Here is a 263,951-nt window from a genome sequence, read left to right on the forward strand (position 1 = left end):
CGCCTTGCAGTTCTTCGGCCACTGCCTTCAGGTCGTTCACCTTCTCCAGAACCACAGAGCTGTCTTCAGCTCTGCGACTGAAAATACATAATGCATATCATGGAAATAAGTGCTGTGAACTGTATGATTGGTCATGATGGCATCATTCTTTGGCCATAGGTGGTAGGCAGCGATGATGAAAAGAAGAAGGGGACAGGAGCAGAGGGGGTATGTGGGCCACAGGGACACTGGTGTCTGGCTCCCCATTGACCTCATATAGCCTTTTTTCACCGACAGAGAACCGGCTCCGTTCCCGTTCGCGAACCAACATTTGAACCGTTCGTCGCGTTTTCACCAAACAAAAGCCGGTTCGGAACGTGGCACCTTGGTTTGGAAGTTGAACCAAAAAATAGTTGTTTTTTCCTGCGAACCGGAGTGGGCGTGTCATTGCGTCTTTCAGAGGGAAGAAGGCTAAAAGCATGAGTTTTCCTTCCTTATCAACTGTTGCCATGAGTAAACAAAACGATTCAACTAGCATTACACTGCAGACGTTGACTAGCATTTTAAACAGCTAGTTTCTGCCGTTTTTATGGGACAACTGGTCATTTCATTCTCCCGTTTATGCATCTTATTAACTTTTGATTTTGCATGCACCACCCATGTTGATGACACATCCTTGATTCTGTTCAGAACTGGTGTAAATGCGGGCTGGTTCACTAGATAGCACCACGGTTCAAAGAATTCTGAACGGCACCAGTTCAACACCAGGTTCGTTCTCGGTGAAAAAACGCTAATAGTGACCTCGGTCCTGGAGGGTCCCTGTGGGGAAATGGCCATTTTCCTGAGGGGAATTGGCTCCATTGCTGTCGTCCGTCAAGTAAATTGTGGTGGCCCTTACCTGTTGAGTGGGATAGAATGAAAAAATAGCAACAACCTTAAGTATTGCTAGTAAAGAACCCTAAACAACCCTGTAGTCTGGTTGGCTTGGCGGAGATGGAATGGAGACAGGGTGGTTTGAAAAATGGCAAAAGGTTTTATTCCTCACAGGTACTGGGAAACATCATGGAGGGAAAAAAAAGAAAAACTCCAAATAATATTTCTAAATCAATAATTAAGGACTTCAAAAATAATACTTAAAATTATCAATATCCAATAATAAACAGCAAAACTAGCTCCAGGCATTTCCCCCAGGTCTATACTAGGTACTCTCACTACCCCATCTCAGACCCAACTCCTTCAACAATGTTCCCCCAAGTACTTAACCCCCATGGCTTAACCCATTGCACTTGCATCAATCAATTATCTCTAAAAACATACATTTTCCTCTCTGATATCAATAAATACAATCAATGCAATTTTACTAGCACACCAGTTACTAACCAGCACCACACATCACATCACATCACTAAAATAACCATACATCGCACATAAGCCCAAAACACCCCTCTTCTCACACACACAATTATAAGTCCATGCTCTGACGTCACCCCGCCAAAGTTCAAATGTCCCTCGGGAGCGGCTATACACACACAAGACATCGTTTTATTCAACAAGCAGGGTCCAGGGATGAATTATCATAATTAGGATTTTGCATTAAGTCATAGTCTATGCATGACCTTAATCACACAAATTAGACTACTTTGTTTAATATAAGTTATGATCACACCGTCATGTATATGTGGAAAAATGCCATATGTGAAAAAATGCCACTACGACGAATTAAACATTTCTCTTTTAAGAAATGGTGTAATACATAACCTCCAGCTTGATGTCCACATAGGCATACTTATCCTATGCCAGCAAAATAATTGTTTTCCGATATGTAACCCGGAAGTAATTTGCTTCACAACTCCAGAAAACGGAAGACAGGCTCTGGTAATTCTATGCTCAAAGGTCGTTGTAGCTCAATTCTGCAACCACATCGGTTAAAATGTCAGATTTGGCTCAAGTTTTAAGGTTACTCCGTTTCATGGTCATGCAGAGTTGGGTTCAACTTCTCCGCTGTAAGTAATATGCAATGTTGTGCCTTAATCAGCTGATTTTGTAACACAACCAATCTGCTTTTCATCTGATGTTTAAGATAGCGGGTGTCTGTGGTTCCCAAACTTTTCTGGTTCACGGCACCCCTGAACATATCCCTTTACATCCATGACCCTATGTTTTACTTTTTACTCTCAACCTCCTTTGTGTCACATTTGTGCTTCATAGGGTTGTGCCGATGGACGATATCGTGATGGATGACAGACATCACGATGGAAACCAACCATCGTGATGCCACGCCCCCACTTATTTCTACTGCAGACTAAGCTAAAATATAAAAAAACTTTTCCTTGGAAATGAAATTGAGCCTAGAACTGATGCACATGTAGGGTGCTTAAGAGGCTGTCAGCCAAACAGTGCAAAATTAAAAAACATATTAGTCTGAGACCGTCTTGTTCAAATAAGTCCTCCTTGCAACGTGAATGTGTTATTAGGTGCACTCGACATGTCAAGTCGGCTGCAAACGCATGCAGTCGAATGCGAACAGAAATGTAATTTGAGTCATATGCAGTGCATGCTGGTTAGACGTGTTGTTCCGACTTGAAGAAAAGTTGTGATCATGTCACAAAAATGCGACCATGTCACGTCACTCAAAACTCGCGGGATAAAGACGCGCATAGGCACTTTGCGCAATTCTCTGCATCTGCTTTCAAACCAAGGGGGCAGGCATATTCCCGGAAGTAGAAACACGAAATGAGCTGGTGATCAACGCTCTGCTAACTCCCTTGGACGGCCATAGATTTCAGATTTTTTTGCGATCCCATAACTTCATGTAACATGTGCCCTTTGTCTCCCTTATAGCTTCTGTGTATTCTATATAGGGTATCGAAGGCAAAATTAATTCACTTCTTCCCCGTATATTACGTTGGTTTCCCGTAAAGAAGTATTATAGCATGTCGGTTGTAGGGAAGCTAACGTTCGCCCGTAATGTTTGGATAAGAAGCTGAGTGAGCCTGCATGAAAACCATGACGGAGAGTAATTCGCAAGATCAGTGAAAATGCGTGTAGCCTACGGTAGCCTACTGTTTGATATGGTAAAGCATTACCTAGAGGCAAGTACACATAATAATAATATTAAAAAACGAACGTTAACAATTTCAGAGGTTTTCGAGTTACAGCAGGCTAACGTCACGAACTGAGTACGAGTCTGCGCAGTACGACGGAAAGTAAACGGAATTTTGTTTCAGCCCCCTTCCATCGAGAACAACGGAGTCTGTTTGTCCATTTCTTTTAGGTCTATGTTTCAAACGCCTGCAACCGGCTGGATCCCACCTCATGACGTCAAAGACGTGATAGGGCCGTTTGGAAGGAATCTCCCCATGACGATTATGACAGGGATCTCGTTCTGCCTCCTTACCAAAGATTCTATAGCGAAGCAAGATGTATCAGCTAACATTTTAGGACAGCCCTGTATCAGCGTCTGGGACAACACCTGAGCTTGTCAAAAGTGATCCATCTTGCTCTGTTGTAGAATCTTTGCTCCTTACGTTAGAATGTACTAAAATTAACAGATATGGAAGGGATACCTTCTTATTTGTGATTTCTGGAACAGCGGTAGGACAGCCTCCTGAAAAAGGTTTTGACATTCTGCTATTTTATGCTGTTGGTTACATAAACACACGGAAAACACTTATATAATATTTAATTAATGTGCTACAATGCAGGCCTGTTAACTGTATGACAACAGTGGTTTATTTAAACTACTTAATATCAATTTATTTCGTCAGTCATCATGCTCATTTTAATGAGTAAGAATGAAAGTTAAATACTGTATTTAATGCACACAAATTCCGCGATATCTCCCGCGAGGTCTCACGCGAATCAGGTCTGTCAAATTTGCAAAATCGTGTTCGGGACCATCTGCGTCTAAAACTTTCGCCCCTCCCGGTGAGACTCAAGCTCTCGGTGACGTATGCAGCCAGCCGAAGTCAGCCGCTTCCGAACTCGAATGCACCTATTGTCTTTTATAGGCTACATGTCTCGCAGTGTAGCCTACATTGAACACAAAACATGTAGCCTAATAATGTTTAAGAATGAAATAGTGCAAATGAATTATTATTGTTACGACTAGGACATTCTAGCTCTAATTTCTTGCGAGGCTACAACACTGAAGCGCCGAATGCGTCATTCTCCACCGTGCTAAAATAAACCATTTATTTCATTATCGTTAACAGAAGCTATAGCCTACGTCTTTCACTGTAATGCTTGTATTTCACGCATTTGCCTTTAGCAAAAGCCCCAGCAGCGGAGTGGCAATCGGGATTCGTTAGGCTATTTGTAAAAGTTGTTTAGCCTACTTCAACTGTTATTTAATTCGACTTGACTGCGCGATCGCAGCCTACTTTCACTTTCTGCTGCCCTCATAGTCGGCAAGCCGGTAGCCTAATAACGTGGGATGCGTAACATATGAGTTAGGTACAGACTGGGCAATTCAAGATTTTAGATGAGTGACCGCGAGGTTTTTTGCGAGGCCCAGCGAATGCTGGCAATATGTAATATACCGCTGGTTGGTGTAAGCAGGTGTTTAGATTGGCTGTCTGTCGGTCTCTTACTAGGATTTTCTTGGAGCAGATCTTCCACACAGTAGCCCAGTCAGTATGTCTCTTAGCTGTCCACTTTCACCAGGCCATATAGCCTATATAATATTTAATATAGGCCATATATAGCCTATAATATAATATATTTATTTACCCCCTAGCTCCCTAACTTGCTCTAGGTGTCTACACATAAAACGAAGCACCAACAACTTGGCTCATGAACCAGACGTTTATAAAAGAAGACTGTTATGAACTCTTACCCCTTCCAGCTCCTCACGAAGGAAGGTCCACGACCTCTCGTGTGAGATCTCGTGAGACATTTCTGTGCTTCAGACGGGGATGCGGTCTCGAATTGATTCTACGTGTATACCGACTATTCCAAAGTTTACAGACTGATTGGTGCTTCGTTTTATGTGTAGACACCTAGAGCAAGCTACTGATGAGGTTTGGCGCTGTTTTGAGCAATGTTAGTGGTTTAAAAATGCGATTTTGAAAGCGTGTGGCTCAGAGCCCCGTGCTAACCCACTGTTTGCGATTTTGGGCTGTCGCTCCTGTCCGTGATAGCTCTGTACTGCGTGATGAGCGAAAATTACTTCCTCCACGGCTTAGTTGATGTATTTTCATTCAGAAAATAACTTTATTTTCAATTTCCGCCAAACATACACTTTAATCACAACCAAAGTTGACACCAGGACATGGACCAGTGTTATATTATGTCTATCTGACCTGATGGCAATCGTGCAGCAGTAATGGCAGTGTAATTAAAAATGACTTTGTACACTTTGTGTGCTATTGTTACTCACCACTAACTCACTGACTTCAAATATTATCTAATAAGTTACTGTATGTTTTCCGATTATAGCTACAGTCTATGTCTCAATGAAAAACCAATGGACGTGAAAAATATGTAATAACCTTTTAACCAATTTATTTTCACCATTACCATTATCACTACACACTCTCACACACACTCAAACTTAAAGGGATAATCCGGAGTGAAATGCACTTTAGATAATTTTTTCGGACTATTGGGAGTACATACGTTGAGTTGACACCAAAACCATGTCATTCGGATGTATTTTGAGAAAGTTCGAGTTCACCGTTTTTAGCCAAAACTCGTTAGCCTGGAAGTGACCGGGGCAAGTCCTTTCGCCGCTACAAAAGGCTATTTTTATACCTCTTCTACTGTTCCAAACAACACTACACTTACGTGGTAGTGAGTAGAGGGTCCCTAAAGCCAAGCCGAAGTATCCCCACGTCTTTATGTGGTCAGATAGAGAGTCCAGAATGAATTTAATCGAGTTAGTACCTTTCTGGAAATGTCGCTGCTGCAGCTGGCAACGCTTTAACAACACTTTACTAACATTTCAGAATATCAATGTAAATGCAAATGCAATCTACATAATATTGGCTGTATGCTACTGAGGTTAGTTGACTTAAAGACCCCTATACACCAGCCCATTCAGCTCTTTGCTTGAGTTGGAAAGAAAATATACCTGGGAACATTCAATTGGTTGTTGTTTCTCCGATGATGTTATAGCCACCGTAGATATGTCAAATATAAAAGGGAAACAGATGGGGTAGTTTTTATCTTCATTATGTTCGCCCGTTTTGGTTTTAGTAATGTGTATGTAGCCTAGACCTGTAGCCAGTGACTTAGATTTATGCATGGCATGTGCCTGAGGTCGAAGCGAACGTCCAAGGGTGAGTAAGAGAGAGACCGGAGCATTCATTAACTTGTGCATAGAATGGCCCGACCAGTTTAGTTCCCCCATATGGGTTTGCTAGACCTGGACTGGATCATATTCAAAAACACGCTTATTCCACTAGCAGCTACTTGGTTGAGTTATAATATACAACCTCAGTGGTGCATTTCACTTTCATGTCACAGTGCTATTTTATAGCTATATTTCTTGTAGGCTACTTCCATTTTGTGTTTATTGATTGACTTCTCTATTAGTGGCTGACAACATGAGCGGTAAACTAGCTCTGCTGCAAACTATTGAAGGTCATATTGAATAGCCTAAAGCAGTCGTAAAGCATACATTACATAACTATTCATTTTCAAACTTATGAAACACGATTAAAGTTGATGCTCACTGATTTCCCAATCGAAAATGATGTAATGTTAAAACCCATATCTCTCTAACGTCTCAAGCTAGTGTAGCAGTAGCAGACGGCCTGTTGTATCTTTGAGCATTCATTTAAATGTTGTACAAATATAATACGAATTTCATTTCATTCATTTACTTCCAAACTACAGCACCTGGAAAATGCGGCTGACTTTTATGACCGTCATGTCCTCCTCCCTCATGGCCACTCGCTTGCCAGGACGGAACAAGACTTATGAATCTGAATCAATTTTTTTATTATTATTTAACGTTAACGTTAAAAATTGACCTACTAAATATTTCGCGGTTAATATTTTCGTGGTAATGCTCATCATCTTCCGGCTCATACATAAAGATATTAATTCAAAATCGGTTATGAAATTACAACCCAGCCGATCCTATTTCCTATTTCTAATTATACGCACATCAAAGTAAAATCGGAAAACGACTCGTTCTCCGATTCTCATTTTGAAATCGGAAATCGGAGCACAAAACCGAGTCATTTCTAGTTTTCTGATTTCAAAACGGAAATTGGAGAACGAGTCGTTTACCGATTTATGAGTCATAACCGATTTTGCATGATTATGATTATCGTTCTATTTGACCCAGAAAAGAAGAGACGTATTTTTGCCTCATCATGTGCATAGACTGTAGCCCACAGGACCAGCTAGCAAATGAAAACGTTAAGTGCAGCAGTCTAGTGAAAGTCATAGGCTACTTTCCAAATATTACCCCCATAACTGTCGACAACTGAAAATAAAATGTGACGAACAAAAAGCCTTGCCAGTGTGTTTAGGCGAATCGCCTAATCTAGCCCGTTAATCAAATGAATGTATGACAATAAAGTTCTGCATAATGTTGCTGAAGGAGAGTAACACTATTCCCTGAAGATGAGACACAGTTTATGTTATGCTGACCATTCATCTACACATTTTTTCTTATAGGTGTCAGAAAATGCAAATTACAGTTTGTAAGGGTAAAGCCTAGTGTTGCAAGTTTTGGGCAAGGTTCATCGGCTACAATAATGTTTCTGTAGTGAGATTTTGAATTTAGTCAGACCTGTGTCATAGAGGAATCGCTATGAAGACTAACTTATACTCGTATCGAGAAGAATGCCTGACGGAAATAACTGTGGATAATTAACTTGACCAGAAAGGTCCCACGTTTAGCTTGTAGCCTAGCTTCTTAGTTGGTATGTGGCTAACAGCAGTTTGTGATCATGTAAGGTGATAGAACAAAAGTGAGTTCATGCTTTGTTTTATCGCTGATAGATATGGCAACCGATTGCATCCCGTATAGTATACAGTCGGTAGATATTCGCGGCATGGACTTGAAACTCAACATTTCTGACATTTTAGACTGACGACTATTGTCCCTCAGAGTATAATGCTCTGTTAATCTCAGACTCTCACAAAATTAAGGAAGCAAGTAAAATGCAAACAAGATGCACGGGAACGTTTCTTAATGATGGTCGAAATGTTTCTTTCGGGGAATCCAGCATGGTCCAGCAATATATCATTATCATCATTAATTCTCCAAATAATAAAATGCAGTCGTAGCTTGACATAGCCTACGGTATGCCTATCTCTGAATCAATCTAAAAGTTGCTTGAACTTTATTTAGCAGAGCTAGGCCTTCTAGTCAATGGTGTAAATGAATCGCTGCTCACTGCGTATAGCTGACCATCCATTGTTACAATGTTACAAAATGCGCAATCTTCTCCATGCATGTACGGTTGAAGTAAAGTGCCAAGCGCAGGCATGGATTAAAAAGATCGCAGTTGAAGACATATTTACAGTTGTCAAAAGTGGTGGGGACAAAATCCGTGATAACAAAAAGTGCTGGATACATGTAGCCTACCTAGTGTCCCTAGTTAAAATGACGCCTATGTCCTTGGCTTATTTCCAATGCTTGTCCCTAGAAGGGCTTTTAAAATAATATATTTCTAAAATAAAAAAATGGCATGCAATCCATTTTATTGTTCATCCATATACTTAACCAGTTATCCATTCATCCATCCCTTCAAGCATGCAAGTATTGACCCCTTGCCAATGATGTCATAAAAGTTTGTACTACAGCGAAATAGCTAGCTGGACGGCAAGAAGACGAATTGAATCAATGGGTTCTGATGGGACGTATAGCATAGCTCAGAGATTATAGTGAAATTTAACCTTCATAGTGCCCTTCCACCACTGTTAGCATATTGACATCTGATTACTTGATACATATATTTTTTCTTTGTTTTCTTGAGTGTTTCGGGAGCACGATTGCACTGTCATCTGATCCATCTACTAAGCTCAGCAAGGGTTGTTATAGCAACTATAAACTCTGAATGGGACGGCGCGTTTAACGAGTTCAGTACTAGGATAAATGTTAGCTAGGATGGCTAATAATAGTGTTCAATGACCGCTAACATTATTTCATATAGGCCTACTGATAGGTTATGTTTTGAATGTTAAGAGCATTACAAATAAAGTGGCCAAATCGGTTTGAAACATTTTACAGACATGAAAACTCCTCACCTTTCGGCGAAATTCGCAGTTTTGAATAAAAAATAGGTGACGTACACGATTCGTGCAGATGCGATGAGAAAATATTTAGAGGGGGGGGGGGGGGGGGGGGGGTCAAGGTGAATTGAATTTATAACTGAGTCATGCGCAGACGCTAACGCATCTTGAGGTGTTTCCAGAGCCGCATTTAAAACGTGTCTGAATGTAGCCCCTGCCCTATGTGTTTAATAAACATTAGTGGAAGCTAAGAGTCTTCTCACCTTTTTCACCCGACCCGTTTTCATGCCTGATTTTAGCCCAGAAATACTTGATATGGGTGTTGATACATTAGGTTAATATTAACAGTAGACTACGATCTAGCTGCCCTATGTTAGTGCTGTTGTAACCAATTTAATAACTATGTAAATTTGCGATCACAACCCATTTCACCTTACACCACCACTGGCATGTTTATATGACTACCAGACACTGAACAAAGTAAAACCTTGAATTACAAAAGATGTTAAAGTGAAGGTGTTCATTTCTTCATATTGTAATTTGCCGTACATCTCATTTCAGAGATGTACGGCAAATTACAGCAAGGGGTTCAGATAAATAACATGGTTTAACTAGCTTATCTTAGCCACACACTCTCAAATGTGGCTTCTTACCTGTTTTTTTTCCATAAGGACTCCCTCGTTCTGCTTCTTTAAGATTTGTCTCCGCCCAATTTAAATGTGCATGCATCTTTTGATGGCCAGCATTCTTTTGGATCCACATTTAGGCTCCTTTAAGATTTGTCTCCGCCCAATTTAAACGTGCATGCATCTTTTGATGGCCAGCATTCTCTTAGATCCGCATTTTGGCTCCACACACTTAAGCCTCAACACATTCTTTTGCTCTTGATTTGTCTCCACCCAATTCAAAGTGCATGCATCTTTTAATGGCCAGCATTCTCTTGGATCCACATTTAGGCTCCTTTAAGATTTGTCTCCGCCCAATTTAAACGTGCATGCATCTTTTGATGGCCAGCATTCTCTTAGATCCGCATTTTGGCTCCACACACTTAAGCCTCAACACATTCTTTTGGTCTTGATTTGTCTCCACCCAATTCAAAGTGCATGCATCTTTTAATGGCCAGCATTCTCTTAGATCCGCATTTTGGCTCCACACACTTAAGCCTCAACACATTCTTTTGGTCTTGATTTGTCTCCACCCAAGTCAAAGTGCATGCATCTTTTAATGGCCCGCATTCTCTTAGATCCGCATTTAGGCTCCACACACTCCAGCCTCAACGTATTCTTCTGGTCTTTTTTTTTCCTGAAAGTAGGTTTGGTCTGGCCACCATAACTGCTCTGCTCATGGTCATACCTCCTCTTACCCTGAGCGTAGAGGAAATCCTTGCCCTCCAAACTTTGTGGTTGGTGCTTTTAGCACCTCTTGCAGCACGTTCACCATGTTGTCGAACCCGTTGCAGAAGGGAATTGCAGATTTATATTCCTGTAGTGCTTGTTAGCTGAAGCTGATGCTGCATCTAGAATTGCTCTTGAAATTTAGCTAAGGCTAAATGCTATGATGCTTTCTATTGGGTTGTGCACAGCCCACGACATGTATCTGTGTGTAAATGGTCATAGGCGCCCTCTGGTGGTAACTTCGAGTACTAAGGAGCAAAAAAAATGCACGTAGTTGTAAGTGTAGATCACGTGGGTGTTACCCATAGTGCAAAGCGCCGACTATTTGTTAGTATTTTTTGAAGATCCCTCGAGCAAACGTTAGAAATACACTACACCACAAAAGTCAACAAAGACTGCGTTCCTAGAGTTAGGGCTGTCGTCGTTCAGGCGCAATATACGCGAAACAACATGTATCATAAGTACGGGTTGCTAAGAGTAACCGTCACTGAAATGACCCTGGCGAACGTCGGGTATAAATGGACCGCGGACATACCTTTCATTCGTGCTCGCTTCGGCAGCACATATACTAAAATTGGAACGATACAGAGAAGATTAGCATGGCCCCTGCGCAAGGATGACACGCAAATTCGTGAAGCGTTCCATATTTTCTTTTTTACGCAAGTCAAACCGATCATTTTAACATCAAAATCATATTAGCTCTTAATTTTATGTTACCTCCTTACCTTCAATATCCACGACGTCCATGTTCAGGTGCAATATGCGCAAGGATGACACGCAAATTCGTGAAGCGTTCCATATTTTCTATTTTACGCAAGTCAAACCGATCATTTTAACATCAAAATCATATTAGCTCTTTAATTGTATGTTACCTCCTTACCTTCAATATCCACGACGTCCATGTTCAGCAGCTGCAATATGCGCTAAACAACATGTATAATGAGGAGTACGGGTTGCTAAGAGTAACCGTCACTGAAATGACCCTGGCGAACGTCGGGTATAAATAGACCGCAGACATACCTATGATTCGTGCTCGCTTCGGCAGCACATATACTAAAATTGGAACGATACAGAGAAGATTAGCATGGCCCCTGCGCAAGGATGACACGCAAATTCGTGAAGCGTTCCATATTTTCTATTTTACGCAAGTCAAACCGATCATTTTAACATCAGAATCACATTAGCTCTTTAATTTTATGTTACCTCCTTACCTTCAATATCCATCGACGTCCGCCAGATGGCATTGTCACACATCAATGACCTTACCTTGTGTAGATTTGACTCCCGTTTCTCAATGCAAACATCCAAATTCATGGAATTATGTCTTCCTAAATAATTATTTCTATTCTACAGATTAAGTTTGGTTCCAAACCATTATCCAGTTTTTAAAACATTAAAAAGTCAATTAACATTTTTTAAATACATCAAATAATATAGGCCTAAAGAACTTTGTCTCTTAATCAAAACTGCTACAATGTACCAAATAGCAATAACTAAATAACAATTCCACAGAAATTACATTTAAACACTTTTCAAAATTGTTTAGTTCATAAAAATGGACAAAGCATTCAGGAACCAAACTCAGGTCAACTCTCTCACTAATTTCAGCACAGCAAATAACATCACTTCCATCATTCTTTCTCCACCAGATGGCGCATCAGCACCATTTTACCCTAGCCTGTAACTAATCATACACATTGAAAAATGCGAAACTATCATGGTTTCCATTTACAGTAGTCTACTATATTACACATTTAGAAGCTACACACTCTACTACCACACGCTACTCAATACATTAACCACTTTACACTCCCGTTTCTCAATGCAAACATCCAAACTCATTATTTCTTCCTAAATTATTATTTCTATTCTACAAATTAATTTTCGTTATTTCTTCCTAAATTATTATTTCTATTCTACACATACACATTAATTTTCGTTCCAAACCACATTGAAAACACTTCTCAAAATGTTTTAGTTCATAAAAATGGACAAAGCATGTTGGAACCAAACTCATCTCAACTCTCACTAACTTCAGCACAACAAATAACATCCCTTCCATCACACTTTCTCCACCAGATGGCGCATCAGCACCATTTTACTCTAGCCTGTATAGGACTATTCATACACATTGAAAAATGCAAAATTACCATGGTTTCCATTTACAGTAGTCTACTACATTACATATTTAAAAGCTACACAAACTCTGCTCGCACACTACTCAATACATTAATAAACACTTAATCTATGAAACATAACTAACAAAAGAAACACCTTAACTAGCACCTAACAAACACCTTGATGACTTACCACGCAAGACTCCTTGATATGACCATTTTAAATATAAAAACATTTACCACATCTTAGGATTTCTGTACAATTGCAGAATACTTAGTCTAATCATAAAGGCATATAGATACTACTGTTCTCATTAAGTGTAGCTACAATAGTTTGTCAAGTTCTTAACACAATCCACACCATGGATACCATTTAAATTACCCTATATTAAAACCATACAACCATAAGTCCAGGGTGGGAATTATACCAAGGCCATGAGGCCATGGCCGCCGTTGCCCTACACTTTGGCCTTGATGCCCTGTGAAAAAAAACCCATCATAAGGCCACAGTGGCCTTTATGCCCCTGACTTAGGGTTGCCAACCATTCAGTATAATACGGAATCGTCCCGTATTTGACACGTAAAAGTCTTGTTCCGTATTGAACTGATACGGAACGCTCTTTGCTCTTTGAGTGAAATTAGGTCCGGTGCTTCACCTGATAATTTGCTGCGCAATTGATCACGCAATCGCGAACCGACGGAAAAAGAAAGCAAACGCCACCAAAGTCTGCCATGATTGGGCCTCAACTTAAAGAAGTTTGAGGCTGTGTTAGTGTTTCTCAAAGCCTACAGCGGCTCGCAGGTCTATGTATTTGTGTCGAGATAACCCTGAAATGTAAAACCATCGAATTTTACTCAGTGGCCTTTGTGCCCTATCATGTGGCCTTGGTGCCCCTAAAAAAAAAAAGAAGGTGAAGGCCAAATGGCCTTGCCCCTAAAATGACAAAATTCCCACACTGCATAAGTCGCACATGCAACTCAATACATTCATCTATGAAATATAACTAACAAAATGAATCACCTTAACACTACCACTAAAGAAACCGAGGACTTACCACAGAAAAGATTCATTCTTGAAATGAGCAATGTAAATAACAAAGACTACATTTCTGATTTCTACGCATTCCCAGAACACTTGTTTAAACATGAAAGCACATAGATCACTGTTGTGTGAGAGAGTAGCTACAAGAGTGTCAAGTTTCTAACACAGTCCACAATAGCCTGTTGTGAAATAAACAAATCCATAGCACCACAGGAATATTGCTTCCAATATACAAACAAAACGGCCATCAGCAGTTTGCAAGAAATTAAGACACACACACACACACACACACACACACACACACACACACACACACAGACACACACACACACACATCATCATCATTGTCATCACACCACCATAACGTTGCACAAAATATTAATCATGGTACTAACAGTGCACCTATTCAACACTTAAGATTACATACATTTACATAATTTCATTACTCCTTTGGCCTGGGAGGTACACTAACTGTTGATTGTTGAGAAATTACACTATGCTCTCAATTACTATGGTAGGGCTGGGGTGCATCTGCCTAACATATTTACAAATCTACACAGTACTGCCATTTGGGTATAGTTGCTCAGCGGGACCATGTCTTGCCAGCAGCATTGATTCAACTCCATCTGGAAAGTCTTCGGCCCGTGCGACTGTCTGCCTTTTCTCCTTCGGGGACATGCTGCAGTGTTCCTACAGTTTCTTCATAACATCCTTCACTCTTCTGTGAAAGAAAGAAAAACCAACCAACCAACCAACCAAACACACAAACTTCCAGCCTTGGTTGTCTGGCCCCATCTTCACAGGGCCACGAGGGGCAGCCATGAGGACTCGTGCAACTTCTTTTGTGTCTTTTGTTGTTCTCAGGGGGGAGGTGCAGTTCCTCTCATTACACCATCGCCTCCAACACTCATCTGTGAACACACAACACATATTCGCCATCACATTAACATATCTAAGCCTACTTAAGGTTTCCAACCCACTGCCACTGACTCAATGCAAAATGACACACAGGCCTTCTTTACACCTCCCACCCACAGGAGTAGACAACAGAATTCACACACTAAAAGGATTTCTACCACTACATTAACATAGCTGGGCCTACTGTAGGTCTCCATTACATTAACATTGCTGGGCCTACAGTGGGTTCATTACATAAACATAGCTGGGCCTACTGTGGGTTCATTACATTGACATAGCTGGGCCTACTTTAGGTCTCCTCCACAGTCATTGGCACAACTCAATTTCCCCACGACCAGTCAAGCACTGTTATGCAATGAGAGATTGAGATGAGATTTCACAAAACTCATGACTTTTGAAGGACCGACAGACAGGACTTGTAAAACTGTCAGGGCCACGGGAGCACTGATAATAATATAATAAAATAAAATATGTTTAAGTGAGTTTGGTCTCCAGTCAAAAGACTGTTGTTGCTAAGATTACACCCGTATCATCATTAGGCCATCAGACTGAAAAACATCATTATCACACAAGGGGAAATCACTTACTAAGTCTTTCCCCTGATTTCCAAGTGAAATGTTCCTCAGTGTTTGATTATGTGCGTGCCTTCTACATACTGTAGGCCTACTTCCCAGATCTATACACTACTCCCTTACAACCGCTGAAACAACTTAGCACTTACAAGTGAAGCAGTTTTTTTTATTGTGTAGCAAATACATTTACCCCAACCATAATGATGCTTACTGTAAAGTAAAAGTAATGTCACAGTATCTTAAATCTTCCTTAATGTTTGGTGTCTGTTTTGACAAATGTATATAGCCCTGAACAGTTAATCTTAACACATTTAAATACAAAAAACTTCAGTTGCTATTACTTCATAATTACCACTTGAGTTGCCTGGCAGGTTACACATTGTTACAGGCTAGTGAACCAACTTAATTGATTACATTACTTACTTTCCTTTTGACGTAGCATCAGCTTCAGCTTAACAAGCACTACAGGAACATAAATCAACAATCGATTAACATGAACATAAACACTACAAATTTGTTCAATCATGTATACAACTGTTCAATTATGTATACAAAGAGACCCAAAACAGACAACCTAGATGCACCAAATGAACCGAACCGCAAGTCGCATGACGATTCCAGAGCTCTATGGTTACCATTGCAGACATTGTTTTTAGAGATGCACGATATATCGGCGGCCGATATATTATTGGCCGATAAGTGACATTTTTTTAATATTATTATCGGTCCGATAACAGAATTTCGGCCGATAATTTGCGCCGATATTTTTTAAAGCCCTAATTTCCCAACTACATAAGGCCCGTCTGGCTGCATGCTACTTGAGCTTGGTTGGCTACTTCTTCCTGAAAATAATGCCAGCTGTGTGAAAGTATTTCACAACAAGATCTGCGTTTAATCTATCTATGCAGCCCAAAATCCTCTCCTGAACGATCTTCATTTTAATTTAAGCAGAGAGCGAAACTCAGCCTACTCAGAAGTGAATTGTTTTGCTGGTGTGTTATGTCTGCACGTACTGCCGCGCTAGAGACAAACAAAGTTTTTGGTGGAACAAATTCGTAGATAAGTAGTTCTAAGTGTTATATTTGCATTTTGTTCGGTTGGGTTTTGTAATATTACCGCTGCAGCACTGCATGTTGTGCGCAACAGAAGGTACTTTCACTGGACAGCACTCCGCTAATTTGGCCGTCTTTTTTTGCGGTTCGGCTGGAGGTGGCACATTGGGAATCAATTAGCCTACAACAAGATACAGTCCGAGGAGTTGCAGCTTTATTTAATTAACCGCTGCTAAAACTATACATAAGTTTCCCACAAAACTCTGATTTGGTCGCTAGATTTTTCACAGCTTCTAGCCATATATCTGCATTGAGTGTTTACTCCATATTAGAACGATTCATGCACTGTCCCTTCACGCACTCGCACCTCAATGACGTCATGTTCACTTAAAGGAGCCACGCATAGGCCCAGGCTATTGCTGTTGTTGACTTCTGTAGGCTACCACTGAGGACTATTATGAGTTATGTCCATCACTGGTGGTATACAATTACTGCAATTAATTTATGCATTAAATGTTAATTTTTATTTTTGAATTTTGAATTTATTTTTGAATATTTTTTCTCCAACAGTAATATCGGTTATCGTATCGGTATCGGCCACAACAAGCCGATAAATATCGGTTATCGTTATCGGCCCTAAAATTCCATATCGGTGCATCTCTAATTGTTTTGTTTAGCAAAACAATGCATCTGCCTGAAAAACAATCAACAATAGATTAATATGCTCAACACCAACAGCACTCATCACCAACATACACCACAGCCCACACATCCTTTATAGCAGTTTGAAAATAAAGATATAAAAAAGACTGGCAATGATCATACATTGTAATTACTACTCTTGGACTGGTATTACAAGGTTATTTTTTTAATACAGTAATCACCATTGCATAACATGCTACGTTAGTACATTTCTCATTCCATATAATTGTCTTAACTAGTACATACTCCTTAATTGTAACAGTTTCTATGAGATAAAATATTACTTCACTATTGCATTTTAATTATTGTACTCTCACTAATGACTGTTTATCTTATTTAATTCTATAATATGAGCTACTGGGGCTAAATAATGCATCAATCCATATAAAGAACGCAAAAGGTAATAAAACTCAAAACTCACCATTGATATCTGCTTAGGAGAGTGATGATGGGAGCTGGATAACCCTCATGAGCTGTGTGGCCCTTTTCCCTGTTCTGTTTGTCGAGCTAAAAGGTATGGCTACTGATTCAGGATGCCCCCGATTGCCTATGGCCCATTAAGTCCTGTCAACGTGTTCATCAGAGTTCTGCCCCTAGCCAAAAACATTCTCATACAAGAGAACTATGCCCGTTTCACACTGCATGCATCAACTTTATGTTAGGGCTGCCCTACCATAGAATTTTCACATTAGCACCAATGTTAAAGGGATATTCCGCCATTTTTGGAAATAGGCTCATTTTCCACCTCCCCTGGAACAAAACAATTGATATTTACCTTTTTCACGTTCATCCAGCCATTCTGTGAGTCTGGCAATACAATTTTTAGCTTCAGCCTAGCATAGATCATTGAAACGGATTAGACCAGTAGCATCTCGCCTGTAAGCATCATGTTTAAAAGTGACCAAGATCTGCGGTAATTTTCCCATTTAAAACGTGTCTCTTATCAAGTTAGAAAGTGCAACAGGACCAACTGAAAATGAAACCTGGCGTTTTTCTAGGCTGATTTGACTTGGAACTACACTCTCATCTGGCATAATAATCAAGGCAACTTACAAACTACTGGCACTACTACTGCTTGTTGTCTATGGGGACTATTTTCAGATGCTGCGTACGATATCACTGCGCCCATGGTAAGTTTGCAAGTTGCCTTGATTATTACGCCTAGTTATCTAGTATCTAGTAGAAACTGTTTTGCTTGAGGGGAGGTGGAAAATCAGCTTATTTCCAAAAATGGCGGAATATCAGGTGAAGAGTAGGTACATTGTCTGCACAAGATTCATGTCTCAGCCATTGCTAAGGCAGCAACCACAAGTCAGATAGGGTTGAAGAGTGACTAGTAATTTTCTACGCATGGTGAGCGATAAACAGTGAACAGTTCAGCAGTTCAAATTTGATTTAGAGATATACGGTGTTGGCAGTAGCTCTGCCACCAAAGTGAACACATAAAACATAACTGAGATGCACTAATGCAACATTGCAGAGGTATGCAATGTGAAACATGTCTGTTTAAGAATATACACATCTAACCCCCAAACTGCAATGCATAGATTAGATTCTCAAACAGACACAACCTTCAGGGATCGACTGCAAGTATTGCAAGATCAGTGAACGTCAAAGTAAATAAAACGCTCATTGGGTAAACACACATTCTTGAGGAGAGCAAACGAGGATGCAGAGCAGGGACTTATGGGGAATGGGTCAATTGGGGACCAGGAACAGGACTCAGAACAGTGCAATGCAACACACACATCATGCTATGGGCATGGAGGAGCAGTGGTTGCCTAGAAACCATAACTCTAACTTTGCAGAGAGTCTGGCCTAAATCCATTGGCAAACGTGTATTTCCTGGTTTGTGGACACTTGTCTTAGTTTTTTAACTCCAATGATTTCAAACTTAACGCTTGGTAATGACGTATGTTAACCGCGGGGATAACGATAGGCTTGAAACTTAAATGTAATCACTTTCAGGAATGCCCTTTGTTCGCTGGTTGGATGGATTTGCTCGTGAGCGAAGACGGATCAGGATATTGCAGACGGAATGCTGTTGAGAAAAGAAATTGTCCGCAAGTACGTAGACGGGCGGGACCAGGCTAGAGCAGCGACGTCACAGAACTATCGGTCAGCCAGAGCTCAATCCGCAAACCCACAGTTGCGGGGCAGTGCTGCTTTGGATAAAGGCATCGGAAGGATACCCGTCACCATACTTTTACTTTACTGCACAACACTACAAAGTTCAACAGACCCACAGTTGCGGGGCAGTGCTGCTTTGGATAAAGGCATCGGAAGGATACCAGTCACTATACTTTTACTTTAATGCACTACACTACATAGTACAACGCGACATATGCAGTGCAACACCGACGCAAAATACATGCAATGCAACACAATATGTTAAATGCAATTCAAATATATTCGACCCAAAAATATGCTTTTTAACTCACCTTGAGTTCATGTACAAATATGAAGTGATCAACAGTCCCGCCCAAATCAGATTCCAGAAGTAAAATTCTAGTTATTTTTTTGCATCGAAACTGGATCCATATAATTGAAAACCAGCCGTCATGATTAAGCTATTGTATATTCATTGTTGAGCTGAGTGCCTCTCCAAGCCCAAATGCACCAGGCTGAGTGTAACAGGTGACTGATTAACTATTAAAAGAAAAGAAAATGGATAATTATTTTTGGTCCACTCAGCTCTGTTGCTAAGATAAGAAATGTACTTGGGCCACTGGCTGTAAATTGCCACAGTGAGGCCAGAAATCCAAGCGTTTACCAAGACTCCTCTTTGAATTTCAATAAGCAAGTCAGCAGAGTGGTTAAGGGAAGCTTTTTTCAACTAAGAACAATAGATAAATGAAAGCCCTGGCTCTCATACTGACTAAGAAACTATAATCCATGCTTTAGTTGTTTTGATTTTCTCTGGCCAAAGTAGGGAGTAGTCTGGTGGAAGACAGAAACAGCAGGCAACTGCAAAGATCAAAGTCCTGCCAAACCAGCTCAAAAATGACAACAAAACTCTTGGCCTTGGCTACACATTGGAGGATGACTCCAGATGTCCAAAGCAAAATGGATGCCTCTACACCACAAGGGGGTGCAGTGAAGCTGTGTGGAGCAGTCTTCGCTGTCAGCCTTAAGTAGTACTTAGAGGAACAGGAACACATCCAAGTCAAGCATGGTACCACTTGGTTGACAGTCCAACAGTGCTTGGTGCAATCCAGCATAAGAGCTATGGCTTCCAGACTTTCTTCGCCAACAGAATTGTAGCAGGCCACTGATGGCAGATCCCCGGACCAAAGTTCCTGAGTCTACTAGCTGACGAGTGGCCAATCATGTCTGCAACGGCTGTGTCGCCGACTGCCCAAGGGAGCATTGGTAAGATGCAGAAGAAATCATTTGTTGCTGCACTTACATGAGCTCCGGTAAAAAAAGAGCCGCCAGATCAAGCACATCAAAGGCCACCTGCCGGCGCAGCAGTCCGAAGTCTGGTGGATGAGGAACAGTTCGGCAATTTGACTCCCAAGACGGCTGCATGGGTCTAGAGGGCAGCAAAGAGGTTTGAAGCACAAAATAGGACTTGGGAATCACCAAAGTGGGAGGCAGTTTCATCAAGTGGAGTCATCGCTGCTCAAGATGCCCCAAGAGACCTCTTCCTTGCTTCACAGGAGGGTGTGATTATTCCCCACCACCACTACACACTGGCTGGCAGTCTATACCAGAAACTCCCAAGAAACTGGACTGCTGGTTGTGGTGGGAGAGTCCAGGCCTGTTATGAAGACAAGGATGGTGTTCACCTCTTACAGTGCTTGGATCGCAGCGCTTTTGGTTTGTGAGGCGCACAGCAAGGGTTATGAGGTAATGGCTGCAACTCCACTGAAGGTGAGAAAGAAGGCATGGATCATCAAAGGAAGGAGTTTGGGCAGAGAGTCATGCCTCAGCTACAGAGGGCTTCAGACAACCTTCCAGCTCGCTGCTGATCTTGCTAATGAACATTCTATTGATGCCAGAGTGCAGAGCCTTGAAGAAAGCATGCAGTACATCACGCCCAATGTGCTTCTGCTGGGATGAGCATCCTCCAGAGGTGACTGGAAAACATTTGACTGGTTATTCACATTGCATCAAACTTCATGAGTGCAAAAGTGTGATGAGTAGAATCCTGTTAAGTCTTCCTGAAATGAGCTTGTCAAGTGAGGAGTTTTACACACTGAAACCTTGCAACAGTAAGGGCACTTGACCCATGTAGATGCCAAAAGTCCATGGGGCATCAAACTTGTTTTCAGAAAAACATGCTTTACTTGCAATTCAATGGAAATATGTACAGTCTTACACCTTAGACTTTTTATTTATTACTATTATTACTTTGTCTTATTTTTCTGAATGCTTGAATGATTAAGAGTCACGTCATATCTGATCAGCCTAAAACTCTATATACAGTATGGATCTTTCCAGACATCAGTTGGAGAAATTACTGGGAAACCTCCGGAAACTGAGCTCTCTCAAAGGTGGGGCGGGACTGTTGAGCTGTATATTAGCAATCAGGAATCAGTATGTAAAAATGGATTGAAGAGGTCAATTTGCCCTCAACTGGACAAGATCACAAACTATTACAAGTTATTCTCTTTGATGTTTTCAGTGACAATATAACTGACATTTATTTATGTAATTTAGTTACATGTCAAAGTAACTAAAAAGAGATTCAATACAATTTTTCTTCAAACTCATAATTAAAAAACCCAGAAAAACAGGCTAATGGTGTTTGTGAGGACAACCTGGAGCAGAACCTACCAGTAAGAAATTGAGGGACCATCTTGGATTCGATGTTCTTCATAGCCCATCTTCATCAGACGCCTCCAGGAGAAGGACAGGCACTTACCTTACAACTTCAGAGGGAAGCCATATGGCTCAAATCCATGCACGTCATGTCCACAATATTGTTCCAAGGATGCCTCCACTTGGCACCGCACGCTGAACTGAAGCATGAACTGCTGCACCATACAGTGTTTGCCCTACCCATGTATTCAGCAGCAGCACAGTGAAAACACATTGTAAAAGCAAAACAGCCAACGTCATAGTTGAGGTCGTGACTAAGTTAAGTGCATCAAATCCTAGCCTAGCCTTTAATTACTAAGGACATGTAGGCTACATAAAGGTTACAGTTCAGGCTATTGCAAAACTGAAGACAAGCAGCAGCAGCAGCAGCAGCCCATAAGTCCTGAAGTAGCCTTGGCAGTAGCCTAGGCTAACATTACGCATTACTAATTACTACAGCCTAGCAACATCCCATCTGTCGCTAGCCAAACAATTGTACTTATTGTGCCCCAGTAAACTATTTAGTCCAGGGTCAACCAGCCTACTTCGTGGAGTAGCCTACCTGTCACACAAATCACATGAATGAGTAAAATCAAAACTTTCCGAAGGAATTAGCGCTAAGTTGCTGACATGGTTTGCGAGAATATTAACGTTCAGCTTATATGAAATTGAATCATAGAAAGTCTTATTTGCATTCTGCACACAGTTGCATGCATTCATTGTACGCACACAGTTATGTGCATCCATCCTCTGTGAAATCTCACGTTCTTCATTCAACACAAGGCAAGCCGTATATTACAACAAACAGCAGACCTTAGCGAATTAGAGTGGTGCTATTTATGTACATTCAATGCGGTATCTATGTGTTGCATCTCAATGATTATCGGTGTATAAATGCTGATCCACTTACTGTGCTTTGCTGTACCACCAGCCTGCCAGGCTGGACTTGACTATTGTATTGCCTCCAACAGCCACACTTACTCCAGAATCCATTTCCTCAGCAGGGACCGACGACTGTCTTCAATTCATCAACATCAACACCTACATGAAAGAAATAAATGACGTGATCACATGACAAGCATTACGTCTTGGCAACTGGTAATGACAAGAACATGTACAAACATTTCCTAATATTACCACTACGTAAAAACACCAACACTATTACTATTCAAGTTGCTCTCTGTAGCAGTGGTGGAGATAAACATCAGAGATATCCAGGGTTCCCACTCTAAGCCGAATGTAAAATTCAATTCCCTTCCAATTTTCTTATAAAAAAAAAAAAGATTTAAAAAAAAAAAAAAAAAAGCAGTGTCCTTCCCAAGGGAACATCACAAGTGAATCTTTCATATACTCTGGATTCATTACACACGGGGTGAAATATTTCAAGCCATTTTTGTTTTAAAACAGGATGATTAAAGCTTACAGCTCATGAAAATCAAAAATCAGTTGTTTAAACATATTAGAGAGGTAAAGAGGTGGACTGCTCTGAGGGTGCTATGTACCAAGAGCCGGAGTCTCTGTGGAGAAGGTCCTGCATCAGTGTCAACAGGAGTTATCAGCGTTAGTGTTGTACAATGTATCAATACTTGAAAAGGTATCACGCTTAGGGATGGGTGTTGTTAGCATTTTAGCAATGTTATATTAAACAACAGTGTCGTGGCACACTCGGAACTTCAAGATATTTTAAGAATTTTTATTGACCAACGTTTCGGCTTACGCCTTCATCAGGGTAATTTTAGCATTAGCATTTTTAGCATTAGCATTTTAGCAATACCAATACTCCTTAATGAAGTCAGATCTTATCAATACTTCTCTCGATAAAAATAAAGGAGGACTACACTTTTGTCTAAAAGTGAGGACAGGGGGGCAAAAACAAGGACACCTTTAAAGTACTTGCATTTTCTGCTACAGAGAGCGAGAGCGAGCAAGACAGATAGATCGTTGTTCAGGGGTCTGATCATTGCCATGAATCTTTATACACACCGCAATTAATACCATCATTTTGGCGTGACCATCCCAATGGCAAAACATAGCCTGCATATGTGGAGAACAAATCAAAACACTGAGTTACAAAATCTCAATGCATTCCATCAGTGAACAGAACAACAGATCAATGTAAGGAGACTAAACGGCGAGAAAATGCATTAGACTAAATTACAACGCAATGATCTGAGATACCCCTGATTATAGTGATTTCTAATATCAGAACCGTATAAACAACACTGTGTTTAAAAAATGTCCCAACAGAGTTTCTAATAGACATTTAGCATCATCAGCAACATCACTACAACAACTGCCAAATCGCAATTATTTAAATCATGACACTAGCTATGCTGGCAAAAGTAATGTAACATTATCTAGTTTCTAGTCATCCTGTCTAGTACAGCCTGAACACATTATTACTTGTGAACTCAAGATGGACCTTATAGCATGATACAAGCTTCAGTGGACCACACAAAGCAATGTTTTATCAGTAGCCAACATTTTGCTGTAAGTTAGACTATAAGCTTGATTGACTGTTGTGCCACTAGAAAACGAAACTTGAGCTTGGTTGTGCTGGGTTATGCCTTTGGCTTAAGTAATGAGTCTCGTGTTTAGGCTACTTTATTGTCCTACAGTGTAGGTCAAGCTCAAGAGTGGGTGGGTTGATGTAATGTGTGAATGCTCAACGTGTTTCTAAATGCAACATTTACTCACTCGTAATGTGGGCTACAATCAGAGTGGGGTGTTTTTTTTGCGACAAGCTAAGCTATAATGCTGTCAAAGTTTTCTTGACCCTAAATGAATTCGAAACAAGATTCAGCCAATCAGAGGCATGCAACAAGATTCAGCCAATCAGAGGCATGCAAGCCCTTTTGTCAGAATGTGTGCCTCCCTCCACAAACCATGTATAGTGGCAGAGTCATAGGTGCTGTGGAACGTGACAGCAATGTTAGATACACAAATAAATATTACATTAACACCGACAGCAGCAACAACAAGTGTATTAAGTTGTGGATTGTCTTTTGTCCAAACCAACGGAGTAAATGCATTTCAATTGAAATTTAAGCAGTTAAAGTTAAGCAGTTAAGCTTACATTTACATAGTTGCAGGGGACTATTATATGATGGCAGTATTGTATGATATGCTGAGGATCCCTGAAATGGACATGGTACTGACAGTAGTTTTGAGAACATGCCAGGACCCAGTAGGCATATTTCATTCTCTATTCCTGTACTGTAATGGAGTAATGGAAGACAAGTGAATCCTCCTACCCATACCACAACAACCTCAGATTTCCCCCGTGGATCATAGTTCCCAAACTGTTACTGTTGTGTTTTCTGTGGAATTATAATTTGTTAAGTTGTTATTTCTTATTTTCATAAATATTTACATTAAGTCAGAGCTACAAATGCACTTATGGAGAAACGTTTGAGGAGTAGCAGCCTAATAGTGTAGTGTCTCTTTAAGAGTAGAGTGTGCCGTGAGTCATGTGACCAGCATTGAGTGCATGAAAAGGAAGCGCGAGATTCGTTTAGTTTGTAATGAATTTCAACCCGGTGTGCAGCCACTTGGTAAGTTCTCTCTTAATCTCAAATGTTTCTTGTCTTCCATCACTTTTATGTTGTACGCTTCATGTTGTCTGCTGTCGCCATGCTATGTTTACTGTGTTTACGTCCGTTGTATTTTAGAGAACGCTGTGCTACGGTAGATGTAAAGTTAAGCAGTTCAGTTAACTCATGATAACGCTATGCTCGAAAGTTGACGCGGTGGCAAGCCGTGGGACAAAGTTAACATTTAGACTTGACATTGCATTGTACTGTACGTGTCCGTTCCTGTTTATTTCTTTAGCTTTGTAAATGTTTGTAGTATGAATCGCGGGCTGGTCTTTAACTTCCTGGTTTGCCGCGGGGCATTTTGGGAGCTGTAGTTCAGCTGTAGTTACCTGCTTGCACTAATGACTGCCTGCATTTGCATAGGAGTTTGGTCGGACTTGAATATGGTGCATAGCCTGTTTGAACTGTGATGCGTACATTCAAATGACTTATTATTATTATTATTTATTTATTTATTATATATATTTATTTGATTAATGCATATTTTGTTATACTATATTTGCTACATATTTGATGGTATTTGATATGGGTTAATGTTATTTATTGCTTATTGTTAATGGGCTATTTAGATAAAGAATTGAGGGGCTGTGTTCATAGTATGCACATGAAATTTGAACATTGCATTCCTCATTCATTTCAGGTTTATTACCTGACTGATTGATTCTGACTGATTGACAGACTGCTGGTTCCATTTAAAGAAAAAATAAACAAACAAATGTGGAATACCGAGTAATATCCTCTTTGTACACTGGGTTGCCCTTTCCGTGGGGAGAAAACGTAACAGTTACAGCAAAGCTAGCACTCCTAAATATCTGTTCTCTTTCAAACAAATTGCTCTTCATTAATGATCTGATTTGCACACACAACCTTGTTTTTTTACTTTTAACTGGTACACGGTTAGATCCAAGCACTAACTACTCTCCTCGAATTCGCTCCATCAAATTTCAGTTTTTCTGAGTACTGCCAGAGCAAATAAAAGAGGTGGGGGATAGTCACTATTTTCAAGACATCCTTTCAGTGCAATCAGTCATCATTCAGTGACTTTACTTCATTTGAATATCTGTGCAAGCATTAGATCTTCTCAGATTTTAATACTGACTATTTACAGGCCTCTAAAACATTTAAGTTAAGTCTTTATTGAAGAGTTAGATGAACTGCTATCAATCATTTGCATGGAGCTTGACTGTCTTAACATATCAGGGGATGTAAACCTGCTGTGGATAATCCTGAAAACAATTATGCCAAGGAACTAATTACACAATCATTATCGATACTTTCTCCCTAACACAGTATGTACAGGGGCCAACACACTCTCACAGCCATACCTAGTTGTTATGACAAAGGTTCTCAATGTTTCTACAGCTGTTTAAGACCTTAGGAGGCCTTATCCAATAATTTCTGTGTGTTCTTTGATGCGTCTGTCTCCACACATCCAGAACAGATTTATGACGGTAAAAAGGAGAATCATAAATGCTCAGACAAGTACTCTCTTTGAACAAGCACTTTCAAAGACATCAAGTTAACGGTCAGACTAGGTAGTTTTAATTAAAAAAATGGCAAACATTTAGGATGACATTACTGCATTCAAATTCAAGAAAGTTAAGGACAGCAGAGAGAGTAGAAAGACCGAAAGAAAATGGTTTAAATACAAAGTTCAGATCCACTATGAAATTCATTAAGAGATGCTCTGTACATTTCATTCTGAAATATGCAAAGTAAAACAGTCTTTCTTTTTGAACGTCATCAGAAGTTTAAATATCTCCTATTTTATTTTCAACTGTCTAAGTTAGTGCCTGAAGTTCTTTCAACTAATAAATGTAATGAGTTCACCTTTTTTCAAAGGTAAAATGGACTAAATCAGACTCAACATATCTGTTCAATTGCTAATTCAACATCCACAACTCCAGTTACAAATAGAGAGAAACTTATCATCAAGAAACTTGATGTCAGAGTTCAGCTTGATAGACTACCAAACACTTGAAAAAACGGTACAGAATCTCAGCTCTTCCACATATGGCTTAGACACTACCCACAAATTTCTTCAAAACTGGTTGTCACCTTATAGCTGCAGATGTCCCTCACATTGTACATTTATCACTATTGTCTGGGACCTTTCCTACGTCACTGAAAACAGCTGAAGCCACTGCTCAAGAAGAATAACCTGGATCTTGGGGCCACTATTATGCAACCTCTATGCTCTCACTTGAACAAATCCTCCACAATAATATGATTTCATATCATAGCTATGCAGATGATTATTAACAAATTATATTTGGCAAAAAGGAGGAAAGACTTAGGGTTGCCACTCTCCTCGACACAAATGGATTGAAAGCAGAGGATACTGTTAACGATATTGGTGTGTTAATCAACAGTTATCTAAATTTCAACAGTCACATGAAAGGGATGACTAGATCAGCTTTTCATCACCTCAATAGTGTCACATGTCAAAACATGATTTAGAAATACTCATGCATTTATCTCCTGCAGGGTTGATTACCAGAATTAACTTTTCACAGGCCTTCCTAAAAAGACTAGCAAACAGCTTCAGATGATTCGCTGATTCAGGTGAATGCAGCAACTATAGCACTCACAAAAACAAAAGGCACTGACCACATTACTCCAATTCTTAAGTCCCTGCACTGGCTTCCAGTAAGTCACAGAATTGACTTCAAAGCACTGCTGCTTGTTTATAAATCAGTAAATGGAGCAGGACCTAAATACTTATCAGACATGCTTCAACAGTACACACTTTCTTGTCCTCTCAGGTCTCAGAAGAACACCCTGTTAGTAAAACCTGCTGTAAGAATTTAAACTATACATTTAAAGTATGTTGTTCATACTAGAACTGATGGGGTTTTGAAGAGTTCCAGATTTACAGATCCTATGGCTACAATCAAGAAAAATCCACTTTTATGCCACCTGGTAATCCCAATGCCACTCTTGGCACTCTAGCTATATTCACCAAACTGATAGAGAAAGATATAAATGCAATGATTACAACAAAAAGTAACAGGAGTATGGCGAGATCAGTGGGGAGAAAAGAAAAGCACTTGATGAAATTGCAACAAAATACTGAGATTGAGATCAAATCAGCAGACAAAGGAGGAGCAAGTGTAATACAAAACACAAATTATGTCGCTGAAGCAGTAAGACAGTTGAGTGACACCAAGTATTCCAAGCAGTTCAAGCAAAGTCCACTTGATGAGCATATGAAAGAGAGATGAACTGCTTACAGTAACCTCATATTGGAGAACAAATGGGTTACCAAGGGTCAATATGACTTTATGAAAATAGACCACCCAATCATTCCTGTATTGGGAATTCTTGATGAGCCATACAACATTAATTCTTAAATCTAACCATTCCATGTTAGAGACATAACAGGGCAGGAGAGAACTCCCAGGTCACACTACAGATGGCTGCTTGATACTTGTGCTCCCGGACGGTTTTGATGGAAAATCCCTAAAAACACTTTTGATAACAATAAAGCGAGACTTAACGAGCAAAACAGCGTTCACTAAAAAGGCAATAAACCACAATCTATGAATGAAGATGCCCAAGAATTGTTCCAACAACACATCGCTAGCCGAGGCAACTCACCGCTCCCAGGTGAAGACGGAGCAGCCGTTAGCTTGCAAAGTACAGTATATTGAACGAACTCAAGGACCTCAGACGGGATAACAAACATCATCTTATGGAGATCAAACAACAGCTATGTCGAACAAACAATAGACTTGAGGAAGCAGAAGGGCAGATTTTGAAACAACGCTAATGGCACAACACTGTTGAAAAGGCTATCCCAATGACAGGCCAACATGGAAGCTAAACTAATTGACCTGGAAGGTCAGGCAAGTACAGCAGACACAAGAGTCTATGGCATTGCTGAAGAAGAGGGAGATAACATGATTGACTTTATGCAAAAACTACTGAGAGGTTCAATGGCTCTACCACCAGGTATGGACCTCAGAGCTGAGGGCGCACACAGAACACTTGCTCATATGCCCACTGACCTGGAGGCAAAACCCTGATCTATCATAGTAAAGATTTTGAGTTACATAGTCAGAGAAGAGGTGATCCGCAAACCTGCCAAAACAAGAACCTCTCTATAAGACTGTACGTTTCTACGGGGACCACAGAATGCACAAATAGTGTTATTTTAAGAGACACAGCTTAGTTCTGCTTGACATGAAAAGCTGAAAAGAGTTTCTCTGAAGTGTATTATTCATCTTACAAATCTGGTCATAGATGAGGAGTGGACATCCTAATTTCTCATACGGGAAGATAAATTGCATATCAGTTACAGGGGAAAATAGGAGCTGAAATAACACTTTTGAATGTATATGTCCCACCAGGTAGTGACTTCACTTTTTACAGAAACACGCAACTGGCATCATCATGAGACTGGAACATACAACTCAATTCAAGGCTCTTATGATGGGTTAGAATCTCTCCCAATTCCAACTGGTAGGGACTACACTCATTACTCCCACCCACATGCAGTGTATCCCAGAATCAGGCCATCCTTAAAAATATTTTTGTTTGCAGTAACAGCCCAAAAAAAAAAAAGTTGAGTGACTTATTTGTGTTGAGTCGGTAGGTAGGCAAATATTTAGGTTTTTTTCAAGATTCAAGGTAAAAAAAAAGTACATTTTTGGTCACAGCAATTTTGTTGGTATAAATTTGAAAACATTTGCATGTTATATATATACACACACATACACACTATTTTGCCAAAAGTATTGGGTCACCGGCCTTGACCCCCATATGAACTTCAGTCACATCCTATTCTTAATCCATAGGGTTTAATATGACGTTGGTCCAGTCTTTGCAGCTATAACAGCTTCAACTCTTCTAGGAAGGCTTTCCACAAGGTATATGCATGACTGTGTACCAGTGCACCGAGCAAGACCCATACGGTCCATACAGACATGGATGACCGAGTTTGGTGTGGAAGAACTTGACTGGCCTGCACAGAGTCCTGACCTCAACCCAATAGAACACCGTTGGGATGAATTAAAGGGGAGACTGAGAGCCAGTCTCCTCGTCCAACAGTGTGTGACTTCACAAATGCGCTTCTGAAAGAATGGTCAAAAATGCCCATAAACACTCCTAAGCCTTCCCAGAAGAGTCGAAGCTCTTATAGCTGCAAAAGGTGGACCAATGTCGTATTAAGCCCTATGGATTAAGAATAGGATGTGAGTGGGGGTCAAGGCAGGTGACCCAATACTTTTGGCAATATAGTAATATTTCTGAACGTGACAAAAATCAGCATACTTTATAGAGGGTGCATTCTATAGAGGGTGCATTAACCATATGTTATTTGCACATCTATGAACTAGATCCAATTTGTTGTAACAAAACACAACATTCTTGCTTAAATTCTTGCTTTATAATGATTTTTACCTTTTGAATTATTCTTTGACTATATTGCCATTCTCTGCTTTTATTTGTTACTATTTGCTTTTGTGCGTAAAGCACATTGAATGACCTCTGTGTATAAAATGTGCTATTCAAATAAACTTGACTTGACTAAAATGTAGGCTATGGCTTTAAATATGCTGTAGCCTACTGTCAGAGAAGTAAACAAAAAATATGTCATATGAAAATATATTATGAAAAAATAATATGTTAATTTCAATGATTTTACTGGTAACTAGATTATATGGTTTACTTGCATCCACTGCTAGGTGCCAATGCAACCTACAAATCAGAGACATGGTTACGTTGCTTTCTTTTCTCCACCAGTAGCTAGTTCTTAAGAAGAATAGCGGTCCTTGCTCGCCTATAGAACGATCCCTTAACAGTGGTGTTGGTGACGGGTCACTTAAATATTTCCAATCAACAATTCACAACAAAAATGAAAGAAGAAATTGTAAGAACCTTGGTAGAAAAATGATGATGGAGAAGTAGGTCCAGATATTTGTAAACAGTGAACTAAAAGAGCTTGAGGCTAAACATAAAGGGAACAAACTTCCTCCAAGGCTGAGGAAAATTAGAAATGAAATAAATGTTATGCACACACAAGAAATACTATGAAAGTTGCCCAAAGTTTGCAAAGCTTTTGGCAAGGAAACCATAACAACAACAAGCGGAGAGCACAATCTATAAAATTAGGGATTCAAACTCAACAACTAATCAAAATCCTTGTCCAGGCTCACTTAACCAAACTGTAAATCTGGTCAAACCTAGTGGATTCAACTTAACTCTGGTAAGTTTTTGTCAGAACGCTAGCAACAGCAATCAGACACTTCAATTAAATGACTTAAAAGCTTGTAGAGATCCATGGATAAGCCTTCCTAAGACAACATTAGCATAGTGCTAGGATGGGGATAGAGCTATAGCTGCGTTTAAGCTCCACTATTGACTAGGCACATCATGCGGGATAAGGGGTAACTGTCCCCAGCATATGACGTAGGCTCTTAGTTTGAAATAATTTCACACTGATTCTTAAGTCCATCTCCAAGATTGACTTAAGGCCAACGCCCACCAGAAGCGTACACGGCGCGCCGCGCCACGAAAAAAAATTGAATTCCATTGTTTTCAATGGAGCAACGCCCACTGGAAACGTCTGCCGCGCAGCAGCCGCACAGAGATAGAAAACTATTCTAAAATCCTGCGCGGCAAGCCCAGACCGCCGAACACCGCTGACCGCCGCTTCTGGTGGGCGCCGGGCTTTAGTGCTACTAACTGAAGGACAGCCAACATGGTTAAAAGCAGGTCTGGTGTCACAAGTAGAATGTCAATAAAATGGAGCATGTTCTAATCAGGGCATCCATAGGCCAAGTGAAGGTAAAGTTGTCACTGAAAACAACAATTAGCTCACTTCTTTTGCTCAACAGAGTGGCACATTAATTTGCCTTTCTACTTTCTAGATAGATAGCTTAGCCAAGATAGATACTTAATTGATCCCCAAGGGGAATATGAAGGTCCCCGTAGCTTAAGACTTCACACACAACATACACTACAACGCAAACAGGATGATAAAATAACAAATCCTCATGACTGTGTGATTTATGACATGACTGAAATACATAACACTAAAGATACAGTATGAGGTGTGTGTCATGGTGATAGTGCAAATAAGTCCAGCAGTGCAGGGTTCAAGTACAAGGCTGAAGTCAGACCACAGTCCAGTCAGGGGGATGGAGAATACTGCAGTGTCTAACGAATAGCCTACAGCACGACTAGCACCAAGTCTAGTTTCAAATCAGGGGGACTGGCCTATAGTCAAAATCCATTCAATCAATCAATTTATTCAATACAAAGCATTCAAAGGAGCCTAACTTGCAGTTTTTGCCCGTTGCTTGACTTTTGCCCCATGCTTAGACTTAAGTAACACAACTTGAAGCTTTCGTTCCTATATTCAAACACATGTAAACAAAAGTGCTGCTTTGCACTCTAGTTGCAATTCTGCAACACACCTACTCTTTTATGCAACACACCTGGTCCTGCATATACACTATTTCATACATAAGACATTTTGTTCAAAAATAAATCTCAGGGTGCCAATCTGAAAACACATGTATCCAAAATACAAAACACATCGGGTAATAACTACTCAAATACACACTTGAAGGCACTTACTTGCAAAACAACAACCCGCCAGCTACAAAATGCCCTTAGTTTAGCCATTGTAAATAGTGATGTGAATGGTATGTTTCCCAGTGTTGTGTCATGTTTATTTGTGTATTAAGAGCTTTGACACAATGAGCAAAGTTTGGCGAAATGTATTAGGGGTGGCACGGTTTTTGAAAAATGCTCCAAACCATGCGGATGGCATGTCACGGTTCGTCATACGGTTCTACGGTTCAGGCTAGTTAAGGCATGCGCAATTGATTCCCGTATGTGACAATGTGTTTCCCTTTCGCGGGAGAGTAGGAGTATGGACTTTTGAGTGCTGCACGCGTGTCTTCAGAAATGGCAAGTGCGAGAGACAAAGACTGCCCGGAGTTGCAGGATGCGCCAGCCTCTTATAGGTCTGGTGTGTGGGAACATTTTGGATTTGAGGTTACTTATGATGACAGAGGGGTTAAGACGACAGATAAGACTGCGACTGTGTACAAACATTGTGCAACACGTGTTCAATATGCTCTTGGCAGCATGCTAAATCATCTGAAAAGACGTCACCCCAATGTGTCGGTAGGCAGTTCAAGGACGAGAGAGCTGCAAGCTACACAACAACTTCTCTCCTCAGCATTTAAGCAGCCTCTCAGTGATAACTCGGCCAGGGCAATGGCCATAACGAAAGCAATCGGGATGTTTATTGCAAAAGATATAGTGTGATTGAGGGTGAAGGATTTCGTCAGTTGATTAAAATACTCGAGCCCCGCTACAACATTCCCTCCCGCCGACACTTTGGCACCTCTAGTTCCAAAACTATACGACGAGACACGAGAAAAACTTGTCAAAGAATTGTCCGACACAGCCCACGTTGCTCTCACCACCGATGGGTGGACCTCCAGGGCCACTGAAAGTTACCTCACAGTGACTGCTCATTATATTACTCCGGAGTGGGAAATGAGAAGCTGCGTTCTGCAAACCCGCCCGGTTTATGAAAGCCATACAAGTGAGCATCTCTCTGAAATATTGACAGACGCGGTGGCGGAATGGAAAATGGAGAGGGCCAACGCCACAATTCCCGTCAGGACAGATAATGCTAGAAATATAGTGAATGCTATCAATTTAGCAGCAGGACTTGGGCCACAGATCGGGTGCTTCGCGCACACAGTAAATCTTGCAGCCAAGAGCGCAATCTCGCTCAACCCCATATCCCAACTCCTAGGGAACGTTAGGAAGGTGGTTAGCTTCTTTCACCGAAGCACGACAGCAGCCCATGTCCTAAAAACCAAGCAGGATATGCTGGCATTGCCTGTTCACAATCTCATACATGACGTAACAACTCGTTGGAACTCAACATGACATGTTAGAGTGTTATGTGGAGCAACAGCCTGCAATTTATTCTACCCTGATGGACAAAGACGTGAAGAAAAAAGTTACGGACATGTCCGTGTTAAATGATAGTGAGACAAGACTGGCCGAGGGTCTCATTAACATTCTTAAACCCCTGAGGAATGTAACCACCCCCTTGAGCACAGAGACATCCCCCTCAATTTCGATGATTATCCCAATACAGAAGATGATCCTGAAATCCATGACACCAAGTGCAGAGGACCGTGACAGTACCACAATCAAAGAAGCTAAGGCAGACCTTGAAGGCAGATACAATGACCCTAGTCTTCAGGATTATCTGCATAGAGTCACTGCACTGGATCCAAGATTTAAGTCAATGCCTTACCTGGAGCCTGTGTTAAGAAAATCTATGATGAACTCACCACGGACATTGTGGACATTGTTTAGATATACAAAATAAAAACACAAATAGTAGAGTTTCAATTTGACATAGATGTGAAAGGTATATCTCCTAGTGTGGTGTTATGTTTACTTGTGTGTAGAGTTTTGACACAGTGAGCTAAGTTTTGCAAAGCAACGGGCAAAAACTGTAATTCACCTCACCACAGGCAGCACAAGCTACCACTCCATCTAAGTAATCAAATGCAAACCACCATTTCTGCCACAGTAATTCATGCCTACTTACCCTTGCAGGCCAATAGCGATCTCCTCCCTGTTGCCTCCCACGCTTGCCTGCACCACCTGAAACACATAAATCATGTTAATTGCCGGAAAATAAATAACTCTTGCACCGTTTGCATATAGGTTAGTTGCCATATAATATTATCATAGCATTGGATTAATAATAGGGCTGATACGATGGCTCAATTAACTTGAACAAATCGATTACAAAAAATGTTGTAAGCAAATTTTCTGCCTTGAGTGTTCATTTCATTCCCATCACTCATGTTATGTTGCCTGCTCAGCTCAGGATCCTTGTTTCACAGTTATTACTGACGCACACCACATTCAGATTTAAGTTGGCGTGATGGCCAAGAGCCAAGAAACTGTACTATTTTCCATTTCTGAACTTACCAGAAGTCAATATTAACAATGTAAAGTAATTCTTACCAGTGCATCTTCATTGGAAATAAAATGGAAGCAAACAAAGTGACTTTATTAACTCAACTGTAAGACATGATGAATGCCTGATTATCTCAAATCAAATTTTAAAAGATGTGCAGCGGGCCTAAAGCAACACAATATATTCTTCAGAAAATAGCTGATATAACCTGAAATAAATGCTAGAGCAGACATGCATGTTCACAATGTAGGCTACACAGATTATAAATGGCATAACAAACAAAACAAAAAACTCCCCATAGGCTATATTCTTGATCTTTGAGTTCAGTTGAAAATAAGGAACTTTTCATAATGAGAAATATGCACAAGTGCATGCGCAAAATGTAGCCTAACACTGGATTAATAATTGATTTTATGGAGCGTTGACAACAAAACAAAACTGTATCTTAATGCTGGTGTGCGGAGTTGCATTTGAATCTACTGTAATTGAATGTTGAAAGCGGAGTGCGTCATACTCATGTCGGCAAAGGTGTCCGCAGCGCTTTAATGCGCCATTCAGCCACCTGGATGATTCAGAACTACGTAGGTGTTTATTATCTCCATGACTACAGGAGGAGGACAACAGACTGCTAGGAAGTGTTCATGGCAGTTTGAGGACAAGAAACAGTGCAAAGGCAAACTGCAAAGGATCAAAATAGTAGCAGCCAAAGAGGATTGTTGATAAAAGAAGTGACTGTGAAATAAAAAAATCTTTGCCGGCATGTGATAAAAATTGATACGTATGCTTGGTCCTTTATCACATCGGAAGAAAATGTTGAATATTTAACATTGACATGCATCAATCTGGTGCACTTCAAAAAGAAAGAAAAAATGATGCTCACTGAAGTTCACAACCACAAAGTTCACAACTACAAAGCACATTTGTTTCATAAATCAGAAAGTCAAACATGGGCTAAGCACTATTCAGCTCTCAATTAAATGATGCTCAGCTAGTTAACCCAATTTTAATGTAATGGCCATGATCAATAGATGCTATATCTTCCTATTTGAGGACAGTCTTGGCCTAGTCTAGTATGATGTGATTATATTAGAATGTCTTACGTCAGGGTTTATACCAAGACATAAACTTTTATATTGCATTAATGTCAAGCATTCCAGTAGAAATAGATCAAGTGGGATAATCTGGAATCTGGCTATATAAGAACAATGATGGTGGGATACTCTGGTTATGGCAACAATTTACAAAAAAAACCATCAACTGGATAGGAATGTTTCTATTCCTGTATGTCAGGCTGCAAGTGTAGGATCAACAAGCAACACAGTCACACTAGGTGCATCAAAAACCCCAGCTATCCACAACTCTCCAAATGGCAAAATTCAATTACAGTAATTTTCATCGGATGGCCTAAGAAACATATTGCACATTTACTAGCCTAATAGTCTGTCCAACACATTTAGGGATCATTATTTCTGTAGCCTAAAGTGAATCCTTACTCAATATTGACTCATTGTTTATCATGTGAACATGACATTTCAGGACTGAGACACGAGGCAAAATTCTATACCACCATTCCCAAAATGTTATCCAACCAATGCAATACATTTGCGCCCGTAGCAATGGTAGGAAAAGAGCATTTCCGAACAACTTATTTTCCTTTGAGAAAACATCCACATCTACATCAACACTATATGTACTCTTGTACCTTTCGTTGCCTCCGTCTAACATGGAACCTAACTGGATCATTTTAGCTTGTACCAGAAATGAGTGGCCATGAAACAGCATTTTCATAATCCATATAGTCTTTCACCGCCAGTTTTTAATAATGGCATCTAATCAGAACTTTAGCGTGCACAATATGCACCATAGAACTGACTTAAACAAACAAGCTAGTGGGTTTTAGGAAAATAAATACAACCCAAAACTGAAAAACAGACCTGGCCTCTATTTGAGACTGACAGTTATCAATCCAAACCCGTAGCCACAACAGGTATATTTATGTTCCAGTAAATATAAATCGGTAGATTTGTAATATGTTAATTAGATATACAAAAAACTTGGAATGATTAGGCTACTGTTGCAATTAGTTATGGGTCAAACGCTAGACTGACTGGCCTATACTTACAATTCGTTTGCCAAGTTCGCGTTTGCCAAGTTTGCGACCTAGAAATTGATAACGCCACGAGGTTAACGTCCATAGATTACATGGATTATTAACAATTTGCATTTGGGGGCTTGAATTACAACACAATCAAAACACTTGATCAACTTTCGTTACATTCGTTTCACCAATCACAAAATAAGTGTCGGAGGTCTCCTTCTCGTGCTAAAATGACAGGTGCTAGTTTGCAAGATGCTAGATTCGCATGAGAACCATCTTCAGATAGGAGTCCGTGGGTTACGTTTTTTAGAATCTCCAAATACAGGTTTCTACCTTCTTTCCCCGGATTAGACGATACATCAGTAAAATACTATGACTAATTAATAGAATTCAAGTATGAGTTAGGTTAGGACAAATCCAAGCACTCACAAATTAACTTACCTCTGTTCATACGAAGCAGGCTAGCACTAGAAGTTAGCTTATCGTCGAAGCTAACTTTTTCAGCAAGCCAGTAGACGAAATAAATGTCCACGTTGACGTGAAACACACGAAGGCTGTGCTGCTAAATAACATTATTAACGTATTTGGTTCTCACTCGCTATAAAAGTAGCCCATTTAATATTGAAATGCTAAATAAACGCCATGGCTCGCATAGAAAAGGCTCTTCTCTCCGCAGCCGCCATCATCATCATCACCACCTTCTTCACCACATGATCATCACGAGGCAAACCCATGGGCAGACCATGCAGCATAGTAACGTTCCGCATTTTCCGCTTTTTTTTTTTTTTTTTTACAGAAAATAGCAATCCGAATTCCGAGTCAACATTGGCTACGCAAATAATTAACCCTAAACGCGTTGGACAGGCTGTATTAGGCTATTAAGTGCACGATATGAAGCCTAGGCTGTCCGCCTACAGGGACTTGTCACTTTTGCTTGAATTTGCTAGTTCAAGCTGCATGCATGCCTGCAGACGCACGTGCAAGCCTGTACCTCGAACTCCCATCAGAACAACTAGCAACGTTAGCTTAACCTCTTAAGATCGTCGAACATTTCAGTTTCTCGGGTATAAGTTCAGACACTTCAAAATAACGACAGTCACAGTTCACAATAAAGACAGTACTTACAATTCGTGTGCCAGGTCGATCGGAGAGTTTCGGCTGCTTGCGACCTAGAATATAGACACGTTAGCTATCGTCAATACATTAGCTGCTACATGTATCAATATCCATTTGCTAGCATTTACTGGCTTGAATAACGACAACACAATCCAAACCATAGACTGTATATATAGAACAGTCTATGATCCAAACACTTGGTCAACCTTCGTTTCATTACCACATTAATCACAAAATAAATGTAGTAGCTAGGAGGTCGGTAGCCTTCCCCTTCTCATGCTAAAATGGCAGGTGCCGTCGTCTGGACACTGCTAGGATCATGCTAGGAGTCTTCAGATGGACTCCGTGACTTGAGTTTTTTTTTAAAAATCAGATAAATACAGGTTTCTACCTTCTTCAGTCGGATTAGACGATACATCAATAAAAATGCTACTACTAGTTAATACATTTACAGTAGGAGTTAGGCAGGGAGAAATCCAAGCATTCACAACAGATTTACTTACCTCTGTTCACATTGAAGCAGGCTAGCACTGAAACTTATGGTCGAACCGAACTTTTTCAGCAAGCTAGCAGGAGAAATAAATAAATGTCCTCGATGACGCCAACCACACAAAGGCTGTACTGCTAGACAACACTACTTTAAAATGTATTTGGTTCTCACTCGCATTACAAGTAGCCCTTTTAATACTAAAATATTAACTAACGCCATGGCTTGCGCAACACAAGGGTCCTCTGTCCTCTCTCCTCCGCCGCCGCCGCCATCACCATCATCTATCTTCATCATCTGTGACCATCCATCACGTCACGGGCGAAATGATGCCGAGTAAGCTTCGGTAAGCTTCCGCAACAATTTTTCTGGTTGGTTGATTTCGTCAACTGATGGCTAGCTAAAGTTAAAACAAGAAACGCCCAAATCTCACATGTTGTCTTCTCTCACCATGAAATAAATCTGTCGATGATATTGCCCCTGACATTGTGGTTTCAGCGGATGGCTTCAAATTTGACAGTTCAGTTGAAGTAGGCTACAGCAGAGCAGTAGAGCCTACGCCTCAACACAAAATAGTCCATTGTAGGCCAAGGCATCTTTCTATGTAGTATCTTGTTTTTCTCCTTCTCCCATTTCTTGAAACAGAAATTACATTCTCAAAACTATAAAAAATCATTTGGCAAAACAGTCTTACAGTTCAGCACAACACCACAGCTCACTTGCAAGTTGCAAATCTCTCTCAAAACTGTTCACTTGCTTCAAAACTAAATCCCTTTCCCTTTAAGGCCTAGAGTCAGTGCCATGGAATTGCAGAGATCCTTCTCAAGCAGGTTGGACATTCGACACTTGGTGCTTTTGCCAAAATATCCTCAATGGTTTAGCACCATGCTCACCTGCAAAAGCTCATATCTCTCCCAAAACAGTTCACCCGTGTCAAAACTAAATTTCTCTCTCATAATAGTCAGTAGGCCTACCTCCAAAATGCATTGTTCCTTTGGCTTTGTGTAAGCACTGCAAGTCAAAATGTTTAGATGTTTTGTCACTATAACAGAGGACCATTGGAAATATCATGTTCACCTCTGTCGCAGTCCTTCATTGACAATGGTTAACTGTACTTTTTTTTTGTCTTAGCTAACAGAATACAAATGTGTATAAAACAAACAAACAAAAAATAGGCTTTTACGGTAAGAGTAGCCTCCAAGGTTTGACATCATTGCACTCACACTGCCAAGGAAATTGTAACCATTATTATTCACACAAAGTGACTTCCATACATCAGAGTAAAAACAAAATGTTTAGATGTTACTTTCCACAGAGTAAATAAATAATGTAAGGGACATGTTCCAACATGACTGTGCACCAGTGCTCAAAGCAAGGTCCATATAGACATGGATGACAAGGTTTGGTGATGATGAGCTTGACTGGCCTGCACAGATGAATTAGAGCAAGGAGAGCCAGTCTCCCCGTCTAACATCAGTGTGAAACTTCACAAATGCGCTTCTGAAAGAATGGTCAGAAATTGCCATAAACACACTCCTAAACCTTGTGGAATGTTGGTATCCCTGTGTGTGCAGGGTGCATCACCGTTGCAGCCAGGTCTCCATGATCCATCCCCCAGGAAGCGGATTGGTGTGCCTGCGGACAGCTGGGGCAGAGGTGTGACAGTTCTGTTGTACTCCTGCTGACGTTGTTGACATACCTCTTTCCCCTTGTGTACAGCTTGTTGACAGGCGATCTGTGGTTTTGCAGTTGAAGGTATGATGGACTGCAGCCTCCGACTCACAGACAACCATTCCATCACAGCTCACCACCAGTCCATCACAGATTTTGCACTGTGGTGCTCTGACTACCTCCAACTCAACATTGACAAAACAAAAGAACTGGTCATTCACATATCAAAAACAGCCCCTGGACTCACTCACATCACCATCCATGTCAACCAGTTGAAAAGGTCAGCACTTTCAAATATCTTGGCCTCACCATTGACAATAAGCTTAACTTCAATGAACATGTCACCATCACACAGAAACGTGCACAGCAGAGACTGTATGTCATACGCAAACTAAGATCACTGTCTGTTGCCCCCCACCTCCTTCTGCTACTCTACAAAAGCATCATCCAACCCCTTCTACTCTACTGTTCGCCCTGTTTCTTCTCTATACTAAATGTCACCAGCAAGAACAAACTCATTAAAATCTCACTTAGCATCCAAAATAATACAGCTTCCCACCCCCAGCCTCACTGATGCAAATGACACAGCCACCACAAGCCTTGTCCGCACCATGGCAAGCAGCCCTGACCATCCCCTGAACTGGTTTTTCACCCTACTCCCATCTGGCCGCAGATATAGCCCTGGGCTGGAAAAAAGCGCACTTCAAGAAAAGTTTTGTACCCTCAGCCATCACTGCACTTAACAAACTCCAGTGACAATAATCCATCCCCTCTATTCTTTTGTGTTTATGTTGTCTGCACTGTCCACTTTTGCTTGCACTGTGTTGGGGGGAGGGGAACTAGAGGGGAGGGGATGTGGGTGTCACATTACATGTTATATGTTGTATGTTATGTGTGATGTGCAATGTGGGATGTCTGATGTGTGATGTGTGATGTGTGATATGTTAAATGTGATGTGAACATGCTGCTGCTATCTCTTTTATGGAATGTTGATTGATGTGTGAAGAAGAATATCCTTATAGGACAATAAAGACTAACTGTGCCAGTGATTTCAGGTTGTCTACTGGCTTGTTGCGATACCATAGGCTCAGGTACGGGTGTTTGTTCTTTGCTTTGGCTTTACCCAGGATGCATTTGGCTGTCTGGATGGTCCTTTCAGCCAAACTATTGCTCTGTGGGGGCCATAGGTGGGGGCTTGTTGTGGTGTGAGTGAAACAACATGTCTGTGCAAAGAGGCGGAACTCACCAGAGCTGTAGCACAGTCTGTGTCGCTGATGATGGACTCAGGGATACTGTGTCGAGCCATTGCTGCTTTCATTTTCATGACGACAACTGATGAGCTGCAACTGGAGAGCTTCTCCAGTTCAAAGAACCTGGAGTAAGTCCACAATGACAATAACGTCTTGTGAGTTCCATGAAAATAGGTCTGTGCCTATCACTTGCCACAGCTGCTCAGGTATGGCGTGAGACATCATTGGTTTGCACTGCGGCGCTCTTGATATGCTGCAGGTTGCTACAGCCTCCTCAATCTTCTTCCCCATGCCAGGCCAGATGAGTAAATCATATGCTCGGTATTTGCTCTTTTCCATGCCGAGGTGGCTGGCATGCGTTAACTTCCATCATGTCTTCCCGGAGCTTTTGGGGGACAATGATTCTCTCATCTTTAAACAAAATGCTGTCCATGATTTCATCTTGTGGTTCAAAGTATTCCTGGATGCTGGGCGGGCACTGTCTCTTTGTTTCTGGCCAGTCATGTGAATGTGGCTCTTCTAAGTGCGGTGAGCTGTACATCTTGTGCCGTTTCATGTTTGATTTCAGCGAGTCTTGTGTCGTGAGTCAGTAAGACCGTTTGGTTGATTAAAGTAGCCTACAGTCCAATGCTGGTCTTGGGTATAATTTTTCGAGCCCTGCATTCCACAGATGATGAACACAGAAATTGATGATTGATGAATCACTGAAATTATTGATGAATCACTGAAGAGATTTTGGAAACATTATTTTAAGGTACAAAAAACTCTTTAGTGTTGTTTTAAAAACACATGGGAGAAAATATGGAATTAAAGATTTTAATTTTAGCCCTTCACTTGTGTTGAGTTCCGGTCCTTCATGCTGCCTGTTCCATCCATTGATTTAGCTGCATGAAAAAGCAAAACAGCCTAATTTAATAAGCCTTGCAGAATGCAGCCTGCATTCTGTCTAAGTATTATGATTTTTTTTAGAATATTGTCAAGTCAAGTGTATTTAGCGCATTTCATACACAAACAGTAATAGCAGATAAAAGCATAGATAGAATAAAAAAATAAAGAAAGAATAATTAACAAGAAAACATAAAAAAAAAAAAAAACATAAGGTGGAATAATTAAAAGACCTGCTTAACAGATAGACTTTCCCAGAGTCTAATTTAGAAAACCAGTGACAGATCCTTCTCAAACACCCAGAGCTGTTGGCACTCTTTGGAGATTTATAGATGGGTCAAAAGATCATGGTCATTGTGGAATTGGGATAGGCCTAAATATTCCTATATTAAACAAAAAGGATGGCTATCTATCTATCTATCTATCTATCTATATAGGCCTAAAATATATATATAATCTGCTCACACATACACACACACACACACACACACACACACACACACACTTAGCCTATCTTGATATGCCCAATATTTCTTTTCTGTGTATGGGCTCCTCAGTGGGAGCCATCATTTGGGGACCAGAGCACGTTTATTTCTTTGATTAAATTGATTTCTGATGACTTGTTGTCTCTGTTCACTTGTTTCCCATTGGTAATACAATGCTGTCTTATTTTGGATTGAGTGAATTCCCATTTAGTAGTCTGCGAAGTCCCTTTGCACACTCCTGTACAGTAGTTGGCGGTATGCACCAAAGAGATGTAAATCCGCCAATAAACCAAAGAATAAGAAGAAGAATCAGAAGAAACACCGTTTAAAATGGCGACAAGGAAACGAAGTATTGTATGGTCCTTTTTTAAAGAGGAGGATAGTAAGAAGGTAGTATGTTTGATTTGCACAAGGACTATCCATCATTTTGGAAAAACCACTAACATGCTTCGACATTTACGATCGGAACACCCTGGCGAGTTCTCCGATTTCAACTTCGAGAGCATTGTAACAGGACTGACTGCTAAAACAGCAAGCAATACAAAAAACAACCTTTCCAACGGGTTGGTAGAGGGTAAGAATTAAAATAGATTTGTTGGTTTTGCGAAGATGTGTCTGTTTGCCTTGCGTCAATTAGGAGTAGCGACGCGTAGCCTATGTTATGTTTACACAATCGATGAATACTGAATACTCGCCCACAGTACTGAACTGAACTGACGTATCACTCACTGATTGTTGTAAGAGTTAAACGTTTGTTGTAAACGAGTTGAATTGCCAAAAAATATGATCGTGAAACTGCTGATTACCCAGCAAACACAAAATAAAGTCCGCTGTACGGTTCCCTTACGTCTCTCGGACGTCATGCGGGACATTGCATGGACTTTCGGTGCTTGGGCATGGGAAATATTTTCCCCAGTAAAATCCATAGACAGTAAAAGGTAAAATCATCATATTCACGTCGCTTAATGTGGAATAAGAGGCGGGAAACTGGGGGAAGATGACTGATTTTATTTAACGGGATATTCCACCACTTGGGTAATTTCACTCATTTTCCACCTCCCCTTGAGTTAAATATGTTACCTTTCTCTGGTCCAGCCATTCTTCTCTGAGTCTGGCAATGCTGTAATTTTTAGCTCCAGGTTAACATGGATCATTGAATCGGATTAGACCATTAGCGTCTCTCCTGCTAGCATCACATTTAAAAGTGAAGATTTTCAGTAATTTTTCTATTTAAAACTTATTGCAGACTTGACAACACCCGACCCAGACTTAAATGCTGTCTGGGTCTGTATGTCCCTTTTACCCATTGAACTGTTGTTATTCATCTATGACAAGGTAAACTTGGTTTTGCATTCAATCACCCCTTTAACTTGTCCTTTTCTTTGTCTTTTTCTCAGTAGCTGTGATGCTGGGAAAACCAGAGAGCGCTCCACAATTGAATGGTATAGAAGACATGGAGGTACATGGTGTGATCGAGGGCATTTTATGTGCTTCAGCAGGACAGGGGCCTAGCAGTGATCAGAACAGTGAGTTGGACAACGCGGACGAAGTTACAGGGGCCACTCCTTCCAGAAAGAGGAGTGCAGTATGGATGCACTACCAGAAGGTCGACGATGAGAAGAAAGCCTTATGCCTGCTGTGTAAAGAGAAGATTCAACATCAGAGCAGCACCAGCAACTTACTGCGTCATCTACGGAAGAAACATCCCTCTCATTTTTCCCAGCTAGAAATGAGCTGTCTCCAACATGCTGGTGGACAAAAGATCTACCACATGAATACACCTCAGGCATCCACAGATTTTATTGCGAACTGTCACACAGATTCCCATCAAAGCAACCACACAGGAACAGCGGTCAGCTCCGCTGTCCGCAGACCTAATCACCAATTAAATGCAGGTTTGTTGAGAAGTGTTTCATATTGTACCCTACATACCCTACTTGAGCAGAGATGGAAAGATTGCTATTCAGAGTATTTGAACAAGTATGGAATTATCAATTACTATTTGAATGAAAATGTTGAAACAGTTTGGAAGTTTTTCCCGGGATCAAAACAACCAAAACCATGTAATATTTTTCGTACAATATATGTTTTGGTGTTTTGAACTCCCTTTGACCTTCATGACTTTAGATTATTGCGTTGTGGATTTTTGAGTTGTCTTAGCCTCAGCCCCTCACAGCTCCAGTAATAACGTGATAACGTTTGTTGATCTGATACCTGACAGTTCCCGGGACACAATAGAAAAATGTCTGGACAACTCTGGGACAGTAGAAAAAATGTCAAAGCAAATTTAAAAATAGGTTCCCTTTTCCCTAAACTGTTCACATGGGAAACCAAATGCATCTTTCTCGTTTTAGTAAAATAATGTAAAAATAATTAACAGCGACAATATAACAGGTTTACAACCTAGGGCAACAGGCAGCTGACGAAAGCAGCCAGCCAACTGTTCTCTAAAGAAACGGTTTTATACACGCAGCCTTACAACACTGCTTCCTGCTCTTCAAATCACTGTACAGTGTCATTTTTGGTACTAATGCAGTAAGATACCTTTATGGGATTGGTGCTTTCGTTTCTTTGGGAATCTGCCATCTTGGTTTATATAGAAATTAATATTAAGTGAGGTAGGGCTACTCTTAAAAAGGTGAAGATAGGGCACTTTCTGATTGCCTGATTTGTTAAGCTAGGTTAGCCTTACCTAACTAGCAAGCAGTCTGGGAAATGACATTTGTTTTCATGACATTTTTGTGTTAGGTTACGCTTGTCTGACTAAAACACTGCTGTGATGACCTATACTGCAACTGTGCTTTGACAAAATGTGTGGACCCCCTGTAATCTCTGTCGGCCCCTATAGCGGTCCCCAGACCCCAGGTTGGGAACCACTGATTCAATTCACTATGGAAGAATGGGCCATGCTGTTGTATGGATATGCATGCTCATAGCCTGCTCAAACATGCAGACTATAAGTGGTGGCATTATTCACTCACCCTTGTAATTGAATAGAAACAAGCTTGTGGGCCTTAACAATTATGTTCATAGAAGTTTTACTTTTTTGATGGACATTTTTTTCAAGATAAGGCAGTTAGGCTACTGTATCCTGTAACAAAAAATAAATTTCAGAAAAAGATACAATTTTGTTGTAGGCTACTGTTTCGATAGAGGCAATGACTAAATCAATGGATTTTCAGATTGTCAGTTGAGTTCATTCATTCATTCATTCATTCATTGTAGCTCTACAAACACAGCCTAGGGCCTAGGCCTATTGTTTTAGCCTAAATCAAGGATGTCCAAACTTTTTGGCTTAAGGGCCACATTGGGTCTTGAATTGGTCGGTGGGCCGTACCACCACCACCATCAAACACACGCGCGCACACACACACATGCACCCTCTCACAGATTTGAAATGCTCATTAGTGGAACTCAGTAGTTGCCTTTGTGATTTTCTTTTAAAAGTTTCTTATAAAAAGGAGATCAGTTATCAATAATAACAAGCCAGCTGGATCCAGTGGTGCTCTCTCTCCCTTTTGTGCCTGCTCAAACGCGTTTCCCCAAACATGATGACCTAATGTGACCTAAGTGCGTGGCGGGCCAGACCTATGATAACTTAATGCATGCTGATAACTTACAGTACGTGGCAGGCCGCAGTTTGGACACCCCTGGCCTAAATCATCCATGTTGACTGAAAATTTTGTTTAAAAAACACATCCATTTTAAGCATTTTAAATACACATACGGCCATTAAGACGTTTCTAATATTGGAAATGCATGCATTTGACAGCCCTGATAGGATGCTACCCTGTTCCAGTGCATTTAGCTATCACAGCATAGTAGCCTAATGTAGGAAATGCGCCCTTCACACAGTGTTTTTGCATTTCTCTGTCAGTGGATGAGGTGAAGTCAGATTTTGTGACTCACACGTATTTATCTATAGTAATTGTTTCTTCATGCATTAGCATGTTTTGATAGTGGGTTAAGTGGGAGGGGAATCCACTGATATTAGGCTGTGAATAGCTGGCAGGCTATTGATCAGAATGCCGTTTTTCCTGCCAGTAGCAGCTAGTTCAAAATTCTGTTTTTGTGACGACTGCTACATCTCTCTTCTTCCTGTATGTGGAGGGCTTAATTGTCACTGGGAGATCTTTTTCAAATCTGTTCACTCTGAAAATTGTTGCTTGTATTTTGGTCAGGGTGATTGTTACCTCTGCCAAGGAGGTTATGTTTTCATCGGGGTTTGTCTCTGTCTTTCTGTCTATCTGTTTGTTTGCAAGACAACTCAAAAAGTCTGGATCCAGGAGGCGATTCTGTTTTCGCTTGGCGGAGGTCTGCGCTCTCTGAGTGCTTTTCTAGTTCTTTATTACATATTAAGTGTCTTTATATGTCTTATCTCTCACTCAGAAGCTGTGATGCTGGGAAGTCCAGAGAGCGCTTCACAAGAGAATGGAATAGAAGACATGGAAGTGCACGGGGCAATACAGGGGATTTTACGCGCTGCAGCTGGACAGGGGCCTAACGGTGATCAGAACAGTAACACCGCTGATGTTGAAGGAGTTACAGTGGCCACAACTTCCAGAAAATGTAGCGCAGTGTGGACGCACTACCAGAAGATTGACGACGAGAAGAGAGCCTTGTGCTTGTTGTGTAAGAAGAAGATTCAACATCATAGCAGCACAAGCAACCTTTTGCGTCATCTACAGAAGAAACATCCCTCTCATTTTTCCCAGCTGGAGGTGCACTCTCTCAAACACACTGGAGGGCGAAAGACACAAACCGATATACAAAGAAGCAGCCACACAAATGCACCGAGCCTAGCTGTCAGTAGTCCTAATTGCCAAGATCAGCACCTGCAATCAACTTGCCACAGCAGTAGCTCTTGCCCAGGTATGTTTGGAAGTGTTTTGTATTGTACAATGCATTAACATGGGCAGAGATGGAATGTTTTTATATCACTATTTTGTAAACCACAGGAGATGCTGAGAAATACTGTAGGTTAATTTGATGTTTTTTTTTTTTTTAAAAGGAACACCCCACTGTTTTTTGAAACTTTTTTTTGAAACTTTTTTTTTCATGTTATTCCCTTAACTAAGACGAGTTGATGCATACCTCTTGCGTTTCAATGCCTGCACTCAATGGCTCTGGCGCGCGGTGGTACTTTGGTAGCACTTAGCTAGCCCAGTTCATTCATTAGGATCCAAACAGATGGAGGAAAAACGGTGGAGTGTTCCTTTAAATGAAGAATCGTCATTAGCTTTTGTTTACCTTGCACAAGTGTTGCACACGTTTTGAGTTACCTTGCACATGTATGACCAGCTGTGTGGGCTTGGAAAATAACAACATACCTGCAAACCAGTCGCTTTTTGATAAATCACAACTTTGAATCAAAATATGTAATTTATGAATCGTGATAAAATGGGTATAGAAGGCTGTAGGAATATTTATTTAAGAATAAAGGATATCCTCATTACATGCTAAATTAAATTGAGGATGCTTCAAAAGCTAGTAACTGATGATGTAGCCTACCTTAATGTAACCTACCTTAAATGGGTAAAGGTAGTCATTAGCACATCCATAGACCTCTGAAGTTCGCCTACAAAAAAGCTATCTTTGCCCAAATAAGGAGATCCGGTATCTTGATATTTTTTTCTATGGGAAAATAACATGAGGATTTTGTATTATCGCACCTGTTAAACTCTCATGGGGACTAAGAAATCAGAAATGTAGACGTTGAGCTCTACACAATTTTGTCTCCTGCCTTCGAGTGGATAGTAGGCGTGTAGTTGAACTTCAGAGGTCTATGAGAGAAAACTTAATAATGAAGTGGATGTTTTTGCTGTCAGTGAATAGCACCGAGGGAATGTCAATGTTTTCTTTATATCTGGTGACCGTAATCATGTCGTTAGTTAGTACTGGTAAACATGATATACTTGTAACTACTCCTTGTGTCATTGACACCGTCAGGGTAGCACTTACCAAGAGAGGGAGAGAGTAGTGAGCTGTGTTTGGCAGTTGTTTGTGTAGTGGGCAGTGCCGTTCCATGGAAACCAGCAGATGTGACGTTATCTGTCTATATAACTATCTAGGATATCTATGTATTCTATATCTATAATCGTTGAACACTCTTACTTGTCTGTCTTTACTCCTCTCTCGTGTCACACTCCAAGGTCTCGGTTTTTCTCTGCGTTCTCCCCAAGGTGACGTAATGCAATGCATTGTGGGTGAAAGGAAACCTCTGTAAATAGTACCTACTTTTTCATATTATATTCAGTTTTGTGATGCCTAACAGCATCAAATACAATGGATAACAATTTAAATGCATATTACCAACAAGCTAATTGTGCAAATTGTTTGGAGAATGAACCCTGCCACATGGCCTTTAATAACACTGGTCCAGGTTAAAACGTTTCTTACGGTATTAAAAACAAATCTCTAGCCTTTTCATATACCTTGAATTCCTCAATCTCAAGTTCATCCACACCAAACTCTGTCATCCATGTTTTTATGGACCTTGCTTTGTGCTCTGGAGCACAGTCATGTTGGACCAGTAAGGGGCCATTCCCGAGCTGGGCTTGGTTGCTTAGTTCCATTGAAAGGAACTCTGAATACTTCAGCATTAAGCAAGAGATTTTGGACAATTCTATACTCCCAACTTTGTGGGAAGTTTGGGGATGGCAGACAGCAACTATAGTGTTGGCTGTGCCCAATGCACATATATGTTGAAATGTAAAAAGTGATAATGATTCACTACTCACAAAAAGTCAGTGATATTCGGCTTTCGGGTGAAATGTATTGGCCTTTGCTTTGGTAGATTGTTTTAGATGAGGAAATAATCATTGCGTGCTTCTACTCAAATGCCTTACTTTCATGTCGATGATTGGCCTGACATTTGAGGGAAATGTTATCGTGGGACACAATATTGAACTATCGTGATGGGAGATCTAGGATGGGCGGGGCCAGGAAGCACAAGGGAGTGCTGTGCATGATGTGGGGTGGGGGTGGGGGCATTATAGATGCATGACCAGCGATTGACACCGTTAAATACCCCCCTGGCCCTGCTTGGTGCATCTGAAATGGGAGCGTTGGGTGTCTTGCAAATCGCGCTAGGTAGGAGTCTAAGAGTCTTGAATTTGACCAAGCATTTAAGGCTGGTCGACACAACAGGTTAGCAACTTCAATTAGAACTGTACTGACATGTACTGACATTTGAAACGATATTAAAGGTTCACTGTCCACTGAATACACTGTAAAAAAAAAACATTTTAGTTGCACGGGACGGGAGGGAGAAGGAGGTAGTGGCGAGCTACCACTCTGTTTTTGTTTGATAATACTTCAAACGTCAACAGAAGTGGCATCTCCCAGACGTGCTAAACAGCTAAAGGAGCCTTATTAAGTTTAGAAAAAAATGGCCGAAATGCCCCTACTCATGAAGTCTGGAATGAAATTATGGTGCAAATGTATAATAAGGTTGTCTGTTCCGGATAAGTGTATTACCACTGATGATGATGAAATGTGTAATCCAGGAATTGCTTTTTATTTGTCTGTTTATTTATGAATGTAGATAGAATGGCAAAGACCTTGTCTGACCATCTTGTTGGTTTGCTTGAATTCACTATATATTATCTTTATATGTAAGTACTTTTGAAAATGCTTCCATGAGCAAAAAAACAAGCATACGAAAACAATTGTCTAACCAGTAAATGTCAGCTTGCAGAACTTAATATGATGTACACAATGTAGAAGGTAACAATATCTTCGTCCTCCTTCCCGATTTGGTGTCACTTTAACATATGTTCTTGTTTAATTTGCTGTAGCTGAATGAATTACCATTATGGAAGCTGCCTACAAACTCAGTGATTTACATTTAGCTTCACTGAAATTTTTAAAAATGTAATTAACAAGTTAAGGGAAATCTGCCATGGACATTTTTGTTGTTGTTTTAGTTGTTGTAAATTTGTTGTTAATTTGACTCTCTGTTGCCACAGGATTGAGTGAGAGCCGTGTACTGCAGCGTGAACGAGAGCTAACAGAGGCTCTAAGACGAGTCCAGCGTGAGGAGGGACAATGCCTGCAACAACAGAGAGAGTTACTGGAGAAGAGCCGCGAGCTCCAAGCAGAGACACATGCCCTTCAAACAGAAAGATATGCACTCCAGGAAGAGGCCAAAGTGCTGCAAAAGGAAAAAGAGGAGATCCAAGCAGAGCGTGAAAAGCTACAGAATGAGCGAAAGGAGGTGGAACGGCTGAAACAAGAATTGAAGGAAGAACAGGCCATGTTGTTGGGCCAGAGACCTGAGGCCAACTTGATGTGTGATTTATGACTACTCTCTTCTATGGGTTGTTGCCTTTGGATGTGGTTTTTAAATAAATTAACAATTGTGAAAACATCTTAGTTCTGTATAATTACCATGTCAAAAGTTACGAAACCTGCAGATTTATTCGTTTTTGTTATGTTCTTAAAAGCTGTTAAACGTGTTAAATCATCTTTATGCCCAGCCCAAAGTTTGTGAGGTTTCAGGTTCATGGAAATAAGTATCAACCTAATCTTCTGTTAGAAGTCTGTTTGTAATAAACATAGTTCTAAAATATGCTAAGTCACATTGGCACAAGCCATACCTCTTAGCTGTTTAAGCTTTCATGATTTTATCAGTGTGACTGAGCTCACAGTGTTTTCCCATCCAAAAAGTTTTCAGATAGAGATGCGTAGTGTTGCCACCTTTGAAGGCTAAATTGGACACCTGTATGCTATCACACACTTATCCACACTTATTCACTTAATAATGCGGTTGAATAAACCAACCAAATGCAACCAGAGTTATTTGGCTAATCCACGGTTTGCAATTTTGGGCTCTAGCTTTTGCCGGTGCTAGCTCTGTAGTGCTTGATCAACAAAAAATACTGTCTCCATGGCTTAGTTGATGTATTTGATGTTGATGCATTTTTACCAGAGCTACAATTTAAATTCTGATCTATTCCTGCCTTCTTTTGTAAATACGGAGTACCCAGCTTTAAAAATGTTGACTACCAAAAAGGTGTATGGTAACCCTTTATGATAATGGTATATGAATTCATACCTGAATTAATTCATGATTTATGCATTATTTAATTCGTTTATGAATCATCAGGAATTGACATGAGTTTACCGTCTCTCGGTCATGACCTCATGCATGAACAACACATCATGCCATTATAAATTAGGATTTATTAAGCATGATCATGATTACATGAATTTAAGGTTAGTTGCCCATGAGTTCACCATGTCTGTGGCCCCTCAACTTAAGTTGTGAATAATGACATATATTCAGAGAACTGTAATTGCAACACGTGTTGGTAAATGTGCCGGCTGGAAACAAGCATAATTTAAATATCACGCCCCACAATTCCAGTATCATCTGAAAGCTTCTGCATGTAGCAGAAGTCAGATGTGTACTGGGTGAACAGGACTGGAGAAGGCACTGTTCCCTGTGGAGCTCTGGTGCTGCTGATCACGGGGTCGAAGAGGTAGTTCTTCAGTCTAATGAACTGTGGCCGCTCTGTCAGGTAGTCTGCAATCCAGGATACTAAATGAGCATCTACACTCAGGAACTTGTTACCTGGTCTAAGGGGTTGGATGGTAATAAAAGCACTGGAGAAGTCATAGAACATGATTCTCACAGCACTTTTCCTTGTGTCCAGGTGAGAGTGTCCTGTGTAGGAGATATGAGAATGAGATGGCATCATCAATGCCCACTTTCTCCTGGTATGCAAACTGTAGCGGGTCAAGTGGATGGCGTATCTGTGGGAGTGTCCCCAGAACCAGTCTTTCCATGGTCTTTGTCAAGTGTATAATGTTAGAGCGACCGGCCTGAAGTCATTAAGCTCACTTGGGTGTGGCTTCTTGGGGACGGGGATGAGACGTCTTTCCACAGTGATGAGACTCTACCGAGACGGAGACTTTGGATGAAGATGCTCCATGGCTCCCCAAGTTCAGCAGCACAGACCCTAAGCAGCCTTGTACACAGTAGTCTGTCAGGCCTGGCTGCCTTCCTGGGATGGAGTTTCTTCAGCTGTCTTCTAACTGCTGTGATGATGGGGGAGGGTCAGTGTAGTTGCATTGTTCATGGTCACCTTGTGGGTGAGGGGTGCATCAGCCTTTGATGGTGGGGGTGCGTGTTGTACTGAGAGTGAGGGGGAAGGGGAGAGTTGCAGGCAAGCAAGCTAGAGCAGTGTCTGAGTCAGCAGGGGGTGATGGACAGACCACTGCTGTTGGAGCTGGAGCAGGGCAGTTAAACTTGTTGTGGAAGTGGTTCAGCTGGTTCTAGATCTCCTTCCACAGTCTAGAGCTGCAACTCTTCCTCATGCCAGTGATGGTCTTCATTCCATCCCAGACCTCCTTCGCGTTGTTCTCCTGCAACTGTATCTTTTTGTATCTTTTAAGGAAGGATTTTGCTGCGTAAAACGTGTGTATTAGTTTAAACGAAACTTATCTCACTTAACAAGGTATTTGAAAAGTAAGGTAGGCCTACACACTTTCAAGCAACAGACTTTATTTTCGCAAAGAGAAATCATAGGCCACTACAAATACATTCGTTACAAAACCATGATACTATATTGTCCTCATTGGCTTTCCGTTACATCACGTCACACGTTTTCCATTCGCCTGGATGCGCGAGAACCGACGTCGACCAACAGGAAATGGGCTTCACTCTTCTCGGTCGAAGTATATGGGATAGCTCTGTCCATATCTTTTACTGTCTATGATAACATGTCGCACCGGTAGGTCTATCATGATTTAGGCAAATTGAGGACTCTATTGTGAGGTAACGTAGCCTAGGCCTACTTCCTGCTGTTAGAATTACTGAGCGCTTCGTGAGACGGTAAGTCTTTGGAGCAGTATCATTATTGTTGTCAATTTTCATGATAGATACATGGATAGATAGAAGAGGAACATATGTATACGTCGACTACACCGAAACACCCAATTGTAGCCCTTTGGGCGGTCCTCTCACAATCTAGGGTGGATGAAAGAAACATCAGGAAGATAGCCTACGCGTTTTTGCACAGCAACATCCTTATGACAACGTTACATTGCTGAATAGCCTACTTTCAGTGTGTTTACAGTTGATTGTCAATAAATAGTTTCTGCAAACAGCTACGAAAAAACTATCAATGCCTAATTATTAATGCATTTTTCACCTCGGCTGCCGCCATAGGCTAATGTTATTGGTAACTAGCCTATGAGAGAGCTTTTAGACAAACATCTGTCAGGGTTCGTTTGGCGAAAATATTTAACTGTATAAATCCACTATGACTTTACGAAACATAATACAAACATCTAACGATATATTCTATTGCTCATTCTCACAGAAGGTTAACTCCTGGTGACACTAGTTTGCAGAACATTTGCTTAGTTAGGCTACCTGTCAACCAACCATAGCCTATTGAGTTCCTATTTAAACTTTTTTCCCGCTGTCTTTCGGATTTATTTCTTCCCGTAAAATATGCCGTAGGCTATTTCAACGCTCTCATAACATTAGCCCTTCCATCGGGCCTGTCAGTTTCTCCCCGTAGCCTGTTGTCTTGCTACACCCTTTCCTTCTAGCTAAATGTTTTCGAATCATTTTTGCTTGTTTGAAGGCGACCAGAGGGACATTTCACAAAACCTAGATAAGGGTGGGTTAGATTAAGCTGGGATGATTTGTTGGTCATCATCATGGCTGCATTTACCCTTGACTTGATTTCACAAAAGAGGTGACACATAAATTATTTGATTACTTATTTGATTGCTATTCTCATTTCATTGTTTTATTTCTCATTAGGTTAGTGCTTAATTGATTGTTTTATTGATAATATTGCTATTCTCCCTTTTTGTAATTGTTCACTGTTATTTCATTTGTATTGTTATTTATTTGTATGTCGCTTTGGACAAAGGCGTCTGCTAAATAACCATAACCATAACCATAACCATAACCATAACCATAACATAAATTGTCCCAGCATGGGATGTATTCTGTGCACCTAGCCAGGCTAACAGTCAGGGTTATAATATTGCTTAGCGGTACAAAATATGACCGCAGCTCAGTCCTCCTGTAGCCTACATCCTCTAGGCGAAAATAAATCACTTATCAATTTATCTCCATTTCCAACTCCATCCATATTATTCTTGCAACGTTTGTGTTGCTTGGTTGTGCGTGCCTGCCGTCTCTGTGTGAAATGAGTGCGTGCTTGTGTGTGTGTGCATGCGCGTTGATGCGTGTGTAGGCCTACAGTGCAACAGTAAAGTATTCAGACCCTTTCAAGTTTTCCACATTTTGTTATATTTCAGACTCATCTTTACATTGATTCAATTGTTTTCACATTAATCCACACACAATAATCCAACACTCCACAAAAAAAGCAGGTGTTTGGAGTGTTTTGTAAATTAGTCAAAAAGATTGAAATATTCCACTTACATAAGTATTCAGACCCACTAAGGCCACCAAGGACTGTGAGCGAGTCAACAGCAGGAAAACCTATTCAGAAAGCAGAAATGTCCCAGCCCTGTGTTAGACAAGTACACCATATTGGCAAAAGCATTTGCTCACCTGCCTTGACTCACATATTAACTTTAGTCCCATTCTTAATCCATAAAGGGTTTAATATGATGTTGGTCTACCCTTTGCAGCTAACAGCTTAAACTCTTCTGGGAAGGCTTTCCACAAGGTTTAGGAGCATGTACATGGGTATTTTTGACCATTCTTCCAGAAGCGCATTGGTGAGGTCACACACTGATGTTGGACAAGCAGACTGGCTCTCAGTCTCTGCTCTAATTCATCCCAAAGGTGTTCTATTGGGTTGAGGTCAGGACTCTGTGCAGGCCAGTCAAGTTCATCCACACCAAACTCTGTCATCCATGTCTTTTTGGACCTTGCTTTGTGCACTGGTGCACAGTTATATTGGAACTAGAAGGGGCCATCCCCAAACTGTTCCCACAAAGTTGGGAGCATGGAATTGTCCAAATCTCTTGGTTAAAGCTGAAGCATTCAGAGTTCCTTTCACTGGAACTAAGGAATGAAGCCCAGCTCGGGAATGGCCCCTTCCTGTTCCAACATGACTGTGTGCACCAGTTTTTGAAATGTACACATTCTTTTGCTACTACTGTTTTATCACTGTCACTTTTGATTTTCAAACTATAGAATCATTCTTGTAGCTGATTGGCCTGCTCCTTGGACTATGTGTAGAGAATTATTAGAATTATTATATTATTAGTGTGCAGAATTATTATGCAGTAATACAAATTTCTCATCTCAGTAGTTTATTTTCATTTATTTGAGTAAGGATAACAAATAAAGAGCTCATTCCGACATTTCAAAAGATATTCAGTGACAATATAGCCACTTTTCATTTCAATAACTGTCATGAGCCTTCTATCCATGGAGCCTGTTAGTTTCTTGATCTATCTATTGATCAACTTTTTTGCGCAGTAGTAAACACAGCCTCCAAAATGCTGTTCAAAGAGGTGTATTGTCTTCCCTCACTGTAAATCGAATGAAAGTTTTTGACATCTTTAAGGCCTTTGCTTGCTAATCATGCAGTGGAATACTAGGATTCATGTGATGGAGCATTGTCCTGCATACAAATCATGGCTTTCTTGACTGATGTAGGCCTAGATCTTTCCTGTACCACTGTTTGAAGAAAGTATCTTCTTAAAACTGGCAGTAGATTTGGGAGTTGATTTTAGGAATCTTCAAGTCGAAAAGGGCCAACTAGCTCAAAAATATCCTTAATAATAGTAGCCCATACCAGTGCCCCTCCTCCACCTCTCAGGCATCTGACTCAAAGTGGAGCTCTGTGCCCAGTAGTGATCCAGCCACAGGCCTCTATCTGGTCTGTCAAGAGTCACCCTCATTTCATAAAAAACAAAACCTTTGGTTTGAATTTCTGCATTCGAAACAACCCGTCTATTATTGTTAGCATGTTGTGGAACTCTGTTATCAATCAACACTGTTTTCTTCCTGTTTAGGAGGCTGACCTTTTCATTGGGGTTGAATGTCCTATGCGCAATGACGTTGTGAGTGCATCATTGCCATGCTGCCAGGAGTGGGTGTTTTTGGGACAGGTCGGACTGTGCGTGTTCTGGTTCCATTGCTACGAGAGCAAGGATTCCCTATACAAGCACTATGGGGCCGAAATGAAGAGGAGGCAGAATCTGTTGCAAAGGAACTGGACATACCCTTTTTTACAAGCCAGTCAGATGATGTCCTTCTTCATCCAGATGTGCATCTTGTATGCATCTACACCCCGCCTCCACACACACGGCAGATTGCAGTGAAAGCTTTAGGTAAATATTGCCAAATTTATCAGTCTAGCCTTTTGTTCATGTTTTCAGGGTAAGTCATAATTTTGCTTAATTCAAATTCTGACAACCAGCATAGCAACCACTTAATTTAGCATATCAACCACCATTCCCAAGGAACACCCTAGCAACCATCTCAACCCTAGCAACTACCACAATAATGTCATCCTAGTAACCACCATAGCAACCAACCTGATTACCCTGGCAACCAGCATAGCATCCACTTCATTTAGCATAGCAACCACCTTGTCTGGCAACTGGCAACTGTCTCTGTGCTTGCATTATCTGTTTTTACTATAGATTACATGTTTAATTGAATTTCTACATTTCTAGTTATTTATATATATTTTTTATAATAGTAAAAAGCACTAATGAGATTCTTAAGAAAATAACATAGCTGTGATGAAATTCTGGATTCAGATGTTTGAGGCTAGACCAATACCTTAGCCTCCAAACTTTGTCAAAATATAATGAATTAACTTTTTATTATTACAGATAGATAACAGGTGATTTATTTTTTCAATCCATATGATAATTGGTTTATCTCATCTTGTGTACACAATGTGCTTTCTTCCCATAGGCATTGGGAAGAATGTTGTTAGTGAAATGGCAGCATCTTGTGCCGATGCTCTACAAATGGTTGCTGCAGCAAGATATTACCCTCAACTGCTGAGCATTATGGCTAATGCACTGAGATTCCTTCCAGCATTTGTCCTTATGAGGAGACTTATAGAAGAAGGATATTGTGGTGCAGTACAGGTATATTTGCACATGATTGCATAATGCATACACATGCACACACACACACACACACACACACACACACACACTTCCTCACCCATCCTCACATACATGCTCAGAATGTACTTTTCTTTCTGCAGGTGTGCGAAGCCCGGGTGTACGGTGGCTCTTTGCTTAGTCAGTCATACGGCTGGGCATGGGAGGAGTTAATGGGGGGTGGGGGACTACACATCATTGGCTGGTGCATCATTGACCTACTAAGCCACCTGATTGGTTCTCATGCAGTTCGTGTGCATGGAATACTTCGCACGTTTATGAGGAGGGCGGGGCCTGGCATCCGCTCGGTCACATCAGATGATTATGCTTGCTTCCAGATGCTAATGTCCGGAGGGATGGTCTGCAGTGTCACCCTCAACTTCAATCTGCCTGGTTCTTCTCACCACGAGGTAATGGTTGTGGGCTCCTCAGGTCATTTGGCTGTGAGGGGGACAGAGCTCTGGGGACATCGCCATGGGGACACAAGGGAAGAACATTTGCTAAGTGATAACTCTGCAGCTGGACCTGCTGTAAGAGGGCTTGTCGCTATGGTTACACAACTGCGTTTGGCGTTTGAAACGCAAAAGGACCGCTGCTCATGGGAACGGCCACCTGTTGCTATGGCAGCCTCCTTTGAAGATGGGCTGTATGTGCATACAGTTGTGGAGGCAGTAAAACGTGCCAGTCGAAGTGGAGAATGGGAGCCTGTAGAGCTTGCAACCAAGGAAACACAGTCTAATCACAGTCAACACACAGTGTCTCAGTAAGAGCTGGATGGGAAACTATGACACTTGCCAGTGAAGTTGCTCCTTTCAGAATTAAGAATTGATCTCTAAACATCTCTTTACATGTGTGTGTGAATATAGCCTTTGCTCTAACCTGTGAAAGGTAGTTGGACTAAAAAACTAGTTTGCATAATTTGCATAATTTTCTGTAAAAGGAGATAACCTCAAATATAATGTAATGTTTAACTGGAACTGAAATAAAGTGCATTTTCTACTGTTTACATGACTGTTAAATCTCCAGTTAACAAAATTAGACACTGCGGTCCTATGATGAACGTCTGCTGTGTCGACCAGCCATTAACACTAGGTTAAATTCAAGACCTTTTGTCGGCAGTGGAATTTGTTTTCTGTAGTGTTTTGCATTTTTGCAATAGTTTTGAGTCTTTAAAGAGGGGTCTAAAGACTTTCGTCTTACACTTATCAGGTGCTCAAAGCCATATTACATCCAGGCTGTTTTGGAGCCTGGTCTGTCTACCGAGACAGAGATTCTTTTACAGTGTTTCAGGGGACATGCAGCTAGCAGATTGTGAGGAGATACTTGTTGTATGTGACAAAAATGTGTGTGTGTGAGTGTGTATACTTCTGCATTAAGTTGATTTTGAAAACAAGTCAATGAGTTTACAATGTGTCAGTCAAGCTTTGGTTGGTTAGATAAAACTGAACATAAGCAAATTGTAAAGTAGCCTAATGGATTACCCTTGATTTGCTTACTGGCCGGTAGATGCAGTGCACATAGTAAATTATATGAAGTAGGCCCATTCAAATATTTAAGTATAGTCTACATTTGAGAAAGTATTAATCCAGTCCAGTACACGTCTTTGGCAAGTAGCCTACAGACACAGGTGATGAACAGTCAGCCTCAGCCAGTACTAATGCAACCAGATATGTACAGCCAGCTTCAAAAGCAAGCAGCCCAGACCTTGAGAGTGTTGGATTCAGAACTTATGATTTGTATTGATAAGTGTTATGTCCTGATGTTTCTTTTATATGTTCTTCCAAATATGAGATGACTCGTTATTTCTTTCTGTACATGTACTGCCCCTTTGTATCTGTGTTTAGAGATGAGTGGTAATATTATGACTTTGCAGTGTTCACTGTTCTGTATGGCTGTGTCAGTGGCTATCTATACGGATTGCCAGGTTGCCACTACCACAATCAAAGTCTGATTCAGTGTAGTCTTCATAATGGGATAGCCAAGGCCATCTCCCATCAGCCTGGAACGATACTTAAGTCCTAACTATTCCCTTGCCTAGTTAGAGCAGCCGCAAATCAAACTCTGTTCCTGATTTTTGACTGGGTATTCATTCGTCTGTGGTATCAAAATTACAATCACCCTACATTTCCCTCCAAAAAACTATATTTGGTCACTTAGACATCTAAACTGTAGACACTGTAGACATCTAAAATGGGGTGGGATGATTGTACTGGGAGCACTAGGGTGGGACTGTAAAAAAAAAAAAGTCACATTTTGGGCCACAGGTAGGAGGGCCTTTGGCAGGTTTGCTTAGGGCCCCATGGAGGTTTGAACCAACGTGATGTGTTTACAGGAAATGCCTACTGGCATGGGATACTGTGCAGAGTTGGGAAGTTCTGGTAGGCCAATGTGGTGTGAATACACACAGGGGAGATTCTCTCTGTTGTCGTTGAGTCTGACTGAACCACAACCGTACACAGGTGCACCCAAGCTGCATGATAAATCTATATGTCTCTATATCTGGTCAGGGATTTTTGCAATTGCAACATCAACCATTTTTACAGGGGAAAAAAGACACTTCACATAACCCCATAGCTTCCAAAGCAGTTCTCCATTTTGTAGGCTATATAATGCAATTTTAACATTTCATTCACACATTCAAATAAAACCTTGGAAATGAATAGCATATAACTTGCCAATGGCGTAGAAGGGATGATAATGGTCTATCTCTAGGATAAAACCACTCTGATCTTTAAACTATCTGTGTCAAGACAAAGTTAATATACATGCGCCCTCTAGTGGCTGATACAAAACATTTTGATGACAGCAATTGAGATCAAGACGGACACTGATGACACAGCAATGAAGAGTAAGAGGTAATACAAAATATTTGTCTCAATGCAAGTTTAAAACCGTGCCCCACTAACTTTTTAAAAACTGTTTCATGTTAATTTGAACTGTCTCTGTACAGTTCGTATTCTGTGGCTTTGAACCAAAGTGCCTGCTAAATACAATGGAAACATGGAAAAAAAACTGTTATGGATCTTGGGCTAATTCTATATGATTGTGACAGATGTAATAGTGTGTGTGTGTGTGTGTAGGTGAGAAACGAGCCCCACACAGGAGTAGAGTTATTGTGACAGATGTAATGGTGTGTGTAGGTGAGAAATAAGCAGCCCCACACAAGGGTATAGTTATTGTGGTTTACTGAAGATTTGGATGGACAATGACAAGTAGAACAGGCTGTACAAATGAGATGATTGCAGATGTGGTTTGTCTAAAACAAAGAAACAAAAACAATGATAGATTGTTGTATGGCAAAGTATACATCAAAGAGATTATAAACAATGAGATCTTCGATAACACAAAGCATCGTATTAGGCTATGTCTTGCATTATATTAATGAATAGCATCATGGTGTTTTTTTTCCCCCAGTTAGCCTATTAGCCTGTTTGATGCTCATTGAGCTCAATGCAAATCAAACCAGCTAATAGGCTAACTGAAAAAACACCATGCCAATCTCTAGGTATGGTGAATGGTATGTGATGATGTGGGGCTATTTCAATTCCAAAAGAAACTTACGATGACTTTATATTCCTCTTTTTAGTCAATGTTAGCAAGGGGGCAAAAACATATTCTCCCCATCGTATATCCCCTCCATTTTAAACTGCATTAAAATGGTGTGTTTATCAGCTAGAATTAAAACATTTACCCTGGGAAGGAACCCCCAGACTTTTCACTCCGGTCAATATGATGCATAATATTAAAAAAAAACAATGTCAATACAGTATCATTAATAAAAAATAGATACATACCATAAATATACAAATCATAACTCTAAGAATGATTTAGTTATTTAAGTGTAAGATGAGTCTTTGAAAGACCCAAAACTATCACAATAAGACAGAACACTAGCAACTCATGGCAGAATGAATGCACACATATTTTAAGTAGATATGGGAAGTGGTGCAGGGAATGTGTCTGACCAATCATGGTGGGTGTAGGCCGCCTGGGCCAAAAATGGCAAGGTCGATTTTTTGTCCCAGTCCAGCTCCAGGGCCCAGTTGTTCGAAAGTTTAATCTGGATCAGAATAGAATTTGGAAACCCTATGTTCATTTCTCTGTTATACCGGTTTTCAAAGCAATTTGGGATTGGATCAACCTATGATCCAGATAACCTTTTCAGGATTACAAAATCTGGATTACTCGTGTTTCTAACATATTACAATCACAATTTAATTAGATTACATGATCCAATCCAGTTTCAGGATCCTTTTTCCCTTTGAACAACCCATTTTCAAGATTTGATTCAATCTGATAACCCTGGGCCCAGATTTTTAAAAGTAATCTAGTTGGATTGTGGATAATGGATTGGATCAAATCTTGGAAATGGGTTTTCCAAAAGCAAAGAGGGATCCGAAATAAGATAAGATCATGTAATCCGATCCTACATTTGATCTGGATCAACTTTTCAACCTTTGAACTTGGTTTGGGATCTATTTAAAGCTCTGGTAAATTGGATTTGGTAATCCTGAAATTAGGTATTTGCATCACAGTGATCCAAGCCAATGTTCTTTTTAAAAAACTGTTATAAAAGTAAGATGGATCAGGTGATCCTAGATAGCAAAACATGGGATTTCCAAATCCGGATCAATTAGATTTGTTTGGAAAAACTGGGGCCTGGGCCCAGGTATCCACTTCCTCTTATGAGTGGAAATAGTGACTACCCCTAATGTTGGGAAATAAACTCTGCTATGGTGGAAACAAAATGAGTATAGGCTTGTTGCTAAATCATTCACATGCTCCTTTTTATTAACCAATCAGATAGACATTAGGATTTTGCCTAAATGATTTCAAGAACATAAGATATACAGTATATACTAGCCTACATATAAATATAAAGTGTATACATTCTAATGTTTTACCAACATCAATCTTAGAAAAAAATAGAATATTAGATCAAGAAGCCTTTTCCCCAGCATGTTCTGAGGATATTTAGCACATATGCCACTTATGGAAAATCCAAAATTAGGCATGCTGCAACCAAGCTCTGCCGGATATAGCACACAGCACATTGCTGACTCAGACATACCAACACGGCTGCTGCGATCGCAGTACACACTTAGGGACTCACACTTGCATACAGAAACGTTCACCCAACCTAGTACTTCCTAGTGTTTGATACATTTCCCATTTACACAAAATGGAAACTCCGACATCCATGACAAAGGATCACTATCATTTAGCATGCATGGGACAATACAAGATACTATGAAGAATTGTAAACTTGATGCTCAATGTTTGCACATCCATGTGCAGTGATCTTTTTATTCTTGTTTTTACACACATTGATATAGGACAGTGTGCCTTCCACAGCACCCCCCACCACCACCACCACCATCTTCCCCGAACATTCTAAATTAATTGTATGGACCATACTGTAATATTATACACTATTTGGAAGCGTTGACTCTGAGAAATCCATACATGACAACATTTGTCATGTACAATCTGTATAGTGCTTTGCATTGTCAGATTAATATTACTATGTCTCAATTAATTTGTATAATAATGCCCTCCTCCTGCTTCCCTACCTTCTAGCTGCAGTGTGTATCTTAGCAATAACTAGATGCAGCATATTGGGTGCTGAAATATTCACAGGAATCCATAGAAATTGAATGTTGTATTATCCAATAGTTGTGCAGATATATAGTCCATCTTATACACACCCAACCATCAAAGAAAATGCAGAGCCTTTTGTGTAATTATTCCATATTTTGTGTAGTCATTCTATAACAGAACCTCTGAAATACACTCTAAATAGTTTACAAGAAACCTCAGAGTGTTAGGCCTACCTATCATTTGAGACCAGGATTATTCTTCGACACCAAGAGGTTGCCACACATGCCTTTATTGTCGGTATGTATTTTGGGTAATCAAAATTCCTATGGGGAGACTCTAGGAGTTTGTAGTCTAAGGTACTATTTTTTCTATTTTATATTGATCTACTTTTGTGCAAAGATTCACAAGACCTGGTGTTAGGGCTCAGTTGTGTTTCTAAGTCCATTCAGGGGTGAAATGTGGTCAGTTCAGAGATGCTTGTTATCCGGCAGAAATGAAAACAATATTCTAGCCTCAGTGGCTCTATGCCAGTACTTCACACAGCTATCCTGATTGTTCCCTAGAGGTCCAAAGAGGTCAAGCATTTGATGGCAGGCCAAACTGTGGGAACAGTGGCCTCTAGAGTATAGGCAGAGTGTGATTTAAGGGGAAGGCTATAAAAGACTAAATAAAACATTAAAGGACTAAATAAAGCAAGAAAGAATGAATAACAATGATAAAAAGCAACAGACAGGATGAAGAGTGAGAAGTAAAAAGAGGGAAATAAAAAAGTATAGCAATATAAGTGTATTGATATTTTGGACCAATTGCGGTATGCCAGGTAGCATGGCTGTGAAACTGAATTCAAATATGTCTGCCCAGATTCCTACAACTTCACTCAGTTGCAATAACAGTTAATTCATATTGTGCATGTTTTGTAAATCCAGTTCCACCAGCCTGCGATCACAATTGGAGAGGTTGAATTGTTTGTTCATTAGCAGAGTGATAGATATGAAGTATGAGGTATTTAGTGTATAATTCATGAGTTTGGAGTATGGGCCTCAGACAGACCCAAGGTGGTGCTCAAGCACCTGCCCCTTGGTCCTGTCTTGCCTTTTTGCAAGTCATCTTTTACAATTTGTAATTTTGTGTTTTTTTAACTTGTAATTTGGCTTATGACATCATTTTTTCAACTAGAGTTAGTAATTCCAGGGAATTACGAGTGTTTTTTCAACCAACCAAAACTGCTCGGGAGCTGGTTATGTGTGCTAAATTATAGCTCAGAACTCAGGTTTCAGTCTTTCGGAATTAACCTTTATAAACGACACTGTTGTGTCAAATGGGCTTTGGTTGGCCTCAGACTCACTCACTCTATGAGGCTGCGCAGCTAATGCTAGTCATAGCTATGCTAGTTAGCCACGGACTAGCTTACTATGCCCGTGAAGTAGCTGGTTGTTGGTATCCAACATGGCAGCGCAATGTTAAGTCTATGGGGAAATTTGTAATAGTATTTAATTCATAGTTCAAAAAGTATAAAAGTTACAAAGTTGAAAAATACATAGCTGAAGTCACATAAGTAAGACCTACGCAGCGCAGTTTGAATGAAGTGCTTTTTCATGCACTCTAATTAATGGTGTGCTACCTGCTCTCTGCGAGACAGCAGGCTCCTTTTTTCTTTGGTTTTCATACAGAAACTATAGTTTTTTGCACACAGCATCCACATCTCCCAGTCATAACTTTATTGAAAGTTGGTAACACTGTTCTCTAAGTTGTATTTTTGACACTGAAGTGAACTGAATTATTTTGGGATGGGCCACCTGTTCATTTTTGTGTCAAAACTTTTAATTAATTGGTTGCAATGGGGGTGTGAAGAGTATTTCAAGCGCTATGTTAAAAAATGCTCCAGAGAGCATGCTCCAAAGATATCCTATCCCACCTTTAATAAGTTACTCCTAACACCCTGTGTGGTGAGGAATATTCTTTGTTTGAGATGGAGGGAGGCCATTTGGCTTTGCTTCAAAAATCTTGGCCTTAGACTCCCTCTGGATAATGGTGTGTTTCACGTTACAACGTTAGGATGTGCTATTAATTCTCTTGGGTAAAGCGCATATGCCGATGAGAGTGTGCGAGTGAGCCCTCACACACTTCACAATTTCACAGCAGGACAGCTCTAAGGCATTAAAGCCACCTCATTTACATGTTCAATAACAGAAAAGAACTACAAAGTTAAACAATTCACCACATGCAACACAACTAGCATACTATATATAATCACATGCCCATGTAACAAACAATATGTTGGGAAAACTAGCAGATCTATCAAAACATGCATTATTGAACACAACATTGCAATTAGACGAAAGGATGAGAAATCGCCGATCGCCAAACATTTCGTTGACGCTGACCAGTGGCCACTCTCCCTTGCGTTCACAGTTAAAGAACACATTAAACCTGCACATAGAGGGGGTGACACAGAAAATAAACAAAGGGAATGTTAACGGATCTCCCATGATGGAATGAAGAATTGTGTTTTACTTAAGAGCGACCTGTATTATTGCATGCCCTTGTCTTAGCTTTTTGAATACATTTTTGTATAAATCTCAGCCCCTGAGTCCTTATACTAACAGCAAGTGTTACAATTATTGGCACCCCTGCATGTAATACATTGTGAAGCCTTTTGTGTGCCAATAAAACAACTTGTAATGTTCTCCTATGACATCCCATAAATGTTGACAGGGGATTTGAGACCATTCCTTTTTACAAAATCTTTCCAGATCTTACGTTCTCATTTGTGCATTCTTCTCTTTGACTCACCAAACCGTTCTATGGAATTTAGATCAGGGGATTTAGATGGCAATAACAGACACTTGATTTTGTGTTCAGTAAATCATGTCATGTTAGCTCTTGATCAGCTCTTTCTACTGTCAAAAGGAGAAAATAATTTTAAAAGCACTTTTAGAGTTATTAGTGAAAAACCAAAGGACTTAACACTGAACACAATGAGCCAGTTGGTGCTGTTTTGGCCCTCCTGTAAAGATGTTGAAATATCACTTGTACCCCTCTGGTTCTGAGCTCTATGTATTTAAACAAATATATCACTTTCATCTTATTACCTCCGTCAAGGAGGTTATGTTTTCATCGGTTTTGTTTGTCTGTCTGTTTGTTTGTTTGTTTGTTTGTTTGTCTGTTCGCAAGATAACTCCAAAAGTCATGGATGGACATTTTCAGGGAAGGTCTGAAATAACCAAAGGAAGAAACGATTACATTTTGGGAGTGATCCATATCATGCACCGTCTTGATCCAGGAGGCGGTTATGTTTTCGCTTGCCGGAGGTCTGCGCTCTCTGAGTGCTTTTCTAATTACTCTATAAGCAAATATATCACTTTCATCTTATCATACTGATTTCCTATTGTTCAGCATGGAATAGTTGGCATAGCCAGTGTTGCACTAGCGATATAGGAGCTGAGTGTTGAACTTTGCTGATAATGCAACGCTCACCACACACACACACACACACACACACACACACACACACACACACACACACACACACACACACACACACACACACACACACCAAAAGAATACAAACAAGGCCCCAGAATATTTTAAAGGACATTTCACACTCTGACAATGGGCTGTTTAAACCCCTGAAGTCAGAAAGATGTCTCTGTTTCCACATGGCTAAAACAGAAAGAATGAGGAGGAGCTTCTTTGCTCAAGCCATCCACATCCTGAACACACATAAGACTGTTTAAACTCAATGGACTTGCCATACTGCATTTACACATACTGGACTTTTACAACCACCCCCACCCTCCCCAACTCGTAACTCTATGTGACATAAAAATTCCTGAAGTGAGCCCACATTAAACAGGAGTTAAATGTTAGATGCATTTTATTTACCCTGGACTGATTTCTGAATGTACGTTTAGTATACCTAACATTTAGTATTGTAAGTTGGCTATTCATATTAACTATCTGCAGTACTCCAGCCAGGCTATAAAAGCGCCTCAAAGCAGGGGGTATGTGAAACACGGGTGCAAGTTACTAAAGTGTACATGCAACATGCTTAATGCCCAAGTGCAACTTAAATGTGTGACTTAAAGCGTGTAAAGTAAATGTGCTTTTTAATAACGTCCATGTGGCAGCTATAAATCTCATTTACAAAACTTTCATATCACTCTCTGGGCACAACTAAATAATAATAATAATAATAATAATAAAAGCGTTAAATGCTCTTTGTTAAAGCATCTCAGCAATGTAGATCTACAGTCACCCCACACTTCCAATACATTATAAAGTCTTCCAAAAATGATACATTTCTATTAGCCCTAAGTTCATAATCACAGAAAGTAAGTGAATAACGCCATGGTAAATGAAATGAAAGATTAAAGACTTTTTGGAATTTTCAATTTGCCCATACACAATATTCTGCTCACAGCTGTTCCTCAGATGTCTCAATTTCATGAGCCCATAGTAAGGGAATGAGTGAGGAACCTTTTGGAGGAAATATACAGACGAAGACAGGTGTTTGTAAGGAAGACTAAAAATACCCTGTACAGGAGAAGGGATTTGGGGGATGGGGATGGTTTAAGGGAAAATAAGAAAAAAATGTCTTCCTCCTGTTCCTCTGTCTGGAATAGATTCCCCAAATATCTTCCTATAGATAGTTAATTTGATAGCATGGAAGAGGGAAGATTATATAACTACCAGACTAAGGAGCTATGCTAACCTGCTTCCAGAGATGTTACACCCCCCTGATTGAAATGATCACTTCTGGTACTCAGTCTAATGTTCTAGTTTTAAGGCATAAAACAGCTGAAATGAATGCCCCTCCTGATTTCAACACAAAGGTGGGAAACTATGATGTGAGTTTCCTTCTGCGATTGGAAAAACATCTTCTGTTAAAGAAGCGAAATGTCAAGTAAATTTGACTTTGAAAACACATGTCTCGTTACTTTTAAGCCCACTTCTGTGACCACAGTGGTTTTCTGGGTCTGATAGAATACTTCCATGTGGTGCTACTGGTTAGAGGTCCCCAACCTAAGAAATCTTTATTTGTGACTGAACCAAGGGGTCAGAAATAGGACCCAAGACCCTTTAAGGGGGAGGGGGGACTTAGTCTCTGGCCAAGGAGCTGTCTTGGTGGGGGCTCCAAGACTCCTGTTGCTCATGCTCCATATATAGCCATATCAGTAGTCAAATGTCTTCAAGGAGCGAATCGGAATACAGATCTTTAAAAAAGGCGCAGCTTGTCCAGGCAATCTCTTGGGAGTCATTTCCAAAAAAGTATTGGGTGTCTCTCAGCGTCTGTGGCCCCCTAAAAAAAAAGCGCATATTACAGCTTAGCAGGAGCACCAGCTCGCACTCCAGCGCAGCGTTCAGTCAGGCACAGACGCTTGAGGCTTCACCCTCTCTGTTCTATCTCTTTTCTATCAGTTAGGCACACTAACACACAACCAGCCGCCATGGATGCCATTAAGAAGAAGATGCAGATGCTTAAGCTCGACAAGGAGAATGCCTTGGACAGAGCTGAGCAGGCTGAGGGAGACAAGAAAGCAGCAGAGGACCGCAGCAAGCAGGTCGGCACCTACAGTTGGATGACTGTTGGATTGATATCACAGAAGAGTTTCCTTCTTGTGGAATACTATTGTGACCTGAGTCAATGTTAATGTAGTTTAAGGGATTTGATAGACATTTTCCTCTTCAACTTTTCCAATACTTTGACTTTTTTTTTTTCTGTCTGTGTACATGTCCACTTATGTCTATGGTTTTGTGTGGTGCCTTAGCTGGAGGATGATCTGGTAGCCCTGCAGAAGAAGCTGAAGGGTACAGAGGATGAGCTGGACAAGTACTCTGAGGCTCTGAAGGAAGCACAGGAGAAGCTGGAGCTGGCTGAGAAGACAGCCACAGATGTGAGTGCACTGTTTTGACACTGTACAAACACAGACAAAGACACACACACAGACACACACACACACACACACGCACAGGCTCATAGATTCCTCTGCTCTTGGAACAATAAGGCAATCACTGCACACACACACACACACACACACACACACACACACACACACAAAGTACTTTATACACTGCTTGGCAGTCATCAAGAGTACAGCCCTATTTGAATATATCACTCTCCTACTGCATTGGGCTGTTTTATATTTAATGTTTAAACTCACAGAACAACAAAACAAAAAAAATATCTTCGCCATTATCCTTACTGACCAAATACTGACTTAGTGGCCAACGGAAGGTCAACTCCTGTTGATACAATTAAGGTAATGCTGCCTCTTGCTTTCTGAGCAGTTTTCGTCAACTAGCCATACTATATATAGCACGAAGCTTTAAATGGCCAAGTCAGTGTGAGCTATCGGGTTTACACGATACAAGCTTACAATTTCAGTAGCTCTGATACTCCTCTGACTCACAACAGCTGCGCAAGATGATAACCCAACCCCTTTTCCTCACACCCGCCATGGCAACACCACTCCGACTAAATGACTATACATACTATACATATAATTAAAGTAAATTAAGTTGTATTTAATGTAAAATTACATTTCTTTAAGATCCAAATTTTGTTTTGTTATTAGCAAGTCAACACTTCTCTGTCATATATTGCACAACATGTTTAGACTATCTAGGCCTATTTTGTCAGAGCTAATATTTTAAGACAAACATGTCAACTAATGTGTGCAACAGCTTAACTCTATCAATATCACTCAAATATGAAGTTATATATTTTTATTTTGTATATATATTTTTATATGAACTCAGTAGTAACCTTTCCAAAAAAAAAAAAAGAAAAAAAAAAAAATTGGAAGCTGTTTTTTGGTCAGTAGCCCAGTGTATGAGGCATTTACTTGTAAATACACTACTAACAAAAAGTCAGGAATATTTGGCTTTCGAATAAAATTTCAGGATGAACCTAAAATCCATTATAACCTTTACAGGTGAACTTAATGTGACCTTCTCTAGTCTAGACTTTTGAAAGTACATGTCCAAGAGCTCAATGTTTCAGTACTTTCTGTACGGAAACATTCAAATATTAAATTTCACCCGAAAGCATTTCTTAGGTTTTGTGAGTAGTGTAGGCTATGTGCATAACATTTTCTTGAAGCACATTTGCACATGACAAAACATGAGAAAACTCTAAAAATACAAATACTGTATGAGGCCAGATAGGTGGTAACATTTTTGAAAAAAAAAAAAAAACAGATTCTTTGATATAGGCTATATTAGAATTATTAGTTAACCTCAGTACATTATCCAAGGAAGCCAGGCACACAAGGTAATCATTAAAATATAATGTACAGTTAATCAGCATAACCATTTGTAAGGGCAATTTTTTGCTCTGGGTTCAACACGATTCAACAAACAATTCTGGAGTAGTCCTAGACAGATTTGTCTACTTCAGTTTCTGTTATACAAAGTTAATTTATGGTAAGTCAGTGTCTGACCTCCCATGAACTCACAGAATGTGAATAGGTGCTTAAGCAGATACAAAAATATATAAGCCAATAATCTATTGTTAAAGGGAATAGATGTATATGCCTCCCCTACAATGTTTTAGTCATTTCCAGACGATAGTACACAATTCAGTAAAACACTTGTACAGTTTGTTTCACCACCCCTTTCATTATTGTTGTTATCATTGTCATTGTTAGCACCCTCTTGACAGTTTGACACCATAATCAGCTCTTTGTGTGTGAGGACATGGAGCTCTTGCTTACCATATGACTCTCTGCAGGCTGAGGGTGAGGTGGCCTCTCTGAACAGGCGTATCCAGCTGGTTGAGGAGGAGTTGGATCGTGCTCAGGAGCGTCTGGCCACTGCACTGCAGAAGCTGGAGGAGGCTGAGAAGGCAGCTGATGAGAGCGAGAGGTCTGACAGGACACTTAGCACAGAAAAACTGAAACTTATAAAATATATATTGTCCTGTATAAAAGAAATACTAGAATGAAAACAAACAAAATCTCTCTCACTCTCACAGAGGAATGAAGGTTATTGAGAACAGGGCCGCAAAGGATGAGGAGAAGATGGAACTGCAGGAGATCCAGCTGAAGGAAGCCAAGCACATTGCTGAGGAGGCTGACCGCAAGTATGAAGAGGTGAGTTTTCAGGCACACACACAACTCTATACAAAATTGGGCATAGGTCATAGGTCTAGTTTCAAATGTTGAAGTGCAATACGAAGACTTTTGATCAGAAGTATCAACCTACAGTCAGTTTTCAGGCACACACACAACTGCATACAACATACACATAGCGTCTCCTTAGAAGAATAAGGTTCTATCTGACATTTTTGTCAAAATTGAGTTATTGACATATTCTGTGACACATTGAATTGAGGTGTTTCTTGTAGTTGTAAGCGTGTTTGAACTTTATGTCTGAAGAGGTTTTCGCTTATCAGTAACACTCTATGGAATTCTAAGACTTTGAAGCGATATCTCAGAACTACTAAGAATATAGATAGAACTTTATCATTCTAAGGGCACAATAGGTCACAGGTCTAGTTTCCCATTTTGAAGTGCAATACTAAATTTTTTTTACCATAAGTATCAACCTACATTTCTGTCAGTGGCATTCACAAAGGACTACTTTATACACTTCACAGAATACCTTCTTTCACTTTATTCTTTAAGTAGAAGCCCTCTCTGTAAATGGAGTACTGCCGTGGTGCCTTTGGAATAAACATTAATTTTGCCCATGGAGGTATCATATAGAGAGTGTAGCAGAGGGCATATGAATTTGAAATGTTTACCTGCCAGGATTTGCTATCCCAATGTCCAGAAATACATACACACAAAATATATACTCACATATTTTGTTTCTAGTTTAGTCTAGTTTCTAGTAGATGAAATAAGATGATTTTACTCAATCATGTAAAAGTGCTAAGCAAGGATGTATGCGGTATCTTCAGGTGGCCCGTAAGCTGGTGATTGTTGAGGCTGAGCTGGAGCGCACAGAGGAGCGTGCTGAGTTGTCTGAGGGGTAAGTGCTTTGCACAAAAGTAAATATTCTGTTTGATGTTTGTTTATGTCAAATGATACAACAACCATTCCTTGAATTCGTTTTCTGTAGTAAGTGCTCTGAACTTGAAGAGGAACTGAAAACTGTGACCAACAACATGAAGTCTCTTGAGGCCCAGGCTGAGAAGGTTTGTATTGTTTGTATTGTGTGTGTATGTGTGTGTGTAATTGTGTGTGTGTGTGTGTGTGTGTGTGTGTGTGTGTGTGTGTGTGTGCGCGTGTCTGTCTGTCTGTCCACTGGAGGTGACTTTGAATTGGTATAAGTGTGTGTATGTTTTGTGTATGTCTTGTGTATGTTAGCACTGACTGTAGTACCTCTTTTTCACAACAGTACTCTGCCAAAGAGGACAAGTATGAGGAGGAGATCAAGGTCCTGACCGACAGACTGAAGGAGGTTAGTTCCCTTTTGTTTTGCAGTCCTCATAACACAGGAAAGCTTTTAGTCTTTTTGGACTCTATGAATGTGTTCTGAAATCATTCTTTGTGCTCAGGCTGAGACCCGTGCTGAGTTTGCTGAGAGGACAGTGGCAAAACTGGAGAAGACCATTGATGATCTTGAGGGTGAGTTTTTACGTTTTGACGCCCTGTCTGCTTTGTCACTATGCTTTACAGCATACAATGATCATGGCGGGGGAGTACAGTACACCTAGGATCTGAGTCCTCCATGTACACTTATCGTGGAAAGACACCAAGGTATTATTTTTGTGACATGAAATTCATCTCTCTTAATGTTTATTATGTCTGTAGATGAGTTGTATGCCCAGAAGCTCAAGTACAAGGCCATCAGCGAGGAGCTGGACCATGCCCTCAACGACATGACATCCATGTAAATATTGCATTCCCAACATTCCTGACTAACCCTGTTCCTTCCTATTTCACAGCCGAAAATGCTTTCTTACCCAACTAACTGTATAGTAGATCATGTAACATTTTATGCATGGACCAATTTATAGTTACAGTTAGTAATATGAGTTTTTTTTACTGATCTTGTCACCATTTCCTCATTTCTAATGTCTGCATGTCATGTTCATCAGAACTACTGCATGTCCATTGTCTTCTCCATCATCACATTCTGTTTCCTGTCTATCTCTCTCTGACCCACAGATAATTTGCTTACGTTTCCTCACCGATGTGCTCTGGCTGAGGGGCTTCTCCATTTTCCTCACCCTCTCTCTCTCTTTTTCTCTATGTTCTTATATTTTCTCTATCACTTCATCCTTCCTGTGTGGGGCAAGGCGTCACAGCACTTACATTATGTACGGTGCCTAAAGCTTTGAATCATTTTGCTTTCTGTAAAATAAACTTTCATCCATCTGTTGCTCCATTTCTCTCTTCTTTTTGTTTGTTTCATATGATTTCTATTTATGTCCTTAATTTATTTTTGAGTAGCTTCAATAAAATCAAAGCTCAACTTCTATGAATGTTTTTTTTATTGCCTCGTACAAAAATGATACATTCATCAATTTCATAAAAAATAAAAGTTATTCCCTTATTTTCTTTTTGTTTTTCATCAACTTGACCCCTGGTGAATTGAATACAAAGCCAATGATGTGATACAAAAGAATGATAGTGGTACTATGTTAGAAGTGTAGTGTACACTTTCTTTCAAAATGAAGTACTACTTTAAACACAGATTTCTTGGAGGGACTGAAGGGTATTTCACAGAAAGAGAATTAAATCCAAGATAAGTGATAAAGCGAGGCTTGACCTAGTAAACAAAAACAGCGGGTGTAGGGTTGGTGGACCAACTGAAAACACGTTTATGTATACATCAATGTGTGAGTGGTTTCTGATGGCACGCGACATCTTTAAGAAAAGAGCACCGTCATTCTTGTCATTTCCTTATATGACAAAAAGACATCTGTACATAATCCTGTTCATTACAGTAGGTGTCCAGTATGGCCCAGGGCCATATAAAGCTGGTACAAATATGGAGCATAGAGTTAGTTCAGGCAGGCCACAGGGTCATGCCCAGCAACTTGGTTAACTGCTCAGCTGACTAGCCAGCTAATTGATCAGCTGATCACTCGCTCTGATATTAGTGGACATCATTCAGGGCGCCATTTTTGAGCTGCCGTAGCCTGCTTACTCTTAATTGTCACTTTCTCTGCAAGACTTTTTGCAACCCACCCCCACCTCATCTGACTAATATCTAGTTGTTGTCACTGATGTCTAGTCTGTTCTGTCCCCTGTGGGGAGTTTATCTTGCTGCTTCCTCTGCTAGGCTTTCCATGTTTGCACGTGGAAGGGCAGGGTGCTCCCAGAACAGAGCCATACCGCCAAATGAAACATTATGCATTGCAAATAGTAACAAAGTGGTCCTGATTGAACTGGCTAGTATATTCATAGGCTATGTGCTGGAGTTTCAGCTGCTCCAGAAACTGGAGTTTTCCCATATCCACTTTGGTTTTGTGTTTAAGTTTTCAGCAATAATCATGTGATTATCAATTACCAAAACCTCAGATTTCAGGTAAATGAAAGGCCAAGTTGCATGGGAAATAATATGCATTTGAAGCCACAGCGTTTCTGTTGCAAACACAATGAACCAAAGCGTGCCCAGAGGATGTGATAGACAAGACACAAGTCAATCTTCATTCATTCTGCACATCAGGATTCAGGCCATGATTGTTGTATTGCATTTTCATGTTCATAAAGTGTGTAGGCCTAGGTAGCCTAATATACCAAGTTCAACACACTTTCAGGCAACAAACAACCATTTTTCTCCAAGTGCAGCACATATACAGTAAGATGTCGAGATGTTTCGCAAAACGGTGCGAAACGTTTTGAGACTGAACATGTCCTCGTCAGGTCCCCTTTAACGCCCTCTGGCAACGTATGGGTAAATGCCACGTCAGGCACACTGATAGTGCTCAAAGTTTGGCGTATGTTTACAAAATAATAGCTGCATTTGTAAAGACCGTTGTCATCGCATAAACCATGAACAGCAGGCATTGTCGGGAGTTGCTGGTGCTGACGTTGTTGATCGCTTTCGCTGTCTGCACGGAATTGACTTTTGAATTACCTGATAACGAGAAGCAGTGTTTTTACGAAGATCTCGAGAGCGGAGTGAAATTTGACATAGATTTTCAAGTAAGTCTAAGCCTATCCTATCCTATCCTATGCAGTTGTAATTTAGAGTGTTGGTAATGCGATGCAAACGTCAGGTAAGCCTAGGTGGTAACAAAGTTACGCCTGTTATTCTTCCGAACGTTACACTTCAACTACTGGAACAACATGAGTTTGCCTCGAACAGACCATCAACATGAGCTTGCTTTGAACAGACCATGCAACTCATTGTAGTAGGCTATAATAAATAACGATGGTATGTTGAATTATAACCACGTTGAATGTTAAAAAAATAATAATGCTGAATGTTCATGGTGCCCGGCTCTCATTTTGTTTCAGGCGTTTTCAGCTCGGCTAGGTGTAGGCTAGGCTACAGTGTGTCTACTAGCCATCGTCATCAGGGAGTTTGACAAAATAGGGAAGTTCACATCGATTCCTCCAAGCCAATTGGGGCACTCTCTCGAAACTGAAACGCATGTTGTGTGAACATGAGCACTCAAGTCAAGTTTAGTCCAGAGCGGTAGGCTCTGGTTTAGTCAACTCAACAATGAGGAACATTATGGATGAAGCTGTAGCATAGTTTGTTTAGGCTATTCTACTTAAAAGTGATGCGTAAGTGAGCATGACATCTTATTTCTAATGTCTGCCTCTCGTTCTGCGAACAGGGTACGTTCGGGAGAGCCAGTTCACTAGTAGCCTACCTATTAACTCCATTGTACCTGCAATATGTTGCAATTCCGCTAGGGACAATCGGGAGTAAGTACACAAACAGTGGGGGTCTCTGGAGTTCAATGAATGAGTAGGCCTATTTGGCCTTTCACACTACCATTCTGCTAATAAATGACGTTGTTGACATGTTTGAAAGTCCCCCCCCCCAATACAATATTCCAAAATTATCATTAGCCTATCAAAAAATTATATCCAGAGAAAAGAGAAGGGGTACAGCTCCATAGACCTCTATTCATTCTGCAAACTTGTCCACTCATGTGGAACCAGAAGAGGAACTGCAAACAGTTCAGACAACGGAAGTTTCCTAAGAGTGGAGGTTCTAGATATTCTCTGACTGCAACAGTCCTGTCCACTGTCGATTCCGGAAGTAAGAAGGCGTATGTGTGTGCTTGGGTAATTCCATGTGTTCCATGTTCTATGTAGTGAGTCTTTGTAAAATGGTCTTGTTTTGTAGCTTGTATGACCTCTTTTATGTACTGTATGTGTCGCTGATGCTCTCTGTTCAAAGCAATTGTTTGTCTTGCAAGAGACAATAAAGACTTACTTACAATTTTGTTTGCCTTTGGGTTTGTGATTTTAAGTGTAAACTTTTCCCAGCATAATAATCTCTAATGTTTGTTACACTGAGTAATCCCTGCCCCTTATTGTTCTTCTTAAACAGGTGATTGCTGGGGGAAACTATGATGTGGATTGTTTTGTGACCGATCCCATGAACAATGTCCTATACCAGGAAAGAAAGAAACAGTATGATAGTTTCTCACACACCACCACCTCAAAAGGTGTCTACAAAGTGTGCTTCAGCAATGAGTTCTCCACCTTCTCTCATAAAATTGTTTACCTGGACTTCCGGGCGGGAGAGGAACGTCCTTTATTACCTGATATGAACAGGGCAACAGCTCTCACTCAGGTAAGTGTCAAACCTATCAGGTGAGATTTAATTCTTATTTTTAGAGGTAGGGTGATTCTGTGTCACATCAGGACAATTTAGGACCTCGTCACAGATTTTAACAAAACTTGGCATGCTGATTTAGTCATGAGAAACCCACAGAAATGAATTTGCATGTTTCTTGCATCAATATTAAGGGAGATTCAGACTAAGAAAATGTGAATTATTTGAGGCAGGCACTATACCTTTGAATTATTGTATCTCCTTTACTGTAAGTCACACGTGTTGTCAAGTTAAAACTGAAGATGCAATCGGTAAGCTCCAATACTCAAAGTGGGTGATTATGGGCTTTGACAATTTAACTCACAATGTAGCCTCACGGATAAGGTAATGTCGGGAAATATGCATGACACTGTAATGGGGAAACATGAAGCCGTATCAGATTATTAAGCATCAAATTAGACTCTGTAATATCAATTTGTAACACTCTGTGTTGCCTACATGTATTTAGAGCTATGCCTAATGCCAACATCGAGCAATATGCTATTTCACCTTGTAGTGGCGCTCGACTTTAATACAGCCCTCCGGAGCGTGTAGCTGGAAAGGTGCTTTAAGCCATGGCAGAATGCGTGTAAGAGAAGTATAAGAAATGCCCAGATTTTGGGTTTGCACCACCCAAAATGTGTAAATCACTGGTCCAGCCTAACCAAAGTCAACGTTATGTTGATGCCCGTCACTAATGTGTGTGTGTGTGTGTGTGTGTGTGTGTGTGTGCGTGCGTGCGTGCGTGTATTTTCAGATGGAATCTGCAAGTATGTCTATCCATGAGATCCTGAAAGTGGTTACAGACTCCCAAACATGGTACCGTCTCCGTGAGGCTCAAGACCGGATTAGAGCTGAGGATCTTCATGAACGCGTCTTCTATTGGTCCATTGGGGAGACATTTTTTTTGTTTGCGGTCAGCATCGGTCAGGTGCTGATGCTCAGAAGCTTTTTCGCAGAGAAAAGGGTCAATGTGAACACCAGCACATAACTATAATATCACCACAGATAAACATTCAACCACCTGATGTTAATTCACATTTGCGTAAACATTTAGCCAAATATTGCAAGATAAAAGATTTAATTGAAGATGGCAAGATTAAAGATTTTTTTCCTAAATCCGCAGCCTGTGTATTCTCTTGTATCGCGGTATTATGGATGATCTGGATTGTGATCTATGCAGTGGCTAAAATAAGTAATATTTTATTATATTATATAATAAAATAAATAAAATATTAGAGATGCACCGATACGATAACCGATATTACTGTTGGAGAAAAAAATGTCAAAAATGAATAGGGGACAATATTTAATAGGCATAATTTAATTGCAGTAATTGTATACCACCAATGACGGACATAACTCATAATAGTCCTCAGTGGTACAGCAGTCAACAACAGGGCCTACTGTATGTGTGGCTCCTTTAAGTGAACGTGACGTCATTGAGGTGCGAGTAAAGGGACACTCCATGAATTGTATGAGTAAACACTCAACGCAGATAAATTACAAGAAGTTGTGAAAAAGCTAGAGACCAAATGCCCCCTTCTAAGAGACCATAATCACAAGCAGACTGACTGTCAAGTGCCCTCACACTTTCCCTATTGGCTCAGTTTGATTACTTTTCAGATCCAGCTGTGCATCAAGCACGTTTTATTTTATTATTATTATTTTGAACTTTTCAAGGGATGCACAACCTACAGTTACATGATTGTTTTTGCAAAATGTTGTACTCCAGATGTTGATATTAAAAGTAATTTTTCCTCAGACTTTCTAATGTGAACCTTTACTTTTTCGCCATGAATAAAGTGACATAAAATCATGATTCCATATCAATTCATATTAATTTATTATTTTGCTAGTTTCACTTCATTATGCTGCAAGCATTTGTGTTCAAACCCCTTTAATATACACCTTGACAAAAATTACCATGAATTACCAATGCGGTTCACATGTGTCCCATGTGACCACGTGACATGGAGGATGTGTTAACAGTGGAGCATTTTTTAATAGTAATTTTTCCATAAATTGGAGGTATTCCTTGCCTCTTTCTAAAAGCTGGTTGGTTGGTGGCATTTTTCAAAAGGTATTCAGACAGCGAAGGAATGTCTGAGGTTAACCCCATAGTTAGTCATCACTTTTGAGGACCTCTATGAGTGTACGGGAATCATCCTATTTAAAAATGAGAGGGGGTAAAGAGAAAAAAAGAGAAAACAATGTATAGAGCAGATTTCAAAACTGGGATCGTAGTGTTTGTGTGAGTTTGTAGCTTACCTTCATTAGCTCTTTATGCTCAGGAATGTCATCCAGATCAGGCAGATCCTGTGGGACATAAGTCAAGGTCAGCGTTTGGAGTAATATTAACATTGATTATGTGTATGCTGACAGAATGTCAACATGTTCATGTTATGTATTTGTTTTCTTTGTCTTAGTGTGCATGCATATGCCTGTCAGTATAGCTCACATTGATCCAGAGTGTGCACTTATTTGAAGGGATGGGGGAATCAATGTCACTGTCACCCTTAACGGCTTCCGAGCTGGGACATGCACGATGAATATCACCGCTCCCAGATTCTGACAGGTCATTTCCCGATGCAGGTTCCTCACTGCGGTCCTTTTCAAGTATCGACAGGTCAGCTACATCAGGCTCTGATGACAAGAGGTGGGTCTGAATATTCTTAGTTGTTGAGCAACTTAATGATTGTTTCACTGCTACTTGGGACATACCAGAGGAGTCCCACAAGAGAGTGGGATACAGTTTGTCTGAGTAAAGCATGAATATAAAGTATATAGATGCATTAGCAGTCTAATTGGTTTGTTTACATCTTCAACTACCAATACAATATTCCTTCTCTAAAACCTAGGAGACCCCAAACAAGACCACAGTTTACGAGACTTATATATTATCACATTCTGTTTTTATATGCATTTTACACAACGTCCCAACTTTTTCTGTTTTGGGGTTGTATTTACCAAGTAAATATATGGGAAATTATATATTACTGAGTAACATGAAAGGAAATACAAAGACACTACATGTAATAATACTTAATGTAGTAATACTCAGGAACACCCTCAACTGTAACTAATAAATCACACAGCATTATTGGGTATTTAGTACAGGTAATATGAAGATAAATACTTCAGAACTACAGCACAGCACAGCGCAAAAACCTCTACTCTTACTTATCAACTCAACTAAGAACCGTGTAGATGTGAGCAGTTTAGGCTGGTAATGACATAAGCTAGAACTGTGTACTTTCCAGGAAAGTAATAAACACCTTTATTACCTATCAAGTCCAGTTACAGTTATGGTTTAACAGTCCAGGTTTAATCATGTTTTATGTATTAATCATATTAATCATGAAATTAAGATAGAACTTTCCAATGCAAGACAAGAAATGCAACAAGAACACAATGTTACAACAACATCAAGGATGATGAACACTTATAGACAATGAGCATATGTTATTATAGTTTGACTGTGTACCTCTTTCTTGCAATTCTTCGGCATCGTACTTCTTTACTGCTTTGTCTCTGATGGCAGTCATTGCATCCAGGCTGTCCTGAATTTTCTTGCGTTCCCTCGTTTCCCACAATTCCCTCTCCCTTTTCTCTCCTTCTATCCCCCCTGCAGCCCAAGCCTCTGCACAAGCCCTAAAACACAGAGTCCACAAGAGGGATGTTACAAAATGGGTTAACAAAAAGCTAACAGTATCTGCTGTGTTAATAAAAGCCAAATACAAAACGGCATTAGACATTGCACTTTTGTGGGGATAATGGCATCATTGGCAATCGTGAGCAAGAGGGAGGCAAGAGGGAGGTATTTATGGCCAGTTCACTGAGTTTGGTGATCAGTTTGGCGGGGATGATGATGTTGAATGCTGAACTAAAGTCTAAGAACAGCATTCTCACATAAGTGTTGCTATTGTCAAAGTTGAATTAGATGGGGGCCAGTGAGAGTGGAAAGCAGATTTTGAGTTATTCAGGCTTGTTGCAGTGGAATGTTTTGGCATCGGCACAATGGAGGTGGTTTTAAAGCATGCAGGGACAGCTGCCTGGGCTAGTGACAGATTAAATATGGCAGTCCAAACCTCAGACAGCTGCACAACACAGACCCTAAGTATGCATTCGGTTGTCCGTGTTGCTTTCTTTGTTTTTTATGTCAAGTCAATAGCGAAAGTAATTAACCTGTGTAGAACTGTTTTGTGGTTGACTATGAGTGCGTTTACATGGACATTAATATTCCGATCATGGACCTTATTCTGAATATTGTCTTAACCGGGTTAATATCGGAATATTAATGTCCATGTAAACACACTTTATGAGACCACGTTGAAGTTTGTTTCACTTTGCCTATGAGTTCAAGTAATAGGCCAGTGCAGATGCATGCAGGCTATACTCTGTTAACAGTCACAAAAAGGGTTTAGTAAAGCAAGGTTTAGTGGAATCCCTGTGTTCCATACGATCTTGCATGCACTGCTGACTATCAAAATACAGATGTGCCGTTTGAAGTTGAGCTGAATGACATGTCAGTCTCATTGGTCTAAAGCAGTGGCTCCCAACCTGGGGTCCGGGGACCCAAATTGTTGAATAAATCAATGTCTTGTGTGTGTATGTGGGTAGGAGTTTGGGTAAGGGTCCCTAGCTTGTCTTAGAAACAGGCATGGAGGCCTTCAAGAAAAAGAGGTTGGGAAACACTGGTTTAAAGGATGTTACACCCAAAACACACCCATGACTGATTAAGAAACATAAGAACAACAACAGCAAAAAAAAGCCATGCATTCCAGAAAATTGTATTTCACTAACACTTTGGCAGAACTATACTTATGGATAAGCTGGTTTGTGATTGTACCCAAAGGTTATGGACAGGAAGCAGGGGAGAGGAGAGGTGTGCAGGTCTCCAGCCTGAGCTGCCGGGCGAAATCCAAATTCGCCCGCAGGTCAGGCAGGGTTCACCCAGCCTAACATTAGTCTCCAGAATGTACATCAATAGTGCTGTGCCACAACAATAGAGCAGTAAATCACTGGAGGCCAATGGAGAAACATGTGTCTTCAACTGGATATCAGCCAGATGTCACAACGTTGAAGTATACCACCTAATAGAACTCGACGGATAATGCAGTATCTACTGTAGGTTTCTAAGCAGGTATGCTTTTCAAATGTTCACCTATCTCCTAGCAATTAACTGGACCAAAGGAAACAGGAAGTGACAAGAAGCAATTATAGAACATGAAAACTAGGAAGTGACACAGAAAGTAAATACACAAGACTGTAAGAAATTAAGAGTCCCTTAATGATAAATCTAAAGACACATAAACTCAAACATGGACACCATTATTGTTTTGACTATAAACTTGTCATACAACAAAATTACCTGTCTTTGGGAAATACAGGCCTGTCATCCAGATAGGTCAATTGACTAAGTTGCACTATCAGAGTCTTCCTATAGTGTGGGATGTTTTTGATGACTTCATTCCCCATGAGATTAAGAACACGCTGAAAAGAGACACGAACAGGTCATTCAATTATTCATCTGAGATACAGAACTCAAATGCAGAATTTCCCCTTTTGAAAATGCCATTTGCAGTTCAGTTGTTTAGAACTGTAAATCGTGTTGGTAGGAAAACGTGACATTTTTACTTATAAACTCTGTTGGAACCGACAGCTCAGGTTTATTCACCACAGGTTCAGACAAGCCAGAGGTTAAGAGTTTTATCTCAGTATTTGTTAAACTTCCTTTCTGGAATACTCCGGTTAGCTGACCTGTTTCTCTTGTTTGTAAAATTATGAAAAGATTACTACAGTACTACAATTTACATAAAAACTTGATGGAAAGGTGTAGCATGGAGCAAGGGATTCTGGAACAGCTCCTAATTATCTCAACCAACAGATTTAGTTTTACTTTCACCAATGTTACAGCATTTGGTCTACTGTAGGTGGAGGTCTGCACTCTCTAAGCACCTGTCTAGCTGAGGAATTAATTCAGATTTCAAAGACAAGGGCTTTTGATATTCCCAATACATAAAGATAAAACAGTTTAAAAAAAACATTGATTTCATTTCCATTATGTTTAAAATTAAGTTTCCAACTAGATTCCCTCAGATTTCAGGGATGATGAATTCTGATTGGATGAAGGTTTACTGATTAATTCACTCAGAAAATGCAATATCTGTAAGCTTAAATCAAACAAAAGGATCTGCACATTAATCACGTGTAACCTGCGTTGTGTGGAACCACCGCGGTCCAGACTCGAACCCGCGAAACAGCAGCACCTTGGATCTGGAGTCGAGCGCACAGCTAATAGCTGGCATCCGTTACACACGACCAACAGTAAAGGATAACATCAGTCTTTTTAGATACATTGGCTATGTGCTTACCAAATTTGGCATCTGTTCCAATGTGGTTAGTATTTGTGGATCACTCAAACGGTTATGTGAAAGGTCGAGCACACTGATAGATGGACAGAGTGAGAGATGATCTATGTCAGATGTGCTTTCCAGAGTATTGTGGGAAATCTGCAAAGTACTCAGCTCCCGAAGACATGCTGTAAAATACAGAAATATCAAGAGTGATACGTGAATGTCATGAGCGAGTATGTGTGTGTATGTCTGTGTGTGTACGTCTGTGGGTTGTCTGGTTTGAGTAGGTGTGTTCTCACAAAGGTTTTGGATGGTTTTAATGTAATTGTTTGAAACATTCAGGTGATTCAGCTTGCTAAGATCTTGTAGGTTCTCCAATGTGTGAATAAGGTTGTGCTGCAGGAACAGACAGCGTAGCTCCAGTTGGTTCTCCAGGTTCTCGATCTTGTGGATCCCATTCACTTCCAGCCATAAGCATCGCAATCCTGTGTATTCATCTAGATTCTCTATCACAGAGAAGCCTAAAAATGATAGAGGGAGAGATTCATCAACCCTTCTAGGCTTCGCTAAAACATTCTCACAAGCAAATTATATTAACTCACACGTCTAGAACGGATTGAAAAGTCAGTTCATCAATTAATTGGTTGCACCATGGAGCAAGCAGTGTTGGGCTTTTCTTGTATAATATAGTTGAATAATGCAGTATAATCTATAGATTACACTGCATTATTCAACTATACAAACAGCCTCCTGTCTTTTGTGACACATACAGACAGATACTAACTGCGCTCGCACAAACTCGACAGCCAAAAGCAGAAGAGGCGGCAGCAGCAAGTGAGGAAAAAACGCATAAAACAACCCCTGGGGACACAGGTGCTCTCGAGTTTCCCGGGGAGAGAACTAAGGAAGGCGCAAGCCTTCTTGTCATTGGTCACAATGGAACCTCCTCGGACTTGTCCACAGTTATAAGAGACGAAGAAGAGAAGACAGAGAAGAGACTGTTTCTGAGGAAGGTCACTGTTGACTAAAGCTGGTCATTTCTGATAAAAGAAATACATTGAGTCAATTCACATTAAAGTATTTATGAACAATGTTGGTGTAGGTAAGAGCAACGTTGCATTTTTTCTTTTAAAGCAAAAAGCAATGTTAGATAGTTGGCAGTCAAAAGTTAACGTTAGTGTTTGAATAACTTTTATTTGTGCTTCCATCTAATCTTTGAAGCGATATTTATTTCAGAAAACATAAACCTAGGTAACACTACGATTAATGTTGTCTAAAATTTGATTTAAATTTGTTTTAATTGTTTGTTTCTCATGAGATGTTCAAATTCCTCCCTAATCTTCTAGGACGGGGGTGTCAAACTTAGGGCCCTACTTTCGTGACGCAAAACCTGGTGGAAAGCGTATGATCATCACAACGCAAAGTTTATTCCTATCGTAGACTCGAGTTTTTCGCCAGGCGCCTCTCTTTTATCGAGCAACACGCCAACGGTTGTGGCAATTAACAACCTAATGAGGGGACTGGCACATTCTCTGAAAATCGTACACTACCTAAAACACATTGAGCTACTGACCAAGGGAAATCTGGTAAGAGATCAGTGGTGAGTTGTTATATGCTATTTTAAGAGTGCATTATCAGCAATTATACCACTGCTTGGTCAAATTTCCTATTGTGATATTGTTATTACCACTTTGAACGTGCATTACTTTACTATAAACGCACGGTGCGTCGTTGATTATCCCTTACTTATATAGGCCCTCATCCAGAGGAACGCGCACCAGTGCACATCCATGCAAAACATTACAACAGCACAATTACAATGGGAAACACAATTATAATAAAGATAATACGAAATGCATCTCACAAGGAGTAGTTATTCTTGAATTTCCCCTTGGGGATCAATAAAGTATCTATCTACCTATCTATCTATTCACCATCATTTGCAAATTGGTAATGATGGATAAAAGTGATAAGGCGAGAGGCGAGTGGTACATAGGTAGCACAGCTGAAGACACTTTCACGAGATGTAAGCATGCAACTCCTGGTATGATCATGCTGAAAAATTACACAAGAGGGCCAGCATTGGTTCCCTCACCCAAACTGACAAAACTTGAGGTTTTAGCAAAGCTAAACTTGGAGAGACCAGAATTAAAGCACATGAACAGAACTCATCTTTGAGTACATAATGCACCCAACGGTTGTTTTGTGCTATTGAAGCTGTTTTATCCTCACTTGCTGTTGCCTCTTCTGCTCTTGGCCATTGAATTTCTGCATACAGTTATAGTAGTATCTACATACAGTGAAGTAATTTAATTCCCTTGTGAGGATGTTTTGTCATATTTTTGACATGATTTTAACACCATAGTTTTATTTTTCATCACTTGATTTGTCTTTATTAGAAATGTCACTCTTGCATGCAGGGGTAGACTGACTTTTTATACCACTGTTTTCTTTAGAACACTTGGCAAATGGGCATGGCAGCTCAATAATACACACAGCAGTGAAGTAATTCATGTACCCCCATCCCCTGCAGACAAACACACACACACACACACAGATGCAAAGACGCACACACACACACACACACACACACACACACACACACACATACACACACAAATATACTGTATATAGTATGCAACAATGCTTCAAAAGCATGCTCAGATGCAGGTGCAAGTTTATTTGTTTTTTAAACAACGTGGGAGGAAGACTTGGGGGGGAAAAAAACAAAACCTGACAGCATCTGCCTGAAGCCACATTTGTGTGATGCTTAGCATTGTGTTGCACTGGGCCCATAATGCAAAGACAGCAATCTTACCTTTGTAGTGTAAATAAAGTGCATCATTCAGGCTTGGTGTGACGTACAGTTTATTCATTTTACAGTGGCGCAGAAGAAACTCTTTTGTGATCCTGTAAAACAAAAAAAAACAGTATGGTATGTTAACTGAAAAGAATAAATGAAAGAAAGAAGCGAAGGACAGTACTCAGCGAATAAACAAAGGAAAATCTGAAGAGTGCTGTCCTTCGCTTCTTTCTTTCATTTATATTTTACGTGGGATTCAGCACCCAGTTGAAGACTTGGATTTATTAGAAGGCGATGAGCACGTCTCCTCCACTTCACAAATGAAAAAAATAATCATTCCCTATGTGGAGATAACTTTACACAGGCACATAGAGAATATGTCTCCAACCATAAATAAAATTGGAGTTGCATAGAGAATTAAAAAATCTGAAAAATTCAAAATGCTGCAGTCAAAAGCCTCATTCACATATAATATGCAAATGATTTAACCTTTATTGAACTTTTTTGATTATGAAAGTTTCTGAGTCAGTAGGTGTATTTTTTGACAGTTAATTTATGAGATCCTTTGAGCATTCATAACTTTGCATTGACATATTACCTGGTTCCTGATTCTGACACCAATCCAGGACTGGTCGTCCCATTCTGGTCTTTGTTACCATTTGGCTTAATTTCATTCCCTGAAAATGGAAAAAATACCTTTAGTGGAAATGGTATTTTTAAGACCATTTTCAACATTAAAGAAAACACACTGATGTTTCGGGACCCACAGCCTTTTTTTTACTATTTATTTAGTATTTACATTATATAAAAAGAAAGATAAATGTTTTGATTTTAAAATAGTACTTTATACATTTACAGTTCCCTCCATAAGTATTGGAACACTAAAGTTGACTTGACTATAAAGAGGATTATAAATCATCCTTTGGAAATTTATCTTAATGCCATAAATTAAAAAAAGAGGAAATATCCAACCTTTAAGGACATCAATTTTCTTTGTGAATAAATAATGTATCATAAATAAATAAATGATTTCCTTAAAATACAGGGATCATGAGAATTGGAACACCAATGTTAACCCTATGTGTTAAATTTCCCATTAAGGCAGGCAGATTTTTACTTAAAAAAACAAAAAAAAACAAGTTATTTCATGGATCTAGGACATTATGCACCCTGATCAAGTCCCCTTGGCTTTTGGAATTGAAATGGCCCCACATCATCACATACCCTTCACCATATGGGATTTATAGCCTTGGGGGCTTAAAGTGCACCTCTATCAACCAAATAAACTTTTGGTGAAAGGTCCGGCTATGCTGAATATAAAAATGAATGTTAACATGGGACAATTTTGGGTTACACTAACCCAAAGCTACATGGGTGTACATTGAGAATCAATGCGTTACAATACAATGCAAATACTATAGAGAGATTCATTGTGATGTTGTGGAAAAAGGCGAGACTTGTCTCAGCACATATTAAATCATATCTACAGGGTGTAAGATCCTAGAAAATATATAGGTTAGGCTCAGCCTAGGCTGTTTCTTACTGTATTTACCCATAAGGTACAGGCCAAACTTTTGATAGACTATTGCGTACATTTAAGTGTATGATGCCTCATTTACATATTTGTACATGATATTTTAAAAAACTTGCAATACAAAAAAATTGACCGGGTTGTCCACCCAGGTTGTGATAACATGGGACATCCTAGATTTTATTTTTGCATGACAACCTTTTACAGCAGCCCATGTCTGTAAAAGCCCCTTTGCCCCCTAGGTATTAATTGCCTATATATTTATGCTAATTATGCAAATTGCCTAAAGTGCAATTTTAGGCGACCGAGTTGAATTTCATCCACTAGGCCTATAGATTACATTTATGCAATAGAACTTTAGGGTACTCAACATTTCTGGGTTTACTATTGGGCCTATGGGGATTACGACTAGACCAGCACTAGATGGTTTGATTCCAGTTAGCTAGCCTATTTGCTGGTTTCATTCTCATTGAGCTCACTGCAATTCAAATGATGATGTGGGGTTATTTTAATTCCAAAGACCAAAAGGACTTTATCAGGGTGCACAGTGTCCTGGATCCTTTATCCTTATTATCCATTTTCTAGTAAAAACTTTCAAATTATTGGATCAACTTTTCTACGTTCACTTGTAAGATACTGCTGCTAGACGTTAACTTACCTTGTGTTACTGGCAACTCAACATCGTCTGTTATGATCTCTCTAACGTTAACGTCGTTGTCCACTGCCTTCATAGTTGTTTGAAAAGCTTAAAGGCTTGCCTGAAGAAAGAACTATGTTGCACTTTCCGATGTAAAACTATCCTAAAATGAGTTTTGGAGAAAACGTTAACATTAATTCCGTCTCTCGACCCTCTGGTTATGTTGCTGCTGTGTTTGAGTAGTAGTAAATGTTGCCATGGCAGCCGTGTGAGAACTCGCGTTTAGTCTCGCGGGCTTTATTATTTAGAACCAGAGCCCTGTGGGCTCATTCTAGAGATGAACTGCGGCCAGTCCAGTTCTTCTCAAAAGCAAGGTAGGTTTTTTTTTTTTTTTTTTTTTTTTTAAAGTTGATTTGGCTGAATCAAAAACTGATCTTTTGAATCTTTCTTCTGCCATGGGAATCAATGGAAGTAGAAAAAAATGTAGGCCTATATAATGTACAATCTAGGACATTTGGCACACTGATTTAGGACAGTCCCATGATTCATTTCACCAAGTTTCATGTCTAGGCTAGCCTATAGCCTACCTTGACTGTCAAAGTGGATATTAACATTTGTGTTAACACAAGTAACTTTTGTCCTGTATGCCGGATTATCACGAGGTATCGTTGGAATCCTTTGGCCTTTTTATCCCGCCACATTGGATTTTATTGAAAATGAACTAAGGCAGCATAAGTCACACGTTTTCTCCAAATCTTCACCAAATGTGGCAAATATTTTTAGATCAATCCTCACAAAAGTTTTTCATTTTCAAAAGGATTCTCTCGACACAGTGAATTGAAATTGGAGGCAAAGATATCAAAATCACCCTGGATACATGGACTAAACTAAAGAACCCATCACAAGGACATACATAATAAATTTGTGTAATTTAGTCTCTAAGCAACGCTGTAATTAGATAGCTCTGTCTGGCTACTTTGGGCAGTCCCAATGCAGCCACTTGCCAACTTTGTATGTGAACATCAGTATTTGGCTGTCATCTTGGATTTTATAAATATAGATAGATTTTTTTCACAGGTCAGACATTTTGTACATTCATCACACAGCTAGACACAGTTGATCTTCAGACTAAGCCTTATACAAGTTATCAAATGGATTTAAAATATTCCCAACCATTCACCTGGAACAGCCAATCAAACTTTGCGGCAAAGCCACCAAACAGAGAGAAAGAATATTTGGTTGCTTGGCATAAAACATGGCATGAGTGCTTACAGCATCTGTCTGATACTATGGTTATTGTATTAAGTAAATGCTTCTGTCCAGTGACTTACAGAATATGAACATAACAATACTTAGAATTATGGCATGGAGTTGCCATGGTCTGCTTGGCCTCCTCATTGCTGATTGCAGCTATATTTATTATTATTATATTATTATTAGGGTATAACTGTCAATCGATTAAAACATTTAGTCTAATTAATTACATACTCTGTGATTAATCACATATACATTTATTGCTGTGAAAGTATTCTAAATATTTAAATTAAAATGAATCAATGAATAATCAGCATTAGTGACATTAAAGTTCAAAAACTCTTTAATTATCATTTTCACTGTTCAAATAATGGCCTTAACAATCTACAATTTGACTTACAGTAATATGCTGAGGAAATGATTTCAAAAGTGCTTCTGGAAGAAGTTTTTTCCACGTACAAGGCATTTCAGGCCACAGATATAACCTAGGGGACACAACGAAAATAAATAAACACTCCCCTCAATGTCAACACTATTTATTTGCATTGATGTGGTACTTTAGAGTTGACAAACTCTGGTGATACTTGCTGCAGACATTGCAGAAGACAATACCATCAATACCATCAGCCCATTTTTTGTTCCATGTTCAATGTTCCTATTAATGATCCAGGCAGCATATTCTCATCTCCCTCCTTCATTTTACAGTGTAATGGCTACTGACTAGAATGGCTCTGGGTCAAAGGTCATATGGCATCTAATAATCTGCATTATTGATTTGTAATCAGCTTTTTTTTCTCAATTTAATTAATTGAGCCCTAATTATAATTGTTGTTCTTGCTGATATACTAGCAAGCCCAAGAAAAATATGCTATCGTAATGTCAACAAAGCAACTACCATAGGAACCAAAATGACTACCCAAGCAACATTCCAACATCCACTTTGCATGCACTGGTATTTCCATAAGGAATGCATCTGAAGTTATTATTGTTTTTGATGATAATATTGTTATTGTTGCACATTCTTAGCTAGCACAAGAGAAGTATGCTAAGAATCACAGATATTTCACACACATTTCTATATCTCTCTTTTGCCCATTTGTTTTGATTTGTTCAGATTACAGACTGGTAACCTAAATTGGCAAATGCACAATGAATGGCCAATATATTTTACTGGTCAACAATATCTGTCAATAACATATCACATACACTGAAATCAGGTGCTGTGACAATCACCCTGAAACACACAAGACAGGCAGGTGCTTTTTGAAGGTCCAAGAAACTTGTCTACCATAAAATTGTACTGCTTGGAATTCTCTAACTGTGCAATAAATAAAAAAAACGATTTCATTTTACTAGCCTAGGTGCACTAGACTCATGACTGTTGTGTATCCATGTTGTAGTCCATCTGTGTCTGTATGCGAAAGTGTAAAGTTCTCTTTGACGATACGGTCACATCCAATTTCACCATTCCCAAAAAATCCAAAGAGGGGTACATTGGGAAAAAGTTTCCGGAAGGCTACAGCCTCGACATTACGTTGGTTATTATAATAATTGTGCCCACGACCAACACAAGCAAACATGAGCCCGATGGTGTTATGTTCTGGAATGCGTGCAGCCTTCAGACGCTGCAATACGGCCTCAGCTGCAGCCGCGCTGCTCACTTCCTGCTCCAGCAGCACTGACGCTCCTTGGATACGGTTGCCACTCAGTGCCAAGCCCACCACTCCATATGACCCAGCAGAACAACTGCACGGAAGAAGGAAAACAATATTCAATATTTATGTATACATTGTGGAACAAACATCCTTGTATGTTTGTAGAATTACATTTTGTTTGTATGTTTGTTTTTTAAGTGGCCCTTTTTGCCTTTAATCTGATAGGACAGTAAAGACAGGAAGCGAGAGGGAGAGAGAGAGATGGGGTCGGATCGAACCTGGATCCCCGTAGGCACTTGCGGTGTTTCTCAAAGTCAAGAGCGCATTCTTGATAGAATGCTTTCTTTCGAGTCGGGTGCTAGAAAGACAAGGCTACACACCTTCCCAGTACCCTCCCCAGCCGTCAAGATCACATGCAATAGAACAGCCTAGCGAGTGTGGAAGTGCACGCAGGTTCCGGCTGCGCGCTTCATTTGAACCATGGAAATTGTAGTGCTTTTACAGGAGTTTCGACAACTGTGCAGCTGCACTCTCCTCTAAATAAACTTTTTTGAGTAGCCAGTATTTCCACATTCGACTTGGTCTTCACATATCACAATCCGTAGTTTATAATTATGTTAGTGTCAATGGAAAGTTATACCGGTAATTGGCAACGGCAACGGTAATGGTAGCCTTGTTAAACTTGTACAAAGTTTGCATTGGGCAAAGTTCAGAGATAAATTAATAACAAAAGTCTATCACAACTTATTCATACACATTGACATATGCATTTATGATGAATATGCACAATAACTTGATATAAATGCCTGAGCAAATATACGATGACATTAAAAACACTTCAGAAATAGCATTCTTTGCATCTACTTTCCATCTCCCTCTCCGTCTTTTTTTTTAATCACACCATCAGATAATTTCTAATCGTCAATACGCAAAGGATTGTGGGTTATTTCTTCACGCCGAGGATCCATCGATGCATCCTCCAAAATTCTCAGAAATTCTCAGAACGAAGGACTGAGTACTTGATAAAAGCATCCTTTACTTTGGAACAGTGCTTGACGAAATTTGATAACGTAAAGTCCTTGAAAAAGTGGCTTGGAAGGACCAATCCTTGACTTTGAGAAACACCCTTGGACTCGTACATGGCTGTACGAGCATTGCAGCCCGTAGCCCCCCGATATGACAGTTTTTGAGAAAGTGATAGCCCAAGTCATCTAAAATGTTATATGTAACATGTAATACACACCAGTCTCTGTTTGGGCAGAAAGCCTTCTCCACATGGCCTCCTGCAATCAAGGCGTTGGTGTGCGAGAGTGGTTCCAGCAGCTGATTCAAGAAACGAGAGGCTCCAGACTTAAACGCCATATATCCAAACAGGAGCACCACTTTTAAGTCAGGATTGCCAACAAGACCTAAAGACACAAAGACACAACATTGACTAGCTTGTAACAGTTGGTATAAGGGTGCATGCATGCATGCATGCATGCATGCATGCATGCATGCATGCATGCATGCATGCATGCATGTATGTATGTATGTATGTATGTATGTATGTATGTATGTATGTATGTATGTATGTATGTATGTATGTATGTATGTATGTATGTATGTATGTATGTATGTATGTATGTATGTATGTATGTATGTATGTATGTATGTATGTATGTATGTATGTATGTATGTATGTATGTATGTATGTATGTATGTATGTATGTATGTATGTATGTATGTATGTATGTATGAATGAATGAATGAATGAATGAATGAATGAATGAATGAATGAATGAATGAATGAATGAATGAATGAATGAATGAATGAATGAATGAATGAATGAATGAATGAATGAATGAATGAATGAATGAATGAATGAATGAATGTATGTATGTATGTATGTATGTATGTATGTATGTATGTATGTGGCTGTGCATATGCATGTACCTGCATGCTCTAGAGCACTGGCATTCAAAGTGTGCTTGCAGAAGTGAAATGGTCTGATTCTAACCCCTTCTATGTGGGGAAGCAGGAGTGCAAAACCAGCCTCTCCATCTTCATGCTCCTCTGGTGGGGCACTGGGCGAGCCAACAGGAGTCACTGCAAATATACATGCACAAAACCATGTAAACAATGTAGATGATATCTGGGTTTTCTTTTTTGCCTAGTTCAAGCATTAGCTATAGATAGAAATATGCTATCAAGTGGCTGGTCTTGAGAGGTTGCCTCCTTGAGAGCCTTTTAAAACACTACTGCACAGCCATTACGCGACTAAGAGATGTTACAGTGGTCTGTATTTTCACCAGCAAAGTTGTAAATTCCGGAAAAGCAGACACCTTGTAATAATCGGGCCTTGGCGGCTTCCCACTGGAAAAATCTGGTGCATAACTTGGTAGTTGTAATGAATTCCGATGATGAAAGAATGCATTGGTTGGAGTGATCGCTGTATCAATTGCTTGTGTTAAGTTAATGAAATGGCTCTCCACAGGACACCCATTACTTCCGCCAAGGAGGTTATGTTTTCATCGGGGTTTGTTTGTTTGCACCATAACTCAAAAAGTTATGGATGGATTTCGATCACATTTTCAGGGAAGGTCTGAAATGACCCAAATGTTTTCGCTTGGCGGAGGTTTGCGCTCTCTGAGTACTTTTCCAGTTGAGGTTTGGTTTGTGTCTGAATGAAAAAACTTCATATCTGTAGAAAATGAGAGCGTGACCCTTACATACAATCCCTGGAGTGGCAATCCCAATGATGTCACAGTTGTCTGGCAACAAACGTTTTAAAAGTCCTACAGAATCGGGATCTTCACTGTTGTTCCGACGTGCTGAAATAAAGCAAAAATACTGTAAATATCCACACTTCATCAACCATGCACACAGATATACAGTGCCTATAGAAAGTCATCATACCCTTTTGAAATAGTTACTTTTTTTGTCTTACAGCCTGAAATCAAAACCCATTTTAAAAAAAATCTTTTCCAGTTTTATTAACGAATGTAGCTGTACAACATCAAAATGATGAAAAAAAGTCAACAGTTCTGAAAATTAATAAAAAATTAAAAACTAGAATAACAGGGTTGGAAAAGTCATCATACCCCTGACTTAATACTTTGTAAAGCTTCCTTTTGCTTTCATTACAGCCATCAATCTGTTTGGATATGTCTCTATTATAGCTTTGCACACCTAGATAGGGGAATATTTGCCCAATTTTCTGTGCAGAAATGTTAAAATTTAGTCAAATTCTGTAGGGAATGGCGATGGACTGCTCTCTTCAAGTCAATCCACATATTTTCTATAGGATTTAAGTCAGGGCTCTGACTTTGCCACTCAAGGATATTCACCATCCTATCCTTAAGCCACTGCTTTGTTCTTTTGGCAGTATGTTTAGGATTATTGTCGTGTTGGAAGGCGAATGACCTCCCCATCCTCAGCTGTCTAGGAGAGGGACGCAGGTTTTCCTTAAAGGGATATTCCGCCATTTTTGGAAATACGCTCATTTTCCACCTCCCCTCGAGCAAAACAATCGATATTTACCTTGTTCCCGTTCATCCAGCCATTCTGTGAGTCTGGCGATACAACTTTTAGCTTCAGCCTAGCATAGATCATTAAATCGGATTAGACCATTAGCTTCTCGCCTGCTAGCTTCATGTTTAAAAGTGACTAAGATTTCTGGTAATTTTCCCATTTAAAACGTGTCTCCTCTCACGTTAGAAAGTGCAATAAGACCAACTGAAAATGTAACCTGGCGTTTTTCTAGGCTGATTTGACATGGAACTACACTCTCATCTGGCGTAATAATCAAGGCAACTTGCAAACGTACCATAGGCGCAGTGATATCTTATGCAGCATCTGAAAATAGTCCCCATAGACAGTGTTGGGAAGGTTACTTTAGAAATGTAATGTGTTACAGTTACAAGTTACCCTGTTTAAAATGTAATAGTAGTGTAACTATTTGAATTACTTTTTCTGAGTAACGTAACTAATTACTTTTGATTACTTTTTGATTACTTTTCCGATTTTTTAATGATATATATACTCCCCAAATCCATGCGAAGATTTCGGCCTTGGTCTACAGGCTGCCGAGCAGTTCTGTACAAGCGCACAAGGCAGCAAGGGCATTCAATACATGAATTAGCATCACATTTTTTGTGAGGATAATATAATGATAATCATAACACGTTTACAGGCAGGCATGTAGGCCTACGCTGATGGTGCTGTAGACGTGATAGAGCCTATCAGAAGGTCCCGTATCAAACTATGGCTGTGGAGGGAAACAGTTATTTTTACATAGAATATTCTTTGCAAGGTTTTGCTGACAATATTGAGATGTAATTCAAATTGTAATTTTGAAAAATTGCAAAAGTACCTGTAATTGAATTACAAATGTTTCTACAGTAACTGTAATATATTACTGTTACATTTATTTTGTAATTTAATTACGTAACTCAATTACATGTAATGCGTTACTCCCCAACACTGCCCATAGACAACAAGCAGTAGTAGTGCCAGTAGCTGCAAGTTGCCTTGATTATTACGCCAGATGAGAGTGTAGTTCCATGTCAAATCAGCCTAGAAAAACGCCAGGTTTCATTTTCAGTTGGTCTTATTGCACTTTATAACTTGAGAGGAGACACGTTTTAAATGGGAAAATTACCAGAAATCTTAGTCACTTTTAAACATGAAGCTAGCAGGCGAGAAGCTAATGGTCTAATCCGATTCAATGATCTATGCTAGGCTGAAGCTAAAAGTTGTATCGCCAGACTCACAGAATGGCTGGATGAACGGGAACAAGGTAAATATCGATTGTTTTGCTCGAGGGAAGGTGGAAAATGAGCGTATTTTCAAAAATGGCGGAATATCCCTTTAAGAATGTGGGTGTACTTGGCAGCATCCATTTTCCCTTCTATCCTTCTAATTGCCCAGTCCCTGCTGAAAAGAAACATCCCCGCAACATAATGTTGCCCCCACCATGCTTCACAGTAGGTATGGTGTGATTTAATTGAAAAATAAATTATACATTGTTTAATTTACACATTCTGTCGTTAGAAAAGGTATCTATTAGTGCATTCATAGTAGTTTTCAACACAACACAATATGAAATGCTGATTTCCCAATCAGCATTTTGGTAAAAGTGTACAGTTGTGCAGTAATCTTTGGGTTGGCTCTGCCTAGTGTTTTTGAATGATACATTCAAATTCAAATTCACTCCTGAGGGTTAATATGGCAGAAAAAGTCTCCAGTCAGCTACGACCCCATTTAGTGGAGATTGGAGGTGGTTTTCTTTCTCATATGCCTCACATTGGCCCTCATTTATGAAACGTGCGTACGACCAAAAACAGGCGTAAAACAGGCGTACGCTTGTTTCCATGCAAAGTATGGCATTCATCAATGTGAACGTGATCGGTGCTATACGCTTAAATCTCACGTCTAGTCTGAACTCGCGTACGCAAGTTTTTTAGGCGGCATAGCACTGTAAAATGTGGAACGTTCACCAACAAATGTAAATGTTAGACATTCAAAATACACGCAGCTGTTATGTTTTTGTAAACAGAAGCTAGATATGTCATTAATTGACATTAAGTTTAAATCTAATGTAAAGAAGATTATTGGAAAATAACCAAAATCGGCCATAAAATATGAAATATTGTCAAAATGCAGGTGCATTGTGGTACCCCTAGATCATTATCAATCTCCACCAAACTTCATATTTAGTGTTTATTCTTCAAATGGCATAATATTATCCACCATAGAAGAGTTCTGAGGGAAAAGGGGCACTATATATATCAGAGAAAAAAAGGAAATCCAAGGCACTCTTCTTTCAAAAATTAAGAAGCCTTCATTCTTGACTGGCTATTTCATAATGCAACCCAGAAGCAACCCACACGTAGCGACATAAGCAGCCTCTTCAGGGTGTGCTTCACAGACAAACAATTTCCCCTTTTATAGGCTAATTAGAAACACCTGAGTGACCAGGTGAACTACCACATGAAACATACCAAAACAATCCAAACAATATATATATCATTTTTGTCCCTTGAGAGTGACATGAGGGAGAAGTAAAGAGAGAAGAGTAAAGGCCAGTTCAAACCAAAGATTCGCGACGGTCTGAGACGGTTGCGGAGAGCAATTGCGGTGGTGTGAATCAAAAGTTGCAAGCAGTTGCAAGCAGTTGCAAGCCGTCGCTAAACATTCAACATGTCAAATCTTAGTTGCAATGTTTTAGAACGTTGCTGGTTTTTAGAATGTTGCAGCTCGTCTCGTCGCGGATGTTGTGTTTGAACTGGCCTTAAGAGAGTGTTAAGCAGTAGAAAACAGAGATTATAGATAAATAGATGATTTCAAGGGGGGCGTTGTTCTGTAGTCTCCCCAAGTGACGTAATACAATGCATTGCGAGGGAAAAGAGAATCATTGCAAACTTCTGTGAAATAGTACCTACTTTTTCGTATTATATTCTGTTTTATGATTCCCAACAATCTCAAATACAATGGATAACAGTTTAAATGTATATTACCAACAAGTTAATTGCACAAATTCGATACAAAATGAACCCTGCAACACAGCCTTTAAACATAACCCCTTCCACAAATATGTATCGGCTCCTACCCTTTTTCTGTTGAAAACAGCATTCTGGTGAGCTGAAGTTCTCACTGTCCACCATCAGCAAGGCCATCTGAGGTAGCAGGTACACATTCTGTAGATAGCCAAAAACAATTACTTGATAAACAGACCAAGCAGATGCAGATGTTCTCCATTAGAAAATACAGTTACCACCATCTTCCTGACAATGTTTAGGTTAAAGGCCAGCTAAATGTGTCTTCAACAACTCTACAATTATGGATATCAAATCTGCACATGAAACTTGGTCCATCAAAACTGATGCTTTTGTTCTTATCCAGAGACGGCTACTTGTTCCTGTGCGACGGTTAAACCCTCTCTGGTCGCATGCTTATTACGCAAATTACGCCAAGTTAGCATTGTTTTCAGAAAAAAACTTTTAGCCTCAGATCTGCCTATACTGTCTAAGCACTCCGAACATTCGCCTGCTCTCTTGGTTTAGTATGCCTAATGTTTGGTATAAGACCACACTCTAATAGTGGTTGGTGTAAACCAGGACATTTTAGTGTCCCAACAGGCTTCTGTCAGGACTCAGGACACGCAACTCAAAATCGGGACGTCTGGTTACCTTATTCTGTGTGTCAGTAGCAACCAGCATTTGTTCTGCTGTCGGCTTGTGCCTTCACTAGAAATGTAATGGTAAACCGGTTTTACTATTAACCACAATGTGAAACATCACAGTTAATAAATCGTGAAGGCTCTCCTACACCAATGGTGCACTAAACAGAAAGTGTTGCTTGTCTTGGCAGAAGTTCAAGAACGATACACTGTCAACAATGCTTTATGTCAGCCCCCCCCAAAAAACTCTATTTGTACTGAAGTTCTAACTATTTACTTACAAGGGATGACAGATGGCAGCACCTTTTCAAAATTAGTATCTCTATCTGTTGCTATATATAAGTTCAAAGAACTTTGCAAAATAACAATAAAAGTTATTGACATGGGAAGCGTGATTATAAGGGGTTGCAGGAAGAGGGCATGGAGATATCCTTTGCGAATCAGGTGGCAACACCATCTGGCGGTCATAACATGTAACACTACGCAGTGCCTCTAATTTACGATTTCAGCTTGTACTTACCTCCAGTTCCTCATAGAGAGTGCGCAGGAGAACGTGACCCTCATACCTGGAGGAACCTGAGGCTGCTAACCAGGTCATTTGCTGCTGGGTTCGGAGCACGCGCCGTGCACAATTTCTCCAGAGACGACACACACTGCAAACATAATAAATAATAATAACAATATTAATAATGATTATAATAATATGTTTCATTCATATAGCGCCTTTCTCAAACCAAAGGTCGCTTTACATACAGTACAAACGTGCTCCAGTGTGTCAACATTTTGATTAAATGAATTACTTTGAATTAAATTACACAACAGGATACGTAGTTCTTACAAGCGGAGGGGGGTTCAGACATACTCAAAGTCACCAAAGTCTCTACTGCAAACAAAATATGTTTAAGGATGGCCTGACGTCAGTGAATTGCTAGTGAATGGCTAGAGACCATAGACAGTATAGAACTATATATAGTTCTATACAGTCTATGCTAGAGACAGTCTATGAATTGCTTTCATTCAGGAGTCTGTGAGAGGGGATGGCTTCAGTAGAGCGGAGAAGGTCAACGTGTGGTTCTTTTACCGATAACAATATGTAATAATAATAATTACAGTGCATGGAAATGCACTGTATTGATATTCCTCCGTTTTTTCTTTTTATTTTTATTTTTATTATTATTCTTCCAGGCCCTAATTTGACTCTAACCGCTTATCGTAGGAACTTGGTTCAAACTTTGTTACGTAGCTCTTGCATCAAATTTTCAGTCTATTATTTTTCATATTTCTATGACTTTTACTTTTTGAGATATGAAATAAAAACTAAACTTAATTTTGCCATAGACTTAACATTGGCTTTGTGACATCATAATTAGCTTTTAAAGAAATAGAATGGAATCAACTTTGCCAGTGTTCTCTCACTGACTTCAGCAACTTCAATGGAACTTATTCTCTGTGTGTCTCTCCATTGAACTGTATAGCTCACTTGTCATCCACTTTCTTTCACTTCTTTTTCTTCACTTCCTCTCACTTTCTCTATCACTCTCTCTATTTCTTCCAATCTCAATAACTTTTTAAAACTATATTAAAATAACACTTTTTATAGCAAAGCAACCACTATAATTACTTAGTAACAACCTAGCAACCACTTCCATAATGACACCCTGGCAACCACCTTAGCAACCAATTTGATTTCCCTAGCAACCAACATGATTTCCCTAGCAACCAACCTAGTACCACTTTTTATAGAATAGTAACCACTTTATTTAGCCTAGCAACACCTTAGTAATCACTTTAAGTACCCTAGCATAATCCTTGCAATGACTTTCCATGCACTGGTATTTCCTTCAGGAAATGCTTTTCTAGTTTGTATTCCTAATCCAAAACAACATTAAACTTGTCACTGCACCTACTCGTGCGCGTAGCAAGACACCTGTCAAGTTTGAAATCAATCGGACCATCGGTAACGAATAACACACACACACACACACAGAACGATTTCCGGGGCACGAGCTGGACGTCCGAGGCCGCAGCAAAGATATGTTTGAGTTTCACCCCCACAGTGACTGTCCATTTATTTGACTGCCTGAGTGTAACTTTGGTCCGTGGATGTAAACTACACCCCAGTTCCATGCTCAGTCCAAAACCCCTACACATACGAATTAAAGACTCATGCTGTCGCTGGACTACTAATTCAAAATATTGTTAGCCACCCATCTAGCCATCGCAGTATCAAATCTGACTAATGTTGAGGAAGACAGCGTTAAGGTATGCACTATGTAGTATCAATTACACCCAGTTTATTGAGAATGCTGTGATGACACTGTAGTGTCCAACAATCTTAGCAACTTGTAAACTACTACGCATTGTCAAGAGAATGTAGGTTAGCGTTATAGACAGGACGTTAGCTAACCGTATACCACAATTCCATGTTTGACAAACTGTGATTACCTCGCCATTCGAAGAAGCGATTTGGTTGGAACAAAGCTCAGGATCCTTTCGACAACTTCAGCAACATTGCTAAGAACGTAACTTCTAACTGAACCTACATCCATATTATCAAAAAGCGTTGGTCGCAGCTCTACACGACAACATCAATTGCTGTAAACTTCCGCCAACTCAAGGCCAGTGGTTTATCAGTTCCGGGTTTGTTAAATTAAAAGAATAAAAGTTCTTCTTTGAAATCGAAACCAGCACAAAATGCTTTGACCGATTGTGACCTGTGATACAAAATTCTGACTAGAGGCAACCTGAAGACCACTGGTGTGTGAACAAATTAAAAACAATAATTCCCACAATGAAGTAGCCTAATGCTTCACCGACCGCAGGGGTGCACAGCATGGTGCCAGGCAGAGGCGATTGCTCATTGAGTGCAGGGGAGGCTCAGCCTCCTCTAAAATATCACGGAAAATTGCATGAAATAATGCCTATTATGAGCTACATTAGCAAGCCTAATATTTCAACTAGAACATGTTAAAAACGTGTTCAACTTCATGGCTATATCGTTATAGTTTCGTTTTGCAACAAGGTTTTGCCTGTCATCTATCGTGATTTCGCACGTCTAATGCATTGCTGTGACGACACGATCCATTAAAATCCCCATAGAGGCTCGGCCTCACTGGACTTCGATGGCACTACGGAGTGGGCTGGTCTCAGTGCAGGAAAAGCTAGATTAATATTGGATAAACGCCGCAAAATCGTCATATCCAGGGAAGCCCGGCCTCTCTGGGGGTGAATGGGACAGTGGGATGGCTCGGATGCCGAGCTTCTGTATGATGATTGGAGGAACCGTCATTTTTTTTGATTGACAAGCATATTTCGCGATTGCACAGGAAGTTTCAACAGAGACGGGCTCTGGTTTCAAGTTCAGGGATGCGTGAAAGTTACGGAACCTTACAGGGTTGGCAGGTGAACTCGAGAGGCAAGGCTCAAATTTTAATGATTCTATTGCATGTTGTACACAACATATCCTATCAATAAAACCGTAATGTGGAGTTACAGAGTTCGTGATTTGCATTTGTTTCAGTTGTGTATTTAGGCTAAGTTGTCGGCTAGCCACATAGCTCGCTATAATAACTGTGTTGCTTGGCTAAATTGCTAATGTTTACTTGAATTTTATAAGCTATTTGATAGCATTTCCCACCATGGGAGATTCCAAATAAAACAGCAAGGCATATGAACGTAGAATAGTCACGTACTATAAAGGCTACCAAATAGCATATTTAACCCCCCAAAGTGAACTGGTAAAATTTAAGCTTACTTCTAATCTAACCAAGCCAGCTGCAATGTCTCAGAACCTACGTATCGGCTACTGTTGGGTCTATTCTGTTTTAGGATATATTTCCCCCTCAAATAACAATATAGCAGCAATAATATTAATTTAATAGTTGACCATTTTTATCAGAGCTTCCCCTGTTCCAATGAGCAGCAACCGCCACTGTGCCAGAGACACTTATATATGAGATGGTGCACAGTCAACAGATTGAACAGCATGCAGTAACCGGAAAATTTGGGGGTTTGATTCCCAGCTTCCACTGTTGTTAGTGGCCTTCAATTGAATTGGCATGTGTAGGCTACTGTACGTGGCTCTGGATAAAATTGTCTGCTAAATTAATGAATGTGAATGTGATCTTTCCAACTAATTTGAAAATGTGTTGCAAGGCATATAAAGTTAAAGTAGATGAGCTAACAAAATATTTAACTAACCACTTGTAACTCCTTAAGTTAATCGAGAATTATTATAGGGTGTGGATAAAATATGTAGGCTATCCACACCCTAACTAGGCCTAATTATTAGTGCATGTGCATGTAACAACTGTTAAATAATGGAAATTTTACTTAATCAACAAATTATTATTGTATAATAAACATATTTAGAAACATATTTTAGACTTATTTAGTAGCCTAAGAACAAGACAACTGTGTGTACAAATGCTTTATCGATGAGAATTAACATACACTAAAAAAAGGGGGAAATATCAAAGTGTTGTTAATCTTCTATCAAGATCAAAAAATCTATTCGGTATGTTTTTTAGAGGCCATACAGGCAGGCAGATTTGTTATTTTATTTTTAAAGGCCACTTATTTCATGGATCCAGGATACTATGCATCCTGGATCCATCCATCCACCCCCCCTCCCTCCCATTTTGTACAGTAAGTATTGGATTTTTCAATTGGCTTTAGTGTTATTTAAGATACTGTAAAATCAACTATAAAATACTAATACTATAAAATCAACAAGTCAACTATAGGCCCACATTCACAATCAAGAGTGAGGCCTCAAGAGTAAGGAGTGGGTCTTTCCTCCTTATGTCCAATGAATTACAGGCACCAACCTAATTGTAGACGCATCTCCAGAACCACAATGATAGTAAGCTGTAAGTAGGTAGGATGTACTGTACCAGTAGCCTGACCAGCCAGACCCACCGGCAGCCAAATTAGATTTGCTGCCGCTAGATTTCTAGGCTACTGTACCAGTGCAAGAGTGAATACTTCTGTAGATGTTATACTGTATGTGATATTTCAGGCTTTTATTTTCAACAAAATTAAAAAAAACAAACAAACAATAAAGGCATGTTTTTGGCTTGACATGGAGAAATATTTTGTGTTGATTGATGAAAATCAACAACAGCCCCCCCCCCCCCCCCCCCCCCCCCCCCACACACACACACACACACACACACATACACACGTGTGTTCTGTATGCTGCTGTATAAGTGCTGTCATCATTGTTGAAGTATTAAAATACCTGATCATATCCCAGAGGATTTCTAAACACCATATCCCAGACAATTTAAGAAAAAAAAAAGATCAGACAGACCTGTCAGAAACTAGTGCAATTTGGGATTACATGAATAAACGGAGAGAAAGACATAACAATGAACTTTTGCATGATAGATATTATTAAGAGTTGCAACATGCAAATGAATATTTTGGAATGAAATATGGCAACATTGCGATAGCCAGTAACAAAGACAATGGCTGGTTTACAGGAAAAACATCATGTGCACAGAAAGAAATCTTTTAGTTTTGAGGGGTACATTTCAAATGGTATTCTGCCTGTAGGTTGTGTGCGGTAGTAGAAGTGGATAAAGCGCATACAGCAAAAATCAAGGCTAGGGTACACTGTGAAGGACTAAAGATTTCAAACATCAGTTAAATATAAGGCAACTGATCAAAGCTTGCGAAGGCGGTGAGACTGCTGGCGAGTCATCTGCTGTTGGTGCTGAGCCATCTGAGCACTCACTATGGCATCGCGCAATTTCTGAGAAAAGAAAGAGATGGTGCTAAAACTATGAGAAATAGAGTACAATTGATGAACTAGTAACAGTATCCTGCAGCCTGATGTGCAAATGTTTCATATTCACATACATTTTTTTCCACGCTGACAGCTGGATGTTTCAAGAATGAAATTAATGGAACATGTGCGTCCACACCTTCATGTCTGCTGTACATTTGTAATGACTTTTTGGTCATTGGGGCGCAATTGTGGGTGGGTAAAGAGGGGAGCAATAAATACTAATTATATTGCTGAATACTTAATCAGCTATAGTAACTCAGTAATCTCTCTTTGCTTTCAAAGGTAGATACTGTAGCCACTGTATATTCATTAAATATATAACATGCATTTATTTATAGATTTATATGGCAGCTATTTATGCGGCAATGATCCTAAATTACTCATTCTAAAACGGATAGTTCCGGTCCTTGATTATGATTGGCTGAATCGTGTTTGATGCCGTTGGTTGTAATCCAACACAAACATACACCTTGACCGCATTTTGTTCTATGGTAATGCGCCACCACAACCTGCACAAAAGTTAGAGTAGCTGCGTCTCAATGTTGCTTGGCAACCATTCATATGGAAGAAATATATTTCTTGGCGGAAGCATGATTATTAATAGGCCCTGGATGATTATTTTCTAGTGTGTCGTGTAATTGTCTTACCTCTGCAAACTCAGCGTATTTCATTCCCACAACTCTCACTTCCTCGCCGTCTTTCTTAGCAATCCTCAATTTATTCTGCTCCTACATAAAACAATATATCAACATAGGCTCTAAAATATACAAATACACACATACTGTATCTGTTACTTACTGTATTATTTCTACTAATACATCGGTAGTTTCACAATCAGGAAATGCTTCACAAGGCCTAAAAATCAAACCCTCTTGAAATATATTTATATAGTTTCGCATCTTTGTAGCTTGTATCTAGATTTGCTGAAGGATAAAAATGTTTCATAGTAACTGGTCATTGACAGCTTTTTACTTCCAACGTGAAATGTGTGTTAGAGAGGACATATGAAAGAAATTTAGTTTTTGCCTAGCTTGGCAAACCAAACTCCTTCACAAAGTGAAGAGTCTGCACGCTCACTATTGCGAAACCTTAGCATTGTGACGGGCACCGACATAGAATTACCTTTGACATCATTGGTCCAGCATAACCAATCACATTGATCAGAGATACCTATGTTACTTCCTACTTCACCTAAACTTTAAAACCTGACAATAAACACCATCGGCAGTCAGGAAATAATGTATGCAGGCCTAACTTTGCTGTAAATAAACATACACATTATTCCGACTGCAATTCTTGATGTTTGCGTTGCTACTACCAATTACATTTCAAAACTTGTACTTTATATAGCATAGATATGCATGATGTGTTACAAAAACTGTTCGACTGGAAACTTTAGCGGCTACGTTTCCCAACAATATCACTTACTATGATGTTCAAACTGTATGTGGAAATGTTGTTGGTAGGTACTCTGGCTTTGTTAAATAAAAACTGCCATCAGGATAAGAGTGTGCGGTCTCCTACCTCATCCTCATCTATATTACCCCGCAGCCAGCACCTTGAAAATATAGAGGCGTGCGCTGCTTTCCTAAAACAAGAGGTACTCGGGCTATCACCATACGAAGCTCAATCTTTTAAGATGTGAACGTTAGTCTGGGGAGTCTGCGCTTTATTTCTACTGCACAAGAGGCGTGATCAATCACCTGCCATATCCATCAAAAGTGTAACATACTGTATGAAAACATATTACAACATATCAAAGTGCAGTGCAGTTTTCTGTCCATAGCACATCTTGTTTATAAATGTGTTGAAGTGGTGTAGTTTTAAAATGAAATGTCAATTTGAGGATGAAAATGACTGAAAGATGTTTTTGTGCCAACAAAGGGTAATTTTGTGACAAAAAATTACGCTTTTTTTTTTTTTTACCATCTGTCAAGGTGCTCCTAAGTCTAGCCATTTGCAGAAAAAGTGAAGCGCTTACCCCAGTTGTGAAACTACCCACATGTGTATTCAATAAATACCACTGGGCAACCACTGTGTGCACTTCCTACCTTACAGTAAAGCTTGAGGTCTGATCCCTCTACACTGGGTGACTTGTAGAAGAGCTTATAAAGGCACTCCCAGTCCTTGCTGAAGTGACCAACAAACTCGATCTCCTTCACACACATGACCCGCCTATCACACACAAAATTAGTACACATATAAGTTGAAATTCATATTTAAATGTGCATTACCACTATTTTGACATATCAAAGATTGATATGTCAAAATATTACACGTAAAAAAAAGAATTTGATTTCATCAAGACTTAAAGAAGCATGCTTACTGTCTTTCAGAATGGACATACCTGTTAGTTATGATTATTTTAGTTTTCTTGTGTCCAGGGAAATCAAAGTGTTCCCTGAAGACCTCCCCATCCTCCTGCTTAATCTCTGATCTCTGTAAAAATTATAAATAATTAGTCTTACATAAAACACAGTGAAGCAGTGGCGGATTGTCGGTTTTAAGGCTGAACTTTCAATTATGATTTGTTGACAAACCAATTGAACATAACATTTCCAACATCATATCATACGGCAGCCAAGGCTCCAGTGAATTCACATAAAAAAATAAGATTGACACCCTTTCAACAGTTTGTATGTGTTGGAACATCTGCAATACTACTAGTCAATGTTAGGCTAGCAGAGTACAGTAAGTTAACAAAACCAGTTTAACATAGGTCACATTTACTTTACACGTTTAATCAACGTTAGCTTCTTTGCAAATAAGCATTGCATTTAAAAACTAATGAACACCTAACATTATTGTTTGGTTAGGTTGTTATCTATAGTAACTAGTTAACCAACAAAGATTAAGGAAAACAAATCAATCTGGCCAATAGAGCCACTCAATGAAAATACATATTTTTCTCAATGTGCTGAAAACTTCTCAGAACACACTGAAGATATGATCCAGTACTTCGCAGCCGAATTTGATTGAATAAAAATTGTTTCCAGTTCCATACTTTTGGTCATGATGTCAATCAATTTGTTTAGTGATGAATGGAAGTGACAAGTGATTGGGAAAACAGAGGCAGACACAAAATATGAATGGCAAACTCAGACAATATAAAATAGCCCATGATTAATCTCCTTGTATAATAGTTAGACCTGCAGAGAAGGTCAATGGTCCACCTCTGCATTGAAGACACACTACACCACACCCTCACCCTAAAAGACAATTTACATACCAGGCGATAAGCGCTGCTCAACAAAATATGACATAAAAGCGACACAATTGTTTGTAGGGGTGAAGTGGAGCTTGTTGTGCACATCAAAAATGCCTGTAGCTCCACCACATGTTTTGGCAGCGATTTGTGTTTGTTGGTGCACTTGTCGCCTGTATTGTGAATTGGCTTTTATTCACAAACATAAAAAAACTTTTTTAATACTAATTAGTCACATAGCCACTAATGGCACTGGGAACAACCTTGACTGAATTACTGAATTACAAACCCATACATGAAGCCCTCCCAAGCAAGCATATTTATCCACTTGCACCGACATGCACATGCAGATTCACATTAACGCACTGCATGGAATTAATTGTGCTTTATTACATATTTTAACTGCACAAACTCACACTCAGGTAGATCAAGATAATTATTACAGTGTTGCTTTTATGTGATAGTTGAAGTATTAGGCAGACATTTTGTCCAAAGCGACTTTGAAGTGGAGTGAAAACTTTCATTGAAAACAGTTAGAAATCAACATTATACATAGTGTTACAAATATATAGCAATATTAAGTATTAAATTATAGCAAAACAACCACTAAATAAGAAGAATAAGAACAACAACATTAACAATTACCAAAAACTGTTATTATATATAAAATGGACATGCCAAGTATCTTTGACTATTAGAACAGATTACTGTTTCAAGGGAAGCTTTACAATTCTTTTTCAATGTGACAGGGTCCTCTGTGGAATGGTACCCGATCCATGACGCCTGTCCGATCCATTCTGTGCATATGCAAGACATTCACACTTTATTTGCTTAGCCTTCCTGCAGGAATTTCTTTCACGGAGTCATTCTCTTGTTGTAGATAGGTCTATTATGATTGTAGGCTATATTAATTCACATAATTTAATATTGACATTTACTGTGAAATTGTTCACGTTTAAACTGCTACAAGACAAGGCCTACTGTACAGAGTTGATTGCTCTTGTTCTGTTTACTCTGTACAAAGAATAACACACACACGTTACAAACGAAGCTAGTTGGATCATTGTCAGCACTTCATTGACAGAATTGATGTAAACAGCATAAGGATACGTCCAGACTACGTGTCTTTTTCGCAGCTGCCAGCATCTGTTTTATTCTATAATTCTATGGAGTCGTCAGCTTATTTTGAAATTGCGACTAGGCTGTCTTTTTCTGCAGTTCAGAGCTGTTTTTAAAGTTGAAAGATGTTCAACTTCTTGCGGATATACGCCCTACTTCGTATCTGCGCAACTTATCTTGTCAGAAAAAGAGGCCAAGTCTGAACGTAGCCTAATGAACTTGGGTGATAGAATTTAAATGTGCTGTTGTGTGTCAGTCCAGTAAGTGTGCTAGCAACAGTGGCAGTTAAGGGTCACCAACACGGAAGGGGAATGTGTCCAGGACTTTGACAAAAGGCCAAATAAATTATTGGTGCAATAGGCCAGTTCAGTGGCATACTGTGTAAAATATGCTCTGAACAACTGAATATCATAAAGTGGGAATAGATAAGACATTGAGATGAAAGCTACATGCTAAGAGAATTTAAGTTGGTCATTGGTCATTACGACCATAATATAATATGGGGGGGTGTCAATGTTGATCGGAGTTGGATATTTTGTGGGATAGCTCAATTGGCTGGGAATGCTAAGAGGTCAGTTTTTGAAAGATTGAGCTGAATATGATGGTCCCTCATAAAACCTGAAACAACACTGGGGCATGCTCAAATGCAAGCTGAAATTTCAAGGAGAAGACAAAAGCAAATAAAATGCACTCATATAATTAACGATCTATAGAAATGTGACAGACAAAAATGCAGTATAAGATATAGGGAAAAAGGTTACAACAGGGGGTCATATTTGCAGTACATCTCACAATATACAAATTTAGAATAACAGTCCTATAACTTATTCTCAAATCTAGGAAGGACTTAATATTTTGAGGCATTCTCAATAAACAGAGAAAATAAGGGTTTTGGTACAAATATTCGGTTACACTTCACTTGAAGATATTTACATAAGAGTGACATGACACTGTCATGAACATGTCATAAATATTATATACAAGTCATACATTTTTGACATAATGCTTCTGCCATTAAGTGTCATTCGGTTTTTGTCATGACAAGTTAGGGTTAGGGTTAAAGTTAGAGTTAGGGCTATGGTGACTTGGGTTAGGGCTTATGTGTCACGACAGTGTCATGTGTTTATGACAGTGTCATGTCACTCTTACAGTATGTAGATACCTTCGAGTAAATTGCTACCAAATATTCTTTACAGAAAACACACACCAAATCTCGCTTTCTCTGCCATATACTGTACTCTACCTAAACACAAAGTAAATCAAAGAACCTCTTCAGAAGAATGTGACATTTTGATGTGTGATGTGAGAACCCCTATTCCCTTACTCCCACCCACCCACTACTCATTCCTCCTCAGGCTGCATGAAAAACAGAAGTAGAAGGAAAGACCATTACATAATCGTTACATGATAAGAATCGATACAGTTCTACTGTATGTATTCAGATTCAAAGTATGATCTGGTATTTTTGTTTGTGTTTCAACACAAACTTGTCAACTCGTAAATTGTCTAAGAATGTCATAGCACACTGCTTTTCAATAATTAACAGATATACTGTATGTTTCATACAAGTAGGGAGAATAGTAGACAGAACTATATGGAAAGGCCACTGTGGCCATCGGAGTAATCTCACCTGGTAGAAGTCATAACCCTGGGATTCTTGTAAGTTGTATGGGCGGATCACCCCATCTTCCTGAATAAGACGTGCTGGGCGTATTTTGTTCACTTCCTCTGCTGATTCTGCCACTCTATCAATCCAAAAAAATGTAAAAGTCATGTTTTGTCCATGCATCAAACCATGAATCAGAGGTACACCCTAAATATGCAAGATTGATTGTTGTTTTTTTTTGTAAGCATGTAAGATGATTAAGTGAGGCAAATGTATACATAAACAGTGCACTAGCAGAAAAAGCGCAAATATTTACCTATGATAATGTGAATACTGATAATACACAACTGAAAATATCAATATATAAAAAGTTAATTTTCACTGGGAATATTGTTGCATTTGATATTCGTTAAAGGAGTCATCTATACATTCAGTCAAAACACTTATCTAAGTATAAGTGTAAGTATACAAGGACATGTTTGTAAAAAACCTCACTAAAGTGCCCCTCTAATGGAGGAACGCCCTTGCAGCAGTGTGAAATGAACATTCTCTACGAGTGCCCTTCAGTGGAATTGGGTGACATTAGGAAGTGAAAATGGTATGCAGTGTTGTACAGGGTACTGCTACAGGGTACTGCTACAGGACAGAAAACATGATGAAGTGCCTAATTTGGTGTTTATCTTTCAGATAAAATGTGATGCATTCCTGTAAAAAGGATCTCTATACATGGATGAACATGTTGGAAATGGAAGATAAATGCGCAAAATAATAATGATAGATATATGGATAGATAGATAGATAGATAGATAGACAGACACATAGATAGATAGATAGATAGATACTTTAAAGCAACACTAAAGCACTTTTCCTCTGACACATGGAGGCTATTTGTATATCCAGCAAATAACGATGGCCACAGACAAGGTAGAGTACAGCGTGCCAGGACTAGAGTATGGCCATTTCTGATTGGAGCCAAAGATTCTGGCAGTAAACAGCGAAAATAGATCTGCTGGTATCCAGCCTGAGCTGCCGGGCAAAATTCAAATTTCCCGGAAGTTCAGGCAGGGTTCACCCAGCCTATCGTACTACAGAACCGCTACCCAATCTGGTAAACTTACATAGTGTGGTTATAGCCGATAGAGGGCCGCGAGGCGAATGCAGAAGTGCAAAAATGATTTTGGGAACATTATTTTAATTTACAAAAAACTCTTTAGTGTTGCTTTAAGAATCGCCAAGGGGAAATTCAAACACGTGGTTTCATGTCCTTACAATGAGAAACTTGAGGTTCCCTAGAGCTGCCTTTCTGCTTCAAAAACCAAGTACAAATATGATGAGGTGCCCAATGGAGTAAAACAAACAAAAAAAAGTACAACCGTACCCTCTGACACAGGCTTTTCCAAAGTGGATGTTGCCTGCCTGTGACAACAATCAAGCACAAAATAATAAAATGCATAAAATGGAGGTTATTTGACTCAAAATTGTACTTGAGTCATGTTTACAAGCATGGTCGGGTGGAGGCATTTCAGAAGAAAGGCCTCTAGAACAAGCTTTCAATAAAGCAGACAGGAAACAACAAAGAAAAACAAAAGTGATAAAGGAACAGAGAAATCATGACAAGACTAACTGACATTATAATGTATCTTGCAAGGAAAGATGATGCATCAGGGGCCATGATGAAAGTGGCCCCAACAAAGGATATTTCCTTGAACTTGTTTATCTCTTTGGTAAATATGTGTCCTCAATCAAAATGCAACATATCCAATCTGAACAAAGAAAAACGCAGACATCATTGCTGTCAAATAGAACACAAAATGATATGATCAATGCCCTTGCTACTTCTGTGAGAAGGATTATCGTGAAAGAAATGGATGACCTAAGTCTATTTTCCATTTTCTTGGATGAAACCATGGATGTTTCCCATGTAGAGAAAAATTCCTTTTGTCCGAGACCTCTATGACATGGAAATTAAGGGAAGGTTTCTGCAAGTTTGTGATGTGAGTTTAACAACAGGAGGAATTGTAGAATGCTGTGATGACACTCCTTGAAGAGAATGGTCTGAAGCATAAATGAATAAATAAACCCCTGAGGTTTGAGGCTGATTAGTTGATGAAGATAGTGACAGTTCAGCATCCTGGTGGCTTGTGGATTGAACCTGTCTGTATCTGCTAGTACAGATCAGCATACTCCTTATACCTTCTACCAGATGGTAGGAGGGTGAAGAGACTGTGGCTGGGATGACTGGGGTCAGCGAGGATCCACTAGGTCTCTCTCCTGCAGCGTTGGCTATAAAGGTTCTGAGTTGGTAATTCAGTCCTTGTAATGCGCTGTGCTGACATGATCATCTTTTACAGAACTTTGCCATCATGGGTGGTGCTGTTACCATACCACGCTGATTGTTAGATAATGAGAAAGCTTTCTATGTACACTGCCATGCCCACTGTATCAATTCGGTGTTAGTGGAATGGAGCAAGCATTTTGTGCAGCTTTTTTTATTTTTTATCTGATTGACTATACATAGCGAGATCTACAAAATGACATGCTGCATTTGTGAAAATGCAACAGTCCATGTGCCCTGATCTGTGAAAATGGTGTCTGACACACGATGGGCATGCAGAAGATGCTCTAAGGTCCCTGAAGAAGGTCCTTTCTGCCGTGGTGAAGCTGCTCCAAAACATGGCAGACAGTGATCCACCAGACCCTACACCAGGTGATGCCCAGAGGCTCTTGCAGAGCATACATTTTGAATTCAGTCTATGCATGAAGATTGCCACGCCCATCTTCACTGAGACTTCCATTGCATCTGCTTCACTTCAGGGAAAAGACCTTGATTTGTCAGCGTCAAACACCATTGTGAAGGGAGTCATAAAGGGAGGGCAAGCGATGAGGAAGGATAAAGAGCTCAAGATCCTTTTTCTTCTAAGCAAAGGGGCAAGCAGATGCAGCAGGCATTAAAGTTCCAGATGAAATACCTGGGCAAGCCAGACGCAGGAAGGTACTTCAAAAGTACAAGTAGAGCTCCCAGTCTGCTACAGAAGATTACCAAGCCCACGGTTTAGAGGAACTCTACCAGGTAAAGGTATTCTTTCGCTTTTTTGACGTACTCTATCAGGAGCTACGTCGGAGAATCAGGGGGAATGATGACACACAAACTGGGTTAATCTTATCAGGCCTTCACTACCTTACTGTCTCAAGTCATTGGAAGGGCGGGTATAAGTGACATTTCACCAACTTTATAGGAGAGCCAAAATAAAACCAATTGGTTCATTGTAGCTGCTTTTAAACTTGCTTTTATGGTCATGCGGTCATGCTAGCTAGCTGTCTTGACAATGGTCTGACCGTTGTAGATGGAGGTGTGGGTGATTTAACACTAAAAGAGGATCTGTCTCTTGATCTGCTGATCTAGTGGCTGGCTTTAAGGTGCTCCCTGGAGAACAACAGCTGACCAAGAGATGTCAGTTTGACTGCTCCGGCTTCACAGCTGTCCCTTCAGTGTCTGGTCAGAGTGATCGCTCGGGACTTGGATACACTAAAGTTGTCTTGCCTCTGTGGGATGTAATATCAACCCATTGCTGAGTGGTCATCTACTGATCTGCTGGCTGATTTTAAAGTTCTTCCTGGAGAACAGCTGACCAGTGCTTCCGGGCCTCTGACCTGGGTTCAATACAATGAGAGTGACATCTGTAAGGGCTGCTCATCCAGTGTACTGTATGGTCAGGGAGATCGCTTGGGACTTCTTGCATCTGTGGTAACTTGTTCCTAATGTCTACCAAGCCATTGTTGAGCGGTCATGCTGGCCTGGTTAGATATTCAAGAGCATCTGGCCCCATATTACCATGACTGGACTGTTCAAGAACACCATGTTGCTATTTGGCCCAAGTAATTCAGTGCCAGGACAGGAGTCACCAATGCCCATGATTTTATTATTGTTACTGGATTTTTTTGTGTGTGTGTATGTATGTGTTTTGTAAGTTGTCTATTGTATATTTGAATTAGCCTAGTGTTATTATTTATTCTAATAATTGTGCTGTAAATATACACTATATTGTCAAAAGTATTCGCTCGCCTGCCTTGACTCACATATGAACTTCAGGTCACATCCCATTCTTAATCCATAGTGCAGCTGTAAGAGCTTCAACTCTTTTAGGATTTTTGACCATTCTTCCAGAAGAACATTTGTGAGGTCAGACACTGATGTTGGACAAGGAGGCTGGCTCTCAGTCTCCGCTCTAATTCATCCCAAAGGTGTTCTATTGGGTTGAGGTCAGGCCAGTCAAGTTCATCCACACCAAACTCTGTTAGCCATGTCTGTGCACCAGTACACAAAGTAAGGTACTGGTGAGTATGGCAGTCCGGGTCAGCATGTAGCCTCTGACCTACTTCCAGATTAGTAACAATGATTGCGTTCAGGAACAGCCCGAATAAAAAGGCAGTGGAGGAGAATAGGACCTACAGCATTATTCCTAGATTTGCGGGGTCGCAAGAAAACGAGTGAACCTGCAGAGTAACAGAAAATATGAGGCCTACATCAGCCTAATTTGGACAGCAATATTACTTTGAAGTGAAATCGGAAAGCTTCTCAATTTCCTTCGACCTCTTCCAGTTTCCTCATTGGTCCTAAGAAGTGAAGTCCAACATTAACCTTCATAAAGGGGGCGGAGAAAGGTGCTGTTTGCCTGATGAAGTCCAGGTTTGATAAATACGACGTTAACAGAAGTGTCTTATCGTGTGAAATTTGTGGGTCGTCATGACACTGATAAGGCTATGTTCGCAGATGTATGTACATCTGGCCCTGTCTGAAATATTAGAGTCTGAAATATTAGACTGATAGATAGAGCAAACTGCTAAAGGAAGTGTTGTAGTGAGAGAACCGGAGTATCTTGTATGGTAATAAAAAAAGGTTTACATGGCCAAGCCAGTGTTAGATTCTCTGGTTGTTGCGTTGTTTTAGTTCTAATGTCTGAATTGAAGATGGCCAGTAAAGATTGACGGCTAAAACAGGATCGGCAATTAGATAATTTATTGTAGATGGTACAACAAATTAATAACAGAGCACAGGCTAAGTCTCGGAGAGTAAAACTGCACAGAGTCAAACAGTTGATTGCTATTAGAAGCGGCTGCTGAGCATCCCAACAGAAGATGCTCCTCAATTCGCTTCCTCGATCCGTCTCAGAGTCAAAACCTAAGACCAAGCCTGTTATACGAAAACATACGAACATAAATCACGCCAACGTGGCAGGTGCCAAGCATTGCACAAAACTGGCACTGACCAGATGGAAAATTATAGACATAGGCTACAGACCAACATGCTATCTCCTTCGGTCCATGTTATCACTGAAATTCGCGAGATACAGGGCAACAGGACCCTCTTGACGGTAAACAGGCACAGGCCTAGGCCTCATCTACATCTGTCTACATCTGGTCAGGCTTTTAGTGTTACACCTTGTCCTAACCGGACGCGATGCGAGCGAACATTAGCGATAAAATCTGCGTAATCACATTATTTTCAACTGGAGTGTCCTGACTCCAAGCACGATGCAACGCAACATTTTCAGAGAATTTCTGTCGGACACCCTGTTTGTATTTTCTTTTTGTTGCTTGCTTTGCTCTACTATTTTGAATGAGAAATATGGAAGCCTGTGACGCAATAGAAGAGCATATTTAACAGATTCAGCGTAGACAGGCAACATTGACAATCGCTCGCTGAGATCCTGTTAAGACACGGCGTTCGACAAAGTATGGACCCCTACCCCGTCGTAAACTACACACAGGAGTAACACATGAATACAGCAGAATACAGTGAGAATACCCCAGAATTCTGGCTGGAGATTTTTTCTTGGGCAATGAAGTTAGAACTGGCTCCACAACCTAGCAATATGCATTTCTTTCCCTCTTTTTTCCATTGCCACAAACCATGATGTCTAAACGATGGAATAAACAGAACTATGAATTATATGTACCGGTACTGTTACACTTCTAGATAATATTGTAATTTTATTGTTTTAAGTTCTGTACATCGTGCAAAGACACATGCTTTTGCTTTAGCTGCCTAACTGCAAACTGCTTAAAAATAAATGCATGGGAGCTATTATATCTCAGATAAAAAGTAATGTAAGAAGCTACTTCTACAGGATGTCAAATCACTGATGCTTATTGTCAGTGAACCCAAATGAATGAATGATTCAAATGCTCCCCTCAGCCTAAAGTTCTATGCAACTGAACCCCCCCCCCCCCCCCCCCCATCAGTTCATGGTTTCTGTTGACATGGAACTCCAATATCAATTCTTAAAGGCTCTGCCCTGCCGATGGGGTTTAGAGATAAGGGCAGCATTGTTATAAAGATAGATGTTATTTATCATATTTGTTCCTTGGATTCACATACTCTCTCTGGTCATGACACAAGCAGAACAAAAAAGCATGATGCACATGCCCCTGTTAACCACGATGCATTACTCACCTGTTGCCACTCACATAGTTGTGTTTTGAGCAATTACTCACTGAATACATAACTACTTTGCACATACTATTTAAAGGACATATGACAGAATAAATTAGCCACATACACAAGACAACATTGAACAAGACAAAGCTAACAAGATACATACATTACAATACAGTGAAAAGAGAGGAAAGACACTTCCCATGGTTGATTTTTTATCTTTTCAAGTCTTTCTCATCATTCTCATACCTTTGAATGCCCTGAAAGGTGGTGCTGGCCATATCTACAATGCCTCCAGTTGGTCTGGCAACAACGCCTACCAGTCCTTTTCCAATGCCCTTGAAGAAGCCAGCTGCGCCCTCTTTCTTTGCACCTGACAGAATAAAAAAGAAATTCCACATGCACTTTTAACTGAATTTCATCATAGTTCAAATAATTAATTTTACTTAAATTAATACGAGTTTGACTTCTTTTAAGACGTCTCATCCTGAAAACTCTAGAAATACTAAAACAAGTTGCCTGATAAAAGCATACCTTAAAAAGTGGCAAGATGTAGATTAATGATGCTTAGTGTAGAGTTGATTAATGATGCTTACCTTCAACAGGCTTGGTGACAATTCCAGTCACACCCCCAACCACACCCTGGAAAAAGGAATACATATAATAAATACTTCCATGAATCCAGAATGATTTAAATGCTTCTCAAAGACATCTTCGTTGAACAGAATTTGACACTGTAGCCAATAATTGGCTACCTAAACAATGGGCTGCTAAAGGTTGCCCGACCTGGGCCAGCACAGGACTGGTACATTTTAAGTTCTGTAGCCAGGCATTCTCGGTCATTCTCAAGTTCCTACACTAGGGAAATGAAAAGTTAGTGGATCCGCCATCTTAGCCACAGGTACTGCTTAGGTTGCAGCACAATCTCCTTTCGCTTGTCATTGTTGTCTCGTCATAATAATTCGCTATCATTAAGATGGCACAGTTTTTCAGATAATTTTCATTCTTATGTTACAGATGAGACAAAACTCATCAGTAAAAGGTTCACAGGGATCGATTCATGAGATTTCAAACAGTGTATTGCATCAACAACAACAGGAAGTGTGTTGTATATAGCACAGTGCCTGAGAAGAGGATTTCAAGAAATTGGCTATTTTTTGTTTCGCTGATGACTCTGATTCTGGCATTTCCTTATGGCCTGTGCAGACTACAGCCCGATTTTGCCACGATTGTGTCGTGGCCGACAAATTTCCATTGCCGTGTCCGAATATTCAAAGTCAGGAACGATGTTCGAAGGAGGAAGCGTCTTGTAATGTGACATGTTCAACGACCCACGATTTATTGTCTGCGACATTCTACGACGTTACGACCAAAAGTCTAGCATGTCCGAATTTTGGGGGAATCTCCTACGACTCCCATGTTGACACTGACACTGTGACGACACACGACGAGAAGGCTACAATACAATCTTGTAATGTAGCCACTCTTGCGACCAAGCCGCGGCAAGATTGTGGCTCTCTGATCGCCTAGTCTGACATGGTCAATCGTAAAAGATATTCATGAAAGACAAAAAAATTGTGTAGTCTGCACAGGCCATTAATGCATTGTATACAAGACCCAACGGCATCTTATTATTTGTTTCAACACGGTAATTGCCATGGGTAACCTTTTCAGTACTATCCAAAGGAGAAGACACAGTACGCTAGACTGGTAGTGAAGACATTCAGTCATGCAGAGATGTAAATCTTGTGTACCTTCAAAAAACCCTTCCCTCCTTTGGCAAGGCTTTCTCCAAAATCTTTGGGAGGTCTGTTTCTCTCCTCTCGGCGTTTCTGCTGGTATTCTTTGTCCATGGTGATTGCTGCCAACCCTTTACCCACAGAGCCAGTAATCCGTGATACCATTCCTGCTGCTCCTCCTAAAAGCATACACACACACATGCACATCTATCTCTACGTTCGCAAAAGTTCTCCTATCTTTGCGAATTTGGATGCACTTCAGTTGTCCACAGCAACTTGTAATATAAGTCACATACTGTATACACGTCGCTTTGGGTGATAATGATAATGAATAAACGTAAATGTGCCTCTTACCCACTGTGTGTCCCAGAAGACTGCGTACTCCAATGGCAAAGCCCTCTGCAAATTCTTCTGGTCCCTGTACAGCTCCCTTTTCCAACATACAAGATTGTGAATATGCGTACACACAAGCAGCATACACGTACACATACAAACACGCACGCACACACACGCACGCACGCACGCACGCACGCACGCACACGCACTCACTCACCTGGAATGGTTCATAAAAGAAGGCCTCCACTCCCTCTGACAAGCCTCTGATTAGACCAAAAGGATTGCCCAGCACATCCAGTCCCAACACCAATACATACATCTGCTTCAGGAACTAAAGAACATGGATAGAAAACATGGATCAACATTTGCATCTACCCAAATCTCTTTAAAATGTACAGACATTTTCAAAAAAGTTCCTCACACTGCAGGGCTTGATGCACAGTTCAGATATGTGTCAATAATTTTTTGGACTGCTATCTACTTATAGTGACCAATAATCAAAATGCATCATGCCCCTCTAGAGGGGACAAGACTTTGGACCATGTCTACACATCTCTGGGACATATCCCAGTCCAAACGAAACCAACAGGTATATTTTTCTTACCGCTTTCACACCTTTAACGATACAGGTAAAAAAAGAACTTGCGTCTATACACAGAGGAGAAAGCGGCTAAAAGTTCTGTAGTGCATTAATCAAGCAAGATGAATCATCACCTGCTCAGAGTAATGCCGAATGACCGCTGACATCAACTTGTCCTTGCGGTAGAACTGGAAGCGGACTTCAAAGTATGCAAGTCTAAAAGTGTAGGAATGAAAAAGAGGAATTAGGTAAACAAGCTCACCTGCCCTTAAGACTGCTTATGGTGCTTATTTTTGGTTTTGGTTTGTGAATGCACAGTTGGCTTAATGAATACACAGTCATGCTATTAAAAGCTGTAGCAAGCATTGTGTGTGCAAATGCACACCGAGTTAAATGATAAAGAAAACAAAAGGAGGAATGTTTCAAAACTAATTAGGGCAACTGGCAACACTATTGGGTATGAAAAAAAGCATCCCAGAGAGGCTGGATCTCTAAAAAGTAAGATGTACAGCAGGAGCATTCACCAGTCTGAGCAAACCTGTATACACAAATGGTGAAATGTAATTGTAATGTTTCTTAACATGAAATTGTTTAGTATTTGGATAGTTCACCATCTATAGTACATAACATAATTAAAACATTTCAATTAAATTCTCTCATTCTTGTGACTCGGTTTTCACTCTGGCATACACCATCAACTGTGAGACCTTATAAAAGAGATGTCTGCCTCTCCTAATAATGGCCAATGAATCAATATAACTTGCTTAATGCAGGCTTCAGGGGGAAAATCCCCTGAATTATTGATAATAAAAATCTGGCAGCTTTATCTATAATGCATTGTTGAAGAGATACTTACTTAAAAATTAGATCATCCACATCAGTGAGGGTTGCTCCAAAACTCTTAAGTAGCAAATTCAGTGACTGGACAGCTACCATTTCCTGTTCCTCTGCCTCGTCTCCGCTGGAGCCCAGAGACAGGCTGAGGTGTAGCTGTGGGACGCACACAAAAGGGCAGAAAAATGCACACAACAATTATACTTACAGGGGGATGCTAACTGGCTAAGGCTATCAGGGGAGCTACACCAGGCGTGTAACTGAAGCACTCCATTTGCAAAGCGTATGCTGTAGCAGTTAATAATCACTATAATCATTGGAAGTAGCTACACCAGATGCGACAGTGGCGCGTACATTTTAAAAAAAATAGACCAGTCTTCTAAAATGGATTTTACGCGTCAAGAACGGAACGCCTCAGTTACGCGCCTGGTGTAGCTCCCCTGATAAACCTTTCACATGGTTTAGTCAAAAGCCAAAATCATAAAGACAAATCTCAAATTATTGGGTTGTGCATATCATCCTCTGTCCCAAGATAAGGTTTGGAAATCCTCCAAGAAGAGAGCGGTGAACAATAAGACATATACTGAGGTGGTCATAGTTATAAATGACTGACTGAACTGGACTATTGATCAGTTCCCATAGTCCTTAGTGAACTGTTACAGAGAGTAAATTGAACTTACTTTTATTGGGGAGATGTGAAAATGTTCAAAGAAGCTGAGGCCTGAGCTGTCTGTTCTAGATGTTTCCATCAGCTGCTCCTGCAGTGTGTCTACATCTTTCACAATGAGCTGTGGTGGAAAATACAAATACATGTTTAGCCAAATCATGCAAAGACAGTATACAAACATCCACATACATACAGGAGTCATACGTACCTGCTTTTTACTGAACTGGTTGTCAACAGAGGGAGTGAACAGAGAGAAGAGTGCCCCTAAGAAACCCTGATCAAGCTTCACTGCCATCTCCTGGACAAGGGCCATGAAGTACCTGCAATCATTGATTGATGTGAGTGACATTTATTTCTTCAGCTTTTATTGTATGTGAATGTGAGTGAGAGAGAAAGAAAGAAAGAAAGAAAGAAAGAAAGAAAGAGAGAGAGAGAGAGAGAGAGAGAGAGAGAGAAAGAGAGAGATGTCATGGAATGACAAGCAGACTCACTTGAACTGCATGACTTGGCTGTGCTCATTAAATCTGATGATAATGCTGGCATCAATGAATGCCTTTGGCTCTATGACAAATTAAAGAAAACACACAAAGGAATAGTAAATATTCCACTCTGCAGGTGCACTGAAATTAGACATTCATTCCCATAATTATTTTAAAAAGGTGAAACCATCGTATTTTCTTAAACATTACACATAAAATTAAACAAATATTCACTAAGAGGTGTTTGCTTGTCTGTAAAGGGTTTACCTGAGTCCAGTGTCAAAGACTTCGGTGGCGGCACAGGATGGAAGACGACAGGGAAAATGGCACCAGGGAGCTGGTTATCCACCTGTAACCGTGACAGTCCTTCGCAATTATTTTACCATCCAATGATTAATTAATAATTCAGCTGTTGTAGAAATAATGGCTTAGTAGGGGCGTCACTTTATTCCAGTTTACTTTTCAATTATCAAGTCATGCTTAAATTTGATTCTTGATTTATTTTTTTAAACTGTATTATTAATATTGCATCACTTATGAACATGGCTTGAATTCCTACTATACTTAACAGCTACTAATATTGTATATTATAGATGTGAACATAGTGGAATGAAATAACAAAGAATGATTTGATTAAGCTCCCTCTGAAGGGGCACAGCTGTGGTGCAAAAGAACAGGTGAAGGGGAATACAAATTATAATATGGCTAATAATGATAATAAGAAAGCTTGGGAAGAACAACATTGCGCAACTTCCACAATGCTGAAGCTGTGTGACTTAAGCTACATGATTAATTATTGTTGTACTGTTGTTGCATTGTTGTATGGTGCATGTGTGTTTACCTGTAACCAATGAAGTTGGGCCCTCAGACTCCTCTGGTGCTTTGACTGTTTGTATTCGACTTGAATCCCGGCCAGAGAATTCCTCCGAATTGAACAGGAGTAAGGCTGACGCATCTGCAACCTTCCAAAATTGACCTTCCGCAAAAAAGAACATGACAATCAGTTGGGTGTAAACTTGTAGACAGCTAGCAACATATCTCACTGCAAATCAACTATGAACACACATTAAGTAGCTGTATAACAGACAGTGCAAAATATTTCGTAGAAGTAGTAGTACCGTAATATCCCAATTATTAGCTGCAGCTTTTACATTGATTTTGATACATTTCTTCAGCTATGAGGTTAATACACAGAGGCTAATATTTTTATATCGTATTAATATGGTTTTATTTCTTTTAACTTGCACAAAACACTGTCCTGGGGCTAAAACACAGGAAATTACTGTAGTAGTAGTAGTAGTAGTAGTAGTAGTAGCAGGAAGAGGAGGAAGAGGGGGAGTGTTAGTGTTACAGTGGGTTATCCAGTGGTTTCTACTTCCTATTACTGTGCGTGCGGAGTAATGCATTGTACTGTTATTTGGTAGCTTTTTCTTTTTCTTCCAGGATTTTCTAACGGAACTTAAACCGCTTAACATAGAAACTTAGTTCAAATTTTGTCACATACAGTAGGTCTCGAAAAGGACACTGGAGCTATGTATTTTTTGTATTTTTTGTGCAATTTATACTTTCCAGAAGTTACCTACACAAGCATTTCCTGAAGGAAAGACCAGTGCATGCAAAGTGGTTGCTACGGTAGGATGTTGCTAGGGTGGTTGCTAGGGTGCTGCTAGGGTAGTCGTTGTGCTTGTAATGTCTTTACCTCTAAATTGGTTTCTACTTTCACCCAGCAAGGCTCCTTAGTTGATGAGAGGTACTTTTGATATGCTTTCTCCAGCAAGCTGATGTTTTTATGGTTGAATGACTTCCATCTGTTCTTTGGCTTCATCTCCCACACCACTCCAGAGCTGCGGTGAACATAAAAACACATAGAAACATTTAGACACATACAGACACTTCCTTTCCCAGTTTCTGCTGGCTTTTGAAATGTGCATTTTAAATGAGCATTTTACTTGGTATGACAACAATAGTCTCAACTTGCATTTAACTCACATATTTCACTCATCTGATTATGACTGGACAGTGTCAATTATTCTTTTACAATAACATTTTATACTCAACAATTTATTATTTAATGGCAACAGTTTCCTGGCCTTTAATTCAAGGCAGGGTAATAGACGTTTTCACGATTATCTCATTTTTGAGATGCACCTGTACGTTTTGGAACCTACTGTACTTACTGAAGAATTGAAATAGAAAATAAAGGAAAATTCACTTTCAATGCAAATTAAGGTAGATGTTGAAAATCTAGTAGAACAGAGATCAAGCAATTGTTGGAAGTACCAAGAGAATGTGTATAGTAATCTTGTTTATGCCTTCATATACTGACTGCCAAATCTGCATGTACTGTACCTGGTGATGCCAACATAGGCAATTTCTCTCTTGTTCTTGTTGTTGATCAGTGAGAGCCCCAGATTCTGGAGAGACACGGTGATCTCTTGCTGGAACTGCTCCAGCTCCTCAGCCTGTCGTGCCTTAGCTACCACGGCAACATCCTCCGTAAAGAGCAGCACGCGCTGCCGCCCGTCAAGGAAGCTCACCCAGTGCACATGGCAATCGTCGTCCATTGCAAAGGAACCGTATTCATCCTGTAGGAAAGTATTATAGCACAACACCTTAAACAGCTAATAGCAGCACACTAAAACAAGAACTAGAGATAGAAAAACGTTAGAAAAAAAAAAAACTCACAATAACCCTCCACAGGTCACCCACGCAGGTACTGTATACGTACCTTCACCAAGTCCAGCTCCCCCTGTTGTTCACTGAAGCTCCATCTCAGTTTACGAACCCCTGAAGGGTCATCCCATGCAAAATGTTGCACTTCGCCTGACCTGAGCTCATGATGTTCTTTGCATCCACTAAAACAATACAGAAACAAAAACATAAATGTATAGCTTAGCTTTCATACAGGAAAAAGTGTGCACAGATCAAGTGTGTATTTTGGGTATATTGATATATTTCAGATGCTTGTCATTAATCTGACATGAAAAATGAATGTCAAGACTGAGTCAAAAAGAAATTTAAGGGACAAGTTACTAACCTTTGCTGAAACTGAATGCTGACTCTGGATGTGTGATTGATCAGCAGGGCAGGAGCAGAGCCTTCATAGTAATCAGAGAAGCTGACGACTGTTGAGTGATCCAAGATATTGACATCAACAAGGAGGCCTCCATACTAGAGAGAGAACAAATAAGAATTGTGTGTCATAGTGATCAGAGCTGTGACCCTACTCAATATCCTACTATACAGTCAAATTAAAAAGGAAATTAAAGTCAGAACAAAGCTAACAAGTCACATTGCCTAATTTAAAATGTACCACAATGCAGGAAGTTTAATGAGAAAAACACTCCCTCTCGACGCAATAGGATAACGCTAAACAAATCATCTTCTTGTTTTAAAGTAGCAGGATGCGTAACCGTCGCAACATCTGGGTGCATGTCAGTCATCATTATGCTACTGTAAGGCCACCCACCGACTCTATACGATGTGATTGGTTCGGTGGTTTCTGCTTTGCTAGACTGCCCCGGCAGAAAATTAGATTTGCTGCCGCTAGGGGCGTCTAGATTTTTAGGCTAGTCATTTCATGTAATTGGCTGGCCATTATACTGCAGACCACAACTACATATCTAGAATGTCTATATATGTGGAGTGACCAGTAAGAAGCTACAACTAAACTGGGGCGGTGGCGGTGTAGTGTTTAAGGAGCTGGGATAGCGTGCCGTGTAGTAGCCAGAAAGTTGTGAGTTAAATTCCCGGCTACCACCGTTGTGCCCTTGAGCAAGGCACTTACTGTAATCCCAAATTGCTCCGGGGACAATGTAACAATTTAATCCCTTGAAATAATAGTTGGAGTATGTTATAAGACACGTGTATACGTTATATACTCTTGAAGGAAGACCTGTGTTTAAGACTGTGTCATCATTTAATATATTCATCACCATTTCCTCACCTCATCAATACTGAGCAGTGTGCCATTGTCCTGTTTGTTGAAGTAGAAAGACTTCGAGGTGATCTCAGATCCCACCACTCTCACACAGAGTTTACTGGTGCTCAGTTCTGGCCAAAGCGGTATACACTTAGAACACATACAATAACAAGTTTAAACATGATAGTATGAAGTCAAAAAGGATACTATACACCATCAAAGCATAACAATACCACATTATACAGTAATACCTCTTTGGATCCAATGAAATGCCATCGTTCCTTAGAGGAGTGGTTCTCACTTGGCACTTCCCCCACCTCTAGTTCTAAACCGCTCTGATTTGCCAGCATGTAGAATGGAGTCATGACGACTATTCGGCTCAGATTGAAACTACTCATCTGGATACAAACACCAACCTGCAAAAATCACACATACATAAACACTGAGAAAACAGCATCATAGTGTCACTTTTACTAAGGTTAACAGCTCATAAAAATGATAGGAAAGCAAAGTTCTGTGTTCAATACATTTCTTAATCGCTGTTGACAGCAATGTTGAAGAAAAAGTAAACAGGATTTGACTGTGCAGACTACCCCTTCATTCACAATGACCTACTCCCCAAGGCAGCATGGGAACACCCAGGCTTACTCCCCAGCGCCTTTTTCTTTGTTTTTTAAGTGTCTGGTGAGGATGCAGTGATAATAGTGTGATAGGTATCTGGAAGCTTATTTGGCCACTCTTGTTTTCCCGCAAATAATCCAGAAGAATGATATACACTGTATATATGGTACAGAAATAAATAAATAAGAATAAAGAAGAAACAGAGTGGGTACACATCCTTGCTGCTTGGCTGAGTGCAACATAACATAAACAACACTGATTGTTTTACAGATAGAATTAAGAGGTTGTTGACATGATATCTAAGAAATAATACCACAAATGTCCTACCAAGTAGTCGACATTCTTGTCAGGACATCGGACACAGCCATAACTTCCAACAGTGTCAAGAGAGAAGGCATCAGACCAGGCGCTTGTGGACACGCTGAGCTGCAACTGCAACATAACAGGTGAGGAAATTAATTTCATCACTTGGCATTGTGCTTTGGTTGTGTCGGTGGAGACAACTGAGAACCACTCATCTGAAACTCTGGTAACGGTAAAAGCCAATATAAACATTTTAAGCTTTATAAAGGTTTCTTTTTTTTCATTACACAGAGTGGCTAAACAGGATCTAACTATTTTAATTACCTGTACTGCTGGTGAAGGCATGTCAAAGCTGTTTCAATAAACTCAAGGAATCTTATGAGTAACATTAGAGAACTGCTCACCTTGCTCTTGCTAAAGAAGTTCTTCTTTTTGAATGAAAAAAGAATGACATCTCTGAAGTCTGATGGGTGTTTAACACAAATGTCTTCGTCTTTATACTGCAGCACTCGGGATGTCTTGTTGATGATCCAGTACGGGCTGAAGATAGAAAGCAGCAGATTTCCATTGCTTTTTGTCACATGGACATGCAGATCCACTACCAGCTCCTCTGATGTCTCACAGATTAGGCTCACAGAGACAAACTCTGCCAGGCCGTCATGGATTTTCATCCTTCCACTCCAGTTTCGGCCCTGATACTTAATCAACATCAATTCCATCATTTCACCAGTGATGCGAGTGTTCAGGACATCAGACGTGCTTCCTTCAGATATTTCGTAAAATTCTGCTGAGCCCTACAAAGCACAGATGGGTAGAGTGAAAGGAAGACACACAAGTTATAATCATAACTGACTGAAAAAAAAACAACCAAGTTATATACACTATAATAGTATGATAAATCTACATCCCTACCGACAACAATAATAAACTTTGATAGGTTGGCGTTTGAATGGTTCACTCATATTGCTTGCGGCAAGTGTCAGCCAATCAGGTTGTCTGTATTCAAATATGCTGACAGAGCTCTCAACTGGAAAAAATAATTCAAGATGGCCGACTGATTCCAACAAACGGTAGTGTTTATGCATAATGCATATAATGTAATTAGAGTAGTTTGTTTTCTGCAATTCTGCAATGCAGATCTGGTTGTGGAGTATACTGTATCACCAAAATACTGTACATCAAATAGCATACTAACTAGTATTTATAAGTGCTAATTGTGGTCTAGAAGTCTGCACATCTAGTTTGTCGGCAAGTCTGTTTGCAATATGTATTTCATCACCAGTGTGAGCATTATTATTGACCAACTGGGTCAAATGACATCAACAGCATTTTAGAGGGATTCCCTATGAGAGCTATGTTAACATGCATATGTGTGTAATGTCACGTCACATGTTCTATTATTGCATTTGCACTGACACAGTAATCAGAAGCGGACATTCCTGTTTCCAGAAAGTAAAAGCCATACATTCTTTCTACTTGTGCACTTAACACAGGTGATATGACTAATGATCTGAACTACCTGGCTGTTAATTAGGAGGATGAGCTGGTTTACTAAGGCTGCGTTTACACTGCCAGTTTGAAGTGACCCAAATCCGATTTTTTGCTCTCATGTGGCACGTATCCGATCTGTGCCACGACAGTGTAAACAGAAAAAAAACACATGAATTCCGATCTCCTCAGATCGGATACAGGCCCCTTTCGTATGTGGTTTTAAATCAGATATGGATCGGATTTGTGTGCATGTGTCTACAGTCTAAACAGACAGATCGGATATTCCAGTGCAATGCGTCCCACACGTCATTAATCTGTGACAATTTTGCGCCTGGTGACGTTAGGTTACAATTCCAAGTGGGCGCGCTGGCGGACTCGGAGCGTGTTAAAAGTTGCCCTATTTGATACTTTGATAGACTATTATGTTTCCGTAGACCATGTATTGAGAATAAAACATTTGTAGCCTACCTAATTATCTACAATCGTAGGCCTATAGCCATCCAAATATGAATGGTCTACTGTAAATAGCCTACAACCCAGGCGCGTAGGAACCGCGGGGGTCGGGACACCCCCAATGTTGGACCCCCTCCCGAAAGAAAAACGCTGCAAAGTACAGATGTTGTTGATTACTTAGCTCAATTATATCCTCCTGAGTTACGGCCCCATAACTATAGCTATCGCTGCGCATCGGAGGTCTTTTACATTGTGTTTTAGAATGTTTCCCGAAACGAAGCCCGTCTCAATAATGCAGCATGGAGCACTTCCTCACCTTGAGTGTCTGAAAGCTAATGTAGGCTCCTCTCTCAGTCCAAATATTTAGTGTACGGCCTTCTTTCATTCTTTTCGAAATAGTTAAGAGGATAGCCTATTGTGGGTGAATACAGTAGTCTACGATAGCCTAAATATAGTCGTATGGCTGTCGCTTTTAAATGTAGGCTTATCACTTGCGAAAATCGGACGTGGCACATAGCCTAATTATCTGGTTACCTGGATTTAGCAAGTCCATACACTTTATTCATCCTATTATAGGCTATGCTTTTAAAATTAAATGTGTAACAATTTGCCCCTTATTATAATCTACACACTGTCACGACGCACATAAGGTTACGGGCGGATATGAGCAACCGAAGGCCTCGGTTGACTTAAGATAAACGGGCAGAATGCCTGTTTACAAACTACGTCAAACATGCAACATTATCTAACAAATGAAAAAACACAAATGAAAGATGAATAGGCTACTCACTGTATTTTGTCACAAATTAAGCAAAGAGTTAGTTCGTGGCCACCTAGCGCGCAACTTACGCGCTGAGGTGAAGGCCCGACAAATACTAATTAACACAAAGCTTCATAATGCACAAACAAACACCCCCTCAAAGTTCAGTGTCCATACGTCCAAACAATAAACATAAGAAGCCGACAGTCAAAAACGACAACGAGATCTCCCAGACACGAAAAACAATGTTTATCTCACAGTTTGTTGAGTATCGTTCCAACACTGATGCGCAAGGCAATCTCAGCTTTCGTGTTCGTTAGCTGTATTCCAATGAGAAAAATCCACAAGGAAATGGTCACGGCAATGCAGCATACAGGAATCTTCTAACCACGTTACTTTGTTGAGCTGGCTGCATACAGGTAACAATAGCCACAGCGCGCTCTCCCTGCGTCTCCATTTAAACTAAGGGCAAACCCATTCATTGTGCCCAAAACGCGCATCCATCTGTCAGCTGACATAACATTTACTTAGATGGCATATGAAAAGTCAAGAAGAAGAAACATATTTTAATTTAAGCAACGTTTATGCAACCACGTAAAGGGAAGCATTGGGGGAGTCAGTTGTCCTACAGACTAGCTGTGTGCGTTTTCAGGGAAGAAATGTGTTCTGAACAGCCTATGTGCAGATGTTCTTCCCAGTTCCAAATAGGTTAAGAAAAAGACTGAAATACATATTTTCAAAGCGGCATCTTACAGAGGGCCATTAAAACTTCAGCAATAGGTTTTGTTTATCTCTTATGTGACTTATAATTCGCCCCCTTTATTTATTAATATAAAAAAATTGCGCGCGCAACGGAACTCATTCTTGTCCCCCCCAATGCTTAGGTCTACTCCTACGCGCCTGCCAACCAGAGATATTAAGCAAAAAAGTGCCAAATTCAAGCATCGCGATTTGTAGGCTATTAGCCTATTTTTTAAAACTGCAACTGCAGTTCTGTTTGTTAAACTTTGCTTCGTGAAATTTGAATGTGTAGACTTCAATCACATGTCGTTCATTTCGTCAGTCCCTCGATCTGTTTCAAGTTAACATGAGTGCCATTTGATTTATATAGTCACAGCAAATGCAATTAAATGAAAATAAAAAACATGACCTAGACCTGTGCGGGTTAGTTGCATAGACAGTGAAAGAGTTAGTTGTAACACCCGTCACTGGCAAAATTAACTGATTTTATCGCGCATGTTGCGAGCAATTATGATTGCGAGTTATGGATTATTTTTATGTGCCGCGATCACACCCAATGAAAGTTAACACAGCAACTTCAAATATCAGTGTTGGACCAATTGCTTCAGACATGTAAGAAATAAGCAGTTCATCAACTATATTAACAGGTTTTATCAAGTCGATAGGACCAAAATAAGCCTATTTAAAGGTTATTGTGAGCTAGCATAATACCGTATGGTTTGCAATGGCTAATCACTCATACAACTAGCTTTTAACAGTCATACATTTGGACCTTTTTTTGTTGATTATATATGAAAACAGATGTTTTTTTGTTTAAGCCAGCAGTGTTTTGTGTTAAAATATGTTATAGGATTCACGATTTTAGCACTGTTACAACCATGACGCTATACTGTTACAACTGTAGCCTACCGCACTTTTTAATGGCTGCGTAGGTTGGAACAAAGGTACATGTCACTGTTAAGTTAAGTTATTAACAAACTGCAACATATTTGTTACATTCTGTTTCAACTTTCATGGAGTAGAGATGTATGACTCTGTTCTGGTCAAGTTTCACTGCTCTCAAGGCTATCGTCTTTGTGTAAAGCTAGTTTGAACTGAGAAAATAAAAAAGTGTTACGATTGTGCTGGTTCTCCCCTACAAGAAACTTTTAGCCCATGCGCATGCGGGCCATTTCAAGTGTCTGGCAAATGTCAACACACATGATCGGATTTGGGTCACTGGCGAAAGTAGATGTAAACATGCAATCAAAAAAATCGGATATGAGCACAAAATCGGAATTGAGCATATCCGATCTGCAGTCTAAACGCAGCCTAAATGGTTGGATAAAATACTTGGCAGGACTTTTACTTTCTGAACCTGGGATGTCCACCTCTGTATATAATCATACATCTGTTGTATCTTACCTCTTGCAAGTATCGTATGGAATAAGGCAGGAAATTGCGGATTATCACTGCTGGATACAAGTGAATAATGTAGGCAGGGTCCCAGTTTTCCTCAGCTTGACCAGCTACAAAAGTCAGGTCATCAGGCATGGCAAATGTTTTCACCACCAATGGAAGGAAACTGGCACTGCTAGCAGGGCACAGTAGCTCCGACTGCACCTCATTACTCATGTGAACATTTTCTTTCCAGCTGATGCATGTAGACGATGGCGAGTATTGACCCTCTAAATTACCCACAGGAAGGAGGAAGAGCTGACACCTGCAGTTGAAACAGATCAACATGACAAGTTGATGGTAAGTCATATTTAGGCAACAGCACTAGGTACAGCATACAGCTTTTAGGACAGCATGTATCAGCGGAGTACTCAATTTGTTCCAACTCAGCTTTGGCTGGAAATAGAAAACTGGATTTCAGAATGCTGAAGTGTCATGGTGGCATCATTGTTTGCTAATGAATTTCGTGGATACATTTGACATTAATAGGCAAAAATGGAGGTCACACTTGGATAGTCCCCAGTGTGCTGTGTGTGTTCACTAATTTACGAATTGGAATAAATGCAGAGACTGAATTTCCCTCAGGGGATTAAAAAAAGTATATATACTACTTCCAGTGGGGTTAGGCTTGCAATACATTGCGACTCTAGAGGGAACTCTTTAGTTGCCAAAAACACCTACATAATGTTGCTTTAAATGTCTTGTTCAAGGGTACAGCGCACACCATCAAGTATTCACATTGTCAATCTTCTGATTGCAAGCCTAACCCCACTGGAACACACTGGAAGGAACACAGTCTTCTCCCTGTCCCTTTTCACATGGTTAACTGCCTGTCTCTTTCTCTCATCATCTTGGATGGGAACACTTGCAGCATAAATAGGAGATTATGATAGAAGTGCAAAAATGTGTGTGCTTAAACAACCAAATAATGACAACTGGCTTGTCTTTGTCTTTCAACTTACCTGTAAGACTCTAAGGTGACATGTAACTCTTTCTCTGGTTGGGAGATGCCTACATGGACCAAGCCTCCACTGGTTGGGCAGTATTTCAGGATAGCAAAAGGCACAGAAAAATGATTTCTTATCTAGACAAAAGAAATCAAAAAACATTGAACAGACATTAGAATAATTGCATTACTTATGCAAATGTATCTAGAACAGGTGCGTCCAATTTCACTTAATTGGAACATGGATTAGAATACTTCTACCACCTTAGCATTAAGAGAAAGGTAAGGCTTTTCCGTGGGTTAATAGTTAATAGGATTAAACAGGGTTCCCACCCATTTAAACTGACACATTTTCAAATCCTTTTCAAAACAGTTTATTTGAAGGTTTTTCCAACAGACGTGTTTTGAGTAACAGTTATGCTATTTGGCAGACGCTATTTTGTCCAAAGCGACACACAAATAAAAAAGAAAAAACAATACTGTAATTAATTTAACTGTGAACAAATTCAAAAGCTGGTACAATATCAATTCAAGCAAACCTCATGAAAATAAACAATGAATATGGGAAAATAGTAAATAAACAATAAAACCAATCCCATTATCACTGTACACATAACAAACTTACCTGAAGAGGAGATCTGACAGTGATGACCTTGTTACCCTGTTTGGCATCAACCTGCAGCAGCACTGACACAGCCTCATGTGTGGGTCCTCGAATGTTATAGAGCCGTCTACTGGGTTTACTGATGGGAATACTGGAGATCTCACTGTAACCTGTGGGGACTGGAAAGAGACACACACAGATATCCACCAAGTTACCGTCCTGTTCAAATTACTTTAAAATGCCATTTGTCACATAAAAGAAATATGGTTAACCCTTAGAGGACTATTGACACAAAGGGCCACTAACCAGGTACAAAAGTGATATTTTGCACAGACATGAATGTCAATTCTCACCTATGCTCAAGAAGAGACAGCTTTCCTGCCTCTGCAGGGGTGACAGGCCTGCTCGGGATATGGGCTTGACCAAAGAGTAAGTCAAGTCAATGGTCTGGTCTACAGCCACTTCATGCAGTTTTCCAGGCCCAGGTTTGTCCACAATACGCAAGTTGCTGCTGTGCTGGATGAGCAACGGTATACCCAAAGCATTCTGAATGGTGAATGGAGCCTTCTCTTTCAGAGAATAGTCAAAGGTTGAGGCTGTACCCTCTGAGAATGCCTGAGAAAAATAACAGAGTTATTTAGTAGATATTTCTAAAATCACTGTATTCTTATGGAAGGCAGAATTTGGGACAATTGGAAAAGTGTTGACGATTTCAAAAGTATTCAAAGGTGGTAGATGCAAACATATATTTCCATATTAATATTCACATTGACATATGGAATCGTGTTCAATAATGAGGTCCATTTACTTAAAATAGATCTATCTGAGGTTGACTGAGAACATGAGGCTACCTTGGCTAGATTGCTGAAGACAGAGAGTGAGCATTTGGAGAGGGTAATGTTCATGGTGTCTTTTGAGCTTATGGTGATTGCAGTTTGAGGATCAGGATACATTATGAAATCATCTCCCGGTACAGGGCTCTTATCTCGTGTAGGATTGGTTTTCATCTAGAAATGTAAAACATACTGTAACACAACATGGTTAAGACACTCCCTGGGAGACATATCACACATACTCCAAATATTAGAGGCACAGGGCTCTTATCTGAAAGTGCAACATATACTGTATCACAAACAGGCTTCAGCCTTGTGACAACCACACTGTGAGAGCTAGGGGGTAATGCCAATATTTGCTAATTTATTGATGTAATGATTGATGTTGAATGATTGTAACAGAACAAAATGAAATACATAAACTTATTTTTACCATTGAAAATATAAACATAGGTAGCTGGACATTAAGACCTCTATTGTAGCAATGACCATTTAAAATAATGCACAAACTTACTAATCTGGGGCAAAAGCACAAGGAATGTTTACCTCCAAGCTGAGCTTCCACAGGTGTTGGCCATCACCCACTCGTTCTATCAGTGGTTCCCAGACAGCATTCATTTCATTGAAGTAATTAACCTGTAACACAAAAACACCTCAGTAGTAATCATTTTTTGAAAGGAAAAAGCAGAAGGTAGCAGTGTGCTTATTCCTACTATTACAGTAATTTCCTGCATATAAGCCGCATTGTGTATAAACCACAGGACAGTGTTTTATGCAAGTTAAAAGAAACAAAACCATATTAACACCATAATAACTCCCCCCCTCTATTAACCTCATAGCTGAAGAAACTTTGCAAAATCAATGTATAAGCCGCGGCTAATAGTCAGGAAATTACGGTAGTAATAATTTTTTGAAAGGAAAAAGCAGAAGGTACTGTAGCAGTGTGCTTACTTCTGCTATTAGATTCTCACCTCTAGAGTCATGTCGGCATTGAGCTGCAGCTGTGAAGTCCAATTGTGTGCGTCCATGGTGAGAGAGGACTCTGCCAACAAAAGCGGCACAGTGCGATGACCTAGCCCAGACTCCAAAATCAACTGGACAACTTTCACCTGAAACTTGAAGTTCTCGTCTACATGCTCCTTAGCAACAACAAAATTCTCAGTCATTTCCTGTGCAGGGTCGACCCCCAGGAACCAGTAGTTGCAGCTGTTGATATCCATGACACTGAACAGTTTGCTCAAGTCAGGTGCACATTCATCACAAGGCTCAGCTGGTGCCTTTAGAGTCATGGCTGTAGATATTGTCAAAACTGTGTTTATGATAACTGGAGAGATCTGGAAATTCAAAGAAAACAATGAAAAGAAACAAGGAGGTAAAGAGAGGAAGTAAACAACAGCTGGAGAAAAGCTGTCTACATTTGTGCATTCATGTCAATGGCCCCTGCATCTGCCTAAACTAGGGTTTCTCAACAGGAACGTTCGGACAGTGTTGAGGGGTGTGGTGAACGAGGTAGCAGGGGGGCACTCGGGCACAAATGGGGGGCGTTAATCAAAGCTTAAGACAGCAACAGACCTGCAACAACCTGTATGCATTTTGCGCATTGGCACATTGTACGCATTTTCGCATGAAAATACGCCAGTACGATATATCATTGTAGAGCATGTGATTTAGAATCTCCCACAAATCAATTAACTTACATGTAAGGAGTGAGAAAGAAAGACAGAGAAAGTGACAAGACATAGTGATAATGCATAGACATAGCAGTCATTACGCAAAATATGCCTGCCAAAGTAACACAATTGATGGGCTCCAAAATGCTTATAAGTTGCCAGTTGGTCGTAATGACCTAACCTTCTGGCAACCTTCCTGAAATGAAAAACAATGGTTCCATGCCATCCTTGTGGGGCTACATGCCCACCAAGTTTCATGCACCCTGGTCTTTCTGAGTACCGCAAATCCTTGACGGAAAATTACTCATGCGAAAGAGAGCAATGAGCGGCAGCCCGATTGAAAGGGCACATACAGGTCGTGGTGGTTAAGAAAGGCATGTAGTTGTGAGGTCACCACTCTTTCCAGAACCTTGGCCAGGAAGGGGAGTTTGGAGATAGGGCGGTAATTTATCAGTGATGTTGAAATTTGTTTTTTTGAGAATGGGTGCAACTGCAGCAGTTTTAAGGGCAACAGGCACATCGCCAGAGCTGAGGCAGGTGTTTACAATCAATATGATGGGGTCAGCTAGGGAAGTAGCAGAGGCTTTAAGCAGAGGAGTGGGGGTAGGGTCGAGCTGACATTACGGGGAGATGGACTTAGTAATGATGTCAGTGAGAGTGAGGGAGTCAGTAGTGGTGACATGGGAGAGCTGAGGGCTGTTGGGAATTTTTTAGTACCAAAGTGATCTGGAAACGCGGTCAGGATGCTGCAAAATCAGGAAACAGGCATTATTCTTTACAATGATACAGTGACACACCAAGGGAGGGACATGGCCTCACCAAGAGGCTTCACCAATATCTCTGCTGAAACAAGGGGACATCCTTGATTTAAATCTCGCTTTAGGCCAAGGCAGGGTGTGGGGATGTGGTACATTGGTGGTCTACCTAACGTTCAGCGCTCAATGTTGTTTAAAATAATGGTTGGGGGCTGTTGCTCAAACAAGGTTGAGAACCGTCTGCCTAAACACACTGTTTATAAAAACACATCCGATCAAACTTCACAAACAAGAGTGGAGGAGTGGATCGCATTTTTGAGGGTACAAGGATAGAGATTTCAGTTCTTACCTTGATGATCACCTCCTCTATATCCACAGACACATGCACAGGACCGTTTGCCTCCATTCTGCCATCCAGCACAACTGAACATGGATGCAGCACCTAAAGACGTATGTTGTCAGCAAGACTTGCAAGCATCGACTAGAATTTATAAATGTTGAACTACTCTATAGAAAACACTTAATTTAAGAATGCATATGACAATGCTTTTTGCTGTGACTACAATAGGACAGTGAAACTATACATACACTATGTGAGTTCTTATGACTGTACAATCTTCATGTTACTCATTTCTATGCATTCAAAAGATTTTTGAATGCAATTTTTAATGAGATTTTGTGTATTGAGGAACCATGTGAACTATTTCTGCAAGCAATTTATACAGCCAGGATGGTACAGACAAATTTTGGTACAGTGATGTCATGTACAGTATTTGTCTGGCCCTACCGTTGAGACAGCCTTGTCCTCCTGCTTGCGTATGAAAGGACAGGCAAGCAGCTGCAGGTCCCTGATATTGGATGACAAACTAAACACAGTCCCGTCTGACTTGAAGTGGCAGTCACCCTGGAATGATGCCACCAAAGATGGCGCTTGAGCACATGACTGATTGGCCACAAACACGACTTCGGGGTCCACAACAACGGCATGGATGTAGGTCCTCTGCGTACACACTGGGGGGAAGCACAAAACTATTAACGCACAACTCATTTGCATTGACACCTGAAATACAAGACTGAAAACCATAAAAGACCTTTTAGTGAGGTTTTGCAAATTTTGATGAAATTGATCACTATAAAATATCAATAAGCCACTTGAAAATACATCAATGAAATAAATAAATTGATTCTCTTTCTTTCTCCTCTCCAGAGATTCTAATCACGAATCTCTATCAAATGGCACTTTTAAACAGTTTTCCGGCTGCACAACAAAAGGGGAAAAGACACTTGATCTCCATGAATTCCATAACCCGTGGGAACCCTAAACTAGACACTGTCGATGCCTTGGTCAGGATCATGTTCTTGAGCACCTTACAGCAACACAATACAGCATACAGCAGGGCTGCTTGAGCTCCTTCAACACAATACAGCAGGGCTGCTTGAGCTCCTTCAACACAATACAGCAGGGCTGCTCGGTGAGATGAGGTGGAGACAGAGCTGGTGTCCTGGGTCATGGACTACCAACCTAGACTGTGTGTGTGTGTGTGTGTGTGTGCGCGCGTGTGTGTGTGTGTGTCTGTGTGTGTGCGCATGTGTGTGTGTGTGCTTGTATACATGCATGCATGCGTCAGCAGCCAGACCAACAGCTACCCCATTTCTGCTGGACAGCTGAAGCTAAGCAGGTATGGGTTTGGTTAAAGATGTCACTATTGCAATGCTTATGCCCACTGATGAATTCCATGACATTCAAATGTTCAGATTTGAATACATCAAGGCCTCATTTTCACTTCAAGTACAAACGTTTTGCCAACTTGCCAAGTAACCAGGCAGCCAGAATTCCTTGCATGAACAGTTGTTCATGCAAAATGGTCATTCTTAGTGATCTGAACATGATGTCTTTCAGGTTATGGTAAGTGACTCATAAGCAATTAGAATATTGTCATTATTTCACATAAAACAGGAATTTGGTGTGCTAATGAATGTAGCAACTGTGTATTTATTGTACCTTACTCTCTCACAAGCCTAAACAAAAAGTACAGGCACGCTTAAGTGTTAACAGTATATGCTTTGAGCACCCTCTCTCTAAGATTAGGCACTATAAATATTGTAGCACTAATCTATTTGTGTTATGCAGTGGTGCTCACATTTGTGTAAAAATGGTGCTCACAATGTCTGTGTAAAACACTTTGAATTATGACTACATGACTATGTATGATACATTGAATGATGACTACAGTATGTGTGTGTGATACTATACAAAATACATTTTACCTTGACTTTGACTATCAATGTTTATTGTGCACTGTCCCTGTTGAAATAAATAAATGTTATCACATTGCATTACCTGACTGGTTGTGTGCCGCAGACGTGGCATCTGATATGGGTTTCACCTGAAGCTGCATAGCCTTGTCAACTTTAGCAGGTGGTGTTTGGGGCATAGCCTGGATGAAAAAGTCTGCCACGGCCAAAAGAAACTCCATGCTGGCACACAAATAAAGGTTTTGCAGAACAACTACCACCTTTCTTTCACTTGTGTTCTGCCTGTAAGTCACATCGATCATGGCATCAGAGCTGTCCTCATCTCGCCTCCCCAGCATTCTGTAAACAAAGCGGAGAAAAGACATGCAATATTGCCATTCATTATGCTCTGATTGACTATGGTTGCTATGATATGATTACACTATGACTGCTCACAAATCATGTTCTTTGAAAAAAAAAGTTTGATAAACGAACACTGATTCTTCTGTGTTGTGTTGTGTTGTGGTCTACAGGGTGGTGCTTTGACGCGATCAAAATAATCTTGTCACGTCACAAACACGAGTACCTGATTCGGGCCTCAGTCTTCTGGATTCATCAGTATCTCTATACATACCTAGATGTGACTCGTTCACCAGTGGTCCTATGGTCATGCAAAGTGCAGCTCTTCAGAGCAGTAGATATTTCCAGGCTGCTATCTGACAGCACTCTCCCCTCTGCTCTCATCTGATGGAGTGTGAACTCTCCTAAAGGCTGGTCCATGATTTGCTCTGATGCCTTTGTGGATATACAAATAGAAATGTAATCCCCATACATTAAAAAAAAAAACAAAAAAAAAAAACGTATGGATACAAAAATATACCTTTTGAGAGCGGCTGCCAAATAGCACCAGCCCAAGAGAGGTAATATTAAAGCTGAATTTTAGTGTCTCCTTCGTCTCTCCAGCCAGCTCATCAGTCTCTGGCTCTTTGTTTGTTTGATCCACACACACATCTAGTCAAACATTAAGAACAATATTACCAATCACATGTATTACTGTACTTACTTTTACATCAGTTTACTGTATATCTCTACTCGTTACCTTTTCTTGTGCTATCCTGTTCTTTGGCGCTGTTGTGTTTGTGATCAACTGTCTTTTGAATGTCTTCCAAGTTGACTTCTCCTGTATTCTCCATCAGAATACTTAGAGCCATTTTAAGATCCTCCTGACTCAGTGATACCTATAATCAAAGAGAATATCACACATATGAACATACATCCATGTGCACGCACACACACACACACACACACACACATGCATTGAATACTCATGTCTTTAAATATTTAATGAATATGGTATTGCTGGGTGTGTACTGTACATCAGTGTCAGTACAATTTCCAAAAGATGATTTTGTATTTCTCTTTTTTAGTTAACTTTAGCCTGGGTTAAAATACTTATTATCCTCACTGTATAACCTATAATTCTAAGGGGAACATATTTGTAAATAATGTACTGTATGTGTGCATGCATACCTTCATTGGCTTGAGGTCACCGTGTATTTGCACGGCTGGCAGATTCAGATACCAGGAAGAGGCCAGGTTGCGCTGCACACTCAACACCAGGTTCACAGGTTCCAATAGCTCAGTACTGGAGTCCTGATCCAAATGCACTCTGGTAAAGCAACAAACAAAATGCACAAGCACACACGCATTAAGTCTCAGGATTATGCATACCTGAATATTTGCCAGGAGTATGAATCATTTTGTTCCTGACAGAATCTGAAAATCATTCAAAAACACTTTTCCTTCCAAAAATCACAGAAATTGCAAGTACTGTAGCTCCGTTCCTACCTAGAAAGTTTAAGCTGTGTGAGGTTCACATTCATGTGCTCGAGTACAACAGGGAGGGGATCCTCTTCCACAGGCAGCAAGCTGAAGGTATTGTCAACTGTGATGAGGCCCAGGTCAACCAGCAGGGCATTAGGGGACAGTGAGGATTGAGGAATAATGATGACAGGGGCCTTTAGTTTGATGTCCAAAGACACACGGACACTTTTCTGAGCAAGATTCCTCACGCTGCTGGCAGCTCTCTCTGCTGCATGAGTAGTGGCAACAGTCAGAGCCTCTTTTGCCGTTTGGAAGTGATTAGAGAAGTTCTGGATGGACAGAGAGAAAACCAATAGAGGTTACACAACAGCTATGGCTTTAAAGCAATACTTTACAGTACAGTACACTCACTACACATGACATTCAATGTACTGTAACACCTAAAATCCCAATTCAGGCCATTGATTTGCCCCTAAAAACTCTCTGAAATGTCTGAAATATGTTACTCAAAATTATATAGAATTTAGTTTAGAAGTTTCATGAAAAAAAATAATAAAATGGTTTGGATGAGACAAAGAATGCTCTCCCTGTGAGGTAAGATTGAACTGTCTCAGAAAAGTGGTGTCAAGTCAACACATATATCTATCTACTACGATATTATAATAATCTGAATCAAAAGCCATGCTCAGGTTGAGAAGAGCAAGTGCAGGTTTTGTGGTGTTCAAGGTAATTCAAGGTCAGGGCTTTGAACAAACCCATGTCAATCCTATGATGGGCTGATAATTGGTAGAATCTAACCTGAACCTAATCTAATCCATCCCAACAGGTAATACCTTGGAATTGCATTTATATTAGTATAATGCAACTAATACCAACTAATACTTGGAATAACATATTATTAGTAATAGTATTATTAACAATAATAATACTAATACTACACCTACTATTACTACTACTACTACTACTAATAATAATAGTATGTGTTATGCTTGTGCAGATTGTGCTCCTGGCTACCCATTTGAGTTGAGTCTGGTGAAGAGACTCTTTGTGTTAATCGGCACCTTTAACATTACATCAGGAAATCCCATTCTTGACTCCCAAGCCTATTGTTTCTCAATTTTTGACACACATACACACAAATTCACATCGACAAAGAGAGAAAGAGAGAGAGAGAGATAGAGAGAGAGAGATATCTACCAGAAGTGACATGGCAAACTTGTGGAGATAGACCCCCTGGATGCAGCCCACAGACAGCTTGACACAGCCATCCATCTTGGTCACGTCAGCATAACCAGAGCCTTCTGTAGCCTTAGGAGTCAAGCTCATTTTGAAACTGAAAACTTCATCTCCAGCTATGGAAACAACCTTTAGGAGAAAATAAATAATTTAATGTGCACCATAGGAAAGCAAAATAGATGAGCAGTGAAAAAACGAAATTTAGAACAATCTAAGAGCTGTGATTTGCCTTGGTGTGCCGTGTGTTGGGATCCACATTCTCTACGATGAAATCTTTGAGACTGGTAGAGATGTGCATTTCAGACTGCTGCTTCAACAGTTCTCCTTGCAGACCTGAGATCACAAGCGCACAACACACTGAATTATCTACATCTCATACGTCACCCAATTGTCTTTCCATATGTGTTACAATGTAGGGTTTTTAATATTGTAGTGTATTTGAGTACAAATTACCTTGAATCCTGACATCTGCAATACTGCAGCTAAGGTCGCATAACAAAACGTTAAATGCCCCAAGCTTCATCAAGATCTTTAGATCAATCACACCATCATCAACAGGAGATTCTGAAACTTCTTTACAAACATACATACAAATCAGTATTACTGAGAGAGAGAGAGAGAGAGAGAGAGAGAAAATCTTTTGTAAGTATACATGAGTACATTTCCTACCAGATGTACTGCCATTTGCTTGTGAAGCAACACTCTGTCTGGTCTCTATGTTAGCTGTGACAGCGCTTGTTGGTGAATCGATCATGACAGATGAGAAGTAGCTCATCACAGAGAGCAAAGCCTCACTGTGCAGTTTCACATCCAGAGACGAGAATAAGACCTATGTACAGTTGTAGTCAGATAGATTGAACATGCAGATATTAGGGGTGATGTCAACACTATTCTGCTTTTTGGTGATATCATATCACAATTCCAGTCTTACTTACATGTATTATTTGGTTAGTGTTTTTATAGGTGGTTCTGAAGTTTGGCCCATTCGTATCAGCCTGCAAAAGTCCAAATAGCATTATTGATATTGATTGAATAAAATGAGATAAGTTATCAGACAAATGCCAATATTCCTATGAATGTGTAGCAGTGAAAACTGTTGCAAAATTGTTCCCATCTTCTTCGGTATTAGAGGTGAAATGCATCAAATCTATGCACATTGTATTGCTTTTATGTTAAATTCTCTGTCTAAAACAGTTTAGATGCTATACAAAATGCAATGATCTACAAAATGCAATGATCTACAAAATGCAATGTTCTACAGAATGCGATAATCTACTACCATATACTGTACAGTATAGTATAAAATATAATTTGAATGTTCAGAGAATCCAGAGAGACTTTGGTACACACGGGACAAGGTTAAAATAAATATAGGGTAGCAGTGGACCCTTAGGTGGTACTGCATAGAAAAACAGACCCGATTCCATACAGGAAAATCATTGTGTCCGTCCAGAAAAACATCCAACAATCATTAATCTATTAACTTAGTTTGATGCTAAATCCATACATGTTGGTGGAACCTTTACCATTTAAAGAAGATTAATTTACATTACATTACATTACATTACATTATTTGCATTTAAACAGAACCCACGCAATCATCATACACTATATTGTACATAGTTACCTTGACATATTGCACTTTGAGAAGTTCTGTTCCATACTCTGCAGTAGAGGTAACAAGGCAGAGAGGTTCTCCATTTACCTCTGCAGTGGAAAAAAATTGTATCAGTAACACAGAACATTGAAAGATAAGATGTTTTTACCAAGGACATTTATTAAGAGTTAAAACTAAAATGGCTTAATCATTCACAATCATGACACTATAAACATAGTCTGGTATGCCAAAATCTATTTCTATTTTTTTTCTAGCCATTACATCAAGGACTTCGAAGCTGTTATTTAAGATTTGCATTATGGCAATGGTTGCTAGTAGCCTGGGTGTTTCCATGCTGCTTTGCGCGCAATTTCATCCAAACTGCAAAGGCAGCCTGGAAACTACCACCCTCATTTTTGCCTGAGATAGGGGACCAATCACAGAACAGGGGAGAAAGCAAGACGATGGTGAGCTATGCACAGACGCATTTGATAGACATCCGTGGCGGCCAATGAACGGATCTGGGCATTTTTTTCAAATATGAGAAAATGAACGTTTGGTTGCCAGACCACGTCTCATTGAGATGTGGTTGCGTCAGCCAGGCTAGGTTGCTCGGGTAATAATGGTGGTTACCAAGCAACATTGAGACGCAACTACTATAAGTTTTGTGTACTGTAAGTTGTGGTAGCGCATTACTAAACGAAATACGGTCACGGTGTATGTTCGTATTTTAAAACAGCATTGAAAGCGATTTAGCCAATCATAATCAAGGACAGGAACTATCCAATTTAGAATACTACTTTATATCCTTTGTCCATATTTACCCTTTGGTGAAGCAGTCTTGCAACAGACTTACCTAAGAACTGTGGACACCTCAAAGAAACTGCTTGTATATAAGTGGTGGCACACAAGTCATATTTGCGCATTGTCATGTTGATACCAAGTTGTGAAACATTCAAGTCTAGAAATGGACTCTCAATTCCCTCATGAGACTTTTTCAGTCTGAGTGTAACCTGAATGAAAAAGAAAGAAATAAAAAGCTTGTCTTCCCCCTCAAGCTTAAAATCAGTGAGAGGAAGTCTATAATTAGCGACTGTCTGCATACTGTACCTCCTTGATTTCAAAGTTGAGCAGGATGTTAACTGTGTTTTCTCCATCAGTGATTAACTGCTGATCTCCTACTTCTGATAATGTCGAAACAGTCGTTTCTTCAGTTTGTTTACATGTCATCTCCTCATTTTGATGACACTTTGTAGCGGCAGTGGGTTTATCTACATCAACAAAACGACTGCTGGTTTCTTCTCCAAAGTTGTCCATTAAAATCTTTGTTAAAAGACAGAAGTCTTCTTCCCCCAGACAGATCTATAAGATAATGCCATTCATATGAAACATACTCTATAACACTATTTTATGTGGCAACAACAATCACAACAAAAATCAATGGAAGTGGGATCACTAGGGTTCAAACAGAGCAAATTACAGCAAAAACAACTTTGGAGTTAGGATTTGTTAAAGGGATAGTTCGGGTTTTAAGACACGAAGTTTTATGGGTTCCCCGTCAGCAACGTTGTGCATCAGCACTGACTTACCCCGCAACAGCGTCCTGTGAGCCGAGATCCAGCCGGTTTTTGATGCTGAAGAAAGTAGTCCGGCAAGTTTCTGGGGTCACGAAAGTAAAGTGTTTTTCTTCTCAAAACCATATGCGTTCAAAAGAGTGATATATTTGCACCACAAAAACGTTGTCCAGGAAAAATTCAAACCTCGTTATCACTTACTTATTTTTCGCGATTCCTATCACTGCGCGCTACTGACAGCTGGACAACGTTTTTGTGGTGCAAATATATCACTCTGTTGAACGCATATGGTTTTGAGAAGAAAAACACTTTACTTTCGTGACCCCAGAAACTTGCTGAAGAAAATAGTCCGGCATCAAAAACGATCAAAAACCGGCTGGATCTCGGCTCACAGGACGCTGTCGGGGGGTATGTCAGTGCTGATGCGCAACGTTGCTGACAGGGAACCCATATAACTTCGTGTCTTAAAACCCGAACTATCCCTTTAATGTTTTCAATAATGCTTTGGAAATGTTTTGAAATTTCAGGAACAATTAGAATTTGTGGTCAAGCAAAAGAAAACATTATTTGAAAAACTCAGAATTGACACTCCCCATTTTGTGTGAGTTTAGGTCCAAACATGTGCTGTTCATGCCAATTCAATCATGCTTTTTATATAAAACTTGGCCCTGAAATTAATATTCCACCAACTAATCTTCATATGTCTGACTTGGAATAATGTTTGTATTTGAGGTCAATTGTATTCAGAAATCTGAGCAATTCAAAAACTTACAACTACAAAGTATTTTTTCTATAGTTATACTGTACAGTATTGGAGGTACAGTATATATATATATATATATATATATATATATATATATATATATATATATATATATATATATATATATTATATTATTTTTAAATGTGAATATGTGCAAACTCACATTCATAGCATTGAGACCTCCTTTTATCTCCAGTCCAGGAATTTTAGAAAACCAGGTTGAGGAAAGGTTGCGTTTAACCTGGAGCTCTAGATTAATGGGCTTCAGAAGGTCAGTCTCAGCGGCCATCTGAGAAGGTGTCAGGCTTTTCAGAGATGTCCTATGTGTCATACAAAGGAAAACAAACACAGGATGTATAATTAAGGTTATCGACTTTTAAACTCGTGGTTGTGAGGTTTATAGCCTAAAAAATATCCCCACGACTTTAATTGCCTTCAGTTTTCGAATTACAGCCGTTGGGACATCCTTTACCAATCCCGTCATATTGCTTTTATACAACAGTTTCATTACCAACTGACTTCGTTTAAAAAAAAAAAAACGTGTTTTCTGTCATTTATTTTCAACCTCATTTACAACCTGTCAGCCACCTTCTCACTCCAGGGTGCCATTATGAAATCGCTGCTCTCTCCCTTTGAATGAATGGAAAGTGCATGTTGGATAATTGCAACATGCGGAGTGAATTCGGTTATTAAGTGATGATTTAACTCTTTCCGGGTCCAACGGCTTTCAGACTCACTTGTTTCTCCATAGACAATAAAATAAACATTTTTTTTCCTGCTATTCTGAGTAGCCTTTAAGAAATGTTTCATCTTACTGACTTGTTGCCTCAACCTAATCAAATCCTATGTCACACAGAAGCCTGGACGTTACCCTTGAATACATGTATATCATCTGGCTGGCAGCTACAGTAAATACTCTGTTAAAGTTTAGCGATTTTGTTTTACGCTCGCTAAAACGGAGGTGATGATAACAAAGTTGCAAAAACCGTCTGGCTGCTAGTAAACGTCTTTTCACGAAAAGAGAGGTTGAGCCCGTGACATCAGACTTAAAAAATGATTCACAAGTCCTGGCACACTTTCACTCATGAGGACTCTGGAATGGAATACCTCTCAGAAAATAATGAAAAGTTCGACTGGATATAACTGTTGTATAAGGTTAGTGTAAGCTACTCCTTTAGATTTTTTTTTTTCACAAAGGAATTCTCTTAATCACACAGATTAATTGAATTATCTTCACTGATCCCAATCACCATAAAACGTTTTCTCATTCAAATTCTAACAACCTGTGGATTAATTTCATCACAGCATATTTCATTGTTTTTCTTCATGTACCTGACCAGTTTGAGTTGGGTAAGTTTGATTTCCATTGTTTCCAGAAGTGGAGGAAATGGACCTTCATTAGCTGGAACCAGGCTGAAACAGTTGCTCACAGTAATGAGTCCTAGGTCAACCAATAATGCATTATGGGAAGTAGAAGACTGGGGAATGATGATGAGGGGGGCTTTGAGTTTGACATCCATGGACAGGCGAAAACTCTTCTCAGCAAATTCCTTCATGCTGCTTGCTGCCTTTTCCGCTGCCTGAGATGTCGCTGCAGTCAGGGCTGATTTTGCTGCCTGGAAGTTATCCACAAAAATCTGAAGAGCACACAGTATACCGGAACATGTTAGCCAAAAAGTTAAATACGAAATACAGTGTGGAGCACATGTATTTGATACCATGCTAAAACAGGAATATAAAATCATCATTTGACAATTGATCTTAATGCCATAATTCAAAAAATGAGTAAAAATCAAACCGCCAAGGACACAAATTTTCTTTGTGATTGAAGAATGTATCGTAAATAAATAAATGTTTTCCTTAAATGCTAAGGGAAGGAAGTATTTGACCCCCTACAGTATGTAACCCTATGGGAATGTAACACATAGGGTTAACATAGGGGCAGGCAGATTTGCTTTGCATCAAACAGGCTAATAGGCCTACTGGAAAAAGCACCATGCCAATCTCTAGCTATGGTGAAGGGTATGTGATGATGTGGGGCTATTTTAATTCCAAAGGCCAAGGGAACTTTATCAGGATGCATAATATCCTGGATCCATGAAATAGCTGGCCTTAAAAATTAAAAATCTGCCTGCCCCTATGTTAACCCTATGTGTCAAATTCCCATAGGGTTACATAGGGGTTCAAATACTTCCTTCCCCCTAGCATTTAGGAAGAACATTTATTTATTTACGATACATTCTTCAATCACAAAGCAAGTTGGTGTACGTAGCGGTTTTATTTTAACTCATCTTTTGAATTAAAACATTAAGATCAATTGTCAAATGATGATTTTCTATTCCTCTTTTTAGGCAACTTTAGCATGGTATCAAATACATTTTCTCCTCACTGTATAAAACGTTTCAAATTGTGGAAAATGCATATGTGACTAGATGCAACGTGCTGCATAAAATGAGACTCTGATGACAATTGTTTGACGTTCCATGATGCTTTAGATATTCAATCAAAAGCTTTGGCAGATGCAATTCATACATGAAAACCATTCCAAATCCATTCAAATCTACTACACATTAATTAGTGATAGAACATGCACTATGGGGCTCCAATGAGATCCATGCTGGGGAGGAAAAATATTTTATGTTGAATTCCAAAGATCACATAAGATACAGTGTGGAGCACATGTATTTGATACCATGCTAAAACAGGAATATAAAATCATCATTTGACAATTGATCTTAATGCCTTAATTGGCATTGTCAATTGATGATTTTATATTCCTCTTTTTAGGCAACTTTAGCATGGTATCAAATACATTTTCTCCTCACTGTATATATACTAAAAATATGTATGTATATATATATAAGAAACACCATATTACGCAACCTAACTGCAGAGATCTCATTAACTGTGAACATCATTCAAAATGGGTATGCTAATAAAGTTACCAAAACAAATGCAAATGTAATGACTGTTGGCTTATCAGCTAGCTAGTTCATAACTGGCTACAAGTGGTGTAACAAAGACATGGTTATGGAAATATTGGTGCTGTTACAAGTTGTTGCACTGGCTGGCTTCAATCCACAGTTTTTTTAAAACGTGGTGTTGCAGTAAGTTGCTTCATAGAATGTTGTAGCTTGTCTCATCGTGAATCTTTGGCGTAAATTGGCCTTTAAATCTTCACAATATAGGATCTAGAACAAACCATAGGGACCTTAGTGAGAGTTCTGAATGACCTACTGTAGTTATTGTACCTGAAAGTGGATGCATTTCAGCATTGGTTCATATTAGGGATAAAGGCCACTGAGATGTAACATGGAGATTAATAGGGGAAAAAACATAGCAGAGGTGATGGACAAAAAAAGTAGCAGAGGTAAGGATAGAAATTATAATCTTACATCAAGATCAAAAATTCTAGTTGGTACTGTTTTCAATACAAAGAAACTTACCTAGCGCTTTCTCATAAAATAATTTGACTTAATTTAAGAAAAGTGTGACTTTTTTTTAAGACGTCTTATCCTGAAAACAAGCTAATTTGGCTGTGTTGGGATTTTTCTTGATAAGACTTAAAATAAGGGCGCATTCACACTAGACCACACTAGACTTGATGATTCGATTAATTTTACTAACGTGAACGCAGTCTACTGAACCCGGGTGTGGACCAGGACCCAGACCAGAGTCCGCTAGAAAACAGTGATCTGGGGTATGGTTTGTTATACTGTAACTATGGAGCAGTTTGAATGCTATCCCTTCCAATACCTGGAAATAAACTTGTCGTTTTTGCAACGTTGCTGGGCAAATTGAAGCTATAGTGTAAACGGACCCGGGTGTGAAGTCTTCTTAAATTAAGTTAAAATGATCTTTCGAGAGTGCTAGGTAAGTCTCTTACGCATACTAAAAACAATACCAGATAGATTTCAATATAATGATCTTAATACAAGATTACTAACACTTGCTTAGATTTCATGTTTTGCAGTGCAGGCGCCCCTGTAGCTATGAAACCAGCTGTTTCATAGAATGTGGTCATAACGCAGTTGCAAGAAAAGGTGAAAGACTCTAATTTATAACTGAAATATATGTGAGTGATTCTTGGAGTGTCTATATGGGTGACAGCCTGATATACTGTATCATCACAGGATGCAAAGAAATGTTGAGTCTGCACAGAAGCAAATGGTAAATTAGTACCTCATGGGGAGAACAACATTGAAAGCTAAGGAATCCCTGAAAGGAACATAATAAACAAGAGACAGAAAATGGTAAAGAAATTGTAGGTGCTGCTGCCTGAGCCCATAGATGTGGCAACCCTTTATAGCACTGGCTAGAGGAAAATAAAGTATAAATAAATGTTGATAAAAATTACAAAACTATTTTCAACCCAGTGAAATACAGATGACAATATACTATTTTGTAAGTGAAATGCACATCTTAAATATATGTATCAGAGATACTATCCATCCATCACCAGAACTCACATCAGAAATAAAAAAAATGTCACATACAAATATGTATGTTCAACATCAGTACTAATGTTATGTGTGATTGTGTATGTGTGCATGTCTTCTCACCAACAGAGACATAAAAAATTTGTGCAGATACACAATCTGGATGCAGCCCATCCTGAGAGTAACCTTTCCATCGACCACTGAAGTGTCTAGGTAGCCCTCTCCCTCAGTAGAATTGGGGTAAAGACACAAATTAAAGCTGAACACCTCCTCTCCAACAATGGAGACCACCTAACAAAAAACAAACAAAGCAAAAGGGCATTTCATGATTAGTGATACAGTTGTGACATATTAGTGATAATTAATCTAACTTAAAACATTTTGATAACATTTGTCTATGATTTCTTAGTTATTACTTTATCTATTTTTACTTTATTACTATTATTTAATAAGAATTAGACTTGTCTATCTTAAAGAGTCTTATCAAGACAAATTTGCTCAATGCACTGGCAGCCGAATTTGCTTAACACACTGGCAGCTACTTTTGCTTGTTTTCATGTTGAGACATTATTAAATAAGTCAAACTCATATTAAATGAAGTTTTATTTTAGACACTAATAACAAAAAATACCCTTTTATGGAGCGTTTTTGGAGCGATGTCCATAACGGCAATATCCTTCAGCCTAACAAACACATCTGTCTTCTTCGAATGGACCACAACAGATGCATCAATTCCTGTAAAAAAGAATGCAAGGCTTCATATTTCAAACGTCTATATACATTCACATAGATCTATGTCTATACACTATAATAAAAAAAAAATACTAGCTTCCACACAGCAAAAAAATAAAATCTAACCAAGTTAGTAATCTTACACTGCAAAAACTATGTATATAATACAATCTAATCAAGTGTAATTAATCTTATGTCAAGAGCTCTCAAAATATAATTTTTACTTAATTCAAGAAGATTTTTACTTATTTGGCATTGCAGGTTTACAAAGGCAAAGTAAAGCTAACGTTTTGCTTGCATAACCCACAATGTAGATCGGGGTAATGGTAGTTATCAAAGAAAAAAGAGATGACACTACAGGTACTTTTTTCATGTGAATTTTTTTTTAGGCCTCTTTAAACATATAGCGTCCCACCTTGACATGTTTACATTGTGTGAGCTAAAAATGACGACGATATTTCGTTTACTGGCTTTTGAAGCACTAAAATATCGTTATCGGTATTGGCTTTCGGAATCCCATAACGACTGGGCTCTAGAAGATATTGTGTATGAATAGGCCAACAAACTATTACAACACCATTCTAAGGACCACGGAAGCAAACACTTGTAGCATGAACATGAATATACAATACTGTACCTCGTATTTTGATATCAGCTATTTCAACTTGGTCATCACACACCCTGATTCCAAAAGATCCAAGTGCAGCGACGACCTTAAAGGCCACAACATCATCATCTCTGGATCCTTTCATCTCTGATGGAAAAAAATAATTCTGGTGAATGCTAAAAAAAACATCTTCTATCTCGAGGGACAGTTGATATTGAGTTTCTGAGATGGACTTTCTTTCAAATGTTCACAGAAGTTTTATTCCCTAATCTTTTGTTCAAACAATATGCTGCAGTTCACCTTTACATTTAATGTTTAATAACACACAACACCAAACAGCAATGTTTTTATAGCCCTTTTTTACTCTTTAATGTTTTACAAGAGGTGCCAAAAATTATAGCGGGCACATGCTTGAATGTGTGACTACATTATGTGACACAATTTAACTTTATCTATTGTTCTATATCATACAGCTACAGTATTTACCTTTCTTTTCCATGTCTTTCTCATTGCGACTCTTCTCTTGTTTGTCTCTGCCTGTCTTCAGCTCCTCAGGCAGGGCAGAGCTTAAACAATCTATGCAGGACAGCAGTGCTCTGGTGTGGAGGAGAAAATCCAGAGAGGAGAACTCAACCTGAACACAAAAATACACATATGCACAGGAAAGATGCATATTAACACTGCCAATTTTACTCTTATATTAACAAAAAAGAAAGATTGTATAAAAAAAACAAGCAACAAGCAATTAACAATCTGCACTATCCACTTCACCACCACTTCAAATCACAACCAGTTACGATGGTTTATCTAAATATGCTAAACACACTTTCATGGATTTACCTTGAGTGTTTGTTCAGTGTTCTCAAAAGTGTTTAGAAAATGTGGTCCATCAGGATCAGCCTGCAGGTCACAAGGCACAAAAATCAGCATCAGTATAACAACTAAATCAGTATAAGTCGAAGAAACAGGCTTTAAAATAGTGAGTGTGCGTGCATGCATACGCGTGCATGAGTGTCACTTGGCTTACTTTGACAAACACTACTTTCAACAGATTGTCATGGGCATCAGAGGAACGGATCAAATGCAGCGGCTGATTGAGAGAGTCTACAAAACAACACAGTGTGTGTAAACATTTCTATAGTTACATACATGTTGTGTGTGTGTGTGTGAGTGTGTGTGTGTGTGTGTGTGTGTGAGAGAGAGAGAGACAAATGTGTGAGTGTGTGTGTGTGTGTGTGTGTGTGAAGAAAGAGAGAAAGAGAAATAGAGTGATAGCATATAATTATGTGTGTAAAGTATACCTGTAATTTCACAGTGATCCAGGCTGACCTTGTGCAAGTATGATGTAATATCCATGTCATATGTTCTAAGTTTACCCTCAGCACCAAGTTGACAAACACAAGCTAAAACACACTGTTCCTTGGAGTCATCCCGTGTCAATTGCAGTAAGACCTAAACACAGAACAAATTCACACATCTGATATGTCTATATGGAAAAAACAAAATGTTTTTACAATGCACATTTTGTACAAGACATGTTGTGCAAGGCACGCTTGCATTGAAAGTATTGATCGAGACACTTCTCATTCACTTTCAGGGATTAAAGCAAAAAAAAATCCTGAGCCTGAACTTTTTTAGACTTGTGTATGCGACTCTATACGACACTATGTTGGTCGATCGATTGGAAACCGGTTGACTTTTTGGAGTGTTTGCACACGACACAGGCCTTGTTTGTGATGTTGGACCCCAAGAAAGGCCAATAGGTGGTAATAGTAGTCCAACACACTACAATATGCTACATGTAGCATTTAGGATTTCTTTTTATATCAAGTTTTGCTGCTAATCTTTGTCTTTGACAGGTTACAAATTGACCTACAATCATAAGGTGTCATGTTGTCAGGATATGTGAAATTGGAAGGCAGGCATTTGAAGAATAAGATTTAGTTGCAACCATTTAAGTTAAGGTATTCAAAAAAAGACAATGATTCTCTTTCTAAAGAGTAGCCTAATAACAGTGTTTCCCACAGATTAGAAGGCAATGTGTGGTGGTCGCCTCATGTCTGACTTTTTATCACTTTGCTTTCATAATGTGAATTTATTTATTTAATGATTTTTTAACAAGATGTAAAGCACACACACACACACACACACACACACACACACACACACACACACACACACACACACACACACACACACACACACACACACACACACACACACACACACACACACACACACACACACGTAATTATTTATACATTCTGTATACTGACATTTCTGATATTCATAACAGCAAACTTTATGCAGCTTATAGCCTGCTATTCATATTACAACTCCACCTCTTAAATTCAGCTGTTTGATTGAAGCCTCAAAATATTGTAAACAAAGTAGCATAGTTGGCTAGTTTATCATACTAGCTGGTTGGACTGTTCAGTGTCCCCACGTGTGTTTAAGTTTCAAGGTACTGTAAGCTCATACTTTTTCTCCTTGGGACAGGCCCTTTAAATCTTGGAGTTGAAAAACATTGGTAGGCCTATTGAGATGGTCAGTCAACTTGAATGCATTGTTTTAATCAGATGTGTGCAGCATAGCCTACTAATGATGCTAACCGTATTTAACAATAATTCCGCTAGTCGTCTTCTGTGCGTCATTGCGTTCACGATTGTGAATGTTTTGTTTGGATTACATGTGCATGTCGAGGGGCAGTGTCCATTGAGTGCGCACGAGAGCGGGCCAAGGAGAATTCGTTTAGGCTACTTCAATACGGTTTGGTAAAGTTGCACGCATAGTCTACAAAATTTGCGGAAGAACTTATGCTTCCACCCGCAGCGTCAGGTGCATTAGTGCACGAAGGGGAGTCTATGTCAGCGTCAGACGCGGTGTGCACGAAGGGGAGTCTATGTCTGTGTCTGAATGTGTGTGTATTAAAGGGTGCGTGACGCGTGAGTGACAGAGAGGGAGAGCAGGGAAAGGAAATTCAGCTTAACGAATCCTGCGTGTTTTTCCAATAGCGTTAACAAATAAATAATATTTTAAAAAATGAACGCAGTCAATGGCCGCACGCCGGAATTCCGGCACGGTGCCGGAAAACTTTAATCCCTGCACTTTCCATTTGGCTTGGATTTTGTTGTGTTAATGCACATAACATTTCACCCATATGCATACATTTCAAAAGGTACTGCTGGAGTTCTTGGATCAAGCCGAGTACAACGTGCCCTAATACATCTAATTCCGCCAGGATCAGTATGGCCATATTTTGAAATGTTGGCGAAAGCAAAACCAGATTTTCAGAGGTCACACATTTTGTCTGGTCTTCATGAAACTTGATGTACATAATATTCAGATCATGCACCACAATAGTTACCAAAAGGATTTTTGATTTCTGAAAGCATTCACCCACATCAAATCAAAATCGGTCACAAAGATGCCAAACAGGAGGCGAGTTCATATCTCAGCAACACTATGATGTATCAAAACAAGTTGACCTGGGACTCCATTGAAAGGACACATACTGTATAATTTGCGGTGCCCATTGTTCTCTAGGGGTGCTGCTACTAGCAAAACTATGTTTTGCCATGTGTTTGACCTTTATGCCCAATGATGAAAAATGAGTTACAGTTGGAATCCTTGGATCAAGTCAAGTTCAACGCATCATATTTTACTGTCTGCTACCGTTGGTCAACTCAATTATGAGGAAATTTGCATACACAGAAAGCCCATACAAGAAAAAAGAAACAACCAACTATAACACAAGAAACTATAACAAAGAGTTGGTATTAAAAATACCTCTTTAACTTCAAACTTGAATTGCAAGTCAGTTAGCTCAGCTTTTGTCATTTTCATGAGATCTTCATCCTGAGAGGCATCACTGGTATCGTCCTCAAAGTCTACGGACATACACATACATGCACATCACAATCGTCACCAGCATCAGCAATACCAGTTTCACCTAGAGAGATTACAAAGGTCTGATTCCTTCAGCTAAAGTAGCATCTACTGTATAAATTACATAGCACATAAATGAATTACTGTACTGTAGCCTACACACAGTATGTCATACAGTCTGTGTTTTTTCAAACTGTGAAAAAGAATGTCCAGTCAAGTCGAAGTTCGACAACAAGTCAAAGACAAATTGTATTCAGTATATCCAAGTGTAATGTGTTTGTTACTTTACCTGAGTCAATGTCCAGAAAAGTAGAAGCATTTAAAATCTTGGCTGTGCTTGACAGAGGTGTGGCCAAAACCTGCATATAATTGCAGAACAGTCACAAAAACTACAGTACCTAAAATATAGGTTGGCAATTTGAGTTGCAAAGCTATGAACCGCATTGCCTATTTATGGATTTATGCACGCAAGTTGACATTGACATGATGATATGATCATTTTGGTTGAGATTAAAATCTCAATGACAAATGGGCATAGAATCAGCATTGGTTTATAGTTTATATTGCCATAATCATTAGAGCAATGATACATAATTCCCTAAAAGATATTGAAAAGTCATGGATTTAGGACTATGCCAGCCAGGCAATCATTTACAGGATAACTCTAGTCAAAATGCATCCTATGTGTTTTTGTGAATGCACCCGAGTCAAACTTTCCTTCGGAAGCACCACTTTTAAGCTTGTCCTTGTTGTTGTTTTCGGGTCAAGTGGTGTTTTGAATAGGAATGGTAGGGGAACTACTACACATACCTTCTTAGGAGATACAGGGGTATCCGCTGTGGATGGTAAAGGAATGCTTCTCAGGAGGTTGAACATGCCCTTGATCTTCTGTTCAGAGACTTTAACATGCAGCAGTGGCAATTCACCCAACAACTTGAACCTGTAATGGATAAACACACAAAATATGAATAATAAATTACAAAAAAACCATACAATAAATCTGATTGTGATAGCCATGTCATGTCCATGTCATGTCATTACATGTAACAAACTGGCACGTCTCCCCTATATGCATTCAACAATGGTGCACTGCTGCAACTGAATTAGCAGCAGAAAAGCTATAGGCCACAATCAAATTAAATTACACAATTACATCAATAAATGTGAAATGACGAGTTCAGTGGCCCAAATTAATTACATGCAATTTTGTAAAAGCATTTAGATATACAAATGTGACATACTTCATTTTGTATTTGTGTACTTTCAAATACACGTCTATTTGTACATATATTTTTGAGCATGTACAAATCTTTCTGAGGCAATTTTAACCCCATACATAAACTCTTAATAGGGCCAATGGCTCAAAGTGAGGAGACACAAATTTTGTTTGTTTACAACTGTTGGGGGACCTTGAGAGCAAATCTTCTTTAGTGCTTTTTCAAAACTGAGCGCAAACTTCAAGTTTCAGTCTGCTCAATCCTACCAACCACACCTTGCTCATTAGCATTTGTTCCCTCCTCAATCTAATCGTTCAACACCACAGTTACAGCATGAAACATATATTTCACTAAAAAGAGACACAGGTAGAATCAAAGTAACGATAAAATGCAGGACCTTGGCATCCTGCTGTCTTGGTCCACCATGCACTTGCTGAGCTGGAGGTTGAAATCCATGGGCTGCAATATGTGCTGGGGGGAGGAGCCTGTCTGATGGGCAGCCTTCCAGTTTTTGCCTGTGTACATTAAATAGAGCACACAGTTGACCATTTTGGATGGTACAACACTGGTCAACCCATTGGATACAAAAGAAAAAAGACAATGTGTAAAATTCAAAGAGCAATAGAACCCTAGCAAATAATTGCAGTGTCATGCCAATTGAGCACACCTCTTGTACAGCACAGTCTGGTTGGTGTACAAGAGACTACCTATAGATTATGCATTAGTCTGACTACTCAGACTAATGTATAATCTCAAAAAATTGAGTGTAGTCTGATAGCCAGGCTTACGATTAGATTCGAAATTAGACGATTACAATTTTTTCTCGTTTGTAGAGTGTCACCTGTACACTCTACAAACCCTTAGATGCCAGTCTGAAAGGAAAACATTGCAGCTGAAGTTTAGGTTCCAGCCTACATTCCAGTTATGAAACCGGGTTACAGAAGGAAAACACAAGATGCCACCCGTTGATTGTCCAGGATGTTACAATGCAAATCCCTCCAACACATTCGTGATTTGCTTGTGTCTTGTGTGGTAGAGTAAAACCCCTTTTGGGCATGTTGCAACTGTTGTCTTTCATACTCCTGTGATCCCAGAGTGTTTTCCCTGAACCTCAGCCTTGTCTGTTGTATATAAATATGAAATAAATACATATAAAATAAAATAAAAGCTGATGAGGTCTGGGTTAATTAGTGGACAGAGTTCATAAGAAACTGTTCTTGTTTGAGATCTGCTTAACTCCAAAAAGAAGGCATGTAGCCGAAACGCGTTGGAGTTTTTAGAAGGTGAACATGAGTCATGACCAAGCTTTATAACTTTTTCAATCGAGAGTGCCTTGGAGTTCCTTTGGTTTTTGACAGATACACCATTGGTAGTCTATATTCCGACAGTGACTAAGTGATTTGACTGAAAGAGAAACAAAAATCAACTTGTACAGAACTGTGAGTGTTACATACCTGCAGTGCAAAACAATAACTGAACATTGCGCAGCTCTAGTGAATACTTTTCATAAGCTTGGTCCATAACTTCTTCCAGAGATGAGCTGGAAGTTAACTGTTTCTGCAACTGAGATTCCTGATCCGAACTTGTTAACTATAAATGCAAATATATCAAAACAAATTTGTTATGCATATATTTAATGAAAATCACACACAAATCGTATCATACTATTGTTATATTTTAAGGGATCTTACAATAATATTCTCATTTTTCAAGTGTTAATGAGATCATCATTACTGTATGTCCTCTTTCCTCACCTGCAAACTACCAAAGTCAAGTATCATCAAGTCCGATTCAGCACCATTGAAGCCAGAGAATGGCAACAGAAAGTAAGAGGGCTTCAGGTTGATTTTCAGGTCTAGAACTTTCCGTGTCTGTATGATGTGAGACAGACCTGAATGGATCAGAAGACAGGACTGAGTCAATATAATATCATATTATGCACTTATACACTGCAATACATACGAATGGAATGAAACATTCAGAAATTCACCAATTTCAAAATTCTCCCCTCTTAACAAAGGAGAGTTAGCAATGCTTCTTTTAAAAAAAGTTTTTTTGGAGGGGGGGACTTTCATGCCTTTAATGTGATAGGATAGTGGAGAGTGACAGGAAGTGAGTAGGAGAGAGAGCTGGGGTGAGATTCAGAAGGGACGGGGTGGAAATTGAACCCCATCTTCATTAATAATTAGATACGCAGTACAGTGCAAGTGCCCCAGCCAGCCGTGCCACGGCCGGGGCCTAGCGATGCTTCTTTAACTCTTTGAATGCCGCACTGTTTTTGGAAGTTATGTCCCAGAATGCCGGCAAGCTAGATCATTTTTGACTATTTTTGTAGAGCCACAGCGTATTCTATGTTATAGCTATGGACACATACTATGGCTCATTTGAAAGGTGAGACTCTGAGCTCTCAGTGGGTGAAAACCGTTTATTTCTATGTGTCTCCATTCCTGAGAAATCCCAAGCTAAACAGTGGCTGTTTTTCATCAAAATCCCTGTTTGTCTTCTAGAAACGGAGATATAAGCCGCTTTAAGACAGACGTACATTTCCGCAATATTCACAGACTTTTTACGGAAGGGGCTTTTGTGCTGTCTGTCTTTTGTGCTGTCTGAATCCATATGTCCGTATATCTACTGTACCATCAGAACCTTTCCAGCTGCCGACCTATGTTGCCACCACAGCTGCTATGTGAATGCAATCGCGGAGAAAATCAGCACTTGTCAGTGATGATCAAGGGAAGTGTTATTGTGCATTCATGCATAACTGTGCATTCAGACCGAAACCGTCAAAAGCGTCAAAGTCGCTGGTGAAGCTCATAGCGCGGCGCTCAACCCAGTTCGGCGCCGAAAGCGTCAAAGCCATGACGTGAAACATTCAAACAAACCACAAGCAGCAATCCTGCGAGTTTGACATTCTGATTGGTTGACGCCGAACCGTAACATAGCTCATTACCATAAAGTTAACTGAGGCTCAACTTTTTTTTGACGCCCGTGACGCTCACGAAGCCACGCTCATGCCCAGAACGCTTTTGACGCCGGTAACGGCGACTCTCAATAGGGAGGGATAGTAATCTCATCGCCATCTGGTGGTTGCGTTCCTAGAGGCTAGCGGGAGTGGATGGGATTTTCTTTTAGAAAAAATATATCTCGGCCCACGATGGGAAGTTAGTTAAATGCCTTCAATATGCTATGCATGTAGGTCAGCTCTATTGCTTCTAGTGGTCATACTTTATTTTTTAGGATCAGTTTAATTGTTTTGAGTTTGTTTGTAACATGGTGATAACGAACTACAGTAGCTAGCTACAGTAGCATTTGACGTCACCAGTTTGGGCGCTTCATCTCCAGCTGATCAAAACGGCAATTTGCTTAACTGGCTTATCATATTTTTGTAATAACAGAGAGCGATGTAAACCGCGTGGTAATTACCTTTATGTTGGGATAACTTGTGTTGTGCTCCTACTCACACAAGAGCTGGCAGTAAGTGTGATTGTCTACTAACTAACCAACTAGCTAACAGGCTAATAAACAAACCATGCTAGGTGAGTAACGTCGAAATAGGGTCTGATATTTTCACAGTTAGTAGATTATTACAGTATGCAGACTGAAAAATATTTTTGGTGGATAAGATCGCTGGTATAGCTGCGTAGTATTTTTTTGAAAAGTCGGTCTATGGGACTTAACATTGGACCTGCTCTTCGATAGGAACGCAACCACTTGGGGCGCTGGTTTTCATTTTCCCTCCCTATAGAAAATGAATGATTTCCGGGGCTCTTGACGCTTTTGACGGTCTTGGTCTGAACGCACAGTTAGCCTACGTGTATTTAAAGCGCCCTACAGTATGTCAATGAACAGTTCGATCTCTCATGTATATATGTCTATGTCTCTAACAAGCTGCAGGTAATGCAGCAAGGCTAGCCTCTTCCATAGCTTAGGCTACTCCCGAGAGGTTCTCAAACTCTCTCCTCGATCCTCAATGCTCGGTCCCACTGATCTATAACTAACACTGGATAGACTATCCCATTGTTGAGACTGCCACCTTGTGACGAACCAACAAAATTACGAAATGACCTTGTATTGACTTGACGTGCCTGATTCGACACAATTCATGCGGCAATATCGCGTTGTGATATAATGTCCAGATAAAATGTCCGGATTGTGAGATTTCATGAGTTTTCGATCATCATCTACTTCAGTTATCTTCATGATAGACTTCCAAAAATCACACATAAGGTGAGTTAGAGTGTCTAGTTTCGTAATTTTAAAAAAAAGCGAAAAACGCAATATTGCGTTTATGGCACTCTACGCATGGGAGCTAAAAACGCAATATTACGTTGTTGGCACTCAATGAGTTAATGCTTCAAGATACTTTAAACATCTGATACGAGGAATCCTACTCTTGACCCTTCTCCTCCTATTTAACAAAGATTCTGTAAAAGATATCTAAACTGAAACGGGAACGTTTATTGCATGTTTTGCTATTTTCCTGACAGTCGGAAAATGGTCGCCATGCCAGGCACACTGTTCAAAAGGGTTGTTTTTATGCTTCTTAATTAATAATTAGATTCACAGTTCTTGCAATGTAGATAATTCTTGTCAAAACATTTATGTAATGGGAATGTAAATGTCAATATATGTGTGTGTGTGTGTGTGTGTGTGTGTGTGTGTGTGTGTGTGTGTGTGTGTGTGTGTGTGTGTGTGTGTGTGTGTGACATTTACCAGCTGCAGTTTTTTCCTTTATCTCCTCCAGTTTCATGAGTGTTGCAGAGGTAATGACCTCCAAGTCAAGTCCTTTTGTTGGCTTAAAAAACTCTACCAAGGTGTTGATTGTAACCTGGAATATCATCAGAACAAAGAAGATCTTAGACCTTGAAGGATTTTTTTTAAAACAATAGTCTGTATAATCGTCATAATAATAATAATAATCATAAAAAGAATAATAATAAAAGCTCTATTTTGAGTTGCACCTTTCATACACAGAATGCTGAAAGTGCTTTATATTTAGAGCATTTAACACAATAATAGAGAAAACAAATAATCAAACAAACAAAACCATAAGAACAACACATACAGTACAACTAATGCAGTGAAAATAGGACGAACCTGTAAATGGCAGCAGTAGAACGTAAAATAATGTGAAGAAATAGGCTACAAGATATGAGTGAGTTAACTAAAAGCTCTCATATACAGGTACTGTACATCTTTTCAGGTATCCTTTAAAATATGTTTACAGTATTTCCCTGTTTGATGTACAGAGGATGTACAGTTACTGTGCCTTCATTTCAATCTTGCCGAACAGACGTAGCAACAGTTTTAGAAAAGCAATAAGCCACTGATTTTAGAACAGCTAAGGGGGGTTTAGGCACTCCGCTTGCGAAGCGTGCCTAACAACGCCCCTTAGCTGTTCTAAAATCAGTGCAAACGACAGCCTCTCGGGGCTTATTGCTTAATCTAAGCACGATTCTTACTGCATCATAGATGATCTCCACAGGTTGGGACTGGATGTGAAGAAGCTGATCAGCAGTGTGATTTTCAGGATTCACTTCGAATAGTATATTCAGCAATGAAGACGTGTTGTTTCCCATTGATGCAATGATAGAAGGCACCACTCCATTTTGTTGTAGGCCAGTCACATACCAGTGCTCTAGGCCAGCTTCCAACCTAGCATAAAAAGAGATCACTTTATTATGACATAATTATTTTAGAGGAAAGGACAAAATATACAGTACAATTGCCACTGTGCTATTTTTGACCAAACATTACTTACTTGATGGCCTGAGCTCCTGGTCTCTGTGAGATTTTAGTTCTGAGGTCAACCATCTGGACCTTTAGGATCTCTGGAACATGTTCTGCCTCTCTCAGAGTGATGGAAGTCCTCATCAGCTTAATGCTCACAAACACAGCAACATACTGTAAAATACATTCATACAGTCATAACCCAGCCAATAGCAACAATAACAACAACACTCGGGCCTAGCACTTGGAATTGTCACTTGTCACAAATTGCCGTTTGCTCAAAGGCCAAAGACAGTCCAAAGTAGGCAATTCAGTTCATGGACACACCATTTTATGTCTTTTTGAATAGCCACTGCATACCAGTGTGGGCTGGCAAATGTGAGGAGTAATTGCATGTAACCAAACCTCATCAACAAGCTGTCTATGCTGTTGAGGTCAAACATGATTATCATCCAAACATCTTACACAGCAGTCCCTTGACTTGACTCTAACCTGAGTGCACTGGTTCAGTGCTGTGCTGTGATGTGTGAGAGGGAGGAGTGTCTACAGCAGCGAGCAGTAAGAACCAAATGTGGTTTATTTTAACAATATTTAACAATATCTTTGTGTTTCTTCCCCAAAAAATGGATCAAGAGATACAGTATGTGAATAATAGACAAACACACACAAAGACAGACAGACAGACGTTCCCGTCATGTCAATAGATAGATTCTGTTGCTATACGTGAGTGATTAATCTGTGTTAATTTGTTTGATGTTTGAAATTTGTTGCACTCTTTTTCTTTTAATTAATCACAATGAATGTGCTATTTTGGCAGTCCAAAATGTAATTGAAACATTATACAATGGCCAACAAACTGTCCTACTAATGGATAATGAATAATGCTCTTATTTGGCTGTTCATAGTGGGAGCTATTTCAGACATTATTAAGACATATGAATTTTAGAATTTTTCTTTCTTTACATTAATTTAATACTTGGTATAGCTTATCTGAATAGCGGTACCAATGTTTTCTTAGAGGGAATTGTTATTTTTGACACCTGTACAAACCTGCTTTGGCAGTGATTGATTATGTGAACTGCCACTGTAACCAATGGCTGTGTAGAGTTTCTCTTTCTCCTCCAATGTTAAGATGGCATCCAGATCTGTGAACGCATAACCCATACCATGCATTTATGCACACAAAATCTTGACATTTTTGACCATCCCTTAAAAAACATAAATGTTTATGGCACCGGTTTACCGTCCAGCACTGATCAGAAAGCATACTCACTTCCTAACTTTGTGTCGTCCTCCTTCTCATCATCCGCTTCTTTTTTCTTCCCACTGTCTTTCCGCCCGAAAAGGCTGCTGAAGAACCCCCCACCCTGCTTCTGGGCACTTGCCCTTTTGCCCAGCACCTTTTGCCCTGACCTGAGGACCTAAAGTACAGATACAAAGCATGATGCATAGCACACAAAACATGCACACATCATGATAAAAAAAAAAAGAGCAATCCTATCAAAAACAATGGAGAGTGAAACAGAAGAAGAACAATGCTTTGGATAAGGATCCACAGTAGGATATTTTGTTATTCTGATTGGTTGTGTCTATCCATAATGTCCATGATCATGTCCCATTAAAGCAGTATCAGACTCAAAGTCTGACCATATTCAAGCATTTAATACGCTTAATGTTCTTATAGAACTACACTCCAAATAACCTAGTATAAACTTGAAGGTACCTATAATTTCCCAACTATTAACCACGGCTTGTACATTGTTTGTGCTAAATTTCCTCAGCTATGAGGTTAATACACAACCATACACATGGTTTTGTTTCTTTTAACTTGCATAAAACACTGTCCTGTGGCTTATACAATGTGGCTAATGCACAGGAAATTACAGTAATTTTCCACATGTGTAAGTACTTTTGGGGTAGGTTATAATGTTTAACAATCCTCAAAACCTCAAAACTATATCAACCTATATCAAAATTACTATTTGTATCTAAAATTCTACAAGTAGACTCATAGGTTTGGACCTACAGTAATAAGACTAACAATGACTAACAAAACCAAGTTATCTACACTAGTTAGTTACACTAACTAAAACCTTTAGAGGATGACAACATTATTAGTTAACGACACTATAAAATACTTTCATTGAATGCATGAATGTAAAGCCTCACCTCCATATGGGCTTGCTGACGTGCCATTGTGATGTTGAACACATCTAGAACTTGTTCCAGCTCCTGAAAAAATAGAACACATAAAGACATAAACTTTTTTCAAACTCTGCAGAGAAGGCGCACAATTTGAAGAAGAAAGCCGTTCTCAAACTGAAGTTTTGATTACAACAGTTAGCTAGTTCACGCACCAGGGTATACTGTATATAGCAAACATTATTACATTCACCAGTATACGAATAGCACCCACTTATAATTGTACAGTGGTGCAAATAGCATACATTATTTGTACCAGGGTGAAAATAGCCTTTGGCCATCAGTACTTAAATTTGGATGTAAATAAATAGCACACTTTGCTATAATACTTCAGGGTCAGAATAGCATCCACTTCTAATTACACGCTGGTACGAAAAGCATAAATTAATATTTGTACCAGGCTGTAAACAGGGTGTCTTAATATTCTGTGGCCTGCATCATAACTAATAGCCAACTACATATTCTGTCATTTCAATAACTCATATTGATTTGTAAACTATTAGGCTATACTTCTCATAAATGTCATTCCCATTGTATTAGTGGTGTGTAGGTCTAGTTGAGTGCCTGTCACTTAAAGGATGTAAGAGTACAGGCTACCCTAATTACATTTCTGAGCTTGCATATCACTGTTTTTTGCTACAAGTGGAAATAACGTTCTGCATAGTGCATTACAATATGTGGATGCAATCCAGGATGTTTCTATGTCATTAGACAAAATACATGCTATAAAAAATAACTCAAATGAAATCTTTCTTGGATCATAGAAGATGGATTTTGGTAAGCACTAAACAGACTAAAAGCAAACATAACATGCACTAACAAATGGGTTGCATAGCCTAGTCAAATCTTTACCAGGGGTGTTCGTCATTGAAAAGGACACAACAAATATACAGTATACAGTATATGCAAACCTTTATCTGTGTTTCCCGGTCACCCTTTGTTTTGCCTTGAATGAGATGGGTTTTGTAGATGACTCTGTATGCACGAAGACGCTGACGATGTTGTCTGATACGAGGCCAGCTCCACATGTCTTTCAGTCTTCGTATGTGTACCTCCATTATACTCTGAATACCATACTGCCACCTGAGTGTACAAAAGAAAATAATGTAACAACGGAACATGACGTCTGTCTCTTTTCTCTTCACTGAAACTTCCTACATTGCATCAACAGTTAACATTCCAAACACATTTTTGCCTATTGTTTATTTCAACTCTTCAGAGTCATATGTTATGTTCAATTCAAGATCTCAAAATATTTGTACTTTTTACTTGTAAATCTAATATTCTCCTACAGGGGGTTTCTGAAATAAGATGACAAGAACCTCATCTCAACAAGATGTACCACATGGTACATAATATGACCGCTACATGGTAATGCCATGTAGCCTGCCGAGCCAGACTCACCATAAAGTATCTTCATTCTTATGTATTTTACCATTCTAAAACTTCCAAAAATGTTCCAAAAATTCCAAAAGTATTCTCTCTTTATAGTAAAAGTTGGCTTACCACTGCCTGGCATTTGCATGGACTGGAACATCTGGCCGAAACTTTCTGTAAGGAGCATTCTTCACCATGTAGTCAAAGGTCTCGAGCAGTTCCACCATGGTCAGGTACTGTTCATATCCACACACACACACACACACACTGATGGACATTCTCACACAAACATTTACAAACATTTTGAGCTGAGTGTGAGCCCAAATGAAAGCTACTAAATTTTACAGGCTTAATGCAATAGCAGGTGATCTTATTTTAGTACAAATGTGACAGGAACAATGTTCAGGAGGAGAAATGAGCTACAGTGTTCAATTATGCAAATTATAAATGTTCTGTTTGTATATGAGTTGTGTCTGTCTATATGGAAGTGCATGAGAGGCAGAGAGTTTGTGTTGTGGAGCAGGGCATACCTGATGTTTGGTCATCTCGAGAGCAATTTTGTCAACCTCTAGATGCAGGGAAAGTTTTGGTGACTTCAGCTCTATCTCTGCATTTGGGTTGATACATATTTTTGCTGTGCCAAATATAGGCTTAAATACTGCAACAGATAAAATAAAGATGGTTCAAGCTGTTACAAAAACAACCTCAAAGAAGGCAGGTACTGGTATGCAATATATTAACTGATCATTATTATAACTTCCAACATACTGTACTGAAATTCTTTCAGTTCCTGGTCTTTGGTGCTGATCCCAGCTTTCAGCATATCCTGCAGAGTATGGGGGAGATATATGTATATTTTAAAAAAAAATACTATTCATCATCAGCACATGCACATTATGGGACACAGGTGGTTTACCGTCTTTTCCTTAAATTTGCCAAAAGAAGTTCACTTTTGAGAAAGTGGGCCCAATTGAGAATAGGCAAATACATGTAGATAAAAGGGTGCTTTGCTCATCCTGAGGGAAATTTAGACTTTTCATGGTAATACAGTGTGTGAGACACTTTGTAGTCCGTGAAAATGCTAAACGTGTACGGTACATTACCACAATATCCTCCCATGACCCAGAGGACATAGTTGAGCTGTTGACATTCCAGTAAGCGCAAAGGCACTCCAAGCGACCCAGCTGCAGAGAAAGGGAAAGGTGTGGTAAATAAATAAAGTTTAATCAAGCACATACATATCATTCTGGTGAAGGATCAAAAATATACAGTTCAGGAAGGACTGTAAGGACTTGAAACTTTACTGAATAAATAAAAAGGAACTTTAATGGGAGCTCTCACGGATCTTCACTTTTATTTGAAATGTATGGTTTTTATTGTTTTTATAGTTTTCATCGTTACAAGTTGGTAATAAGGGTGAATCCTCCCATTCGCGTGTTTTTTTTCGCGTTTAAGTTACGCACCTCTGTGTTATGCGCATTCTCCCATTCCCACTTCTGTCATACCCACAGTGTGCAAGTTCGAAATCAAGGTGGCCTTATGAAAGAAGTGTGATTTATTTAAAAAATATCCAGAATGATCAACCACCTCCTTAATTTAGGTTGATATGAAAATGTGGAGTGGACTTTCTCATTGACCTTCTGAATGCCATTGAAATCCAGAAAGAACACCAACCAGTCTTTAATTTTGAAAACATAAGCATGGTGAACTGAATAGATAACGGCCTACAGTAAAATGCCGTCCTCACATACAGTAGCCTAACAAAGAATTGACTTCACAAAATGTCACTTTTGCAGTGAGATTTGTTTGTGAAGAGTCAAGACAAACACTGATATGAGATAATGACATCACGTCAAGTTAAAACTGAAGATGCACAGTCGGTAAGCTCCAATATCCAAAGTGGGTGATTATAACTGGATTTGAACTATTTAACAAATGTAGCCTCATGGATAAGGTAATGTCGGGAAATGCCACCGTGTGACACTGTAATGGGGAAAAACATGAAGCCGTATCAGCTTATTAAGCATGAAATTTGATACGGTAATGTTAATTTGTAAACGTTCTGTGTAGCCTAAATGTATTTAGAACTAGGCCTACTACCGACATGAGTAAACTGGTACTCTCCGTTCAAGCAATATTTTTGGTTCTTTCAAGAGGGGTCTTGAGGCATATCTATTCAACATGCACTTAGTCTATTAAGCGCTTCTTATGGGTTATGGTTTGTATAATATAGCATTGTTTTTTTTTTCATTGATTGAATTGATATTATACTGTATATTGTTTATATTGCTGTTCTCCTGACTGTAGTCTGACCAACTTTTTTTGACCAATAATGTCACCTTATAAAATATCTTGGAGGCTTCATCAAGGATGCACATCTTCCAATTCTCATCTGTGGTCTGCAATGTACAAGAACATATTGAGGTGCCTAAAAGCAGTTACATAACCATTTATCAAGTTTATCAACAATGTACTGTATATGCTCAAGAATCAGCAGTAACACAAATACGAACAAACAGTGCATTTGCATTGACGCAAATACTTGTGCTTGCAACTTCACCTGCAAACTAAGCTCTGCAAGGGTTAAACCAATTGAGATGGGCTTCTGTGGATTTGATACCTATAATAAAAAAAAGCAAAGTTGTGGACATTACATATCTCACTGCATTGTAACTTAATTTATAGAGATTTCACACTACTACTACTACTACTTCGCACCATGACCTCAAGCCAAACAACCCCCCAGCTATTTCATAACAAAAATGCTATTTTGTTAAAGAAATATTTCAGATTTCAAAGCTGAGAGTGACACAGCAGATTTAATGTTGGGTTGGAGAGTGGTTCAGACTCCAACAACTTACATTATCTTCATATCTCAAATGGATACTGGTGACTTTCACTTGCAGGTTTTTGATGACTTGAGTGGCAAGCTTCTCAACAAATGAGTCTTTTTTCTCTTCTTGAGGATTCTCTGAAATTAAATAACCAGTTCAATCAAGTGGTTGTGCATATTTTTAATGCATCATTGGTGTTTATGGATCATATGGCAATACATAAATATGCTTTCCACTGTATCTGCTTATAACTGTAGCCATGGGCTACTAAGGCTAAACTGGGATTTCATACTTCACACATGTAGACTTGTAAGTATGGTTATCATTTATTGATACACTGAAAGGTTGTGACCAAGAAATTATACCTAAAACCTTCAATGATCACAACCTGGATGTACAACCTGATCACCTAATCACTTGAAGCCTACAGTACATGAGAGGGTCCACATAACTCCTAAAGGCAGGTGGCCACTAAAAAAATAAAAATAGAACTAAAAAATAGAACTCCATTGCTTTTAACGGAGCAAAGCCCACTAGAAACGTCTGCCACGCGGTGGCCGCACAGGGTTAGAAAACCGTTCTAAAACCCTGCGTGTGAAGCCCACACCGCTGAAGGCCGTGTCCGGTGGGCGCCGGCCTTAATGCTGCTTTTACCATGTAGGAGTCACAATCACAGCAGCATGGCCCAATTCTGTTGTTGAAATCTGTATATCTCTGTGGTAGTCTATGCTAGAAACAAACTGATGTCTTTATTGTGCACATCGTCAGAATACTGCCTATTTATTTCAATGTTTCAGACAGCAATATTTTTTAAACAATGCAAGTATTTTCAAATACTCCCTACTAAGTGTGACCTGCTTTTCTATTTCATGTTGATAAATGATGAGGGAGCGAGTCTGACAGTGTAGACTAATGTTTGTGAGAGAGGGAGGGTTCAGAAGTGATTAGTTCACTTCTGTGCAGGTCACATTATCCAGGGCCAACAGCAACAAATTCCTGAGGTTGAGGAAGGAAAAAAAGCATCAGATTCAGAAGATGTTGTTGCGGCGAAAAAGGTAAGAAAACAATGTTTTCGTCTGGAAAGACCGAAGGAGTTTGTATGACTTGAACTGTATCTAGAAGTGCTACATTTTAATCTACACATTCACCCTACTCCATTTATACAATTTACTCGATTAATAACAGTCAAATGCAACATTGTGAAATTGCTGCCCTCTGGCTTTGAATGAATGGAACGTTTACGACAGGTGAGTCAATGTGATAGGTAAACATTCCTTGTGGGTGTGTCTTCTGATGCAGCGGCTCATGGTGATGACTCATGGAATACCGCTTGTCCAATCATAAATTAAAGCATAGTTCAACTGGACCTAACTCTTGCATAAAACAGCATGTCATTTCTGTACTTATTGCCAAAAAATTTATCAGTAACAACTAAAATGTGGAGGAAAGAAAATACTTGCATTGCCAGTCAATTTAAAGTGAGTGCCTCAATAGTGTATGCTTGCACCCCTAAAATTCAGTCAGGGGCTACAGTGTTCGTAATTGATGGCATTCTTTTCCAAAATGTGTTACAAAATACAACCTTTTATCAGATAAACTCATATTTGAACTAGTTTCACTTACCAGATAACAATTCCAGATAACATCGTAAGTATTTCATTCAAGGTGAAAGTAGCTATCCAATGTGATAATTTTGATACTACAGATGACTGAAGACCCAGTCAAGCAATGGTAGTTTTATTAACATTGATGTGCATCAAGGGAAAGACACATAAGACCTTCACATCATCACAAGGTCATCCCAAGTTAACTTACAGCTTGCAGCTACACGTATGTTAGTTATATGGATACACATGGATGAATAGATAAATATAACTGTGGGTAAATGAATGGATGATGGATGGATATAAGAATGGATAGATGGATGCATAGTTAGATTGAGAGATGGATGGATAGATATGGATAGAGGATGGATGAGTGTATGAATGTAAATAGATGGGTGAATCCACATAGACTGATAGATACATGGTTGGATGTAGGTAGATGGATGGATGTGGGTAAATTAATGGATGATAGATGGACGGATTTAGTTACATGGAGAGATGGATCAAGAAAGATGTAGGTATAGATGATGAAGACCTCAGAGTTGCTGAGAGGAAATGGCACAAAACTAAAACACCTATCAACCTCACAAGTTACCAGCCACTAATGCAGCAGTCCTACTGCATATTTCCTTCATTTACCTCTCCCTAGGGGAGAGACATCTGAACTACAGTACATGTCTCTCCTCCAAGGGACAGGGAGTGAGCATGCCCAGTTGACCAAATTTCAACCAACCTCCAAGTCATATTTCTTACCACCTCACCAGCAAACACACATATGATTAATGCTTCACTACTTCCAGTACATTTAAACTGCATTGAAACTAGCTTGGGTAACACTGCTGTGTCAAAAAGTTCTTATCAAAAGGAGAAAAATTGGCAAGACTCACTCCTCCCATTCCTTTCAAAGACCACAGAAAGGGAGGTTTCTAAATAATTCACAGATTTGCCTTCAATGACTCCAAATGTATCCAAATTAGTCTGGCTTCAAAAGCAGCCACTCCACCAAAAATGCTGTGTTGTCTGTGATAGAAGTGTTAAATTGTCCACATCCCACCGTTTTCCCAAACGGGTGCCTCAAGGCTCAATGCTGGGGCCCTTTCTGTTTCCAATGTACACCACCTTACTGGGCCTGATTATCACTTCTTTGGCTTTTCTATCACTACTGCACAGATGACAGCCAACTATATCTGTCTTTCCTGCCTGATGACACCACAGTCATGGCACGGTTGTAACATTATCTCCCTGATATCCACTTGGATGAAGGAACACCACCTCCAACTAAGATGGAACTGTTGGTCTTCCCAGCCAAACAAACCATACAGTTGACTGCTTCTCTCTTCTCTCCCATGAAGGCTCTAAGAAATCTCAGTGTCTTGATGACTTGCTTACCTTCTCTGACCATGTGGCCAGAGAAGGTATCCATGCAATCAAGACTTCTAGAATGACCAAGTGCTTCCAGAGCAGGGCCATCTCTCTATCTTCAAGAATCTAATGAAGACTCAACTTTCCTAACAACTCAACACCGCTAACTTTCACTTCCCTTCTGCATTTCTTTTACTTTTACTTCCTTCTTGTTCTACCACTATCTCATCCTCTGGTAGCATGCATTGTTGTGGTTTTAATTGTTGACGAAAGTCTTCTCTGCAACTTAGCTTCAATGTTACTCGTCATGGTTGTACGTTGCTTTGGATAAAAGCGTCTGCTACATGAATTCATGTAAATTAATACATGTAGACAGATATACACTACTCACAAAAAGTACAGAATGTACTGAAACATTGAACTGTTGGACATGCACATTCAAAAGTTTAGAGAAGGTCACATTAAGTTCACCTGTAAAGGTTATAGTCGATTTTAGGGTAATCCTGAATTTCACCTGTAAGCCAAATATCCTTGACTTTTTGTAAGCAGTGCATGTGTGTTGACGGATAGATGAGAGGAATGATGTAAATATATGGAACGATTGATGGATGGTTGGTGCCTTCCATCAATATTCCTAGTTGAATGGAGAGGTACACAGAGAAAGGGGGCCTTATAAGTGGAGAAGCAGTCAGTAGAAAACAGGTGGAAGTGAGTTCGAGCTACTCAACTAACTACTTATCCTTTAGCTAATAGTGTGCTTGCTGAAGCACACAGTGCATACTTATTTTTGCTCAAATTAACCAAACGTTCTAGCCTGATGTTGTCATACTCAAAATTCTAGTCAGAATTTTAGTCTGATAATAAAGGCCTAACTACTGCTCAACTTCCCATTGGGCTGTGATTGCCATGGGGCGTGTTTCACAATCAGAGCAGCAGTTTTGCTGTAACAAATTCAACCAAAGCACTTTTTGGTGACTTAGTTGATCCATCATCGTATAAAGCGGCCCTGACAATTTGATTGGTGCGAACAGCTCTGGTTCGTTGTGCCGCAACGGAGCAATGCCAGACCAATATCTCTTCATAAAGGCCTAACTTTTGCTTTGCATGCGCTGGCATCTTCTTTAGGCAAAACAAATTTAGAGCGTAAAATATTGAGTAACTATTCTACAGAGCGATAGCCTTTTCTTTATTGTGGGCTAAGCTAGAGGAGAAAGATGGAAACATAGAGCTTTCCATAAAAATGACCAACAGCAGTTTCAGAATTTTGTTTGTAAGTATGTCAAGTTTTTATTTCAGATGGCATGCAAAACCATGGCATCATCTGAAATCATCGAGTTTTTCACTGCATCAGTAAATCAGATATTCAATTTCTAGTGTAAACTATTGCCGAGATATGCAGTCAGATTAGCATGCTAGGTGTACGATGGGGACCTCCCATGAGTTCCTAGTGCAATTTTTGCATTAGGGATACACATCCTGAAGATTTTTGATGACCGGGTTATGCACCCAGGTTGTGATCCTTGAACATTCCAGATTTCATTTTTTGTATTATAACCTTTAACACATCTCTTTACAAAAAGGGGGGTCCCCTGGGTTAAACAACGAAAAAAAAACAACGGTCCATTTTTGGATGGGACATGGGATGATTGTCCCATCCAAAAATATCGCTCATACAAACACAGCCACAGAACCAAGGCCCCCAGTCCACTTACACACACAGCGATAACAAACCAGCTGACATACCTGTCTTTTGTTTGGTGTGTTTAGATTTCCTAAAGTGTCTTTTATGTTTTTTATGCTTTTGTCCTTTCGTATGCAGAACACACGTGAGAAAAGAGGGTAGAGTTAGTGGATATAAATAGACACAGACAGATAACACACTCTGAAGATGAAGTCTAGAAATGGGAGGCCAGATCACAGAAAGAACAACTGAAGATAAAAGAAATGAGAAAACGACATAAATGCAAACATGTTCTTCAACATAATACACGTGTGCTAATGTAGGTCGGGTCTTTATAAAAATGCGCCAGAATTATGGCCAAGTGCAAGATACAGTATGTATTGCATTTCAAATTCTGTCATGATAACCTGCATTTTAAGCTGGCTTTACACCATACAATTTTCAAGCGATTTCACAGTCGGAGACTTAAATTCCAAGTCGGAATAAAATCATGTTCCTATTCATGAGTTCTACTACATCTACTCGCAACATGCAGCTGTTTTTTAAGGTGCTGATAACTTAATGTAAGGTGGCAATCCTTGTGGTTTTCAACAGTCCCACGTCAGTCTTTTTCTAATCTTGACAATACATCAATATCAAATTCGTTTCATAGGATCGCAAGAACCCACGGTGCAGACACCTGACTGTCGGGAAAACCCACCAGCATGCACTAACACAACACAAGTGTGTGAATCTAGGGTTAGACATGACTTTGGACTGACGGCATCTTTTGAGAACTGTGGCCCAATCCCAATGTCCGGACTCACAGACTTTGGTGCGCATTCTCGTGAAATTTGTAAGGGCTTAGAGCTGTCCCAATGTTGAATTACAACGGGCGTGAGGGTTTGAGTACACACTTGCCGAGCCCTTTCCGTGAGTCTGCATTGGTGCAGACTTAACCTAAGGGAATTACCCACAGTTCAAAGTGTTGACGTTTACCGCGGAGATCATAGAAAAATCCGGAAATGAAGGTAAACAACAGCACGCACGACACACACGTGCATGGTGCAAATGTTAGCAACGTCTTTGTTAGTAAACATCGCCAAGGTACATGTGATCACGTGAAGTGCTGTCTCAATCCCAAAATACCTCTCTGAGCCCATGTGGCCTCACACACTCACTCACTTAGCACCTGAGATCAATTAAGTCTGTGAGTCCGTCCTTAAGTCCTAGTCTTTAGGGCTGACATTGGGACTGGGCCAATGGTTTCGAATGGTCTCTTAAGAGAACGTTGACACTCAATTAGCTTACAGAAGCTAGCAGGCTAACAGTTGTCTGATAGACAACATGTAAAATACAGACCAGATACTAAAAATCCTAAAATAATATGGCACATAAATTCACTTTTGATAGACATTGTTATTTGGAATTTTAGCAATAAAAATGCTGATTGCTCTTGTATTGTTCTTTAAAATGCAAAAATATTTCTTGTCACTACATACACAATTAATTCATGGAATGATCCGTAGAACACATTATTATCAAAATACTCGATTGCTGTTGCCCTAATCTAAGAACATGATTGTGATAATGAATGTGAATTGAAACACCACAGGATATTGAAAATGTCTTTGCATGTCCTGGGATAATGCTTTCAATGAATGTGGAAGTGATGCAGGATATAACGTTTTAGGTATTTTTCACTGCGATTGCAGTGCAAAAAAATAATCTAACGTATCTCATTATACTGAAAACAGAAAAAAAAGATTTTGATCTTGATATAAGATCAAACGTACACTGGGTAACATACACTGGGCAACATTTTCAATTGTTTGTTAACAAAATCAACATTTCCCATTCAAATGTGGTCTCATTCATGTTCAATTACCCGCACCACCAATTTGAAGCATACCTATTGGCTTAGCAATCGTCATTTACATATACATAGCTTGGGCTACATATTGGCTCTCAGGGTTTGTTTGTCTGTCTGCTTGTCTGTTAGCAAGATAACTAAAAAAGTTATGGATGGATTTTGATGACATTTTCAGGAAAGGTCAAATGACCCAAGGAAGAAACGGTTAAATTGTGGGAGTGATCACTGCTCCGGATAAGTAAGTGTACTCCTGGTGTGTGTGGGCTCCCAGCTCACTGCTCAAGGTGTGTGTGTACTACACCCCGATGGATAAAATGCAGAGAACAAATTTCCTCACAGGACAACCCCCTTCCCCTTAAATGAGGTAGTAATGAATTGAACTGTTTCGAACGTATAAACTCTAACAAGCTGACCAAACCAAAGTTTTATACTTTCTTTTAGCAGTTTTTGCTGTGCCAATGTGTGCGCTTGACTCGTAGGCTTCAGCCAGCTTTGGTACAAGGGAGTTAATTTGGAGATGGACGAAAGATGAGACTCTTACATGAAACTCCAAAATACTGATGTATGCAAGTTACCACAAAGAAGCTTGAATTTTTAAACTGTCCATCACAGAATTTTGTTAATTTGTTCATTTGCTTTCCCATACAGTTAGCTAGGGAACATAGTCTTCCTAACCCCATCTTCATAACTGTTGCTACTTGCTTGGTTTGACAGTAGATGTAGTAGGCAACACACATCAAAATAAATAAACTCAGATCCTTGTCAACAAGTGTAGGCACAGGAGGAACATTAGTAACCAAAATAGCATGTTGGTCGAATGAAGACTATAACACACATTGCAGTGGGTTGCAAATAGCAAACTTAGCTGTAAGTTACATCGAAACGTTAGTGAACAAAATTAAAAAATATATGTATATAAATTAAGAATATACATATATTCATATATATATATTGCTGCACCAGAGAATGGTGAGAACGCTCTCTTTTCTACTGGCAAACTTAGCTAGCAATTTGGTAAATACAACAGGTAACTTTGTTCAAATGTGACACCCTTGGTTATCACAATGACATTTAGACACCATATAATACTGAGACTGCAACACAGAAAAGATGTCTTACACATCACTATTTAGGGCAGGAGAAAGCATGAGTGTTGCCTTATATTACAACTGTCCCTAAAAACACTTACTTGTCCCTCACAAAAAGAATTAAGAAATGTAATGTTTGCTGAAATGAAAGGTGACAAGTAAATTTTCAATGAGAAAAACATTTTAGAATGGTCCCCAGTCTCCCCTATTGTCTTTGCCATATAGGCCTATGCCATTAAGCTATGCAATATAAGCTCATTGCAACTCTAACCAAGTGTTACTAATATTATATTAAGATCAAAAATCTATTTGGTATTATTTTAAATATGAAGAGACTTACCTACACTCTCTCAAAAAAATATTATTTTAGAGTCTTATCAAGGCAAATTTACTCAACGCACTGGCAGACAGATTTGCTTGATTTCAGTAAGATGTCTTAAAATAAGTCAAACTTTTCTTAAATGAGGTCAAATGGTTTCACAAAAAAGCACTACATACTGTAAGTCTCTTTATACTGAAAACAATACTAACTAGATTTTTTTTTCTTGAGATAAGATTAATAACTCATTATTAGATGAGCAAGTTTTGCAGTGTTTTGAACAGGACAATAACACAGCAATTACAATTTCAACAATATTTCATATTTCCGCTTAGATGGTGGGCCACTATTAAATGAATACAGGGCGAGACACTGGGTTTCATCGGTAGATCATTGCTTGACATGAAGCCAAGAACACAAGAGATCAAGTGATTTACAGCATAACATTCACCAATAACCTACCCCTGCGGGAATCTTTGCAAACATAACTTTCCAAATTAAGCAAGAGTTCTTCATTTGGAGAGGCTGCATCCCGCAGCATTATTGAGGGATAGAAGAATGCAGATGTTAAGGGACAAAGGAAACATGAGGAGAAAGAAGATAGCATAAGCTATACAATAGAACAGAAGACAGGGTGTGTTTGCTTTGTCACCTCTTTGTGCTGCAGATTGAAGAGCGTCATCAATGCGCTGGAGTTCTTTCTGCTTAGCCTCCTGCAGGTAGCGCTCCTCCTTCTCAGCATCATACTTTATTGCTAGAGCACAATAAACCAATAAAAATGTAACACATACAGTAATGATTAACAGGTCACAGTAATAAACGTCTATGATACTTTTTGATAAAAACACAGCACCCGATGTCCAAAGCTTTGGTCTCACAGTAATCCACTTGGTGCTTGCTTGATGCCATAGCCCTATGCTGTACTCTAGTTTAGCATGATGCATTAACAATGCTGTGTCTTCATATGGTGACATGTTATTATTATCATGAGAAGTTGCTTCTAGAGGTTCTGGAAGGCACAAAAGTGTTACCTAATGCAGCTTGTTTGGGAAGCTGCTTGGGTGGGTGGGGGGTTTGCGGTAGTAATGGTATGCGGTCAAGTATGTTGTTGACTCTCAGAAAAGACACGCCTGTCATGGCCATGATTAAAGATTATAACATTAGGAGGCATTAGGACACATGAGATGACGCCGCATGGCAATTCTGGGAAAGTGGATATGCAGCAAAGCAAAACGGAGAGGAGCTAAAGTAGTGTCTTGTGTCACAACAGGTTATATTCACAAAAGCAAAGTCACAAAGAGATACTGCAGTAAGACCCAGCTTCATTGTGGCACGAGAAATCATAAAATCAGTGCACCAATTTGCCTCACATTCACCCGATCACACTCACAGACACCAGAGGTTACCATGCAAGTTGCTGATCTGTAGATCGGGAACAGTTTGAGGTTCAAAACCTATTACATTACTTACTCGCTCCAGGTACCACAAGGACATAGACGTCTTCTAATGTTGCCACCACTGCTTCATTATACAGATTCTTCCAAGGAATCTTCAAACTTAGCTTGCCTGGAAAATAAAAGTGACTGGAACTTCAGCACTTCAACTCACTTCACTTCAACTTCAGCACTTAAGCACAGCTTAACTCAGTAATGATTGCCCTGAACCCATTGGCCCTAACTCTGGAGGCAGTTTGAATTTTCAAAATTTAATCTATTGGTTTGGTTAACAGTATTTTACAAAATCACTAGAAAGTTGTATGCAAAATTTTGGGCACCTCTGTGGAAATGGGAGATTTTGCTGATACGATGACTGCCCTAAATACACTATATGGACGAATGTATTGGGTCACCTGACCATTACACCCACATGAACTTTTATGACATCCCATTATAATCATATACTGTAGGCATCGGATACAGTAGCTATAACAGCTTCCACTCTTCTGGGAAGGCATTCCACAAGAGTGTGTCTCTAAGATTATTCACTCCTTCATCCAGAAGTGAATATGTGAGGTTCGGCAGTGTTGGATGAGAAGGCCTGACACGCAATCTCCATTAGTTCATCCAAAAGATGTTCGATGAGGTTGAGATCAGGGCTCTGAGCTGACCAGTCAAGTTCTTCCAAATGAAACTCACCAAACCATGTCTTTATGTGCCTTACTTTGTGCACCCTATGACAGTACCACACTTGAATTCACTGTGCTCTTCAGAACGACTCATTATTTCGCAAAATGTCTATTTTGCATACTATCGGAATCATAACTATTTGTAAAGAGATGGCCAAAACGTCTTGATTATTTTAACTAACTACACAGAAAAGACTATCCTGCTGGATTCACACATATATCAGCAGCCTTTTCACTGTGTCAAAATTGCAAGGGTTCCATAACAAACGTCTTAAAGTGACAGGCACTCAATTACACCTATACACTACCTACAATGCACTACCTTGCAATGTTCATTTCTATGATTTTGTTAAACACTACACAATGATACACATGACGTGTGAAATAACGAAATAGTTACCTAGAAGATGTAACTCTGTAAAGTTGGCCAATTGGTTACTTAGCTTACTTTTTAAGTGTCATTAAGCTCAATAGTAGGCCTAAATTAACTAAGTTACATAGCCTAGGTATAGGTTAGCAACACAGACTTGAGAGGTCCAAGTCAACCAATCAACTTAACATTAGTCTACGCATCACAGCATCACGTAAACTAGCAGCCATGTCTCGTGTGTGAACAGAGAAAGCACCTAACACAGAAAGCACCTAAGGCATGCATATCCTAACCATTGAAACAAGACAGATATGACGAAGCATTGCAACATACAGAGATACACTGTTACACTATGCCCTAATAAGATCCGGGTGAGCGACTGTCTTGTATGTCTACACTGAATATGAAATATGAAAAATCAAACACTGAAATATGCCATTCAAAATAGTAGAGAAACGCGAGCGACAGAAAGAAAATAAAAAACGGGCGTCCGACAGTTCTATCAAAACATCGCACTGCCTGCTCACGTTGATGCAGTCAGGACACCCCAATTGAAAACAATGTAGAAATGGATTTCATCACTAATGTTTGCTCGCATCACATCCTGTTGGGACACAGAGGTTGGCTGCAAAGATTATGCAGAATGTTATGATTGACACACATTATCAAAATCATACACCGGACGCTTTAGGCCATGGTGCACAGTCATGTTGGAACGGGAAGGGGCTATCCCCAAGCTGGGCTTGGTCCCTTAGTTAGTAGTGAAAGGAACTCTGAGAGGCAGATTTACTAATGCTTTTGCGCTCACTTCAGGCGTATTTGTTTCGCAAGATACATATAAAAAGATGGCGAGGTATGTACTAACAGGCCGCAATGAGGTGAAGGCGCAGACTGCCTGTCGCGGGAGCTGAGAATGGCAAATTGCGCTTTTCCGTCTCATGCATATGGATTTATTGGAGTGTCAGATGATAGTAGGAAGTTCGTGTAAAAAGATGGGAGGAGAAGCGTAAAATGCGCCTAATTATGTATTCCCCTGTATGTACTAAAACTGCCTGTGAAAGCGCACGTCTATCTTGCGTCTAAATATTTCCGCCTTGTAAAAGCAAGTGTTAAATGCGGTTTGCTGTTAAATGTGTCTTTGTACTACATCAAAAGCAACCTTAACTTTCGTTGGCCTTTCGAACGTCTACTTTCACGCCATCACTTTGATAAAGAGTCCTGACCTCAACCCAATAGAACACCTTTGGTATGAATTAGAGTGGATACTGAGAGCCAGTCTCCTCGTCCAACATCAGTGTGTGACCTCACAAATGCGCACTAACACAATCCTAAACCTTGTGGAAAGTCTTCCCAGAAAAGTTGAAGAAAGCCCGCCCTCAGAAACAACTGATAGGTAGGTCTGCAAAAATAACACAAAGAGAGGCCAATCACGTCTGTCATTCTCTGTCTATGTCTTGTCACTTTCACTCTCTATCACTCTTGCATCGATCACTCAAAATATCAATATAGTCTCAGAAATTGCCACCCTCCCAAAGAAACCTTTGGATCTTTGGATCTACATGATTCACATGACTAACATATTTTGATTTAAAATGGCAAATTTTGCCAGAAAGTAACTAGCTAAGTGTATCCACATGCCAGACGATAGCTTTAGTTCAGACACTTTACAAACTTTGCACTTTGCCCTTTGCCCATCATTTTAATTATCACTTGTGGTGTTTTGAGGACACAGAAATTGACTGATGATACTCACCAATCTGCCCTGCCTTCACTCTAAACGGTACATCCAATTCACTCTAGCAAGAGAACAAAGAAAAAAATTAACACATTTACCAATGTTTTTCAGTTGTTCTAAAAATGTGTAATACATGCAGGCTACAGTACGCGCCCCCCTGAAAATTCTAGAAAATATACAAATTACAAACAAACAGGCTGCAAATCTGATAATACGAAAGGCAATGTTTTGAGCAGGGTTGCTGGGAAGTGTTCCTGTATTCCTGTTTTGACATTTTCTCATTAAACTTTAATTATCAGTAGACAGATTGTCATGACCACCCATTCAGAACCCATCAAACCAGTTATATGGTTGTTCAGCAACATTGCTCAAAATGTTGTAAGACCTCTAAAAATAGCTTACCAGTAAACACTAATGTTTGGTTTACGCTTGACATTAGTCATGAAGGTAAAGTAGAGAAAAGAGAGAGTAGACTCACCAAAGCATTTTCTTTCACTCTCAGGTTCTCAAGGATAACATTGCCTGAAAATAAAGGTTAAAAGTATACGTAACTTATATTGTAGGAAACATTTTATGGGAATCAGTTGAACTATGTTTCAGCATGACAGACAGTGGACGGACAAACTAGGCAAGTTTTGCAAGTAACTTGACAACAGCACCATAATGTTCTCTAACAACAGTAGCCTAATCTAAAGTATCTATCTATCTAATCCCATACGAAACACATGAGTTTACTGACAGTTGCTCAATTAGTTACCCACAATGTGAATATCAGACATGGCTTCAGTGAAAGATAACAAAAGAGCCGTTTCCTAAAAACGAAGGTTTTGCTGCTGTTGAGCCATTGGCCAACACTGTTGCATTGTTCACACTGTCTCTGGTGGCCCAGCTTAGTAAGCTGTTAGCACACAAAGAGTGCACACAAGCACATGGAATATGTCATCTTATGAGTGCCAAGGTAAATTCAAACACCTGCTTACTCCCGGTTTCAGTATTCTGTGTTTACTCCAAGTAAAGAGGTGGATAGTTTACAATGACTTTGTAAAAGTAACAGATGGTAGTTGAAAAATGTTTCAACTATGAAAAAAGTCTCAGATTCTTTATTTGTCTTTATTTAGATCTGATCAAAAGTGCATAGCATTAACCCTTAGAACCTCTTTTGCAGGTTGTTTTTCATCAGTGTATTTTAATTACTTCATAGAGGTCTCAGAAATGTGCAATACTGACTATCTTATATCCTTATTTGATTAACTAATAGAAATCATTCACAAACTTATTCTGAAATAAATACCATTGAAAACTGAAGACACATATGCTACGCGGTGTGATGCTTAAATACTTGAAACCACTACTGTACTTGCCTTAAGTTAACACAAGCAGAGGAGGCTTGTTGTGTATTACAATAATTTATTTTCGTTAAATAGGCCACTAAATGTCCAAATATTTCATACTTTCAAAAAAATGTTGTCTTCATTTTTGGCCCATTTGACCACTCGCTACAGCTGCTTGGAATGACACGTTGTCGCCGAAACCATTCAAGTTGTGTTCTTAATGTAGGTCATGCATAAACAAACTGCCATACAATTGAGCACCAAGGGGCAAATTCTCCCAAGGGTGCGCAAGTTAAAAAAAGAAAAAAGGGGAAAAAAAGTGTAACTATGTGTTTTTCAGCCTGCACAAATTCTTCCCTCAGCTTAAATCTGTCATTTGAAGGGAGTTGCGTGTTTTGGCCCAAAATCTGGGTGTATCTTATGTATAGTATACAATTCTTGCGCCCATTCTGCCACTAGTTTAAACAGCTTTTCAGCTATGCGCTCCTGGGAGGCTGTATTAAGGTCGAGCACCACTACAAGGTAAATCAGCAAATTGGTTGATGTCAGCAGCAGGCCTAGGCTGGTAGGGTTGCCGGTTCAATCCCCGACCAGTAGGAAAAATGTGGATGGGGGGGGGGGGGGGGGGAGTAGTTGAGCACTGCTCTCTCATCCACCACTGCAGTGCCCTTGCGCATGCAGGCACCTAACCCTTCCCTGCACTGTATGAAGGCAGCTCACTGCTCCGGTTTAGTGCGTAACTCTCACCCCACTGTGCACTGTGCACTAATTCACGGACAACACCAGCTTTTGGGTATGGTAAACCGTGGAGTAGTTAGGTGTAAATCAATGATCTGGAGATCTTTATCAAACAGGTAGAATAATTATGCTACAATAGCTTTTGTCCAAGTTATATTTAAATTTGACTTTGACTATACAATAATCAATGCTAAGCAGTGTGTTATCCAGTCTCTACTTCCTTTTTATGGAAGTTGCAAGACTCCATGTTGTTCTATTAAATGTTGTTACCTCATAGGCAGGTACCTCTATCAGGTTGAAGGGGGTTGTTGGGTTTTGGGGTTTGGGGGTTTGAATTATTGCCTGGATGGCAGTATATGTTGCTCAAAACCTGTATACATCATTCCATATTGACTGTGCCTTGCCAGATGTGCAAGATACCCATGCTGTAGGCACTAATGCATCTCCACACCATCGAATTGAGGACCAAAACCTTGGACCAAAAAGGTTGGCTGCTCGGATAGGCCCTCTGCTCTTTAGCCCAGAGGAGTCCATGATTTCCAAAATCAATGGCACATTTTGATTGGTCTAACAACAGGACCTTTTTCCATGTTACCTCAGTCTAATTTTAAACTTTCAGGCCCAGATACAGTATGACATTGGTATTTTCTGTATCATCATGTCTCAATACAATTGTGTCTGTTTTGGCTGTTACAAGGCTGCAGTTCTTTAATTGAGTATCAAACTGTGCACATACTGTAGACAATGGTTATCAGAGGTTTTCCTGAGCTCATACAATGACAGGTCTGGAGACAGGTCTGGTTTTGATGCAGTGCCATCTGAGGTCATCTGATTTCTCTGGATTCTCTGAATGTTTTAATAATATTATGACCTGTATATGATGCGTCCTGCACACGCCCTGCAACCCGCGAAACAGCAGCACCTCTGATCAGAAGTCGAGCGTGCCAACAATCGAGCTTAAAGCCCCAGGCTACTAGCTTTCATGCCAGCCGCACTCTTGAGGAGTTGAGGAGTGATGTTTTACCAATGTTCCACAGCTAATCAAGCTGGCATCCGTTACAGGAGCATATGTCAGTTTACGATCAAAAACATCCTGCCTACGGCACTTTTAAGTCAATGTTACTGATGTAATGTGGACATCTTTTTTTCGTGCGACTCTTTTGAGCACTGTGACATTTTTTTGGCTCTTCATAGGCTAGCCATCCCATAGCCTAAAACTATGGACAGCAGTATTATTAGTTTGGGTAAGTCACATCTAACTACCACTGACAATGATCTTTTAGGACTTGCTCCCCAGTCCTTTCCTAAACAACTTGGGCGCTTCTGCCTCTAAAGTGAGAAAAAATGTGTGCTGTTTGTGTGTTGATCAAATGAACAGCAGTACAATACAATATGTGATAAATCATGTCCACATGCAAAATAAATTGAGTTCTGAGTGAGCATAAATGAGAAGGTCCTGGGGAAACTGACTGCTAATATCAAACTTTGCAAAATGAGACAGGCTGTTCTTAACATTATAGGAACCCAGACATATGGGCAGGTCTTCTCCTATTGTAAGATTTGTAGTTTTCTTATAATATTTTATTTTAGCGCAAAAATACAATTCATTAGTATATAATTCATACTACGCTAGGCTTAGGGTTTTTTTTCCTTTCGTTTAGGAGGGGGGTAACGCGAGGGTGTCACATGCATCATGCTTTCACTGGAGGTGGGTGATCTGCTAGTTAAAAAACACACGTAGGATACATAGGGTCACACCTTATTATGCAGCTGTGTGTTTGAACAAGCACAACTTTAAAAGAACAATAGTGTGCATGCTTATGCAGGAACTCTCATGACTAAGAATTGAAATCCCGTGACATACCACATTGTACATTGGGTTAGTTGCCAGGTGCCCCACCCACAAATGCAATGACCTCTCGCCAGGTTGGATTTTTTCAAGAAGGCCTAGAATTTTAGAATTCTTGTCACCTGAATAATAGACAGACCTGTCTGACAGGTGAGGTCCGCGTGAATTTGGCTAAATTTGAGCAACATTTAGATTAAAGTCAGACGATAAACGCAATTGGTCAAAGTCTGATAACTGGCATCACGTGCTTTTGCTGAGCGATTAGAATACATTAGACGTAGTGTATTCATAGAATCGAGTGACAGTTCTGAAAGAGTGACTGTCAAGTGGTGCTAGATAAAGCCGAGTCATGTCCACGCAATACATGAAATGTTCACACCAATATCCCCATGCTTAGACTAACGTCTAGTAAGAATGCAACGTTTATCAATGTTGCAGACAGCTACGACTGACACAACACGGCTTAGTTTAAATTAACTTTGCAACACAGGTATATGCATTGCTATGCTACTGTTTACTTACCTCCCCAAATGCCGATTTTCAATTGAGACTTGTCAAGGTTTTCCACATAATTACCAATGAACCTGTTCAACAGATCACTCACGAGTGACTCAAAAACCATCCTCTCACAAAGGTTAGTACATCTTAATGCCAACTGAATATATCCATCTCAGAAACTACACACCAGCCAACCGTTTGGTTCTGTTTCTCAGAAAGTAAATATCTCTTCCGTCATCATCAATATGACTACGATTGGAAAGCATATGGGAGGCGGACTGCCATCTACTGCGCCGGAGTAGCCTAGAAATCCAGACGCCCCTAGCGGCATCTTGTTGGAAGTCCTGATCTTAGACTGGCTCGCCACTTCACATCAAGACAAGTAGGCCTACTAATAGCACATTTAACAAACAACAGCTGTTGACCCAAGGTGCTTCCCAGCAAAGATATATGAGTACAAAGATATAGAGGCCAGTGTCTCACAGTTGAAACAAGTCAATAAAAAGGTGCCAAGCAATGCAATACTTAATAGCCTACATAGGCCTAGGGGGGTAAAGCAGAAAACAAAATAAAATAAAACTGTGAGTCTAGAGGTAAAACACACATAAAAAAAACAGTAAAAAATAAGTGAGTCTTTATCTTAGATTTAAAACTGTAGTTATAACAATAGGGTGGATTCGGGTAGTGGTACACTTTTTGCAATTTTGACTTTCTTATATTGTTGTGAATTTATTTAAAACATGATATCAACAAATCATACCTCAAAATAATCCTTAAGATGTGTCCTAACTAGATAATAAATATGCTTAATACGCACAACCACACTCTTCCCCCTCCTCCCACTTCCCTTCCCTCTCTTCTCTATCTCCTCTTCTTCCACTTATCCTCCTCCATACCTTTGCTAGTAGCCTACCTAATATGTAGTCATTCCTATCCTCCAGAATTACAGGATTTACTAGAATATACTAGCCTGGGTGTTCCCATCCTGCCTTGCGCGGTGATTTCATTCATGCTGCTACGGCAGTCTGGAAACTAACACCCAAATTTTCGCCTGATGTTGGTGACCAATCACAGAACAGGGGAGAATTTTCCGTTGCCTTCTTGCATCTACATTTGACGGCAAAGGATTTACATTGATGTCTAAGGCAGCCCTTCCCGTTGCATATGAGCGCGGGGGCACCTTCAGCTTCCGATATTGACGCCAGGGGGCTTGACATGCTCATCCAACATGGTCTCATGTGTGAGACCGTGTTGGATGAGCTATGCGCATTTGATAGACATCCGTGGCGCCCAATGAACAGATCTGGGCATTTTTTCAAATACTAGAAAATGAAAGTCTGGTTGCCAGACCACGTCTCATTTGAGAAGTGGTAGGCACTAGCCAGGCTAAGAATATACAGGAATTACAGAGAATATACATTATTCTAACACCGTAGCTGTAGCCTGTAGTTTAAATATTAAAGGCACACTATGCAAGATTTTCACGCTCAACCAATTTAATGGTTAATGAACTTGTAATAGGCGAATTGTTCTCCTATAGCACAGCTCTACTACGGCATAGACATAGTGAGTCGCTGTCGAGAAAACCAGCCATGCAACTTCATATGCTTCATATTGGGACTCTAGAGGGAGCTGAGCTCTATAGTTGCCAAAATACCTAAACCTGCATAGTTTTAAATGCTTAAATGTTGTTATATCGCTATGTAGCTCTTTATCTTAAATCTAGAAATGCTTGAAAGTTAGTTGCCTACATGTTATTCCATTGCTGTAAGTCCCTTTGAGAGAATGTCTCTGCCAAATGAATAAATATTAAGAAAATTAATACACACCTCACTTAAATTCCAAAGTAAAAAGATTGTTTATTCACTTAACACATTTCCATACCTACATCTACACTGTTACTTAATAATCTCACATTATGATGACTGGAAAAGTCTGTGCCTCTGCTGTATCTCTGTGCAATGTGCATGTTGTTTACGGTTATTCAGTGTTTTTTGTAAGTTGCCTCATATAGAAATTATGGCGGCATGTCAATTTTTCGCAGTAGTCATGATTTAACGCCATCTTCAACCCAGCACTATCCTCGATGATCTCTTTTATCCTCTAGAATATTCCAGGAATAAGTCGGTTGGGCACAGCATCTGTGTAACGCTTCCAGTCCTGGCCATATTTGGCACCGCAACGGTGCTCATCTCGCACGCATCGGTGTACCAACAGAATGGTCATGTAAACAAAGTAGAAGTAGGGCAGCAGGTGTGTTCCTCCACAAGCCGCACAGTAGGCGAGGGAGCCCATCAGGTCACCAGTGTAGTTGAAGTGGCGAGCCAGCCCCCAAAATCCTGAAGTTAGCAGCTTGCTTTTATGAGTGCTGCCATCAGATGAGTTGTACTGGCATTCGATGAATGTGGGTTTTTGACCCCAGATAGTGCAGTTTCCGTTACTCTGACGGAAGAGGTCCTTCTGGTGGTTAGTTGAACGAAAGACGTAGTACCCCACGAGGCCCAACAGAAGAACCCCTAAAGCATGAGGAGTACTGAGCTGGATGGGGTTGTAGACCAGGTAAAGCCCCTGTCAAAAAACAAAATGGGTAAACTACAGTAAATGCAGGACTGATACTGAAGTAGTACCTGGGTAGAAAATCAGTGTCTGGAAGGACATTTTATGTTTTCTGAACAAATCGATGTAACGGATTGTCACTTCATTATATAAAATCCACATTTTGTATTGATCTTGACAAGAAATGGACGTACATGACGGCATGACGTTGTAACCTGTCATTAACCTGAGGCAGTGTGCACATATCTCATTTCCTCACTTTCGCCAATACCCCTGCTGTTACATTAAATAGTGGCACTATGAAAATGCTAGAAAGCATGCAGAGAGAAATCATAGTGGGGAGGGCGATAGACATCAAGATACAATGAGCAAAGAGAGGGACAAAGAGAAAGAGACAAAAAGTAAGGAAGTAAAAGTGGATATTGTTAAGCCCAATTCACACCAAAGATTCCCGATGTGACGAGACCGAGTTGCAGCGGTGTGAATTAGAAGTTGCTCGTAGTTGCAAGCCGTCGCAGAGCATTAGACATGTTGAGTCGCAGTTGCAAGGTTTTAGAACGTCGCGGCTCATCCCGTCTTATCTCGTCTCGTCGGGAATCTTTGGTCTGAACCCTACTTTAGATGCTGGTTCTAATGACATTTTTATGTTTAAAAAATACAGTATAATTCTGCAAAAAAGTTGAATTCCACAGATTTTTTTTTTTACTTTAGACAGTTATCCAAACCTGTAAAGTATAAAGGAAAGGCAGCCAAACACAGTCTCCCCAGCCAAGGTACCATCCAAAGTGGTCATGACATATGTCAATGGTTTTCAAGTACCAAGCCTCATTCCAGAAGAAGTCCAACACGTAGATAGCCTAAGAGAGAGAGGGAAGAAATTAAATTCTAATGATTTATTTAGCTATACCTACATTCCTCTTCCAATTCATGTCTAGACAATCAGGAGGTGAGTGACATTTTTCAACAGTAATGAAACGGTTGTTTAGCTATCTGGAATTGGCGTGTGAAAAACAGATAAGAGCGGGCTGAAACCAATAATTTGCTTTGCATGCACTGTAATAAGAATACATGATAAGAAGCCTAGGGATAACTGTACTGTGCATTTGCATGCACTGTAAGAGACCTGGTATAATCCTGCGTCTGTGACTATAATTTCATCATCAACGCGGTACGCGGGGTATGTCGTGTGTATGCCAACAATTATGGTGTCAATGACACACATCTTCCACACATGTAAATGTGCACGGAGGACTATATCACTGCCTTATAACCACAGGAAGCCCAGAAAGAACAGTATAGTGCATTTGCATGCACTATAATCAAGGGGCCACTGAATCGAATAAGAGTACAGTACATTTGCATGCCCACAAATGCAGTAGCTCCAAATCGTTGGTTGTATCACACTCAAATATTAATATGCTAAACTCTTTGTGAAGTTTAAATGAACGGTCACATTGCATCCAAGCTTAAACACAGATGTTCAAAGCATAGTAACATTGTAGCATATGACAAAGGTGGATTTTAGCTATTTGGATGGCATGTAGGCTAAGTAAAAGCCTCATGTTTCAAAGCTAAGGTTAATCCTGGGATATGCCCGCTTGACAACGGGAGAGATAGAACTAAGATAGAACTTACCTGGAGCACATTGACTAGGATCATGGAGTTTGTGACATAACCATACAGCTCCTGTTGCTTAGCAGCATAAGACAGGTTGATGAGAGTCCAAGCAATTATCCCAGGTCGACCATTAAAGAAGAGCTTGAAGTCAAACCATTTCCCAATTCGAGGGTTAAATTCGATTCCCATCATGTAATCATAGAATATGTTTCCAGAAAATTTGCTGCAGAAAAGATAAATATCATGTCAGTTTGAGTTAATATAAGCACATCATGTATTTTCAAATAATAATTGAATCCAAATGTGTCACTACATGTTCATATATCATGCAACCTATTAGGATACCTAACTCTTTCCAGTCATTTTTTCTCTTCTTCCCATTCTACTCTATTTTCCATATTAATTGTGCCAACTTTAAGTAAAACGGAATTAAATAAAACATAGTTTTGTCATATTTGAAGTTACTTTTAAAAATGTAGTTGGTGCTGATTGGTCCGGTGTTTTGATGCAATTGTTACTTAAAATAAATTCCAGTGTAATGTAGGCTACAGTTAATGAATTCGTCAAGCCCTAATTTGTCGCAACTTTGATATTAAAATTCACACGTTCACACGAAGAACGATAACTATAAAGCCCCGCGCCCACCGGACACGCCGTTCAGCGGTGTTCGGCGGTCTGGGCTTGACGCGCAGGATTTTAGAATAGTTTTCTATGTCTGTGCGGTTGCTGCGCGGCAGACGTTTCCAGTGGGCTTTGCTCCATTGAAAACAATGGAGCTCTAATTGTTTTATTGTCGCGGCGCGCCGCTTATGTGTCCGGTGGACGACGGCCTTAAATGTAATTGTAATTGATACACTTTCGTTTACATTTGACAATGAACTTTCGAACTCAAAAAGTAGGAGCTCTAGGGGAACTGTCCTACTTCAAGTTTTTATTTTTTGTTGGGTTTCTTTTTTTTGCTTGTTCATTTGAACCAAAAAACCCCGTAAAACTTTTAGTTTAAAACTGTTAAAACTTAAAACTGTTTTCATATTCTAGAGTAATCCTTACCAGTCTTCTGCATTGGTTGGGAACAAGTATGCTTTGATGAATACAAAGGTGGAAATGGCGTATCCCAGAATGTTGGTGCACCATAGCAGTGGAATCCAGTTATCAATGATTATAGTTGGGGAGAACCAGTGGAAGTAACTGGCATTAGCAATCCACAGCACATGGGTGATGATCCAGGACTGAAGTCCATTGATCTGGTATTTATTTATGAGACCTGAGAGGGCACATAGTACATTCTAAGTAAGTTAATATCTGAATAGCTCAGTCATAATAGCCCCAGTTAAAGGGATACTTCCAGATAAAGTAAAATGTGACTAAATTACAGAGTAACAGAAATATTTTCTCTACCTGCAGGGGTTCTTGCCCCATCTTGAACCCCTCCAGCATAGCCAGGCAAAAACTTGTGAGTAATGTCTGGGAGACACATGTATAGCACAACCTGTTGGAGAAACAAGCCAAGTGATGATAATGATCAACATAATAGTAAATCTGTGACTGCCAAATCTACACTGTATTGACTGTATTTGTTGTAATTTATAATTATTGACATGAACTAGTATATATAATTATAGTTAGTATAGGATTTAACATTATTGGCATTATAGTCCAAAGTAGCTTACTAAAAGCTAAGTAAAACAATCTAAATCAATCAATCAATCAATCAATCAATCAATCGTATCAATTGAAAAACATTGAAACACGTTGTATTGCAGATAGTTGTTGCATGCAGAGTTTCTCCCATTTTCAGAAATGTAACAGAAACGAGTGAAATGTTCATTACATATGTGATTGCTGGTATGATGGTGGGAGATATCTTGGAGGAGGTTGGTAGGAATAGGGTGTGGTGGGCATGTAACAAGGCGATTGCATGTTAGGAGGGGTATTGGAAATGAATTAAATCAATATTATATGTAGACTAAGAAATACACTGTAGTCAACTTGAGAACCTCACACCTGTATTGTCACACCAAATGACCAATGAACTGTGGGCAAGTTGGGGGAGTGGTGAATATTCAAAGGTTGCTGGGTAAAGCATTATGACTCTTGGAGATAAGGTCTCTTCTATTTCTCTTTACTTGGCTCTTACTCCTCTGCTTTTTTGGCAAAAGGTCAGACTGAACTATCTTCCTCATCTCTCTCTCTCTCTCTCTCTCTCTCTCTCTCTCTCTACTGCAACTCTGTAATTTCCCTTTGTAGATGAATAAAGTATCTATCTATCTATCTATCTATAACACCATCTGCCATTGTTTTCAATTTGACTGATGTCACACTCAATATGAATTTATGGATGGTTTCAAAGTGCCAGAGCGTGCTCATAGCGCTCAGAGTGACAAAACACAAAACACAAGCTGACACAAGCACATCAAAAAGTTTGATGGAGTGTTTGATGTGCCTGTGTCCAATGTGACAAAAAAAGGAAAACATAAACAAACAAAAAGTAAAATAAATAAACACTAGGCTATGTTTTTCAATAGGCCTACAATTATTTGTGTTGGTTTAAAAATGTGGTAAAAATATCTGGTGCTTATCATACCAGCCATTGAAAATGTCGGGCCCAGCTCAATGTCTTCGTTTGAAACCAGGCCCAACTCATTTCTAAGGACTGCAACTACAATCCATGGGGAACCAGTTGAAGTGGTACATTAATACAAATACCTGGTTACTGTCACTGACGACAGACTGCGTTTTGCCTCTAACACAGAGGTGATTCTTTAAAATGTCAACAGCAGCAGTATTTTTAGAGGAGGCTATACTCCTTTGGAGTGAGCAGGACGATTGTCAAAATTTTTTACACCTCCTTTATTGAAAGTATACTGACCTTTTCATCTATATGCTGGTTTCACTCCCCAAAAAATAATTTTAAAAAACCACCTCCAGAGCATTGTCTATACATGTTCTAAAATCATTGGCCACCCTATTCAGTCTCAATCATCACTGCACGATAAGGCAACACTAATGAAAGCCAAATGCATTAGCAATGCAGCTGCCAACAACTGCATAGAGTTTTTTACTGGATGCCCTCTGCGCTTAACCTGACTTTCGCCAGATCCTGTAGTTCGCTGTCTGCTTCACACAAGGATCTGGGACTTCTCGATAGGAGATGTATTTCTGAAGGCGGGTCCTTGTAAAACATCCTCGCATGTGATTCGATAAACCACTTGCCTGTTATCTTGAATGACGTGCTAGGCTTCTTCAAGCTCTTGCCAAACCCGGTCGGAAGAAGAGTAAAAACATCCTTGCCACCAATAAATGTCTTCAAAACTATTCTCTGTTAATCTTTTAAAGAATGAATACTCGATAGATTCGACAAAACGGTTGAAATAGCAGAATCAATGTCAGCACAAGACTCCTCGCTGCGTGCCGCCATTGTTATTTGAATCAAACACTCGCTTCGGCGCTCCTGATTGGTCGATTATTTTTTGATCACTGGCCCAGGGGTTTGGGTTGCCCTCGCGTCCAGACCCTTGTGTGGAGCTCAGCCTCTGGTGGAGCATGGCGGAACTACATGGGTCTGGCGAGAGTCAGGCTACTCTGCGCTGTCCTCTTGCTGGGACTAACGAGGAAGGCTACCTTTTACTTTTGAGGCTATTCGCCTTTTGAAATTGAATATACCCCCCCCCCCCCCACTCTCTCTGCCTGCCCTGTTCTTTCTTTTGGTCTGTCTTATATGTCTTATTATGTTGTGTCATTTCTTATATGTCACTATGCCTGCATGGAGAAATTACCCCTCAGGGACTAATACAATAAATGTTTTAGTTACATTTAATTGAATTGAAAAAGAAAATGCCTGTACCTGGAAAGCCACCCAAATTATATATACTTTAGCTGATGTCCACGTGAGGGGGGGTACTTGGTCCCAGATAGAGAGCAGTGTCGAATCACCGTTGAAAAGGTCAATCAGGCAATGGCTTATGGAGCACTGGTATTGATCACAGGCCATGACGAAGAAGAAAACAATGAAGGGTGCAAAGCACAGTAGCAGGATCACAGCGATGAGGGAAAACCAGTCCACTTGCCTAAAGATGTTGAATGAGAAGAAGGTGTAAAACAGTTGCCGAGTGTGAATTAAAGGAAACGTGTAGTACACATTCCAAAATGTTTTCTATGTCTTAATATTGACTTATTTTAAGCTCAAAGTAAGTATCTTTTTTGTTAAAAACAATACAAACTAGATTTTTATCTTGATAAGATAACACTTGGTAAGATATCACTTTTGCAGTGAAAGTAAGTGAGTGTATGTAATGTAAGTCTCTTCAAACTTGAAGCAATACCAACTAGATGTTTGCATCTTGATATAAGATTAATAATACTTGGTTAGAGTTCATGAGTTTTTGCAGTAGTTGGGAAATTACACATTATGTCCATGTTAGAAATGATTTCAGATGTGCCTCAGACTTACCAAGCCCGCCCCCACTGCCCAAGCTGCTCTTTCTTGGCATGTTCCTCAGACATGGCTCCAGAAGTAAGTGTCTGTGTCACAGTCATCACCTCCCAGACCTTCCCTGAAAATGTTATCAAAATCCATCCATAACTTTTTGAGTTATCTTGTGAACAGACAATCAAACAAACAAACAAACAGACAAACAAATCCCAACGAAAACATAACCTCCTTGGCGGAGGTAATAGGCTAATTATGAATTATGTAGGCTATCAGCACTTGTGGTGAAGTGTTCAGTTCCATTTGAATAGACCATCTTTAATAAGTATTAGGGGTGACTTCTTGTGGTACTACCACCTTACAAGCCCCATACCATGCATATTTAGGTCATAATTCATATGCAACAACTTATTTAAAAAACTATGAATAAGGGGTAATAGGAGCTTACATGGGCACTGGCACTCCAGGGGCGGAGGCAGGGCTTCGTTGAATATTCACTGTCACTGAATGTCTGCAAATATGCTCACTACTAGCTAAACGCACCGAAACCACAACCGTAATCATTAGTAGTGTTCTGTGCAGTGATATTTTCAAATGCATGCCTGGTGCTGCCCCTAGTTGGGCCATTTTCATTACTCATGGCCAGACTCTAAATCTTTTGTAGATTTGGGTCTGGATTTCCAGGCTAGATTTCCAGGCTAGCCTACTTTGCCGTCGGAATGTGTGGAAAAACATGACTGCCGCAACAAAGGTGAAAGCATGCTCACTAATGTTAAATAAACACCTGTATTTCCATTAAGATATGGTATTGCCATAAAGATAAGGATACGTCATTTTGAAGTGACAAAAATGGCAAATTGCAAAGTTCACATAAAAATTGTTCCATTGTGGGGACATGGAAGTCCACACTGACGTGACGATAAGTGACAACGAGGCCCCGACTGGGCAATCTTGTGTCATCCAAAGGGTGTCATCGAAAACTAGGCTAGTAGGTATAGGCTACGTTATTATTCAGACACGTTTGTTTCCAGGCTTGAATTAAGTCACGTCAAAGTAATGTTACACACAGTGAAAGAATCTGCTACAAAGCGCGTGTGAGAGGAAAAACATGCACAACTGAATATGCGCAACTTGGCTCTAAATCTAACCACATATCCTGTCAAATAACTAAAACAAAGGCACCAACATTATTTACGACAACATGCAAGTCTGTAAATGGGTCTATCAACATGGATAGGCAGTCTCAGGCTCTGGGCAGGCTAAACAACAGCACCGCTGCTTTGCAAGATCACTAGATCTTGAAAAAAAATCTGGATGATAAGTCATTATTCCTTATGCAAGTAATTTACTCTAAAATAAATTCCGATTCATACTCACACTTCGAAGATGTACACTGCAACTCGAACAATTCCTGCTAGCCAGATGTGTTACGTACCTAAATTTCTTGGATGGAGTTCCGCCTACTTGGGTAGGTTTTGTAAGGCATATAATCCAGTCACATTCAAGTGATGCAATTACGTATTGTCGGTTAGAAAGTGGATTGGTCAGCCCTGGCTAGAGCCATCGACGCCCCATAAGGCGAGAGCTACTGAGAAAGTCCCTGGCTGCAGTGTGAATTGTAGGCGGAGCTCAATGTTGAGCCCAGCGCACGGTGATGCATTTTTCTTCCGGGATAGTCTGTCATTCAAGTTTACCCCCCCCCCCCCCCCCCCCCCACCACACACACACACACACACACACACCTCGCCCCACACACCTCTCTTGTCTTGTCACCTTTCAGGTAGAGATTGGGACATTCCGGAGACCTTCCATAGCTTTCTTCCCCCCTTTGTTTTCTTAGACATTTCCTAGATGAATTACATGACAAATTACACCAAACATACATTTGACATATTACATCAAACAAGTTATGAGCCAATTTCACAGTGTCCAGGTGTCTGGCCTAGTTGATGTTAATGATGCCTTAATTGGCAGGGTAACATCTTCCTGTTTCTGTCTTTCCTGTAGACTGAGCTGTTCCAGAGGAAGTTAGTGTACACAGTGGCGACATCTTGTGAAATAGGCTCATTAATCTTATATCGAGATAAAAAAAAATCTAGTTGGTGTGATTTTCAGTAGCCTAGGCCTGTAGCCTGACCAGCCAGACGATTTCTAGGCTAGTAGGCCTGTGCTTTCTCATACAAATCATTTGACTTAATTTAGTAACACTTTAACTTGTTTTAAGATGTCTCATAACAAGCAAATTGTTCATTGATCGTGTTCAACACAATCATGTCAAATCAACATGTCTAATGTCGAAACAACATGGTTATTGAGGTCGAATTTTAGTCTAGATTCTAGAACACCCGGTTTTTATATCTACAACAGGATAGCAGTCTACACTCTTACCACCACGACTCACATGATCCTTTTGCTACATAAAGTTGTGGGAGACGCACATGTCCTATTCATAAGGACAATAACCACTATCTAAATTGACTTTATATTTGACTTTACTTTATTGACTTTTTAATATCAGTATATATATATATGTATATATTCATAATATATTTGTATATAATATAATACATATTTTATTTACCCCGCCAAGGAGGTATGTTTTCATCGGGGACCGGCGTTTGTCTGTCTGTTTGTCTGTCTGTTTGTTAGCAAGATAACTCAAAAAGTGATGGATGGATTTCGATGAAATTTTCAGGGAAGGTCAGCAATGACTCAAGGAAGAAATTATTAAATTTGGGAGTGATCCGTAATTCCGTCGGGATTCCAGAGGCGTTCATAAGGGACCTCACTGCTAATAGATTATTTAGACGGCATGTCAGGTTAAAGCCAGTCCAGTTATTTAATGAACAATGTAAATGGTAGGAGTAACTGAATGGTACCATGACTGGGAGTGTGGTCTATTGTCAGATGAAAAGAAAATTGTGCTCTTTTGCTAAAAACACTTAAGGTATCTTTGGCGTAGAAGAATGACTAAAAAGAATACCATGTCTAATCAGAATTATGGCGGAGGGGCTGTGCTATTGTGGGGCTGTTTTAATTCCCAAAGGCCTTGGGAACCTAATTAAGGTGAAAAACCTGAACATTTTCAAAGGAAATCAAACAATCTCTCCCAAGGCCCTAAAAGTTGGTCATGATTGGATCATTCATCAGGTCAATGAACCAAAACAAATGTCCAGATCAAAACAAATATGGTCTACTGAACACAAGCTTCAGACATTGCCATTGCAGTCCCCTGATCTAAACTCCATAGAAAAACAGTGGTATGAGTCAAAGAGGAGAATGCAAGTGTGGACCTAGCAATCTGGACGATCTGGGGAGGTATTGTAAAGATGAATTGGGGTGTCAGAGAAGAATATTACAAGCTGTTTTATTGACAAAGGGAGGTTTAAGAAGGTATTACAAGTAGGGGTGCCAATAATTGTGAGTGACGTGTTCTTGTTAAAAATATTTATTTCTTTATGAGATTTTCCTTTTTCTCAAAATAATTTGCTTCCTTTCAATGTTGGATTTTTCCCTCATTTTGTTTCATTGAAAAATTACAATTACCAGCAGATTATTTTTTATATCTGTTTTTAGTCACCTTTACCAAGGGTGCCAATAATTCTGGAGGGTACTATATATGGCTCTTTGTCTCAAGGCCTAGTGCCCTATATCGGAATGGGGTCCTGAGTGCATGTACAAAGTTCAGTTTTGACACATGTAAGCATTGTTGAGATATTAGCTGCTTTTCTGTAACTCTAGCACTCCCCCTAGTGGTTGAAGGTCAACCAAATGTCCTCAGGATGGGGTTCTGAGTCATGGACTGAGTTTGGATTTGATAAGTGAAAGCTACCAAACATAATTTCTTTTCATGATATACAGTATATAACCATAAAAAATAAAGGCCTTTTATATCTTTTGCAAAGGAACAGTCTCTTGGATGTTGTCTTTCCTTCAACTACTGGGTTCCCGACATCAAACTAATTAAAAATATCACAAGCAGAGTTAATTTGCAGAAACAAAGAGAATATTTATTGTATATTCCATCCACACCATAGATCTCCCTCTTATGATTCTGCTCTGCACACCCCTTTGTGCTATCTTTGATAACTTTGTCTTCCAAAGTACTGAATAAAGTCTATCAATCAATCAATCAATCAATCTAATAGAAATAATTAAAAACATCACATGAAGAGATCATTTGCAAAAACCAAAAATGTATTGTATATTCCAGGTTATATCAATCAAATTGAAGTCGGTTGGTTTTTAAATAAGTACAAATAAATCTAATCAAAATAACACAACTTCAAGTTTGATTGAAATTCATAATTAAACAATTATTTATTAAAAAAATATATAAATTCATTTAAATGGCACATTTTTTTGCAAACTAACACTTGTAGCTATCACTGTCCCTTTTTCAGATAATAAAGCCGTGTACAACACTTGCAATGTCATTTTCATTGTTTCTCCAATGGTCTATATACTCTCTCTGCTGAAGTAACAATAGTTCCATGAAATCAGTAAAGCAAAAAAAGAAAAGAAAAAAATATGATGATGAAAAAAAGAATGTGTTTGGTTATACGAAATGCAATTCAGTTAATTTGTAACATGTGTGTTGATTCTTGAGATAAATGTACTGTATGACATGTTCCCTCCCTCAGCAAAACAAGCGACATGTAAAGCTTTGTTTAAAACTTTGTAAACAGTATATATGTATCATATCAATTCATATCACCAGCCTGATTCATAAGAATCTACACATAGCATTTATTAATAAAAAAATGCCCCAATGTCACAGAAATAACTAATAATAATAAGAAATAATGTTTTAAATCAGACAACTGGGTTGTGTTATCTGATGTGCATGTCCAATACCCAGATTCATATTTTGCACTGGCACTTCTACCCTGAGCAGCTCCACAAAGCCAATTAATAAGGACCAGTTCAGATAACTCCAGGATACCAATCACCATGAGCAGTGTGTTGTGTCACCAAGTGAGTTGTAAGTGGGGGTGCTGCTGGAGAGTCTCCATCAACTGCTCCTCAGTGGGCTCCTGGACATGATCTCTGTGGGATTAAGGAGAAACAAAATACTTTATTTAGTTCATAACACATCTTTGTTTAAATACATACATGCCTACTACCGATTCAGCAGCCTGTACAACGATTGCCCCTCGTGGTAAAATTCAGTAAAAAGAGGTATACAAATCAAGCTTTGCATATTTGTCTTAGGGCGTATTCACACTTTGCCATCCATACCATGCCCAATTATGTTTGACCCCTAAAGTCCAGTTTGTTTGACCAGTGTGTTTGCTCCACACTGTACTCATCCTATAACCTGACTTTCGCCAGATCCTGTAGTTCGCTGTCTGCTTCACACAAGGATCTGGGACTTCTCGATAGGAGATGTATTTATGAAGGCGGGTCCTTGTAAAACATCCTCGCATGTGATTTGATAAACCACTTGCCTGTTATCTTGAATGACGAGCTAGGCTTCTTCAAGCTCTTGCCAAACCCGGTCGGAAGAAGAGTAAAAACATCCTTGCCACCAATAAATGTCTTCAAAACTATTCTCTGTTAATCTTTTAAAGAATGAATACTCGATATTCGACAAAACGGTTGAAATAGCAGAATCAATGTCAGCACAAGACTCCTCGCTGCGTGCCGCCATTGTTATTTGAATCAAACACTCGCTTCGGCGCTCCTGATTGGTTGCTCATTTTTTGATCACTGGCAGGGGTTTGGATTGCCCTCGCGTCCAGACCCTTGTGTGGAGCTCAGCGAAACGCCTCTGGTGGAGCATGGCGGAACTACAAGGGTCTGGCGAGAGTCAGGCTACTCATCCTACTTGAAGAGGTGGACTTGCGATAGGAGAGGAAGGACAATCATACTCTGGCACGGTGCAAGTGAACCATACCTAGTGTGAGTACGGCCCTTAGTCTCACTCTAAAAACAATAAAGAATATCCATTGGTGCTTAATACTATGCATATTTTCCCTTTACCAATTAAAACATTCTTAATGTTAATTCTTAATTTGACATGGAACTACACTCTCACTATGGTGTAATAATCAAGGAAAGTTGCCATAAACTCCCATAGAGGCAGGAAGATCTTTTCATACGTTTTTATTTGTAAAGGCCAGCTATTTCATGGATCCAGGATAATATGCATCCTGATAAAGTCCCCCTGGCCTTTGGAATTAAAATAGCCCCACATCATCACATACCCTTCACCATACTTAGAGATTGGCACAGTGTTTTTCCAGTTAGCTTGTTAGCCTGTTTGATGCTCATTGAGCTCCTTGCAAATCAAACCAGCTAATAGGCTAACTGAAAGAAACACCATGCCAATCTCTAGGTATGGTGAAGGGTATGTGGTGATGTGGAGCTATATCAATTCCAAATGCCAAGGTAAACTTATCAGGGTGCATAGAATCATGGATCCATGAAATAGCTGGCATTTAAAAATAAAAACATATTACAAATCTTCCTGCCTCTATGGGAATTTAACATATGGGGTCAAATATTTCTCTCCTATTTTAAGGAAGAACTTTATTTATTTACGATGCATACTTCATTCACAAAGAAGTGAGTGTCCTTAAGAGTGTCCTTAAACGTTGGATTTTTACTATTTTTCTTTAATAAGGCATTAAGATCAATTTCCGAAAGAAGATTTTATATTCCTCTTTTTAAGTCAACTTTAGCATGAGTTCAAAAACGTATTCTCCCCACTGTATAACCATTTTGATGAGCTATTAAGGCAAATTAAGCTGAAAAAACCCTGCACAGTTCCCCTTTAAAGCATTGCTATACATTTGAACACAACTGTAGCTAGAATATTATGCATGTGATGTGGCTAACCTGAACATGAGTTGGACTGAGGTCTGGTAGGCTGTCCGCTCCACGTCCACAACAGTAAAGGCATGGCTGCGGTCCCAGCGGTAGGTGAAGTTCTGCGCAAGACCACGTACATAATGACAGACATTTGATGGATCATCAGATTTGGCTGAACTTGCAAGGCACTAAAGGCCCTCAGCAAACATATGTGAAATATGTCAGTCTATGTTGAATACTTCAATGACTAAAATCTAAAAATGTACTGTGGATACAGTAAATGCAATGTCCATACTGTATATCAACAACCACTGATGCTACAGTTTTGAGGGATGGAGGGTGATAACTGGGAGTTGAGGGAGGGGTGGGGGGATGGGGTTGGCACCCAAACAGATATAATAACAGAGAAACCTACCACATCTGAAGTAAGTGTATCCTTTTAGACACTGCTGCCTGACCATGCATATTCTATCATAGCCTAGCCCGTTGAAGATCCAAACCAACCTTGCCTCACAAGTCTCAAAAGTCTCCCTCTAGGTAATCAATAATACTCTTCAGATGAAATCTAAAATCAATTTTTTTTTTTAAATCTCCTTTAGAATTCGTATCCTTTCATTGCGTACAAGGCTCTGCTTGGAACCCAATGATCACCACTTGGAGGTGTGCATGTGCATGTCTGCAGACATTTTCATTTTTGTCACTTATCATTTTGTACTGCACACACACAAACACAATCTGCACACTGTGAGCATATGAATAATTTAAGTGACCATGTTAGCTAGTTAGTTATCGTTATAGTTAGAACAGGGTAATTGCGTGGGAGCAGTGGTAATATCTTAAAAGCGGTGGTCACAGTCTGAGCAATGTTCACAGATGCTATGGTCATCACCCGACAGGTTGACCATTTACAGTAGGTCTCGTGGTGCTTGACCTAACATCATAATACTCCTACAAGGTATTTCTGCTTAATAGCTGTAAAGCTTTTTGTCAACCCCCTTGGACTGTGATGTTAGCGTTTTGAGACTGCAAACTTTGTGCCATTGTTGGCTTTGGGCTGATAACGCAAAGCATTAATAAACAGGGTGGAAATGTAATTTCCTCCTATTTTATCTCTTACCTCCAGTATAAGGGCAATAAACAGGTTAACCCACATAACAGAGGAGATCAACCACCAAGAGACAAAATAAACCTTTGACCATCTGAAAAGAAGAGATAAGACACATGCAGCCATTATTATAAAGTGGATGTTTGGACAATATGTTGGGAAAGTACAGTGGTAACTGTTGGCTTACTCTGTAGTATATCGAGTGAAGGCATCTGTGAACACGTGCCAGTTATTCACTACCATGATATTGTACAGCAGGACCAGAGATGACTGACGAAAACAAACATGAAAACAAAACTTTGTGGTCAGATACATTTTGTGTTATAATAGCAGTAAGTCATATCTGACAGTTGACAGGTGTCTTGGGGATGTTTTGGGGAAATTTACTTACTACATACCAAAAAAGTGCAGCATCTGAGCAAAACTCAAAGAACTTACTGCAAAGTCATCAAAGTTGTTGGGCCAGTATTCCAGTTGTTCATATGTACCACATAACATGCTGAAGTTTGCTGACACAATTTCCATGGACGAATTGGTGCTAGAATGAAAGGATAATGTCATCACTTGCTCAAAATAAGTGTTGACAGGTTTGTAAACAGTTTTAATCCCTTTGCTGAAGAGGTAAAGGATTATGGGGTGTTTGGTGATGACTTAATGGTAGTGTAGGAGCTGGGCCAGCATGAAGAAGTTGACTGCCTAATGATGAACCTTGTTGCGTGGCTAAGGCATACCAGTCAACCCTCCCATTTTTTTTTCCGGGTTTCTCACACATTTTCATTTTTGTCTCACGGTCTTCTCGTTTCAATATTTTCATGTAAGATAACCCAGTTTCACCGGTGTCCCTCTCCCTCTCCTACATTATCCGCCCTGGCCTGGTTGCACCAGAACGTCGCTAAACTGCAGAAAGGCAGAGAACCTTCCTTTGTCTATATTCCAAATCAATATTTCAATTAATGAGTATACTCAGTCAGCGGTGACTGTCCTTTTTCACTGTGTATACATTCTCAGTATAAAGAGACTTACCCAGTGCTTTCTTGTAAAATCACACTGCAAAAACTGCTTGTCTAATAAAATCTAACCAAGTGTTTTAATCTTATATATAGATACATATCTAGTACAAAGCGACTAGTGCTTTCTTGTGAAATCATTTGACTTATTACAGAAAAGTTTGACTTATTTTAAGACAATTCTTCCTGAAAACAAGCAAATTCATCTGCCAGTGCAGTAAGTAAATCTGTCTTGATAAGACTCCTTAAAATAGGTGAGGTCAAATAAATTAAATGAAAATCATCCTTTGAGAGAGCACTGATCTTAATAAGATTAATAACACTTGATTAGATTTTACTTATTAAAATTCTGTATGAGCAAGTATAATTTATTTGTAAGTTCTCCGCTGATTCTTTCTTCCCTTCCCCCTTTGCAACCTTGCATCCTAGGCTCCCCATTTAATGAAACATGAAGGAAACAAGGAAAGAGTGCAAGAAGTATGGAGGAGTCAAGGACAGAGTTACATGAGAAATGAGAAAAGCAAAAAAGACACAACATAAGTAAAGAGAGTAGGTACAGAAGGTGATCATTTTAAAACAAATAATTTGCTGTCAAAATTATGCACTCAATATTTTTGTTGTGATGACCCGCTGGTAACTGAAACCGTGGATGGGGTTTCACTGCTTTACACTTTAATTTCGCTTTGGACACAGGTGTCTGCTAAATAACCATAACCATAACCATAATCAATTAACATAACTTTGGCTAAATTCAATCACAGCCATTTCTCCATATCCTCATCAGATATTAAAATACCTGTCATTGGTGGGTGGAGATATAGCCCCCTTGAACAGCCAAATCCCAAGAACAGCATAAACATAGTAAACCACCTACAACAGAAAGGAGAAGCAACCATTCAGCATGGAAATGTAATTTTGAGTACAGATGAAATTGGACTCACTTACAGCCAATTCATAGTTAAGGTGTCAAGTATCGCATGACAAAGAATGATGTAAAAGCAACACAATTTCTGTCTGCTGGGGTGTTGCGAAGCTTGCAAAGAATAAACTGTAACAACCATAACATTTTTAAAAAGTCAAACTTTTCTTAAATTAAGATATCCTGAAAACAAACAAATTTGTCTGCCAGTGCGTTAAGCAAATTTGTCCTAAAAACAAGCAAATTTGTTTCCCAATGCATTGAGTAAATTTGTCTTGACTACTTAAATTAAGTCATCAAATCAATTCACTTGCACATATCGTAGGCTTTCTTCTATAATTGTAAATAGTTTCGTTTATTTTCTTTTTCAAGCCTACTTATTATTCAAAAATATTTAAAATCTGCAATTGATATCTGTTGCTATTCCATGCTCATTAAAATGACGATCAAACTTTGAAACAAATATTACCATATTCTAGAATCATTCAATCACTGCTCTACCCATAGGTTAAAAAAACATAAGAATATGTTCTTTATAAACATAAAGAAATGAAGAAATTAACATAAGAAAGTAATTAAAGAATGATAATATACACTGTCCATGTCCATACAGGGCTTTGAAAACAATAGTTATTGCTCCTACTTAATTACAGTGCATGCAAATGCACTGTTCTGTTCTCCCTAGGCATCTTCTTCTTATTATTCTCCTAACCAGGTCAAATTCAGCTTCAACCGTTTAACGTAGAAACTTGGTTCAAGCTTCATTACGTAGGTCTTGAAAATAAGACTAAGTCTATGTATATTTCAGTTCTGTAAACTTGATACTTTTTGAGATATTAGCTAAATATTTTTTCCCATTGACTTTTCATAGACCTCTGAAGTTCGCCTAAAAAGGATCCAAACCCATATAAGGAGATCCGGGAGTTAATTGAAGCCAACTGCCTATGGCAAGCTTTTTTGTAGGCGAACTTCAGAGGTCTATCGCCAAAGATCGTATAGTTACTAAGATGAATCATAAAGGGGGTTTTCAATGGAATGAAATGGTGCCCACTTCCGCCTCCTAAATGGGCGTGATCAGTGACGAGATCATCGGTTTAGACCAGTGTAGAAGCAGCAGAAGCAGTGTGCCGTTGATAACAGGTGGCCTGCGCAATTAGCGGAGACAGGTCAGGTCAGGGGGGACAGGTTGTGAACAAAGTTATTTTTCTATGTATTTATCTCGCTGGAAAATACGATTTCAATGTGGGAATGTTAGAAAGACGTGTGCCTTGTAGAATATGGGTTCGTTACTTGCATTGCTGAATGTAGGGCTAAGGGAATGGTCATAATCCGAGATAAGGTTTATTTCTCCCGTTTGCCTCCTAAATGGGAGTGGCACTACGTCACAGGGAAACCGGAATTGACCCTCATATGAGTCGTCTCGCTTTATAAACCGTCTCTGTCTATCGCACTGCACTGCTGTGACATCACATGCTGATTAAGCTGATTTGCACCTGTGTCAAGAGCCAGCTGCTCAAGGCCCTATCAAGTCAATTGACAGCCAGTTAAATTGAGCCTGCAGCTCTCTCTGTCTACCCATTCACTCATCCACACACACACACACACACACACACACACCTCACTGCAGCACTGCAGCACTTCATATATACCACACTTCTCCATGCACTCCACAACATTCTCACCTTAACCTAACTACCCCATTTCACTGCATCATAGAAAGCCACACTCCTTACATCCACTTACATCCACTCACACACACACGCACACACACTCTCACGCACGCACACTGAGAAGTGGAAAAGTCAAGCTTCAGAGAGTAAAAGTCCAATCACGTATTGGTTCTATCTGTGCACTTAACACAGGTGATATCACCAATTAGCTGCTCTGCCTGGCTGAAGAGTTGTACTAATTAGAATCAGCTGGTTGGTTGGACTTTTCCACCTCTGCCCCTTAAGCCACATACATACAACACACTGCCTTGTCCTTTCCTGTTCACCTTCCTCTGTCCTCAACTGTTTGTAAATTAAAGTTTGTTTCACATTTTATCTTATGTCTTGCTTTTGCATGCACTGGTAATTTCCTCGAAATTACGTTTTCTAGTTTTTTTCAGTATTTCTAATTAAGGAAGAAGCATGGATATAGGACGATTAAATTTACTCACCACAAGGATTCCTGCAAAAGCCCGTAGATTTTTCACCAAGTCAACTAAAGTACTTGCCACCAAGGCCATTAACTGTAAAAAAAAAAAAAAAACATATTGTGATGGATTTAAATAAATATAATTACAGAGCAGTTAAGATTCTGAAACTTCAAAAACTCTTCGTAGTCCCATTGAAACACGCACGCACGCACGCACAAGATTTGGTACAATCTTCTATTAATTTTGATAGTATATAGCAATGCAGATTTGATCATGTCATGCCCCATATCTTTTTTTCTCCTCGACTGATTCAAGTCAGTGTAAACATACATAAATTGATCAGGGGTGGAAGAGCATGGCTTTTGCCGTTGGATATAATCATAATCATTAGTTCAATCAGTGAAGTACTCTATGTATTCTAATATTACATTTATTCTAGCATTTTGTTTGAGTGTACTGTATGTTTGTGCATCATGGCTTACCTTTATGTCTGAAATGATCCTTAGAAAACGGAAAGCAATAAACATGTTGATCAGACGAACCATCTCCCACAGAGTCATGAGGCCACGCTTTTCTTTCCTACGGCAGAACAAATCTATCAACAAAGATATCTCAAGAATTAAGCAATATGACACTTGTGGTCATGACGTTGTTAAAGGATATCCCCAAGGCTGTAATTTGGCCCTAGGTACGAAGCCGAAGGCAATTACAGTGGTGATGATATCCTTCACAAAGCCCATGACCACGACTGTCATTTTGCTTTCATACGACAGTTCCATTACCAACTAATTTAGTTTTCAGGTACAAAATTGTGAAAATCCATCACATGATTAACTAATCATGTGATTAGTTAATCATGTGATGCTAATGATTAATGATTTTGCTACCATCCTAGCACCATCCAATATTTGTGCATCCAGGAGTTTGCTAGGGGATAGTGTCAAGAATGTTGCTAGAATGATATGAGAATCTGAAATGGGTCAAATACACCAGGGATGAATCAAGGGCTTGAGTGCACCATGTGATGGGTTTTCGTAGATCACAACTCATCACATCGTTTATTTAGATTTGTGTTTGTTCATCTTCCGCCCACACAAATAGTTCCAATCCTTAGCCTTATTGTTTACAGATGCATACTTTGCTTGAAAGTGAAAAAACTGTCCAACATATTTTAGAAAATCACTATTAAATCTAAAAACCCAGGGTTTTTTGTGACTAAGAAATACATCTGAGCTCATCTGCCAGCCACCTGACTTTGCTCTTTTTACATTCGAAGGTGATGTTACGAAACCGTTCACCTCTCTCTCTCTCTAAGAATGAATGGAACGTTCATGTTGGTGATGTTCAATGTAATGTGCGGAGTAATTACTAGCAGTAAAAAAGTCTTGAGTGACATTATGCTGGGATATCTTCACTTGTGATGACTCGCAGAATGCCTCTTGTCCAATCAAAAATGAATTAATAGCTCAACCGGACCTAACTATTGCATAATGGAATACATTATTGAATTACTCCCCAAAATGTTTAGAAGTAACACCTACCCGCGACAAAATGGAAGCCTGTATGCGGCAAATATTGAAATCTGAAGCATCTAATACATGACAGAGAAAAAACATCTGTTATCATTTTCATTGGAGCGTAAAGGTGCTCCAAGGTAAAACATATATTTTCCACAGCAAATATGTATTAGCGTGTACTGTAGCTCAACATGGCCATGTGCTTACCACAAGTAAAATTGTGAGCGTCCCATCAAAGATATTACTTTTGTAGGACAGGTAACCTCTCCAACCAAGAGCAATATTTTTTAATACCATCTCCAAGAGGTAAAATAAAATAAATACACAATTGATGACCTGCAAAGAAAATGTCACATTGTTAGACTTTTAGATGATATTGAGCATCTTAGAACTTTCACATAAATTGGGCGTTGGTCGATACATACCTCTAACCAATCATTGCGCTCTGTCACTGTTTTCTCAGAGTCCAGAACTAAAACAGTCTGTGAAGAAATATAAATACATCGCAAAGGTGGAAGAGTTACATAGAAATTATTTGTAAATGTCATCACAATCAACAATAACTGAACATGACATTAATATTCTCAAATTCTATAGCATTTGCATGTATTCACATGTACAGTATCTACTTTAAATGCTAGCACAAGAACAAGCAATTTATCTTTATTCAAAAAAGAATAGAATAGAATATATACTTTTTTGATCCTGTGAGGGAAATTCGTTTCTCTGCATTTAACCCAATTCAACCGAATTAGTGAACACACACAGCACATACACAGTGAGGTGAATCAAACACATTCGGCCCTAAAACATCTAATATGGTGGAATGTTCTGCTTGGAAAGGTTATCTTTTTAAAAGTATTGTTTCAATTACAATAATTCAACAATAATTCAACCACATATGAGTAAATGGAAGCTTAACTTACACATATACAGATAACATTAGCCAGAGCCAGGGCATTGCCCAACACAGTGACATAGTAGTGACAGATTACACTTTGCAGCCGCTGTAGGAACGGATCCTGGTACTCTGGGTTGGGAGGATGCTGGAAGGAGGGGATGAAAACAGTCAGCTCATTGGAAGGAATAGAAGATATGCCATGCACACACACACACACACACACACACACACACACACACACACACACACACACACACACACACACACACACACACACACACACACACACACACACACACACACACACACACACACAATCGGTCAGTAAACATTGGTTGTACTGCTATCCAACTGCGTGCTGTGATGTTAATGTCCGAGTGTCTATTTGCACCCCTGGTGCAAAAAGCCTTGGCCACACAGCTGAGCTATTCACACCCTGTAACAAAGACATTAGCGTGCAAAAAAAAAACATGGCAGACATTTGTTATTTCGTCAGCAGGTAGTAAAGAATTCTGAAAGGTTTCTAGGGCACTCATATCTGTTCAAATTAAGCTTTGAGTGGAAAAGTTGTGTTTTATTTTCATAATCTTTGTTCAGTGAACACGTACAACTGTCAGTTTGTTAGTTAACAGAAATGTTATGATTGTGACACTCAGGCATATAAACTATAAGTCTGCCTGTAAACTCTCATCTGAATGTGGAAGGAGATAGCTAACGCCATGGTCTGATACGTGGGAGTATGGTGTTCCGCATGAAGTGTTTTGGCAGAGATGAGAGGAAGTGTTAGTGTGCATGTGTATCAACGTCTGTGCAGAGAAGGCGTGCAATTTGAAGAAGAAATCAGTTCTCAAAATCAGTTCTGATTGCAACGATTAGCTAGTTCACAGACCAGGGCGTAAATAGCACACATTACTATATACACCAGGGTACGAATAGCTTACACTGCTAATTGCACCAGGGATGCACAGCATGTGCAGAATTTGCAGTCCCCGGTGTGAATAGCTTGGGCCACACGTTGAGCTATTCACATCCTGTGACGTAACAACAAATGCACAGAGGTGCAAATAGCATACACTATTTGTACCAGACGAGGTATTAACATTGCTGTGTGCACCAGGGTACGAACAGCATACACTGCTAATTGTACCAGGGGTGCAAATAGCCTTACGATATCTTCAAATTTCATTACTGATAGCCAAACCCTAAATCTGTTCTAGATCAATGGAAATAAGCATTTGCAGCTACCTACAACACACAATGTAGAGGACCAACAAAGCTTCACCTCTTTTATCTGGTCCTTGTCCAGCTCATCAAACAATCTCTGGAAGGCCTCCCCTGTCATACAGCTATCAGCAGCTATTTTCTGGGAAGGCAATGACAAACAGCATGGGGGAATCCAACACATAAACACCACTCACAAAAAGTTATGAATATCAGAGGGGCGTTCAAATTTGGCAAACGTTCATGGTGAACATTTTTTCTTTAAACAGTTACATTTGAACCAAAGATTCTAGAGCGGAGCGTAGCGCTCTATGATATTTGATTTGAATGATTTGGTGGCAACATTGTGGAGAACTACCTTCTCAGACTGTTTACGATTGTTCACAAACGTTAGCCGAGTCTAAATTAAGTCTAACGCTAACGGAAAACTGTTTGCAAACGTACGCAAACATTCACCTATGTTTGCCAATTTGAACGTAAATTGAACTGAATGTTTCAGTATCGAAAGTCGAATATCCCTAGCCTGGCACGCCCTCCCAGTGACGCAACGCCTTCAGGCTTTTGCTGCTGGTCTGGTCAACTGCTCATTGAGAAGGATTTCTGAGTTCCCGAAATCTGCGGAACTGCCCCCTTTGGTCGAGAACCAATCAACTTTGAGCCCCTCCAACGGCTCTGGGTAGGGGCGTGTTCAAGGCAGAGGAAAGAGTGTTGTTATTGGTTTAAACTCGGCAATCCGCTTTCTGACATCTACCAGTAGCAAATCGAGGAACTTAAAGGAGGCGGGTCAACCAGCGCTGGCAAGAAACCGTGTTAGCACAGGCTGTTGGTCAGACTAAAGTCTCGCAGAGCCTTTGAAAGTCGATGGTAATCAGGCTAGAATATCCCTGACTTTTTGAGGGTAGTGTAATTAGATAAACATCACATTTTGCTCTATGTGCACAGTTGGCTGTTTACCTTAATGATGGCCTGTCTATAATAAGACTTCATCTGCACCCGCTGCACCACCTCTAACACAGCTGACACTTGAACTTCCTCACTAAAAAGGAGACATTAGGAATCATGTTCATTCAAATCATACATACACAATGTGGAAAAACAATTGTAGATATACTGAAACTACTCAGTAGTTTACTTATATGTCATTAGAGATAAGAGATAACATGTTTACACAATCCAGATAAAAACGTACAGACAGACACACTCAAAAGCCACCACTAATTTACACACTGAAACACTTACTGCACCTAACTGGCAGAAGTAGTACCCTCTGTATTATCAAAAGCCCTTTCCCAGGGATCTCATCAATAAAGGTTGTAGCGTTTCCATTCCAATTTCTAGCATGAATCATTTAAGACAATAAAAAGTAGCTGAATTGAGCAGCCTAACCAAACAGCTTCAACCTGCTGGTGATTCTACGGGTTTCCCATTTATCAACATTACTAGATGTACACAGAGCCATTGGGGCCAAAGATGCTCAGTGGCCAGCTACAATCTTATAGACTTCACCTAATAGTCAGCTAGATTTGAACAGATTTCTGCTTTTGCTGACTCAACTGACTGCTATTAACTTGTCATTTCAGTGTTGGATCCGTTTGTTTGTCTTTCATTTGCTTTTCATTTGCATATTGAACATATCTCTAAGCATTGCCGCTCCTGGTGGTGCTGGAGAGTGCTTTCTGCTCCTTAAGCCCACCTTACACTGATAGACTTTGACAAGATTTGGGAAAAAGTCTTGAAAGATTGTAATCTTTTGAGTACAATGAGGGGCATTAGTTAAAAGTTACAGTAAAAAAGTGTGTGCACATCCCAGGTCAAGGTGCAGAACAAGAGTAAATCATAAAAAATGGAAAAAGGTTTGCACACTTGAAATCCTTCTTTTTGATTTGATTTTCTTTTCTTTTCTTTATAAGTTGTAGTTAAAAGGCATTAGTTAAAAGACTACAATCTTTCAAGAATCTTTCCCAAATCTTGTCAAAGTCTTTCAGTGTAAGGTAGGCTTTAGTTGCATGTGCATTTCTTGTGATGTTGCATGGAAATCTATATATAACCCAACCAACCTCTTGGGATGTTTACAGCAGAGGCTTTGCTGTACAGATTACCCTCAGCTCATAACTACACAGTGCTGGGCAAGTTACTGAAAATTGGAAATCAGTTACTAGTTACTTATTTTAAAAGTAATTGGATTACTTGACCAGTTACTGTATATCAAAAGTAATTTACTAGGGGTATGTCTGCTTTTCAAATATAAATATGAACAGTACTGAACAGTCAATCAATTTATTTAACTCTGCCCGGCTTATCGGCTGCACTGCAGTTCGTGTTAAGTCTAGCTTTGGTTGTTTGCATGGAGTGGCGCCTTCAGCCTTCATAGGGATGGGGTCTGTCAAAGCTCATTGATTGATTTGATCGGTGTATCATTGCGCCACCCTGAGACATCAGATCAGAAGCAGCTAAAGTAAGCCTATCTTGACCAAAAGAGAGTAATGTAAAGTAACTAACTCATTTAAATTTCAGTAATTGTAATTGCGTTACCTGATTTAAAAAAAAAATACTTAATTACATGCTTGTTACCGCTAAAAGTAGTGGAATTACAGTAGTGCGTTACTTTGTAATGCGTTACTCCCAACACTGTAACTACAGATGCCCTCCTCTACAGCTTCACAGCTGTACATAGAGTAAATGTGTGTACATATGTATCTATTTCAGCGTTCACAGTGTAATATAGTTAGCTGTATTATTATACCTCTCATCGGGAACTCACACATAGAGAAGACATTACAGTGCAACCTGTGAATATTATCACCAAATTGATCTTTGGTCTTACGGTTGCTCTCCTGATAGTCTTTTGGTGTTCCCGTGGCAGCAGAGGACCACAAAGGCGGCCTGAATCCCCAAACGCCTCCTATGAATGGAGGTCTGGACAGACTCCTGCAGGAGAAAACAAGAGTTCTCAGCTCAAGCAGATATGCAATTCTCAACATACAGTAAATAAGTGTACTTGGAAAGTAAGAGTTCAACAACAACAGGTAGGCACAATGGCTCATTGGCTGAAATCTGATGTTCAGATTGACATGTTTTAATAATGAGTCATTTAACACTGGCAGTGTTGACTTTACTATTATATTAGTAAACTATGACTTGTTTGAATAAATTGCACTACCTGTCAAAAGTTTGGGGTCGCTTAAAATGTTCCATTCCACTCCATTATGGACATAATTCCAGCTAAGATCAGTTGCATTGTTTTTTTTTAATCAGGGCAGCAGTTACCAGATCACCAGATTTTTTTCCACAGCAGTCGAGAAAACCCTTTTGCAATTATGTAAGCACATAATGTAATCTGAAAACTGCTGCCCTGATTAAAAAAAACAATGCAACTAATCTCAGCTGGTATTCTGCGGTAACAAAAACAAAATAAGTATGTGACTGATTAGCCTATATGTCTGTTTTTCTTCACTAGAGTGCCTCGTTGGCATAATTGCGCCTTAGTTTTTCTTTCCCAAACAACTTGTGCATGCGTATGCAACAAAAGGGCTGTATGGCATCAAAATGCTGCCAGTGTAATTGAGAATCAAAATCCAAAATTTGAGAACCAAACAGCAGAAAACAATCGCATTCAACAAAGAAAAGACCTGCGATTCTGTCTTTTCAATTCGTTTAACAACCTCCGCTTTCAATTATTCTTTCTCGGTTACGCTTTCGCCCCTCTCGCTTTCAATTCTTGAAAGATTCTCGCTTCTCGTTTTTTGTTAAGCTTGGCACAGTTTTGACAGACGTAGGGGCATGCGGGCGGATGCAGCAGCTGATTGGCCACTGAGCTTTTTACCTAAGAACCGCCGAACCAGCGCCAGGGTTGCCAATTGAGAAGAAAGCGAGAGGGGCGAAAGCGTAACCAAGAAAGCTTAATTGAAAGCGGAGGTTGTTAAACGAATTGAAAAGACAGAAGTCTTTTCTTTGTTGAATGCGATTGTTTTTCTGCTGTTTGGTTCTCAAATTTTGGATTTTGATTCTCAATTACACTGGCAGCATTTTGTCACCATAGGGCTGCTTCTGGCATTGTACAAATAAGCAAAACTGGCACTCTGTCTCTGAATACAGATTAGTAAGAGCTACGCCTGTCTTACTGACGCATTTAACAGCAATTTAATTACAACTGTTAGGCGAAAATAAATCAACAAATGCCCATTAGGTGTGTCAAAAATTGTTTGGCATGCGCTCTGCGGGCAGCCTTTTCCCTAAGAGAAGTTTTTCACCCCTGCTGACAAGCAGTAGTTAGCCTACCAACCACACCCAAATATAAACAAATGGAATACATACAAAGTAAACATTCAAACATAGAGCTGCTGCCACATACATGAATGGAAGCACATGTTAGTACACCCACATTATTACATGTTCAAAAATGATATTCTTTGCATGTCTGAAATAGACTTTATTGAAATGTCATGATTGTGTCATGCCAAGGTTATTTACCCCCTCAGAAAAGCTGGCTGGGTTACTTCAAAAAGACTAACCCAGAGATGACCGGAGCACTCAGATTACTTAACAACTTTTTATTGTGGTGCACAAAAGACTGTGGACCAACAAGGCTTGAGCGCAAGTGACACCCTTTCTACAAGTTATTTACCCCCAGTTTGACTGTCCCCAGTGTGTCCCCTGCTTTCGCTGTCTGTCTGAGAGTGTTTGTGTGTGTGCACGAGTATCTGTGTGTCTCCTACTCCCTCTGTGATGTCAAAATGTGCCTCTTTGATGGGTTTGTAATGGGGGGGGGGGGGGGTCCAGGTGGGAATAATTGGGGGTTTATATGGGTCAATGTTTAATAAGGGGTGGTGTCGTGTTACCTAAAGTTAGTCTGAGTTGAAGAGAAGTAATTGTCAGTGAGCTGTGTTGTGATATAGGGAGAGAAAAAGAGTGTATTTCATTATTTACTAATTTAGTTAAAATGGGTTTATTTGTTTTCAGGACACCCACTGTCCATTATTTAGGTTGTATGTATTATAGGGTAATACCACCTACGTGGTCTGTTTCAGTGATATGTATTACTCTTAGGAACCCTATCAAACATACTGCTTACCCAGGCTATGTCTTGGGACACTCTTCCTGAACCAAATTATGTAATAGAGGCAGAGATCCATGTCAGTACTTACCAGTAGGTACCCCCTAAACTGGTTGTATATTATGGCAGTGAGTAAGTTCATCAGAAAATATGTTCCTGGTGGAAGAAAAACATGAATCACACATAATTAAAATGTTGAAGATAGAATCCCCTGTACTGCGCTCACTAGTACTTTCTTTAAACAGTACAGTTAAAAATCCATTATAAAGTATTATTGTCAAACTTGACAAGTATCTGCCCAGTGAATGGACATGATTTGTAATGTTTTGTATGTAGCGAAACGGTTTCGGTTTTCTGGTAGTTTTTTTGCTTGAAATTATGGGTTGTATAAGTATGAGTCATGTTGTAGCTGTTTAGCCCATGCATGGTCTAAAAGTCTTTAAATATGGATTTTTCCAGAAGTCAATTCGAGAAATCAATGAGAAACTTACTCCCGCAAAACTAAGCTCTCTCTCTCTCTCTTACTTTACTCATCACAATTCATAGTATTGAGAGTTCATACTAACCAAATACACTGAAGAGAATGAAGAATATGGAGTATCCTCTGTTTAGAGAGTAGGCTGGAATCATAACTGTTGGAGCAAAATAATAATAAAAAAGCTCAGTACAGAACAGAGAACTGAAGACAGTGAGGCATTCTTGGAAGAGAAGTGGGTAAAGTGACTGTACCATCTGGATTGTTTGCAGTAGTGAGCAGCACAAGTAACGAAGAGAGAGACTGTGGCAGATCTCTGAAGTAGGTTTCCCATTCTCCATTGTGCTTTGGATTCTGTATAGTGATTATATAGATACGGTTGAACACACTTACAGTATACTTTAACTGATTTGTGATTTGTGAATATCTTTATGCATTTGACATGTACTCTGTTCCAATCTGCATACTTCTGTCACAGGGAGTTCACACTGTCTACGTCCGTTAACGGATCTCATTGACTTTGCATGGGGCGGACTCGAAAGGAATTGTGGGTCCGTCCGTTCCTTCAGCTCCGCTGCCTCCGTCAAAAAAGTTGAGAAATGTTCAACTTTTCAGGCAGCGACGGATCCGTCAGCCAATCAGATAGCGTACATGCAAATATACATACGGCAGACAGGCATTCCGAGATCCGTTGACGGACGTAGACAGTGTGAACGCGGTGTTAGTACATCTCGATGCAGTGCACTATGTACACCACGGCCATTCAGTGACCTTAGGAGGGGCAGGTGCTCAAATTTAAAAAGGGGTACATGGAATACGATTTTTAAACAGTATGTGCCAGCATTATTTACAATTCTTTATGCTAGACTATAGTGACCCATATTCAAGCAAAATTCAACATGGGAAAATCATTAAACCCAACCAAGTGGAATCTATCTATTGCTTGTGTGCGTGTGAGAGAGACAGAGAGGAGGAGGAGAGAGAGACCCAGAGATAGGCTTCTATTGCACCGACCTACAGCCAGCCAGAAGTGGGCCAAAAACACATTTAGCCATGAAAAAATATAGGCCTAACTAACATGTTTTGAAAATGATGATTTTGTTGTTTCAAAAAGAATGAGAGCTTAGTTGAAATTCAAAGTTTCTTGAAAAAGCCAAAGCTGTAAATTTAGCCTAGAACCAAATAAGAGAGACTATGCTGTGGGATTAGATGAGATAAATGTTATAAACAGTTTCATTTTCACAGTCAGCTGAATGGTTAGGCTAACATATGTTCCCCAATAAAGTGAAGTTCATCCTGTGAGTAAAAGTTCACGCCGATGGTATTTAAACATTTTAACTTTTAATATCTTTTAACATAATTTATTATTTAATTAATCATTATGAACTATTCATGGCTAATTGTACTGATTGTACACTTTAATTGTTAAAAAGTGTAAAGGTCAAGGTCAAAAAGGTCAACTAAGCCGTGCATACAGTATTTTTTGTTCTTAACAATCTTCTGTAATAAACTTCTGTAATAAACTACATTGTTGGTGCTTTGTTTTATGTGTAGAGACCCAGAACAAGCTACTGACAAGGATTGGCGCTGTTTTGAACAATATTAGTGCTTTAAAAATTTGATTTTGAAAGCGTTTTTCTCCCGGCCCCATGCTAATCCACTTTTTGCGATTTTGGGCTGAAGCTTTTACCGGTTTGAGCTCTGTATGCATGATCAACGAATCATACTGTATCCACAGCTCATTTGATGTATTTTCATTCAGAAAAACACATTTGTCAATTTTCAACTAGGTCAAATTTAAAAGGGTAGGACTTCTCAAAAGGGTTTATTTGCCATTGTGTGCAAGATAATATACTCTATTTATCCTGATGTCCCCATTGTTTTTAATAGCTACTTTACTCATCCCGATGGAAATTTGGGCATTATAACCCACGGTTCTGGGTTAGACTACGAAGTAACTTCACACTTCATTTACAAAATCATGATCAAAACTTTGTGCTTCAGCTAGAGTAATTACATAAAAGCTTCACAGTTCACGTACATTAATCTGGAATACACTACACTTAAGGTCAAGTAAATTGAAAATACAAAATCAGACAATATAACCCATACCTTGCTGCTATACAGAATTGCCCATACCCACTTACCAGTAGCAAACAAATCATCAATTTAAAGTTTTGATGGTCTGTATTTGAACTACTCTTCACACTAGCCTACTAGTGGTTATTCAAGAGTGAAACCCAAGGCAACAGATCGGATCAAAATAGATATAATCGACTCATTTAATATATTTAGTAATATTATGGAACTATAATAATCAAGGGAAGTTGCAAACGCAGTGATATCACGAACTACTTACTGCTTGTTGTCTATGGGGACTATTTTCAGATATCACTGTGCCCATGGTACGTTTGCAACTTCCCTTGATTATTACGCCAGATGAGAGTGTAGTTCCATGTCAAATCAGTCTAGAAAAACGGCAGGTTTCATTTTCAGTTGGTCTTATTGCACTTTCTAACTTGAGAGGAGACACGTTTTAAATGGGAAAATGACCAGAAATCTTGGTCACTTTTAAACATGAAGTGCATGCAGGCGAAAAGCTAATGGTCTAATCCGATTCAATGATCTATGCTAGACTGAAGCTAAAAGTTGTATCACCAGACTCACGGATGAACGGGAACAAGGTAAATATCGATTGTTTTGCTCGAGGGGAGGTGGGAAATGAGCTTATTTCCAAAAATGGCGGAATATCCCTTTAAGGGCCCGACCTCTGCGGTCCGGGTGGAATGTACAGATCAGAATAACCACTCGATCTTGAGAGGCCAATACTGCCTGCCTTGGCAAAAAAATGACTAACCCTGTCTCTGAACTGTTGCTAATTACTGTGGGTGCCTAAATATCTTGTAATAAACACATACATTACCTCTGTTTTGGCGAAGAGCAACATACCAAACATTGTAAAAAGGCACAGGTGAAGAGCCAGTAGCAGGATCACACTATATATACATAAAATGTTAGAAAAAGATGGATTATTGCCAATTAAATCTACAATCTACAAATTACAATGTATGTGATATAACAGCACTCAAAACCATTGCAGTCACTTTCAAAGTACCCTCTTGTCCATTTAGATGTTTGATGTCATTACCTTGCCATTTCTGGAATTGTTCTTTTGAGGCACTTCAAAGTTTTTTTCATCAAGGAGGAATTTTGCAGAAGGAAGAACGGACGGAGAACTCTCCGGATCCGCAAGGTCTACAGTTGAGAACAGGAGATTTCAGTGTTACTTGAGCACAAGGAATTTCATTATTTCTAAATGCTTTTCATGAGTACATGATAATTAACTTTGAACTTTGTTACACTATTACAAAAATAACTCATATCAAAGTTACCTTCTCAAAAAAGAAACATTGTTAGCATGGCCCCAAATTATCTGTGTTCAATAACTGGTCTGAAGCATTTCAGAATAACATGTAAACATTTTACAGGTTTATTGGGGTGATAGAGGCTTGGGGGATAGAGGAGTCATTCAGCTAGAAAAAGACCCTGAACCCCAAATTGCACCAGATTGGTGCCGTTGTGTGGCAGCCTTTGTGTGTATGAATGAGTAAGCTGAGAGGCATAGACCTGTACTCCACTCTGGAGAACAGTGCTATACAAATGAAGTCAATTTAGCATTTTTAGAATCATAAAACTGGATCAATCCTTACCTCTTCACACAGCATGCTTAGTGACAAAGTCCAGTCAATGATTGAGGCTGCAATGGCTAAGGAGTAGCCAATAAGCCACTTGGTCTTCCGAAGCTCATCCCAACCGATAAGGTAACTCTGGAAAATTTAGACCTTGATCATTATACAAAGCAAAATTGTTTCAAACCATATTTCTGTACTGGCAACGACGATCAAAACATTGTTTGGAGGCAGGCAGTGCAGGGTAAGAAACATATTGTTAACTTTGTCTCTCGTTTTGTATTTGTATTTTGTATTACAAATAATGCAGTCATTGTCTGTACACTGTATAGCCCTTTAATTTTTTTCTTTTTCTTGTTTTGTTCCCTTACAGTTCAGTTATAGGCGTATAGTATAAAATAGTACAGTACAGTAGCCTAGTATTTTTTGTGTCCAAACTAGGCCTACTGCATTTCCTGCATAAGAACTGTAAATATTTCCTCCAAAACTGTTTTGATACTCAGAAATCTGCAGTTTGACAGTTTGTAAGGGTCTGGTTGTGCTAGTAGCCTACTGGCTGAGGCTGACTGTTCTTCACCTGTGTGTCTGCTACTTGCCAAAGATATACTGTAGCTACTGAACTGACTCTCCTGATTCCCTACAACATTTTTTCAACGTAGACTATTTTAAACAATAACATATAGGCCTAATTTATGATATGCATCTATTGCCATCCAGCACAGCCTACATTAGGCTACTGACCAAAATGTTGTGAACATTTACTTCTTTAAATGTGTGGGAGGAGTGAAATCACTGATTAGTTTTGACGGGTTCTCGCATGTTTCTGCTGAAAACCTGCTAGTTTCATCCCGAGCTGCACATGATCATGAACGCATTTAAAGATTTTTTTTTTTTTTTTAAATGTAGCCAGTCGCCCACATTAAAAAAAACGGGAAATGCAACTTTTGCGAAGTACCTTGGGAAAGTCTTGCAAGCAAGCCGCAAACTAATTAGGGGATTCACTTCCTTGTGAGACAGGCCTAGGCCAGCAACAGCGCTGGAGAGATGTGTGTAAACATCAAACCATGGAACGAACACAGGTTTACCCAACTGCTGTTCCCACTGTTCATTCTCGCAAAGGTTCACCCGTTTTTACATTTTTGATGTTGAAAATGTCTGAGTCCAAGTTTTTTGGCCACAATCTATTCATTAAAATGTTACCCTATTCATCTGTCTTTATGGACTTACCTGAACTATAATGCTTTAAAAAATTGTCTAGATAGGTTATCATATTTATTATCATCTAACATATATTACTATCTAATACATTTCAAACATTATCTCTATTAACATTATATTCTGGTACCATAGATACTAAATATTTGGAATTACCTTCACAGCAAAATCCAACCCAAAGATGCAGAGGCACAACATCTCTATGCTCTCAGTCAGGCCACAGGCTGGCTCCCAAGGTGGGGGCCGATATCGTGGATCAGATGTGTAGGACCAGGAAGAGGGCCTCTCAAAGAAGGCCAGGCCAAGGATGACTGCTATGGTGGTACCTAGACCCCTTCACAGCATTAGCACAGACAAATGGCAGGTTTGAAAAAATAGCAACAGAAGAAGTAACATAATGATAAAGACTATTTGGTTGAAAGATTCAACTATTTCAACTATTGTATACAGATTAAAACTACTGTTTTAATCTGTATACATGACATCACAATTTTTTGCATTTCATGCACTGGTAATTTCTTGGAAATGCATTTCTAGTTACAGTGCATGAACAACTCTTCTACCGCACTCTAAGCAGGTTGCATCACTGACAATAGACTAAAGTAGCTCTAGCGTGTCGGAACACTGAGTACTTCAAGTAGTGAGCGGCTCATTATTATGCCTTCTGGCATTGACTGATAACATGCTAGTCTGATTCGAGTGCTTGCAAAAAGGATGACTGCGAAACCACAACAAATATCTGATTGTGAATGTGTAATATAGGCCTACTTCTATGGCAACATGTTCACTATGCACACAGCTTCAGTCACCTTGGTTATAAAAATACAAGCTGCTATGCTAGACTGTAGAGCAAGGGTGTCACAATCTCGGTTTAAGCCCAATATTGATCAAATTGACATGACAATCTCGGACTTCGAAAACAAAGGCATGATCAAAGATGTAGTCACACCCCCAATATAATATATCCAGCATGCATGCCTGAAGGGAAAAACACACACACACACAAGTGAAGTTTTGAAGTGTCAAAATGAACATTATCTCTAACTTGAGGCTGCAGCCAGTTTAAAAGAAAATATCAACTGAACTCAAATCCCCTGCTTTTCTTAAACCATTGATGTGGAAATATTTTTAGGTTTTCATTTACGTCAATTAATAAACTTACTCAACGTACCAATTGAAGTTCTAAGAGTCCTTAAAATGAACAGTTGGCTAACCTCTAACCTTGTGTCTCTTCAGAGTGTGCTATAACAATCAAATCAATATCATTCTGTGTTATTCAATTACACTATGATTCACTATGTAGGCTATTTCATGGTAGGAACGGTTTTAAAATAAAAAAAGGTGGTTTAAAAATAAAAGCCCATTAAACAGAACTGGAAAAAGGCAATCCATTAGTAATATAATTTACAACAAATCGAGAATCGTGACACCCCTGTTCCCAACAGAAATGTTGAGCTCTCTTTCTACAGACTGCTGTCAGTGCATTCCATATTGCATCTGAGTTATGTTTCACCTATAGTTTGCATCTTTTGAATTAATCACTTACCACTGGCAGAGTCTTGAATAGTACCATCTGTATAAACGCAGTGAACGAGAATCCACACGATGGTTGATTGAGCGATACTATAGCACAGAAACAGAGGGCAAATAACACGATAAAGAATAACAACTTAAATGAAGTCACAGTATCACTAATACCCGATCAAATATGTTTTACCTGTATAGCATCTTCAAGGAATATGACGGCTTGTTGTATGTAGATATCATTTCCATCAGCATCATCTTGGGTATGACGGATGGGATAAAGGGTTAAATGTTAATGATTGACATCCAGAGAATAGGTCTACATTTACACTGATTTTCAGGCTTGCTGGTTCATAAGCTGTGGAAAATATAAACACTATATGTTAACATCACTTGGAATGAACTAGTTAGGTAAACCTAGTCATAATTTGCTCGGCTTGAAACCCTGTTCAGATGTAAGATCAACAAGACCCCAAATGTTAAACCAACATTTCAAAATAACAAACATTTCTCAGTGGTATCTACCAGTTGGTTGCGAAGCAGAAAAGGTGCAGACCTCCTTATGGCCAATTTCACACCCAGCACACCATGATGCAAAGTTCTATTTTACATCCAAGACAGTGATGATTATTCCACCAATGCACAAATGAACACTGCGCTCACAGTCTCAGTGATTCATTTTAACACCACTGACAAAACCAAACCTGGTCTAAAGTGAAAGGTGCATGTTATAAATGGCATAAATGGCAGGGCACCTGAATATATTAAAGATCTTCTAGTCCCATATAATCCACCTAGACCCTTACGATCACAAAATATCGGACTTCTTGTAACTCCAAGAATTTCAAAAACTACAGTAGGAGGCAGAGCTTTTTGTTACCGCGCACCTCTCCTCTGGAATAATCTTCCTCCCTCAATCCGTTTAGCAGACACCCTCCCTATTTTTAAGTCTAGACTTAAAACATATCTCTTTAGTGCTTCCTATAGTTAGGTATCGGTGCAGTGTGGAACTGCAACCACTTCAGGGTTTCTTTGGAAAGGACCACCTCTGCTGTGGACTCATGTGACTGGTGCTCCAGTCATGTCTCCCATGGTGGCTACCGACCACACCTGTGCTGGTGCTGACTACCCTCCACCATGCCTTAGTTATGCTGCTATAGCATAGCACTGTCATGGACTTCTCATGTGTCATGCCGTACAACTCTCTCCCCTCTCCCTCTGTCTGTCTCAACTCTCCCTCCTCCCTCTCTCTCTGTCCTGTCATTCAACTCCCTCTCCCCCTCTGCCTTTCCCCTCTATAGTATAATAATTTATATCCCCATTTATATACTTATTAATACCAACCATCATGACTTATAGTAATACTAACACACCTTATTTCTCCTCCCTTTCCCCTATACCTCACTTGTGAGGTGAACCATTACCAGTCATCAGCCATCTTTGTGCCTGGCCCTCATCACACCTGAAGTCCCATCCCCCTGAGTGCCATTGCCATCATCATCCCTATGATTTCCCTACCATTACCTGCTGTGGTTCCCTGCCAGGATCCCCGGCCCATGCATCCCAGCGACCCATTACCCTCCAAAATTACTAATGGATTACTGATGGACTATTTATTCCCTATACTGGACTGCTTGAACCTTCTGATACTTCAAATGACTTTACTCTACTTAACTGACCCTAGGCAGATGGGTTGGGCCCTTGAGTCGTGGATCTGTCTGAGGTTTCTTCCTATATGTATCTCCAATTCTAGGGAGTTTTTCCTTGCCCCTGTTGCTCATGGGCTCTCTTTGGAGGTTTAACACTCTGTAAAGCACCATGAGACATGTGTAATGTTTTGGCGCTCTATAAATAAAATTGAAATTGAAATTGAAATTGTTATCTTAAGGGCACACTAGGGTTGTAACGATACACCAACTCATGATTCAGTTTGTATCATGATTTTTGACCCACGGTTCAATACACAAGGCGCCACGACATTTTCTGAACTGAAATTAACATTTCAATAGCCTACCTTGGTTCGTAAAGGTAGGAGCAGGCTTCACTCAAGACTTATAACTTTTTTAGAGTGCTGACCAAAGTATAGACTATCATTGAAAACAAGAGATAGGCCGCACTATGCATAAGAAATCACCATTTATTCACACAGACGCGTTTCGGCGCTCTGCCTTCCTCAGTGTGTGCTGAGGAACACTGAGGAAGGCAGAGCGCCGAAACGCGTCTGTGTGAATAAATGGTGATTGCTTATGCATAGTGCGGCCTCTCTCTTGTTTTCAATAATAGCCTACCTTAGAACATCAGTATTGGAACGCCTATGTTAACCCTATGTGTTAAATTTCCCATGTTAAATGCCAGTTATTTCATGGATCCAGGACACTATGCACCCTGATAAAGTCCCCTTGGCCATTGGAATTGAAATAACCCCACATCATCACATACTGTTACGCCTGCCGTAGTTTACTGTCCAGGGGCACCTTCACCATACCAAGAGATTGGCATGGTTTTGTTTCAGTTAGCCTATTAGCTGGTTTCATTCTCATTGAGCTCAATGCAAATCAATACTTATGACCCCTGTGTTTTAAGGAAAACATTTATTTATTGATCACCTTGAAGGCCCTGATGGTGCGCCACTGCATTTAATCAAAATTATTGTTTATTCTTGACTTTAAACATGACACATGAAATAGGCCCCTTGAGTGTGCTTGATATTAATATTATGCAAGTTGTGAAAAAAAAAAAAAGAAAAAAAGTAGAATGTCTATATCTACCCAAGTTGTACAAAAAATATTTTGCCATAAAAATCCAGCGGGAATGCATTTTTAATGTCCGAGATTTCAAGTCCACATGAATGCACATGAAAGAGGAAACAAGTACACTTTAGGTCCACAGTTTTGTGGTCATACACCAAACTCTCCACATTCAACAAACCAAAGGTAAACATGGTTTTCCATGTCTGCTCATTCTGGCTAATACATTTGCCTTTGTGACCTAAAATATAAAACACCTTTGTACCTTCTCACAAGGTGGTAGGGTGCTCTAAAAATGAGATCCAAAAAGATTGTTCAGACTATTGAGGTCTGCTGTTTAGACCCTGAAGGAATTTATTTTCTGTTCATTGCTTTTTGTGAGAGTGTTTCTACTTATCTCAATAAGGAAAATAAATTTGTACAAATGTGTCTTCTGAAGGCCTAAACAGAGCCCAGCCAAAAACTCCAATAAAGTTTTGATCAACTTTGAGGGACAACTATGACCATGGAGGATCATCCAGACCATGTGATGATTTAACTACATTCTATTCCTATTTAACTTCAACGTTATCTATTTGTCCCCCAATGGGGCCATTCATTTGCAGGAGTGAGGAGCATAAGACAACATACAAACACAAAACAACATAAATAATTCACAGATCACAGATGTTGACGGTCAAAGGCAAAAAATAATCTATAAAATGTGTAAAATAAAATGAACTAAATTAAGTGCTGTGCTGTTCCTAGATGAAGATGGCCAAAGTGTTATAAGATACCCTCTCCTCTTAGAGTTGAGGAGGGAGACAGCAGCTAAAATATTGTTTATATCTGTTGGTTTTGATTGGTGGAAGTCTGAAAAGGGAACCAGAAGGAGTTCAAAGTTAGTGGATGAGAGCTATCAGACAGGATAGATTTGGCTTTAATGTGCAACCTTTTGTTGCACATATCCTGCAAGGTTTCCTGTTCCATGCCAATTATTTTACTGCAGATGTTGAGCACTCTGGATAATAGATTTTTGTTTTTGATATTAAGGGATTGAAACCAACAGATAAAAGAAAAAGTAAGCACTCAACAAAGGACCGGTAAAACATGTTCAACAGGGTCCTGTCAACCTGAAATTTTGCCAGTTTCCCCAAGACAGAAGAGACGCTGCTGGCTCTTCTTAACACTGAAAGAGTGTTAGACTCAATGGTCAGTTTTTTGTTGAAAATGGTGCCAAAGATAAGAATCCACTGATAAAAATATTTTGACCATATATTACAGTGTTAACAGGAGAAGGTTGTGAATGTCTAAAATCAGCCATATACTTAGTCTTAGAGGCATTGCTAAAACCTACCACTTCATAAAATATTCAACAACTGGACCATGCAGATTTCATTCAGCAGGCTCACTATCACTGTCATCAGCAAACTTCAAAATGTGGCGGTTCTCATACAGTATATGCTTCTGCAATCAATAGTGCACATAATGCACAGTAGAGGAGAGAGAACACATCCTTGCGGAGAGCCAGTGAACGATACGGACATGACAGACAGTATCCCATTTACTCTCACCTTTTGAGTCCAGCACGTAAGGAAGTATCCAGCCAACAATATTATTATCCACAGAGAACTGGGCCGGGTTTCCCAAAATTGTTAAGAAGCTCTTAAGTGCTAAGAACTTCTTAGGAGCGTTGTAAGAATGTTCTAAGAACGCTCCTAAGAAGTTCTTAGGACTTAAGAGCTTCTTAACGATTTTGGGAAACCCGGCCCTGGTCAATGAGTTTATGTAAGCAGATGAGGCTGGATAGTATTAAAAGCTGATGCGAATCGACAAATAGTAGTCTGGCATGAGTGCTAGAGACCTCAAGGTTGCAATAGATAAAATTAAGTAGGGCTAAAGTGGCATCTTGTACACCTCTTTTTGATCTGTAAGCAAACTGCAAGGGACCTAAGTGTTCTGTCCTGGTTTACGTTTTTCAAATAATTTCATTACTAATGAGGTCAGTGCTATGGGCCTGAAATCATTCAAGGTCTTCGGACAAGTGGTTTTAGCAACTGCAAATGTTACCTGGGCCGGCACTTGTTTTAATTTTGCAACGTTTGAAGGAGTTTGTAACAGTGTGGGCATTAAAAGGACACATCGAGTCACTGAAGGCTGACAACGTTTCTTTCAAGGTGGCTCTTTCTTTACTAAAATCATGCAACTAAAATCTACAATAAAAAAATATTTAGCTAATTTGCCAGGACTTGATCTGAGGAAAAGCCCTCTAAAGCCACTTTTTTCCTTATTTCATTGGTTTGCTCCATCATTATATGAATGATTTGAGCCTCCTACACGGTTTCGTTCTTGTGATATGGGCGCCACAACTGGCTGTATCTTGGAAAGTATTGATCTTACATAAAAGTAATTCTACAGTGTCTCCTGGGTATCGTACACCTGTTTTTTTTTTTAGTCTGCTGAATGGACGTGGAATGACCTTCTTGGTATTTTCCTGAGCTCTTCACTTGACATTCAGGTGCAAATCAGTGAGATATCATGGCCGATACACCTTTAACTTTGGTCCACCTGAAAACCCATTGGCACACTACATGAATATTTCTAGAGGTGGGCCCAGTATGGCTACAGCTCGACTACAGGAAACCTATCTGCGTGGGCAACAGCAAGCATGGCAAATCTGAGCAACACATTGAGCAATGTCTTGCCACTTGAATTGGCCTGAGGCTATATTCACTAATTTTGGTAACTCGAAGTTATCATCTGCAAATTCCATTATCATCTGAAGGTTTATAGCCTAATGTAGGCCAAGAAGCCACCTGTCGAAGCCAGTAACCCACAAGTCTGCAAACAGGTAAAACTTCACACAGGCAAGTTACATTACCAAAACACACACCTAACCATATCAGTGCTCTCCAGTCTGATCTAGTCTCTGCCATGTAGGCCTACAAGATTTACGAAACGATAGAAGACCATAAAGGCAAGACAGTCACTTACTGTTTAATGACTCATTGTGTCCATCTTCAAAATGCGAGCCATAATCTACTACAGGGTCCTGATTAATGCTTTCCGTCAAAAGAGGCTCAGTTTCCATGTGATCCGCGATTACTAACTGCTTGTTTGTTGAGTACGATTGCTTCCTGGGATAGATAAGGTCTGTTCTTCGTTTTCAGGCCAAGAAAGACAATACTTAAAAAGAAGACCACAATTGTCTGTCGGACTGCGGAAGTCCAGTATGCTATGGCGATTGAAATGGGAATGTAAGCAGCCTAGCTTCTACCTGTAAGTAAGCGCGAAGTCTGTCTGACAACTTGTGATCATATGGCCGATCTTCCGCTCACTGCATGAAGTTATTTGAGGAACCGCGAGTGTAATACTGACAGCTCCTCCCATGTGTTATTTTCTGTTAGCCTGTAAACACCTTCATAAAACGCGCTGTTTTCTGCCACCGTAACCGCCGGCTCAGAGGCGGAATTTGCTATTCGGGCGATTTAGTTTTCAACTCGCTTGGCCTGTAGACTAATTGTTAGGCTACTAAAATTAGTCAGGTAGCCTATGACACTGAAAATGTGACTGACCGAGATTCAGTAGTTCGAAGTAGTCTAAGTTAAGGTGATCAGTTCTGGGACAAAATACAGGGACATTTTCTCTTCAGACGCGTAAATAGGCCTATCACCAAATATGTAATGTTTGTATCTTTGTAAACATAAAACAGGGACTGTTCCAGAGGTGTCACTACACCGAGAGTTGCACGGGGCACAAGCCCGCCCCCCCTAGGGTGATCCGAGGGCATGCTCCCATAAGGTGCCTCTCATCGCTCCTCGGGCCTCGATCCTCACTGATCTACATAAAGAATGATGGGGCGGCAACAATGGGATAGATAGTCTATCCCTACTTCTATCTTTCTTTATAGATCAGTGAGGATCAAGGCCCGAGGAGCGAGGGAGGCGAAACGCTGAATGAGAGGCACCCAGTGTCGTAGGCCTATATTTTAATGTTTAAAATGCATCAATCAGGTGCACTTTGCAAAGAAGGTTACACTCTTTTTAGTCTTTTCTATAGATGTACGCTGTAGTCAAAACTGTATTGCACTTTAACATTTTAACCATACACACAGAAGTGGATTTAACTGTGTCCTCCAACTAGGCCTACTGTGTGTGTGTGTGTGTGTGTGTATGTGTGTGTGTGTGTGTGTGCGTGTGTGTGCGTGTGTGTAAAAAATAATTCCAAAATAGTTATGATGGTCCCCCTGAATCTCTTTGTCAGTGTATTGACCAAACCAACAACTGGAAGTATCGAAAAAGTTTTTGGAAAAGGAAAAAAAGTAGCCTAATATTTGGTAAAAAGGAGGAAATGGGCTACTTCAATGGCTGTTTTTATATCAATGGAATTATTTTGCACTGCCTTCTCTGTTGGCAAGTTCCAAAAAAAAAAAAAAAAAAAAATGTGCAATTCTAAGGGAAAATGTACATTTTAAATACCCGTCTATGTGTAGACATCACCAAGGCTAACATAAATTAGCCATTCAGAAGTATAGATGTATAGCTCTTGCGACTTGAGGCGTATTTTCTTCGCAACCTGCACGTAAAAACATTGTATGTACAACAGGCCGCACTTATGTTAAACTGCAGACTGCCTGCCATGGGCTGAAGCCACCCACTTGCATTTATACAAGTATAGTTACATCGGGTTTGTTTGTTTGTCTGTCTGTTTGTTTGCAAGACAACTCAAAAAGTTATGGATGGGAAGATCTGAAATGACCCAAGGAAGAAACTATTAAATATTGGGATTGATCCATATCACCGCCTGGATGCAGGAGGCGGTTATGTGTTCGCTGGGCGGAGGTTTTTGCTCTCCGAGTGTTTTTCTAGTTGTTGCTGATATGACCATATCCCAGTAGGGAGTAGAGAGGAGTCAGTTTGGAAAATGAGTCTCTATGGTTTGGGATTACACTAATGTGCTGGACATTGCACATCATTATAGTAGACTGTAGAGTGCCATTTGAAAAAGGGCAAAAGAGTATCATCAGGCCACATTTTTTTCTCATGTAAAACCAGTTGACTGGTTAACTGTAATACATGCAACTGTCATCCCAGTAGTGAGTTCACACTTTGGGGGTTAGCTCAAAGCAAGTATGAGGGTGTATTTGCATCAGCAGTCTTCTTGAAGGTTTTGCTCTGTCTGACTAGGTGTTAACAGCCGTTATTCTCCCTCCTATCAGCGTCAACGACAAGGCAATTCACTGAGCTGTTTCACACGTCCGTGTAACTTGTGCCTGCCAAAATTGTGAGTGGCATGGAGGGGTGGTGATCTGTCTAAATATTGAAAGACTTTTGGGAAACTATTACATTTGTTTTGACTCAATAATCCCTCACTTAACTTTAGGGTAAATGTTATACTACATTATAATAGATTTTCATGTCAGCTATGTGCTATGGCACTCATTAGGGTAAATAGCTTTCTCAATTTCCATTTCGTTTCACTTATAGAGCGCCAAAACATTGTCTCATGGCACTTTACAGAGTGTTAAACATTCAGAGAGAGCCCATGAGTAACAGGGGTGAGGAAAAACTCCCTAGAATTGGAGATACATATAGGAAGAAACCTCGGACAGATCCATGACTCAAGGGCCCAACCCATCTGACAAGGGTCAGTTACAGTACAATAAGGTCATTTTTATTATCAGAAAGTTAAATTAGCCCATGTAGGGAATAAATTGGATTAGTCATTTCTCTACATGTATGTTCATCTCCGTTATTTATGTTCCTATGGCACTCAAATATTATCTCACTTTACCACTCACATCACTGGCACTTTCTGGCATAAAGCCAAATATTGTTTGCTTCACCCCAGAATAATGCTATAATAGCCAAGTGTTGCATTTTCATGTCTAATTACTGAAGAAGATAGACTACCTGCACGGCCAGAGCTGTCAGTGTTTTTTAAATGCTAAAATCAATCCTCTTCCTCCAGAGATGTATATGAAATTGAATGTGTTGCTAATAAAATACTAGCTCACTGAGGATTCACATAGGATGTCATTTTGACTATCTATGGCCAGAAGAGGCTAAACAAACTAATTGAGGGATGGTTCATACAAGCCTGTCACAGTTCTAATAGAACACTAAAGCAGGAGACCAAAAAATCACAATTCAAAAGTAGGATTTATGTTCACAGCACTGGTTCAGGAGGTAACTCGGACAAGCATTCACAGCAACTTAGGTTACACAGGTCTTCGATTCTGAATGGAGTAGGCCCAGACCCTCTGTACTAATGCGATGCAAAAAGTTTGTTTTACTTTTCTGAGTTTCCCAAACATTTTTCAAACTTTTTTTTCAACTGTCTCCATCTTTCAAAGGTATACAGTATATACAAATCCTATACAAATCCTTGTCTTATTTCGGACTTTGTCACAACGTATTTCGGATTCATAACAAGGTATTTTAGGTTTGTAACGTTTATCTGACGCATTTGTAGCTGCAGCTGTGGTAACTAGAGCAGAGCTGGCAACCCAGATGCCGAAACACTACTGACTTTGTGTTTAGTAGATAGGTGGAGGGTGGCGCTTCAGGCCAAAACACAACGGCTGTGTCTGAAACATAAGTACACACGCTGGGCAGTGTGCATTTTCCGGAAGTTACGTCAGAATAGACTGTCTGAAAGTCAAGCGCTCTTACTAGATGGGTACTTCGTTTGGCGTGATTTCCAAGCGTGCATCCATGCATCTGTTTTGGCCTCAGATATCCCATAATCCATTGCGCAGCGCAGGTCAAGCTCCACACGTCATGCAAATCGTCAACATCCCTCCCGGAGTCAGGGTACGCCAACTAGTTAGTGCTGTCCAAATGTAGGTAGGGACCAGGGTGGGAATTATACCAAGGCCATGAGGCCATGGCCGCCGTTGCCCTACACTTTGGCCTTGATGCCCTGTGAAAAAAAACCCATCATAAGGCCACAGTGGCCTTTATGCCCCTGACTTAGGGTTGCCAACCATTCAGTATAATACGGAATCGTCCCGTATTTGACACGTAAAAGTCTTGTTCCGTATTGAACTGATACGGAACGCTCTTTGCTCTTTGAGTGAAATTAGGTCCGGTGCTTCACCTGATAATTTGCTGCGCAATTGATCACGCAATGCCATGATTGGGCCTCAACTTAAAGAAGTTTGAGGCTGTGTTAGTGTTTCTCAAAGCCTACAGCGGCTCGCAGGTCTATGTATTTGTGTCGAGATAACCCTGAAATGTAAAACCATTGAATTTTACTCAGTGGCCTTTGTGCCCTATCATGTGGCCTTGGTGCCCCTAAAAAAAAAAAGAAGGTGAAGGCCAAATGGCCTTGCCCCTAAAATGACGAAATTCCCACACTGGTAGGGACGCATACTGAGGAGCAAGCTAACTGAGACGCTACTGGAAAGAAGGTACTATCCAGCGTGCGCGCTTGACTTCTGGACACAGCCAACATGTCAACATCAACATCAGTTGAGGGCGGCAACTTCACTTTTAAATGACAATATCCTGGCCGGACTATACTGTTGTTAGTGATATAAGTATTTGAAATGAGCATGATTTCTTAATTTCTAGCATTAGCAATGCATTATCATAGAACGTTTCTCTGTCATTATGCTGAGATGCTGAGGAAAAGAACATTAGCGCTTGCCATTGGAAGCTCCATAGCAGCCTATGTGCTGGATCCTGCCTAGCTGGCAACCTCAAGGGGGCGGGGGAGGGAATCTACCACTCTGCAGTTTTGGCCAAAATCTTACTTATGGTTCCCTCATGCACAAATGCACAAACATATGCTATGAATGACCTAATAAGTAGACTTGATATTATATAGAGGGCTGTCTCTTAGAAACAATGCAAATAGGAGTCGATTGGTACTGATGGAATTAGGTTTTAATGACTTGTTGGTGAAAGCAACGAGTTAACAAACCTAAAATTAGGCCTCAAATGATCTAGTCTTCATTATCAATAAATTCCAGAAAAAGTTCAGATAAAATGGGTACATAAATGGCACTATTTATATTAGGTAAAACATTTACAACAAGTATGGTATAAACACATGTTAATACGAGCCACAAACACCTGAAGTCAGAAGGAGGAAACAGTGACCCCTTGTGACAGCAGATGGGTCGGACAGTGCGTGTACAACTCTTCATTGAGGCAGAGGGAGGATCATGATCTTCAAAGGATCCCTAAATCCATATCTCAGCAGCACAGTGTGGTGAAATACCTATTAATGAGAGCATGTGATCTGGAACAGAGCTGTTCCCTGGGAGCCTAATCGTCACAAGGTCACATCCTCATGCTGCTGCCCATCGTGCTCTTCCAGCGGTAGCATTTCAGTCACAATGAGGTTGAGCAGTCCCCCTCTGCGTGACCGGAGTTGAGTTTGACTGCACCACTGGAACAACTTAGCCCCGTCACATTCACACCTCCCTCTCCTCTCTGATCCACTCCATTCCCTCGCTCCACACATTGCTCTATTTCACCTCCTCCCTCCTCTTCCTCATTCTCACCTCCTCCCTCCTCTTCCTCCTTTTCACCTCCTGCCTCCTCTTCCTCCTTTTCACCTCCTCCTTCCTCTTCTTCTTTTTCACCTATTCCCTCCTCTTCCTCCTTTTCAGCCTCTTCCTTCTTTTCAGCCCCTCCCTCCTCTTTCTCCTTTTCAGCTTTTGTCGCCTCCTCTTCCTCCTTTTCACCTCCTGCCTCCTCTTCCTCCTTTTCAGCCCCTCCCTCCTCTTTCTCCTTTTCAACTTTTGTCGCTTCTTTCTCCTTTTCAGCCCCTGCCTCCTCTTCCTCATTTTTACCTCCTGCCTCCTCTTTCTCTTTTTCAGCTCTTGTCGCCTCTTCCTTTTGAGCCCCTGCCTCCTCTTCCTCCTTTTGAGCCCCTACCTCCTCTTCCTCCTTTTCAGCCTCTCCCTCCTCTTCCTGCTTTTCAGCCCCTGCCTCCTCTTCCTCCTTTTCAGCCTCTCCCTCCTCTTCCTGCTTTTCAGCCCCTGCCTCCTCTTCCTCCTTTTCACCTCCTGCCTCCTCTTTCTCTTCTTCAGCTCTTGGCGCCTCTTCCTTTTGAGCCCCTGCCTCCTCTTCCTCCTTTTCAGCCTCTCCCTCCTCTTCCTCCTTTTCAGCCCCTACCTCCTCTTCCTCCTTTTCAGCCTCTCCCTCCTCTTCCTCCTTTTCACCTCCTGCCTCCTCTTTCTCTTTTTCAGCTCTTGTCACCTCTTCCTTTTGAGCCCCTGCCTCCTCTTCGTCTACGCCCCCGCCTCCTCTCTCCATCCTCTCCATCATGTTGTCTTCTCCTTCATCTCCTTCCTCTGCTGCCCCCTCCTGGACACGAGTGGGAGTGCGTTTTACCTGTTGAACTGATACACACGCAGAGAACATCACAGAGAACTGACTCACAGAGAAATGTTATACTTATAATGATAATCACAACAATTGTCATGTTTCATAAAGATAATCCAAAGAGTGAAATGTTAACTCATACTGTTAGTTATGATTTTATTGGAAGCAGCCCTTACACTGACTCCACCTCTTTCTATGTCAGACCATTTGATAAAATCAAAAGATTTAGATGTTATGGACTATACCTTTATACTTCATTTTCTTCCCATCTCTGCTCAGGTAACATGTTGCCATCAGCAGGGTGACAAAAGGCAGACACCGCAGAACAAAAACAATTACATCCTCTTGGACAATTTCTGATACGACTGCCCCACTCTCAGCAGCAGCATCATTGATCCTGCGTCCTCCATCTGTTGAGTAACAAATATGTCTGTCAAGGCTTTAGGTGACTTGAAGATCACTAATCATCACAATAAAAACAAGGCTGTCCATAGAGTCCATATAAATATATTCCTGCTGTTCCCGTTACAACATCATCCACCATTTTTTGTACCCATGGACAATCCAAGAAAATTGAAAGAAACTGAATGCATGGTTTCTTAATCTCTCACCATCTTTGTCAGAGGATTCCCCATGTTTATCTTCCCTTTTCAACGCAGTGACAGTCAGTTGTGTTCCAGCTCCATTCTCTCGGCGCAGTTTAGGTATGTCAACGATCACAATACAGACATACAAACCAGAATCCTTTGTCTGGACACTTTCAATGACCAGGTGAGGACAGGTTTCTTTGACTGGCTGGCTAGTGCTACCATAAAGTTTCTGCCCATTTCGCCACCAAGTAATTTTGAAATCCGTGAGATCCGAACAGCACTGTATCTGTGCACGATCTCCCTCTGTTAGGTTAAGAGTGGAAGGTGATTGGTGGACCTTAGTGTCCATTCCTGCAACTGTAGAGAACCAGAGAACATCAGGAGGTGAATCTGATCAATCACAGGACAGAAACACATGTGTATAAGTGTGGAAGGGATTCACATTCAGAAAAAAATACATATAACTGTAAATAATGCTCATTGCAACATTTTAAGTGCAAAGATTTACTTAGATTTGACCTAATGAAGACAAAAGATATCTGTTCATCAAAATATCACACCATTTAATAAAAATGCTCTTTGTTATCTCTTGAAAAAATGTACGCCATGTTGTCGGAAAGACCACTGTCAGCAAGGGCTTGTCTGTAAGGTCATTTGACTACAACATATAAAATAAACATCTCTGACTTTTAATTTACTTTTTCAACATAAAGCAACTTCTTCATCTCCGAGACCACTTACCTAATAAAAAAAGGCAGAAGACTTTGATCAGTGCCATCATGGGAACAACGTTGCAGATTGCCATCTTGTCTTGATCGAGGACGCTGTTGCTGGTTCCGGGGTGTCTGGCCTTTGTCTTCACCACAAGCAGGGCTGAGGCATGTATCGGTGTCTTTTCAGTTAGCGGAAAAGACAAGCAGTCCTCCACACCGCAATTGTGGTGAACAGGTTAAATATGCCCATTTTAAATAAACCCCATTTTCCAGTGGCCATTGTTGAATCTTAGCTTCTGAAGGAATTTACATTTTGATTAAAGTCAGATCGAAGAAAAAGTGTGATTTCTAAAGCAGTCATATAACCCATCACAGATCTTTGAAGATGTTTTATTCAAGGCCTCATTGAAACACTCCCCCTCCCTCACACACAATTAACCATTACACATCCAGATATCAAACAGGAAGTGGTCAAACATTCAAGTCACTTATTCTCACAAGCAGGAAACCGCTTCTGGAAGATGCAGATAAAGCAAACCACAGATCTTCTATTTGCTGTTTTTAAAAAGGCTTGAGACCTCATATAAGCAATCAAAGGGACAATCAAGGTACTGTCGCCATTTTACTATTTGCTTAGACTAAATAAAATCAAATATATGCAGCTATATGCAGTGTTCTTTGTGTTTATATCACCTGTTGGGACTAGACTATCTAAAGGTCAGTGTATATTCCTGTTCTTGTCTTGTTTCAGATAGGCTAGTTATGAAAAATGCACTGTGCGGCACTAGGTCAATAAGCCGACAAAACATATTAAAGGAACACAAAGTCGGCCACTTTACATCAGATATGGGCAGGGGTGTAGAATGTAGGCGGGTAAGGCATGAGGAAATGGATTGACGGGATCTCACCTGTCTGTTAAATAAGTTTAAGTTACCTTAAGATTCTCCATTCATCATTTGGTAAAAGTCCACATAATCTAGCCTAATAACATGATTATTAACACAATAACCTACATAACAAGATGTAGACAATTAAGGCCAATTAGGTTGCTGAAAAGTTTCACTGTTTCAATTCAGATCTAGGCTATATGGAAGCCCATTTCCGCCAGGGAAATAAAAAAAAAAAGTTTATGCTACAGTATGTCAACATTTTTAGATAAAAAGTCAAATTTTGAGATAGAAAAGTGAAAATGTTGAGATAAAAAGTCAAAATTTTGAGATAAAACCCACCAATAGATAAGGCCAGAGCCATATAAAGAATATATATGGCTCTGGATAAGGCATCTACAGACCCTTGAACATGGAATGGCATTGTTCCGTTGAAGATTATTGAATGTATTGCATGCACGGAGCGTGCGCTGAGCCGGTGGTTCTGTGCACGGTATTTACCAGTCATTTGTTATGTTAGAGCGCCATTTACTGGCCTTAATCAGAATCTACTTGGGAGTGTAGTAATAAATACTTCCTGCTTAGCGTTCATACTAACAAGAGCAGTCAATTAAATTATGGCAATATTAGCGCAGGAGCATGGTTTGGTGCTGTGCTGGCGGACTCCACACCATGCTCCTGAGCTAATACTGCCATAATTTCATAATGTGTACATTCGTTTGAAATAATCTTCAACGTAACCATGGCACTCCATGTTCAAGGGTCTGTAGGTGCCTTAACCATTGGTGGTTTTATCTCAAAATTTTGACTTTTTATCTCAAAATTGTCACTTTTACATCTCAACATTTTGACTTTTTATCTCAAATTTTTGACTTTTATATTTCACACTAGAGCTATCTATCCTTTTTTTTTTTCAGAAAAGGGAAAAAACAATGGCAACATTTTTGTCACCGATTATTCAACCAATCAGCGGTCTTTTCACGTGTTGTGCAACCCAGTGGGAGGAGCCCATTACCAAACAACTCTGAGGCGGGATTTTGCACGAGGCATTAAAGGAAATACACAGGATCTTGTTGTTACTTACTTTGTAGTTCCACGACTTGAAGAAAGTTTGACTACTCTGAACTCCAGGACAACGTTATAACGTCATTCAACTATGAACAACGACATCTTAAGACATTCTTCCGAGGATAAATCAGACTATTTTGTGAAAATGCACTTAACGGAGGTATGGTTGTGATCTAATTCTCTGAGTAACATGCAGCCTACTGTTAGGCACCAGCCTACCATTAGTTAGGCTGGACTATTCATTAGTTTATAAAGTCAACAGCAATGTTTTACCTTATTTGTGTGGCATTTGAATTCGTCACTTTAATACACAGATGCTAATAAACTACCTACCATTCAACTCCTAAAATCTCTCGCTGTAGGAGGTGACTCCTCAGGATCCTGACCGAGCACAACCTAATGGAACATCCGAAATTGTACGACGGTCAGCTCGAAACTCACTGACCCCAAAACGTCTGAGATACAACGACATTACTACGAATCCGCGCGGCACCAAACGAATTGTAGGTTGACAGTGTGTGTAACTTGAAGTAGTGTTGTGTAAAGCCTTAACAGATCCGTGTGCCTGTATCTCTTCTCTGTGAAAACATTTCATTCTGCATTACAGAAAGATGAGCGTAAAGCTTCCGACAGTGATCCTAAAGAAAATGAACAGATCGTAAGTGACATTATCATACACATAACTAAGTGATGTAATCCTAGACATAAGTGTGTTATGCAAGTTATTTGCAGTTGCAGAGAATGCGTCTTTCTGGTTTGCCGTCTTTTCCAATGGCCCTGCACTGTGTTGATCTTGAATTGTTTCCAGGGCCTATCCGAGTACGAGTTGGAACGGCTTGAGAACATTCGACAGAACCAGGCCTTCCTCACATCCCTGAACTTACCACAGGTAGGCCTGCAGCTTTCAATCATACAGCAGTCTCCCCATTCATGCATTAAATACACATTTTCCTATAACTCTCTGACCTATGTCATATCCCGGTATGTAAACAAGACAGGCAGTTTGTCATGGGCTACATGAACTGACTCGCTCTCCTGCACAGGTAGCCGAGATGCTGAAGCCAAAGAAGCCTACTCAGTTGGGCCTAAAGAGGTAAGATCTCCCCCAAAAGAGTGTGCATACTGGTATGACTATAATGTATGTGACCAGTGACTCAAGTCTGTCAGTGCCCAGGGTGTATTTCCAATATGTATGACCTGATTTGGCAAACTGAGTCACAACGACCCAAAATTCAAAATTGAGCATAATGGTATCAATGGACAGAGGACACAATGAGCTTTAAAAATGATAGCCTGGTGAAAGTCGTATCTTGAATTGTTGTCAAGATACAGCATTTTGAATCATAGCCTCCTGCCATCTTTTTCCAACTGATAGAAATCACATTTCAAGTTACAGGTTACAGGCAGGTACAGGTAGGATCTGCCCACTTGAATAATACATTTTGTAACTACATTCTTGTCCTAATTGAAACTATTCCTCCTTTTTCATATAACGCTAAAAAAGAAAGTTTTTTTTTTAAGTAATTGGCCTGTATCTCAAACTTATGTGACTAATGTGTGACTCATTTTGTCAGATCGGGTCAGATTTTCAGTCAAATGCATAACAAGTTATATGATAACTATAAATCATAAATCATAAATATTATGATTTATACAATACTTGTCTTGCTGTAGTATAATTTCACTGAGAACGAAAGTGTCTGTTGAAAAAGTGAATGAAAGAGCTGTATAATGTAAACCGTACTAATTGCCATGATCAGATTTTGTTGGTGAAGACTGTGACTGCATGTGACATGTGACGGAGTGTAAACTCTGAGCATTGGAATATGTACAAAGATCCTTCAGAACCTTTTCAACTGTCTCTGATATGTGTTAGTCATGGTTTGAACGTGGGCAAACTAGACATCAGCTTTTAATTAAACTGTTCAAGGTTAAGATATAGCTTTGCTGAATGTCCAAAAAGTATTAGAGAGAAAAAATATACAATCATCATGGTCATATTTGTCCTTTGCAGGGAAAAGGTTGTGAAAGAGGTCCTTCCTGCAAGGAAATCATTGCGTCTACAGCACAAAGATGTAGAGTCCACAGACGTGGCGAATCTCCCAGCTGAACTTAAAGAGGAGGTGAGTTGAATGACTGCTGACTACCTCTGGGTGTGAGATATAACCACACTCGCATGAATATGTATCATAAAGACATATAAATGCATGCCCACACGTTGATATGCTCATGATTATTTCAGCAGGTGGTGCGTAGTCTGAAGGGGCCTGTCCCAATGTGTCCAGTGAATTTGGAGGAGGATAGCCCACTGCCAGAGACTCTTCTCCATCTGTGGACTGAGGTGTGATGTGACGATCTATTACAGTTTCAGTTCATCGTTTAGTTTCGGTGTTGTGCTTGGGTCTGTTAATTACTGCTTATTGTTTTGAGTAGATGTCATTCCTGATTCAATCCTGTTTTCTTAGGAGCCTGTGAAGTGTGAAAGGAAGAAGACCGTGGACCTGAAGATGTAGGTTTACATATAGAACTAAAAACAAGTCTTTCGGAACAAAATATTTTCATAACTGTGGTCCCAGTAAACACATGGGGATAATGGCAACATCATTAGACGGTACCAGGCAGTCATCTCATTCGTTTTTGTTTGTTTGTATGTGTGTGTGTGCGATAGGTACAAGGAAAGCCTGCAGAGGATGCGTATAAATGAGGACCGCGTGGTGAAGGTGGTAAAGGATCGCATCTTCTCCGCCGCGTTCCACCCGTGTGCCAGCAGTCTGCTCATGGCCGCCGGGGACAAGTGGGGCCGAGTGGGCGTCTGGAACCTGGTGAGGGGCACACACATGCAGCGAGAGCAACGCTTACAGGCCACCCGCAAATACAGAGACACAGATATGTATACACACATGATATCTGTCCTGAAATACACGTACAGACATACAGTATGCAAGCTATCCTGAAATCTACACAAAACTCAGACTCTGAATGTCGAAATGTACAAATAGCAACTCCCCTGAATCTGACCCAGCATATAGCACATGTCATGAATTTGTAACAACAACACACACACACACACACACACACACACATACACACACACACACACATACACACACACACACACATACACACACACACACACACACACACACACACACACACACACACACACACACACACACACACACACACACACACACACACACACACACACACACACACACACACACACACACACACACACACACAGACAGACAGACAGACAGACAGACATAAATTCCTTTGTACTAATATCCTCTGATTCAACACTCATTGAATGGACTTTGGCCGTTGGATAATAACAAAAAATCTAAAATATAGAGCCTAAAATGTCAAATCTGTGCTCTCAGTTTAAATCTGACTTTGTTAATAGTTGTGTTTATTTTCATTTATCTGACTTTGTCCTTCAAGGATGCCGGTTGGGGAGACAATGGAGTTCTGCTGTTCGAACCTCACACTAGGCCGATCACCTGTATGACCTTCTCCAGGTCACGACCTTCGACCCTGATCACTACTAGTTATGATGGCGCAGCACGGGCAGGAGACATCGAACGAGCTGTGTTTGAAGAGGTTTGAACTGCTAACATGGGTTGAAATTGAGTGGCATGCAATTGACAATAATTATTATCTTCTTACAAAATACATTTTATTTGATCTTGAAATTTCATGCTATGAATTGATGTTAGAAAAGGTGTTTATTGTTTAGATGACCCACTTTTCTTATTTCCTTTGGTTTTAGGTCTACCGCTCTGATGAAGGGCTGAAGGGCTTTGACTTCCTGTCACATGACTTTACTACTCTGCTCATTGGAGACGCAGGAGGAGATGTTGCTATTGTCGACACACGGACCCCAGGGTATGAGTTCACTTTGGTGTTAACACTCCAAATTGGTCTTCTCTCCCACATTGGTAGGGCTGCTCATACAAAGAATATCGTTCTCGTTAATAAACTATAACGATAATGACATGAAGAATGATATTGTTGGGGATAACTTTCAGGGCGATTTTGAGATTTATAAAAAGCAAACAGCCTATCAGAACCCATACCATTTTAGCCATCATATTCATAAACACAAGTAGAGACTTTGCTTACCATTGGTCACTGTGGATGCTTTTATGACTGGTTCTAGTTATCTATTGCTGTTCTTGGTGTGAATGGCCCTTAAGACTCATTTTATATGTCTATTCACAGGATATCCCATGAATCTCTGCACACTCTGGACCCAAAGACTTTGCGCAGTGTCCATGTCCACCCCATGCAGAAGCAGTATTTTGTGGTGACTGACAGCAGGTGACCTTAACTGAATTCATTCCAGTGCCTATTATTTGTACTTAACCTTAATACACATGAATATGATTCTTCCCTTTCTTGGGTGGACAAGTTTGTGTTAATTACGTCATGGAGACTCACTCCTATATTTAAAGAACATGGAACAGATTCCAGTAGGATATGAACCAATAGTAGCTGGTGTGATATTGTAGTGATTTGGTTATAATGTATTGTTGTGTGTTTACAGTGGGGCTCACATCTATGATGTGCGGAACCTGAACAAGAAGTCCAGCAAGCCCGTGTCCACTCTGAACGGCCATTCCCGCAGTGTGTCCTACGCCTACTTCTCCCCAGACACGGGAAACCGAGTACTCACTACCTGCATGGACGACAAACTCAGGTGAGTGTGTGTGTGATTTGCTTTGTCAATGAAGGCTTTTCCCTCTTATTTTCAGTGTTTTTGTTGTTGTTGCAATTAAATTGCCATCCCCTTTAGACTCTGCTGTTATTTCTATGTCACTGATTTCTTCCTGTTGACTCCCAGGGTGTTTGACACGTCACAGCTGGTCTCCTCAGCTCCTCTGATGACCACCATTAGGTGAGTGAGTTTAGGCAGCCGGGGACACTCAAGTCTCTGCTAGACACTATGCACAGATACTCTCGTGCTCTCTGCTTTGGATTTCTGACAAAAATAAATCAATGCATTCTGAATATAACAATAATGCAATGACGTAAGCTCAGTTATATGGGGAAAAACACCCTTAACTTTTTCAATTGAGAGTACCTTGGAGTTTCTTTTGGTTTTTGCCATTTAGTTTCCCATCCACATGTATGGGCTACAAGTGTGTGCATGTCCTATAATCAACATACACTGGTGTTACTTTGTATAATGTTTGTATTTGTGTTGGCGACAGGCACAGCACACACACGGGTCGCTGGCTGTCCAAGCTGCAGGCAGTGTGGGACCCGAGGCAGGAGGACTGCTTTGTGGTCGGCAGCCTGGAGCGGCCGCGCAGGGTCAAGGTGTTCCACGAGAGCGGACAGCTGGCACACGTGTTCGAGAGCCCAGACTACCTGACGACAGTCTGCTCAATCACAGCCTTTCACCCCAGCAACGGAGCGCTGCTCGGGGGCAACGCCAGTGGCAGGCTCCACGTCTTCACCTAGGCCTCCGCCCCGACAACCATCTCATCACTTCCTGTCACATCCACACCACTTCCTTTGCTCTGTTTGCATCAGTTTCATAAAATCAGTTGTTTTACAAAACAACAAACACTTGTTTACCATTCTTGTATGTTGTATTTTATTAAAAAATAAACAAAAACCTATTAACAATGATGTTAGTTTTATATGGATTTATGGAAAATAACATGGGGAAAAAAATGCACACTACATCAAAGACAAAACATTTAATACTGTTACAGGAATGCGCAACACAACTGTTTGATGCATTCCTAATACAGGATATGAGAATATTAGCTTAAATGTGGCTGCCTTATTTTTTTCCTTTATCATTTGTAGTCAATCAGATCTCAAAATAACTAAATAAACAAGGATAAGCATGTTGAACATTGTGAACAAACATCCAATTACATATCAGTAGACATAATACTCAAGGGAAGATAGTTTAGTTAAGCTATCTGTAAAGTCTTGACTTGTGAAAGATTTCAGTTTAATGGTCGTAATCAGACAGTAGTGTCTTCCGAGTGATGGGCCTCTTCTTACTGCCGTTCCTGGCACGACAGGACAGCTTGCCCTTCTGAAACTAGTCGGTCAGACACGGTAAAGGACTAGGATGGTTGTTTCCTTCACCATGGACAGAGCCTGCAATCAATCAGGATCTGGATCACATTGGTTTTTTTTGTTTCTTTTTTTAATTTTTGGAAAAACAAAGAAAATATGGATAAGCTACAAAATACATACAGGGGCTTAACAGAATTCAGGTAAATGTGAATAAATACCATAATTTCATTAGTGTCTATTCACTAATTGATCCCTGAACTAGGAAAAGAAAAGCACAATTGCCTACTGAGGAAAATATTCTGCAGGCTCAGCATAAGGTTGAAATATGCTAGTTTAATGACAGTTTGGAAGCCTTGTTATTGTCTGACTTTTGAAGTGTACTCATTTTGTTGAGTCCAAAGCTTTCGGTTTCTGATCTCATGTAAACACCAGCCAACATAAAGAAAGTCCTTGTATCTGGAAGATGAAAGGGCTGTAAACATGATCAGAGTGCTGTGGATTTTAGAATGACTAACTAGCAGTCGTGTAATGCCCTCTGAATTCATATATGAAGTCTAGCCTAACTAAACTACCATCTTGCTAAGATTTACATGCTGGGAGGGATAACCCCATAATGTTTAACCTGATAATTTGGTTTAATTGGGAGGGGACATGGAAACCATGTGTTTGTGCAGAACAACAGTGGTCTGAAAAGCATAGAGCAAGAGATTCTCTGAGAAACGATCCATCCAGTCCCCCCATTCAAATGTCTCAATGTTCACATATCTTCTAATAAAAAGTCCTCCTCCTTGAAGTCAGTGGCTCCTGTGACTTTAACGGGATTTCTTCGACCTCACCTTTGTATTGGCGCCCTTCTTCTCATGAAGAAGTTGGTGGTTGATCAGAGAGCCCAGCTTGTGCAAGTTCTTGCCACAGATGTGGCAGATGTACTGCCCTTGGTCATGCACTTCGCTCTCGTGGGCGTTCAGTGCCCGCGCCGAGTCAAACGACTCGCTGCACATGCTGCACTTGTGCAGCCGCGACGTCATGTGGATGACAATGTGCTTCTCCAGGAAGTGGAGCTCTCGGAAAATCTTCTTGCAGATGTTGCAGCGGTACGCCCCGGTCCGGTCGGGACCGGCCTTGTGCGCAGGAACAGGCTTTTTGCTGCTCTCCTCGATTACCTGCTGCAGGTAAGAGGCCTGCTGTACGGGACTAGCTTGCAAAAAGGCCTTACGGTTCAGTTTTGCCAACTTGATTTTCTCCCTGTTCCTGGACGCTGGCGCCTGCTTGCCTTTGCGGCTCTCCGTCTGCTGTTGACTGGCAATCTGTGGCTCAGGCATCTCAGGCAGCTGAAGCGGTCCTGGCGGCTGCTTCTTGTGCTTCTTTTTGCTCTGCCGTTTGACACTTCTGGGTGGCGACTCACTGAAATGCTCCATGGGTGGCAACGGACTAAAATGCCCACTAGGTGGCGACGGAGTGCGCTGTGCCCTCCGCGGCGGCGGCGGCTGAGATTTCTGTTGCTTAACCTGCTTCACCTGCTTCACCTGCTTCTTCCGAGCCAGCATCATGTCAGAGCCCTTGTGGTGGACTCTGAAGTGGCCCTGCAGTGCCCTGTCCGAGGCAAAGCGCAAGGGACAGCAGGGGCACTGGTGGGTCTTCTCCGGGTTATGGATGGCCATGTGGGCGCTCTGAGCTATCTGGGATGGGAAGGTCATGTTACAGATGTTGCAGTCAAGTGATGAATCCCTCGTGTGCATCTTCTGGTGCACTTTCAGCCCTGAGATGGACATGCACATCTTTCCACAGATGGGGCAGAACAACTTCTGCTGTGTCTGCCGCCTTCGTCTCTTTTTAACTGGAGAAGACAAAAGGGAAACAATTCTTCATGACAACAGACAAATAATATATGAATGTAATTTGCTTTTACATTTATATACTCAATATTTTCTGTTTTGGTTAAGACTTTTATGGTTGATCTGAACACATAACAAATGACTCAAATGAACATCAATCAGTTTTGTCTGTCAGTGTTTTTTCCCTCTGACTGTATGATTACTGTATATTCGCTCACCTGGTGGTTCAGCTGACTGGAACTCTGCATCAACGTGGTATTCTGCATGTGGAGCTCCAAACCCAAAGTCATGATCAACTACAAGGGCGTCACTGTCTGATTCCTCCTCAATGACGACCTCGGCCACGGTATTTGAAGCACCTGATTGTAAATTGTCCATCGAAAACACCTCGACGATCTTAAACTCCGTATCCTGTGCAGGATACACCTCACTGTGGTCTACCATCACCTCCAATTCTGCAGGGGAAAAACACAGTCGACAGAAAGAAAACGTTACTTTTTAACGATGTTACTGTAACACATACATATGTGAACATTAACAAGAGAGAGTACATCAAACACCACTTTTTTGTCAGACTTCCTGGCCTGTTAATTACATTAGAAACAACTAGGACACAGGCCGTCTGCATATCCCATATTGTCCGCAGCGTTTCCGTTTTGTCTCCAATTAACACATAACCTGGGCTTTTTAGCGGCGTTGTTTTCTTGTAGGCCTAGGCCTAATATATAGCTCTACATATAAAGAGAAATAGGACTGTGTAAAAAAAAAAAAACAGTGAAGACAGCTAGCGATAGCGTTAGTCAACTTGGGAGGATTGGTGGCTAGCTGGCTAGTTAGCGAGCGAGTTTCAGTTTCAGTTAACTTTTTTGTCTTTACATAAATACTTCAAAACGTTGAGCCATCAAGTTACTGTTTTGGAGAGGGGTGTATGCATTACAACCCCCTTTCAATTGTTACACTGTAGCTGTCTGATTGGGAATGTTTCGTCAACTGTAACCGAGCATTTCACAAAGGAATGAGGAAAATGTTCGGGATGTGTTGCTAGCTAAAATGCCTGGCCACGGCCAAGACTGGGGCCATCTTGCTTATTAGGCTACATAGAGCCACGTTTCGTTGCAGACAAATATGGAATAAACGCATGTGTAAACCAATAACAAGATGAAGTACTGCAATTTATAGTTTTAATCACTCAGTACTTACCCATTTCAGCTCTGATTTTAATATCTAAAGTTTGTCCGGTTTCGCGCTGCATACGAAGGTCTTCCTCTCGGAAAATCACTGTTGTGAATGCTGACTGGTTTTCGGTTCTGTCGCCACCTTGAGGCAAGGAGTGTCACGAAATGTATTTGAAAGTGAAATGTGTGATGCTCCTCAAAACACTGAATGTAACTACAGAAGTATTAGTGCTTTAAGTATATTCTGAGTATTGTAGCCCTGTTTTTCCCTTCTTACTATTTTGGAGGAGTAAGCTGTAGTCTACAGGCTCTCCAGGCACCTCAATATCACAGCCAATGGATATGACTGACATTTCCTCTTTGAGATATCTCAGGGCCTGTGGTGCAGAACTTAGTCAAGTCACCCACATGCTATTCAGATATTAACTCTTGTATGTACTCCAAGATAAAAAATCTATGTGATTACCATTTAATGTTATCTAGTATCAAGCTTCCAGGAGTCTGTAATATCCTCACTGGCCGAATGGTGGCAGTGCAGCAAGCAACAACACTTATTGGTGGCTTGAGCATTATTTGCTTGGTTGCCCACACTATAGGGTGGTGTAGCCACTGTCTATGGGTGTAGCCATTGGTTGTTGCTATTGTTTGTTCTGCTGCTGAATGTGTGCTGCCTGTATGTTACTGCAGTTAATTCACTGACCAAGGTCTATATGCTTAGATGTTGGATACTGTAAGATGAGACAGAGATGATGATTCTACTTATAAATCTTTCCATTTTATAAGAAACCATGCACTGTCACAAGGATGGCAGAAGGAGACGGGTGTGTGTGTGGTTTGGCCCTGGGTGGTGAGTCGTGGAATGGAGACTTTGATTAAAGATGATGGGTTCCTGAAGGTTGTTGTATTGTATGATATGGGTTGTAGTAATGTAGTAGTGAAGGATCTGGGCTCGCGTGCAGCCTGAAAAGTCGAGGGTTCAATTCCTGGCGTCCGCCGTTGTGCCCTTGAGCAAGGCACTTAACCCCAAGTTGCTCTGGGGACCATGTGATCCCTTGTAATATAGTTGGCATATGTAACACTTAGGCAAATTTTTATGTAAATGTATATTCTCTGTGCTTTATTTGCACCCACATCCCTGTTAAAGACACTAAAAGACCTTGAGGCCTTTATGTTTAGAAAATATTGGATTGTATCTGTGTGCAGTGGGGACTCAAGCCACTTGGTCATGTGACCTGTGAGTACATTGACACACTGTGAGAGTATTGCACTAACTCTGTGTTGGTGACCGTTGCTTGTTAAGCCTACCTTACACTGACAGACTTTGACAAGATTTGGGACAGATTCTTTAAAGATTGTATAGTCTTTGAGTAAAGCTTGAATGAGGGGCATTAGAAAACAACAATCTTTCAAGAATCTTTCCCAAATCTTGTCAAGTCTGTCAGTGTAAGCAAGGCAGGCTTTAGCTGCACTCGGCACTTGTGTCTTCCCCTTCCTCGGTGTCTCTTTCCCCGATCTGACTCAGAGTACCTCCTCTCTAGCACTGCCGTCATTTCCCAACTATTAGCCGCGGCTTATACATTACATTGGTTGTGCAAGATTTCCTCAGCTATGAGGGGCAGTTAATATGATGTTAATATGGTTTTCGTGTCTTTAGACTTGCATAAAACCCCGCGGCTTATACACAATGTGGCCGATAAACAGGAAATAACTGTACCAATAAGTTATTGGCAATAACTGGCGATGCTAGTCCTTCTAGAACTGTCAGTCGATTCAGTGCAAGTAGTACATTAATGTGCTAACATGTCCTTGTAGATCTGTGCCTTGATTGCTCCCTTTTTGTAAGCCACTTTAGATAAAAGCTGTTGAGCTTTTCTGCAATCCCCAATGGCCTCGCAGTGTCCGTGAAACAGCCTCTGAGTGGTGCATGGGTAAACGTTTCCTTGACTGCCCACACTGTAGACCCACCTGTGTGTGAAAAAGCCATGCAGATGGATGTACTATGAAACGAGGTAACTCACCCAGGTAACTTTGGGAATTAACCACTGATCTCTAAAAGAACACTGCACTAAACAGCTATTGTTTCTAAAGTGGTGTGCTGTTGGAGACCAGGGATTGAGTCATTGACAAATAAGGCTTTTAAAAATGTGTTGTTAAACAAGTCCTTTTTAAAATGGACAGAATGCATTTTTTTTAAGTTAGAAGACTGTGTTTAAACTAGTCAATGGGTAATGGGTGTGCAACATTTACTGAGATTTTAATACATTTTTAGACTGTATTTGCAATTTTACCACCCCAAAAATGTCAGGTGGTAAAACCAAAACTTTCTACAAAAAAAATAAGTAAGAAATTATTCCTGAGTGTCTACAGTGCTGAACACATTATTTTGTAGTTCACCTGGTATTAAAAGTAACTTATGAATACTTTATTGTGTACTTTATCTATTCGCATTTTAATACTTTATTAAAGTGTGAATAGATACTTTACAAACAATAATAAAAAACATATTGCTTAATAGAATAATTAGGTTAGACTCATTTTTCAACCATTTGTTAACTTTAATATATTATGCCTTGGTTTATGAGTGTTTTATCGGAATGCATCACCTGACGATGCACAATGTCAGGTTTCGGACCCGATTACCTTTTGAGGTAGCTGGATAAGCCAGTACTCTTGCTTTGTCGTACACCCCTTTACTTGGTTTTTCCATCAGGATTGTATTCACACCATAGCACTTTGCTTTCAGTAATTTTCCCCAGACTTTTAAACTAAATATTTATTGAAATAAAACATAGTTTCAGTCAATTCTTGGTCTACACTTTGTTGCGTTGAGTTGTAGAATGTGTAATATGACCTCTGACCTCACATCCTGGAACCCTGGACGCTCCGGATTCATGTTGGGACCATGTCCAGATCAAGTCCTGAATGGGTTTGATTCCCGCCTAACCAGTCTTATGAAGAACACAATACTGCAAGTTGTGAAAACAGATATCTGCAAGACTGTAGCCGTTCACTGAATATTTCCCATCAGCAACAAAGATTAAAGAACTATCAAAATAAGTACCAGTACCTTTAACACCTTTAACACCTTTAACAGTGGATTTCCCCCCCCTTAGTTTGTTAACTCCTTCCCTCACGAGTAAGCAAGTGTGCCGAGAGGAGGACCTAAGTTCCTTAGCGGAGCTTGGAATGGTCCCTTAGGCAGTTAACTTGTGCTCAGTGTCCTGGCGTCAACACACACGTACATACAGTGTACACACACACACACACACACACATACACACACACTCTCTCCCATCACATCAAATAAACATAAAACACCAGTAGAATGTCTGAACTAGAGAATCTTTATTAAATAACCAGGTGTGAATTTTCAAAGTCGGTTGCACTACTCAGAACCAAAAGAGAAGACAAGCCATCCATCCATTTTGTGAGTTCGAATAACGACTGATGTATCTCCCAAAGAGCAAAGCTGCACAGACTGCCCTGCCTCCCTCTCCCTCTACTGTCCAACTTTATCTTTTGTAATAACAAACATACACACCTCTCCTACCGCCCAAAGACAGAACAGAATTGCCTGGCAACCAGCATGAAAAAAAAAGCTTCATTAACTATCTACAGAGCGGGCAGATGCCAGCTGGGAGCAGGAAGTAGTGATGAAATGATGAGCTCTTACACAAAAGGGTCAAAGGTCAAGTTTGTCTCTCAGGAGAGAACAGAGAGGGCGGGTGAATTCAATTCAGTCCATTAGCCGCTAATTCTAGTGCTAGTCTATACTGGAAGCTGAAACAGAAACAAAACAAAAGAAAATCTCTTTTTTTCCTCATAAACAAAATGAAGTCCAGGACTAGGTTTAAGGCTTCACCAGAAAACCAGCCAAAAGGAAGGTTAGTGGCTAAATACTTGAATTGAGACATCTTCCCCTTCTCTTTAAGTGTGTTTCCATCAAAAAGTGCAAAATAAATAGCATTCAGTAACAAGGAACTGTAATCTCTTCTAACTGGACTCTGATTTGAGATTGCAGTCTCTCGGGTGACCAAAAACCGAACATCATCAGAACAGGTTCATCAGAACTTTAGAACTTTCTAGAACAACTTCAGCAATCGAACAAAGCAGATACCAGAGAGGGAATGGAGAAGGATCACAAGTTCTTGCCAACAATGAAAGTTAGTTCATGAAGAGCTAAATGACTACACTGAGAACTAATGTTAAGTACACTGTTTTTTTTTGTTTTTTTTTTAAACCGAGATATCTCACAGTACTAAACCAGTAGGCTTTAGACCCGACAACGCTAGGGCCCAGGGCACGGGTTAGGTGTAGTTGCTTGTTTTGGGTTTTTTTCATGGGTAGTTTGGGGCGTTGGGTTACTGATTGGGGTAAGGTGTTGTATGTTCTGGCTTACAGCAAGAGCTTTGGTAAAGGGGGATAAACACATCCTTCGCACACATACACTCACGCACACACACACACACACACACAAACAATCAATCTCACACACACACTAGGGTTGGATACCTTTCGCAACTGAACCAATAACGGTACCAGAACTCAACGGTACTTTTTCAGGTACCTTACTCTAACTGAACTGTAACCACACACACACACACACACACACACACACACACACACAATATCTCTCTCTCACACACACACACACACAAACACACACACACTCACACACACACTCACACACTTCATACTTCACATTCACACCATTCTTCACATGCACTCTCTCACCAAAGTAACGTGACAGGTGGATTATGGCAGATGGAAAACAGTCCTTTAAATATTTGACTTCTAATATGACCACAATGCAAATGCATGTTCTTTTTTTTCTTTTATATGTTGCAGGAACATCAAACTAGGACAGGATTTCCTGTGAGTGTAACTGCAGTTTTAAACAGTCTCAGTGCTGTTCACCTTCAGAGGGTCCATCACTGCTTGAGCAGGAAACAGGAAGTCATGTGGGTGAAGGTGTTTCTCCAGACTCATAGTCCCTCAGCAGAAACAGAGCCACAATGGCGGCGCATTGAGGAAACAAAGCAAAGATGGCTGCCCTCCACAGCCTCCACTAGAATCCCCTGGGGTTGAGTTCTGGCTCACACAGGGTCAGTAAGCGCCAATGCTGGCGGCAGGTTCATGTGCTCATCCACATGTTTATGTGTGTGTGTGGGGGTGTGTGTGTGTGTGTGTGTGTGTTCAGGTGTGTATGTGTATGTGAGAGAGAGAGTGCTGCGTAGAAGAGGTTAAGAGCGCGGGGGTGGGTGGTGGGGGTGAGTGGATGGGGCAGGGGCAGAGTTGTGTGGATAGGGTGGGTGGGGGGGGCAGTTCTTCTGCTCTCAGGCTGAGTTGAAGTTCCCCACGTCTTTGCCGAAGTTGTAGTAGTCCAGCTCCTGGATGGCCACCTCTGACAGCTTGGTGAGGTTGGGTGCGTCGCTGTTCTCCATGTTCTCGGGAGGAGCAAAGTCAAAGTTCTCCTCCTCGTAGTCCTCCTGGGGCTCCAGCTCTGGAGGGGCATCTGAGTTAACAAACACAAACATACAAACAGTAAACCCTCTACGAAAACACAAACATACAAACAGTACACCCTCTACGTTACTTACACAAACAAACAAACAAACAAACAAACAGTAAACCCTCTACGAAAACACAAACAAACTATAAAATCTCTACGAAACATACGAAACAACATACAAACAGTAAACAATACCTTTGTGAAAAAACAGAAAAATTGAGGCTTTTTACTATATAGAAGTGCCTCAATTGTTAGTTATCTTAGGCCCCTTTTTGAAGAGCACCCTGCAAAATATTTTGTTGAGTAGCGTTCCTTTCTCTTATTTTTTTTTTAGTAAACAATACCTGCCAACACTCCCGTTTGTTAAGGTTATCCCTGGCGCCCCCCCGTTTTATATTTCTCCCAGAAAACTCCCGCAATTTGCATGACCAACAAACTTAATTTTAAAATCAAGGCTCCATCCACTTTTTCTGTTAGTCTGACATTTCCCAGGTTGCCAAATTGTGTATTGAAATTGTGTATGAAATTGTGTATGAAATACACCCTTTCAATTTCAACCCTTTTGTCATAAAACGTGGCAACCCAAAACCCAAATAACTTACCGAAATGCAGTGTTGCAAGTAGTGTATGAAACACGTTAAATATGGCAACACTAATTCTGTGTAATCACTGCAAAAAAAATCTCCTTTTTTTTAAAAGCTACATGTTGGCAGGGATGCAGTAAACCCTCTACAAAAACACAAACATGTAGTGTAAAAATGCCACATCACACGTAACGTAAGATCTAATGTCTCAGATAAGGATGCCAGACTTAAGAGCCGGTCTGGGAATAAAGAACATGTGAAACACGTGTCCTTAATTCACCCTGACATTTGATAGTGTGATAATTTAGGTGTCTGGGAGGTGGCTATACTGATTTTGACCTTGGCTTGTGTGGGAGTGGGCAACTGTCCACATGTATCTATGAATGCAGATGTTGTATAGAAATGTTTGTCTGAGTAAGTGCCATAGCATGCTTGGCCTGAATTGAAAGTGATAAACCTTAATGAGGGACCCTTGCCGTGTTTTGACCTTCATGTATGAATGTGTGTGTGTGTGTGTGTGTGTGTGTGTGTGTGTGTGTGTGTGCGTGTGTGTGTGCACCAGCATCTGCATGTGAGCTGGCTCACTACATCCACCTGGGGAAATGCCCAAGCAGCCTTTGATATTCATGTTTGTGTGTGTGTGTGTGTGAGCTGGCTTTGTCCATCTGGAGAGATATCCATGAAGTGCATACTGTGCGTGTGTGTGTGTGTGTGTGTGTGTGCCACAGTCAGAGCATGTGTGTGCTAGTATCTACATGTGTGTGTATTTGTATGTAGACTCACTTTCTTTGCAGCAAGGGCAATGAAGTCCTTGACATTAGTGTGTGTGTGTATGTGTGTGTGTGTATGAGAGAGAGAGAGAGAGAGAGAGAGAATCAGAGCGTGTGAATGAATGTGTGTTAGGTAACTGGGGAATTGATACGGTCATGATACTCTGCCCACGATGACATTGTTGTCACCATGCAACATTCTGCAGTACTCAATACATTCTAAAAGATTAATCTCCGATGCATCGCAATATCTGTGTAAATGAAGAACAAAAAAGCAAAATGCAGGAGTTTTGGATATATTCACTGTATTTAACACATGAATTGAAACTGAGTAACTTCCCACCCCATAGTATGTATGGATGTATGTTTTGCACGTTCACATGTATGTATGTATGTATGTACTGTAAAACTCCAGATATAAGCCGAGTCCCAAATAGAAGCGTGTCTCTTTTCCATGCCTGGTGTGGCTACAGGCTCGGATAAATAAAGGCCGGTCTCAAATAGAGGGCCGATCTGTTTTGTTTTTAGTTTCGGGTTTTGTCTCCTAAAACCCGCCAGATTGTCTGTGTAAGTCAGTTTTATGGTGCAGATTGTGCATGCTAAGTTTCTGATTAGACAGCATTAATAAAGACTACGGTGGTGAAAGCCAGAGCTCCAAATTGTTGAAACTTTTTTTCGATATGGACTAGGCCTATGCTGTCCTACATCGTTCAAGTCATCCCATTTTGTTTCAAATTTGTGCATTAGACAAAATATTTCATATTGTCATGACAAGGACAGGCCAACAGAAAGCCTATGCATTATCACCATTATCTCAATGAACAACATCTCAACACTAAATGATGGATCCGTGCTTGAAGCCGATCATCGGACAGCCTAGGAAATGGTTAGGCCTTCAGGTGCGCGTCTCAAATACAGCCTGGTACAGCTCGGCGATTTTGAAAAACAAAAGCCCAGGCTACAGACCCCTTTAAAGTTTAGTCATCCAGAGACTAGGTTGGGTACACGTACAACATGGGGTCAGAAATAAGGCACAGCGAATAGGCCGGCATGTCGAGCTGTCAAGGTATGTGCTGTCATTAAGGGCCGCAAACCATACCTTATTCAACCTTAGCTAATGCCGATCGTCTGCCTGATCCTGAGCTGATAACAGAATGGGTAGACGACATTAGCAAGCGTATATGTGCATAAGGGATGGGAAATAGAACCAGCCACCAGCCGACTGCTGGTAAAATATGAAAGTGGCTGGCAGATTTCAGACACAAAATAATGATTTACTATTGAGTGGCTGGTGAATTTTACCCTTTATTTAACAGCTGGTAGATTAATTTCCACCCCTTATTATGCATGTGTGTGTGAGTGTGTGTGTGTGTGTGTGTGTGTGTGTGTAGGTTGACTCACCGTGGCCATCTGGAGAAACGTCCATGCCGTGTTTGACCTTCATGTGGCGGCTGAGGTTGCCCTTGAGGTTGAACTTGCTGGAGCAGTAAGGGCACTTGAAGGGCTTGCTGCCCGCGTGCAGATGCATATGGCCCAGCAGGTTGTACATTCGGTTGAAGGACTTCCCACACACCTGCAGAAACACACAGCCCAGCGTTACTGAGTGTGTGTGAGTGTGAGTGAACATGTGCATGTGAGTGAACATGTGTGTCTGTGTGTGTGTGTGTGATTGAGTGAGTGACAGATATTAAGACAGACAATAACCACACTAAAGGATGAGTATAATTATATAAAGTGGGTGTATACAGGCCAGTGGTAAAATTGTGGAGTACTGCATGAATTGTACAGGTTTGATTGATCAGTTGGCTGGAAAAACACTCAGTTGTACGCGCATGCAAGTATGTGTGTGTGTGTGTGTGTGTGTGTGTATATAGAGTCTTGCCTTGCACTTGAATGGTTTGACGGGCAGATGCACGATCATGTGAGTCTTGAGGGTCTGCTTCTGGACGAAGGACTTGAAGCAGACGTGGCACTGGAAGGGCCGGACGCTGCCGTGGATCAGCATGTGGCGCTTCAGGTTGGCCGACAGCGTAAACTCACGCGCGCACACGTCGCATTTAAAGCCCTTACGGCCCTGGAGGGAGGAAGGAAGGAAGGAAGGAAGGCAGGGAGGGAGGGAGGGAGAGAGGGATGAAGGGAGAGGGAGAGGTAGATGAATGTACAGAGACGATCCGATCAGAGAAATGTGGTTCATGTGGCTCAGGGGGGGTGGAGCTACGAAGGGGCTTGCACATTCAACATCTACTGTAGGATGTGGTATACGGGGAGCAAACGTACGAACAACAACATGTATCAGTACTGTACCTGCTTTCGGATTATAGGTCCTGGCTGCTGAATAAATAAAAGTAGGCCGTGAATATACATTCATAAAGAAGTGACAAAATGATACTAAATGTTCTCTAGTGGCATCATCTTACTAGAGCTTCTATCTAGGCACTGGTGCTAAAGGTGACTATGAGCAATGATGACAGAAGCCTGCTGTAAAGTAAAGAGCGTCTTTTACATGCCAATAGGATCATGTGGCTCGTGTAGCTTTGTATTACAGGGTCAGAGTTAGGGCACCATTTCACTGAGGGCATTAGTTCACTTCCAAGGGACACAGACTGTAATGCAATATACAAATGTAGCCGTTTTTAACGCACTCAGAATTCAAAATGCTGTAAAGTGCTGTACAGACTCTGGGAGTAGGCTATGTGATGGCGTAACGGAGGTGTACAGACACACACACACTAGGGGTGGGCGATATGGGCAAAAAAAAATCTCTCTGCTGCAGCCAGTGGCTTCTCTTTCTTTTAGGTATATGCTTCTCTTACTTCTGTTGCACTTACACTGAATGTGTGGGATTTCAATGTGTGATTTCAAGTGTGCCCTTCCTCCCCCCAAGTCATTTAAATACTCGATGATGCAAATGTGCACATCATTAAAACAACAATCATGATAATATCGCAAACGATATATATCGCCCACCCCTAACACACACACACACACACATAGATACACAGACACACACAGATACACACACACACAAACACACACACACACACACACACACACACAGATACACAGACAGACAGACAGACTGGGGTTGATGGATAGTGGGAAGTGGGTGAAGACACAGAAATCTGAAACATACTGATGTCACAGAGTATATCTGGGTGTGTGTGTCTGAGTGACAAAGGCAGAGTATGCTTGCACACACAGACACAGGGTGTGCATGTTCAGGGTCTTAAGGTCATTGTGTGTGCACAGTGAAATAGCCCCATATGTAGCACTAAGTCTCACCTTCATTTCAAATGCATCTCTCTGTGTCCCTCACAGATGCACAAAATTAGTTTCCACTGAGACCAGCACCATTAGAGCAACGTCTGCTATGTGTGCAGTTCTCTATTTTAACCACCAGGGGGAGCAAATGCCCCTCTATCTCTCAAAACAATAACCTGTGTCACCCTGGCTCCAATCAATTTCACCACCAGCTATCCACAATATACACAAATAAACCTAATCAGGGAACACCATCCATAATGCCCAAGCCTAACAGCATCACCTAGCCTGCACACCTGCTTGGTTATCACACTGGACACTGAAATGAGAAAAGCAAACACAAACGACAGTGGGAAGGTGGCCAAGACTAAAGGCCTGTGAATGCGTGATTGACATTGCTTACACCTTCACACAGTGAGAGCCCTGGGTGCTGTGTTTGTCAACAATAAAGCCTGTTGGGGTTTATGACAGCTGTGCCTTGATTTGTAACAATATAGATACGCTCTGTGTGTGTGTGTGTGTGTGTGTGTGTGTGTGTGTGTTTGATGGATCACAGTCTACAGATGAGTATTTTACCTGTTGAGGTGCGTGTGAATGTCTGCATAAAACACAGGCTACGTACACCCATATCAGGTTAGTACTACCCACCATAACAAAACCCTAAAATGTGTGTTGGATACGATGAAAATTTAACTACAAAAATACAACGTAAGTAACAATGTGGAAATATGGACAATCATAACTAGTCACATGAAACTGGTATCTCACTGAAGAATCCTAATAACAGTCATCACACTTAAAAATAACTAACAAAATGTAATGTGAAAATAAATGCTACTGAATCTTTATCCACCATGGATGTCCAGTGTTTGATATGATCAGATACTTAAAGCTTGGGTGTGTGTGTGTGTGTGTGTGTGTGTGAAGTCACTGTCACCTCAGTGTGAGTCTTGTGTGTGAAGTGATTTCTCCACATCCACTGTTGGAAGGGGAAAGTTTGATGTTATCATTCCTGTTGGTTTATCACTAACCTACTTACACAAGGACCCAACATTACACACAGAATACAAGCCATCTATCTACATTGTGGAGATAAAAGTAGAACTACTTATGGAACTATGGAACTAGAACTACTTATGGAACAATGGAACTATGGAACTAGAACTACTTATGGAGATACAGATACACCACCACTCATATCTAATTTGTTCATCAGCCTACATCTTTGCCAGATGCAACATTTTTAGTGTAGCTACTTGCACACACTAACTTGCACACACAAATATACCTCCATTGCATTCCCAAACAAACTGCATCCTATTGTTGTTTGCACTCACACACACACACACACACACACACACACTTTGAAAATATATTGTTTTCTGTGTTGTCTGTACTTTGCCAGTCTGGTGAGCGTATCTATACTGTACACTGTCTACTGTACATGAGCAACTGCATATATTGTACGCATAATCTGTACAGTATATTATCCTAGACTAAAGGCCGGCGCCCACTGGACACGACGTTCAGTGGTGTGGGCTTCACGCGCAGGATTTTAGAACAGTTTTCTAACCCTGTGCGGCCTCTGCGCGGCAGACGTTTCTAGTGTGCTTTGCTTCATTAAAAACGATGGAGTTCTCATTTTTTTTCTTGTTGTGTGCGCTGCGTACGTGTTCGGTGGGTGCCGGCCTTTAGAGAAACCAATGTCCACAGTAAAATTCCTCTTGTGTCGATATATGTATAGTCTATATTGGCCAACAATGCTGATTCTGATTGACAGCTGAAATGCTAGCACAAGATGGTCCTGAGGTGACCTTGACAATGAGTGAATGTCATTAAAAGTGGGTCGCAACTCTAAATTTGAAAATCAGAAGAGCGTGTCGTATAAAACAATAACATTTCTTTACCTTGAAGACCAAGCTAGCGCTACATTACTGAATGCCTGCATCACTGGGCTGTGAAGTTCTACTTAAACATCTGATTATGTCTGAGGTCTGAAGTAAGTGTATAAATGGCTATATGGGCAGGACAAATAGGTTCCGAGTTGGAAAGTTAATTTAATGTCCTAAGGAGTCCAAAGCTTAAAAAAAATAAGGTTTTTTTTGGACAGGGGATTCTTCATTCTGCTGTAGTACCACAGCCCATATCCTTGTCTACGAAAGAGGAAATACGAATGTGAATACTCCCATTTAACCTGTTTAAACTAATTTTCTGTTCTTGCCAACCAGTCTGTCTCCATCTCAGTAGGCGCATATTAGATAACTAGAGGGGTACTTGGAGAGAGTAGACCTCTTCCAAAGCCAAGTGCCGTAGTAAGTACATTCGTCAAAGCCGTGCCGTCAGAAACCCTCCAAAATTTAATTTGTGTAGTCCTTGGCCCCCTGCTACAGCTGCATGTTTCACAAAAACCACACTGAACACACACGCTCCTCAGGCAGAGGTAATAAAGATGTGTGGACAGGACAGGTGGCTGGGTGGACCTGACAAACTGACAAACTGATCGGTGGCTCCTCGTGTTTATAGAGCTGGTTGTGGTGGCGTTACTAATCAGACCACATACTACTGATAATTCATTTGTTTGTTCTGTGACTACATCCTGCATGGGTTTGTTGACGTCCAGAACAAGAAGATATACCCTGCTTGAGAGTAAATGCACTTGTACGATGTGTGTGTGTGTGTGTGTGTGTGTGTGTATACTAGTGAGCCTCCTCACCTTAACCCTGGGCGGGTTGGGGACATTCTCCTTGGGTGTAAATGCAGGCCACTGTATGATGTGTGTTGGCGTTTGTCTGTATGCAATCTGTGTGCGTGTGTGTGAGTGTGCATGTGTGTGTGGACTGGTGAGCCCCTCACCTTGACCCTGGGCGTGCTGAGTATATTCCCCCTGTGTGTGTGTGTGTGTGTGTGTGTGTGTGTGTGTAGACTAGTGAGCTCCCTCTGTGTGTGTGTGTGTGGACTAGTGCCACAGTATGATGTGTGTGTGGACTAGGGAGTCCCATCACCTTAACCCTGGGCGTGTGTGTGTGTGTGTGTGTGTGTGTCTTTCACCTTAACCCTGGGCGTGTATGTGTGTGCGTGTGTGTGTGTGTGTGTGCGCCCCCCTCACCTTCACCCGTGGCGTGTATGCGTGTGTGTGTGTGTGTGTGTGTGTGTGTGTGCGCCCCCCTCACCTTCACCCGTGGCGTGTATGCGTGTGTGTGTGTGTGTGTGTGTGTGTGTGTGTGCGCCCCCCTCACCTTCACCCGTGGCGTGCTGGGTGTGCTCCCCTTGTGTGTGAAGGCGTGCTGGCGCAGCAGGTAGAGCTGCTGGAACTGCAGGCCGCACTGCGAGCAGGCGTAGGAGCGGCCCGGCTGGTGCTTGAGCATGTGGCTCTGCAGCTGGCTGCGGTAGGGGAAGGACTTGTGGCACTGGCCGCACTGGAAGGCGTGCGGCCCCTGGTGGCTGGCCTGGTGGCGCTTGAGGTGCGCGTAGGTGGGGAACTCCATGCCGCACTGCGAGCACACGTGGCAGCGGCCGCGCTCGTGCTTGGCCTCGTGCGCGCGCAGCTCGCTGGGGTAGGCGAAGCCGCGGCGGCAGAAGCGGCAGCTGTACGGCTTGACGTCGCTGTGCTGCAGCATGTGGCGCTTCAGGTGGCTGGTCTGCGTGAAGGCCTTCTTGCAGACGGTGCACTTGTGCGGCCGCGTGCCCTGGTGCGTGAGCAGGTGCGTCTGCAGGTGGCTGGGCTGCTTGAAGAGCTTGCCGCAGTGCGGGCAGGCGTGCGGCTTGATGCCGTTGTGGCCCAGGATGTGCGTCACCAGGTTGTACTTGGACGTGTACGACTTGTCGCACATGCGGCACTTCCAGCGGCGCAGGCCCTCGCCCACGTCCACGCAGTACGACTCGTTGATCTGGATGTTGATGTCCAGGCGGTCGATGCGCCGGCCCGAGTGATGGTGGTGGTGGTGGTGGTGGTGGTGATGGTGCGCGGCCGCTCCGCTGCTTCCTCCTCCTCCCGATCCCGACCCACCGCCGCCGCCGCCTCCTCCTCCTCCACCCTCGCCCGGGTCGTTCCAGAACATCCCCTGGCTGTTCTCCTCGAACTCTCCGCCGGGGCCGCCCATCTCGCTGGACTCGTAGCCCACCTCGCCGTGCTGGAAGTAGCCGCTGATCTCCTCGTCTCCTCCTCCTCCTCCTCCTCCTCCTCCGCCGCCGCGGTTCCTCCCGTTCTCCTCTCCTCCTCCTCGGTCGTCGCCGTTGTCTCCGGCGCTGCCCCCGGCGCCCGCCGCTCCTCCCCCCACGCCCCTCTTGCCCGGCGGCGGTCCGTGGCGGTCGCGGGACGAGGCGTGCGGCGGCGGGTGAGGGTGCGGGTGGGGCGGCGCGTGCGGGTGCGGGTGATGCCCGTGCGGGTGAGCGTGAGGGTGCGGCTCGCCCTGCGGCGTGGGCGTGTGGGAGCTCTTGGCGTCGCGCAGGCAGTCCGGGCACCCGGCGTGTGGCGGCGGAGGAGGCGGCGGGTCTTTGTGTGCCAGCCGGTACCCCCCGGCCGGGTCGCCCATGGGCATGCCGCTCATCATGTGCCCGCACGACGGCAGCCCGGATCCTGCGGATGACCCTTCACCTTTCACCCCTGCCCCTGACACAGAGGGGTCGGGATGGCCCGTCGGGGGCTTGGGGCCGTCGTGGGGGGGTCCGTGCCACCTGCGGTCTCCGCAGTCGGGGTGGGGGGGCATGTGTCCGTCCTCGACGAGGCCGTTCTGGCCCAAGTAGTCTCCGTTGGCCCCGATGAGCTGGTCGGCGTACTCGTAGTCCATCCTCTCGGAGGGGGGAGCGGGGGACTCTTTGGGGTCGCCCGTGTAGAAGCCGTTGGGGGCGATGGTGGCTCCGAAAACCTCGTTCTGCGAGATGAGGCCCAGCACGGCCGCCTGCGCCAGCGACAGCACCACCACTGGCTCCGTCTGAGTGCCCACCTCCGCGCGCCCACGCATGACCTCAGACGGGCATTGGACTGCCCGCTGTGTCTTCTCCTCCTGCAGGGGCAGGGAGAAAGGGAGCACACATGTCAGTGAGAAATACACACACACACACACACACACACACACACACTCTTAACGCTCACACACGAGACCCCCCCCACACACACACACACACTCTTAACGCTCACACATGAGAGCCCCACACACACACATACACACACACACACATACTCTTAACACTCACACAAGAGCCTCCCATACACACACACACGCCTCAGGTCGGTAAGAGATGCACACACACTCAGAAAATTACACAAGAGAGACTCAGATCCACGTGGCCTCAAGACACTAAGGAAGAAGACAGACGGAGTGAGAGAGAGAGAGAAACAAAAAGAGAGACAGAGTGGGTGTATGAGAGAAAAGACTCAAGTCTGGGAAGAGATAGATAACCTTTTCACGCCAAAAAGATTAACAGGTAATTACAACTTCCATATTTCCAGTACTGGTGTAAACCGTTTTAGACAACCTTTACACCAAACTACTGACTGGCAACCATGCCACTGTTCCAGGAAACGGCATTGGTTAATGTTTCGTTATCATCTAGGTGTCAAGAGCAGTTATAAGATAGATAGATAGATAGATAGATACTTTATTGATCCCCAAGGGGAAATTCAAGAGGGCGAGAGTGTGAGTATGAGGGGGAGTGATGCAGAATGTGTGCTTGTGCATGTATGCATTATCTATATGGAGGAGAGCGAGGGGGCAGGGCTCAACTCTGAGTTCACAGGGCATGTAGGAGATGTGATCAGCTACAGTGACACAGGTAAGAAGTCACTGGCATCTGCCTTCGGTGTGTGTGTGTGTGTGTGTGTGTGTGTGTGTGTGTGTGTGTGTGTGTGTGTGTGTGTGTATGAATATGAGTGTGAGTGTGTGTGTCCGTGTGTGTTTGAGAAGCAGGTAGGATTTCTGGAGCTAAATCTCTCCAGTCAGCGATTGCTGGACTTGATGAAATTCAGCTTAGTAAGCTTTTTGGAGAGTCAATGCCTGATGTTCACACACACATATACATACACATACACATACACATACACATACACATACACATACACATACACATACACATACACATACACATACACATACACATACACATACACATACACACACACACACACACACACACACACACACACACACACGCATACTTAAGAATCAGACTAACTATATTCCACAAGGACACGCCATCATCCAAGCACTGACCTAAATCATCAAAATCAATGAAACACCTTCGGAGCTGGAAGGAATCAGCTGTATCAACAGAATGAATGATGCGAACTACTAGAAAAGCGCACAGCAACAGATTCCCACTCCGATGAAGGTACGGTGTCATATCTAAACAGGTTTCACACTCTCACTGAGGAAGGGTTGGGATCGAGGACACACACAGGCACGGACAGATTATCATATGCCCAGAGATTGGCTTGGGGATTTTACTACTTCAACTACACAGAAATTAACATAACAATTAAGATTAATTAAACACGTATATGCTTCAGCAATGGCAGAAATTACCCCAAACATTGGCCAGCTGCCATGACCAAGACCCTCATTGGAGAGTTAAGGAGTGTGAATGTGCCAACCATTGGCTTCTTGGCACATCTTGTTGCAGCTTCTCCTATGGTCACACCACCTATGGCGATAAAGAGTACTATGGTAGAGCTCAGTATTCCCTCTTTTGAGAAAACGTTTAGCGTTCGGTTCGGTTTGGTGACAAAAAAGACCAGTGCTAAAAAAGACTGGCTTCAAGAGGAAGATTATTGAGAAGAGTCATCCATGGTCAAAAGCAGTTATGTTGCCAACGGAAACATAAGCATGAGACTGCTGACCCTTGGAAATCAAGCTTGAGGTTGATCCGCCTCTCCAGCAGCAAATGGCAATCAAGCTTGAGGTTGACGTTCCTCTCAAGCATCCAATGGAAACGATGCTGCATGCTGATGTTCCTCTCAAGCAGCCAATAGAAACCAAGCTGAAGACTGAGGCTCCTCTCAGAGCACCAATGAAAATCAAGTCTGAAGATGATGTTCCTCTCAAGCAGCCAATAGAAACCAAGCCGCACGCTGAGGCTCCTCTCAAACCACCAATGAAAATCAAGTCTGAAGTTGATGTTCCTCTCAAACAGCCAGTAGAAACCACGATGAAGACGGAGGCTCCTCTAAAAACATTCAATGAAAATCAGGTCTGAAGTTGATGTTCCTCTCAAGCAGCCAATAGAAACCAAGCTGCACGCTGAGGGTCCTCTCAAACATCCAATGAAAATCAGGTCTGAAGTTGATGTTCCTCTCAAACATCCAATGGAAACCAAGCATAGGCTAATATTCCTCTCAAGCAGCCATCTAACACCAAAAGAGATGCTAATAATCCTTGAAAGTGGCCAATGTGGATCAAGGACAAAGATATGAGATGTTCTCGGACTCCAGACGACCCAAGTTGCTCGAGGAGTTGCCTCTAGCAACAGTGTTGGTATAGATTACTATGCCTGAGCAGGGAGAGACTACAGCAAAAACTTGTCTGTTTTATTACTTGACATGTATCAAGTTAGCTGATCTGCCCATGGCTTAATGTAGTCTCTCCAGGCCCATAGACAGCTACACACACCTACACACACCCATACCTACACAGATACAGACAGACAAACACACACACACACACACACACACACACACGACACAAAACCAACCACACTCAACATTTTTCCCATTAGCCTATATTACACACTCTAATTGCATGGCAAACCCACACCACATGCACCAAGACTTTCTCACACATTCATTGTGAAACTCCATTCCTATGATAGAGAGATGGAGCCCCACGTTATGCAAAATGCACACAGCATGCTGCATATGAAACGGTCCCCTCTCGACCAAAAATACCCCCCCCCAACACACACACAGCCAGTTGGTTCTGCTTTCATTTGTAGAACTAAGCAGTCACATGTGATAGTAGATTGGGAAATCCCC

General features: G+C 40.3%; 12 protein-coding genes and 2 non-coding genes across 22 annotated transcripts in view; 7 read left to right on the forward strand and 7 right to left on the reverse strand.

The window, feature by feature from the left end:
* The first annotated feature begins 11,112 nt into the window (after positions 1-11,112).
* Positions 11,113-11,219, forward strand: LOC134096383 (U6 spliceosomal RNA). The gene has a single exon (XR_009940840.1). It is a non-coding gene; the product is annotated as a U6 spliceosomal RNA (small nuclear RNA).
* Positions 11,220-11,597: 378 nt separating this feature from the next.
* LOC134096386 (U6 spliceosomal RNA) lies at positions 11,598-11,704 on the forward strand. Its single transcript, XR_009940842.1, has one exon. It is a non-coding gene; the product is annotated as a U6 spliceosomal RNA (small nuclear RNA).
* Positions 11,705-43,649: 31,945 nt separating this feature from the next.
* Positions 43,650-51,707, forward strand: LOC134095844 (uncharacterized). 3 transcript variants are annotated; one of them, XM_062549553.1, is made up of 4 exons: positions 43,650-43,912; positions 44,736-45,233; positions 47,728-48,210; positions 51,309-51,707. In XM_062549553.1, the coding sequence occupies exons 1-4, from the start codon at positions 43,669-43,671 to the stop codon at positions 51,641-51,643; spliced, it is 1,560 nt and encodes a 519-aa protein (XP_062405537.1). In that variant the 5' UTR covers positions 43,650-43,668; the 3' UTR covers positions 51,644-51,707. The 3 variants fall into 3 exon arrangements, with proteins under 3 accessions (XP_062405537.1, XP_062405539.1, XP_062405538.1); XM_062549555.1 differs by having other exon boundaries at positions 47,731-48,210; XM_062549554.1 differs by having other exon boundaries at positions 44,739-45,233.
* A 2,276-nt stretch (positions 51,708-53,983) lies between these two features.
* gfod2 (glucose-fructose oxidoreductase domain containing 2) lies at positions 53,984-59,417 on the forward strand. 2 transcript variants are annotated; one of them, XM_062549565.1, is made up of 4 exons: positions 53,984-54,077; positions 57,304-57,621; positions 58,217-58,395; positions 58,518-59,417. In XM_062549565.1, exons 2-4 carry the CDS (start codon positions 57,369-57,371, stop codon positions 59,178-59,180), a joined length of 1,095 nt encoding a protein of 364 aa, XP_062405549.1. In that variant the 5' UTR covers positions 53,984-54,077; positions 57,304-57,368; the 3' UTR covers positions 59,181-59,417. The 2 variants fall into 2 exon arrangements, with proteins under 2 accessions (XP_062405549.1, XP_062405548.1); XM_062549564.1 differs by having other exon boundaries at positions 54,000-54,178.
* Positions 59,418-69,349: 9,932 nt separating this feature from the next.
* On the forward strand, positions 69,350-74,345 carry tpma (alpha-tropomyosin). 2 transcript variants are annotated; one of them, XM_062549578.1, is made up of 10 exons: positions 69,352-69,578; positions 69,786-69,911; positions 71,750-71,883; positions 71,993-72,110; positions 72,923-72,993; positions 73,084-73,159; positions 73,363-73,425; positions 73,523-73,592; positions 73,779-73,857; positions 74,136-74,345. In XM_062549578.1, exons 1-10 carry the CDS (start codon positions 69,465-69,467, stop codon positions 74,137-74,139), a joined length of 855 nt encoding a protein of 284 aa, XP_062405562.1. In that variant the 5' UTR covers positions 69,352-69,464; the 3' UTR covers positions 74,140-74,345. The 2 variants fall into 2 exon arrangements, with proteins under 2 accessions (XP_062405563.1, XP_062405562.1); XM_062549579.1 differs by lacking the exon at positions 74,136-74,345 and having other exon boundaries at positions 69,350-69,578; positions 73,779-73,861.
* A 1,520-nt stretch (positions 74,346-75,865) lies between these two features.
* On the forward strand, positions 75,866-79,520 carry tmed3 (transmembrane p24 trafficking protein 3). The gene is made up of 3 exons (XM_062549583.1): positions 75,866-76,121; positions 77,488-77,733; positions 78,512-79,520. Exons 1-3 carry the CDS (start codon positions 75,969-75,971, stop codon positions 78,743-78,745), a joined length of 633 nt encoding a protein of 210 aa, XP_062405567.1. The 5' UTR covers positions 75,866-75,968; the 3' UTR covers positions 78,746-79,520.
* A 215-nt stretch (positions 79,521-79,735) lies between these two features.
* dnaaf1 (dynein axonemal assembly factor 1) lies at positions 79,736-89,316 on the reverse strand. The gene is made up of 10 exons (XM_062549562.1): positions 89,106-89,316; positions 87,515-87,593; positions 86,932-87,023; positions 84,413-84,634; positions 84,132-84,298; positions 83,129-83,250; positions 81,242-81,408; positions 80,216-80,400; positions 80,026-80,073; positions 79,736-79,923 (listed from the first exon to the last, which is right to left on the reverse strand). Exons 1-10 carry the CDS (start codon positions 89,176-89,178, stop codon positions 79,879-79,881), a joined length of 1,200 nt encoding a protein of 399 aa, XP_062405546.1. The 5' UTR covers positions 89,179-89,316; the 3' UTR covers positions 79,736-79,878.
* Positions 89,317-90,663: 1,347 nt separating this feature from the next.
* fbxo22 (F-box protein 22) lies at positions 90,664-101,779 on the reverse strand. Its single transcript, XM_062549563.1, has 7 exons — positions 101,602-101,779; positions 99,677-99,809; positions 98,587-98,674; positions 94,706-94,807; positions 93,930-94,082; positions 93,237-93,402; positions 90,664-92,084 (listed from the first exon to the last, which is right to left on the reverse strand). The coding sequence occupies exons 1-7, from the start codon at positions 101,703-101,705 to the stop codon at positions 91,691-91,693; spliced, it is 1,140 nt and encodes a 379-aa protein (XP_062405547.1). The 5' UTR covers positions 101,706-101,779; the 3' UTR covers positions 90,664-91,690.
* Positions 101,780-104,322: 2,543 nt separating this feature from the next.
* On the reverse strand, positions 104,323-185,495 carry vps13c (vacuolar protein sorting 13 homolog C). Of its 2 annotated transcripts, XM_062549525.1 has the most exons (83): positions 185,319-185,495; positions 181,357-181,400; positions 180,897-180,939; positions 178,119-178,214; positions 177,301-177,402; positions 168,770-168,879; positions 168,469-168,528; positions 168,248-168,307; positions 167,012-167,092; positions 166,677-166,734; positions 166,439-166,566; positions 166,038-166,144; positions 165,443-165,614; positions 164,499-164,561; positions 163,603-163,750; positions 163,380-163,474; positions 162,361-162,503; positions 162,062-162,254; positions 161,313-161,427; positions 158,354-158,490; positions 158,054-158,189; positions 156,997-157,114; positions 156,193-156,322; positions 155,672-155,741; positions 155,284-155,384; positions 152,796-152,946; positions 152,522-152,598; positions 152,335-152,394; positions 151,981-152,128; positions 151,525-151,641; positions 150,787-150,890; positions 150,279-150,446; positions 149,899-149,934; positions 147,049-147,353; positions 145,880-146,036; positions 144,490-144,741; positions 144,236-144,392; positions 143,410-143,489; positions 142,718-142,777; positions 142,452-142,611; positions 142,236-142,355; positions 142,012-142,115; positions 141,744-141,911; positions 140,571-140,875; positions 140,253-140,391; positions 139,822-139,960; positions 139,603-139,733; positions 139,357-139,517; positions 138,829-139,082; positions 137,275-137,498; positions 136,837-136,929; positions 135,034-135,396; positions 134,609-134,698; positions 134,081-134,236; positions 133,583-133,844; positions 133,251-133,408; positions 132,642-132,763; positions 131,647-131,944; positions 127,202-127,591; positions 126,822-126,926; positions 126,125-126,289; positions 125,898-126,023; positions 124,989-125,122; positions 124,680-124,806; positions 124,301-124,536; positions 123,651-123,795; positions 122,793-122,927; positions 122,219-122,300; positions 121,964-122,033; positions 121,681-121,792; positions 121,486-121,593; positions 120,828-120,961; positions 120,106-120,187; positions 119,609-119,722; positions 119,410-119,485; positions 119,071-119,234; positions 117,913-117,958; positions 117,566-117,689; positions 110,905-111,019; positions 107,298-107,389; positions 107,002-107,125; positions 105,598-105,678; positions 104,323-104,914 (listed from the first exon to the last, which is right to left on the reverse strand). In XM_062549525.1, the coding sequence occupies exons 1-83, from the start codon at positions 185,416-185,418 to the stop codon at positions 104,825-104,827; spliced, it is 11,106 nt and encodes a 3,701-aa protein (XP_062405509.1). In that variant the 5' UTR covers positions 185,419-185,495; the 3' UTR covers positions 104,323-104,824. The 2 variants fall into 2 exon arrangements, with proteins under 2 accessions (XP_062405509.1, XP_062405510.1); XM_062549526.1 differs by lacking the exon at positions 149,899-149,934.
* A 1,638-nt stretch (positions 185,496-187,133) lies between these two features.
* On the reverse strand, positions 187,134-195,350 carry dhcr7 (7-dehydrocholesterol reductase). 2 transcript variants are annotated; one of them, XM_062549560.1, is made up of 8 exons: positions 195,332-195,350; positions 193,918-194,020; positions 193,312-193,534; positions 190,866-190,956; positions 190,518-190,731; positions 189,486-189,690; positions 188,576-188,707; positions 187,134-187,862 (listed from the first exon to the last, which is right to left on the reverse strand). In XM_062549560.1, the coding sequence occupies exons 2-8, from the start codon at positions 194,001-194,003 to the stop codon at positions 187,398-187,400; spliced, it is 1,416 nt and encodes a 471-aa protein (XP_062405544.1). In that variant the 5' UTR covers positions 194,004-194,020; positions 195,332-195,350; the 3' UTR covers positions 187,134-187,397. The 2 variants fall into 2 exon arrangements, with proteins under 2 accessions (XP_062405544.1, XP_062405543.1); XM_062549559.1 differs by having other exon boundaries at positions 195,274-195,350.
* A 2,530-nt stretch (positions 195,351-197,880) lies between these two features.
* Positions 197,881-227,685, reverse strand: LOC134095838 (two pore channel protein 2-like). 2 transcript variants are annotated; one of them, XM_062549546.1, is made up of 26 exons: positions 227,482-227,685; positions 227,199-227,341; positions 221,672-221,736; positions 221,501-221,577; positions 220,111-220,288; positions 218,761-218,877; positions 218,199-218,305; positions 217,974-218,046; positions 215,305-215,404; positions 215,142-215,207; positions 214,667-214,731; positions 212,347-212,450; positions 210,477-210,558; positions 209,584-209,664; positions 208,327-208,446; positions 207,826-207,882; positions 207,608-207,736; positions 207,425-207,474; positions 206,366-206,462; positions 205,905-205,976; positions 203,621-203,694; positions 202,256-202,355; positions 202,005-202,087; positions 201,830-201,911; positions 200,740-200,831; positions 197,881-198,945 (listed from the first exon to the last, which is right to left on the reverse strand). In XM_062549546.1, the coding sequence occupies exons 1-26, from the start codon at positions 227,592-227,594 to the stop codon at positions 198,867-198,869; spliced, it is 2,406 nt and encodes an 801-aa protein (XP_062405530.1). In that variant the 5' UTR covers positions 227,595-227,685; the 3' UTR covers positions 197,881-198,866. The 2 variants fall into 2 exon arrangements, with proteins under 2 accessions (XP_062405530.1, XP_062405531.1); XM_062549547.1 differs by having other exon boundaries at positions 227,199-227,684.
* Positions 227,686-236,772: 9,087 nt separating this feature from the next.
* wdr76 (WD repeat domain 76) lies at positions 236,773-242,391 on the forward strand. Of its 2 annotated transcripts, none has more exons than XM_062549551.1 (15): positions 236,773-236,963; positions 237,166-237,306; positions 237,411-237,461; positions 237,612-237,692; positions 237,847-237,896; positions 238,818-238,926; positions 239,049-239,144; positions 239,269-239,312; positions 239,472-239,625; positions 240,248-240,406; positions 240,576-240,691; positions 241,028-241,126; positions 241,353-241,505; positions 241,650-241,703; positions 242,020-242,391. In XM_062549551.1, exons 1-15 carry the CDS (start codon positions 236,892-236,894, stop codon positions 242,270-242,272), a joined length of 1,632 nt encoding a protein of 543 aa, XP_062405535.1. In that variant the 5' UTR covers positions 236,773-236,891; the 3' UTR covers positions 242,273-242,391. The 2 variants fall into 2 exon arrangements, with proteins under 2 accessions (XP_062405535.1, XP_062405534.1); XM_062549550.1 differs by having other exon boundaries at positions 236,774-236,963; positions 239,046-239,144.
* Positions 242,392-242,433: 42 nt separating this feature from the next.
* On the reverse strand, positions 242,434-245,990 carry LOC134095850 (zinc finger and BTB domain-containing protein 24-like). Its single transcript, XM_062549561.1, has 3 exons — positions 245,884-245,990; positions 244,902-245,138; positions 242,434-244,685 (listed from the first exon to the last, which is right to left on the reverse strand). The coding sequence occupies exons 1-3, from the start codon at positions 245,933-245,935 to the stop codon at positions 243,661-243,663; spliced, it is 1,314 nt and encodes a 437-aa protein (XP_062405545.1). The 5' UTR covers positions 245,936-245,990; the 3' UTR covers positions 242,434-243,660.
* Positions 245,991-249,181: 3,191 nt separating this feature from the next.
* znf710b (zinc finger protein 710b) overlaps positions 249,182-263,951 on the reverse strand; it is a 17,028-nt gene continuing 2,258 nt past the window's right edge. The window contains exons 2-5 of the mRNA XM_062549549.1: positions 259,222-260,988; positions 254,607-254,798; positions 254,126-254,297; positions 249,182-251,373 (exon numbers count right to left, since the gene is read on the reverse strand). Coding sequence (XP_062405533.1) covers positions 251,195-251,373; positions 254,126-254,297; positions 254,607-254,798; positions 259,222-260,988 — 2,310 coding nt within the window. The 3' untranslated portion in view covers positions 249,182-251,194. The remainder of the gene's footprint in view (positions 251,374-254,125; positions 254,298-254,606; positions 254,799-259,221; positions 260,989-263,951) is intronic.

This window comes from Sardina pilchardus, chromosome 11, assembly GCF_963854185.1.
Source record: "Sardina pilchardus chromosome 11, fSarPil1.1, whole genome shotgun sequence".
Classification (NCBI taxonomy): domain Eukaryota; kingdom Metazoa; phylum Chordata; class Actinopteri; order Clupeiformes; family Clupeidae; genus Sardina; species Sardina pilchardus.

Coding starts and splice junctions, on each gene's coding strand:
- tmed3 (XM_062549583.1), top strand. CDS start 75,969: ATGAACAGCAGGCATTGTCGGGAGTTGCTGGTGCTGACGTTGTTGATC. Junction 76,122..77,487: donor AATTTGACATAGATTTTCAA/GTAAGTCTAAGC, acceptor CTTCTTAAACAG/GTGATTGCTGGGGGAAACTA. Junction 77,734..78,511: donor GGGCAACAGCTCTCACTCAG/GTAAGTGTCAAA, acceptor GTGTATTTTCAG/ATGGAATCTGCAAGTATGTC.
- LOC134095850 (XM_062549561.1), bottom strand. CDS start 245,935: ATGCAGCGCGAAACCGGACAAACTTTAGATATTAAAATCAGAGCTGAA. Junction 245,139..245,883: donor TAAAATCAGAGCTGAAATGG/GTAAGTACTGAG, acceptor TTTCCCCTGCAG/AATTGGAGGTGATGGTAGAC. Junction 244,686..244,901: donor CCAGTCAGCTGAACCACCAG/GTGAGCGAATAT, acceptor TGTCTTCTCCAG/TTAAAAAGAGACGAAGGCGG.
- wdr76 (XM_062549550.1), top strand. CDS start 236,892: ATGAACAACGACATCTTAAGACATTCTTCCGAGGATAAATCAGACTAT. Junction 238,927..239,045: donor CAGCTGAACTTAAAGAGGAG/GTGAGTTGAATG, acceptor TGATTATTTCAG/CAGGTGGTGCGTAGTCTGAA. Junction 241,506..241,649: donor TGCATGGACGACAAACTCAG/GTGAGTGTGTGT, acceptor GTTGACTCCCAG/GGTGTTTGACACGTCACAGC.
- vps13c (XM_062549525.1), bottom strand. CDS start 185,418: ATGGTTTTTGAGTCACTCGTGAGTGATCTGTTGAACAGGTTCATTGGT. Junction 119,486..119,608: donor TCTTTTATGAACCATTCCAG/GTGAGTGAGTGC, acceptor ATGTTGGAAAAG/GGAGCTGTACAGGGACCAGA. Junction 117,959..119,070: donor GAGGGAAGGGTTTTTTGAAG/GTACACAAGATT, acceptor TCCTTTTTCCAG/GGTGTGGTTGGGGGTGTGAC.
- LOC134095844 (XM_062549553.1), top strand. CDS start 43,669: ATGGCGACAAGGAAACGAAGTATTGTATGGTCCTTTTTTAAAGAGGAG. Junction 45,234..47,727: donor TAATCACCAATTAAATGCAG/GTTTGTTGAGAA, acceptor TCTCTCACTCAG/AAGCTGTGATGCTGGGAAGT. Junction 48,211..51,308: donor CAGCAGTAGCTCTTGCCCAG/GTATGTTTGGAA, acceptor CTGTTGCCACAG/GATTGAGTGAGAGCCGTGTA.
- fbxo22 (XM_062549563.1), bottom strand. CDS start 101,705: ATGGATGTAGGTTCAGTTAGAAGTTACGTTCTTAGCAATGTTGCTGAA. Junction 99,810..101,601: donor TCGCTTCTTCGAATGGCGAG/GTAATCACAGTT, acceptor TTATGTTTGCAG/TGTGTGTCGTCTCTGGAGAA. Junction 94,808..98,586: donor CTGTTTTCAACAGAAAAAGG/GTAGGAGCCGAT, acceptor GCTTTATTTCAG/CACGTCGGAACAACAGTGAA.
- dhcr7 (XM_062549560.1), bottom strand. CDS start 194,003: ATGACTGTGACACAGACACTTACTTCTGGAGCCATGTCTGAGGAACAT. Junction 190,732..190,865: donor TGGGGCAAGAACCCCTGCAG/GTAGAGAAAATA, acceptor GTGCCCTCTCAG/GTCTCATAAATAAATACCAG. Junction 188,708..189,485: donor TCCTAGTCAATGTGCTCCAG/GTAAGTTCTATC, acceptor TCTCTCTCTTAG/GCTATCTACGTGTTGGACTT.
- gfod2 (XM_062549565.1), top strand. CDS start 57,369: ATGCTGCCAGGAGTGGGTGTTTTTGGGACAGGTCGGACTGTGCGTGTT. Junction 57,622..58,216: donor GATTGCAGTGAAAGCTTTAG/GTAAATATTGCC, acceptor TTCTTCCCATAG/GCATTGGGAAGAATGTTGTT. Junction 58,396..58,517: donor GATATTGTGGTGCAGTACAG/GTATATTTGCAC, acceptor TTCTTTCTGCAG/GTGTGCGAAGCCCGGGTGTA.
- LOC134095838 (XM_062549546.1), bottom strand. CDS start 227,594: ATGGGAGGAGCTGTCAGTATTACACTCGCGGTTCCTCAAATAACTTCA. Junction 215,208..215,304: donor TACTGCAAACAATCCAGATG/GTACAGTCACTT, acceptor TTGCTCCAACAG/TTATGATTCCAGCCTACTCT. Junction 207,475..207,607: donor CGCTCACAATTTTACTTGTG/GTAAGCACATGG, acceptor GTCATGTATTAG/ATGCTTCAGATTTCAATATT.
- tpma (XM_062549579.1), top strand. CDS start 69,465: ATGGATGCCATTAAGAAGAAGATGCAGATGCTTAAGCTCGACAAGGAG. Junction 73,160..73,362: donor TTGAGGCCCAGGCTGAGAAG/GTTTGTATTGTT, acceptor TTTTCACAACAG/TACTCTGCCAAAGAGGACAA. Junction 73,593..73,778: donor GACCATTGATGATCTTGAGG/GTGAGTTTTTAC, acceptor TTATGTCTGTAG/ATGAGTTGTATGCCCAGAAG.
- dnaaf1 (XM_062549562.1), bottom strand. CDS start 89,178: ATGAAGGCAGTGGACAACGACGTTAACGTTAGAGAGATCATAACAGAC. Junction 84,635..86,931: donor ACTTTATTTACACTACAAAG/GTAAGATTGCTG, acceptor TATCATTTTTAG/GCTTCTCTGTGATAGAGAAT. Junction 84,299..84,412: donor TAAAACCATCCAAAACCTTT/GTGAGAACACAC, acceptor TGTATTTTACAG/CATGTCTTCGGGAGCTGAGT.